This window comes from Equus caballus, chromosome 17 (assembly GCF_041296265.1).
Source record: "Equus caballus isolate H_3958 breed thoroughbred chromosome 17, TB-T2T, whole genome shotgun sequence".
Taxonomy (NCBI): Eukaryota; Metazoa; Chordata; class Mammalia; order Perissodactyla; family Equidae; genus Equus; species Equus caballus.
In genome coordinates this window covers 27,193,227-27,471,011 of record NC_091700.1, presented here as the reverse complement: position 1 = coordinate 27,471,011, position 277,785 = coordinate 27,193,227, and the positions used below count along the sequence as shown (strand labels likewise).

Genomic DNA, 277,785 nt, shown 5'->3' with positions numbered 1-277,785 from the left:
CCAGCTGGACATCGTTGAGTGACATCCACTTTCAAGGCTGCTGCCTTCCCAGGGGCGTGAAGTCTTGCCTCCAGGGCCGGGTGGGCACTGTGCTCTCCCCAGATAATGTGGTGGCCATGCCTACCCCTGCCACATGGGCGACTGGGCCCCTGCCCTCCACGGCCGAGCGAGCTCTGTCCTCTGAGCCCTTATTGTGTGAGAACATCTGGGGCCAAGCCGGGCAGCCTGCCTACGGGGCCTTGCAGAGCATTTAAGGGGATTGGCTCCGGATCTGTTCTCACAGAATCCATGAGCTCATGGGAGGCCGGGTTGAGGGTCAGATCTGAGGCAGAAGTTAGAATTCAGCCTCCTCTCCAAATGCCTAAAGCTGTGTTGTCATTTCTCCACCCCAGCTCCCCCCTCCCCCACCCCCAAGCCCCCTCCCCACCTACTCAAGCCAGGGATTCCCAGCCTGACTCAAAACGCCCCTGGGATCGCCTGGGAGGTCTGCACTCTGAACCAAATGTACGTGTGCACTGTCTGGGAAGATTTCTGCAGTTATTGTCATGTTCTCTAAAGGGGCTGATGATCCCCAAATTGTCAAGCATGCCAGCTTCCATCAGATAAGTTAATCTGTTAGGTTGGGTTCTCCAGGAAAGTCCCTGAGATGGAGTTAGGTATAAGGAGGGTCTGTAGCCAAGAAGCTCCTGTAGGGGGAACAGGGGAGAAGCAGAATTAGGGAGAAGTCAGGCAGGAGGGAGACCTAACCAGGAGCCGCTCAACAGGGATCCCGGAGCACAGACCACCCAGGAGAGGAGTCCTGTGTTGGGCAGAAGTGCTGGGCCTTTGGAGCGCAGCCTTGCTCTGATGTTGGCCTGGCACCCTAAGAAGAGGAGGACTAGGCTTGACAGCTGAGGCATAGCCTGAAGGAGCCAACAGCTGGAGGCTGTCAGCCAGCCACGCTCCTTGTAACTGGGCCTCAAGTCCTTTCTGGAAGGGATCTGGATGGCACATCTCTGTGCCTCCCACATGCCCTGGGCAGCCAACAAACACGGCTCCCGGCTGGTCCACCCCACAGTCCAGCAGACTTGCTCAGGCAGACCCGAATCCTACAAGAGGCCCAGCCTAAGCTAAGCAGGGGCCCTTCACCCCTGATTCAGTAAGTACAGGGTCCCAGAATCCTGGGCCCTGAGCTTGACCTGGGAAAGAGAACGAGTGGGATGCTGGGCAGAAGGAAGTTCTAGACAAGGGGAGTCTTTATCTTATGAATAGATTGTTTACACCTTGGCTGTTTAGAATTTGGAATAAGTTTTCTCATGGAAATCCTATTATAAATGGTCTCTGGGCTTTTTTGCAAAAACCTGTTGAATTCATAAGGATGTTGAAATAAAAAGAATGGTCACCGTGAAGTCCGAGGCTGGGAAGACCACCAGGCTGTGCTCCTCTGAGTTGCCCAGGGAACCCTGCAGCAGCAAGGACAGGGGCCAATCTGCCAGCATCGCAGGGCAGAAGCAGTCTGGAGGCAGCCAGGCTGGCAGGGGCGTCCCAGGACTTCCCTGGCGAAGGCAGACGGGCTTAGCAGAGAAACATAGCACACGGATGCAGGAGGCTGCAGCCAGGGAGGCCCCGGCGGCAATGGCACGCTGCTCTGGGCAGGGAGCATTACGCCGCCTCCTTATTAATCGAATTTCTCGCCTACCATCAGCCCAGCCCCTTGGCGACCACCCTCACGGAAAGCCTCAGCCAAGCTGGAAGGAGCGAAGACGAGATCCAGGAAGCTCTTGGTTAACCCCTAGGCTGCCGGGGCCTCTAGTGCCAGAGCGCCGGGAGCATCGGGAGCGCGCCGGTGGGGGACGTTCTGAAAGCGGCCACTAGATGGCGCGTCCGCCCTTCCCTACTCCAGGAGCGCCGGGGAGAGGGCATGGGGTGATGAAACTGGTCTTCTAATTGCCATTTAATGAGAAGGCAGCTCCCAAAGTGCCCTCCTCGTAGGAAAAGCTCCAGGCTTCTATTAAAGGGAACGGCTTATTTATCCTCTAACATGAAGAAGCTTCCACACAGCATCAATTAAACACATTTAGCCAGAGTGGGAAAACATCTAAAGGATAGAATACAGAGCTGTTACCAGTTAAAAATATCAAACGGCCCATTCTGGTGTCCGTGGTGTGTCGATTGGTCCTGGGATGGGTCTCAAGTTTGCCTGAGTCCCGCGGAGTCCCTCCCCCTCCCCACAGAGGCTGATGGTTGGGGCTTTGCATAGGTATATGGTCCAGTTTCTCCAGACGCGTCGAGGGATCTCGCTTCATACTAATTTTTCTTATTAGTCCCACATGGGTACTCGTGCTTGTCAGGATGTTCGTTCCAACGTGGCGGTTGAAAAATATGGTCGCTGGAGATATTTTTCTATACTGTCTACTTGTTCTGTAGGGCAGATTCTGGAACGTGCCATTGTCGCGACCACAGTAGACCCAAACTGAAAAAGTGTGTGCCCGGGTATGAGGTATTCAGCAGCAGACTATGCATCAGGAAAAAGTGAATTGAAGTCCTAAGCAAGATCCACAGTTCTAAATTCTGAACTGCTTGGGGCACCGGCAGATACAGGATGCTATTAAGGTTGTGGCTTTGTGCATTACACAGAGCGGGGAGGAAATGCCCTCAGGAGAAATGCCTGCCTCTCCTTGGTTCCAAAAATAGTGATCTCCTAAGCAGTTGATCTGCTTTTATGTTAAACACTCATCCATTTCCCCCTCTCTGTGAACTCCCAGTGCCAAACTCGTGGCCCATGGGAAGGGAGTCTATAGACCTCCACAGTATACTTTCATTTCTCCTCACCTCATTCCTGGCTCCATTTTATGTCACCAGCCTTATCTTTCCTCTTCCTCTTGCTCCTGTTTCTTGTGTATATTAAGTTTGTGTTTTGTGTCTCCTTTGCAAACTGCCTTAAATCCTTTGTGGCACAGAGGAAAATGCAAATAAAATAAAATAGACATCAGATGCATCCTTTCTGTGGTGTGGTGTCAGGTCAAAGTGCTCATGAGTATTTGTTACCTGTCATCTTTTGCAGCAAAAGAGAATCTTAAAGTTCCCTGCCAGACCGCCTGAGTGGGCACGTTTTCCAATGTTGTCTACGTACCATCACCCTTCATCACTTAAGGTTTATTTGGACACCACCAAGTCGTGTCTTCTTGACTTTTCTCTTTTGTATGTAAGACACAAAGCCTTATTTTTCTGGTTTTCTAATTTCAGAAAGAGTATTCTAACTTCTCAGAGGTCTTAGGCGGCAGATTTAATTTTCAAAATTTTAAATTGGTTAACAAATTTAAACTTTTTTTCTGTCAGAAAAAACCAGCAGTACGATTTCACTCGTCTGTCTGATGTCTTCAAAACATATTAAGAAACAAAGAGAAAGTCTTGCCAGGTTGACTGAAAAACTCAGATATCCCCGAAGGAATATACTTTTTTGGCTGATGTTACAAATGTTGAGACATTTTTTCAAGGCCTCAATTCCCAAATCTCAAAGATTTGCCCCAAAATCTGAACATGGTAGGTGTTCAGTACTGTCTGTTAGATGAATAAATGAGTTAACACAACCAAACCAAGATGCTGGGGAAGAATGAATGAACCCCCTGGATCGGGTCTTGGCGGTTCTATTACCCGGGTCCCCAGGTGGGATTAACCAACTTCCAAAGGTGTAAGGATGTGGTAACAACTTTCAAAGATGTGAGGATGTGTTACCCTGGTGTCACTGTGGTTTTTTGAAGGAGAAAGGGACTTAGCAGAAAAAGGCTGGTCTCTGGGAAAGGCAGCTTTGAAGGAGAAAGACTTGGTGGACCAGAAAAGCTTCTCTGGGGAAGCACCCGGAATGCCATTATATTGTAGAATGAAGCCCTCTCTACCCTCTCCCACCCCTGCCCTCGCTTCAGTGCTAGTAACCTGCCGTGTTGATGGCAGCCGTGAACCCAACGTCCTGATCCCACGGCCTCTTCTTCCCATGCCCGCTTCTGAATGTTTGTCCTGAGAGGTGTTTTATTTCCAGGGATGTTACATCATTGGCCAGGCCTAAAAGTTTAGAGGAACAAAGATAGTAATTAGCCTGTGATTCTGGGCTGTGTAAACAACTGATTTCTCTAATCAGGTCAAAAGCCAGACTTGCCAAGGACACACACTGAAAATATGCATTTATATTAGAAAATTTCACCAGTTGATATTTTTTCACCTCAACAGATGTGCCTCATTCTCCCTGGCTCCTGTTTCTTTTGCTTTCTCCTTGACTCCTTTTGAGGATTTTGAGCACCCTGGCTCTGGGGGGCCCACTTTACAAGAAGCAGACCGTGCCCGGTGTGGGGCCTCCCGGCAGCCTGGAAACGTGGACTTTTCGACCCAGCCTCCCTCCCTGCCCGGGAGTCAGGCAGCCCGAGGGAAATGCGTTCCCTACTATGTTTACAAAGCAGTACATTTTCGAAGTCATTAATTCCCTTCATAAAGAGAGGGCCTAGTGGAGTTTTCTACTGGTCACGGAGATAGCGGTCATAACCCTGAAAGATCAAGAAGCGGTGAGGAGAAGTGGGAGTGGAGGCAGAGCAGTCATTCCTCCTTTTTGCCCTCAGACTGCTCCTGTTTTAAAGGGAAATATTTTGAATGTCTTAATCACGACCTCATGCATTTGTCTGTCTTATTTTCCTTTTCAGAACATTCAGAAGTGCTGTGTAGACGCAGACCCATTCCCCCTCTGCGCGTGTCTCTTGGGGAAGACATTCTTTGTCCTCAGGGTCCCCCAACCACTTTCAGGGCAGCGGTCTCCACAGGGGAGGCGGGAGGGGGACGAGCAGGGCCTCCGCCCCCACACAGGCGCTAGAGCTGGGGTGCCGGGGCTGGGGTGCTCAGAGGGCCAGATGGAAAGGACTCGTTTCCCAGTGCTCAGAGTACTCCCTGGAGTCCAGGCTTCCAGGGAGACCCCTAACCCTTTAGGGGCCACAGAGCTGCGGGGAGCCATCCTGCTCTGTGCACTTGCCCGTCTATCTCTTTACAGGCCCAGGCCGCCCGCTCTGGGCTCTGGGGGCAGGAGAGGACTGTATTCGTGGTTGGGACACTGCTCCCTGTGCGGAGTCGAAGGAGCAGCCCTCCCCCGGGATCTTAACAGGCCGTCCACAGCCCTACAATGAGCCTGGTAAAGGCTCCTGTTGACGTCAGCGGAGATTCGCTTTCTAGAGAACACCCTAGAATGCTGGAGATTCCAAATGGCTCCAAGAAGTGCTGCTGTGGCCAGAGGGGAATCCATGGACGCCGTGTTGGCAGGGAAAGCAACAGTTTTCAAAATACAGCCCACAGACCTCCCACATCAAAAGCACCAGGAAAGCTGATTAGAAACGCAGACTCTCCCCTCTGCTACCACCACCAGCACCACCAGCACCACCAGCTCCAAAATCAGAATTTCCCAGGGGCCGGGGGAGTGCCGGTTCTCTGATACAGGGAAGAGACTGAAGGGTTTCTGCCCCTGTATCTGGGCCCTGAAACACGCAACCCTCTGGGGCCGCACGAGGGTCCGAGAAGACTTTCCTTCCAGGTGTAGAAATACTGGGCTCCCACGGAAGGGGACACCACCTGGAGGCTCCCAGGGACATCAAGCCGGCCCTCCTGGTGGAGCAGGCAGCAGGCTGTGCCCACCGCCCTCCGGACTCTGAAATCTGTGTGCGTTGGTGTTGTTTTCACCTCGGTGCTGCTGGGCAGGATCCAAGAGAGAATTAGACTCCCTCCATAAAGCCCTCAATAGCGTGGATTTCAGTTACCCTGGAGATGACCTTGGTCCCCGGCTGCCTGTTTGGCATTTAGGTCTGGCCTGTCCTATTCACATCCCCAGAGAGGCACTGCCATGAGCCGTCGTCAGCGGAAGACATTTAAAGAGAAGTTTCGGGATCAGGGCTGTGTTTAGCACAGGAAATCCCAATGTCTGTCTGTCAGATGAAGCCAGGGCATCCTGGCCACCATGGCAACCGAGGAGATGAGCCCTCTCCAAAGGAAGCTGGGGACATTCTCCCTGTGTTAGTCCTTCCTCCGTGCCTTTAGAGGCAAGGAGCCCAGAGCCAAACTCTGTGTGGCCTTGTGTATATTCCTCACCTTCTCTGAGCCACCGGTTTTCTTATCTGTAAAATAAAAGTAATGATAATAATAATAGAGGTAATGTTCCTGCAGCATTAATGAGATAAAAGCTTGCGCCAGGTGCTTGGCTGGTGTGAACCGTGTCTGACCCTCCCCGTCTTGCCTGTAGCTTTCTCGCCATGCAGCTGCACTGGGAACTCAGGCAGGTACCTGGACCCTCAGGGAAACGGTACCAGGGAGCCATTCTAATTGCCTGAGTGTGACAAGCAACCTGTCATGCGTGATATTTGTTCCTGAGTTGGAGTGGAAATAATTATTGTTAGTTTTTTAAAGCAACAGGTTGCCCAGTCTGTTGACGATACCTCCCATCAAGACATATGCTCGACCAAGCTAGGAGCGGAGGATGCCAAAGCCGTCTTGCTTCTCGGATTTTCTTCTGAGTCCCACTGTGCTGGGGTACTCAGATTTTCTTCTGAGCGCGTGGTAAATATTTAAGCACACGTCTTGTGTAACTGTCACAGATACGGATGCACCAGGAGCCGGGGAGCAACACGCTGGCAGCTGCCTAAGTGTCCCAGCTTCGAGGGATGGTGTTGACTGCCAGCGTCGGGGTTGATGCAATATCTGTTGGCCGCCAGTGGCTGATGGGTAGCAGAATGCTGTGGTCTGCTAGTTGTCTTGGAAGCAAATCCTTGAATGGGAGAAAGCAATTGTAATTAAAGCTGCCCTTGGGCAGGGTTTCCCTGTGAGGGGAATTGGCACAGCTCTTGTGTGCCCATTAACCTCCAGGTGCAGGGCTGGGAACTTTAGGTATCTTGAATCTTTTAATCCTTACAACAGCCAGAGAAGGGACTGTTATTGTCACCAAGAAACGGAGGCTCGGAGAGGTTAAATGATCTGCTCAGGGTTTCACAGTGTCAGGACGGGGGGATGAAGCCGGAGTTGGGAACTATACCTGTGGAGAAAGGGGAAACAGCACTCTTCTTAACCCTGAAGCCTCATCAGGAACGCCCATGGGACTGGGCATCCTTGAGACTAGAGCAAAGGCTGCGTTTGCTGGGAACTCCTGCAGGTTTCACTACCGGATAAACACCAAACCACTTCCTGAGGCCTCATGGATGCCCAACTGGGCAAATGCATTCTGTCTCAAGTAAATATTTATTAAGACTCAAGGGAATGGAAAGACATCAAGGACAAAAGAAAACAGAACAATGAGGATTAAGGCGCTGTGCTGCCTCCAGGTAACGGGACCCAGAAAGCCAAATTATGAGAAAGAGAGGCCACTTCACCTTCATCCTCTGCCCCCCGCCCCATTCCAGGCATTCTCCCTCTGCTCCTTGCAGTCCTCTGGGCTCACCAGCCACAGCAGGCCCTTCCACCCTCTGTTCCCTGGGTTGCTCATAGCCACATTCATAGCAGAGTATTTTAATACATATTTGAGACAATTCATTTCACTCTTAAAGAATCACTTCAGTGACCTAGAAGCGTTTATTGAGCATCTCCCAAGTGCTTGATGCTACATGGAAAATTATTAAGATCTTCTACTTATGAAGTGCTTTCTGCTTCTCAGCACGTTTTCACAGACTTGCTGGTGTGGCTTCGTTTTCTCATGTGGGAGGCAGAACCATGGCCCCCAACAAGGCCCCCGTCCTAATGCCTGGAGCCTGTGAACAGGCGTCCTCACACAGGGAAAGGGACTTTGCAGATGTGACTAAGGATCTCGAGAGGAGGAGGGGATCCTGGCTTATCCAGGTGGACCCCATGTCATCACCAGGGTCCTTATAGGAGGGATGCCAGAGAGTCAGCGTTGGTTGTAAGAGATGAGATGAGGGAAGCAAATGGTTGGAGCGATGTGGCTACTAGCCGAGGGATGCAGGCAGCTCCAGAGGCCAAAAAAAGGTGAGGGAAAGAGTTCTTTCCAGAGCATCCAGAAAGAATGCAGCGCTGTGGACCCGGTGATTTAGACCTTTGACTTCCAGAACTGTGGGGTGATGGACTGTGTAGGTTTGTGGTAATTTATCACAGCCACAGTAAGGAAACGAATATGCTCATCTTTAAAAAGAGATAATAATTGTCCTCACCTCAGGGATGTGCTGCTGGATGACAGATAAAGGTTCAGAGCAGTGCCAGGCACATGGTCATTTTGTTAGTTATTATCATACAATTATTATTTTTTTGTTATTTACTTGGGAGACCTTATCCCACTGGGTAGGCAGGTCCACTTCATATTCATGAAGTGAACGTGCATTAAGTCCTTGCTGGACACCAAGGCCTCCAGTGATGCTGGGGATCTGAGAGGAATTGGGCAGCCTCTCTGACCTCAGCATCCTGGCAGGAAGGGGAGGCAAACATCTGGACAAGGAAGGCCAGCACAGTGACAAGAGTCAGTTGGGGTGTGCCCAGGATCAGAAGGGAGTCCAGAAGACGACCTCGAGGGGGGAGTGGGGGTGACCTGGGAGGTCCCCCTAATGAGGCAAGCCTTGAGCCACGGACTGCAGATCACAGAGGCCAGCAGGCGGACACAGGGAGCTGTGTTGCAGCAGAAGGAGCTGCTGCGAGGGCAGCCGCCACCAGAGAGGGGATGGAGGGTTGCCCAAGCCCCACAGCCAGACTGCAGCCCAGACCTCCGCCCTGTGCCCTTTCTGCCACTCTGGGGATACTCCACACATGACATAGCGGCTGGCAGGCCTCGGGGACATGGGGACAGCCAGATACATGGTGAGGACACAGTTTAAAGCAATCACAGAATTCCCTATCTGAGAGAGTTTAACAATAAATAGTGGGGAAATTCTACCAGAAAGATGTAAAAGAAAGAAGAACTACTGGGGAGCAAAGTGTAGATAGTCGAAGGAGTGAAGGAAGGATCTTCTCAGTGCAGAGGCTGGTCCTCCCAGAGGCAGGCACTGGGCGCGCGGGGGAGCAGGAAAGCTCAGAGCCCCCTGGGTCCCAGCGGAAGATAGGGGTGACAGACTGGGTGCAGGAGGTCACCTAGGGCCTTGAAAGTGACTCCAGGTAAGACTTTATTCTGAGTTCATTTGAGGGCTGCTGAAGGGTTTTTGAGTAATAGGATGAAATCAATGTGTTAGGAATACTCATGGGTCTGCCTACAAGAATAAGACTTCCCTTAATGTCTACAGTATGGCGTGTGCTCCAGTGTCATTTGTTGGACTGAATTGAGATTTGTGGGATGGACTGGAAAGAATGGGGAAACCTAATCTCTGCTCTAAATCCTAGGTGCTCACTTCTCACTGGAGTGGAAGCTAATGGTTGCCAACCTCCACAAGGACCACAAAGCTAGTATTCACAAAAGGTTACCCGAAGTCAGCTCGGGTGTGCCTTTCGTTGTCACCTCCAGCCTTTCCTGGTAAATATTAAACATTTCACTAAGTGCAAATTGAAATAACACTTTTTAGTTCCTACTTGATAACTGAGTATTGACTATTTATAACTGAGTATAACTGAGTTTTGATTCGGTTATAAAATAGGAGCTTAAAGTTGTTATTTCAATGCCAGATTCTGACGGTAAGCAGTGAAGGCTTGTCTGTCTTCTGGGCCTTGGCATGGCTTGATTGCTGCCCAAGCCAACCCGACATGTTGGGAGCTGCTGAATGAATGAGAACTTAGCCACCAAAAACTGTGCACCAGAAATAATAGTAACAATATGACATGTAGAATGCAAAGAAACTGCTAGCAAATATAATAGCAAGAAACACAACTTGGCGTCAGCCTCGCTGGCCTAGTGCTAAGTTCAGTGCGCTCTGCTCCTGCAGCCCGGGTTCCGTTCCTGGGCGTGGACCTGCACCATCCCTCTGTCAGTGGCCATGCTGTGGCAGTGGCTCACACACAAAAGGAAGAAAATTGGCGACAGATGTTAGCTCAGGGTGAACATTCCTCAGCAAAAAAAACACAAAAAAACCTCATAACTTGCACCTGGGCAAAGGAGGAGTGCATAGGTTCATAGAATCAAATAATGGCAGGGGCCCCTTGGGAGCTGCTGGAGCAAGGATTCAAATTCAGACCGAACCTTGCAGCCACTCCCACCATATGCTTCTCTCTGCATTTTGGCTTCACTCTCACCTTTTCTCCAGGAGGTGGAGGCCATGACCACCAGCAGCTTCCAGGTGGTCTTCTCCCGCTCTCCCAAAAAGGAACACCTCTTCCCCACCAGCTGCAGTTCCAGTAAATCTCAGGGAGGGACTGGCTCAGACGTCTTCCCCTCCAGGGGACTGTGACCAGGGAGACAGAGACATGGAAAGTGATGACAGCCCCCAGTCGGATGACATGGCTGGAGTCAGGGAACAAAAGCCAGTTCCAGCAGAGAAAGGGGTCGGGTGGTAAGAACACGAAGGAATCGTTTTGAGCTAGGCAGCAAACTTAGGGGTATGCACAACAGCTTGTGGTGAAGTGAGGCCTGGGAAGGTTCTGGCATTCTCAGAGGTGTCCCTGCCCGGTTTCCAGGCCCTGTCCAGCTGCCTCTGATTCCTGCTGGCCCAGAGACCCCACTTCTCCCTCCGCCTCCTTGAGTCAGTCCCAGCTCACACCCCACATCCCCTCTGCACTGGGTCTTCTGAAGCCACTGATGCCTGCAGTTAAGAACTCAGGCTTCCTCTGGAGGGAGCATTGTGTCAGGCAGGCACAATAATGAGAAACAAAGAGAGAGGCATATAAAGACCTAACATTCTCATCAGTCAAAGAATCACTGAAACCTGAAGCTTAAAAACGTAAGGTGTGGGTGAAATCCAATTAGGTTAGATGCAATTGTTCATCAGAAGTTTGCGGACACCTCCCCTAACGACTGTGAATTTGACGTCCACAGCAAAGGGAAAGTGACCAATCGGGTCGTTGGTCATTGCCCCAATGACTGGTTAAATCTTGGCCAAGGACAATTCCACTTGTTGAGAAAAAGGCCTTGCCAAGGATAGAATGTTGATTTAATTTAGGAATAGTACAATTGTGTCTGTGCATTCTGCATTCCACTGTTGATACAACCAGAGCCTGTCCTGCTGGTTGCAATTGTTTTAAATCCTCTGGCACCATTGATCCCTAATTGACCCCAGATTCCTGAGCGCCAGGAGCCAGCCCTAACTTGTTTATTGCCAGCCCTGCAGCCAGCGCTGGCCCGCTGTGCACGTGTCCACTGTCTGTGTTCTGCTGAGCTCAGCCTCCAAGGCCGCCTCAGCCCGTGAGTCAGCCCAGCCCACGGCCAGCGGGCCAGCCTCCTCGGGGCCTCAGCAACAACAGAAACTCCCTGGGGCTAAAATACGTATTTTCTCTTCTGTGAAGCTATTTAACACAGAAGCCTTAATTTTCTGGTGATCCGGCCAATAGAAATTCTGTCAGCCCTTAATTATTGGACAGCTGGCTGTTACCGCCGGGGCTGGCTGCAACCTAGAGAAATGATGAAGGTAGTCTCACTCAGTCAGAGACAAACTCTGTCCTTCTGCCTCAGGCTATACCCTGTCCTTAGCCAGCTGGCTTTGAAAGTCTCCCCTGGGTGGGTGGGGGCCTGGTTGGCACAGCTCACCCACCTCCTCCATCCCTGATGACAGGGGCCCCAGTGTCATCCTGGTGCACAGAGGAGAGTGAGTTAACACATTGAGACTTGCCCCTGCATGCGAAGAGCAAACGGAGCCTTCTCTGGTCCCAACTGGCTCTCTTGAGCAGGCTGGGGGTTCAGGAAGCCACACCTGTGTGGGACTGCAAGCAGCACTGCGGTCAAGGGACCTTGGCAGCCTGGAGGAGACTGCATTTCAGCCCTGCACTAAAACAGCAGAGCCTCGAGGCCAGTGGTTTATTGGGTGTTTCCAATAAAGACGCAGAGCCCGGAGCCTCCCTGGGGGCTCGCCAGCACAGTATCACAGCGCCATGCATCTGGCCACGTTTGCATGGTTAAGCTCTTAGGCAGATCCAGATTGGGGCCCATGTGCCCTTCCAAGCATCCCACCGGCCTGCGTCTAAAATCAAAGCTGTGCGGTCCCATTCAGACAGGAGGAGGAGCGGTGCTGAGCCTCGGAGAAGCATTAAACGCTCACAACGGAATGGCTCCTCGATTACAGACAAAAGTACACTTTTCTCTTAAACCGCAAACCTGGAATGTGCCCTCTGATGATGATTACAGGCCGAATCAACACTTAAGTGATGGAAACCAGGCCCACGCTCTGTTCACGGTGTCCAGGCTGTGGGGCAGCTGTGGCCTAATGAGATCCAGAAGCCCTGCCTGGCTCGCTAGCAGGCCCTCGGGGGAGGGAGCATCCAGGCGCTGTTCTGAGTAGCTCCCTGCCCAGCCTGGGGGCTCGGCACCCCCACCGCCTGACCCCAGGGCTCTGCAGATGGGCACCAGAGTCAGCCCCATCCCACACACAGATGCCTTGCTTGGATGTCGGGAATGGGGGTGTCGTACTGGGGTCAGAGCAACTGAGCAGACAGAGCTTTTCCCCGGACCTCCTCCCTGTCTCAAACCGTGACCTATCTGCATTCAAATCTCTCATTACCACACTAACTGGGTCTGCAAAATGCAGATGAAGTTTGCTCTCTTCACACTTGGCGGAAATGATGTCTTTATTTGATACATAATGAAGCCCCATGATAACACACCCACAATCACATGAGGTCGGATGGATACAAAGTGAGAGGTGATGGATTCCTGCCCTCTGCACCAAACTTACCTGGCCATTCCATCTACTCCATTATAACACAAGCTCACACATTGTTAGACTGAATTTTGGGGGCCCTACTTAGGAATTTACTATATTTATTAGGACCCAAGGCATGCACAGAAAAATGCAAAGCGTGCAGAACTGCCCTCCCCTGCTTCCAGGGCCACTTTGGTGAAAGAAGCTGTGGTGAGATGCTGCTGTCAAGGACACTTCCACCTGAAGGAGCTCAGATTTTAAATGCCCATGGGTCACTGTCTCTAATTGGTGGCCCCCCGAGGTGGAGGGTCAACAGTTAAAGAAGATGCATGTGGCCCTGGTGATGATGTTTAGTCCCTTGTAGAAGTGAGGGGTGGAACAACGGCTCAACGGTGAAGTCAAGACAGAACATTTGTTCTGGTCCCCTCAAGACAGCAGACCCAGACCTGTCCTTGTCGATAAGCTGCCTCCTCACATAGCTTGGGGGAGGGAAATGCGGCTGGTGATTAATTCTCTGCTGTTTTGGATGGTAGGTGAGGCAAAGGCATCAGATCCAGCTGTTCCTTCCAGCCTCATCTACCCCATCACCATTACTGGAACCCTTGGTCCTGAGAGATGGAGCTTTCATGAGAGTCAGAGACTTGCTCATGACTAATCTCACTTCACGTCATTGTTGATGATGTTCTTGGGCATCAAGGAGCTGTGATTCCTGAACGAGAAAAAAAAAAGTGCCTTCTCCAAAGCTTCAGCACAAAAGATGACCTTCAAGAGGAGACATCCAACTGCGGAGGTAGATGGGAGGAAGGTACTGATTTTCCACAATTAATATTCTTCAGACTTCCTGGGAAAGAAATCACAGGACACTTCAGACCTGGCTAGTCTCTTGAAGGACATTTGCTTCACTGTCTGGAGTCCCGGACTCTCTAGAAGGACAGAACTCTCTAGACATGGTTACAAGGTGGCTGTGGTCCTCCCCCAGGCACCCCACAAGCAGACGAGTCAGCAAACGCAGTCTCTTCCTCACAAACAGAATCGTGTGAACTTCTCCCTGCCCTCTGGCTTCACCACAGGGAGTGCATTCCAATATGCTAGAATGTTCCAGAACTTCCTAAGAATTCTGGAATGCCTATACCCTCTTACTAGGCAGTCTGCTCCAGGGCACTTGCGGGCTTCAGAATCTCCCACCTGCAGGTTCTTCCCCGACATGGACTGAACTTGAGTTCAGAGACTGGACGTGCTTTGTGTCTGCAACCTTCACTCCTCAAAGTTTCCTGCTACTCAATACACTCTCACTCTCCTGCACTTCCTTTTTCTCTAATTTTTCATCACAGTCCACAGTGGATGTGTGAGAGGCAGGAGAGCAGTCCCACCTGGGAGCCTCGTCAGCAACTGTAAGACTTCCCTGACCACCGAGGCAGTCACATGCTCCTCCTCCTTTGTGTCATCAACATTCAATATAAAAGCTCAGTACAGCTTTTAGAATATTATATGGCAACCGTTAACTTGTCTTCCCCTAAAAAATAATCGTTTATGAGCACTTCCTACCTGACGGTGTTTAACATACATTATTTCCAAACCCATGAGATGGATATTCTTTTTACCCTGTAAAGGATGAGGAAACTAAAATTCAAGAAGATGAGGTGACTTCTGTAAGATGACACAGCTAAGCAGAGCAATCAAGCTGCAGTGGGGCAGGCCTGGCTCCACAGCCAACCTCCTCTCCATCACCCCACCTGCCAGTCAGCATCCTATGAGCCCGAGGTCCCAGCTGAGCCCTTCTTCTCTGTCCTGAAGGTTTGCCCCAGGACTGCGGGGCTTCCTGGGACACAGGACTTTTGGTGCTAAAACCGGCACAGTTGGCCACCTCACAAGGGAGTGCGTATACCCGGATGTTAAGGTGGGCCTCAGGTGTAGCGTAGGGATGCCAGGCTGTGTGGAGCAAGGGGAGGGAACATTACCCCACACAAAGACACCCCCTGCAGGACTGGGCTGCAGTGGAAAGTTTTCCAACTTCACAGAAAGTTCCAGCTGGCTTCTCCAGGCCAGATCCATCATGATCTTTCCGCGGGTGTAGACAGGACTTGTCAGTGGGCAGGATTTGCCAAACAGTAGAGAAACATACTCAGGCTTTTCTTTCCTTTTTATGGATCCAAGAGATCTAAAACTAATTAAAATTTTTGAAAATACTCATGGATCCATTGGACTCAGCCTCAAATGCTCGACTCTGAGAAGGCATGATCCAAACTCCTTAGGGTGCTCCTGCTCGCTGAGGCTTGCCAGCAGCTCCCGTGCCATCGCCTTACCCACACACTCCCCCTGCACACGACCTCATCATGAGCATTCTATAGCTTCTCTGAGCTTCTGCGGGTGCTGTGGCCACTGCTTAGACCAAGCCCCCCTCCTTCCTCCTGAAACTACTCATTATCCACGCCTCTCTTCCCCCCCCCCCGGAGACTTCCGACCACCTCCTTCCTCCTGGGTCTGATGGGCATTGTCTCTTTATGTTGTAGATGTGTGTTCATCCCACCCTCTAGGCTGGGAGCTCTGCCAGGTGAGGGCCGATGACTGTCTTATTCTCAGGTTCCCACTATCAACTACAGTGTTTGGCATGCAGAAGCTCAATAAATGTTTGTTTCAATGAAATGGAAACAGAGCTATTTAGGGCATGCTGGTAATGGAAATAACCCAGCTTGAAAGATGCTCTGCGCTAGGTTGCAACCACAGGCAGTTCCAGGCTTACTTAGAAGCCCTGAATTTACCATCAGCTTCTAGCCAGGGCTACTAGTTACTGGCTGCTCTGGAGGCCACCCCATGATTGCCATGGGAACCAGCCACTCACAAAGCCTCTGGGGCTCCTGAACCCCGCCCCTGCTCTCTGTGAGCCTTCTCAGATGCTGCCTTGGGAACTGCACAGGTGCTGGCACCTCCAGCCAGTCAACTCCTTAGAGTGACCTTGGGCCAGAAGATGGGGGCAGGGCCTCAGTGGGGACAGAACCACCCCACCTACAGCTGCTTTTATAAATGGAGAAATGCATTCAAAGTTCCAAAGCAACCAGCCAGTAAGTGGACTACTGAAGCTCCTGTGAGATGAAGTGGCTTCACTCTTGGCAGCTAGTATAAGAAAGGCAAGAGCCAAGAACCAGGTAGGAGGGAAAAATGGAAGAAGGATCAGCTCTCCTTTATCTTCAGAGTGGCTTTTTGTGGGGTAGGGAGGTCTGACCCTGGGAAAAGGACACTATGAAAAGTTGTCAGACCTGCCCATGGTGGGTTCCGGCAGAGATTTTTACCAATTGACTTTAAGAGGCAATCAGTAGAGTATTTCACAAATGAGGAAACTGAGGCTCAGAAAAGTTAACTAAGTCCTCATTCTTAACTTCTTCCCGGGCACACATCGCCTGGCTGCCCTTGCAACTAGGAGTGGCCATGTGGCTACCCAAGGGATCTGAGAGGAAGCAACGTGGGCCACTTCCAGGCCTGGTCTCAAAAATCTCCCATGCATGCCTGCATGCGCTCATCCTCTTCTGGCTGGCTGGAATGACGGTGACCCTGGGCAACTTTGGAAGTAACTAGCAATCTGGTGATGATGGCAGAGCCTCTGCCAGTCCAAGACCCTGAAGGACTGTGCAGAAGAGAGATGCCCCCCGCCAACCTCTGCCCCTGTCCAGAAGTATTATCTGGACAAGAAAATAAATGTCTGCGGTGATTGCACACTGTTACAAGAGGTCTGTTAGTTACAAGAAGTAGCCTTCCCTAACTGATACAACGGGACAGTCCTATCTAGCTTTCAGCTTCCCTGTGCCACCCTCCACAAGTCAGGACTAGTTCTAGGGCAACTGAATTGTGTAGGCTGAGGTGGACAGGTCCAGAGGTGCTGGGATCAGAGCTGTTCTGTTCATCACAACAGCTGCTTCCTGTGTTCTGGAAGCCTTCCAAGAAGGTGGCTCCAAGACAGAGCATGAATTGTTCACACGATATGTTCCCAGGGAGATTATGGATTTGCTGCATGGTGTCTGGTACTTAAAAGTGTTCTATGAATACTTACCGGTTGGGTGGATGGGTAGACAGATGGATGATGGATGGATGGATGGGTGGATAATGGCTTCTACTATAGGGCAGTGAAAGGAGGGAATGTCCTAAATATAGCTGTGGGAGTCTAATTGAGACACACGAAGGTAGGTAAAGAAAGAGAGCTGCTCACTCCAGTGACAATGCTGTTGCTGTATGTTGGCAGGTCTAGCTGGGTAGAGAGGAGTAGGTAACCAGAGATGGCCAGGCCCAAGGAGGCAGCAGATGTGCAACATAAGTGGCTCCTGCTACTGGGGATGTCTCACATCCATCTCAAACCAGGGCTACAGATGTCACTTTAGCAAATAGAAACGCAGAAGCCCAGTTAAATTTGAATTTCAAATAAACAACTAATATCTGCTCATGTGATGCTTGGGATACTTATACTAAAAAATTATTCATTTTTTAAAATCTGAAATTCAAATTTAACTGGGTGTTCTGTATTTGATCTGGCAACTGTAACCCAGGCTGCCCAAGAAACGCTCTTGTATGGACAAACAGGGGAGACCTCTGGCATGGGCCGATCAAAGACCACTGTTTCAGGCACGTAAGTCCTGCTGTCAGGGGTGGTTTTTCTCTTTTGAATAATCAGGATAGAAGACCTCTAGCAACTTCATTTGGCCTCTTCCTTGCGTTTTGGAAAGTATTCTAATTATGGGAAATGGCAGGTCTATAAATAGTGGTGTAAATTAGAACAGCAAAAACACAAAACCCTTTAGCCTTCAGTCCGCTGGATCCAGAAAAGAAATCCTTCCAACCCAGTGACTGTTTATTAAATGTGAAACATATGGCCTCACTCATAATAGAATTTATAGAATGAGAGCACAGGGGCCTTTCTGTTTTTAACCTTTGGAAGAAGGCTCTGTGTGTTTTTCTAGATTCTTAAAACAAACATGGTCCACATGTGTTACTGTCCCTGTCAAAAAGCTGAAACGTAAAAACGCGATCCATTGTCAGTAGAGAACTCTTACTCAGCCTTTGCTTAGGCACTGTTGTTCTCCCGTGAGATTCAACACTATTTTAGCTTATTTTCTTAATATTCCCAGGAGCCATGGGAGAAATTTCTAGAAGTAAAGGGGATCTAGCCTCACCCTTTCCCCCCCACACTGGTCACATTACAGGTTTACATTAAAACCTCCTTGGAGAGAAAAAAGGCAAGAGGCCTGCAGGGGTAGCCAGCCAGCAACCGGGTCAGGAGGATCGGTCAGAGTTACCAGCACCACATCCTTGCGCGCATACCGGTGTCTTGTAACAAGATTGAGAGCTGCATCTGAACAGCACATCGTGACAGAACCTCTGTCATAATGCCCCCACTGGTCACGAGGTTTGCTTGTCATTGTCCCCCTTGGTGTCCTTGTCTTCACGCAAGCCTCTCTGCAGCCCATTCTCCTCCCAGCAACCAGAGTCATCTTTGTAAAATGCCATTTCCCAGCTTTAAACCCTCCAATGCTTCCCCAGACCTTTAAAAAAATTTCCGAACCCTTTCCTGGGGTCTACAATGCACATAATTCCACCTCCCTGCTCTCAATTTCTCCCATTCACCCCGATGGCACTAACCCCACCCCACCAACACCGGTTTTCTTTCTGCTCCTCAATGCCCTAAGCCCGCTCGCTCCCTGCTTAGGGCTCTGCACGGGCTGCTTGCTGTGCTGGGAAAATGCTTGCCCCGGGCGTTTGCCCAGCTGCTGCCTTGCTGTCATTCAGGTAACGGTTTCAAAGTTGCCTTTCAAAGCAGCTTTTCCAGATCATGAAACCTAAAGCAATCTCCCTCTCGTACCCCGCCCCATCTCATCGCCCTGCTTTATTTTTATCACACAGCTTACCACTATCTGATAAATTTTTGTTTATTTGCTTATAGTCTGTATCCTCAAAATAGAATGTAAACTCCAAGAAGACAGAGGCCTGTTCATCTTATTCAACCCATGTCCCCAGTACCTGGAACAGCACGCAGTACTTACATGTGGACTGAATGAATGAATGTCTTGCAGAAACTTTCAAAGCTCCATAATATCACCAGGCAGCAAACCCTCACGAAGACAGCATATATGCAGACTAATCATAGTAGCAGATATTTACCTGGGGCTTACCACATGCTGAAACACTTGACATTTATATTTAATTCTCTTAATCCTGACAGGGTGGTGAGGATGGGAATTCTATTACATTATTCTCCCATTTTACAGATAAGGGCATGGAGCACAGTGGGAAAAGTAGGTTGCCCGTGACCACACAGGGGATAAGGGGTTGCCTGCCTGCACACAGGCAACGTAACTCCCAACCCTAAGCACTGCTCACTAAGCTGGGCTGCTAACCTCAGAGAAAGCCCCGTCCTGGGACATAAAGGAGATCGCGTCCACGCTGGCTTCTGGAAGATCCACCCTGTGAAGCTTCCGGTTGTCTATTTTGGTTTCTTTTATACTGTTTGTTGAGCTCTGGTCATATGTTCAACGTCAGGAGGAAAGAGAACCAATTGTGATCTGGCAAGAATTAGGAGAGAGCCAAAGAAAGAAGATGGAGGCAGCCAATGAAGACCTCCAACAGAACCACTGTCTTCTGTGTCTGCCCATTCGTCCATTTGTCGTTCACTCCACAGACGTTTTTTGAGCACCTAACCACGGCCAGGCACCATTCCAGGCCCATTTGTCTAAACACTACAAAGGCACAGGGCATGGTGGGAGAATATGGAGTGCCAAGGCTAGAAGAAGGACGCTGCTTTACAGGCTCCATGTGGGTGTCCGGGAGCAGGGTGTTCCAGGCAGTGGGGGCAAGGAGCGTGTCTGGGACGAAGGGAGCAGTGTGGAGGGGCGACGTCAGGGGAAAAGGGAGAGCCTTACAGGTGCTGTAAGGGGTTTGGATTTTACTCTGAGTGGGCGGGAAGCCATGGTTTGACTTACGTGTTTAGAGAGTCTGGCTGCTCAGAGACCATGGGAGCAGAGCAGCTGTGGCAGTGGTTCTGCCCCCTAGTGGGCAGTGGACAATGTCTGGAGGTGTTTTTGGTTGTCACAACTTGGGGTGGAGGCGTGCGCTCCAGGCATCTGGTGGATAGAGGCCAGGGATGCTGCTAACCGTCCTACAGTGCACACAAAAGCCCCACAACAGAGAATTACCCAGCCCCGAATGTCGGTAGTGCTGAGGTTGAGAAATGCACAGTTAGGGGATCACTAGAGTGATCTAGGTGAGAGATTTACTCATTAAATAGCTACTGAGCACCTCCTATGTGCCAGATGATGTACCACGAGCTGAAGATACCACCACAAACAAAACAGACAAGGTCTGTGTGCTCCCCAAGCTTATGTTGCAGGGATGGTGGGAGCTCAGAACAGGATGCAGGTAGCAGGGTGGTGAGGATGGTTAGATTTTCAAAACATCTTTTGAAGGTGAAACTGACAGGACTTCCTCAGGACTGGATGTGCAGTGTGAGAGGACGAGGAGTCAAATTGACCCCAAGGCTTTAGCAATTAGAACAGGGTTGACACTTACTGAGACGAGGACCACTGGGAGAGAAAATGATTTTGGGGGTTGGGGAAATCAGGGGTTTCGTTCTGGAGATATTAAGTGGAGATGAGGTCAACTGGCTATTCTAGTCCACTGGTTTAAAGAAAAAGATCTCTTTTGCAGGAGACAAAATTTTAGAAATTGGCAAGTGTGAAGAAGAGCTCTCAGGGATTCAGTGTAGATGTAAGAATATGGCCAAGAGATCCTCGCACCAAGCCCGAGCTCTCCACCACGGGAAGCTGGGGAGGAGCAAGCAAGAGAGGATGAGGTGGCAAGATCTCCACACTAATTTCTCCCTCAGGTGTGTGGGGCCTTCTTGGAAGCCAAATGAAGAAAATCTTTCAAGAGAAGAAAGTGGTCAAACCATGCCAAGTAAATGTTCCTCTACCAGGAAAAAAAATCTAAATATTACCCCATCCCCATTTTCCAACACTATAAATTGTGAGGCCATCACAAAACTTGGTCCACTCATCACGGCCGTATCTCTTCAGTCTCTCCAGGGTAATTATTGTGCATTACCCTGAACCATAAATTAAACTGGATGTTGCGTAAGATGCAAAAATGATTAATGCGTAGTTCCTGTCTTTACGAAACTTTCTGTCTACCAGAGGAAATACGACATCCACGGAAGCCTCTGCCACATCCAAAGAAGGAATTAATCCATCAGTACTCATTGAGTGTCTACTATAGTCACAGCACTCTGCTCCTGGTTGAAAATATACAAGAGAAAGGTAAGACAAAGCCCTTTGTCTCATGGAATTTATAGCACAGGTGAGGAGCCTGGGGTTGTAAACGCACAGTTAGAGTGGGGAGTGGGAATGCTCTCGGTGTTTGAAGGAGGAAACCATTCATATTAAAAGCTCCTCTTACTGCCCTCCAGCCTGAAATGCCTCCCTTTTGCTGTGGTTCACATACGTGTGGGGAACGGGGGTCACAAGGAAGTTGGGGATCAGGCAAGAGGATGGGAGTGAATCAGCTTATGACCGTGACAATCTCTGAGAAAGTGGCCCCAAAGCACACTGGCCACCCGCTAACAGGAGGAGAATTTTCCTAGGTGCTCACCCACCTGATTCAGCATCCGCTAGGGCTGGTGGTGGAAGTGCAATTAGGGCCAACATGGAGCTGAGATATCTTGGCGTCTCTTCCCATTCATTAGCTCCCAGCTGTTCTTTCCCCAGAACTAACCAGATAAAAGAGTTTTTGCACTTGAGATGTGGAGGCTTTGGAAAAATCAATTTCCACACCAATTTCTCCCTCAGTTCTGATACAGTAACCTAAAATACTTCTCAATTCTGCATACTGAAGCATTATAGCGGGAAGTTCCTGAATTTCTGCATAATATAACCAAATCCTCATATCATATTGGGCAGAGCCGTGGTGCTCATAGGGATGCTCTGTAGAAGGGCAGATGAGCCACAAAGGACAATCAGACATTTGAGTATTTGAGCCTAATTTCTAGAGTGTGGCCTGGCCAGCACTGAAGTGGCAGAGTGCTGGGCATGTGTGCGTAGAACATGTTTCAAGTTATTGTACAAAGTACATACCTTTTTCTATAAACATTTCAGGCAATTTTTAAGATAAAAGTGTACGACTTGAGTAGAGAAGGGATAAGAGGACTACATTTTCTTTTTGTAATAATTCCTGAAGTATCATTCCATTGAAACTCAGGATCCCTGAAAGAAGATAGAAGGACAAAGTATTTCAAAAAACTGTCTCCTTCCTCTCCCTCCTGTCATCTTCTTTTTCAAGTCAGTTTGCTTTAGCAACAGAAGGATATTTCGATTATCTGTTCCGTCAACACCTCACCAAAGCCAAAGGAAATGGGATGGCTTTGCTTCGGTGCAAACAAATATGGGAGTAGATTATTTTCAAACAGCAAAGGATCGTTGAGTTAGAAATTACCTGTAAAGTCTAGAAGGCGTGTAAGGCATTATCAGGAAAATTACTTAAGTCTCTTTTCTTTAACAAACAATAAGAAGAAGACCTGTATTTTTATTTTGCACAGTGTGGAGCCGTCCCGTTCTCTTTAAGCCTAGTTCTAAATTGGAAAATTCAGAAAAATAAATTACAAATACAAAGGATCAATTGATTTCTTATAAATGTGATTTTTCTTACCTGACATGTTTTCCATAAATTAGGACAATGTTGCTCTGTTTTTAGATTAAAAGACCCAGTTCAATATGTCTGTCTGCGGAAGGGGAAATGAAGCATCTGCTTGGTGCCTCCATTAGGAAGATGACTTACAACAGGCAGCTGTCAGGCAAGGCGTCTGCATTCTGACGGAGCCGGCTAGACCATGGAGCTGAAAGCCTTCAAGAAGCCAATGAAAGTCCCAGAACCTTAGCCCAGCCCTTCCCCACCCGCTCCCCCAGAAGCAACGTGAACATGGGTGCCCACATACACACAACTGTGAGAATAATTTCAGCGTTTTCGAGCTTCCTCACCCCCAAGGTCCAGACCCGGATGCCACATCTATCAGTTCTGAGCTGTGTGATGTGGGTGGAATTACTCGCTGTCCTCCTTTGTAAGATGGGCATGCACGAACCACACCCAGCTCATGGGTTTGTTCTGAAGATGACATGAGCAGCTGGAGCTGGAGCCCTGGGCACGGCACCTTGCCCATACTGGGAGCTGGTCATTATTAGCTGGTATTCTCATGCCCAGGCCAGGAGTTTAAGATTCCCCAGTCAAAGAGAATAATATAGGTACTTTACAGTTGATCAGTGCCAATTTTTCTTTTAAATCTACCTTACAGGTTTTCTGGAGTAATGGTTCAAAGTATGGATTTACTTTACAATATCGATAATTTACTTTAAAATGGTTTGACTTTGAGCAAGGGAACACTGAGTTTGTATTAGCTGGAGCCTCCAGGGTGGTCAGCTGGTGTTATATCACAAAGACGTCAGGTCTTCAGATCACTGAGGCTTTGAAAATTAACATCGTGAGCGTCAGAAGTGAGTTTTACTGGTGAAATGAGAGGCTTGCTAGTCTACATGATGAATATCGGACATAGGCTCTCGATGGCAAAATCAAAGGTATTCGAGTGTGGAGGGCTGGGTAAACATTGTAAAGGCGCTCCCCACGTGTGCATGAGGCGCTGTAGGAATCCAGTGAGGCCTGTGGCCATGGCCACAGGGACGGCACCGAATGTTGCTGTTGCTTCTGTGAACTTTTCAGACAAGAGGTAGACCCATCAAGCTCACAGCCGTGTGAACTGTCCTGGGCTTGCTTTCTCAAGGAATGTTGGCTTAATAAAAGGCCTGTGTTTGTGGCCGAACTTGGTCTGAGAATTGCTTTCTTCATAACGTGATAACGAGGTCTGAGTGCATAACTAACTCTCACCCACCTTAAACATCTCAGTGCCGTCCTATACCCCAAACCCAAGAGCTGTGCTTGGACCTATTTAATAAAGTCACAACAGCTTTAAGATAAGATGGACTCGAATTTGGATCCCATGTATGCTGCTTCCTAGCTCTTAGACCTTGGGCAAATGTCCTCACCTGTGGGTTACTAAGGATTAGATAAGATGAGGCGTACAAAGCACATACCCGTGCCTGGCACACAGAGAGAGAGTGTAACGGCATCGTCCTGGTTACTGTCAAGTATTCAGGATTCTCATTCCTCCTTATAAGAGGCTTTCCAATGTCCTTTGATTTTCATTGTTCTTGATGATTTACACAGAACTGTAAGTTGAGGCTGTGCACTCTTGGGCTTTGTGACCTATGTTGCTCTGGTGTTTCTTCCACCTCTCTGACTGCTTAATGTCCCATGAGAAGGAACGTTGCTCAAGGGCCATTTTGTCTCTCTTGGTCCCTGTTGGTGCCCAGCACCTAGCTCTAGGCCTGGGCTACGGTGGGGGCAGACGGGGATTATTTGTTCAGCGATTCTCCTCTCGGCCAGGCTCAAAACCAGGAGTTCTCCTTCATTCTCCTTCTCCTTTCCCTGCTCCATGCAACCAGTCGTGCTTCCTCTTTGTTGTTTATTCATGATGCTACATTTTCCACTCTATCTTCTCCATCCCCTCAGCCACCATCTTAGTCCAGGTGCCACCTGGCATTTAGACCATTGAAATGTCCACCTACCCATTATCTCCAGCTCATTTCCTCTCTCCTGTATAGCTGGTTCCTTTCTTCCAACTCCGTTCTCCAAAGCTGCCAGATTATTCTACTAAAACCCTGCTTTGCGCAAGTCATCATTCTCTCAAAAAAACCCACTTTCAACAACTCTCTATCGAAAGCAGCCAAATCCCACAGGCTGGCTGGCAACTGAGGTCCACAATCTAACCCATAGACCTTTCTTTTAGGAAATCCTTCACTCCAGTCAAAATGGTTTACTTACGCTCTCCTAATGATCCCTGCGTTCACAGTCGGGTATCTTTCCACTCTTCCCTCCAAAGACTCCCTAAGTTACAGAGGACAGTAACTCAAGAACGTAGCAGGAAATGCTGCTTTCAAGTCTTGTGTTTTATATTAAGAACCCATATGAATTTTGCATTTCTATCACATAATAGATCTGTTTGTCAATATATAAATGTTTTAAACTACAGCCATCTTGTAAAATTGGATGGGTCCAATCTCCGGGATCCAGGAAGATGTGCCCAGTTAGGGTGGCTCTGCAGATCCTACAGCTCACCGTGGAGCACCATTCGCCCCACTGTCAGGCCCATCCCACGATGTTCTCCTGTCTCCCAGTGAAGTTCCTCCTCCCTACCCTTGACTATTTTAGGCAGCAGTCACTGCCTCCTCTGAGATCCTACCGTCCATACTGCTGGTCCTCCCCGCTGTAGATTCAACTATTGAGCATCTTTTTATAAATAATTCTGTTCCCTCAAATAACGGGTAGACACTCTAAAGTGTTTCTAACATTTTCATTTTATATTGGCTTTTGCTTTCTTCTCTTTTCTCCTCTTTACTTTCTTCCCCTCTTCGATGGCATTTCCTTCTTTCCTTCTTTCTCGGGTCTGAGCGAACCAAACACCAAGTTCTCTCTCAACGGTAGGAGTTTTTCTGATGCTATGCTTTAAAATGCTTCCAACAGAACAATAAAAAGACTAATAAGGGTCAGAAATAGTGGCTAATTTTTAAATTCATTTCTATTTTTATTTTTTCAGCATTTTATCAAGCTCAGGCCCTGTGCGTGGAGATTTATTTGACTTGTTTCATGATAACATGCCAGTTAAAAATCCCTCACTGAGGTGGCGGAACATTCTAAAAAAGTACACAAGCAGCTCCAAATTTCCTGGCGACATACTTCCCTTCTCTGCTATTTAATTTCTCAATAACAGCCCCACCACATGGGAAGATTGAAGGCAGGGAACTCATGAAAGAGCTTTGAAACAAAGGGTTAAAATGAGATGAGGTTCAGGCATTAGTTATGCTTTCTGTGGTCCCCATTAAACCAGGTGATTGAAAGGGAGACGGAAAGGATGTGTCAGCTGAATCACAAAATGTTATTGTGGTTATTTTCCTCTCAGGAGGCACGAACTAAACACACACACACACACACGCACACACACACTCCTTCCCCCAGCCTTTTTCTGAGGCTGGAAATTACAAGAATCATTCAGCCTCATGGCGTCAGTTGCATCAGCCAGCACTATTTTCATATGTCACTGGTCGATGCGTTGATAAGTTTAAATATAATTGGGGTGTGGAAGGGAGGCTGTGTGCCCAGTGGGTGTGGCCTCTAGGCTCCAGGTGAGAATAGACATTTCCAGACAGTCGCTGTGGCCACATTCTTGTTGCCATAGTACTGACGTTGAGGACCCAAATGTATATGCACAGAATGAAGCTATCCTGCACCAAATGTTCATTCTTTTGCCCTCTTGATTGGCTGAGCAGTTATTTATTAGTTTGAATTCTGAGAAGGCTCATATTTCATTATGTTTATGCAGTGGTTTCCAGCCTATTAATCACAAGCCCGTTTTTGCAGCAACTTCTTCAACCATTAAGGCCAATTTCCTTTAAAAATTATTTCCAAAAATTATCAAAAGAGAGACAGAGTTGTTGCTTTTCTATAGATGGACCTTCTTATTTTCTTAAAGCCTGTGCTGACTTCTTTTAGGCAAGTAGGAATGTGCCAATTTGCAGGGCTCCAGTAAATTCTAATACTCGCGCTCCATACAGACAGTCTTCACTGCGTATCAGCACAGCATCTAAGTGCTTAGGCAAGGATAACAAGAAAAAAAGGAGGATAGACTTCTCCTGGGACTTGGGCCTATTGGTGTGCCAAGCCAAATTTTTAATTTGGAGAGCAATTCTGCAGAAATGAACAGAAACTGCTATCTAAACATTTTAATAAGAATAAGCCCCCAAGCCAATATGCAATCGAGTGCGCTGCTTTCTAGTAATTTCATTTATACAACAGCTCCACAAGCTGTTTCTCTCTCCATATTCAGATAACCCTCATCTCTAGGGTGACCGTAAAAATGATATTTTAATAATATGCCACATCTGTGATCAGAAATACTTAATGATTAATGAAACATTCTCATGATCATATGGTAACAAGCTTCAAAGAACTCCTTTCCAGGTTTAGACAGGACCGGTTTGCTCCTTGTGGTAATTCCCATCAGCACATTTTTCAGTATTGTCTGTAAGAAATCATACCTAGAGGTAAGGGCTTAGGATGGGGTCTAGCATTTATCCCAGCCGTGAGTGCTTGCTGGATCCCACAGAACTTCTAGGTCAGTGTGTCCAATAGAAATATAACATGAGCTGCATATGTAATTTAAAATTTTCTAGTAGTCACATTAAGAAAAGTACAAACAGGTGAAATTGAGTCTAAGAATACATTTGATTTAACACGATATATCCACAAGATTATTATGTCAATGTGTAATCAATATAAAACATTATTAATGAGGTTTTTTTTTTTCACTACGTCTTCAAAATCTGGTGTGCATTTTACATTTACAGCACAGCTCAGGTCAGAGGAGCCGTGTTTCAGAGGCTCAGTCGCCCCGTGGGGTTAATAGCTACCACAGTGGGCACTACAGCTCTGGAGAAAAAGCTCCTGAAACGGTGGTCCACAACCACGCGCATCCAGAAGAGCCTGAGCATCTCACCAGGAATGTGAAGTCCGGGCGCCGTCCCTGACCTGCCAAATATCTCTCGGGGTGGTGCTAAGGGATTTGCATTTTTTTAGCAGGTTCCACAGCTGGAGCTTTGCTTACTAAAATTGAGAACATCTGTTAGGTTCCCTGTCCCAAATTTGCTTGTAGCCCTGTAGCCATCACCACCACAACCACCACAACCACCACCGCACACTCACATCAACCAGTCAACACCATCCCACACAGCTCAGTCTATCCTGTGAGTGATTCAAGGGTGTCAAGAGTCCTGCTTACATGCCCCGGGCTGTGCTAGGCCATGGGATAGAGTGACAAACGATATAGGCAAAATCCCTGCCCTTTTGAAGCTTCCATCCTAGTGGAGGAGACTGACAATAAGCGAGTAAAGGGGTAAATAAGTGGTCTAATTTTGGGTGGTGGTGAGTACAGAGGAAAACAGTAAGGAAGGGTAGCAGACGGTGGGTGGGGTGGAGGGCAGTTGGGCTTCTGTGTAATGTGGTGTGGTGGTCTTGAGGGCTCTGTGAGGAGGTGACCATTGGTAGAGACTCAATAAAAGGAGGGAGGGAGCTACAGAGTGGTCTGGGGGGAGAGCAGTGCATGAGAGCGAGCAGCATGAAGGCCAGCGTGGTGGGAGCTGAGCCAGCGACGGGGAGGAGTGAGGAGAGGAAAGCGGCTGATGGCTCAGGCCCTGGAAGGCAGGGTCAAGGTATCTGGAGTTTATCCTAAGAGTTATGAACACTCCCTGGCAGGTTTTAAGCGAGGGTCTGTGACATACACCTCATGGAGGTGACTATGGAAACTGTCCAGAAGAGAGAGAGTGTTGGCTCAGGGACAGCAGGGACAGCAATGGTGACGGTGAGAGGTGGCCAGCCGTGGGACGTACATTGAAGCAGAGCTCACAGAACACGGTAATAGATTGACTGTGGGGTGGGAAAGAAGAAAGGAGGGGAGGAGGATAGTGCCTTCGTTTTGGGCCTGAGCAACTGAACGTTGGGTGGGACATTTACTGAGATGGGGAAGGCCTGGGGTGGGGGGTGATTATAAAAAACTAGTTGCATAGATTCTCTCTTTACAACCAGGGAGGGTCCCATCATGAAAAGAATCCTGTTTTAGTCCAAATGGAAGGAGAGGGAGGAGTTCATTTATTCTATGTCTCAGCTTCATCTGTTCTTTTGCTGTGCTGTTTCCCACAGGGGACATAAAAAGATTGAGAAGCTTGCCCTCCAGGACGTGGAGACAACCCCAGCCTCCTTCCTCATGAAATCCCCTTCCCGGTGTCCACACGTACAAATTCACACACACACATACACACACACACGTTTTACCACGCTTCTGCCCAGAGTACCCACTGTCCCACCAGCCATCCAGCTCCCTTTGGTTCCTCTGAGACTGGAAGACAACTGAGGGAGTCAGAATCCTGAAATGGCCCACACTCTTGTACAGTCCCCTCCCCTTGAGTGTGAGCAGGACCTGGAATATGATTTCACCAAGTTACCTTATAAGGTAGAGGTGAAAGGGATTTTGCAGATGTAACTAAGGTCCCGAATCAGTTGACTTTAAGTTAATCAAACGGGAGCTTGCCTGGGGTGGGCCTGACCTAATCTGACGAACCCAGTAAAAGTGGGTCTAGAGGTCAGAGATGAAAAAAGCACCAAAGATGCTCTCCTACTGGCCTTAAAGAAGTAAGCTGCCATGTTGTGGAGAAGGCAATGTGTCTGGTAAGGGGCTTCCAGGAGCTGAGGGCCTTCATCCTACAACCACAAAGAACTGAGTTCTGCCAACGGCGCGTGAGCCTGGAAGAGAACCCTGAGCCTCACCTGAGATGGCGGGTCAGGCTGACACCTTGATCACAGCCTGCTGAGACCCTGAGCAGAGGACCCAGCTCAGCCGTGAAGACCTCTGACCCATGGAAACTGTGAGATGGTAAATGTCTGTGGTTTTAAGCCAGTAAGTTTGTGGAAATTTGTTATGCAGCGATAGAAAACTAACACAATAAGATAACAATAATAAATATAGCAATAATAGATAATAAGATTCAGCACTTATGTGCTAAACATTTTCAAATGCTCTCTCTCACTATTCTCCACAATAACCCCATAAATTTGGCACTGTTATTATCCCAATTTAACACATGTGAAAACTGAGGCTGAGGAAGAAGTCACAGAACTGAGGAAGTGATGGAGCGGGGATCCCGCCCAGGCCCGGAACTCTGAAGACAGAGGGTTTGCCCACCACTAGATGCTGCCCCCACCAGGAGGCGGAGCCACTCTGCACTTGAGACCCCTTCACCGTCACGAAGCCTGCTCTCCCCATGTCTCAGCCCCCAAGGGCCCTCAGTCATGCCCGCTCCACCCAGCCACAACCGGCAGAGCCCCTCCTGGGCCCTCACGTTTCCCTCCCTGCACTCTGGGGGTCCCATGGTCAGCTCTGGGAGCTAAGGTGTCCCCAGGCTCCACCGAGCCTATTCTGGCCTAGCCCACCCTTAGGGTTACCAATTCATCTTGGTTTTCCCAGGACTGTCTCAATTTTAAACCTGAAAGCCCCACCTCCCACAAAACCTCTCGTCCCACGCAAAATGGCATGGTTGGTCACCCTGCCACCCTCCAAACCAGGAGCAAGCTGAGGCAGGCCCAGGGGTCACTTCCATCCTGCAGCTTGCTGTGACCTTTCCTATCAGCGAGAAGAAAAGAAACGTCCGGCCAGGATACAAGCCCTGCTCACCACAGAGAGCTAAGAGCAGAAGCAGCTCTTGCTGATGGGGTCTGGCAGTGAAAGACCAGGTGGGGCTTCAGCCTGGACCATCAGACAGGCCTAGGGATCCATGTCCAGGCGGGGGCTTTTCCCCTGCATTGAGAGATCTGCCTGCCTTGAGTATCACACATAAAGTATATTGATCCAGACAGCACACAGGCCAGACTCCATGTTTCCATTCGCTCTGCTACTCAGGCAGGTAACTCAGAGAGAGCTGGGGAAGATCTGACCTTTAGATTCCCCTCATCCTTCTGAGGATTGTGACCATTATGAGACTCAGCCAGGGGTCAGGAGACTCATCTCTTGCTGGTCACTTCAATTGAGAGCTCGGTCCTGATCAGTTGACTCCCCTGTAGGAGCTGGCCTCTCTGTCAATGTCCTGAACTCTTGACCACACCTAGCTGTCTTCCAAACTGTGCTCTTTGTGCCAAGGGACACCAGGTATGCCAGTGGCTGGACCACTACGAATCTGTCTACAGCTTGGGAAATGGCTCAGCATGCATATTTGATTAAATACTGCCAGCCAGCAGTTCATGAACTCATTCATTCTTTTATTCACTTGTTCAACCAATATTTGGGGGCACCTATGATGGGCCTGGCATTATCCTGGGCTCTGACACTGAGTTACAGCACACTTTAAACTGAGTTATATGATCAGTACTGGGCATGATGTTAGCACATAAAGATCCCAACCTAATCCTCAGTGGGGTGTGTAGAGGTGTGCACAGTCAACCAAAGATTCTTAAGGAAGTCTGTTCATGGGAAGGATAGCATTTTGTTTTTGCTTTGCATTTCTCCACAATCTATTTATCTCATGAAAACAGTTGGAAGAAAAACACATCTTAATCTTATAAAACTCACACCTACTGCCCCCTACAATACATCACCTTAGAGGATGTTCGTTTAGTTCTCCAATAGTTTGAGTCATTGGGTACCTGTTATGTGCCGTCGCTGAGCTTGGAACAGGAAAAGCAAAATAAATAGGGCATCAGGGAGATTCAAGAGCTGATGATTTCATAGGAAGGGCAACACATACTAATAAATATCTTTCCACTGTCATATGGATTTTCTGTGGCTGAGACGTGCGGAGGGTGGGCTGGGAGGTCAGAGGGCAACACTAGACCTGTCTGGAGTTAGGAAAGGCTTTCTGGAAAGGGCAACGCTTCAGCTGTTTAGTGCTGTTTATTTGCTCACTAAAACATTTCAAATAATACATGAAAATACAAACAATAAAATAAAACTCACCCCAAATCTCTTCTCCCAGAGATAATCACAGTTAACATTTTGGTGAATACCCTTCCGGGTGTATGTGTGTGTGTGTGCTGTGTAAGGATGCTGTACTGTTTACTATCATCATTTCGGTTGAGGAAACAAACTAGTCATTCAACCGTAGCAATAGACCCACAAAAAACTCAACCACCGGCCTAAAACGCATCTCTGCATTTTATTTTAGGAAAACATAAATCTGGTCACAAAATATCTTCAGAAAGCAGGGTAAGTCAAGAAACACACAGAATGGATCTGAATAACAAATCTGAGGCCAGTGCCATTTTTAAAGGGTATCGCTGACACAAAGTTACTTTCTTCCAGGAAAAGCAAGGTTAACTCAAGACGCGAAGCCCAGATGGTCATTAGATTTACAGCAATCTAAAGAGGAGCCGTAGGAGTTGAGTTATGATGATTTAGGTATTGATTAGATGAGAGCACCAACCCTGTATTCAGCAGAGAGTTAGGGAATGAGAAGTAGAGGGGAGATGGTGGTGGTTATCGTCTTTATGTAGTTTTCAAAGTCACTTCCGAAAAAGAGGATGAGATAATAGTTGAATATTCCAGCAAGGGACATGAGGAACAGGAACAGTATGATGCGTTTCCCAAATATGTAGCCGGGTGTGCTAGAAAAGAAGGAAGGAGAAAACTGTAGAAGCAGCACAAATGACACCAATTTAACAAAAAATGTTATCACTTTGAGAGACATGGGGTTTAAATTATAGCTCTCTAACTCAAGAAAGCTCCATTTACTTCATATGAAGGATGGAAGTGTCTTGGCTATTATTAGTCATTGAACATATTTCAACACCAAGCTAAAAGAGCCGGGCCTCAGAGCCCGTCCTCGTTAGGGCTGTGCTGTGCGGCTTCTCCGTGTGCTCCTGACTTCCTGCTGAACTCTGCTCCTTGATGGCGTGAAGGTGGCCCCTTCTGTTGGTCATCGGGCATTCGGACTGGGGGTTAGGAACCCCATCAACTCATTAAGACCCTGTCCGCGGCTGCTCCTCTCCAGGAGCCTCTGTAAGAGCCGTGTTGGCAGCTGTGTGTATAACGCAGGACTTTAAGTGCCTCTATGAGAGAAGTGATGGTTTACATGAGCCAACAAGGGTGGTGGAATCTAAAAGGTGCTTTGGCCTTTGGGGGCTCAATCTGTCTCCTGGGGCTGCCTGAGAATAACTCGCGCTCAGTCTAACGAGAGCCGGGCCCCAGCACTGGAGGACAGGCCCATACATTTTAAGTGAACGGAGGGACAGAGACTTGTTAGCACACTCATATCCTCTCAAGGGCTCTAAATCTTAAGCTGCTTCGGCAGGTCATCAGCTGTGGTCAGGAGGCATGTCCCCAGTGATCTGTGACCACCTAATTGTGCTTGGTGGCTACCCTGGCTTCCTTCCTACTCCACAGAATCCTTCTGTGACTGTGGTGGCTGGGTCTGTGTGTGCGGCACTCACATGTTTGGAAAGTCCAGTCAAATGACTCGTTAAGGCTGTCAGTAAAGAGCCCAGCAGGAGGATGCTTTGACAATCAGGATTGCTCAAGAATAACCAGTTCCACTAAACAGGTGAGTTAACGCTGCTGAGCCTATCTCTTGTCAAAATCAGGGAGAGCAGAATCTGGCATCCACAGGTTTAACGTTAGAAATTTTATCTTTCTGAAAGGGACCCCAAAGGTTCACAATGTAAGTCATAATTTTCCCATGTCAAGAGTTTGGAAGTCATTCAGCAGTTGAGTATCAACCTCCTTGCTACTCTAAGTGTGGTCCGTGGACCAGCAGCATGGGCATACCCTAGGAGCTTGTCAGTATCGCAGGATCTCAGGTGCCTGCCTGTATCTACCGGATCAGAATCTGCATTTTGACAAGCTCCCTCCAAGACTCGCGGGCACACCAAAGTTTGAGAAGCACTGCTGGCTCACGCCGCCCCTGTTCCTTGGCCAGCCGTGTCCTTCTCTCCTCAGTTTCCTGTTCTCAGTCATGCTCATGAAGTGAGACATTCTCTCTCTTTAGTGGGGGAAAAAAAAGGTGGTCCCCAAAGAGAGTGTTACGGGCTGAACTGTGTCCCCTCCAATTCATATGTTGAAGCTCTCAACCTCAGTCCCTCTGAATGTGACTGTATTTGGAGATGGGGTCTTTAAAGAAGTAATAAGGTAAAATGAGGTCACTAGGGTGGACCCTTCTCAATATGACTGTTGTTCCTATAGGAAGAGAAGGTTTGGACACAGATGACGCACAGAGGGAAGACCGTGTGAAGACACAGGGAGAAGACGGCCACCTACGAACCAAGGAGGGAGGCCTCAGAAGGAACTAAGGCTGCGGGCACCTTGCTCTTGAACTTCCAGCCTCCAGAACTGAGACAATAAATGTCTGTTGTTTAAGCCCACCAGCGTGTGGCACTTTGTTATGGTGGCCCTACAGACTCATACAGAGAGTTACCTGCTAATGCTGGTAAGGAAGTGAAAAGAAAGGAGTCTATTTTTCAGTCAGAGAATAGAAGGTTCAGAGAAATTAAATTGTGAAAAGTCAAATATTGTGGTGGCTCAGATTTATCACATGAATGAGGTCACCATATGCTCATTACAGAAACAAGAAAAAGCGATCTGTGAAGTGTTTCAGAACGTGCTCAAGATAAATCTGCAGTGAAGAATGAAATGGCAGTGCCTACTGAGGAAACAGTGGTATTCTTGAATTTGGGCAGGATTTTCCAAAGGACTCAAGGCACGTCGCCCCAAAAGGAGATGGGTCTACGGTGCTTTAGCTCTTTCCAGGTGGTGCAAAGGGCGTGGGAGGCAAGAACTCAGCACATGCCTGTCACTCAGCACATGTGCAGGGCTAAGTGTGCACGGGGGCCCCAGCCTGGGCACTTCATTAGATGCATCTGTAAGTCTCTTGAGCTTGGAGATGGGCTATGGCCCTGGGAGGTGGGCACAGTGGGCACGGATACAGGCCCTGCCCCAGGCTCAGGCAAAGCCACAGAGAACCTGAAAGGAGGGAGAGCCCAGAGGGAAGAGCGAGGGACCTGGACAGTGCACACAGGGCCTAATTAGACTTTGAGAATCAAGACTTCTCTCTTATTGTTTCCAAAAGTTGAACATAGTTCTCTCTAAATAGGATAGGGAAGGTCAGAATTAAACTATTAAGCATCTGTAGGGACCAGGCGTTTTATATCTGTGACTTCATTTAATTCTCAAAACCATTCTGAGAGGTATTATTAACCTATTTTCCAGCTTCAGAAGGGGGGATACATCAAGGGATGTGCTACCTACCCTCTGGACCAAAAATGACCCGGGAACTTCTGAATGGACAGGGCTAAAGCAACTTCTGGGGAGGAGCAAAGATGATCTTGAGCCCAAGGGAGAAATTCCTGGGGAAGATCTCACCAAGCAGTATCTTCCTCAGTTGGTGAGGCCAAGGACTAAAGCAGATCCCTGGGCATTAGGGCACCAAGGCGTCGGCAGAATCCAACTGTGACACAGCCCAGGGACAAAGGGGGGACACGCAAAAGAGGGGAGTTCACAACAGAAGAGGGTATTAGCAAGTAGTTTCCAAAGGCAGAGCTGAAAATGCCCTGGACCTAGCCGCAGAGCCCCTGGGCTCGCCTCTACCCCGGGCCATGTCTTGGTCTAGATCAGGATTGGCCATTTCATCTAGCAGGTATCATTTCTATGGAGGACAGCTGCGCAGAACTCTGTGCGAAGTATTGTGAGGCTGCATTTGGTCTCGGCAGGAAAGAGCACCACGACTGAACAGTACTGAAGGCCGTGGATGCAGGAGAGGTGAGCAGCATCTGGAACAAGCACAGGTAGTGGGTAAAGGGGCTCATGGGACTTCTTACTACATCTCATGGGGGAGCCCAGGGAGGGATTTAAGAGGTTAGGCCATTGACATGTCAATGAGGTTCAGAGAAATGTGATATTTTTAAGATTTTAAGTCTATATCCTATTGTTTATTTTTGCCACCTCTGTTCATTCTCTAGTAGTGATTATCTTTAAAATGAACAGAGCCTGTGGATAAACGGACAAGCTTTGTCATGCCCTGCAGATCGTCTTGGAATTAAAGCAATTGTGAGATCTCAGGCAAGTGGTGACAGATGAAGAGAAGAACAGTGGCTGGGCCGAATCCCTGAGACTTTGGGGGAGGAAGACGGGGCTGCACAGGGAGCCAACCCAAGGGAACAGAACTCCCTTATTTCATGGACAGACACTCCGCCCCCCTCAACTCTCGACAACAGGCAATTCCCCGGGGAAGGGCAGAATAGAGGTCTTCCAGGGTAAAAGAGAATAAAGAATATCATTAGGAGAGTGGTGATAAGGATGAGAGAGGTAATGGAATTGTGGTTTTGGAGGATAAATAAGAACACCACCAGAGAGGAGTGAAGAAGAGATGAGCACAGGGGAAGAATTGCTGTGAGAAGAGTCATTCTTCTCCTGGCCGCAGCCCTCCATTGAACCACCATAAGTCATTTAGCTTCCCAGGCCCCCAGGTTCTCCAGATGCAGTGCTTTCACCCGTCAACCTCCTGGGATGTCACTGCCTTTGTCACTGCTGAAGGATGCTATCTAAATGGAGAGCCCATTAACCAATAGAGAGGATGCTATTGTAAAAGACAGAGAGGGATGTGAAACTAGACAAGGAAGAAAAATGGTGGGGAAGGCTGGGGTCAGCGTATGGGCGGCAGCCTCCCGGAACCTGTTCCCAGCTCTCGGAGCCCTTCTGGTACATTAAGAATTCTAATCTCTAAGGAACTGGTGGTGTACTATAACTTGAACATTTCTTCTGTAAGTATCATTTATTTTGCTAAAATCCAGATTTCTCAATCCAGGTGTAATGAAAGTATAATTGCTGCTTTGGGGCTTTCTGTCTGGCAACAAGTAGAAGCAATGCAACAGTCACTCTATTCACAGTCTCCATCCATTGCGTGTTATTGCATCTTGTTTTCTCAACATTCTTTCTGCCGGTCCCCAGAAGATCTGTTACTCAAGAGGACTTATCACAAGGTGCAAGCTTTAGTTCTCATTTCTCTGGGCAAACAATGAAATGTTTCACTCACCGGAGGCCTGGAGAAGCCCGACATAGAAAGTCATTCAAGCCCCAGACTCTGAAGGGTGGGAGTAGAGGGTGTGGAGTTGCAAGGAATGCGCAGTGCAGGGTGTTAAAGCATCCTTTGTGGGCCCAACGCTGTGGGGAGGAATTTTTTAATGGGAAAACTAGTGAAGTCCCCCAGCTCTATTTTCAGAGTGCAAGCTGCAAAGTGCAAGGAGAAAAGGATGTGGGAGCCTCGTCAACCTTCAACCTTCACCCTCCCACTCCAAGTGGTCCCCCAGAGCCTTAAATGCTAGGCAGTCTATTGTTGTGAATTATCACGCTTCCTGCTCAAAAAGCATGACTCATTCCATGGTTCTTAAACAGTCCCAGCGGCCTACCTCTGCCTTCTCTCTCCCAGATAGCCCACGAAGTACTTCTGCCTCACGAACAGGTACATCAGCCCAGCAAAGGCGGCAGGAACTAAGCAGAGAAAGGAAAATGCCCATGTCAGTTTCACAGACGCCAAAACACGCCAAGTGAATGCAACATTCATACAGTCGTTATGCAACTAATGTTGGTCACAAAATTGAGCAGAGGCCTCCTGTTCTGACAGTCCGGGCTGATGTGAAGAGCAGCAGAAAGCCTAGGGCTGGAAGAAACCTGAGAACTTGAATAACGGTAATGTTACCTGTATTGTGGTATAGTCGACAAAGTGTTTCACATCCATCATCTAATTAGAACCCCTTCCACATGACCCAGATCATCTTTTCTATTTCCAGACAGAGACCCGGCAGCCCGTGGAAACTTGGGCTCGATTGGGCAGCGGGCTTGTGTAAGACTGTCAGCTGTGAGTGTGGGGGTGAGGAGTGGGAGCGGGACTTGAACCCGGAGCCCAGCTCTAAAGCCGGTTTTCTTAAAAGTATCCCCTTCACCTGTGAGCCCCCACGCAGTGCAATGCTTAACCTTTTCTGGACAATTGCTACCACTCAGAAAAGGCTTCTGGGAAGGAGATTCCCTCTGGATTATAGCCCTGCGAGGAACAGCCACAAGCAGCCCCCAAATAACCCTACGGAGCCCTGAAGGCTTGGAGCGGAGAGTTAGAGAACCCTGTTCCCCCAGGACTACGACGGCCTTGAGCTAATACTTAACTTCGTCCCAAAGGACTGACTGCAGCTTTCCTGCCTCTCAGGAATTACTGTGCGGGGGAAATAGGGGCACAGGCATAAAAGTGCCTTGATAACCTCCTGGCATTATTCAAATACCAAATTAACTGCGTGGACTGAGCACTTTCTACGCCAGGTACTGCCTCAGGCACTTTGGCAACTTGGGTCTCCTGTCCTCCCAGCCATCTGGTAAGGAGCACATTTTTGTCACCATTTGACAGGTGAGGAAATTAGGCCCAAGGAAGTGTGTTTGCCCAAAGTCCCCCACCAGACCAAAAGACCCGTGAGGACAGCTGTGTTCTCTGGGTAATCATCTCTGTGCCTGGCACAGTGCCTGGAAAATATTCACTTTCAAAAAATACTTGTTAAATGAATAAATAAATAAAGGTCAGACAGGTGGGCCAAGGAAGAGAGAATTTGAAACCAGGTCTGTCTGATTTCAAAATGTTATCACCACCACCCATACCATCAACAATAACATTTACTGGACTTCTATCCTTAGGTTGAACTACATATGAAAGTGCCATTTTTGTGAGTATTGGCAGTTTTACGTGGTTTAATCCAACATATGCCAAGTGTCAGGGGCTTGACACACATTATCTCACTTAATCCAGCAATGAGTGTCCCCAGAATGGCCTCCACTCGTCAGTCCCCAAGACCCATGTTTTATTTTGTCTTGTTTTCTTAAAGACTGGCACTGGAGCTAACATCTGTTGCCAACCTTCTCCTTTTTCTTTCTTTTCCCTGAAGCCCCCCAGTACATAGTTGTATATCCTAGTTGAAGGTCCTTCGACGCCACCTCAGCGTGGCCTAATGTGCACTGGCATGTCCACCCCCAGGATCCGAACTGACAAAACCCTGGGCCACCGAAGTGGAGCACAAGAACTTCACCACTCGGCCACGGGGCCGGCCCCTAAGGCCCATATTTTTTCCACAAGCCCTTGCCTCCCAAAATACTACTATCAAGAGGCAGATAAGAAAAGCGAAGCACAAAAGACATTGCTGTGAGGTTCATCCTATTCTCTGAAAGTCTACAAAATCGTCACAATTCACCTTGGACACAGTTTTTTCTGGTTTGTGTCTCTGCTCTAACTTACCGGCCCGTCCCTGTTTCAGTGAGAACTAGGTTGAACACGAGCTAGTAGAAATCAGGGCTGGAACGTGCTATGCTTGTAGCCCTCACCCAGGGAACAGTGTGTGCCTCTCGTGTGGACTTGGGCTGCTTGGAACACCAGGAGGGGCGTCATGGGTTCAAATCTGGGCTCTAAAATTCTGAAGTGTGAGCAAGCCACTAGGCCGTCTAGGGCTTGGGCTCCTGCTCTGTAAAGCGAAGGGTTGGGGCTAGAATGATCTCCAAGGTCCCTTTCAGCCAAAAACATTCTACAATCTATGATATTCCTAAGAAATGAGGATTATCAAACTGGGTTTACCGAAACGTTTGTCCCCGGGCAATGACAACACTTGTTTGGGCAGGAAATGCACATTTCTGAAACACCTTCAAACTCCCTTTGTGTTTATCTAGCTGGAATAACTCTAGATTCGTCTGCATCAAGTATCATCTCCGACATGGAAGGAATAACTCCTAGCACGAGCATGGTTTGACTTGATTTTTCAAGTAACGCCAGACACGTTTCTTATTTAGCTCAGGATAGAAAGTGGAAAATAAATAGTGAGCTTACTGACAGCCTTATGGAGCACAGAAGGAGGCCGAGTGGTGTCCCTGAGGTGGTTTCTGCTGCCATCCCTCACCTCTGTTCTCTGTCACTGAACTTTATTCTTTTCCTCATGGCACTGCTCACTCATGGCATGAATTTATCCATTCACTTGTTTTCTGTGGTTCATCTCGCCAACTGCTGTGTGCTCACCACCATCTCTTTTTAGTTACCACTGTGTATCCAAGTGCAGGGCTTGTCACATAGTAGGTGTACAATGTATATATATTATATAGATGAGTAAGGTAAAAGGATATTTGTGAAAAATACAGGATGTAGCCCAAAAGACCTGGGCTCTCATCCTGGCTCTGTTATTCACGTCGAGCAACCTTGAACACGTTACTTGACCTCCCTGAACCGAAGTGTCCTCAAGGACAACAGAGGGGAGTACTATCCACTCTACCTGCTTTATAAAGTGGGAGAAGATGATGGGATTAAATGGTTCATCAGAGGCCACTGGTGGCCTTTTCTTACGCGCCCTGCTGGATCTCAGTGTGGAAGCTGGCCAGGTCATGCCAGGTCTCCACCAGACATAGTGCCAATCTCCAAAGGGGACCAAAAAAAATGATTCTGGTTTCCATTTACGTTTTAATCAACTCTGGGAATCAACTTGCTCAAGTCAAGACTGTGGGTTGCTGATAACCCTCAGACCTGGAGACCAGCCTGTGGCTCTGCGGACACAGCTCAGAGGAGGACTGTCACGCCAGAAGCTTATTAGCAGAAGAGCCAAGTGACAGTAGTCCCAGAATAGATCCCTCAGGCACTCTCATTTATAATGCCCTTGTATCTGAGCTAACACTGCTTAAGGATTCTGAGTCACATTTAGCTTTAAACCACCCTGTCAGTGCAGCCGCCCTCAACCAGCCGCCGGGGAGCAAGCATTAGCAATGCATTATCGCACCCGCTCTGCGCGGGCACAAAGCGTGCCTGAAACGCGACCTCCCCGGGATTCTCACCTCTCCGGAGCTTCCCGGATCCGAGCTGGAGGTCAGGCAAAGTCTTTTCAACAAAAAGCCTGCGCTCGAACCTCCCTCCTCAGGATGCATGTTTCAGAAAGAAACACACAAAGAGAAGGCTGAGTTACCTTGGCTGCAGAGTAGAACCTCCCTCCTCAGGATGCATGTTTCAGAAAGAAACACACAAAGAGAAGGCTGAGTTACCTTGGCTGCAGAGTAGCCCGGCGCTCCAGAGCATGACAAGGAAAGTGGGGTACGCGTCTACACAGTTTTGGCTACAGAATAAATAAATAAGGAGAAGAAAAATCAGAAGACATGTTACCACAATGTAGTCTGAAAAATACCTGAAACCCCAAGCTGATAATCACCATGGCACATGGAGCATGAACCTCATTCATAACTCCACTTACATCCACCCTGTAAGATGTGGCAGCCAGCCGCCACGTCAGAAACAGACAGTGGTGCACAGCCAACACACGTTCAGAATCCATTTACTCTTTTCCTCTGTGAAGCCTGTCGGAGACTTGCTTTCCTGATGGATTTGCTCTAGCAAGGTTCCTGCTCCTGGCTGTGCCAGAGTGCCTCTTGGAATTGAAAAGCAAGCAACGCAGACACCAGGGTTATGGTGGCAGCCCGGGTAGGGGTGGCAGGGGGGAAGAGCTCAACGAAGGAAACCTCTGTGTCAGACACACAGGTCAGCTCAGACACGCAGACCAGGCTGAGGAAGGAAGAGTGAGATCCAAGCAGTAAAGAAAGCAGGGTTGATTTAGAAAAGCTGATACTCCGAAAGTTATCTTGCTAGTAGTCATGGCTGCGTGTGGTGGAGGGGTTCTCAGTCTACGCCTGGCCCCATGCTGCTGTGGTACTCTTTCGTCTCCTTGAAACTCACTGCGGTCTTGAGGGTGCACATGGTGGCTGTGTGAGTTTCCTGTGGCTGCTGTAACAAGTAGCCACAGACTCAGTCGTTAAAACAAGACAAATTTGTTATCTGGAGTTCGAAGTCTGAAATGGGTCTCGTTGGGTTAACATCAAGGTGTCAGCATGCCTTCATTCCTTCTGCAGACACCAGGGAAGAATCCATTTTCTTGCCTTTCCCAACTTCTAGAGATCACCTGCATTCCTCGGCTCGTGACCCACTTCCAACCTCAAAGCCAGTAATGGCCAATCAAGTCTTTCATATATTGAATCGCTTTGACACCAACTCTTCTGCCTCCTTCTTCCACATTTAAATGACCCTTGTGGTTACATTGGTTTCTAGCCAGATAATCCAGGATAATCTCTTCATCTTAAAGTCAACTGGTTAGCAACCTCAATTCCCCCTTGCCATGAAGCATAATCTATTCTTGGGTTCCGGGGACTCGGATGTGAACATCTTTGCAGGGGTCATTAGTCTGCCTACCACAATTACTCTCATGTCTCAAACAAGAAACTGAGGTTTGGAGAAGTTGAATAACTTTGCCAGGGTCACCCAGCTTTGGAGTAGAAAGCCGGGATTCACACGCTGGTCAGTCTAACTCTAAAACCAGGTCTGTTACTTCTTCGACTATACTAAACTAAATAGCGAGTGTCCTCTTGAGGAGTTATCAGTCTAGATCAGGACAAGCAATAAGCACATCCATGGAGAAACAACATGAAACATGGAGGCATGCAAGGATTTGGGGAAATGCAATAGAAGAAGGGAAAGGGTACAGGACCAGGACTTCACCCCTGAGACCTGACCTTAACCAGCTATTTGTCGTTGGCAAAACAATCTCTCTGGATTTAGTTTCCTTACCTGTAAAACTAAGAGACTGATCATTAACAACTAAGATCCACTTAAGCTCTAAGAGTCGAGGGTCTGATGTACTGTATAAGGCCACATATCGACAGTATATTTACAAATGTTAACCAGTGTCCTGACAAATTATTATTATTCCAAATTTTCTTTTATGGGGAGTTTTGTGTCATTTTTTCTGTAAAACAAAACCGATAAACCCATTTTGGTTCTCATTCCTTGAGGTCTGACTATGAGCTACTCCCCAGGTCTCGCAACAAATCCCTGTGCTACCCTACTTTGATGCACCACGCTATCAACATTTTTATGGAGAAAAGGACTCGTTGCTATTTTTGCTTTCTCCACCTTTGCGAATAAGATATAGAGGCACTTAAATTAATGTTTCATTAGTTAGTTTGGGTTTATTTAAAATAAGTAAATATCAGTAATAATAGCAATAGTGTCAATACTAATCAATAGAATCAATGTAGCTCTATCACTTTCAAATAATTTGACAAGTCCCTGCTACTTGGAACTGAGTCCAGAATGGATTCTGAGAGGTGCAGGGGAGAAGGGACATCAGGGTGGCGTTTCCCAAAATGCATTTTGTGAAACACTAAGCCCTTGATATGCTCTGCAAAAAAAAAGTGGAGGGATCTTTAGTTAAACAAGACTTTCCCTTCTTGGAGAACCAAGAATGACAGTGTCCCTTGGTAGATTAAAGGTTCTCAAGTCTTGCTGTACAGAATTTGTTCTTCCCTGTGACACTTGTTAACAGCCCACGAACTTGCAATCTACAGGACACATTTGAGAAAATTACACATCTCCAGAGACCCATCACTCTGTAACCTGCGTTTACCTGCACTCATGGGGAAGAATCTTGGGTCAGCTAACCAGGATTTTTCTCCAAAAGTCAAACTTTGACTGCTCTAGCCACGCTCACCAGCTGGGAACGGGGCTTTGAACTGCGTTTTATACACATGAACAGAGAGTCGAGGTCGAGATCCCTTTTATCTCTCAAACCCTGACTCAGCTCTGCCCTAGTGGGAGATGGGGGGTGGGGCAGACCATTAACCAAGCCCAAGTCTCAGCTGATGGCCACACCTGGCTGGGATGTCTGTTTATCAACCACCCCCAATATCTTGAATTGTCTGTTTCAGTCAACAGTCATAATTTATGCTGAAAAATCTGCATCAGGCTTTTCAATCCACCAGCGTCATTTATCCTTTATGCTAGTTTTCCTTTATGGCCACAGTCTCTAAACATTTATGATCCCACACCCTATCAACCAAGAGTTTTGATTACGCAACCCCATGACAGGTATGTCTATGTATATATTATCTACACACACAACTCTTGACCTGTATATTAAAAACAAGTAAAGCTTAATTTCTTATTCTTTAGACAGCAAGATTAAATACATGTTCTTTTCTTCTTGCCCCTCCACAGCTCATCTTGCACCCCTCTTTGGTGCTTTCGGAGGCCCCTGGTGAAGCTATTGCTGGGGACCTACTTCTACTAGATGAACACTGTGCCCATCCCCCCGACCCCCAGCAGCTTCCTGGCAGAGGCAACCAGACTGGGGCCTCTGGCTTTGGGCAGCGTGCACTGAGCTGCCGCCTTGATCTGAGCAGCCCCTTTACCACCTGCCACAGGGGCATCTGCAGCCCCATAGGCTGCGTCAGGAAGGAAGTGGTCTTTGTAACAGAACCACAGCAGCGTCGGGACAACCTTATCTTACAGAAAATTCTCCTCTCCCCCCACCTAGTTCCTACCTCTCCACAACTCACTCTCCTCCCCTCATTCTTCTCCTTCCTCTCTCATGGGGGTTAGGTGGGAAAGACATGTGGGTTTTGGGAGCCGGGCTGCAGCACCCGGGGGGGGGGGGAGGGTGGGGACCTCTGGGTAGCACCAATCACCCACCACTCTGCTGTAGCTCCTTCTTACCTCAGGAACCCCACAGCATTGCAGACCTTCCAAACCACCCTTCCAAGTGATGCAGCGCAACCGCCACCAAACGGCGCTTCTGCAATCCGGAGGCTGCGGGGGGGCCAGGTCAGGCACGGCGGCTTCATAGAAGCCAGCCAGTTCACCCGTGGGAGAAATGGCAGAAACTAGACGGCCTGGCCTGCTCTGTTTCCTCTTCATTGCTGGCAAAATGGAAACCTAACTTCTCGCAGGGACAGTGAAATTCCACCGCACGGCCGCCCTGCCCAACTTCTCCAAAATGGACAAGCTGGGGAGTTCCTAAGAACAAGGTGGAACTGGTGAGAAGGCGGTGATCTGGGGGGAATAAGCTTCTCTTTCCAAATTGGTAGAAGAGTATTAATGTTTTCTTTGGATTCCATTTTCAGAGAGGTGTTGATGTTGCCCTAATCAAAGATGCCTTCTTGCACCTCTTGCACACAGGTGGGTCTCCAGAGAGCTCTCGTATGTTCCCCTCAGATGTCACCAGAGGTTGATAGCACCTTACATGCTCTTCCTCTCATAGGAAAGACAAGCCCATGTGTCTTTCCCACTTTCTCTACCCTCCTTTAAATGGATCTAAAATACCTTAAATCACATCTTTAAACTTCTTCAGTTGATTCTGAGAACTCATACACTGAAGGCTCAAATGTTAAAATAGAAATCTCCCTGTGGGTAGTTCAGGAAAGGATTCCTTGAAATCAGACTGCCGGAATAACCCTGCACAGGAGCGCTCGGCATAAGGGAGCGGGACCCAGAGCAGGCGGGGTGGGCTCTAGAGAAAGGGGTCTGCATGGGGCGCCCTGGGGGCCGTGAGGACCCAAGGGCAGCCTGAAGCACTGAGCCCAAAAGGCAACGGTCCCAGAGAGGGTAAGGAGACCAGGAAATTAGCCTGTGATGATCCTGCAATGCATCCGAGAGTTGTTCGGACCAAGTATGCAGCAGTTTAGAAGCTGCGGGACAAAAGGGGCCGATGACGAAAAGTGGCAATGGAGACATCTTCCCCATACCCACACCTCATTGAAAAAATAAAAACTACCTAGACGAGGAAAAGGACTGAAGACAAAGCATGGTGGTGAGGGTGATGAAGCCCTGTCCAGTCGAGATCCCTTGAAGTCAGTTCAACTTACAGGAAGCCAACGGTACCCCTGAGCGTGGCCCCTTCCTCTCAGCTGCTCCCACAGAGCCAGCAGGGCACAGAGCCCCGACCCTGCAGTGTGAGTCCTCATCCCTGAGTCTGCTTGTCCTGTCCTTGCCGTTCTAAAAGTACTGCTCTTATGTGGCCGTGACTCTCCCTTTGAAAGGATCTCTGGGCACACCGCTGAGCAGAGACCGAAGGCCAGCTCCCTCCCTAGCTCACAGCTGAAGCCCACCTTTCTGACAGGCCTCTAGCCACAGGCACAGGGAAGCCGGCAGACAGGCCACTGGCATGAACACTCTATTTAAATGCATTCTGCATAGAGGAAAAACGAGTGTTTGATTAACATCCATTCGAATTTGCATCCCAAATAGCATCCATCTCCTTCACAAGCTGTTCAGGTACTTTCAAACAGCGTTTTTATTCAAAAGTAAGGAATGAGAGGGGGGACGCAGTTGCATAATTTCCCCATTCTTTCCGTTCTTGTTCTGGTTGCTCAAGGAGACCCGGTGTTATGAAATCTACTGGCGTCGCCTCCAGTCTTTCACCAAGAGGAACGCGAAGGGGCAGTGAGTTGAAGGCTGCTGCCAGCACGTCCTCCTTGTGGCTCCTGAAGCCAGCAGATGAGTAATGCTGGTTTCATGGTGGTACCTCTGGGCGAACCCCGCAGGAAATTGGTCAATTCCATGACTGAAGGACCGGTTCAGAGGCTTTCGGGAGCAGGGGGAGCTGTGGTGATCTTACCTCCCCTCACCTCCCATATCCTCACTTCCTTTCTTGTAACACTAGCTCTTACTAAGATGATAAAGGGTGTCCACAAGCCCTCCCAGGTGAAGTTCAACCTTCCCAGAGAACCCCACCCCCTGGTATTCTGGAGGTTATCCAGACGGACAGGTGGCCTTGAGGATGGTCATCACTCCAGCAGGGAGGCCCCTGTGCCCATGCCCTCACTCTGTTAGCCAGCAGCGTCAGGGTTTGGACTCACTTGGCAGTGTAGACCCGCTCAAAGGCAAGTGTTCCCGTCCTCTGGAAGCTCCGCCCATTCTGAGTCTTGCTTTCGTGTTCCACCTTGTGGGCGAAGAACCCTGCCAGACGGAAACGTTTGGATTTGGGTTACAACGGGCGTGTTCATGAGCCTGTTATCCTGTCATTTACTAGAATGTTAAATGTTTCCTTGACTTGACCTCCAAACAGCCTTAAATGTACTCCATCAAACGTCAAAAGTTTATTTAGCAGCTATTTCCTACTAATTACTGCATTTGGTGTTGGTGATGCAATGGTGAGCAAGACATAGTCCCCATTTTCTCAGATCTTACAGTTGAAGGAAGTAGACAAACAAGTAGATCAGAAATTACACTACAGTGATTCTTGCCAAGATGAGATTGGGTGAGAACACAGTGCTATCAAGGGTCAAAGGAAGCAACTGAAATAGTGTGTTGGTCACAGAAGGATTCCTAGAAGAAGTGATATCTTATTCTGAAGAGCAAGTAGGAATTAGCCAAGCACATGGAGGGGGCAGGGGACAACAGAGGAGACGACTTCACTTTCGTGGAATGGAATACGCAAAAGTCCAGGCGCAAGAACTGTCTGCAGTTCAGTATGTCCAGCTTACAGGGTGGGTGGGGGCAGAAGGGGGAGTAGAACCCTGTAGAATTACAAACAAGGCCAAAGAGGTAGGTGGTGAATTGTTCTTTCAATGACATTTATCTATTTCCACTTGCCATGTGCCAGACACTTAGCTTGCATCCAAGAACAAAACACACCAAGAGCCTTGGCCTGAGGAGCTTATGTTCTGGCGAGGGTAGAAGAGGAGACAGACCATACACAGTAAACAAAATACATAAATTAAAATTACACAGTGCCAAGTTATGGACAAAAGGGAAAGTGGAGCATAAGAGGCTGTTGGAAGTGCTTGATGGGAGGGACACAGTGAGCCTCAATGAGAAGACAACAAGGGAACCAAGGCTTGAAGATGGTTGAGAAGTGCCCTCTGGGTTTAGCAGCGTGACAGTGACCTTGAGAGCCATGTTAAGAAATTCAGAATTTATTTCCATCTTGAGAGCAACAAGGAGTTATAGACAGCCGTAAGCTGAGGAATGGCATCATCAGAAAGCCACTCTGTCTTCAGTGTGGTGAGTGTTTAGAGGGGTGAGACCCAGGGCAGAGGGAAAAGATAGGAGGGAGCTGATTAGGGTGAAGGCTGTGGGCTGTGGGGTGTCAGAGACACCAAGGAGACGGAACCCGGTGGGTTTGTCTATGGCTTGGACAGTGAGGGTGGAGAATGAGGGTCTTTCTATTTTACTCCTTTACTCCTGTTTCAAGAGGGAAAAAGGGAAAAGTGTGATTTTCAGGGATCCACTCACAAGGTCCCTTTTTATCAACTTCATATTAGCCTCCTCAGAAAGACGTGAAAAGATGCCTTATCAATTGTGTAAATGAGTAAAAGCCTCTCATGGTTTTCTTTTTTGCAAAAGTACCTTCCTTTCGGAGAAGCGTGCCCATCTGGGGCACGGCTGTAGGGCTGGCTTGTATGAGTGGGTCTACCACCCTCCAGTCACTTCGGGAGGCACTCAACACACATTCTCTTATAGGGCCTGCCACCAACCCAAGAGTGAAGAGAGCAGCACTGTCCCCACCTTACAGACAGGGACACAGCGGCTCAGTGATGTAAAATAACCTCTCTGAGTCACTCCGTTGGAGCAGTGAAGCTGGGGATTGAAACCCAGGTGGGCCTGAGGATGTTTTTCTGCTCTCACTGTCACATCGAAGCTCGCCGCTCGCTCCATCGGCTACCCCGAATTTAAGCACACATCTGTCCGTTCTGAATGTCTCTTCTTACCACAGAATATAACAGAAAACTCTGATCATTGTCTTTCCAGAACCCAAGGTGATGTCCCTTGCCTCTGAACATGTAAACAGGGAGCATGTTAAGTAAGTCAAAGGTTATTTCTGCAACCAGCAGCACAGCTTGGCGGTACTTCTCTGAGTCTGCCTTTCTTCTTCCTCTCCCTGCTCAGAAACACAAACTCCTTCCTCTTTTCCAAAGGTTGGCCTCTACCTGTGACCCTGACTCCGTTCCTGCCACTCTCTTCAGCTCTCTGTTTCATCAGTATTTTCCCCATTTCCTGACCCGACAGTCTTTTTCTCCTCCTTCTCTGTACCCTAGAAATACACTCAGATCTTTCCTACCCTTAAAACCAAACAAGAACAAGCCTCCTTCAGTCCCATCCTACTCGGTGTTCTACTCAGCTCCACCTCTCCTTCCTTCTAAGCGAAACTTGAAAGAGTTGGGCTACCCTTGTGCACTCCTCACCCCCCACTCACAGCCCAACCTCTTGTTATCCTCGACTGTGTTACAGACACTATGCGTGCAAAGACGACTAACACACTCATCACGGCTAGCTGCTGACATCAGGTCCAACCAGAGACAGACACAGAGAGAGAAGGCTGCAAACTGTCACTATGCATCCTGCAGAATCTACCACAGACGAGAATGCACCACGTGCTGGGCGCTGCTGGCTGCGTCACCCGTGTGGTCTCACGCAAGACCTTCATCCACCTCACACGGAAGTCACTGACAGCTCCACTCCTCAGCTGAGGAAGCTGAGGGTCAGAGAAGTTAAATAACTTTCTCAGGATCACACAAAAAGATCTTGAGATTTCAGTTAACCACAAAGTTACTATGAGCCAGGAGTGTGATACAAGTCCTCTAAAGAATAACTCATACTTAGATTATTTTAATAGAATTGGTGCCTGGATCTCAGGAACAGTTTCCCTGCACAGAAAACACCTACCTGCGTCTTAGAAAGAACACGGCAAGATGGACAGGGGGAACCCAAGACTGGGGACTCTGGAAACCAAGTCGTTTGAGAAATGAGATGCCTGAAGAAGGGATGTTACAGCTGACTTTGTACAATAGAAGCAGCAGGCATAGTCTAAGGTTTTCCAGAGAACAGAAACAGGACCGCTGGGTAGAAGTTACAGGGGAGCAGATCTCAGCTCAGTACAGGAAAGAACGACTTGGGTAGTGAGCGCTTGAATGAATCTGAGGTGATATATGTAGTGTAAGCGCCTACTCTTTAGAGTAGGTTTGAATGCCAGTTTCACCACTACTGGCTCTAGGACCTTCAACCAATGGTCTAGCCTCTCTAAGCCCCACTTTGCCTATCTGTAAAATAGGATTAATAGTATATAGTTCATAGGGTGCAAAGACTAAATGAGATGCATCTATCTACACCCCCTGAGAAACCAGGCGTTGGCAGTTCTGGTCCAGGTTTCCTGGAACCATGTATTTTAACCTTGTTCTGCATTTCCAAATCTGCCTTCTGCTGGACCAAGCTGGGAGACGGCCACAATTTCAAAGATCTTGTTGACTAAAGAATGTTTGAGAGGCAGAGGGGGAAGTTCCCGAGGCGGGCGGGGCCCTGGCCTCTCCAGGGGAAGCAGGCTCGCACAGTATACTGAGAGCACAGAGCCCCAGACCCGCACGGACACGTGCGGACTGCTCCGCCTTGTCTTGGGACAAAGAGAAAGCGTGCAGTGCCTGGCAACAACATGCAAATATTTCTTAAAACTAACAGGAAAGGTTTGGAATGCTCTTTGGGGGATAGGGGGAGAAAAGCACCGTTTTTGCATATATTCTGAACCCTATAAGGTAGATCCATGGTTTCAACACTCAGGTTAATTAGCATTGCAAAGAGAGGCTCTGGACATAACATTTGGACCTTTGTGTTGGCCTAAAAACTCATGGTGAAAACAAGCAGCGATGTTATCGCCTAAGTAATTTGAATTTTTCTTGTTCCTCTACATGGACACATTTGACTGTTACAAACAAAAAGCCCTCACATGGTGACCTCAGTATCGCACGGGAGGCCTGGTCTCTGCCTCAGAGGGGAGCACAGCTTATCCTGAGCCCCTGAGGGGGTATGCAAGGGCTCCTTCTGTAGCTTCAAAAGGGCAGCAGCCTGTCCCTTCTCGAAGCACCAGGGGACAGCACTGAGTAAAGTCACTCTGCCCACATGTTGTCCTAGCTGCTCATGGAGGTCTGGGGAGGGACAGAGGCTGTGATGTGGGGGCCATGCTGTCGACACCGCTAAATATGCACCCCAGGCATCTGTCTACCCAGCATGAAGAAGTCTCCAGCCCAAAACAGTAGTTCCGCGCTGGTCCATGCTTGTCTGTCCCCACCGGCAAACCTCCATCCCATCAGTTTGTGGAACCGTTAGCGAGGCGGCTGTGTTCTGTCATTATCTATCTGAAATGGCCTGGCAAAAGGCAAGGCCTTTCGATTGTGGCTAGTAACACTCAGACATTTGCCCATCTATAATCTCTCCTCCCCACCTCGCACCAAAGACTAAGACTTAATCCCATCTGCTGAAAATAATTAGAAATCTCACCATCCACCTCAAGTCCGCTCAGGGCTTGCTATGCCACTGCGGAAAAGCCCAGCACCCGCTCCACAGAGCAGAGCCAGGCCCTGGTGCGTCTCAGCTGGGAGAGATGAAGAGACTGTTCCCACTTCAAGACCCTGCAGCTTCCCCCTCAGCTCTGATCAGAGAGGGAGAACTCAAACCTCCCAGCTGAGCTCGCCCCATCGGCACAGGTGGGTGAGAGGGCACTGGGGTCCCGTCTACTGACACTGGTCAGCTATATTGATGGGTACAAGGAGAGGGCCAGAAGGGAGGCCCTACACAGAGCTGAACCATCATTGCCCACCCCCACAGGGACCGAGGGGTCGTTGCAGGCTTCTTGCTGACGTCGCCTGCCCATCTTTTCCCACTACCCCTTCCTTTCCTGGGAGGCCTGGACCATAGCTGTCCTGGTCACTGCTGTATCCCCATGTGCCCGGGACACTGCCTGGCCCGGAGAGGGGTCCCTGCAGGGATATGCAGGTTGAATGAATGAACCCCTTGCCAATTTACAACATCAAGGGAGCCCAGGCCTGGTGCCTGCATAAAATAGCGGTGGCTTGAGGACATGGCAGCCCAAAGAATCCATTTGTTCCCTCTCCGAGCCGCAATTCTATTGTGTGTGATACAGTATGAAAATGTTGGGGTCAGCAAGCTGCGAAGTGTTGTTCCATATACGAAACCTACTCAAAGTATGCAAAGTTGGGCCTCTCTGGAACGAGGAGGCCAAGGGGAAGCCAACCAGCAGCCTCTGTCCACCTTCAAGTTGGGGGAAAATATTCAGAATATTCCAAATTGATTAAATACTCAAATTTCCAAAGTGTGACAGTGTGTAAATATTCAGTTATTACCATTAAGTTCCAGAGCTGCCCTTAGTAATTACTCTCCTTTTTCCTCTGTCTTAATAAACTGCAAAATATAAAGCCACTGGAGAGACTTATAAAAAGAGTCTGTGGGGGCCGGCTCAGTGGCATAGTGGTCAAGTTCATGTGTTCTGCTCCAGTGGCCCAGGGTTCGAAGGTTCAGATCCTGGCCTTGGACCTAGCACCGTTTGTCAAGACATACTGTGGCAGCATCCCACATAAAATACAGGAGGATTGGCAAAGATGTTAGCTCAAGGCCAATCTTCCTCACACACACACATAAAAAGAGTCTGTGGCAGTCCTAACTCAGAACTTTAAGGAACTTTACACAGTCCTGCTTTTTTTAGGTGTGGCTACCTTGCTTGGTTTTTTTAGTGACAGCTGGGTTAACGGAAATGCAAATCCCAAAGAAGATTTTCCCTCTCTCTCTCTTTATGTAAGTATATAAAGCATATGAAAAATGCTTCAAAAAGCATACAGTGCTAGAGAAAAAAGAAAGTATTACAAAGAACATGTTTATTCAAAAGAAAAAAAGCAATACAGAGGTAAAATAATGATAAGGTGATTTCCCCCTCAAACTCCCCAAATTCACTTTTTTTTCCAGCCTCCCTGTGACAGGTCACCACAGTGGCACTCAAGTCAGCCCAGCTGCCCTCAGTAAAGCCCAGTGTCTGAGTGAACATAGATCTCACTTCCCTGCCAAGGCTTCTTGCCTTCCGCCCCATCTCTGGCCACAATAATTAATAAAGATGCTGATTGCAGACACCTCAGTGAGGGCCTCTGGAAAGCCTCCAGGTTGCTGCCCTGGCTCTGCAAAGGTAATTAGTCATCACCACGCAAGTGAAAGAAAGGCCAGGAGAGGGAAAATTCCAAACTCATGCAGAAGTGCACACACCCTAGACAGTCAAATAAAAAGAAACACATACAGATAAGGCAAAAGTGCGTGCGAGCACGCATACACACACAGAGAACTGTGTAAGCCTGAATTACAAACAACCAGCAAATAAAATCTGCCCTGTGTTCCCCCCCGAGTGAGGGGCTTCCCTTACCATTCTGGATCACGCTAATGAGGGTGACGATGGCCAGCAGGACAACATTGCCCACGGTTTCTTGATCCATGTTCGCTCCAGGCTCCCCGCAGTGAGGACTGCTCCAGCTCCGTGCCACCCCAGGCCTGCACTGTGCAGGAAGGGGAAGTGAGGGCCTGCACTCTCTCTTTCTTCATTAGAATTTCCGAAGGTCCCAGCACAATTACACAGTGCGCCTTCTTCTTCTTTTTTTTTTTAACTAGCCACCAAAGGTCCTTCAGCACAACCTGCCAGGAGAAGCAGGGCTAGGGACAGGAACAGGAAAGGAAGAAAAAATTAAGCTTGTTTTTTATTTGTAGAGCACCAAAAAGATCTGTATCTGAGTACTATCTTTCTTTCCTTGAATTTCCGGGGAAAAAAATGAATACTTTACACGTGGCAGAGTCCAGAGCAGCAGCCTGATAATAAAGCCTGGATGAATGAATGAACGAATGATGATGAGGGGCGAAAGCTGTTGGCTCCATTTCTACAGGAAAAAGGCAACAAGAGAATTAAAACTAAACCAAAGAATTTAGATAAGGGGCAGAAATGGAGCTGCAGATGACCCCGAAGGAAAACTTCCAAACAGGATGGCTGGTTAAACACCGCAGCCAATTCTCTGAGGTCTTCGTTGAGAAACCTTCCCTGGAATCTTCTCAGCATCATAAGAGGAGAGAGAAGGTGTCGGAGTGGACCTGCTGGGGGTCCAGGGGGGTAGGTGGTCTCCTGGCATCCTACAGGACAGCTTTCTCCGTGTAAATGCAACACCTTGGAAGTTACATAGAAAACACAAGATTCTTGCCATCCTCATCCCAAACGAACAACTCTTTGGCAGTGGTAAGAGGAGCTTTTCTCAAAATCTCACTCTGAAAGAAAATGTTGGCCACTATATTTCGTGGCAGTGGGGAGCTGCATCTCAGTGTGGGAGAGGACAGCATGCAGAGAAGACAGCCAGCCTCACATCTTAGAGGAGGGGCAGAGGCCAGCTCGAGTGTCCTCGGTTCAGCTTAGAAATCGGTCCATGGAGGAGCTTGGATTTGCAGAGGCCGGAAACAAAGGCAGTCCAGGCCGGTCACGACACTCTTGATACTCTCTTAGTCCCTGGAGCACTCTGCAAAGTGTGGAGTTACGACAAGATTGGTTAAGGGCTCAGCATCAGCAAGATTTGTGTATTCACCTTAATGAGATCTCATTTGTGGGGACAAGTTTGGTAAGTGACAGGAACACTTAGGTCCCAGTAGACAAGGAGTCTGGCATCCATAAACAGCCCTTCTAATACTCATGATATCTTAGTAACAATGCATCAGAAGTGAAGGCCAGTCACCTTAAAAGGTACTCCAGCTGCAGACAATAGAAACTTAGCTAGGACTCGCTTGGGCAGAAAGGGAAATTTATCGGCTCAAAGAAACCAAGGAACTGAACAACTAGAAGTTGAAAAGAGCAAAGATGAGGTTGGGCCCGGGAGCTAGGCGGTTTTCTCTCTCTCCCTCAAATGTAGCTCTCAGATGGAGTTCTCGCTCTCAGTCTCTCTTTCTCAACTTTCTCTTACTTATGAGCTTTGAACTCTCTGCAGACCGCTTTTCTCCACACAGTGCAAAATACGCCACCTCCAATTCTGGAGTTTTACATCTCACAGCTCCTGTCACCTGTAAAGGACTGACTTCTCCCGATAAACTTTTAGGACAATCTCATTGGTCCAGGCTGGTCATATATCCATTTCTAGGACAATCAGACGGCAGGAAAATGACAGAACCTGGCAGTTTCCACAGTTCTCATATGGTTGAGGAAGACGGTTCCCAGAAGAAAGATTGGGGGTGCCAAGAGTGCTGGGTATATCAACTATCATGCTGTGACAGTCCACTACTTATTTTTGTTGTTAGTGCCATCAAGTCAATTCCAACTCCTAGCGACCCTGTGAACAGCAGAGCAGAACCCTGGCCAGTCTTTTTGCTCCCGCCTCTCACCTCGCGGCTCTGTATCAGACAGTGCTCCGCTGCTGTTCACAGGGTTTTCATGGCCAATTTTTTCAGAAGTCGGTGCCCAGGTCCTTCTTTCTAGTCTGTCTTAGTCTGGAAGCTCAGCTGAAAACCTGTCCCCCGTGGCTGAACCTGCTGGTAGCTGAAATCCTCGTGGCACAGCTTTCCTCATCACAGCAGCACTCAGCGACCACAGCAGGACAGCTGACAGACAGATGGGTGGTGTGGTTTCCTGACTGGGAACCACCAAAGCTGGCTGTTTATAATCCCAGGTTAAAATGTCCAATTTTTAAAGAAGTTTCTCTGTCCTACAGCCTAACGTCTTTAAGGCTTTTCCTAATCTCCTTCCTGTTCAGGTGTTTATGTTTACAGTATGAAAGTATCTGCCACAATCTGTGGGCACACAGAAAACAGCATCAAAAGAATCCAACAGGGTCAGCCCACCGCGCCTTTGGAGATCTTGCCAGCTCCTCGCAGCGCAGGAAACCAGGAAGGGGCAGCCTCTCTTGCTCGTTTCCCAAACCTCCAGGAGCCCGACAAACGCGGGAGGGGAGGAGGGGAAATGCCCAGCCATTTCCCCTTTAGAAGGACCGGAAGGCACCGGTAGGAGGTTCGGCAACTGCGCCCCTCCTCCGGTGGTGGGACGCCCACATCGGAGCTCCCCGCAGTCGCCCCGCCAGGGTGGGGCGCACGTGCCGGTGGAGCGAGTCCACTTCACCCGGGAAGAGCGTTTTAATAGTCAGCCGAGACGGCCATTAAATTACAGCGCGCACATTAAGATTCTGGCTGCGGCTGCAGAGGAACACTTATCAGAGGTGAAGCCTCTGGAAATGCCATTCATCTCAATAGAGAGCTGCTGAGACAGAACAAAAAGACGAGGGGCGCCAGGGGAGCGGGGGAGGGGAGCGCAGCAGCCCTGCGCTGGATTCCGGGTTCCTAAAGAGATGGTCTGCAGCCCTGCAGTCGGCCCTGCCAGCCAAACCCAGACCAGAGCAAGCCCAGGGCCCGAAGCACTGAGCAGCTGTGTCCTGGGGACTTAGCTTGTGCCAGGCACTGTGCCAGAGCTTTCCATCTGCTCCTCGACACAGCCCTCTAATAGACAATCTATTGCTCCCATTGTCCCAAAGATGAAACTGAGGTTCCAGGGGTTAAACCACGTGTCCAAGGACACACTGTAGAAAGGAGCAGAACTAGCATTCTAACCCAGGCCTGCCTAGCTTCCAAGGCTGGGTTTTAACCACCCTGAATGCTGCTTTTGGAATAGCTTTCAGAACTTGGGACTCCCTGGTCCTTCTGCATCTGTGTTTGGCAGTCTCCTCACAGGCTAGTGAAATGAACAATGACCTCTCGGCTCCTAAAGAGAGATTTTTTAAAAGAAAAGAAAGGCAAACATACACATTTCACAGGAGATACCATATTCCCCAGACACCTGACCATTCGTAAAGGTAGTTTAACGGGAACCATCCCACAGCTTCAAGGCCGTGAGCCCACCGGCTCTCCTCCCAGACCCCTGCCCTCGGAGCCCTCAGTGCTTATGCACGTGCAGCACTTCTCTGTGTGTGACAGGTTACTTAGACAAATGTGCTGGGAGTAGGGAAGAATAATTAGCACATTCATTAATTAGAGTACTGTTAGTGGTTTGACTGTGAAGGACAACCATTTGTCAACAGATCAGGACAGCTGGGGCCAAGCAGCGACTCAGGGGGGCAGCAATTCAGGGAAGGCAATGGCACTGACCAGCTGCTATTAAAAAGCATGGGAGCTGCTCTTACACTTAGCGTCAACACGCTTCCATCACCATGGCAACAGGGGGCCACTTTGTCTGGCTGTCAGTCAGCAACATTCACGTATCCTTCATCTCACCTCGGATACGTGTTGCCATTTCATGACATCTCTTCCCTTCACTTTCCAATCAAGGTTGCCCTCTGCGTTCATTAAGATGAGGATTTACCTGTAGAGAAACGTTGAGAGAGAGGGAGAAGACACAGAACGCTCCTGGGCGTGGGGGAGTCACCACTAGACAGGACATAGAGATATAGCCCAGGTCTACAGGCATGAATTGTAGACGGTTACAAAAGAGTTCCTTTAATTTCTGTTAAAGAATATTCAGACCAATATTGATCTGAACAATAAGCGATAACCAAAACAGGACCACAGTGTGTTCCAGATGTCATACATTGATAGTCTCCAAGAGAACCAGATCAGCCTGGTCAAAGTGTCACATCTCCTTCCCCAAAATCAGATGGCCTTTTTTTTACATGGACAGCCCATAGTTCTGAATGGAATTGACCTAAATAGAGATGAATCCTCTTGGTGCTATATAGATGAGGAAACTGAGGGATGGTGAATTTGCTGTAACTTCAAATGCTAGTAAATTCCACGCCTGCTCAGGGCACTAAGATAGATGCCTCACAAGTCAAAATAACATTTCAGATATGACCTCCATTCTCGAGAATCTCAAGCTATAAGCTGATAATATCAGTGCAGGGGAACAAACAGAAGCAGAAGTCCATAGACATCCACGCAGACGGCAGGAGACCGAGATAGTATCCAGGAAGCCTCCCCCCGCTCCGGTCACAAACACAGCGGAGTGTTCATGAGTTTGTGGTAAAGTTAAGCAAGTAACCCATCAGGGCAGAAAAGATCATACGCTGTGTTATGTACAAAAATAGGGATTAGACATCGTTCCTTCACCTGAGCGTCAGCTTAATCTGTCTTGTAGGCTCTTTAAGGAAAGGAGGTTGGGGTAATGGACACGACCTGACCTGGGAACATTCAGTTCTAATAGGATTAAAAATTGCGATGCTCATATGTGCTCAGCTGACTTTTGACAAAGTAATTCAGTAGAGAAAGGAAAGTCTCCTCAACAAAGGGTGCTAGAACAACTGGATATTCACATGAGGGAAAAAAATGAATCTTGACTGACCCCAAAATCACCCAAAATATAACTAGAAAGCTGTCTTAAACCTAAACATAAAAACTAAAATTATAAAGCTTCTGGAAGAAAACATAGGAGAAAATCTTTGTGACCATGAGGAAGACAAAGATTTTTTAGATAAGACACAGAAAGTGTGAGCTGTGTATGAAAAAAATCAATAAATTAGACTTCATCAAAATTTAAAACTTCTGCACTTCAAAAAGCACTTCATTGAGAAACTAAAAAGGCAAGCCACAGACAAGGAGAAGATATTTGTAATACATAAATCTGACAAAGGAGTTATATCCAGAATATATAAAGAACTTATTTCCAGTCATTGATAAGAAGATAAACAACCCCATTTTTAAAATGGATAAATGATTTAAATAGACATTTCACAAAAGAAGATATACAAATGGCCAATAGGTACATGAAAAATGTTCAACATCATTAGTCGTCAGGGAAATGCGGGTTGAAACCACAATGATATCTCACTATAAACCTCTTCGAATGGTTAGCAACAATGTGGAGCAAGTGGAACTCTAATCCTTTGCTAGTGAGAATGTAAAATGGTAAATGTTAAAATGGCAACATATAAATAAAGACATTTTGGAAAAAAATTGGTGGTTTCTTAAAAAACTAAAAGTATACTTTACTATATGACCTAGCAACTCCACTCTTAGATATGTTTCCAAAAGAAATGAAAACACATGTCCTGCATCAGTCAGGGTTCGACCGAGAAGCAGAACGACTAGAACATAATTCAGTACATGGCTCTGGTGTAGGGCTTTGCCCTTATGCAGCTGTGGGAGCTGGTTAAGTAGTCTCTGTGAGTGTATTTGTTATCTAGGACTGCTGTAACAAAGTATCACAAACTGGGTGACTGAAAACAACAAAAATGTATTGTCTCTCTGTTCTGGAGAGTAGAAGTCCAAAATCAAGGTGTGGGTAGGGCCAGGCTGCTTCTGGAACCTGGGAGGGCGGATCCCTGCTTGCCTCCTCCCAGCTTCTGGCAGTTACCAGTAGTCCTTGGTGTTCCTTAGCTTGAGCCGAGGGCCCAGCCAACTGCCAAAGTCAACCAGGTGAGGCGGTAGGGAAGCAGGAAGGCGTGTGAAACAGTCGTGTGCCCAGCCTCACCTGCTAAGCCTAAGAAGATGGCTGCTGCTTCACTTCCACCTTCCCAACCTCACGTAAAATGTCTCTTTTGGTCCACACTAACCCAGAACTACACAGGAAAGTGACCTGAGGAAAACTCGGCTCCAGTGTAGGTAAGTTGACACAATATAAATCTACCGCAGTGCCCCCTTGTCAGCTCGGCAGCCATATATATCTCTTTAACCCAACCAAAGTTAGCTTCCAAAAGACAATAGCAAAATCATGCTTCCATCTAACACAGTGAAACTTTCTCTCATACAATAAAAAATACGCTATTCCTCTCCCCAAAAGAGGACATAAATCTCTTTATTCATTTGGGGAGATGTTCATTCTACTTCTAACTAAGTCACGTTACTTTTTTGATGTCTGGTAACTGAAATGCTGAGATACAAGGTTAACTACTATTAACACATATTATGTTATATAGTGGGGAATTGGATAGAGGAATAGAAAAAACTGGTTAATGCACACATAAATACATTCATATTAGGGTAAAGAAGTATTTAACACTATTACAGTCCTCATTTCTACAACCGGTTATTAGCTGTTGACTAATACTTATAATTCCCTTCTTCTACTACCCATTCCACATTCCCTTCGCCCTCCACAAGCACCTCAGCCAGTCAAGGCTCCTTTCCTGGTGAGGTGATCCAAATCATCATTCCGAAAGGGTCTGGACCTTTATCAGTCCTGCATGTATTAGATTGTTCTCATTTTCCATTGACATTAACTGCAGGACACGGGAGCACATACTCCTGACCCCATTGTGTAGTAGCAGTCCACTTTCCCCTTGGTAATTAAGATCAATCACCCCAGGCAAGAAAGGAACCCACTTCTTTGCCTCTTGGTTCACTGGCATGAGGAGATGGCAAACTCAGCTTTCAGTTTAATGGAACCATTGTTGTGTTCCCTGATGGAAGCATTCCTCCTGCAGGAACAAAGATTTCCAGACTAGCAGAGCCCAAAGTTGCAGAGATGGGAAGAAAAATCACTACCGGAACATCGGGGCGATAGTGAGAAAAGGCACTCCCTTTTTCACCCCATGATCCCTCGACCCATCAATCCTGCATATGGGAGAAATAGTACCATATATTGGTCACCGATTTGAGCATATACTACATCCTGGAGGACATAGCCGCAGTCCTGCAACGTGTTACCACCCAGCTGGTCCTACAACTGAGCCTTTAAAAATCCATTTCACTTTTCTAATCAGGCCAGTTGTTTCATTGTAAGACCAATGAAATTCATGATCATGAGCCCATTGTTGCATTTCCTTTACTGTAAAATTACTTCCTTGATCAGAAGCAATGGCAAACAGAATTTCATGACAAATGAAATTAAGTCTGTGGATGGTGGGTTTGGCAGCAGCAGTATAGTCAGGGAAGGCAAATCCATATCCAGAGCAAGTGTCTGTTCCACTAAAGACAGAGCACTGCCCCTTCCATGATGAAAGTGGTCCACTGAAATCAACTTGCCACCAGGTGGCTTTCTAGTCACCTCCTCTGAACCAGGGAATGGTGCCTTACTGGTGTAGATTTCTACCTCTGGCAGGTTGAGCACTCAGCAGTGGCTAGAACCAAATTAGCTTTGATGAGTGGAAATCCAAGCTGCTGTGTCCATATATAACCCTGTCCCCCTGGCTACTATATTAGTGAGCCCATCGGGCAAGAACCAGGGTAGCTGGAGGAAGAGGCTAACTGAGGCCATCAGAAGGGATCGTCCTGTCCACTTGATTATTAAGATCCTCCTCTGCTCCAGTTGCTTTTGGTAAGCATTCATATGGGATACATATTCTCACGTTTTGTGTGCACTCAGAGAAATCTATACATATACCTCTTCCTCAGATGTCCTTGTCACCAGGTTTCCAATCATGCCCCTTGCAAGTTCCTGACAATCAAGTGAAATCATCTATGAGCCACCATCTATGAGCTAGTGCAGATTTGTACTTATGGGTATTTTTTCTTCTGGGCAAGATGAACACTCACTTTAACTGCTCTGAGTTCTTCCCACTGAGAGGACTGTCCTTCACCACTGTCCTTCAAGGCCACCCCAGAGTGGAGCCGCAGTGCTGCAGCTACCCACTTTGGGATATACCAGCATATTATGCAGGACACCTTAAACCGCAGCTCAGTTTTTTTCTCCCTCAGTCAACTGGTCATAGAGAACTCCCCGTGAGGCCAGAGATGCTGATTGAGGGGAGACAGCATGGCAACAGTACCGGCAGAGGGCATGTGCTAGTTGTCTGTGCAATTTACTTGTGCCTTCAGGCTCTGCTTGAGCCCAATCTCATATATACCCCTTCTGTTTGATGATGGAATGCTGCTATGTGAACCCAATTTCTGGCTTGGGTCAAATGACACTCAGTTCATGATGGACAGCTCAGGTTACAAGATAACATGGTGGCCCACGGTGAAGTGTTCAGTATTTGTTATCAATAGCAAGCCAGGTATTTCTCTAAAGGAGAATACTTATCTTTGGAGGATAACATAGCTTTGCTCCAAAATCCTAAGGAGCTCTGCTAGGATTCACCCCTAGAGGCCTGCCAAAGTCCCCCACAGCATCTCCATCTACCACTGACACTTCAAGCACCATTATATCAGCTGAGTCTTAAGGCCCAAGTGGCAAGCAGCTTGCATGACTGAATTTGTATGCAGGGCCTTCTCTTATCCAGGATCTCACTCAAAATTGGCAGCTTTTTAGATTATCCAGTAAGTGGGTTGGACTAGCATGCCCAAGTGAGGAATATGTTGCCTCCAAGATCCAAATAGGTCTACTAGGCATTACGACTCTCATAGTGGTAGGAGGGGCCAGATGTGAGAACTGGTCCTTCATCTTGGAAGGGATAATCTGCCAGGGCTCAGACTACTGGATTCCTGAGAAATTTCACAGCTGAGGCGATCCTCCAAATTTTTGTGGAATACAAATCCACCACATGTCCACACGAAGACCTGTGTTATAATGGTTGTGGTAGCTTTATTCAAAATAACCAAAAACTAAAAACAACCCAAGTGTCCATTACCAGGTGAATGGAACAAATTGTGGTATATTCTTACAATACAATTATTCAGCAATAAAAAGAAACAAACTACTGATGAACACAACATAGGTGAATCTCAAAATCATTACTGCGGAGCAAAAGAAGACAGACAAAAAAGAGTGCATGTAGTAGGATTTCATTTACGTGCAACTCTAGGAAAGATAAATATAATCTACAGTGACAGACTTCAGATCAGTAGTTGCCTGGAGCTGAGGCTGAGCTGGATATTGACTGGAACAGAACGAAAGGGGTGATGATTTTGGGGTGATGGAAATGTTCCATATCTTGATTTTGGTGATGAGTACGTGGATGTACACTTTTGTCAAAACTTGTCAAATTGTACACCCATTCTTCCTACACAAACAAGCAATGCTGCCTGAAGGGCCAAGCCAGGTACAGTAACATCTTATTGTATATCCCTTGTCCCACTGTTAGCTTTGGCCTCCATTTTAAATAGTGGTAGGATCACCTGTCTGAGATTCTAAGGTAAGGTGACCAGATGCCTTGGGTTGCCCCAAGCAATAAATAGATTTCACTTCTATGGAAAATAATCAATGAAATAGCTGTAAATTACTATGGATCTTAGATCATCTTCTGTCTTCAGCCAGAAGCCACCCATTTATGATGTTGAATTACCTGCTGAATCCCAGAAGAAAGAAGGTGAAGGAGGGGAGGAAAAAGGCATCTAGAAACTAAAGGAAGGCATTAAATACAAATGAGCTCAAAAAAGGAGCAAATCGGTAAACAAAGAGGAGTTTGCCTGATTCTGTTAGGAATCTGTTAGAAAAGGCTTCACAACATCAGGTCACTGTGTAACTAATCCCAAGCGAAAGTCCCGGGGGCCAACTACCCCAAACCACTAGAGAACGGAATAGCTCTACTTAAGCCTGGGTCTTAGAGCACTGGGGAAGGACGTACTGGACAGGAACCTAACCCAAGAAAAAGCAGTAAGAGCTAACACTTCTTGAGGGCTCGCCTTTTGCCAAGAACAGTGCTAAGCATTCTCCGTGCATTATTTTATTTAGTCCATTTTCCCAAGATAGAAACTGGGGCTCACAGTAACTTGCTCAAGGTTATAAGCTAGTAAATGGCAGAACTGCAAGGAAGAACCAAGCCCTTTTTCTTGTCTAGCTTCCACCTTTTATGGGCTCTACTCCTCTCCTAAATTCTCAATTGTCTGGTATGGAATATGGACACTTTCAATTATCACACATTTCATCAAATTAGGAATAGAGGGAAACTTTCCCTATGTGATAAAGAAAATCCACAAAAAAACCTATGTCTGACGTCATACTTAATGGTGAGAAAGCTTTCCTTTTTAGAAGCTTTCCTGCTAAAATCAGTAAAAAGGCAAGGATGGCTCCTCTCACCACTCCTTTTCAACACTGTACTAGAAGTCCTAGCTGATGCAATAAGACAAGCAAGGAAATAAAAGACACACAGACTGGGAAGGAAAAAATAAAAGTCTTTGTTTGCAGATGACATGTTGTCAATGTAAAAAATCTAAAAGAATCAACAAAAAACTCTTGGAACTGACAAGTGATCATACCAGGGTCCTCAAGGACTCAGGCACCTTCTCTCTTTCTGCTCCATGTTCATGAAGTATGGCTTCCATCTCAATGTCACTTGATTGTGCAAGATGGTTTCTGGTGCTTCTGGTACCAGTGTTGCATCTTAGGAAACAGGAAGGAAAAAGGGTAAGAAGAGAAAAGAGGAAATCACCCTTTCAAAGAGCTTTCCTGGAAATCTTACTCTTCAACTTCAGCTTCTATCTCTTTGGCCAGAGAGCTATCATCTGGCCATTCCTAGCTTCAGAAGAGAGGAGGAATGCAGTCTTTCAGTCGGGCACATTACAGCCCTCACTAGAGTTTGGGATGAATGAGAAATGGATATTGGGTAGGCAACTATTTTCAGTCTTTTTTACAGAAAATATGAGGAAAATCTTCCCAGAGGAGGTGGCATCTAAGATGAAAGCTGAAGGATGAGTAGAAATCAGCTTGGCAAAGACATGAAGTAAGAGGAAATGATGTGTTCAAAGATCCTGAGCAAGAGAAAGATCACGATGCAGTTGAAGAACTGAAAACATTTCCATTTAGCTGGAAACCAGATTGAAGAGGTGAGAGAGGAGGGGTCTGGGGACCCACATCCCAAAGGGGCTTGCCAGAACCATCAAGGAGTTTTGAAATGATCCTGGGGCAGAGAGGAGGAGTCTCTCTCAAGTAGGTTCGCATTATAGAAGACCACTCTTGCTGGTGTGGAGGACAGAGGGAGGGGCCCGGGGAGACAGCGAGAGCAGTTAGGGGTCCCTTCCAGAGGCCTCTGTAGAAAAGGTGGTGGATCAGACTGGTGTGGCGGCAATGCTGGTGGGCAGAAGTTGGTGGATTTCAGGGCTGTTTATCAAATAGTAACTGCAAGGTTTAGTGTGAAATAAGGATAAGGAAGAGGGGTCAAGAATGATTCTCAGATTTCCGACAGTATTCTGGAGGAGTGTTGGTGCAATTTCCTGAGAAGTTCCTTTTAAGACTCTTTCACCACCATCATTCTTACAGTACTTTATCAGATGTCATTTGGGTGCACAGCTGAAGCTCCCCGTGCTTGGCTGACTTTGGCTATTCTTGAGTGAATGTTGGATAAGCACCACAGCTCCCAAACAATCCACTTGGCAATCCCATCGAGATGTGGCCAAATTAGACGTGATGCAGATGTACGCGTGTTAAAAATGAATGCCCACCTCCTATGGTCTCATGATAGGAGAAGGCATAGAGGGAGGTGGGTCTGGCCAGCAGAAGGAAGGTGCATGGAGTAGACTCAGTGAAGAGTCCATGAAGCCTGTGCAACGACTGAAGAACTGAATTACAAGCTTCATTTCCCTGCAAGTACATGGCCACAGGAGCTTCCCAGCTCTGGATTAGGGGTGCAGCATCCACACTGAATTCCAAGCCCTCCAATCAAAGAGCATCTGTGCCCACAGAGAAGTGGGGAGAAATTAGAAGGGTGGTAGGGCTCCCAGGAGGTTGCCCTCAGGGCTGAGACAGTCCATTCTCTTAGGGATGAGCAGGAAGAAGAGAGAAAAGCTCCTTTGTTGTTCTTTCTTTTATTGACAGAAATTACACAACCAGCAAGGAAATCGAACACGCAGATTAAATGACTGGGTATTCAAAGATTCAAAAGTTCAGTTTCTTCCTCCGGCAAAATTAGCCTGACCACAATTAACAGAGTATATATAGCATTAAAGTGTTTTTGTTCCTGTTTTCCTTTTGAATAAACTAGCTGAAAACATTATTGTGTGTGGTGTTAAATGGATTTCATAACTAATACAGGATGTGGCTAAATTCATATTACTGTGATAATTTTAATTGAATTTCCTGACTCCCACATGCTTAATTGTCAACTTTTAACACTGCATTAAACATAAGTTTCCAATGTTATTAATATGAAATGCTCACATTCCCTTATGACTGTGATTATATTTTGCTTATCAATCCTGAATATTATATTAAGTCTATTTAAAAGAAATCCCAGGAGACCCTTAGACGTTTACTGCATTAGGAAAAAAACAGATGTTCTCACACGTCCTGAGAGATTTTACAATTTACATTGTCTAGGAAGGTTGTTGAGAAGCACTTAGAGATCTGACTGGGTGGTCAGAGGGTTTAGGTACTCCATAGCACCCAATAGCTTGTAATATTATAAAAAAATTTTTAAATGCCAATCACATTCTCTAAATGCAAACGCATTTAAAAAGTATCCTGGAAAGAAGGAAAACCAAGCATTTGAACCACAGCCCTGTTGTGTTCAAGGCTGTGTTTGAGTCACATAAGTTAGAACTGATACAAGTTTATCAGCAGAACCTCCCCATCACTCCTCACTCACCTGGAACTCGTCCATTGACCCCACTGATCTAGGACACAGCCATGAACTTGACATAGCGAAGACAACCTGGGCAACCCAAATAGGTTTAACAGAGAATATTCACTAAACGGTATTTGACTCTGAAATGCCCTAAAGAGCCTGGTCGCTTTATACGGGATTGTAACAAGCTTAGCTCTCTGAAGTCTGTACCTACAGCAAGAGAAGAGGGAGAAATGAGAGTGAAGATATGGGAACATTTGTTGAATGCAACTAAATGCAAACGACCTTGAGCACATCACTTTATTCAATCTTTGTAACAATGCTATGAAGAGGTCTTGTCCCATTTTACAGATGAGAACACTGAGACTGAGGGAGGTCACGTAGTGAGCCTGTGGTGGAGCTCAAATCCCAGCCTAGATGCGTTTGGTCCTAGAGATTCAGAATAACAATAACAAGAATTACTAACGTTTACTGGATGTTTTCTAGGTACCAGATACTGTCCTGAGCACTTTATATCCGTTATAACCCTTAGTTCTTACAAAAAGACTTTGTCAGCCTTCCTTATTGTCATCGTGTCATGGCTGAGTGAACTGAGGCTTGGAAAATTTGGGTCACTTTCCCACCATTGCACAACTAGCTAACAAGAGACAGGACTCAGACCCTCGTCAGTGTGACCCGAGAGCCCCTGGGTTTCCCAGCCTGCACTGCGCTGACAGGGTAAGGAGAAAGTTGGGGCAGGTACAGTGCCATCAGTTAGAAGTGGTGACTTGATGGCAAGAGAGAAAAAAGAAGGAAGAATCAAAAAGCAACCAGAAGACAAAAATAAATCTGCTGAGGCCAAGGCATCCCAAAGATGCTGCTGTCACTCAGGATGAGGGCCGGAGTAGGTGCAGGGGGAGACTGGGAGGCCTGTGCCCACATTTTCTGTGAATTTGGGGGAGGGAGTGTCCAGGAGGTCAGAGGACAGCTAGGAACATAAGGGGAGAGGGCTGTCATGACCTCAAAGGTCAGGGACTTTACCAGCGTTCTGGATGCTGCTCTGGGAAGCCAGGGCCCTGATCCCACCTCCTGATGCAACCTCAGCCCCCAGTGGAGACCCCACAGGTCTGCTTAAGGTGGGGAAGCACATAAAAACTAGCTCAGATCCTCCGAGACTGCCAAAGGAGCAAGGATCTCCACAAGGGACCCCCACTTGCCCCTGGAGACCACTCAGCATTGATGGCCCCTGTTACCCCTCCACCACACCCCAGTTCTAAGACCCCTGGAAGTTGCTCAGCTGCGATGGGAAGCAGAGCCTTGATGTCAGAGGTGGCAGATGTTGCCCCAAACTCAGCACTACAGTGAGTATCAGGCCATCAAGGGCTGACATTCTTATTCAACTATGACTATATGTTTGTCTTATCATTTTAAATGCTGGACTTGCTGGCCAGGAAGACATCATCCTAGAGGTCAAAGGGTCACTTGCCTGAGCATAAGCTCAGAAAAGAAGCCCAAGAGCCCAAAGCGATGCTAGTGTGTTATGAAAGGAAACTCGATGGAGAGCTTTTCAGAATGCCCCAGGCGTCTGCACACATCCTGATGGATGACCCTTCCCAACATGAGGATGACTCCACAGGGGCTCAACCCAGGCGGAACCAGGAGAAGCCACTGGGGCAGAGCGATGGCTATGGCCGCAGCCTGGGCCCCCTCCTGTCCCGGAAGTAAGGTTCCTGCCTCCCTGCCCACTTGTTGGCTTTGGAGGACACTGCTGTTTTTTCCCCTGTGTGGTCCTGACAGAGAGGCAGCCAAGATCAGGAGTACCGGAGGAGGCACTCACCACCTTCGCTTTGGCCAGTGTGATGGGGCACAACTCTACTTGTAGAGTCATAGAATGTTCCCAGTAATAAAAGCTAATGTATCTTAAGTGCAGTAAACACACCATGCACCATCCCAAGTGCTTTGTATCCAATGTCTCATTTAATATGGACAAAACCCTGTTATTATTGCCCTTTTCACAGACAAGGCAAGTGACGCTCAGAGAACCCTGGTAACTGGGCCACGGTCACACAGCAAGGTGAAACATGGTACTCAAAGACCTGTCAGACTCCAAAGCCAGTGAGACCTAGCTGTTTTATGGAGGCCCTGTGGCCTAGGCAAGCGGTCCAAGGCCACATGTTAACCTGGAGAAGGAGCCAAGTGGCAAACCCAAGGAAGAGGACAGCCCTCCTACATCTTGTGGTGTGCCATAACCAAGTGAGAAACAATCTGACTGTGGAGGTGCCCCTGTCCCAGCCAAGGGATAGTCTCTCACATCCCTGATCCAGCTCAAAAGGGAGAGTACAGCACAACACCGTCGTGAGCAATAAATAGCTGCTGAGAATGGTGTTGCTCGCATAGTAAAAGGAACACTTTGGCAAGCCCTGAGTTTCCTAACAGGAACCAGAGACTGTAAGCTAAGTGGAGACATTCTGCCAAATGCCCAGGGCCCACTGGCAAGTAGTCTTCTCAGAGGCCACAAAAGTCCCCAACAGAACCACCCACCAGTGTCTCCCAAGTCTGGGATCCTCCCCTCTGGAGCGTCCATGAGCAGCTGTCAGCAGGCTGCAAACCATGTGCTGGGGCCCGGGACGCCTGTGGCTCTTGGGCAGCTAGCTGCCAGGAGGCAAGGAGAGTAGGAAAGAATGAATGAAAATGGATCATTAGGGCTGGACGATAATGGAATCGCTCATCCCACTGGTTTCCACACTTGGGGATGACACCCCACACTTACTCCTCAAATCTCCCTCTGCTTGTCCCACCCCTTCACCCTGGGACCTGGAAAAGCCTGTCTGTGAGGAGGGGGATAGAGCCCTTCCCTGCCCAAGTGTCTTTCTCAGGAGACAGGACAAAGGATGGCCTGGCTTCTCCGTCCAAAGGAACCGAGAGAGGCTCTCAGCTCTTCGTGAATCTCTGAGCACTCAGCTCAGGTCTTTGAAGGTTAGTCCGTCCATCACTTCCCCTGATGCTTAGTCAGTATCTGTTCATAAAGAGCGGGGGCTGGAAGTTACCTCGACAGGGTAGCTGTCAGGGACACCACAGTTATTTAATGCAAGGCAGGTAAGAATCCCCTGGCTGATTGCTAGGAGTGTGACCCGTGATTCAGATTTATGGAACAAAACTTGAGAAGAAACTTTACTCAGAAGTAGGTGGAGCTGGATGTAGGGCCTGGGACAACTCCAGCTGCCCAACACTGCTTCGGGGAGCCTCGGCTCTTCAAACCACTGCATGAGGCCCTGTCCCCAGGTAGATTTGTAGGGGACGTGTAGAAGATGCCCCCAAAACACACACGCGCGCACACACCACCCCCCCACCCCCCCCAACCAGCGCCTCAGAGACAGCCAACAGCTTGGATGTTCCTAAGGCTCCTCAAGGTGCCTAAAGATTTCCCCGATTCAGAGGTATTCAGATCTCCTGTGTATGCCGTGAGACCTGTGGTTAAATGCTAGCGCTTTTTTTCTGTTGGCTTCCTAGAGCTGTACAACGCCCTGGCTCACAGTGAAGCCAGCTCTACGTAGTTCTTGCAGGATCGTCCAGGCATGTCAGGGCCGCCCCTCTCACAGGGCTCTGGTGTGGGAGGGGAGAGAGAGGCAGTGTTGGGATGGAGGGGATTGGGAACTACCCCACAGCTGGGGCCAGTGCCCCTTCAGCCCCATCTGCGCCAGAGCTGTAACTCCTTCACCTCCACAGTCCTATGTGACAGGAAGTGATTTCTGTCCCTTTTTTGGGTACCTCTTGCTTCAACAGCCTTCCCCAGACCAAACACACCCCAGACGAGCGTGTTCTACTGTGGGGTCAAGAACAGTGCAATGTGGGAGAGCCAGCAGTTGCAACGTTATCTCACTTACTCATTTCCTTGTACCAAGCAGAGAGGAAGCCTCACAGATTCAGGTCTGCAGAAGGACAGTGCGGAGACTTCCTCTTTCCAACCCCTGGGTCACTCCACTTAATCTGCCTCCTACCACACCCCTGCTGCTTGGTATTCTAGCCCCTTCCCCTCGTTAGAAAGTTAATCTTCCCCTCTGCCACCTGGAGCACCTCCACCCCCCCCCCCATCTCCCATCCCCCATCCCCAGAAGATACCCCTTCTCCTGTCTTGGAAAATCCAGCACCTCAGGCTTTGCTCAGATGCACACAGAGCCTTTCCTCTCCCCAACCTTTGCCAATTGATTCAGGATTGAAGAAAATGGAAGGCAGGAAACAGGATTTGTGGGCTCACGTCCCCAGGCACGGCTGGAGGGAAGTGGACCTGCCTACAGCTCTGTGTCTTTGTGAGTCCACTTCTTCCTCTCCAACTGGAGCTGGGCTCTGGTGCAAGAGCGATGGAGGTGTTTCATTCCAGTTCAGAGTCCCCAGCAATGAGGCAGCAGCAGGCAGCCTCCGTTGTTATCCAGAGAAGCAACCCAGTCTAGTCTGACATGAAGAAAACATATTCTTCCTGTTAACATGGCTTTGATCCTGGACCTTACAAAATAATAATCCTGGCATCTTGGTCCTGGTTCACCTTACAAACTCCATGACACGTCTTAGCAACTATTACCAGTTGAATTGTGTCCCCTAAAAAGATACTTTCAAGTGCCAACTCCTGGAACCTCAGAATGTGATCTTATTGCAGATAGGGTCATTACAGATGTAATTAGTTAAGATCAGGTCATATTGGAGTAGGGTGGGCCCTTATCCAGTATGACTTGTGTTCTTAGAAGAAGAGGAGAGAAGACAGAGACAGCCACATGAGGGAGAAGGCCATGTGACAACAGAGGCAGAGACTGGAGTGATACCTCTACAAGACAAGGAACTCCAAGGATGGTAGGCAACCCCAGAAGCTATGAGAAAAGCATGGAACAGATTTTGCCCTAGAGTCTTCAGAGAGAGGATGGCCCTGCCAACAACTTGATTTTGGACTTCTAACCTCCAGAATTGTAAGAGAATAAATTTCCGTTGTGTAAAGTCTCCCAGTTCATGTTATATTGTTACGGAAGCTCTAGGGAACTAACACAGCAGTCAGTAAGGATGGAACCAGCTCAGATTGTTTCTTTACAATCCCCAAATCTCCCCGTGATAGGAGATGCTTGTGTCTCAATTCATCCCACCAACTGGAAAATTGTTTGGGTTGAGGCCTGCTGTGCTCTTGCCTGGTTACTGCCACTCAACTCAATCTCTTCTAGGAACAGCGATGGGATGCTATTAAAGACTAAACAAATGACTCAACAGCAGGCAGTGGAAGTGGATTTACAAGAACTGCAGGCAAGAAATGGTATAATATCCATACTGGAAACGTGAGCAATGCCTGCTTTGGGACATGGTAAGACAGTCACCCTGCAAGAACCCTTCACTCTGTCACTAAGTGAAGAGAGAGAAGGTTCTGAACAGAAGTGTGCTGTGCTCGCAGACATCTCTGGGACCCAAACATTTTCTATAAGGCTTTCTCTGGCTTTGAATTTCTAAGACATTGATTAATTTAAGGTATTAACAATGCAGGAATTGTTCGAAGATTCAAAATTCACGAATTTAATTAATGATCTGAATAAGAGATTGCTGTTTATATTGCAAATGGGGTAGCCTTGCAGATGAGAGGTTGTGTCTTTTGAAAAACTCCCTTCATCAATCTTACACCCTCCTCTGTACCCTTTGTGAGGTTGAGAAACACTGATATAGAATTACTGAAGAAGTAAAACACAGTAAGAAAATATATTCTGGATGTTTCTCTTTGTCCTCACTCTTCACTTTTATCCCAAGCAGACATCTGGGAGAGGGGAAGGGGGTTGGAGCCCATCTACTCCCTCCCCACCTTGTAGCATCCTCGAGGTTTAGGTGAGATTGACCCACCTCCAGCTCCAAGGGTGGGTTCTGATTTGCCCAAGCTAATAGGTCTAATCCTCCCCTTTTGTCACAGTCATCGGTTCACTACTGCAGCCAGTGCAGAGCATGAAAAGAGTCATCTCCCCAGGCTCCATTACCACTAGGGGTGGTAGTACGATCAGTTCTGGTCAATAAGACGTAAACAGGATTCTAGCTGGGCACTCAGGAAGGTTTTTATGATGGTTTGGGTTTTTTTTTTTTGCTTCTGATTAAAAAAAGAGACTCAGCCAGCCCCTTAGCCTGTTTGATCCCTTCTTCCTACCAGGAGCTAGAATGTGAAGCAAAAGACACAGCAGTCATCTCAATCCCTGAAAACCAAAGTCCACTTGCCCAAGATGGGGGAGCAGAAAGAATCTAGAAGGAGGCTGGCCCTAATCAGATGACTCCCTTGAACAGCTTCACCAGCCCTGGCCCACCTATCTCTAGAAACAAAATAACCCTATCTGAATCAAGAGAGTGGAAATTGCCATAAGAGCAGACAAGTAGATCAATAGAACTAATAGAGAGTCCAGAAAACCAAAACATTAATACCTGATCTACTGAACTTCATCCAAATTTCAAGTTTCCACTCCTCAAAAGACATTGAGAATATGAAAAAGGAGACAAACTCTGGCAGAAAATATTCACAATACATTTATCAGACAAAGTGCTTGAATTCAAAATATATACACTGCTATAAATGAAAAATAAAGGAAAATAAGGAAAAAGACAACCCAATGTTTTTAAAGAATGAGCAAAAAGACTAATGAACATGTCACAGGAAGCTATAGAAATGGCCGAGAAGCACAGGAAAAGATGGTCAACATCATTAGTCATCCCAGAACTGTAATTACAACCCCAGTGAGACTTCACATCCACTAGGATGGCTGAAATATTTAAAATTGCCAACACTAAATGTTGGTGAGCATGAGGAGCACCTGGAGCTCTCATCCCTCATCTGTTACACACTCATCCAGGAGTGTAAATTAGTACGGCCACTTGGAAAAATGGGTGGACAGTTGCTTATATAGTAAATTTGCGCCTATTTATTACCTAACCATTTTACTTCTGGTTATTTACCCCAGAAAAATGAAAACATATAAATTAAAGACTTGTAGAAGAATGTTCTGACCACTTTATTCATAATAGGCCAAAACTGAAAATAGTCCAAAGATTTATCAACAAGCGGATGGGTAAATAAACTGTAGTAGACTTATTCAATAGAATACTACTCAGCAATGAAAAGGAAAAAATACTGACACATTCAACAACATGAATGAATCTCATGAACGCTTCATTGAATAAAAGAAGTCAAACACAAAAGAATACATTCTCTATTATTCTATTTACATGAAATTCTAGAAAAAGCAAAACTAAGCTATGGTGACAGAAATCAGAACCACGGTTGCCCAGAGGAAGGGGTCAAGCTTGACAAGAAAAGAACATAAGATAATTTTCTAGGGTGATAAAAATGTTTTATATTTTGATGGAATGGTTCCACATAGCTACATTATCTTTTGAAACTTCATTGAACTATACACTTAAAATGTGTGGAATTTATATCATGTAAACAATACCTCCAAAGAAATATTACTCTATTTGGTTAAGCCCCTGCCATCAGGTTTCTGTCGATGCAGCCAATGCAATCCCTCACCGATTTAGAGAGAAAAAATTAGAGTAAAAGATAAAAATAATAAAGGGGAAATGAAGAATCAACAGAAGGCAGTGTGGTGTGCAGTGTGACCTCCCTTCACAAGGCCTTAAACTTTCAAAAGCATGGTAAAATTAATTGCATTACTCACATGGTTTAATTGGATTTTCTTGGGCAAGTGGGTGGGAGACTACTGAAAAGTCTGTGTGTACAAGTTGTGTTGGGTAGAAATGGGACCAAACGTGCTTATTCCTGAGTGGGGACTCAGGGCCAAGGGGAGGTAAGCTAGCAAGCATTCCAGGCATCGTGGGACCAGCTTTAGAAACTCACGGCCAGGAAATTGGGTGTGTGAGCTAAATGTGCCTAAATCGCTGAACTTCCCAGAGGCCCAAACTAGCATGAGTGAGACTTGCTGAACGGAGAGGAGGGGTTTACACCTGGTGCTTTGACTCCTTTTGAGGTCCCACTGGCATTTCTGTCCCTGTCCTAGTTTCCAGTAATTACATTCTACAGTCATTTGGTTCTAGCTCAAAGCAGTTTTCACAGCAGGATGGAACCCTCTTGTGGAAGATCTCTTCCCTCGCCCATATGTTACTACCCAACATGTACAGTCTTGTCCTTGGCTCCAGGGCAGACATTCTCCCAAATCCTCTTCTATACCCCCAGCCCAGCCCAACTGACTCTCCGGGAACAAAATCCTGCACTTGTCCATCTGCACTACATCCATCCAGGGTAGACTTATGTAGGGCCTTCACATCATTAGCAACAAGACCTTGTGTTCCGATCCCAAAGCATTCTCCAGCATCCATTGCAGTTCCCATGGAAAAACAACAACAACGTTCTATTACTAATACCTACTGCAGTTCCCAGGGCAGACACCAGGCAAATGCTCTTGATGATGATGGTGATTATGATGATGATTATATCCCCCAAATAGTGGTTCGTTTTCTTCTATTTTTGATAGAGTCATGGATCTGCCAGAAAAGCTTTGCTTTAGAAAGTAAGAAATTGTGCTCCTCAAACTCCGGCTCAGCAACAACAGGGATTGTGACGCTTCTGGGGGAAAAATCAGTGGCTCTGCTTAAGGGGTAATTCGTATCCTGGACCCTCCAGGTTTCTTTCAGAGGAGAGAAACCCATTCTCCAGCAGAAATGTCCCCAAGGAGACTTCTGGCTCCTTTCCCCCCGCTCTCTCTCACACTCTCCCTTTGGAAGATACGGATTATTGATTGGAAAGCTAGGGGAAGAGCTGGGCATGTGCAAATTGTAGTATATTTATTTCTTATATATTTATTCCATAGAATACTACCTAGCAATAAAAGGGAAAAAACTACAGATCCATTCAACAACATGGATGATTCAGAACCCCAAAATTCCGGGGAACCACATTAGCTCAGAGTGACAATTGATACTGTTTGCTGTACACTAATTCCCCCTCAAACCATGAAGGGGGCCCTGCCTGTCCCGGGCAGCTTCATTGGCATTCTTTTTTCGTTTTTTAAAATTGTTTTATTGAGGTCATATTGGTATATAACATTGAGTAATTTCAGGTGTACATTATTGTAGATCAGTTTCTATACAGACAGCACCATGTTCACCACCAACAGACCAGTTTTTATCTGTCACCATACATATGTGCCCCTTTACCCCGTTCGCCTTCCCCCAACCCCTTTCTCCTCTGGTAACCACTGATCTCTCCTCCTTATCTACGTGTTTGTTTCTCTCCCACATATGAATGAAATCATACAGTGGTTGTCTTTCTCTGGCTTATTTCACTTAACGTCGTACCCTCAAGGACCATCCACGTTGTCACAAATGGCACAGTTTTGTCCTTTTTATGGCTGTGGTATTCTGTTGTATATACATACATATACCACATCTTCCTTATCCACTCTTCTGTTGATTGACACGTGGTTTTGAGCTGCTGCTATGCCTTGTTCACGCAGAGCACTAAGGTGTCACTTGGCCCTCACTTGACGCCAATGCTCTGTTATGTACTAAACCCATCTCTCATCTTTTTCATAAGTCCACAACCACTTTTAAAACTGCCACTTGGCATCCATATGATTATAAACACGTTTGTGGGTATGGGTCCTGCGGTAGCAAGGTTGTACTCCTATATAAGGGGGTCATCCAGATAACATAGAATGTGCTTATCTCAATCTGTTTCGAGTATTATAACCACCAAAACACACAATTTAAAAATTCTTGTGGAGCACCCTCACAGCTCTGGGACTACAGTCATGTGCATTCTCCCACCCTCCACCTTGGCCAGGGAGTGAAGACCCCGTTTCAGAAACTCTTCAAATTTCCCGCCATGCATTCTTGCTTTGCCCCAAGTCAGACTGTATTTGATGCAACAAACCATGTTATGGACCCCAAAGGGGTTTGCTCAGGCCTGCTCTAGGATCTATAAAGGCAATATTTGTGTCCTGGTGGTTTTCTAACATTACCCAGCCAGGTATTACCTTCTGGCTTGGCGTAACTGTCACATAAGGCAATCACACGAGAACCTTCCTTCCACTTGGGATTTATGGACAGGCTTTTTTATTTTTCAGCTTCTGGTTTGCAGAGCAGTTGGCAGGCCTTGGCAACAGGATAGAAAAGAGTAGACAGAGGCCTTCTGTAAAACCTGGGGTCTGACTTCCTCTCCCCTAGCAGATTGGCACTGCAACAGACTCGCACTTGTCAGGCCCAGCTGAAGTTCCCTCCTCCGTGGGTCACTGGCTGTCAGCTGGAGAACAAGTTCCAGGAAGTGGCTGCTGCTCTTCAGGCTCAGAAAGGCCACACGCTAAAAATATTGATGGCAGAGGCTGTCACAGGGAACCCTTGGCAGTGAGGAAGACGTACTGTGAAATGGAACAGCCCTGTCCTTCAGAGAAAGGCTTCTCAACGAGCCCCCTCTGTGAAGGAGCCGGGTGCCCAGCCTCCACTGAGCTCTGAGCATAGGGAGCACTCCTCACTGGGAGCTGGATATCTCCACTTCTTTACTCCTGCCCGTCCCGGAGCCTGAACCAGTACTCACTTCTGTAGTTCCTCTTTGGGTAAATGAGATCACAGCTCTCCCATGTTCTTGGGCTCAAAACAAGGAGTGGTCCTTCACTGTTTCTTTGCACTCATGCCCCACATTGACTGTCCCGCAGATCTCATCCCTAAGGTGTCTCTTTCCGTTCTCCCCCACAGTGTCTCCATTCAGCCTCTCTCACCACCTCCTGTCTCGACTATTGCAGTGGCCTCTTAAATTACCTACCTGCCTCCAGTCTTTCCTTTTGACAACTCATATTATCGACATCATCAGAATTACCATCTTTTGTGTGTTTTAAAAAACAGTGTCCCCATTTTCCACAAGTGCAGCTCCTTGAAAATCAAAGCTTTTCCCAAACTGTTCCTCAACCCTCCATTTCTGTATGAGGATCCACAGCGGCATAACAAATTACCCCCAAAATTAGTGACTGAAAGCAACAACAAAACATGTATTATCTCTCAGTATCTGTGGGTCAGAAACTCAGGAACGTCTTAAGTGAGCAGTTCTGGCTCAAGGTCTTTCATGAGGTTTCTGTCAAGATGTCATCTGGGACCGCAGTCATCCAGAGCCTTGACCTAGTGCTGGAAGGTCAGCTTCCAAGATAGCTCGCTCAGATGGACAGTAAGCAGTGTTGGCTGTTGGCAGGAGACCTCAGTTCCTTCCCCATATGGGTATCTCCCTAGGCTGCTTGTGCATCCTCCTGACAAGGTGGCTGGCTTTCCCCAGAGCTGGCAATCCAAAAGTCAGTAAGGGAAGTGGCAACATCTTCCATGACACAGTCTTAGAAGTCACACATCATCACTTCCACCATATTTAATTGGTCACACAGGCAACCCCTGATACAATGTTGGGGGGACTACAAAAGAGCAGGAATACCAGGAGGTAAGGATCATTGGGTGCCATCTTGGAGGCTGGCTCCCAATTTTCCACCCTGACCCTCATCCTTCCATCCTGTGCTCCCTGCATTGTAGCCACTCAACTGATCCTCCTCCCACCTCTACCCGACAAAATCCTACCTATCCTGCCACAGCTCACTCTGCAGGAAGGCCTCGCAGATCCCACAAGCTTTAATAAATTCCTCCTCTCCTGGTTCACCTAGCACTTCGACTTCTATCACACTCTGCCTTGTATTATAGTTAGGTGCAGACGTATCTTCCTCCAAATGATTAAAATCTCCTCAATGAGAGAACCCTTGACTTATTCTCATTTTCACCCAGTTCTTGGCAAAGTGCTTGGAGAAAAGCATGCTGTATAAAAATTTATGAAACTGAATTGCCTGTCCTTCCTGTCAGGGTTACTGGTTGGGCTAACTCCTGAAAGAAAAGAAGATATTTCATTTAGCATCATAGTGTACGCCTACTATGTGCTGGCTGTTGGGGATAGACATGGTCCTTGCTTCCAAAGAGTTTCAGCCTAGTGAAAGACATAAATTCTCACAAATGACTGGACAAATGACATCACATTTAAAAATCTCTACTCTATCAACTCAGTACATCAGAATATTCCCAACAGTATTTTTCAAAATATTCTACCTAGATTTTATGGCCCAATCTTTCCACTTTCTTCTCAGCCTTTTTGTGATGCTTCTTATTCATTCATTCATTCATCTCCCTACTCACCCATTTATAGACTCAACAAACCCTTCCAGAGTAAGTTACTGTGGGGATTCAAAGATAAACACGGTGAAGTTTCTCCTTTTAAGAACTTTGCAGTCCAATGGAGGAGACAAACAGATACACAAATGACGATAATGCAACTGCTAGCACAAGGAAAAGGACTAGCAGAACAGCAACAGATTCCAACAGTGACTCAGAAGACGCTCCTCCGCTCCCAGGGTGAGGGGAAGAGCCCTCGCGTCTGCAGTAGTAGCTACTGGAAGCAACAGGAACCACCACAAATGACATCAGAGACAAACAACTGTGTCTTTTTTGTCCAGCAAGATCTGGACACCATCCCCTGGTCCCCAGAACAGAACATCTTTGCCAACCTCTCCCTCTTTCTATGCAGGGAACCGAGAGCCGAGAAAGAACATAGGAACATTCACTAGGTGAGAAGTCTCAGCAGGATGCCTCCTCCCCCGGGAAATGGATCAGTCCCCATCTCAGACTGCCAGTGCTGTCCTTGCCCACACTGAACAGGGGTGGCCAGCCTGGAGAGTATGGTATACTGGTGATTCAATACGTGTGACCTTAATGAATCTAGACCTGCTGATCTTCTAAGAAGAAGGGAAAAAACGAAAACATGCTCCGATATTAATTCCCAGGGAATCAGTAATATTCCTATAGTCACTGTATTTTTTTGAACCGTGAATAAGAACACCTGGGCAGCCCCATTGTTTGGCACATGGGTCCAGTAATGGGATGGAATATTTTACTTCATTGTTGTCCTGGAACCATGGGACATATGATTGTTAAAATAAACCTCATAAATGCTCATTTATTTTTAATGCATGTATTTTAATGCGTGTGAAATATATCATACACATAAAAAGGATTTATAAGATATATGCACAGTTTAAAGCTTAATAAAATGAACACCACGTACCCACCACCCCACTCAAGAAATGCATGTCAGTTTGTTACTAATAATGACTTAATATTTTCTGACTACTTATTACGTGCCAGGCACTGTTCTAAGCACTTTACATATATTACGTGGTGGATCCTCACAACAACCTCATAAGTTGGGGACTATCATCATTTCACAAATGAGATGCAAGCCTCAATTGGGAGCATGCCCAAGGACACAGAGATAATAAGTGGGTGAGCTGGGGTGGAAACCTACACAGTCTGACTCTAACAGCCACACTTCTAATCGCTACTCTATACAGAGGCTCTTCGTTGTACAGAATTTGGGGACAAATTGGGCATAAAATGAAATTTTGTATGCAAGCCAAATGTCTTCACTGACTCCTACTCTTACGTGGAGAGTTTGGAGCAGAACCAGGAGAGAAGTGCTGGAGCAGAGTGAGCTCAGGACCGGGCAGCGAGAGGAGCCAAGGAGCGGGGGAGGGGGCGGACAGAGAAAACATTTATTCCCGGCTCTGCAGCCTACGGAGGAGAGGGGTTTGGAGAAGAGTAGACATGTCGGCGACACATTCTTTCTTCCCTTTCATGTCCCTCCATCAGTGCCCCAATTGTTCAGTTACTATCTCCTGTCTCCCATAAAGAGGTAAGATCGTGGTTTACTAGTTTGAAAGCCTACAAAAATTATCCCAAAAGCTTTCTGACTACTTCCCCCTTCTGTCTCCTCAGTTCCCCACAACACCCTCCTCTTTGCAAGTGATGAGAGCATGAAGGATTCCTTCGCCAAGACGCGTGAACAGAGGCCTTCACAGGGTGAACAGAAAGGGAAAACTAATTTTTGGCAATATGGTCCATTTTCCTCTGTATATTTGCTCACAGAACACAATACACTACAATCCAACAATACCTGCCATGAGCAGCTTTTGCTGGATTTAAACTAGGCATTCAAGCTGACTTTTCTCCATATTCCTTCTTTAACATGCCCCCTTCCACTTATTTGAGGGAAAGTGGCCCTCTCACTTCCTCTCCTTGTAGAAATCACCTTAAAGGAAAACGTCAAATACTTCAGTTCCTGAAATAGTCAACAGCATCCCAAGAATAAGTGTCCAGGCTACTCTCTAGCATGGCAATGGGTTGTGAAAGCAAAGAGTCTGAACTCGGGCCTCTTCCCCCCACCCCCTGGGTCACTGACCCCCCCGGGTCTTCATGACAATGACTTGGAGGGAAAGCGGGAGAAACACCTTGATAACTCGTGGACTAGCAGGAAGCCTTTGCACGGAGAAGTGATCTCCTATCCTTACCAGGAGGTAGGACCCAGATTGGGTCTCAGTGACATCCTTCTGCGACGAGGGGCTCTCCGGATACACAGAAGGCATTGACTGTCCACAGGGAGGAGGAGCCCGGCAGAAGAGGGAAGCTCTCATCTGAAATAGAGTCCTGGAGAACAAGAATGCCCTTCCAGAACAGGTGGGAGGCTATGAGGCTTCCCCTGCTGGCATCTGGGGGGTCACAGGCAACTGTGTGTGTCCTGGCATTTAGCCATATTGGCCACCTTTAGCAGAACTCGGTGCACCAGCACATCTGATGAGGGGGGAGAGCAGCTACCCGGGCCAGCTGAGGGTGGACACACACTTTCTGGGGGGCCCTGAGAAGTAGAGGTTATGGACTTTTCTCACCTTCAATAACACTTCTTTGGGACACATTTTGGCAGAAGAGGATCAGCAACTTTATAAAATGTCACAGAAAATGTTTGTTCCGGTTTCCAGATGGGGTTCAAGCCAAGGGAAGAGCAGGTGATGGCAGCTCATGCCACAGGCACCTCTGGCCCAGAGGTTACAACAACAGCCTCCCTGTGAGCCGGCCCAGGGCCCTGTCACAGAACCAAGAGCCAACTGGCAGTTCGTTCCTACAAAAAAATTCCTGGGAAACCAGATCTGGGCTGTGGTTGCCAAACACCAGCAAATTTAAAGGATATAAAGGCAGAAACCCAGGGCAGGGGAAGAAGGGACGATAAAAAAAATCTCATTATCCATGCGCATGCCTGGGTCATGAGACAGACACATATGCCTCATGTTGTTTCACATTAAACTGCAAATTTTATCCTGAAAGAGCCAAAAATATTACAGCCAGAACAGTCATGAGGATTTTTTATTCTACAAATAACTTTTAAGAAAAAAAGGGTTTCAATCAATGTATTTATTTTCATCTTAGTAGGGCCTCATGCAAGGGGCCGTGACCTCTTTTTTGCCAAAAGTCTGAAATCCGAGTATTGGTGGGAATAAAATGAAAGATCTTTCTAAATGACCCAGCTGTAGAATGACAGACAAAGACAAGACAGGTCAGAGGTTTTGCGAGTCTGCAGCGGGCTGGTGAGAGGGAGCCTGCGCTGCCCCCCTGGGCTCTGTGTCAGCCCGCTCTCCCAACCCCTTCCCCTTCCGTGGGGCTCACACTACTCCCTGCCCCTTCTCCGCGACTTCCGCTTTCTTCCTCCCACTCACTCTCCACTCCATGAGCTATATTTGTCTTTCCTGGCACACCCGTTCTTAAAATGACTTTCCATTTCCGACGCCCAAATCCCTCTCCTTTCCACTCTTTGGAACTCAGAGAGCTCATCGCAAAAGTGTAATAGCTGGTTCCAACTGCCAAAGCATGGCACATGTCTGTGCATTGACGTGGGTAGGCAAGGTACGGACATGAACAACACTGGGTCCTCTTGGCCCCAGACAACTTCCAATCTAGAAAAGGAAGCTGAAGGAGGGTCAGTCACTGAAATCCAGGCAGAGAGGGCTAAGGCACACTATAAAGGCACAGAGTTAAAAATGTGGGTGAGCAGGCATGGTGGGGCATCCAGATTAATTCTGCAGACAGGGAGGGGGTTCCTGCAGGGGGTGAAAACTGAGCCAAAAGGCGGGGGCCCCCCTTTCTTATGTCTGACGTCTCATGTGAGACTGCTAAACAGAAAGTTTGGAGAACAGATTTCCACGTCTTCAACAAGGCAGAGAGAATGGGTTGTTGGAGAGATTCAGCACCCAGTTGCATAACTGTGGGAGCCCCCAGCTCTGTGCACACCTAGACTGTTGGCTCCACACCAGGTCACACAGCCAGCTTTACATGCGCCAGGATTTTGGCCAAAAGTGCAGCCGCCGCCCCAGACCCCCCATCCACAGCTCTGACGGAGATCACCAGAAGGAGAGCAGAGGAGAGGCTGTAGATCTTCCCTTCCGTGACCTGGAGTTGAGATCACAGACACAGCAGGCCCCTCAGTGTGTTTCACGCCTGCCCCAGGCCCACCCGTGGGGGGCTTCCAGCAAGCCTGTCCTTCAGTACTGACTCGTGACGAAAGGCCAGGTGGGGAAGTGGAGAGAGAGAGAGAGAAAGAGAAAGAGAGCAGAGGATTCTTTCAAGAATCGGCCCTTGAGCAAACCACTTCCCCTCTCTGGGCCTCAGTTTCCTCATCCGTAAAGTGAGAAAGTTGTTCTTGCCAGTTCTGACTTGACAGGCTGTCTTCTGTTTCCTTCCTGTTCTCCCTCAGCGTGTCTTTCTCTTCCAATGAGATAGGACTGCTCCCCAATTCCTGGAAGCCACTTCTCACCATCTGTTTATCATTCATCTTCCGTAACATGAGCTCTCTCTCCCCTTTCCCCCTCCCTTCCCCGTGCCTGCTCATGCTTTTCTTCATCTTCCCCTTCCTTTACTCATTCGTTCTCAAAACTTTGGCTTTTCCCTCCCCCTGCCTGGGCTTTACTGGGGGAAGCAGCCAGACAGGATTGTCCATGCTGTGTTACTTCGGCCCGGCTCTTCTGAGGTTTCCCTCCTTCCTTCCAGCGGCTCTCGGTGGGCACTCATACACACAGATACAGGAAGTGCAGCTTTCAAACTGTCTGCTCAGCACTTGTGGGACAGCCCTCTGATTTTTCAGTGGGTGCAAGAAAGAGCCATTAACCCCAGCCTCTGGAATTTAGAATCTCAGAAAGGCCGGCAGAGCCGGGTTGAGGGAATGGCCTTTTTTAAAAAAAATAATGGTTAAGATTTCAAGGAAGAGTTAACCCAGCTTTTGCAAGACAGAATCTGGGGTCCCTGGAGGCGGCACCTAGAGGAGGGTCTGACACTAGCACCCAGTCACGGGTTGATGGTCGGCAGAATGAATGATTCTGTTGCAGAGGACAATTCCTCCTTTTAGAACCGTTGTCAGAGAAATGGGCTTTTTTAGGATACACTCCATACGGAAAGACAGTAAAACAATGCTGTGCATGTAAAATACATTTCCCTTTGGATCCTTTTGCTGGAAGCTTCCTCCCTGCCTTCGTTCTCCTGAAGGAGCTCCTAAAAGAGCCCTGAGTGAGCACATGCTGGAACGACTTGGAAATGAACGCAGGCTGCCTAAGGTAACCCAACTCTCCTGCATTTTGCCTTTTCTCCATTCCCTCCCCTGCAGCTTCTCCAGTCTCCCTGAGAACAAGACTGAGAAGCAACTGCCCATCAGAACTCCTAGCCCCACCTGAAAGACACACCCACTATGCAGGGAGGAATTCTTAAATAAATGTGATAAATTTACCTGCTCTTATCACCTGTGTTAGTCTTCATCTCTCCCTACATGAGACTCCTTCCGCATTCGTGTTCTGTCGCCACTCACCCAGCATTGAATAAACGCTGCCTTTTTATTATTTTAATCCTTTTAATGTACATGTCCCATCTCCCCAACCAAACTGCAGGTTGCTCAGGAACATGGACTGCGTCTCGCTCGCCTCTGTAACCCTGGCACCTGTCGACATGTCTAATTCATGGTTGGCGGATTCTGTTTTTCTTTTTTCTTTTGGTTTATTACACAAATAAAACATGCTCACGGTAGGATTATGTGTTTATTGGCAGAGTAAATCACCACAGAATGAAATGCACAGCCTCCAAAGCAATTAAAGAAATGCAAATTTTTAGAAATGAAGATATTCTCATACTTGTATTAAATTAAGACAAATCAATAAAAATGATAAAATGCTATGCAAGAATGATTATGAAAGAGAGTCTCCTTCTACAGCACTGGAGGGGTGCTGTCCTCTGGTTCAAGACTGATGGAACACTGCCTGGCAACATCTAACAGGAAGTATAACAGTCCTCAAGGCCTTTAACCTGGGATGTGCATATTAAACTTGGCATGGGAACCTCTGCAGCCAGACGAGTGGGTCTGCCCCTGTGGGGCAGGGCGTGTGTGAGAAGCAGGCCTGCAGTGGCGGAGAGTGTGGGGCCTCTGCAGCAGGGTGAATGAGTCTGCTTCAGTGGATCGGAGCACGATCATGGAGCAGGATTGTGTTGACAGAGTGGGTGGGCCTGTGGGCAGTGGGGCTCATCAGCTGAAGCAGACTTGTGCTTCTCAAACAGTCACACCAGGGATCGGCCCCACCATCCAACATCTGAAATAATTGGGTGCTCTCATGCCTGGGGCTGGCCCCACCCAACTACACTCCTGAAAGAGCTGACAACAGCCTTGCAGGCCAGAGGCCTACAGCAATCATAAGCCCCTGAGCCAAGCAACCAACCATGCTGGGGGCCTACTAACTTAACAGAAAAACTGCAACAGTAATGTGCTCTTAGACCTTGCAGCCAGCTGTGCTGGGGCTCCCCCTAGCTGATAAAGTGACTGAAGAGACCATAGCAGCCACATGCAGCTGAGCATTACAAGTAGCCAGCCAGGGGGACAGCCTAGCCTCCCTGGGCACCTGCAGCAAGAGCAACCCTGCCACAACAGAAGGACACATGCAGCCCACACAGGGGACACTCATGGAACATTTGGAACTGGTGACAAAAGGGAAGCACATTGATGGGCCTCATAAGGCATCTCTTACATAAGGCCACTTCTCCAAGATCAGGAGACATAGTTGAGCTACCTAATATATAGATATAAGCACAGAGAAAGAGGCAAAATGAGGAGACAAAGGAATACATTCCAAATAAGGGAATAGGACAAATCCTCAGAAAAAGAACTAAACAAAACAGAGATAAACAACCTACGTGTAAAGAGTACAAACTAATAGTCATAAAGATGCTCACTGATCTTGGGAGAAGAATGGATGGATTCAGTGAGAACTTCAACAAAGAATTGAAAAATATAAAAAAGAACTAATCAGAAATGAAGAATACAACACTGGAAATGAAAAATTCACTAGAGGGACTCAATAGCAGAGTAGATAATACAGAGGAATGGATCAGTGAGCTGGATGAAAGAACAGAGGAAATCACCCAAGCTGAATAGATAAAAGAAAAAAGGAATTAAAAAGAACAAGGACAGCCTAAGAGAACTCTGGAACAATATCAAGTGCACTAACATCCATATTATAGGTGTCCCAGAAGGAGAAGAGAGAGACAAAGGAGCAGAGAGTCTACTTGAAGAAATAACAGCTGAAAACTTTCCTAACCTAAGGAAGGAAACAGACATCCATGTACAGGAAGCACAGAGAGCACCAAACAAAATAAACCCAAAGAGACCCAAACCAAGACACATTATAATGAAAATGTTAAAGAGTTTTTTTGGCAGGTTCTCCCAATGACTTTCACTTACATCTCACTGGCCACTCCTCTCTGCAAGGAAAGCTGGGGTGTATTATTTAGCTGCCACTCCCAACAATATAGGGGTTCTGTTAGTAAGGAAGCAAGATAATTTGAGTATTAAGTATTCATCTAGCAGTTTCTGCCTCTCCAACCAAACAGAGCTTTCTATAAATTTTTGGAAGATGCAAGACAAAATGAAGCAAGCTGCCTGATGAAGCCCAAAGAGAAAACACAGCCTAATTTTCTGTGGTTGCTGCAGAGATGCTGGAAGCTGACCTACCTAATAGAACCCTGGCATGTTTCTGGGCTCAGAGTCAGTAGCTGGGATAGAGGGCGGAAGTAAGAAGCGGGCTGAAAACAGAGGGATTACACAAATGTCTCCTATGGGCAACTACCTTTTTGACACCATTGTCCCAATCACTGCCCAGAGAGCTGGCAGTCAGCATCTACTCCCAGGGAAAACAAGACAAAACCCAAAGATATTGAATGAAACATTCAAGGAGAGCTAAGACTCTGGAATAGGTAGTACATTCAGTGAAAGTCCTGCAGGCTGAAGCATAAGACCCCCCGCCCTCTCGTACCCATGCAACAAGAAGAGGTTGCTCTGAAAATGGAACAGTCAGAGAACCACTAAAGACTGCTTATAAATTTAAAAACTCTGCCTACCACAAATATAAGTATTAATAGTAGGAAGAGGATAGGTGGACTGGCAGAGTAAATCTTCATATTGAAGAGTTAAAAGATAATGTCAAAGCCTTCTAAATAAGTAAATAGAAGTAAAAACATAGAATGCAGAGTTATGAAGGTAACCACACAAACTAAATAAAGAAACTGTTTTAGAAAAAAAGAAAGAAAAACATTGCCTCTGAGTTGTGAATTCAAAGAGAGAGGGAGAGGTGGGAGACTATGACTTTCCAGCGTAACCTGCTCTATTATTTGATCTATTGCCATGCACATGTATCACAGTAATAAAAATAAATGGAAAATGGGGGATGGCCCCATGGCTGAGTGGTTAAGTTCACGCTCTCTGCTGCAAGCGGCCCAGTGCCTCGTTGGTTCGAATCCTGGGCATGGACATGGCACTGTTCATCAAACCACGCTGAGGCAGCGTCCCACATGCCACAACTAGAAGGACCCGCAACGAAGAATATACAACTATGTACCGGGGGCTTTGGGGAGAAAAAAAGGAAAAAAATAAAATCTTTAAAAAAAATAAATAAATAAATGGAAAAAATCAAATAGGAGGATTGTGTCTCCAGTAATGAGGTTTGGAAATTCCATCATACCATAGGCTTCAAAGACCTGCTTTGTAAGACTCAGCAGTGTCAGTCAGTTACTAGGAGACAGTAGCTACCTGGTCAGACACTGTTCACAAGATGCTGTAAGATGGGACCACTTCAAGTAATTGTAACAATAAAAGCAAACACTTATTGATGCTTACTGGATGCCAGGACTCTTCCAAGAGTTTTATTTGCCTCTCTCTTTTAATTCTCATAACAATTCTAAGGCCAAGGTGTTTTTATTATCATCTCCATTATACAGATGAGGACACTAAGGCAGAGAAGTAAAGAAAGATGCCCAGGTGCACAGGGCAGTAAAGTGGTGTGATGGAATTTGAAGAGCCTGCCAGCAAGGGTGCAACCCTAACCACAGTGCTATGCTGCCTGTAAGCTAGTGCCCCACATATTATCTGAAAAAATACTGGGCCATAAGGATAGTGGCAGGTGAGCCCTACATTCTGTTACTAAAGTTAAATTCACATAATGGGCACTGACTTTTCTTATAGCCTCATTGCTTTGCCCAAGAAACACCAGGCCCTGCCTGCTGTCAGCATGCACCATCTGAGAAGCGACCATTTGGGGAATCCCAGTGACTTATGCCTCTTGATGTTAAAATGCTATTCTCTTTAGCTCACTGCCATGATTGGGAGCCTTTGTTGGATCCCTTTTAAGACCCCAAATAAAGCCCCAACTCCACCATTTACACAGGTCCTCTCCACTCATCAGCCCACTCTGTTGTATCTTCCATCCAATCTCTTTCTTGTCCCTAGAAGTCCTCATCATTCCTCCCTCCACCCCACCCAAATCAAACTCTCAACCCGCAGCATTTTCTGCCACATTCCTTGTATGTATCGCTTAACCAGTGCCTTGATTTTATAATTTAACTATAAAAGCCCCAACCAAGAAAGGCAAACATCTGGGACCTTGTGGCTCTCCAAAATGAGAAGAGCCTTACAGAAGATTATGTTTCCCGTAAAATGCAAATCCATGCTAGCACAACAGGCCCCAAGGAGAGGTCAACGTCCAGCATCAGGCTACTTTCGCTCACTAGCCCGAGGGACTGGCTCCACTGTGAGACAGCCGCAATGCTCAGCACAGATCACGGCCCTTCACGACTCTGGGCAACAGCTGAAACTTTGAAGGTTCCATCCTGCTGTGCTGCATCTAGCAGGAGCAAGTGTAGGTTCTGACCCAATTACTCCCAACCAGGGCTGACGCGTTCCCTCTGGGAAGTGGCTCTCACATATTTGGTCTCAGGACTCCTTCACACTCTTAAAAAGTACTGAGGACTCCAAGAGGTTTTATTTATGCGAGGTACATCTACCAATACTTACTGCATCAGAAATTAAAACTGAAGTATTTTTAAAATATTTATGTATATTATGTTATGTTTTAAAATTACAATAAAAAACTTATTGCATGTTAACCTAAATAACACATTTCTATGAAAAATAACTATATTTTCCAAAACAAGAAAATAGTGAGAAGCATGGCATTGTTTTACATTTTGACAAATCTCTTTAATGTCTAGTTAAATTGAAGATAACTGGATTCTCCTATTTTCTTCTACATTCAATGTTGCATTATTACATGTCTTGAAGCCTGGAAAACAGCACTGTACACGTGCGAAAAAATGAGAGTGAAAAACGGCAAATAACATCTTAGGGTTATGACGTTAGTTTTAATTTCACAGATCCCCTGAGAGGTCTCAGGAGCACCCAGCGGTTCCTGCAGCACGTTTTGAGACTGGCTACCCTAAAGAGTGTTTGGAAACAGGTGCGGGCATTTTCGGTTGTCCCAGTTAGTTGGGGAGAGGGATGGCCAGATTTGCTGAACAGCCTGCACAGCTCCAGGCGGTCCTACAAGGGAATAATGGCCCAGCCCCACAACGGGACGCTCAGTAGGGAAACTGTGACTCAGTGCTTTGGGGGAGGTGATCTGGGCTGTTGCATATTCACCACAGCATAACTCTGTAGGAGCTTAATAAATCTTTCTGCATTTGTCAAATGGGCGTGGTGGAACCAAACTGCTGACCGAGAAGGTTCACCTGATAATGAGTCTAAATCTCATCGTGTAATCTGCTAACCACCACATGAGGTATAACAGAAATTACTGCACGTCCCAGGCAACGTCCAACCAAACAATCCAGAAGTTGTTAGTCACATAGTTTTCTTCATTTGCTGTTTAAAAGCCCTGCTGGACCACTGACGGGTTATCTGTGCCAGGCAGTACCCCTTTGTGGGAACCACTTCTTCCCAGGAACAAGAGCGAGGCTCCAGGTGTGAAGGGGCTGCCTGACACAGAGAGCGCAAGCACAGGCGGTGCTCTTGTATATTTCGGTGGAAAATCTCTAAGATAACTTCTGTTCAGGTAGTGTCCTGTGGTTTGTTTTTTAAACCATATTGTAAATCAGAAATCTGACTCTTTGTGGAGTCAGTGGGATTAATAGGGCTTTCAGGTTCTGAGTGCTAGTCTGAAAGGCCCTGCTTTCTGTGAGCTGCGCTGGAGACTGGATTCAGAATGCAGAATTCGCACCCGGCCACCTTCACCAGTTCTCTGGGTGGAATCGATAGCTCTACTCCTGGGTGCCTTTTGATAGTAATTATCATCGATAAACCTTATTACTTTCATCATTTATTTTGCTTTTTTCAGAAAGACCTTAATTGTATTTTGATTTTATATCTACCAACTTCCCTTTGAGGTTGGTAGAAGAGGATATTGTTATCTATTTTCTTTTTCTTTTTTCAAAAGCTATTTCAAAAAAGGCTGTTAAAATTTTAAGAAAAATAAAAGGTCCTTTGTCATCTTTCAGGCACTCCCACTCTCCAAAGACGGCTGTTAAATGTTTTAGTGTGTCTCCTTCAAGGTCTTTTGGCACTCGTACACAAATATGTACACGTGCATTTATCTATACACATGTATTATACTACACATACATTTCCCCTAAATTCTACTAGAAAAGCACTGAATGTATGGATTAATTTTAAGAGAATTTGCATCTTACAGTATTTTAAATCTTCCCATCTATGTACAAACTCACACAAACTCTCAACCTGTGTGATCAAGTCAAACGAGAAACTTCTAAGAGAGAGAGCTGGAACTAAAGGTGTTATTTCTACACTAACCACATCTTTCATGGTTTTGACAGGGAGTTCTCACTTGTCTTTTTAAATATTGTTAGGAAATATTTCAAATATAAAGATCAGTTAAAATAAAATAACAGCAACCTACAAAATGGGAGAAAATATTTGCAAATCATATATCTGATAAGGGTTTAATATCCAGAATATATAAGAAATTCATACAACTCAACAACAACAAAAAACAAGCAACCTGATTAAAAAATGGGCAAAAGAGTTGAACAATCCCTAATCTTGGGGGATGGACCTGTGTTTAACTTTGGTATTTATTACTCCATTAGAGCCCAGACACTGAAGTTACTTATTAACTTGTGGGTTTCTATCCCATAGAGAAAGAAACTCCATTAACCAGTTTTGCATCTAATATCACAATCTTATTCTAGCATTCTTTTCTCAGAATGCTCACAAATACTCAGCTTCTCAAAATGCTCTACAAACCAGCTTTTCCAAACACTCATTTCCTCCTTGAAGCATAATAAATCTTTGATACATGTTCATTCTTTAAAAAAAAATAAGGGCAAAAGAGTTGAATAGACAACCCTCCAAAGAAGGCTTAGAAATGGCCAACAAGCGTATGAAAAGATGCTCAACATCACTAATCATCAGAGAAATGCAGATCAAAACCACAATGAGATATCCCCTCACACCCATTAGGATGGTCACTGTCAAAAGAACAGAAGATAACAACTGTCGGCAAAAATGCAGAAAAATTGGAACCCTTGTGCACTGTTGGTGGGAATGTAAAATGGTGTCGCCATTATGAAAAACAGTATAGAGGTTCCTCAAAAAATCAAAAATAGAACTACCATATGATCTAGCAATCCCACTCCTGGGTATACAGCCAAAAGAATTCAAAGCAGGATCTCAAAGACATATTTGCACACCTATGTTCATCGTAGCATTATTCACAATAGCCAAGAGGTGGAAGCAACCTAAATGCACATTAGCAGATGAACGGACAAAAAAATGTGGCACTTACACATATATACATACACATATGTACATATATATTATATATGTATGTATAATGCAGATTTTAAAAAAAAGGAAATCCTGACACATGCAATGACATGGATGAATCTTGAGGACATTATGCTAAGTGAAAGAAGCCAGTCACAAAAGGACAAATACTATATGATTCCACTCATACAGTGTCTGAAGTAGTCAAATTCATTTAAACAGAATAAAATGGTGGTTGCCAACAGCTTGGAGGAGAGGGAAACGGAGAATTGTTGTTTAATGGGTGTAGAGTTCCCGTTTTGCAAGATGGAAAAGTTCTGGAGTTCTGTTATACAACGATGCGAATATGCTCGACAAGGCTGGACTGGAAACTTAGAACTTGTGAAGACGGTAAATTTTTTGTTATGTGTGTTTTTACCACAATAAAAAAATAAAAAATCTGTGCACTCATCCTTGTGTACTATCAAATCCTAACATTTTACGATACCTCCTTCAGATTTTTTTCCAAGAACAAAAGGTGGCAGGCAGGGGTGGGGCCTCCTGTCTCCCTCTTCAGAGGCATCTACTTTCTTGGACTTGGTTTCTATCATTCCTATGCGTGCTTGATACTTTGACCACATGTGTACGTACCCATAATACATAGCATTCTTTTGCCTATTTACTGCCTTTATATAAATGGTACCATACTGTACCTATCTTTTTTGCAACATTACATCTTTAGATTTACACACATTGGCAAATAAAGATTCAATCCATCATTAAAACTGCCATATAGTATTGCAATGTGCAAATATACCACGTTTATTGATCCACCACCCTTTTGAGGAGTATTTGAGTCGTTTAAACTGTTGCACTGTTATGAACAATACCGTATCGAATCACCTGGTATATATCCTTGTATCCGTGTCTCCAGTTGTGAAACCTCTACCCTGGAGGAAATGAGTCTCTTCCATATCACGGGGATACTGACAAATTGTTCTCCAGGGCATGTGCACCAGTTTTCATGCACAAAAGATGAAAGTGCCCAGTACTCCACATCCACACCAACTGAGTCTGTCAGGCTTCTTAAATTCTGCCAATATGATGGGTGTGAAATAACATCTCATTACAGTTCTGTGTTTCCCAGATGATGAGAAGAGTGGAGTGCCTTCTCTTGAGTTTACTGACAATATGGATTTCCTCTTCATTGATGTTTTGCCTGCTTTTCTGTTTTGTCATTTGTCTTCCACCAGTTGGTAGCACTCTTTATGAATTCTGGATACCAGGGCTTTGTTGGTTACATGAGTTACAAATTCTTTTCCCGGTCTTGATTTGTCTTTTAAATTTGCTTATTTTTTGCTTACTTGTTTAACAAAAGTTTTACTACATTTTAATCAAATACATCCACCCTTTCTTTTATGTTTATACTTACTATGTTGTGTTTATGAAATCCTTTCTTATCCTGAGGTCATCATTCTGTCTTTCTTAGGGCAGAGAGTAATGGTTCAGTAAATATTTGCTGAGTAAATGAATTCTTTCTAGGTTCTTGATCTCCTGGAAATTGCACAAATCCAATTTTTATTTTGTACAAGGATCTTCCTCATACAAACAAATTTTTATTGCAAAATTGGACTTAAAAATTTTAAACGGGTTGATATCACTTATCTAATGAGGCCAAGCTAAGTATGCCTTTCTTCATGCACATGTAAGTGGACTACCAGCGAGGATAACTAATTATTCTTCTTCGCAAAAGATACACTTGAGAAATAAGATTTTAAAATATAGTAATAGTAAATTAGAAATCAGAAAGAAAACCTCATTAGTAAGGGCTACAGCCATAAAACAGGGCACCTAGAACAGCCCACATGTTCAAAAATTTTGTTGAGCATCTATTATGTGGCAGACCTGTAAAGAGAGTTGTAGAACTTCTTTCTTTAAAAAAAAAAAGAAAAAGTCATGCAATCATTAGATGTCATGCACAGTAAATTCTTAATGCCAGAGTTACTGCCATCTATGGCACCAAGTCAGTTTTTCCAACACACATGTGCTTATATCAACATCACCCTTTTGCTTTTCCCTTCGTAAAGCCTTTGTCTTTTGCTTCCTTTCCATTCTTCACTGCCCCCATCCTAATAACGCCTTCTCACTTCCCATCTGGTTTACTGAAATAGTTACACGGAACTAGTCTTCCTACTTCCAGCTTCTCTCGCCAGATGAACCTTCCCCGAACCTTGCTGTTATCAAGACTCTCTTCTGGTCAAAACTTTCGGTGCATCCTCGCTGCACATTGTATAAATGTACCACAGTAATTTATACATTGTCCCTTTGATGAGTGTTTATTTAAAATTTCCCACTACTGTGAATACTGTTCATAATGCAGGTTTTTAGCCTGGTACTTAAGGCTCTCCATACTGTCACCAGTTAGCTTTCTTTATGCCCCACCACACTACTAAATCCTCTGCTTGTGCTCGGCTGATCTTCTGTTCTCACATCCATGCCTCTGTTCCTTCTCCTCACCATCTAAAGGATCCTGCCAAGGACCAGCCCAAGGCCCCTTCCTCCTGGCTCCTTTACTGCCTGCTCAGTGATAATTCCCACCTCCGATCCTAAAGCATTTACCATCTGTGCCACACAGGTGGCACTTACTGCCTTGAAATTTTTTTACGTATCTTCTGGTTCCAGAAGTAGATTAAAGTGATCTGTGGCCAGGAATGATGTCTCAGAGAGTCTTGGGCAGAGGAGAGATCCCTGAAGCATCTAGCCCAGTTCCTTATGAGATTCAATAAGTATCTACTGTCATTTAGCCCAAAATGTATTAAATATTTCATAGCATATTTGCAAATTTAAAAAAAAAAAGTCTTAATATTCTCCTGTAGGTTGGGGTTATTCTTCCCAAATGGAAACAACTCACTGTAAACAAGAAAAAAGATTAGCGCAAAGAAGTGCCTTTAAAAATTAAAAAGAATATAAAGGTCACCTAAAATCTAAATTCTTTTTAAATGAAAGCATATTCATCACTGAAGAGTCTCACACTGTAAACTTCCCCACAGGCGTGGATCGTGTGTTCCTCAGGCACCCTGTTCTCAAAGGGGGAAAGGGATCAGCATCGACAGTTACACCGTGCTTGGCAGAGCCGCACGAGCGCGCAGAGCTGACTGCCCGAGTCACCTCCTCGCAGCCTGGCCCTCCTCTGCTCCCAGATGGAGGCTATCGGGCCGAGAACAAGCACCTACCCCCCTCTATCTGTAATGCAGGAAACTGCTGCTGCCTTTCCTCGGGGGCCCGTGAAAGTACCGCTTACTGCGAATGCGTGAGATACCAGTGAAACGGGGTCAGGAAGAAAATAAAAATCTCCACCCAGAGATAACCACTAATAATGTTTTGAAGAATTTTCCAAACATTACACACACACCCCCCACACAGAATTTGGTTCATGCCTTCCATACAACGTGAGAGGCTGTATGGGTCAAGGTCACAAGCGTGGTGGCTGGAGCCTGACTCCGGGGCTGAAACCTGGCCCTACCCTTCACCAGCTCTGTAATCCGAACAAACTGCTCTCTGCACACATCCCCTCACCTGTGACGTTCGAATTAAGCAAGAGAATCTGCCTCCAAGGGGTGCTGTGGCTTAAATGAGGTGATATACATAGAGTGTTTCCAAAGCATGAGCACACATGAAAGAACTAGGCTACTGTGTTACCATGCCATACGGTCCTCCAACCTACCTTTGCACTTGACATTCTATCATGACCCTGCTGTCAAATACTCGTTGAAAATATTATTTTTATGATTATATGTTCTGTATCCTACCTTTTTTTACTTCACACTTTATCACGACTATATGTTTTGAAATATCCTTTGCAAACACTATTTCAGACGTCTATAGAATTAATACTCTATTTTCGAAATATCACACAATTCATCATTTTCTCTCGTTGCTGGACATTTAAGTTGTTTCCTATTTATCACTATTATAAGCAATACTGTGATGATACACTTAAAGCTTTGGTCACACCTCTGCTTGCTTCCCTAGGATAGATTTTTCACGCAGAATTTCTAGAATGATAGGGTATAAACATTGTTTAACGTTCAGATTACCAAGCTGCTACCCAAAAGTAATACACCAAGTTCCCTCTCCTCACTCCTGTGGGAGAGTGGCCGCTAACAGGGCCCTTGGTAGCATGTTAGTACTATCCCTTTTTCTTCTTTGCTATTGGGGAAAAGGAAAATTTTTATTTCACTCAGGTTTTCAAATCAAATTTTGACTTTGATTACCAATGAGGCTAAACTTTTATGATTATATTGGTCATGTGTATTTCTTCTTTGGGAAATATTCTGTTTGTGTCGCCATTTTGGGGGGTTTGTTCAATTTTTTTAGTTGAGTTGTAAAGAGGTATTTTTCATATTAATTGATAAGTGCTCCTTATATATTAGGAATTTAATTTTTCTGTCACATTTTATTTCTTCCAGTTTACTTTATGACTTATGGTTTTCATTTCCACATTGATCAGTACGTCGTTATTGCGTGCCTGCCATGTGCCAGCTCTGTTGTAGGTGCTGGGGATTCAGCAGGGAGCAAAGCCAACCAAAATCTCTGCCCTTGGAGAGCTTACACTGCAGTGGGAGCTTCTAGTTGGGAGTGTAATTTGAAGGGATGGACCATCCAGTTCCTAGAATGCCTGTTTTGTAGTTTGATAAGAACTTATAGTTACTTAAGCACAATTGGCATATTAATGCCATCTTCCTTTCAGAAAACCATTGTACCCACATGAATATGGAGGAAGAGACCCCAGAGCTCAGCCTAGCACAGAAGATTAGATAATATTTTCAAACAAGTACTACTGGAAGGACACAGACTTTCAGATGGCACTTGAGGCGTCAAGAGCAACTTGGTGGTTATTTCCTTCTTTTCCTTCCACGCAGGTGCCTCTAAAACTTCACCACCACTTGTACATCCCACGGTCCGGGGCTGGAGAAATGCAGGCGTGCAGGTGGGGCTGATGAGAATAGAGAAGTGTGGGGTCCTATGGTAGTCAGCTCGGGCTACGATAACAAAGTATTATAGCCTGGGTGGCTTAGCAACAACAGAAATTTACTTCTCACAGTTCTGGAGGCTGCAAGTCTGGGGTCAGAGCGCGAGCCTGGTCAGGTTTTGGTGGGGGCCCTCTTCTGGGCTGCAGACTGCTGACGTCTCATTGTATCCTCACATGATGGAAAGAGTCCAGCTAGCTCTCCAGCCTCTTCTTAAAAGGGCACTAATCCCCCTCATGAGAGCTCCATCCAAAGGCCCTGCCTCCAATGCCATCGAATTGGAGATTAGATTTCAACATGTGAATTTTGGAGGACACAAACAGTCAGTCCCTAACAGGTTGCATGCGAGAGGGACTGTGCCAGGAATGACTTACGGAATGGCTGATGCCACACAGCCAATTTCACAAGAGATTTCCTTCTCTCAACAGAGGCACAGGAGAGCCATGGGACCTGCAATAGGAGCAAAATTGCCTCTTCAGCACCTATGTGCACCTGTGACTCAATGACCAGACGAGTGACCGCCCCCAAAAGCCTCAGCATTTGGAAACGACTCCAGGGAAGAGGACAGGGGGAATCCTGAACTGACTGAGATTACATTTTTGGCAGCAGCAGAATAGGGAATCAAAATAGAAATTGAATGGCATTGCAGAAAAATAAAGTTCTATTTCCTACACATCTGAAAGATCTCACTGTGTTTTTAAGAAAAATCACAAAAAAAGAGATGTTTGTTTAAACACTTAAATAAGAAATTTCCACAGTCCTTAAGAAGAAATTGAAAATGGAAAAATGCATTGAATTATCATGATTTTAAGTTAACTTTTAAAAATGTAGTTTGGAAAACATTACCCATTCTGATATTTCTAAGGAGGGGGTCACCAATTCCTTCTTCACTTGTTGGTCATTCACAAGCACCACACATGTAAATATCCCTACAGGGTCAGGATAAACATAACTGACTCCAAAAGTTGCCCAGCACAGATGAGCAAGAACCTCAGGACAGCAGGATGTCTACAAGGTCCTCACAGAAGACTCCATCTCCTCTCCTCGCATGGCACAGGCTCAACTCTTCAGGGCCACCTTAGCCCTCTCCCTCCTCTCTTTTGTCCGAAGCTGGCCTCCATCACTTTCAGCTTCCTCCTCGCTGAAGCAAAGCCGGCTCTTGCTAGGAGGAAGCCAACAGAGCAAGAGTCGTAGAACCCAGATTCAAAAGAAGGGTTCAGAAAAGATGCTCAACATCGCTAATCATTAGGGAAACGTAAATCAAAACCACAATGAGATGACAGTTCACATCCATTAGAATGGCTATTACAAAAAAAAAAAGAAAATAAGTATTAGTGAGGATGTGGAGAAACAGAAACCCTTCGGCACTGTTGGTGGGAATGTGAAATGGTGCAGCTGCTGTGGGAAATGGTATGGTGGTCCCTCCAAAAACTAAAAATAGAATGACCATATGATTCATCTTTTGTACTTCTGGATATATACCCACAAGAACTGAGAGCAAAGTCTTGAAGAGATGCTTGCACACCCACACTGAATGCAGCATTATTCACAATAACCAAAACGTGGAAGCAACCCACGCGTCTATCAACAGATGAATGGGTAAAGAAAACGAGGTACATAATTCAACGGAACGTAATTCAGCCTTAAAAAGGTACGAAATTCTGACACATCCTACAACATGGATGACTGTGAAGACAGTATGCTAAGTGAAACAAGATAGTCACAAAAGGACAAATACTGTACAATTCCACTTACATGAGGTATCTAGAGCAGTCAAATCAGAGACAGAAAGTAGAACAGCGGTTTCCAGGGACTGGGGGAAGAGGGGAAGGAGGACGTAGCGCTTAATGGGTAAAGAGTTGCACCCTAGGGAGATGAAAAAGTTCTGAAGCTGGATAGTGATGGTTGCACAGCAGTGTGAATGTACTTAATGCCAGTGAATTGTATACTTAAAGAAAAAGGGGTGAAATAGTGAGAAAGGAACTAGGAAGAGGGGGAGAGGGAGAGGACAGAGGCAAAGGAGGAGAGAGGGAAGATCTCCCTCACAGGTCAAATTGCATGGACACATGGAAGACGCAGGCCTGGATATACTATGTGGAGAGTTACAGCGAATTCCCCCATTCTGTAGGGTGAGGAGAAGGGAGGAGCCGGTCCCAGATGAGCTCTACTGATGGGCCATCCAGATGAAAAATGGCACGACGCTAACTCTCCCACCTGCCTCCTTCACAGATACTGCCGCATCCTGGATTTCAATGGGCTCAATTCGGAAGTCAGGGAAAGGGAAGCCTTCAGGGCTCATCTCAAACTAAGAGGCATCTCTTCATTGCCAGTGCCTCCGTAGGGCCCTTTCTGAAGTCCCCTAACCATGCGTTCTCAAACGGAGTCCATGTACCTCCAAAGGGGATAAAAATTAGTTATTAGGACGTGAGAAAAGCGTTGCCCTTTTTACGTACCAAGCACAGATACGCATACGGGAAATTCACAGACACGCGGTAAATGCGTGGTATTAGCATTTTACGGCTGGGATGGTAATGGGGGGGGAGCCTAAGGGGGAGGGGCACCAACACGCGCGCGCACACGCACACGCACGAAGGGTGACAAACTGCCCGACGGTCGGGCCTGACAGACGCGGCTCCCAGTCCTCGCGCCCACGCAGCACCGGCCTCTCCTGGCGCAGGATTTACCGTACTCTGCCTGGCAAGACCCCTGTCCCAAGCTCCCCCCACCGACGGGGCGGCACGTCCACGTGGCCACGGTGACGGTCCCCCGCGGCGCACAGCACGCGGCCGGCCCGCAGCTCTCCTGCGCGGACCCGGGGGACGCGCCCTCGCAGCCTGGAGCGTGGGGGGCGGGCTTTGTCCCCGGAAGGGCTTGCACCACAGCCCCAACGCCCTCCGTGGCCGCCGCGGGCTCAGCCTTCTCCTTCCCGCCCCCGCGGCGGGGCCGCCGCAGCCTCGGCTCCTCGCGCCGCCTCCCCGCGGTGCCCGCGCGGCAGCGCCCGGGGCGGCGAGAGCCACCGCGGCCGCGGGAATCTGTACACGCCGCGCGGCCGGCTGGGTAGCTGGGTCTCTGTGGCGCAATCGGTTAGCGCGTTCGGCTGTTAACCGAAAGGTTGGTGGTTCGAGCCCACCCAGGGACGGCAGCGCTTGTTTTCCTGAGACTGTCTCTATAGAGATTCATTTTAAAACGGCAACCATGAGATTTTTAATCAAATAGGTGTAAGACGCTACCATGTTTCTAGGGCGGAGGAGGACAGTGCTCTCTTAACATAGTTGGCACCTAACGTGGGTGGATCTAAGAGTGACACTGCTTCTGGATTGGCAGCCCATGCGTTGTGAGTTCTCTTCCTACCGTATATCCAGGGGAAATTTGCATATATTCTTTAGGAGACCTGCCGAAGATCGTTCACCAACAGCAGTAATTGTAATGCAAACCGCCCCCCCACCACCAAAAAAACAATTGCCCATTGACAGGTGACTGAATAAATACCATTGGTTTCTCAGAAAATCTGATACCACCAAGAAGCAAATGAAGTCATTCAATATTGCCTTATCTACTGCCAAAAAGATTTGAGGAGCCCTACAGATGAAAACATCAGAGGAGACATCTAAAAGTATGTGGAAGCTTGAAAATCCTAAGAAACTATTTGCTAAATTAAGCAGTTATAGTTTTAGGACAATGGAATTGAATTTAGGCAAAGGCATTAATGTTTACTTTAGATGGCTGACAGAATTTTCCCTGAAATTAAACTAGCAGAAATTGTTTGTACGGGTTCCTGTTATAAGGTCCCAAATGACATATTTTCAACTCTGGTCTCACAGAAGACACAAACATTTTTCAACTGATGTTTCACATAAGACTTTCTATGAAGATAGAACCATAAGATAATATGATAACATAGTGATAGAGTTTCATTTCTGCCAAGATTGGGGTCTTGTGGTAGGTGCTTTGTCTTATCGTGGATAACTTATCATGGATAGAATTGAGAGACCTAGCAGAAGGCATAGTTAACTCTCTCACTAGGCTCTCTCTTAGGGAATGCCTTGGCAAATGCTGGCTGATCATTATTTATCAAATAATTGTTGATCATACAATATCCTCTGTTGTCTAGTTAGGAGCCCTGACTAGGAGACACAATGTTGCACTGAGAGTGGAATTCCAGTCAGAGTAACAGGTAGCCCTTAAAAATGTTCTTAGATAAGGGCCTTTCTGATGCTCCTCAAAATTCCAAACCTTCCACCTACACTTAAGGATAGCTTACAGTGGAAACAACAAGATGATGGGAAATTAGGTCATAAGGTCATTTATACACTGCTCAAATCTAGTCTAACATTTCAAGATGAAGAAGGTATAATATTTGCTGTTGCTAAAGTTATGGGGACTTAGAAATCATGGCCTTCCACTTTGAAGCTGAGTATATTTATGCTAGGTTATAAGCTCCTCGAAGGAAGAGAGCATTTTCTGTTGTTAAGGATCATTTTAGATTCCGAAGGCTTTCCTTCAGGATACAGTTCAAATTCTTGAGTTTAGCACACAAAGGCTTTCATGATTCACAGCCTTGTCTCCTACCATGCTCCTGCATGGAACATTCTAGTGGTTATTAGCACTTACCAGGAGTTCCTTGAATGGCCCACCCTGCCTTATACCTGAAGGTACCTTTCCCTTTGCCCTCATGTGCCCTTCCCCACCCCCACTCTACTTACGTGGGCAACATGTGTTGAGGAGTCACCTCCTCAGGGAAGCCTCTCCTGACTGCCTCCATCTGATTTAGACGTCCCTCCTCTATGCATTGGTCTCACCGCCCTGAAACCAGGGAGTTCCTTGTCACCTACGCTGGAACAGGAACTCCTTGAGAGTAAGGACCATGTCTTCTTTCACAGTGCCTGCTCATCTAGCACAGGCCTGTCACATAGCACATACCCAGGACAGAAGCAGTCCCTGCCTTCTCTGCTAATGTGGTTAACAGAGATGGACAGTCAGATAAAAATGCCTATGATGAAGTGTCACTATGAGGGCCACAGAAAAATGTTCCCAGGCAGTGAAGGAGGAAGTCAACATAGATAGTCCGGATTGTGTCCTCAGGGAGGATTTGAAACAAGCCTGAAAGATCTGGACAGGCCGGAAGGTAGGGGAGGGGCATCTAAGGCTGGGGAAATTGCTGGACAAGATGGGGGGCAGGGGTTAGGAGATGAGCATAACCAGTATGTAGGACAAGTGTACTTAAATAGGATGCAGTGAAAATGTTCTTAGCTTGTGGAAGGGCCCTGAAGACCAAGACCAAGGGATGAGGCTAGACTTTACCCTGTAAAGTAAGGGAGTAATTGTTAAAGATTTCTCTTTCAAGACATCAGAAATCTGTTTTAGGTGGTTGGTCTGGGAACAACAATGTAGGGGAGATAAGAGATCAGAGAACACTTAAGATGAAATTATATTTCAAAGGAGAGGCAATGAAGCTCAGGCTGAGGTGGGTGTAGAAAGAAGGCAGGGACGTAATTCATGGGAACATCGGACAAGATTTAGGGACCGAAACAGCAGGGAAGTGTTGAAGATGATGCCTGGTGACCTGGGTGACCCTGAAAATGGTGAAACTATTGCTTGATATAGGGAATTTAGAGGCATCTTAAAGAAATCTTGAAATTAGAAAAATTATAAATTGTCCATACTCTTAGTTTACCTTACTTGGGCTGATTGTCTATCGTGGAGTTCATCTAAGAACGTAGTCCCAGAAACAATCTTCATTTTTTTAAGTTTAACTTCATTTTAAGTTAAACTTCATTTATTCAAGATAAACTTTCCAAGAGACTGCTTAGGGGTCCACGAGGCCCTGTGCAAATCTGAATGAGAACCTAAGGAACCTCCCCAGGATGTACATATTCACAGATAAAACTTTATTTACAATGTCCAAGGGAGTCACAGACCCTCTGGAACAGTGTTCTTGGCCCCCAGATTTTGAAGCCCAGTGTGCATTTTATTTATTCAATTTCTATTCTAATTACTGATAAAGGTCATAAAACTTGTCAAATCCAAAGTATTTAGGAGTGGAAAAGTTACTAAACTGAAGATTTTAAGAATCTTCAATAGATTCTTAACAGAATCTATTGACAGGTGATTGAATAAATACCATTGGTTTCTCAGAAAATCTGATACCACCAAGAAGCAAATGAAGTCATTCAATATTGCCTTATCTACTGCCAAAAGGATTTGAGGAGCCCTACAGATGAAAACATCAGAGGAGACATCTAAAAGTATGTGGAAGCTTGAAAATCCTAAGAAACTATTTGCTAAATTAAGCAGTTACAGTTTTAGGACAACGGAATTGAATTTAGGCAAAGGCATTAATGTTTACTTTAGATGGCTGACAGAATTTTCCCTGAAATTAAACTAGCAGAAATTTGGTTTCTAGAATAGTCTAATACTACTGACAAGTCACAAAGAGAAACCAATTTTTTTTCCTGAGCAATTAAGTAGATATATAAAATTAGCAATAAAGGACCTGAGACAAAATAAGCTGCCTTGAGGTTTTAACACAATGCTGTATTATTACAATCTGGAAGGACTGGATGAGAAGGGCTTTAATATATTGATCCTTTCAGCGTCCCTTCTATAGGGAGTTATACCATCAGCAGATACCAATTTGTAGTTACCCCCTCATAGGAATTGAGCCATTTTTCATTGCTTTTCTTTTTTCAGTTAAAACAAAGCAAGAAAAATTATTGCCTGTCCAAGTTGACTCAAACTAGTTATTCCCAAACAAGTAAATCAAATACACACTTTAAAATAAGGAGATCCTCAACTACCTTAGTAATAAACTGAGAAGTAGATTATTACAGATTATTATATGTATGTGTGAGCATAATGATTATTTATACTTAATTGAATAATATATTCACTTATACTAGAGGATAGGTTGGTCTGATAATTGGAATTCACTATAATAAATACTACATAGGTGAAAATCTGCGATGGATAAGACTTACTATAGAACTGAGGTTTTAAATATAGAATTTCTCTGTTAATTACCAAGCACAGGGATTCTTTACAATAACCACAAGTTCCACAGCCAGTGGGACATCGGTTTACAACTGCAAACATCACGCATCCTGCTGAATCGGCCTGGCGTAGTTGCCTCAGGGCTGTGGGAAGCGTTAAATACCAGGTGAGCTGTAGAGACACTTGAACTTCCCCAGCATATTTCGATAATCTCTGCTCCAAGCCCAGTGGGAAGGCTATAAGAAAGAGGAGGCTGGCGAGCTATTAAGTGTCTGCTATAACTAAACAGAAAATACATTTCCATTTTGAGATTTGAAGAATTTCACAGGAGTTCCTTTTCTTCTGGTGACCTCTTGCTTCTGTGGGTTATATTTAATCTCCTGATTATTTTAAACTTCTCCAGTACCAGATTTATTGTCACTTTAGCACTTTTTGCTATCTTGCCGAAGTTAATAAGCGCCTTTTCGTGGATCTGCTTTATTTAGAAGCATCCTGGTGCCTTTTGGCCCTGCTTGCCTCTTCTGTGTCTTCCTGAGGGAACACTGGTGGGGGAGAAGCAAGAGGGCCTGTCACAGACAAGCTCGCCGAGCAGGCCTGTTTCAGAGCCCACCGACTGTGGGTGGCTCTCCACCTGTAGCAGGAGAGCCCACAGGAGGAGTTGCCCCGGAAACTGCTCAGAATGAAGTAATTCGTTTACCGTCATTTCTTTGGGATGTTTTCTCTAATGCACCAGATTGACCTACCATTCCTCCTCTTTCTCCCCTGCTGTAACATATACATATAGATCAATATGTCTTGGCCCCCAGACTCTAAGTTTGGAGAAACCAGTCCATTTTGTGTTGTTTGCATTTGTGTTACCCAGCAAAACTAAAATTAACTAAACTTATTGTGGTAATCATTTCACAATATATGTAAGCCAAACCATTGTGCACCTTCCACTTATACAGTGATGTATGTCAATGATATCTCACTAAAACTAGAAGAAACAAAACCAAAAAACTCTAATAAATTGTATGTTCCACTTTGCATACACTTTTTCTGCAGAGTGCATTATTGCAGTAATGTTAACTGGAAGAAAAATCAGCTAAAATTTAATAGACTTTCGTCCTAGCATTTTTTTCTGGAAAAATTGATATTTACGCTGTTCATCATTCTATAACTGATCACTAAATTTTTTCCACATAACTTCAACATACTACAGGAACTGAATGTTTAATAAATTTAGTATGAAGGACATGTGAATGGTGTATTCTGGATGGGTCAAGAACAGTTCGGTGACTCAGTGAATGGTATTTGAACAAATTTACTATGGGAGATAAAAGAAACCTCAATGCAACACACCAAAATATATTCCAAAAGAATCAAAGATTCATGACAAAAAAAAAAAGGAAAAGAAAAGAAACCTAGTTTCATTAGAAGATTATATGTAAATATTTATATATTTCTTTGGTGGAAATGACCTTGCTAAAAAACATAATCCCAAAAGGAAAAGACTGAAATAATGTAAAACTTCTGTTGAACTATTAAAAATGATGGTCAACTGGAAACGAGAATTGCCACGTGACAGAAAAGTTTAATACCTTTATACTTAAAGGGTGCATATAAATTAGTAAGACTCCAATGCAGCCACCGCAGGACTGAAGGGAGGCCCACAGAGCTCCCTGTGCTCCTATTCAGACACCTTGCTCCCACTCTCCCCCTTCAAAAACACTCCCGCCTTGCCTCACCTCTCAAACTGCCCAAGAGGGATCCTATAATTAGAACTCATGATGCTCCCAATTGCCTTTCCCCAAGAGATCCAACCATAACCTGCGCTCTTGTTTATCTCTGTCGCCCTGTGAACTCGAAGCCTCCTGGGACATTAGACTCTACATCTAATGCCAGTCTCCCACTCCTCCCCAACACCTTAAGCCTCCCACAGTCCTCTGGAATGCACGGTCTGTCACTGACAGGAACTCCGTGTCCTCAACTTCTGTAAGCAGTCTCTTCCCAGCCATTGTGCTAAGTGAAATCTCAATATCCTCTGATGAAACAGCTTCCCCTACAGCCCTGACAAGTGGTGGCTGTTTTGTCTTCCTGGTTCCTTTTTGCTGTTTCAACCAGTTTCCCCATCTTCCTTATAACTCTCCAGTGCCTTTGAAGCACAAACCGTTATACTGAACTACCCATACTGTTCCTTTTCCTGCCATCAGCCATTTTCAAGGAATTCTGCCTTTTCTTGAGTTTAGCTCCTGGCTTGCTGTATATTTCTTTCCACCAGGACTCCTGCTGCCATTGAAATGATTTTGCCTTCCACAAAACTAGCCATACACCATCCCGGCCTCTTGGTTCCTTCATCTCCTCGCTTTTCATGGTCTTCTCATCCAATCTTGGCCATGCACTTTCCTTGTCATACTTTAGAACTCGTCGTCACCAATAACTAACTGCACTGTCTCCAAGAGCTCAATTTCAAGCACACCACTTCCTAACCAGTTTACTTCCTCCACTAAAATCCCACTCTGGTGGTCTTTGAACCCACCTCAAATCCATGGAGATCTGCCACCACTTTTTAAATGACCATCACCTGTCCCATGTCCCTACTTTTCTCCTTATCCATCACTATAATAATTTTCCTTGCCTAAAACCTTAATTCCTTTTCTCCTGTGTCCCATTTGTCTGACAATAACTGGCTTACTCTCCCACTTACTCTCTGTCCTGCACCTGAGCAGCAAACATGATTGGAGAAAAATGTGACCATCTTAGCTGGTCTCAGTTAAATTTATAACCATAAACCTCTGGTGGGCTCTCAGCACTGCCCAGCGAGCCTACTACTACTCTGAAGCCTATTCAATTAGCTTTAGAGACTAATAATTCAAACCTCTCTTCCTCAATCTTCAACTCCTCCTCCCCTCATACCCTCAGCTGATAATTTTGCTATATCCCTGAGAAAATAATCACAAGACCTTTCTCATTCTCTAATCATCAAATATCCTAACATCTGTATCCACATGCTTTGTCTTCCCTAGTATTAAAGTGGATAAACTCTTCTAGCTCTTAAGGTCACACCCTCCTCCTTTCATATACTGGATCCTATCCCTGGAGAAATTTCCTCCTGCAACTGTTCCTTCTCTCATCTACAACATCCATTTCTCTTTCCACGGAACATTCAGATCCACACATAAACATATTATGACATGTCCCATCTTAAAATCATTAACAAAAACCTTGACTTTAGGTTCCCTTACCAGACACCAGGTAAATGTTTCAAGAGAATGGCTCTATAGCTGTGCTTTCTCACCATCTCCTCTCTCTTGAACCCACTCACTCTTATTCTCACAGTTCCACTGAACTGTCCTTGCAAGTTACCGTGGAGTGCCCTATTATCAAAGTCAATGGTCAATTCTCAGTCCTCACATTACTCCTCAGCTGCATCTGGCAGATCAGCACCAGATCTGACAGAGTAGCATCACACCCTCCTTCTTAAAAGCCTTCCTTCCCTTGATTTTCAGGACACCACGCACATCTGGTTTTCTTCTTACTCTTCCTTTTGTTACCCAGAGCTGTTTTTAACTCCCTAGAGGACCCATCCTATATCATGACATTAAACATGATCCACGCATTCATAATTCCAAAATGAGTATCTCCAGTCTCTGCCTCTCTCCTGAGCCCCAGCACTGCAGATCCATCTTCCTATTAAACTATCTCCACTTGGAAGTCTAATAGGAATCTTACACTTAACATATCCAAAATTGAATTAAATTCTTTCCTAAGTTAAATTTTTTCCTTCCCAGGCCTGTCCCGTCTTGGTAAATAGCACAACTCATTTGCTCAGGCAACCAAACCTGAGCTTCATCTTTCACTCTTTCTACCCCACATCCAACCCATCAACACATCCTTTGAAACACAATAATAATCCAACTACTTTTTAACACCCTCACAGCCATCACCCTAGTTTAAACTCTAAGGAGGCTGTAATGGACTAGGACTTCTAGTCTGACCAACTGTACTCATTCTCCTCACTTCAGTGATCCTTTTAAAACTCAGACTAGATCATGTTACTCCCTTGCCTGAAACCTTCCAGTGGCTTCCCCTTATTCTCAGGCATAGACGAGGTCCTCACTATGGCCCACAAAGACCTACAAGATCTGGCTTTTGCCAACCTCATTAACCTCATGTTCTAATTCTCCTTCCCTTGCTCACTCTGCTCAACCACAATGGCCTCTTCCCTGTTCTCAATCATGCCAAGGACCTTCGCTTCTCAGGACTTTTGTTCTTCCTGGAATGCCTTTAGTCCAGTCACTCGACCAGCTCCCTAATTTCACTGAAGTCCCCTGCTCAAACGTCACCCACCTCCAAGAAACCTTCCAAATCTACTCAGTCTAAAATAGTCCTCCCATTCACTCACCCATTTTTTTCCTCCATAATGCCATCTAATGTTACGCAGTCAATCCTCATTATTCTCAGATTATGTATTTGTGAATTTGTCTACTTTCTAAAATTTATTTGTAACCCTAAAATCAATACTCACAGTGCTTTCATGGTCATTTATGGACATGCATAGAGCAGTGAACACATGCGCGTTCCCAACTGAGGTCTAAGTCGATCCTTGGCCTTTCTGTTTCAACCTTCATATTGTAAACAACGTTCTTTTCACAGTATATTTAGTGCCACATTTTTTGCTTTTTTTGTGCTTTGGTGATTTCACTGCTTAAAACGGCCTCCAAGTGGAGGGCTAAAGTGCTGCCTAGTGTTCCTAAGTGTAAGAAAGGTGTGACGTGCCTTAGCGAGAAAAATAACGTGTTAGACAAGCTTCATTCAGGCATGAGTTCGAGTGCTGCTGGCCTTGTGTTCAATGTTAATACATCAACAATATATATTACATAAGGTATCTTTAAACAAAAACACACAAAAAACAAGGTTTGTTGATCAGGTGACACAAATGTCGTGACCATTTTTGGCCTTACTTAACTCTGTATTTCCCCTGGGAGCAATGGTTCAGTATTTGCTAACTTAGTGTTCACGGTGACGTGACAGAACTACCGCAAATAACGAGAATCGAATTATCTCCTATTACCACCTAACACTACATATCTATCTCCTTGTTTGGAAGGCAAACTCCTCAAGGGTACCAATTTCCTCTTCTTACTGCCTTATGTTTGTGGTTTACTGCAGTGCTTGGCAGCACTTAGCGAAAATCTAGAAATACATGAATGAATAACAAGGATGGAAAAGCAATTCAAAGAAACTCAACTGGCCAAGAGTTACAGAAAATATTCAACCTCACTAGTAATCATGGAAATGTAAACAAAAACAGCCAAGGGTTTTTTTTCTTTTTTTCCCCTTAATTCTACTACCTCGTGTTGGAAAGAGTCTGGGGAAGCCAATCATGCCATCATTAAAAGACTTTGCGAGTGCATATCCTCTGACCCCGCAATTCTACTTAATTCCACAGAAAATAAGATGTGAATCTGTGCAAAAATTTACCAACAAGGATAATCACTGCAGTGCAATTAATAATAGCAATACAAATCACTTCAAAATCTAAGACTGGTGAAACAACAGAAATCCACACAATGTAACCTATGTAGCTATTGAAAAGTTGTCAAAAACTCTAAGATGAAAAATGCTCATTAAACATTAAGTAAAAATAGATCATACAATCAGCTACAATACAATCTCATTTTTATTTCTTAAAGTCCACATGCATAAAAATATGAAAATGTCTGCTGTAGTTATTACCACTAATGGGTAACATGGATGATCAAAATCCATGTTTTTCTGTATCTTCCCAGTTTTTTCTTACAATAAACATGCATTACTTTTGTAATCAGAAAAAAGGGAGGAGATTTGGGAGTAAATCTGACAAATCAATTATGAATTACTGAGTCCCTGGCAAAGTATTCTACCCCAAGGCTGCCACCAACTAAAATCACTATAGCAGTGGTGCTGTCTGGGCATCCAAACTCTGAATAAGGCTTGAGGTGAAACATATCGACAAGTTCAGCACTTCTAACTGCTGGGGTTACCACTCTACTCAATCCCAGCTCTACAACTCACTAGCTCTGTGCTGTTCCTTTGTCTGTTAAACGTGATAAACGTATCTTGCTCATAGGAATGTTGAGGTTTAAATGAATTAATGTTTTATATATAACAGAATCCAAGAAATAGCAAGTCTTATAAGCACTAGCTCTTATTTTCTCCCAAAACAGAACTGTTGGATGATGTCCCATTCTGGTTACATGTCCTGGGGAGAAAGATGGTATTTATGATAACATAAACTCTTTGCACATCAACACAAAAAACAGATTACTTTTTCCTGTTACAGATCATTTATTGATCATTTAACGTTACTTAAACTTCTATAGTTACAAGCTTTCCTGCCATCTTTTGTAAGAAGAGAAAAAGGAGACAAGTCGTATGGAGAAAGTTTACATTCCACAGCACTCTACTGGTATAAGAAACATGCCTAGGCTATTATATGACCACAGAACCATAGCAAAACAGTCATGCATTCGTATACCATACATAGTGACCCAAGTTTGTATAAACTAGTGTTTTTCCTCAACCAATGTAACCAAAATTTAAAATGTATAACTTTAATGTACCCAACTGTACAAATCGCCAGAAAGTAGACACTACTTTTCATTTTTAACATTTTGAAATCCTCATTCTCCTACAAGTACAAAATAAAACCAACAAGGAGAACAAATTCCTGATCATTTTAATTTGTAAAACAGATTACATATTTTATGGTCAGAACCAAGGTAAAACCTTCAGTAGCTTATATTTTGTTCATGACAAGGCCAGTGCATAAACACTACCTGAAACATAGTAAGTTTTTCCAAGAGCAATAATAAATATTAAAATAAAGAGTTAATAAGCATTCAACAACTCTCAAAAAGATATTCATCAAAATGAGGTAAGTCTAACGTGTCATTTGCTAAAGAATTTAATGCTGAAGTAGAAAAAAACTCATCAAAAATATCAGTCTTCATGGAACTTTCCAAGTTCAATGTTCTAACGCCAGCATTATTTATGAATGAGTCTGGCTGAACTTCACTCTGAGTTTTCTTGGTGGGGCTGCAATAGTTATGGTCCTGTCTCAAATGTGCATTTTGGGGGGTATCATTTAAGTCACTAGGCACTGGTGCTGGGATATGGTTGTCTCCCATTTCTAAATACCTAAAGTCAGCCTCCCCATTTTCCGAGAGCTCTGCTGAAACAATAGTTGTTGGAGACAATAACTCTGCTAAAATTTCTTCATGAGTCTGACTGCTGTACGAGGAAATACTAGGAGCTGTGGTGCCCCCAGATTTATTATCGGCAATATCAATTTGATCCTGTAGTTCTTTTAACAAGTCTTCTATTGATCCACAGTCATTTGGAGACCCGCAATGGGACCCATGTTCTAAATTTTCACTTGGATGTGTTCCATTTTGAGGGGAAGACATTAGAGCAGCTAGTTTCTTCTTTTTCGCCTTAAGTTTTTTAAGAAGTTTTAGACGAAGTTTATGAATCTGACCCTCCACTAAGTCTCCATGGTTTGCCGAAGAAACACCACCTTCACTTCCATGAGAACTGTGGTTGAGGTGAGCTCCAGATGAGGTGTTTTCACATTTCTTCAAAACTTCCGAATGTGCAGTAACACTTGCATGCAGCTGAGAAGCTGGGCTACCTGAAGGAAGACTTGGTGGAGGGTTACTAACTGGAGGCGGCTTACTTGAACATTTATGAGCTTTCTTGGATGTCCGGTTAGCCTTTTGCTTTATACCTTTAGTTTTAAAGCCACCAAAATTACTTGCCCCCTTAACTGAAGGCTGCAAATCAGTTATAGTGTTTCTATTATGAGCTGAAACACAGGGTGGCATAAAAGAAGCACCCTTACTTAATAAACCTTTCACCCAACTTCCCACAAATGGTTTCTTCTGATTTTCTTTCAGAGATGGACTCTGTAATGACTTAGCTGTTATGGTTTGAGAAAATGCTGCAGTTTCCTCTTTCTTCAAATTAGATACCTGAGATGTAACAAGTTGTTCTGGTTTTAATTTCTCAGTTTTTGGTGAAAGGAATTGTTGTAATGGAGCATCCTTCTCTAGGACAACTGTACCCTCAAATTCTACTGACTTTACTTCCTGCATAGCATCAGTAGCATGAACATTATTCACAGACTTAGTAATTACAGTATCTTCTGTATTCAGCTGTACTAATTGCACGTTTGTATTTACAAATTGAGATGGAAAGCTTAAATCCACAAATTGGTCTTGGGTAAGCTTCTCCTTACATGGAGCTGATACTAAAGAAGCTGTTAGTGACTCTTGCGATTGCAAAGTGTTTGTTTTGATAACTCCTGCATTTTCTGCCACAGGTTTATCTTCTAACAGGAAACCTTCAGGGTTAACCTGTATTTCTTCAAGTGTCAAAGGTAAAATATTGTCAACCAAATCTTCTGGACCTGAAAGTAAATTATTTTCATGAGCTACAGCTTCATCTTGTGCAAGAGTATTAAGAGCAACTGACATATTTGTAGGGTGAGTTCCTGAGGATGTTTCAGCTGAGGCGGCATGGCCCAGAGAACACAATGCTGGAGATGCTTGTTTCTCATCACCGACAGCGTGCTCATCATTAGCCTTTTTAAGTGCAGGGCAGGCAGATGCTTTATTTGTCACTTGAGATGTTTTCCTTTCCCAAATAACAATATGTATCTCTGAAACAGAAACTTCAAATTTCTCATGCCTTTCAGAACATGAACCTTTTAAGTCATCACATTCCAGCCAACTTCCTAGGGGATGGGGAAAGAAAGTGAAAGAGGTTTAGACATTCAAAAACCACCATCGTAGGTTAATGTTCTTCTGGCCTTTTTAACTGCTGTATCAGTGAATATCCAGCAAAGAAGAACACTGAAAATATGGCCTTATCCTTATGTCACCATTTTTCTCTGCCAAATGTTAAAGTCCTTATTTGGATAACAAAAGTTACGGACTAATATCCAGAAATTTGAAAAACTGAGGCAGTTTTTACTCTTTCCTAAAATACCCATAAAAATCAAGAAAGAGTATATTTAACTTTTAGGACTTCGAATACGGTATTACCTAGTTTATCCATCATCAGAAAATAAACAATTCTTCCATATATATGAATTTTAAAGATAAATGAAGCTTGTTACCTCAAGTACCAACATTTGTTTCAATTCTTATTTCTTTTTTTGGTTTAAAAAAAAAAAGCTTAGGTATCCAGGTGTCTGCTCTCATTTTATTTCTGAACTTCTGTTTTCTCATTTGTCAAGTGGGAATGAGGTGATGGATGACAAAGGAAGAGGTTAACCCTCCTCTACACACAGAAGAGACCTAAACACAACCATTCACTAAGTTTATGTGGATACACCTTTATAAACTACCTGAACCCACTACTTTTATTCTATACCCAGTAAAATTCTGAGAACCTCTTGTTTGCCTAGGTCAGTGGTTCTCTGACACACACATCAGAATCACCTGATTAGTATTTGGGCCCAAATCCCCAGAGACTGAGTCACTGGTCTGGGGGAGAGCCAGGACATTTCTTATAAGCTAACCATATGATTTTTATACGCTGTCAGGGTTAGAAAATATCTAACCTCTTCTACCTGAAGAATATTTTTCATTCCCTGGAATGCAATAGAAAATTAAAATAAGTTTCTTAATTTTTGTTTACATTACTGAGAACCTGCCATCCAGTTCTGAGGTAGGGTACAACTTTAAGGTGATAATTATATTTATAACATGAGTTTCAGTTTGCAACATGCTTTTATAAAACGTTAGTGTGTCATCCAGCCAAACCATCCCCAGGAGAAAAATATCAAATATGTAAAATGTTCAGCCAATAGAAAATGTAAAAATAGAAAATATCAAAGTGACCCCTTACCAATGGCCTGATGTAATACCTAAAGGGATTGGGTTATCTTGTCTAACACAAAGTGAACATTGTGAGGAAAAACAACTTAATAGTAAACCACATTAGATAAATGGAACGGAAAAATTAGCAAAATTCCTGAGTTGTACTTTAACCTTCTCATGAAAAGTTTAATTATTTAAATAAAGGCTTTACCTTGACTGTAGCTGTTAGCAAACTATGGATTTCAGACATTCTATTTCACAGTGAGAGAAGGCTACATAGTCTGTAATGTCTAATAGTCCTAAATGTTTACTTTTATTCATATTACTAACAACCGCAAACTAAGCAAAATTTGTTTTATTTTTTTCTTTCTTAATTAAAAACCTTCAGTATATGGTGCACTTTCTTTTTAAAAGAAGTGCAAGGTTATATGTCTAAAAAATAAAAATTGCCACTATTTTCTATACTAAACATGTAACAAAAAACAAAAAATAAAAGATATTAAGTAAACCATCAGTAGTATACAATCTTATTCTTTGTCTAAACAAGAAATATGCATATGTAAACCCATAAACATGCTGATATAAGCAAAGGAAAAAGTTAGGATGATTCTAAACCACAGTGACAGGTAGAGGAGAGGAGGGGCAGAAGAATTAAAGGCAAGGGCCAGAGGAGAGAGAAGAGTCAAGGCAGAGTTTGTCTTTAAAAAAAAACAAAAAACAAACGGGAGTGTAGTCTGCCTATTATCAAAAAATAAAAACGTTTAAACACTTACCATCAGCATCTAAAATCCATGTTATAAAATGATTATTTGCTTGGTACTGAATTACAGAAGTTATCTGGTAAAGACAGCCTTCAAAGTGAAATGAATAGTGCTGCAAGTCATCACGTGGTAAGCCTTCTACAAAGTGCACCATGAAGATGGGAGACACTCTGGGAGAGAAAGGCAAGAGAAGCCAAACAAATTTAATGCCATGTGTCTGGTTAGACAAAAGATGGTCTGAAGCAAATAAGTCACACATAACATTTTCAAGGCTAACTGCACTAATTTTTCTTGAGAACCTCCAGATGCGTGCCTAAATTAGAAATGGAGAGCTCGCTCTAAGAAGCATGTAACAGTAAACCCTTCTCAGAGTGGTAACACTGACAGTTGGAAGCCATCATGCAATAAGGCTCTAACACAGACCATTAAACAAAAATTGCTCTGTAAGCCGCAATGCTGCTTTGGCTTAAAGATCTCTTGGTAACTACTTTAGAGAATAAAGGAAAAAATCCAGACCTTTTAGAATTTTCTTTGGCATCAAGGGCCCAAACTGCTTTTGTCAGACAGGACAGGTAATATGTGAAACACCAAAACCTAAGATATTCAAACAAACACTTTAAAAACCTCAACATGCTAATAATTTGGTCTATTTCTTTCAATTATCTCAGGAAACAGAGAAATCAAATTAAAATTTCTACTTAGGAAAAGTTGAATTTGTAACTAAGTAGAGAAGAAAATACAACATATTGGTTGATTTACTATAAACTTCAAGACATCCATAATTCCAAAAATATACTTTATCATTACAATAACATGTTGAACCAAAAAAAAAGAACTCAAAGAGATTGGCCTGAAATAACTAAATTTAACAACTCTCAAGATTTAAGAAAAATGTTGAATATCTCTTTTCACAATATTTAAACAGCTGTCAAAACTTACTAAGCTTATCAAAATTTATTCAGCTGAAATGAATGTGAATCAATGTCCAAAATGCAGATTATTCAGACAGACAACGGATAATTTGTAAATTATCCCTTGTCAATCATTCTGTCAGAGAATAATCAAGTCTTCAAAATGGAAATAACTATGAAAAGTCCTGCAAAGTGTGTATAACGCTAAACTCCTACTGTTCTTTGAGATCATACCTATTTCATCGATCTAAGATGCCACTGATTATAAACTATACCACTATGAAAGAATACTGCCAATTAAACTATACCATGCCATCAATTTTTAGATGTATTCTCATTTCAAATATGTTAAAATGTGAAGAGCGTGTCTGAGCCAAATGATCCACAGAAAAACTAGAGATAGATCCTCTCAGCTGCATATGCAGGCTTTAGACACCTATCTGACTCTTTAAGTACTAATATTTAGTCCTCTTGGCCTCAAGATATATAGCTTCTGAGGCTAGTAACTAAAACATTCTTTTGTTGATCCCTAGACTTGGCAATCTCACTAGTTTCCTGCCTTATTTGTGTGAGTTTACACGTGGAAAATATTCAATAGGCAGCATTTCTTTCTTAATGGCATATTTAAAAAGTGGTACAACTTATAAATGACGGCAAATAAAATAAAGCACATGCCTCCTCCTCCTTTTCTAGTTTATTTTCCTGTCTGGGTCCCCTAGAAGTCATAGCAGTCTCCTACTCATAATTCTGGCTCGTCTCATTCCCAGCCTCTCAGGTAAGGAGAGAACTTTATCACTAGTTTGGCAATAGATTTTGTTCTCAGGCTTCTTCCTACCCGCAATGCCTGGAGTGTCAAAGATGATGCTCAGAGCTGGAGAGAGCAAGCGAGGTTCTGCCTCAACCGTAAGAAAATTGGATGGGACAGTTAACAGAACTGGAACCAAGAATCCCAAGAGATTTCAAGCTGAGATCCATTTGCATTTACCTCCCAAACATGAGGTTGAACTCCTATTCTAAGAATCTACCCTCATGAAAAGAACAGAAAACAGAAAAGAGAGAAAGCAAGCACAAGGGAACTCAGCTAACTGTTCTGCTACCCAAAGCCAGCAAGGGAACACCAGATCTCTGTCCCACAAAGAGCAGCCACAGTCTGTGCTAATGACCTGGAGTACAAGTTTGTGATTTTCATACCAGCTAATGTAATGCAATAATTCATAGTTTAGAAAATGCAAGTTTAACAATGTGCATACATGTACTTCAGAACTGGAATAATGCAGGCTTTAGGCAGAAAAATCTGCAAATGTAATTTTTAAACCTCATTACATTTTAGATCTATTTCAGATTTTATGACAAAAAAAGAAAAATATGAGAAGGTGTAATTCAAATAATTAGAATTGGTTCATATTAATTGTAAATAAGAAAATACATCTTTAGAAAAATTCCATTGTTCAACAAAGGTTTACAAACTGTTCTCTGGAGGTAGTTCAAGGCTCTCATAAATAATAAAGCATTTTCTGCCAAACAATGACTTTAGTTATGAAACATAATTTTAATTATTTTATATTATCAGTATTCCATCCAAAACGTTTAGGGAAGAGTATAGTTTTAAAAGTCTCAATCTCTTAAAAAAAGTCTCAAAATCACTGTATAAGACACTTCAATACAAGCTCTATAACAACAGAAATGTCTTATTTCTCTTCTTACCACTCCCTTATCCTTCACAAATAATTGTTAAAAAAAAAAAAAAATCACTGTTAAAACTGAAGTTTAAATAAACAAACTTTTCAAATGACAATCCAGGATAGTGTATGACCAGATTCCTAATGGAGATCATGGCAGTAATGAGAGGTTCATTTCAAGAATTTGTGAAGTAAAATTAAATCAGATTTCTAAGCTGGTGCTCTGTCACCATGCTCTGAATATAATTCCTAAACAATTTAGATTAAAAAAAGTACAGATTTGGACCTGCTGGATAGCATTCATCTGATTTATCAATGAACTCAAAAAAGAGTGCATGGGAAGAGTCCACAGGAACATATCAGAGATGTAGATTACCTGAGACAAGGTGTTCAGGGAACTTACAACACTGTTAGTTTTTACAATATGGTAAGATTAAATTATGCATGATTATCATGATAGGCTTTACTTTTAAGTTATCCCCAAAATTATATTAAATTTGTTTCTAAATTCTATTAGATACCCACAAATCAAATTAGACAAATTTCAAAGTTAAAAACTATAAAGGACTTTATAAAGGCCTTGTCATTTAAAATGTAAGTGAAATTTTATATACTAGTTCAATTTACTTTTGAATACAGTATATGTCTAAATTATAAATTCTGCTTATAAACTGGCTCAGTAGAACTCTAAACACATTTCCTGTTGAAACACTGTTACACCTACCAGATGCATTTCCAGATCAGAGCATGAATTTTTAATGTAAGTAAAGCAACGTATTTGTATAATTAAAAATTATATGTTGCAATGGCCCAATTAACAGATCAAACAAAATCGTAGTATGAGTTTATCTTCAACGCTGGGGTTTGAGAAAAAGCAGGTATAAACTCTTAGCTGAAATTATATACACCAAGAAACCTCAAGCAATCCAACGGCCCAGTGCAGGGTGGCAGCCAGCCACACCTGCTGCACCTCTACCTCCTCCTGATCAAGGAGAGGGCTTAAAAAGGAAGGGCTCCCTCAACACTCAGATCTCTCAGCTGGGACCCCAGACTGCCAAGACAGATTATGGACTTCTGGTTAAAGATATTGCCCCTTCTTTCCCACTCTGCCCTCCCACTCCAATGATATCCAATGAGAGGGAAGGACAAAAAGGGTAATAAACCAAAAGGGCAAAAAAGGGGAAAGGAGCCATGAGCAAACAAGAAGACAATAAACGTCTGGAATACAAAAAGCAAACAGAAAAGTGGTAACTGAGATGGCAGAATGCAGGAAGAGATGACATCAGTGCTACAGAGGGGCACACTGATGAGAAGAGCTTACATGTCCCACAGAACCCCTAAAAGACTCAACATTTATAGGCAACAGATGCTGAAGAATGTGGGGGTAAGGCCCTGGGCTGAAAACTGGGATAATGACAGAAAGTGTGTCTAAATAGCACTCCCATGCACCAGGCCCAGAAAGGAACCAGTATAGACTGGAATACTGGAGCAGAAGGACGAAAGGCAGCAGAAGAGAGGTTTCCAGAAAAAAAAGAAGGGGAGGAGGACTCAAAAACTGTGAAGCATTTGAGTGTTTAGAAAATTTATTGATAGGTGTTTGAAGAATTTGGAAAAAAATTCACAATGTGTACATTAAGAAAGCAAATGAAAACACAAGGCTATTATAATTCCAGGAAAAATAAAGAGTTATAAAAGAAATGAAACATACGTTTACTGCTTGGCTGGAGAGGGAATATATGTATATGCATAATAAACAGTGAGTACTGATTTAACCAAAAATGTAATCATCTTGGAAGGGCAGGGAGAGGTTAAACAGAGATGGGTCCAGGTGTTGGGGTAAGAGCGCTAGTCCTCAACTCCTGTATAAGGAGAAAACTGTATAAAGGTGGAGTAAGCGTATTGTTTTAAAATGTCAAAGTAAATACTACCTGAAAGGTTTAAAGTAGATGCCTGGAGATGGGGTGGGCGGGGCACTGCTCTTTTTTCCTTTCAAGCCTTGGCACTATTAGCTTAACAAAGAATTTATTACTTGGATGAAAACAAACCTTCCAGAAAGATTCTGAGGGGTGTCTTGGCACAGTGAAGGGCATCAGAAAAGGTAAGAGAAGGTCATCATCAGTGCTTCTTTACTGTATCAAATTAGACCTCAAAACATTTCCTTGTAGAGATAAGGACTACTGAAAATAAAGGTTAAAGAGGATGTATACGTGTGTGAGTGTAGTAACAAAAGAGAGACAAACTGCCTAAAATGGAATCCACCTGTGAGTATAAAGATATGGGGCTCCTGGTAACACTAGAAAAGGTAATTCTGACCAGTACTCCCACTGAGGACAAAGAAAAGCTGGCAAAATATAACAAAAACACATCTGCTCAAGGGCAGCAGAAAGCTTATAAGAGGATGAAGAATTAGCAGGCTGAGATCTGGGAGAAGATGAAAATTCAGACAGATGAAATTAGATTAAGGAAATCCCAAAATTCTAGTGACTCTAGGCACTTGGCAGAGCAGAGAAAAACGGAAGTTTAACATCCTTAAAGGGAGAAAAAAGGCAAAAGAAGGAAAGACACTAGAAGAGTGGGGTCAGACAGTCACCCTAAGTGAGCCGTTCAGTGGTATTTTGCCTGAGACAGCTTGTTTATCGGCCAGAGTTCCTGACAGAGACATTTTGGCAACTGATAAATATACGTTAACTCAAACTTCTGAAAAGTAGGGCTGTAGTCATCACTTTCAATACTACACATTAAGAAAAGAAATCTAAATCCACCTTTCTTTTGTTCTAAAAATAGTAAGGCAATTTTAACTCACTTTTCCAGTACCATTTTCCTTATCTGTGACTTATTGTTGCAACTGTTACATGGACCAAAATGGGCAGCATTAAGTGGGTGCCACTCAGGGATGACATTTGTAAAGGTAACCAGATTCTTCATACATCTATATGAAAAGAAGACATAACTTAAATGAATTTAAATTCTTTTACATTAATTTAAATCAATGTTTAAAATAAAAGATACTTTCCTATTCCCCCAAATCATATAATAATCTGCCAACATTCCTCCCTAACCCTAGTAAAGCTCTCTGTGAAGGTTGTTCACATTAATTACCCACAGTTCTTCAGCTACGAGATTAAGAAAATGTTAAAGGCAGGGTTTCTCAAGAGTGATCCCACTGACACTTTGCAGTTGGTAACTCTTTGCTGTGGGGCACTGGCCTGTGCATTATAGGATATTTAGCATGATTCCTGGCCTCTTACACACTAGATGCCAGTAACAGCCTCCAATTGTAGCAACCAATCTGTAGCTATCTTCAGGCATTGCCAAATGTTCCATGGGGTGCAAAATAGCCCCTAGTTGAGAATGACTGTTCTCAGGTTTTCAAATTTATTAAGAGTTCACCGCATACTCAAAAAGTTCAAAATCTGGCTATCCACTGTTGACAACCAAAAATGAAAAGGGGCATTTCCAAATATATAAAGGAATACATACAACTTAATTTTCTTTTCACAAGTTACACAAGTTCTAAATTTACACTTTAATCTGAATACTTGATAGCAACAGCCATCTAAAAAGATGATCTTTAAAGATGTACACTGCACCTCAACTGGAGTTGCTTTAATATCTTTAAGAGAGCAATTATTTATTACCTAAGAGACACCAGCTTCTCTTCTAAACAATAACACTGATAAATCATAAGTAAGATAAACAAAGGCTGTTAAAAATACATCAGTTCTCAGGGAAGCTAACATTTTAAAAGCAAAGCAGCATAAGGCTATCAACAAATGCACTGACTGTATTTCTGCTAAATTCTCGGATCTCAAAGATAATCGTTAAGTAAAAGCTCTTATTTTTTAGTTTATAAAAGGGAGTTTGTCTCAGCAAATAAGTGCTAATGCTCCACATGACATCTAATGTTTTGGAGCACTGACTATGTGCAAGGCAGGGCACTGTGCTCAGCACTCCTCTTCCAAACAATCCTAAGTGACAGGTACTTTTCCTATCCACATCGTACAGATGAGGAAAGGGGAGTACAGAGGGCACATCAGACGACACATGACACACTTGAGATTTAAATCCAGGGAGTCCATGTTCTTAACTGCCTCCAGAATACACTTTCTAAATCAAGGAAAAGCTCTTAAACCGGCACTGAAAACAGCAGCACAAAAACAAATGAGTTTGCTGGATATTCTTCCATCAGATTAAATGGAAGTAAGTTTTAAGCTATGATATACTAAAAACTATTTAATGAAATGCCACTTCATTTTAGCTTTTTCTCTATAACTACTTTTCTTTTTAGAACAAAGGAATAAAAAAAACGGCAAACCCCAGTGGCTGGTGGCTTCTTTCCCTTGAGCTCTCAGAGTTTTTCTATATAACTCCAAAATGCATTTATCACCTTGTCTTCAAAGTAAGTTAAAGCAGCCAACAAACCAAAATAACTACTCAGTCACTAGCCCTCTATTATGTGTTTATATATTATCTTCCTAACTAACTAGTCTGAATTTGGCCAGGACAAAGATTATTTCTGTTGAGTTCCTGGCACATAGAATATACTCAATGAAAAGCTGTCAAACAACTGAGATGTGGATTTTGGAAAAGCTATAATTAAGCTGATTTTAACCATCAAGCTTGTTTATATTATTTAAAATCCAGGTGGTGATTAGGGAGTAAAGCAGAGTGAGCAAGAAAGTCTTAGAGGCCAGAAAACCTAAGCCCGAATTTAGCCCCTTACTAGTGTGTCACCTTGGGCATCTGTTTAACCCCTTTCAAGCTTCCATTTCCACGTTTGTCAAATGAGGAGAAAAGCATATAATTCATATAAATCAATGCTAGCAGACCTGGAAACACATATTTGTTCTCATACTCACTCACTCACACAAAATTATTTAAGTCCTAGGTATGAGTGAAATGCTAATTCTCACTCTATTCTAGTACTTTTGAGCTAACTGGAAAAAACAAATGTTTTCTGGTTCTCCTGCTTGCATTCCCTAAAGCATTCTCTCAGATTCGACTCTCCTTGACTGATCCCTAAATACCTAAAAATAACCTCAATTTAGATAATGAATATCTAAGTAACATTTTTCTCTCACATTTTTATTTAATAACTTTGGGAGACTCCAAATTTTCTAATTTACTTGTAGGTAAGTTTGAGAAAAGAGGAAAAGATTTATCTCTATTATAATAATTTGAATAAATGACCTATAGAACCAGTTTGGTAATCTTTTTAACTGCCAGCCAGCAACTTTCTCATATACAAAGTGAGGGTATCATGTCTGATGAAAACTTTCTCTCCCTGACTCCTCTTGTAAAATCTAATTTCTCTCCTTATTATGTGGTGGGTATGTGGAAGCAAAAGAAACCTGCAGCTGCTTTCTTCCCCATGCTTCCTCCCAAGTACCAGTCTCAGGACCGTGCACATCACTCATGGTCCCTCTGGTCCTCACCTAGAGGCCAGGGAAGTAGAAAGCATGGCTGAGACAGCTCACGTGTAGGAAGATTCTGGTGGTGGCTGGTCTTTCATGGGACTAAGGGAAGGAATGGGAAAGGGTAAGTTACCTCTGAGAATTGCTGCCAGACTCTGGGAGCCTAACATCAGTTTCCATGATGTTAAAAACATAAAGGAAAAACCCTAATCTCTAACAGAGGGGTAAACAAAACACCTACAGTTTCAAGGAATTCTGAGAGGTATTCTTACTCAGCAGGGAATCCAGCGGAGAGTGGAGAGGAATGTGCTACTTTTCCCATTTGTCCCCACTTCCCACTAAGAAATTCTTAAGAAAACTCCTACTAGTAATCTATCAAACCTTGGGGGTTTTTTGTTCCTCCAGCTTAAACAAGCAAACAAACAGCATTTCTGCCACTGAAATTTTTCCTCTCAACCTCAATGGTGGAGAGACTTCAAGATATGGTGGGAAATTTTATCAAGGGTAGCAGGAACCAGGTATAAAGCAGTGCTACAAGGGGAAGCACATTTTATTCAAATTTTATTACTTGGAATCACTTTCAACAGAATGAATCTGTTTTTAAGAAACAGAAAAACTAACCTGTTTTGATACTTGTGTCCACACTGTGAACATTCAAAGTTCCAAGAAAAAGAATACGTGAAGAGCTTTTCAATGTGTGGTTCAATTTTTAAGAGCAGAGGAAATGCAAACACGGGGCTTTCCATGTCACCTTCAAAAGGAAAAGAAAAAATTATTGCTCATAATTAACTAAAAAAGAAAATCAACCAAAGTTATGAACTGTTGTCTTTTCTCACTATGTTCACAGTACGAATATATGTGAACACATATATGACAGAGTAAGCTGGGTGAGGGGAAGTTTTTGAAGCATTTTTCTAAAAATGTGCATCACAAAGATTTAATTATCACTTCAGTCCATAATTTTTCTTGGTGGATGCTTACAAAAATTTCTTATGACAAACAACACAAAAGACACATACTGTCTTCTCAGATCTTTTTAGCTTTCCTCAGGAAAAAACTCCCTCAGAACTGTAACAGCCCTAGAGCATTATAAAAATGAAAAAAAATTGTAAATTATTTGCTACAGATACTAAAAATAAACACTGTAGAATAATTTCAGACTTGGACAAAAACATTTAAAAATCATTTCTATTCTGACCCTCTTGTTCTACATGTGGAAAGAGCACGACACACAAGGGCTAAAAGACAGCCTCAAATCTCCCGACTCCTTGTCTACCACTCTTCTTAATCTTTTAACAATTAAACTTAAACAACTTTAAGACTAGAAGAGATTGAAGTTTGTTGTCATTAAGACAAAAACTGAAGGGTGAATGCTGTCTTCCAGTTTTGAGATCAGCAAGCAGCTTGTTCAATAGGAGGATTTACATTCCTCTCTTACATTCATTCTCCAATCAGGTTCTTTCCTTCCTATCTCAGGGGAGCTTAGATGCTGCCTTACGGATTTGGCCCGAGAGCAAATAGAGTCCTTCCATCCCTCATCTCCCTCCCCTGGGACACTCTCACTTCCATCGTCAAGCTCTCCTCCTAGTCTGGAATGACAGTTGCCCAGAACATAGCCAGGAAGAGTCACAGTAGGTGTTATTGCCTAAGTATACTCTATAAATATCAGTAGTTACAAAGCCTATTTTAATAGTCACCTTTGTGGTACAGTCCCATTGCTATTTTTGTACAAAAACATAAAATCAAAACGTTTTTTATAAGTAGAAAGAAATATAAATCAGTCTCCTAAAAAAGAACATACGCAACACCATATGTGTAAACAGTGCATAGTATAGCATGAGTCTGTGATTAGTTATGAGCCTTTAAATGCTTACTCTAGGGGCCGGCCCTGTGGCCAAGTGGTTAAGTTTGTGCACTCTGCTTTGGCAGCCCGGGGTTTGCCAGTCTGGATTCTGGATGTGGACCTATGCACTGCTGATCAAACCATACTGCAGCGGCATCCCACACAGAAGAACTAGAACGACTTACAACTAGAATATACAACTATGTACTGGGGCTTTGGGGAGGGAAAGAAAAAAAAAAAAGAGGAAGATTGGCAACAGATGTTAACTCACGGCCAATCTTCCAAAAACAAAAAAAGATGCTTACTTTATTGTAACTAAATATTAATTTAAAAATTAAATAATTTATACTTCATAATGACAATAGAATCTTCAGGTCTAAGAATACATAAAGTTCTCAATGAATCAAAATAAAAGAGCTCAAAACACACTATTAAATAAGTTATATCATTACAGATCATTTTAAGTAATTTATATAGCTCCTAAACCAATCTTAATTATTTTTTCCTTTGATTACAAATTTTATAGGTTAACATAAAGGATCCTACGTGAAAACATATAATACAAATGCCCAATTCCAATTTTTATAACCTCCTGCATAAATTAGTTAAGTGGTTTCTTTGCCTTGACTATCTTAACCCCAACTCCTAAATTTGCATCGTTTTTCCCTAAAATACCTTCATTTGCCACAAAGCACACCTTTCAGTGAGTGCTATCTAGCTATTCGGGTTTTCTCTTCTGCTAATTGCTCATTAATGTCTTCTGGCCACTCTTCTATCAGATTGTCTTTTTTTTAAACTGACGTATGAGAGTTCCTTATAAGATATCCTGGATATCAGTTCTCTGTTCTATCTTCGCCCAGAGGTTTTAAACTTCAATGTAATCACATTTACCAATCTTTCATGTATCTTATTTAAGAAATTCTTCCCCATGAGTGATAAAATATTCACCTATATTTTCTTTCAAAGTTTCACAACTCTGCTTTTCATGTTTATGTCTTTAAATATGCTCAAGTTTCTTCTGATTATGGTGGGCCGTAGGGATCTAACTTTCCCCCCGTATCAAGAACCAATTGTCCCAGCACCATTTACTGAACAGCCTTTTCTTTCCCCACTATTATCTGCATCACCACTTCTGTCACGGTATGAAGTAACCAAAAGGGGAGGGTCCTGATCTGGACTCACTAATTTGTTCTACTGGTACAAAATACTCAGAGACTAAATTACTCTTTAGACCTACATAAATAAGTAAAAACTGTAGCAATATTAGCTTTTTCCTTAAAAAAAAAAAAAGAATATAGACAGAGGGAAAGAAAACACCAAATTGAAGATAGTAGTTACCTTTATGAGGAGGTAAGGAAGAAATGGGAGAGACACAAAAGGGTCTTCAGCTGTATTTGTTATAGTTCTTAAATTGTGGGGAAGGAGTGCAGAGAGGATAGTTTACAATGTTTTTTTTAAAAATAATCAAAATGATGAAGTAGCTGATCTTAAAAATGTAACCAACATACAGGATCAGTATAGATTCTACTTCTCTTTCTTTAGTACTTTAAAATACACATTAGGGGCTGTTCCCATGGCCAAGTGGTTAAGTTCACGCGCTCTGCTTCAGGCGGCCCAGGGTTTCGCTGGTTTGGATCCTGAGCGCAGATATGGCACTGCTCGTCAGGCCATGCTGAGGCAGTGTCCCACATGCCACAACTAAAATATACAACCATGTATATTTTTTTTTTAAAAAAAAAAGATTGGTAATAGTTGTTAGCTCAGGTGCCAATCTTTAAAAAAACAAAAAAAAAACCACATTAATTTTCAGAATGAGGACACACACTCTAAGACTTCAAAGTGCTCTCTGAAGTAAAGATTAGATATCATTAATAAGATCTTAAGCTCTAATATAGTACCTATCACTGCTGAATGAGTAGTACGAAACAAGAGAGGGATTCTATTGCAGTAGAAGGGCTGTATGCTTACCCACTTGTTATGACTGTACAAACAATAATTTAAAAATTCCTTCTCTGTTGGAGAAAAGCAGGCCCAAGATGGCATTGGAGCAAGATGCAACCTTGTCCAAGTATAATCATCAGGGATAAGAAGGGGGTGACTCAAGCTGGGGGGAAACTGTTCTTTAATTCAATTGGGAATTGGAGTGGGGACCCTGAATGAAACATCTCAGGTCACTCCAGGAGGGAAATGATACTGGCAAAATGCAACATGGGAGCCCCTCAGTCTACACTCTGGTGATCTTATGGATGAAGCTCCTTTGAAATGAGTATTACTCAACAGATCAGTGGTTGGGGTGAGGAAAGAGGCTGACTACAAGGGAGACTGGGGAAAATTTTTAGGGAGATAGCACTGTCCTATATCTTGACCGTGGTAATGGTTATACAACCGAATACATTTAAAAAAGGTTTTACTGTATGTAACTTACACTTTGATAATAAGAAAAAAAAGAATTATTCATCCCATCTGAGATCCCACCTGATGATAAATTAGAACAGCCCTTTATACAGAGAGGAGGCAATGAGAAAGATCTGGCATATGGAAAATCAGTTTATTATCATAAGAACAGAGTAAACTTATACATGTAGGAGCTCGCAAAAAACAACAGTAAAATTAGGGGACAGAACTGTGGGACAAAGAAGTAGGAAATATTATCATGCAAAAAAGACACTGCTTCCAGATACAGTATCTGGGTCTGATGAAATAAATGATGCTCGTTGAGAAAAACTTGAAGGCAGTGATATTTTACATAATTTAATATGGGTAATACACTAATAGGGGTATCATATATCCTGCTACTATAACACAACAGGAAAGTTAATACAAGGATAAAGAGAAATAAAACAAAAAGACATTCCCCTCAAAACAAATTGTTACCAGCTCCTTTTTGCAATACTACAAAAACTTAGAGAGACCCAGAAACTCTAGCACCCTTGCTCCACTCTGCTTCCAGAGGCCCAAACCTCAAGTCAACAATTGAGGACAAAAGTCTCATTCTTGTGCCCTTTTTAAAGGTAAGAGAGCTTTCCCGAAAGGTCATCAGTATATTTCTCCTCATGTTCCATTAGCAAAAAACTGTTACCATGCGTCCATTCCTAAACCAATCACTGGCAGGGGAGTAGAACTGCTATGGCTGGTTTAGACCAGAGTTCTCAACCCTGTCAACCCATAAGAATCACGCGGGGACTTCAAAAAATTACTGATACCTGAGCTCCATCCCTGAGATTCTTATTTAATGGTCCCCTAGCACTAGTATTTACTTTTAAATTCTCCAGGTGCTTTTTAATGAACAGTCAAGGTTGAAAATATTGGATTAGTCTCCTGGTGGAAAGTACTGGAGAAGCAACCAATGGTGTACCCCCTGAGAATTCGCCTAGTTCTGAGAACATCCTCTCTCAAGGGGTGGAACAGACGCCTGCATGTTTATATGGAACAGCTGTGCCTACCAATGATTTAACCAGGCATAGATGCTTAAGTGAAACTACCCAGATTCTCTCTCCCAAGAATGTGATCATCCAAAGTAATAAAACAGTATTATATTTCCTTACAATGTAAGTATTTCTTTATGGTAGATGAGCAATACAGTTAAATCACACAAATTACTTACCTAATGTGCATCTAAGCTGAGGCTGAAGCCTAATAAAAATTTCATCTCTGACTTCATTCAGACAGGTCTCTATCTTTGCAAATATTTCGGAAGTAAGTTTTTTACAATCTCCATCTAAAAATATAGAACATTATCAATTTCTCATCAATTTGTATCTTTTCACAAAAAATTAAGACATTACCAAGAATGAAGGTTTATCAGAGTCAATAAATTTTGCAGAGACAAAATGGAAAATACAAAATTTCCTTAATTCTTCCTCCTCTCTCTGTGGTATACCATATATAGTCCCTCAATATTTGTTAACAACACAATATCATCAATACTGACTGTGTGGGCCAACATCATTCTGCCTGAGTAAAATCTCAGTGAAAGCCTTTCTCATCCAAATAATCACAGGCCTAGCATTAGAGCTAAGCTTTCAGATATTCTGCCTAGCTCTGAACCAGCTGAAGCTCTCTCTTTACATGTGATTATTACTCACGCTAGAGGCATCTAATCATTTATTCCTCTTTGCATAACTTTTATTGAACGTACCTAGATCATAGGAGCAGATAAATTCATAAGGAGTCTTAATAAAGTTATGATTATTTCCCAAACTAAGAATTGGTATATTTCCCTCCTTCCATCTTTCTTTGGAGGGGGTGTGAAACGGTCTTCAATGACATCATAGTGTTTATACAATTCCATATCCTACTTTTTCCCCAACACAAATTTGCTTCATTAAAAACTTTGTAGGTTAGGGGCCAGCCCGGTGGCCGAGTGGTTAAGTTCGTGCGCTCCACTTCGGCAACCCAGAGTTTCACAGGTTCAGATTCTGGGTGCGGACATGGCATCGCTCACCAAGCCATGCTGAGGCGGTGTCCCACATGCCCCAACTAGAAAAACTCACAACTAAAATACACAACTGTGTACTGGGGGGATTTGGGGAGAAAAAGGAAAAAATAAAATCTTTAAAAGGAAAAAAACAAAGTCTCCCTTTAAAAAAAAAGCAAACTTTGCAGGTTAGTTATTACACTTTGACTTAACCAGTTTTATTAACCATTCCTCTATTGCTGGACATTTAAGTTCTTTTTTCAATAAATATTACCACGATAAATGTCTTTGGGCATATATCTGTTCATGTTTTGGATCATTTCTTTAGGGGAAAAGTCCTCAAAATGGACTTACTGTGACAGAAAACTATCCAAGATTAATAAGAAAATTATTTTGAATAAAAGCCTCCATATACATTTGACTCTAGTTACTCTTAAGCTACAAATAAATCCTTTCACTCAAATCTCTTACTAACAAATAATTCATACAGCCTGATCACACTCTGCTTATGTTTCACTATGAAAATATCTAGAATCTCCTATAATATGAAGTAAGCATTAACCAGAATTTTTGTTATCTGACCATGCCAAAAAAAAGAGAAAACCTACAATTCAAAGTAATGCAGCTCAAACTAATGTGATTACAACCATATTATAAAAACTACAATTATTCTGTAAAAAGTTAATATAAGATTAAAATATGAAATTAAAATTAATTCAACATTCAGGTCAAAATTTGAATGAGAGGTATGCTCTTTGGAAATAATCAAACAACCATCACTTACTCAGTAGTGGGGTTCCTGTAATTACAGAAAACAGGAATAGAAGAAAAGGCAAAGGCAGAAATACTTGTGAGAAAATGAATCTTAAAAATTGCAAAAAAATTAAATCTCAAAGAAACTCAAGTTGAAACAAAATATTTCTTATCTAACCAAATTATAACTCGTTAAATGTTTATACCCAAAGGTGATTAAGAGTGCTCGGGATGTTTTCTTCTACATGTGAAAACAGAATTATGTGTTGATATAACCCTTCTGGAAAGCCATTCAGAAAGACTCTTTATATTCATATTTTAATATCCCTTCTAGGAAATAATCAGCAATGGATTCAAAGGACATATGGATATCTGTCATGAGGTTTATTCATAATAGTAAAAAATGGTAAGCAGCCTGAACGTTCAACAACGGAGAAACAACATACAAAATTAATTTAAAGACTGTATGACCAGTCACACTGAATAAACGCAAAGCTTGTTGTCCTACCAGACAGCAAGACCTAAAAAGCCCTAATTATTAAAACAGTGTGGTATTGGTACAGGGACAAAGTGACCAAGAGAACAAAATTGAGAGTTAAGGAACAGCTGCACACATACATGGAAGGTAATATGACGAAGGTGGCATGGCAGATCAATTAAGAAAAAACTGGCTATAAAATGGGGAAAAAAAGTGGATCCTTATCACATACAAAAATTAACTCCAGTTGAATTAAGAATTTCAATGTCAAAAGCAAAACTTCATGACTTTTCAGTGAAAACATAAGTGAATGACTTTCCAGTCTTGGGGAAAGGAAAGATTTCTTTTAAAAGCCACAAACATTACCAGCTACAAAAGGAAAAATTAACAATTTCTGTACATCAAAATATAACTTTAAAAAAGTAAAAACACAAGATACAAATTGGGAGATTTAACAACACATAGCTGACATAAAAATAGCAAGGACATATAGAAATTCATACAAATCAGTAAGAACATGACAGAACAAATAGGGATAAGACACAAACAGGCATTTCACAGAAGAGGGAACATATGGTCAATCTACACATGAAAAGTTGTTCAACCTCTTTAAAATGTGAGAAAGGCAAATCAAGATCACATTTTACATCCTTCAAAGGGCAAAAATCTCCAAGTGTGAAAATAACCACGGGAGAATATATGGATCAGGAAGATCTCTTACACAGTGCTAGCGGGAGTGCTGAGTGGTACAACCACTCTGGAAAGCAACTCACCTATCTTGTAAATCTGAACTCAGAGCCTGGGATTTGGCAATTCTATCCTATAGTATATCCAAGGGAAACTCGTTCTTTACACCCCAGGAGACTTGCCTAAGAATAGTCACAGCAGCAGTATTTATAATGGCAAAAAACAACCCAATGACAGATGAATGAATAAATATACTGATATATTTACAAAATGGAAATATATACCAATGAAAATCAATGAACCACAAACAACTTCAATAGATAGATTTCTATAAAAAGAAAAAAAAAGGTCCCAGAAGACATACTGTATAATATCTTTTATAAGGTTCAAAATAAACTAAATTAGACAACATATTGTTTAGCCATACATATGTAGGAAAAACTATTAAGAAAAGAAGGCATGATGAAACACATGCCAGGATAACGATTCCCTTTAGGGAGAGGTGGAAGATGGGATGGGGAGGAATACATGGGTAGATTTAAGTCATTGGGAATATTTCAATTCATCTTGGGTTGGAAGGTAGGTTTACGGGTATCCTATTTTACAGGAAAACAAACGCAAAAATATATTCCCTCATTGGAAGAGAGATTTTGGGGGAGTTGTTGGATTATGGGTGATTTGTACTTACTTCTTTTTTCTGATTTACAGAAATCTAAAAACTCAAAATTTTACTTTGATGGACTTTGTGATGACCACCATTACCCTGACAACTAAGATACAACCACGGCCTCTTTATTCTTTACTCCTAGTTTTTGAAAAAGACGACCTTTTGGGCAGTCATGATAATGCAACTGGTATTATCTTAAGCTTCATGACACTAACCTTGAGCTCCTGGTTCCCGGGTTTCTATATAAAACAGAAGCTACTGATGGCATCTTTTCTACATGCTATGAGACAAAACTCAACATTACCTCTGTAAAAATTCAAGAGAAATAAATATTATTACCAACCTTCAACTCCATCCAATTGACTGGTGTGGAGCAGCTTATTGGCTTGATCATACTTTGTAAATAATCGCCAGAACACAGATTCCTCTTTAGAGCAGAGGTCAGTCACAGTGTTTTTTAACCCTTCCAAGTGCACCAATGCCGAGAGGATACAGTCTAACCAACAGAGAGCATAAGCATTTTTCCACTGGACACATAAAGTCTGACAAAGTGATGTACATCTGTTCTCCAACGGCATTTCCAGTCCAGATGTGCATCCTTCATTTTGAGGGGAAGTCCCTCCAGTTCTGGAAACATCAATTGTAGCAGGATCTTCTTCAGCAGCCACATCAACAATATTAGCTTCCAAAATCTCACCCTGTTCCAAGGAATCAGCTGTCCTACCTGGCTTCTGCTGACCACTGTGTAGCACATCAGGTAAGTCTGATGACGTTTCATCACATGCTGCTTCATTCTGTTTGCTGTTCAAAACTTGTTCACCATCAATAACAACACGACTTTTAGTCTTTTTGGAACATGCTACAACAGGGGAATCTTTATAGTTGGTTTCCAAGAGCTTTCTTTTTTGAGGCTTATTTGTAGTGTGACAATCTTCCAAATCAGGAGAAATTAAGTTATTAAGCGATTTAGAGCCCAAAGGATATATGCACTAGAAAGAAAAAATAAAATAATAAAAACTAAAAAATTCAAATAAACTCAAGTTTTAAAAACTTTATAGTTTCTATGTCATGAAAATTACGTTTAAAATTTTAGCACTGATTTGACATGAGAAGGTATATTATCAATCTAAATTTGAAGGAACTAGGGATAAACAATTACTCAATCAAAAATTTGGCCCCTCCAAAAATTATTTTTCCTAGTTAATTTGAACACTCAAAGGTTTAATCTGAGGTACACTAGGGTAAACTAACAAGGAAAATATACATCTTTTTGCTTTAATAAAAAAATCTAACATCTAGTGAATTAAAAAATTTCAACAATTTAAAGAAACACAATGATGAGAATTATTGTTTTGGAACAGGTACACTGCTCAACATTAAAAATTAGAAAAATATTTTCAAATTAAAAAAGCTGCACAATTTCTATGTTTCTTAATTTTCAAACTGCATATTAACCTGAGAGCACATCAGCATATCAATTTTACATCCTTATTGGATCCATGAGTCAAATTGGCTGAATTTTAATGACTTTGTCATATCTCACTATGCATTAACACAATTTCAGCCAAATATCAAAAGTGTAAACAAATCACTAAAATAATCAATGAATTTTCCCTAAGTTTGAAAACTAGAAAAAATATTTTCTAAGACAAATTCAAGAAACCTATATATCTATGTATCTACAAATCCATGTGCCCTCATTTAAAATATGCCTTCTTCTACACAAGTACGGTAGACTGCTATCTTGGTGGCCTCTAGCAAAATAAAGAACTACACTTCCTGGTAGTCATGTCCTCAGAGAGTCAGCCGCCTGCCACACAACTCTAGGCCTGGCCATGACTAGCTTTGATGGGACATTAGCAAGCATGATGCACATGGAGACCTGAAAAGCACTGGCTCATTAGGATTGTCCTCTTGGAGCTCTCCTTCTCTGGAACACTCCTTCTTAGTCCCAGCCATCATACTGTGAGGAGCCCAAGTAGCCTCGTGGAGAGACCCTCATGGAAAAGGACTGAGATCCTGGCTGACTGCCTGAGCTGAGTTCCCAGGTGGCAGCTAGCACCAGCTGCCAGCCATGCAGACATTTCAGCTGTCCCAGCCAACAGTAGGTAAAGTGTAAGAACCGCCTGGTCAACTCACAGAATCATGAGGAATAATAAGTGAAGTCATTAAGTTTTTTTAGTCACTAAGTTTTGAGGTGATTTGTTTCAAAGTAATAGGTAAATGAAATGCATTAAATCTTCTCATTTAAAATACAGCTTGTTCCATGCAAGTGAACACTATACTCATAATACTGCAATTATGAAATTCTTTAACAGGACAAGTTCTGGATTCTTCTGACTGTTACCAACTGGTTGTACATTCACCATTAACTAACAATTTGACCCTCAACTTTATTCCTTGAGATTATTTTCTAAATCTTACCAGATGTCAGAAAATGGAGAACATTTTAAAATCAATAGAAATACTTTTGTATTCAAAGAATCATAAAAAGGTATATATCCAAAAAAATTGAACGGAGGATCTCAAAGAGATATTTGCACATCAATATTCACTGCAGCATTATTCACAATAGCCAAGAAGTGAAAGCAACTCAAATGTCCATGGATGGGCAAATGGATAAAGAAAATGTGGTATAAACATACAATAGAATATTATTCAGTCTTAAAAAAGTAAGGAAGCCCTGTCATGTACTACAGCATGGATAAAACTTGAGGATCTTCTGCTAAGTATAATAAGTCATCATAAAAAGACAAATACAGCATGATTCCACTTATATGAAGTACCCAGACTAGTCAAATTCAGAGAGACAGAAAGTAGAATGGTGGTTGCCAGGGCTGGGGGAAGGGGAAGTTGCTCTTCAGTGGGTACAGAATTTCGGTTTTGCGAGATGAAAAGTTCTAGAGATCTGTCACCCAACAATGTGAATACAGCTACTAACACTCCTGAACTGTACACTTAAAAAGGGTTAAGATGGTAAATTTCATGTTGTTTTTTTAAAACTAAAAATTTTTAAAGAATTTTTTTAAAAGAGGCAAAAATTAAAAAACAAAAAATCTTGACCAATCTCAAGCAGAGTTGAGACCATGGTGTGCACATCTTACCAGCACCCCTACTCAATTAAAAACAACAATAAACCATAAAGGGCCTGGGGTTGCAAAATGTAGTGTCCTAAACGGTTTCTCCCCTACACTATTTCCAAATGTCTTCACTGACTTTTCCTTCTATAATCTGTGCTCCCATCATAGGGTCAATCTAAAATCTAATTTGTCCTTGCCCCAATTTTTCCCTTTTATAAATTAATGCTTTTGGATTTTTATTTCTTTATACCTGACTTTAGTTTCTACTTTATTTACAATGAACACATATCATTTTTATAAATAGAATAAAAGATTTCAGTGTGTCTCCAAAAGAAAGAAGTCAATAAAACAAAACCACACACAGAACATTAATTTTTTAGTCTAGTCCAACCATCTAGGACCATTTAAAATCTAATGCTGGAAAAAATCTAATGCTGCCTCTTTTACTGACATTTGGAATTGATTTTGGATTTTTCACTGTTTTTACAAAACAGGAATAAGGAAAATACACCACATTATCTTATATTCGGATAATTACCTGTAAGGTATGACCAAGACAAATTATAAAAATAATTTACATTTATTTTACAAATGAAGAAAACTAAGAAAATAAGTACTTTCTTTGGTGACTTAACACTAATGATTTAAAAGCCTTTCTATCATAAATTTCATTTTTTTAAAAAAAAGACTACATAATTAAATGTTCCAATAAAAGAATGAATAATGGAATACTCAAAAAAATAGGAAGATGAGTTAAAATTCCGTTTGAAAATACAGTCTGTGTTGTTTAATGACAGAGACACATTCTGAAAGAACGTACTGTTAAGTGATTTCGTTGTGTTGGAACATCAGAGTACACCAAAGGGAAACAAAATTCACGACCCCAAAATGGGCCTCTTTAACATGAAATTATTTTAGGCTGATTATTTTTAAGAAACAAAAGACTCAGCTTTTCTCATTACCTCATCCTTAACTGCTGCAGATGAAAAAAATCTGTCTCAGGAAGCAAGCTATCACCTTAGCATAGCGTGATGGTAAAAGGGAGGAAACGAGGAAAGGTTGTTTTGTTGGCTCCACTCTGTGTTCTTCTGTTTCTGTGTGGCCAAACACTTGTTTTCTAAACATTTGCTCCTCTTCACCTGTGAATTGCCTGTGTTCCCTTTTGAAGTCCCCGACTCTCCCTACCACTAACATCTTCTTTTGTCTTCAGCTGAGGAGGGTACTTAAGGTGAGGGTTTGGGGCTATTTTGGTGAGTTACTCAGTTTTTCTGGGTTTCCCCCATGTATATGTTATTAAACTTTTATTTGTTTTTCTCCTGTTAATCTCTCAAGTCAATTTAATTGCGAGACCAGCCAGAACTTAGAAGGTAGAGGAAAATTTCTTCCTCCTCTACTGAATTTACACAAACCTAGATGGTATAGCCTGCTACACACCTAGGCTATATGGTACTAATGTTATGGGACCAGCATCACATATTTGGTCCATTGTTGACCGAAACACTGTTAGGCAGCACATGACCGTACTTGAGAGTTTCAATTTGTTATTAATTTTGAGCTAGAGTTTGAATATTAGTGTTTTTTCCAAATTAAGAAACATATTTTAATGTAAATATCTCATTAAAAGGGGTTTCCCATGTGGTTCTTTGTAATTTAGCAACTGAAAGCAGAATATCTGGTGGACTCCAAATTTTATAATAGAACTCCAGAAAAACTAATAGTTGGATTCAAAGGTCTTATAGACCAAGGATCAGCCAACCTTACCTGAAAAGACAAGAAAAATATTTTATGCTTTGTAAGTCAGTCAGTGTCTCTGCCTGAACTGCTCAACTCTGCCACTGTAGTATAAAAGTAGCCATAGATAATACATAAATGATAGAGAGTGGCTATGTTCCCATAAAACTTTATTTATGGACACTGAAATTTGAAATTAATATAATTTTCATGTGTTAGAAAAAACTGTTCTTCTTTTCATTTTATCCCAGTCATTTAAAATGTAAAAATCAGAGGCCAGCCCATTGGCGCAGCAGTTAAGTTCGCATGTTCCGCTTCTCAGCGGCCCCAGGGTTCGCCGGTTCAGATCCCGGGTGCAGACATGGAACCGCTTGGCAAAAAGCCATGCTGTGGCAGGCGTCCCATGTATAAAGTAGAGGAAGATGGGCATGGATGTTAGCTCAGGGCCAGTCTCCCTCAGCAAAAAGAGGAGGACTGGCAGCAGTTAGCTCAGGGTTAATCTTCCTCAAAAAAAAAAATAAGTAAATAAAATGTAAAAATCATTCTTAGCCCATGGGCCATATAAAGAGTTTGCTGACTCCCAGTGTAAACCAATCTACTTCATAAAATACACTGGGCTCTTATTAATGATTAGAACATTTTCTAAAAACTAGATCAATAATTAATTACTCTAAAATTCTTTTTTACATTTGCAAAGTACATATTTAAAATTTTTGGTTATGTATCTTTCCTCATCACTTAAAAAAGAATGCTTCAAAAACTAAAAACGCAGCTAAACCATTTAACCTTAACAGCTATAAACCTATGTCCTGAACACAGGGGCTTCTCTATTCTGGTAGTCCGTGGTAAAGAACTCTACTGAAATACTACGTATTGTTCAGAACAGGAAAAAAAAGTATTTTTTTCCCTAGAATCAGTAAGATTTATTTTTTCTCTTTCCAGCGTCCATAATTCTACGACTTTATTCTGAGCTAGCTAATGAGTAAACTCTGTATAGTTGGCTGTTATGGACGAGCCGTCAAATCTAAAGTCAAGTCTTCCCCTTGCACAGAGCGCCCATGATCTGCCCCAGGGATCTCCTTCCAGCAATGCTATGACGCTTTCTCCTATTTTCCCCTCTCTCCTGGATACAACCAGCAAACATACTGTTATTTCTCCAAACTTAAAGACAAACAAAACTTCCCCCTTCAGGTACCATCTCCCATCTGAATTTCTCAATTCTTCCTCTTCCACTTTCTCTCTCTCTCACTGCAACCAGGCTTTTATCACTACTACTTTACCCAGGTTATTCCCATCAAGGTCTTCAATGACGCCCACAGTACTCTAGTCCATAGCTAGTTGAGTCCTCATCCTCAAGGTGTCACTGGCAATGACAGTTAATCATTCCTTCCTTAATTAAATATTTTTTTCACTTGACTTCCAGGACAATATACTCTCCTTCCTGGGTTTACTCCTACCTCACTGACCCCTTCTTCTCTCACTCCTCTGCTAGTTCCACTTCATCTCCCCAATCTCTTTGTGCTGGAGTATTCCAGGGCTCAGTTCTTGCAGCTCGTTATCCATACTCCTAGGTAAACTCGCCCAGTCTCATGGTTCAATTTCTACACGCTGATGACTCCCAAATGTCTATCTCCAATCTCAAACTTGCCACCTAACACCAGACACATAGATCCAACTGTTTACTCCACATACCCACAGACAGCGGACAGATGTCTCAAGCTTGACTGGTCCTGACATCCTGATCTTTCCCTTTCTCTTCGCAAAGTCTTTCTCATCTCAGTAAGTGGCAACTCCATTCTTCCAATTATTCAAGCCAAAAATCCTGGAATCATCCTTGATTCCTCCCTCTCCTACCATGTATCCCAATCTTTCAGCAAATCATTTTGGCTCTGCTTTCAAAATATACACAGAATCCAGCATGCCTCCTCCCCTCGGCCAGTACTTGCTCCCCCTGGAATACTAAACTGCCTCCCAACTAGTCTCCCTGCTTCAGGTCTTGATCTTTATACATATTTTCAACACAGAAGCCACAGTGATCCTTTTAAAATATAAGTCAGATTATGTCATTCCTCTGCCAACATCCCTACTAGCTTCTTCATTTCAGTCAGAGTAAAAGTTGGAGACCTTACAATGGCCTAAAAGGCTCCACTTGGTCCAGCCCTCTCCCCATTATTTTTCTGACCCACTTTCTATTACTCTGCTTCACTTACTCAGATCCCGCTCTGCTGGTTTCCCTGCAGTAGCACAAACATGGACACGCAACCTCCACTCTCTCAGGGCCTTGTACCTGCTACTCTCCCTGCCTTGAAGGCTCATTCCTCAGATCCGCGCATGGCTTGTTCCTCTTCATCTCATTCAGGTCTTTGCTCAAGTGTCACTTTCTCAATGAAGAGTTCCCTTCACCACTCTATTTAAAACTGCAAACTGTCTATTCGCTGACACACCAATCCCTGTGGCTTTATTTTTCTCCACAGCACTTTCCATCACCTCACACACAAAAAATGCACTTTACTTGTTTATTGTCTCTCTTACCCTAGAATATAACCTTCCTTCTTGAGGGCAAGAAATTCTTGTTTTATTCACTGTAACCTAGCATCTGGAATGGTGACAACACGGCAACACTCAAAAAGATATTTATTGAATAAAGGCAAAAAGAAATTTATTTCTATTTGTAAGAATGCCTGGGATTTTCTTCAAGTTATACCCAGCAAAAGTTTCCATCACCAATAGTGTGATTTAGTCTAGTATTTTCCAAACTTGGCTGATCATCAGAAGTTACAAAACTATAGAATTCTGGGTCAGCTCTACTGAATCAGCATCTGGGAGGGAGACCCAGAAATTTTTTAAAAGCACTCCAGGTGATTCTGAGGAACTGCTAGTTTATCTAGAATGAAACATCTCTGAAATTAGAAGGCTGTATCGTAATAACAACTCTACCACTTTATGAAGATCTTGTGTTAAGACTGTATCGTAATAACAACTCTATCACTTTATGAAGATCTCGTGTCAAGACTGTATCGTAATAACAACTCTATCACTTTATGAAGCTCTCGTGTTAAGACTGTATCGTAATAACAACTCTATCACTTTATGAAGATCTCGTGTCAAGACTGTATCGTAATAACAACTCTATCACTTTATGAAGATCTCGTGTCAAGACTGTATCGTAATAACAACTCTATCACTTTATGAAGCTCTCGTGTTAAGACTGTATCGTAATAACAACTCTATCACTTTATGAAGCTCTTGTGTCAAGACTGTATCGTAATAACAACTCTATCACTTTATGAAGATCTCGTGTCAAGACTGTATCGTAATAACAACTCTATCACTTTATGAAGATCTCGTGTCAAGACTGTATCGTAATAACAACTCTATCACTTTATGAAGATCTCGTGTCAAGACTGTATCGTAATAACAACTCTATCACTTTATGAAGATCTCGTGTCAAGACTGTATCGTAATAACAACTCTATCACTTTATGAAGATCTCGTGTCAAGACTGTATCGTAATAACAACTCTATCACTTTATGAAGCTCTTGTGTTAAGACTGTATCGTAATAACAACTCTATCACTTTATGAAGATCTCGTGTTAAGACTGTATCGTAATAACAACTCTATCACTTTATGAAGATCTCGTGTTAAGACTGTATCGTAATAACAACTCTATCACTTTATGAAGATCTCGTGTTAAGACTGTATCGTAATAACAACTCTATCACTTTATGAAGATCTCGTGTTAAGACTGTATCGTAATAACAACTCTATCACTTTATGAAGATCTCGTGTTAAGACTGTATCGTAATAACAACTCTATCACTTTATGAAGATCTTGTGTTAAGACTGTATCGTAATAACAACTCTATCACTTTATGAAGATCTTGTTCTTAAAGCCTCCACATTTATTTTCTTACTCATGAGAAAACCTACCTTGCAAAGTTTTGAGAATTAAACATGTATATAACAGTTTCATAAATGGTCAAGTACAATAAAATGTAGAGTACTATACAGTTTAACAAGTTCCTATTTAACAAAGTTGTAGCAGTGAGTACACATTACTATAATTAATTCTAAAAGATATTTAGTGCCTTAAATACATAATATTTAGAGACTAATAACTTTTCCATTAAGTTCCAAAGCTAATAAACCACAGATGAGGGAGTAACTACTATATACCAACAGCTAACAAGGATCCTCACAGGTTAAAAAAAATCAGTTTTAAAATGTATTTTCTCCTTTCACAAGTGAATGATAACAACAAACATGTTCATGCAATAACTCAGGAAACCAGGTCGAAAAATAATGGAAAATATTTAAAACTGTATACCAGATAGACCTAGAAATTCTGATTATCCATGTATTAAAAATGTACAGTCTAAAAAATACAAAATGAGTACAAATTTAAACACTGAACAAAAAAGCAAAAGGCTAAAACTTCCATACTATCTAAGATTAATACTTTACCTGTAGATCCTCACACAGAAAGACAGACTCTTGAAAACTAATTCGGTAAGTCTTTAAGGCTTTCAACTTTCCCTTCTCTCTACAAGCAGGGCAATACCCATCTGACGGGACTTTAGCTGAATCATAATTCTAAAAGAGAAATAAAATAAATTAAATATACACATTCCTAGATTGCATCAAATTACAAAAAGTTAAACGGAAAAGTAACCAGAAAAAATTACAATTTTCACCTAGAAGTGTCCTGGCAAAATATTTTAAACATGGCAAATAAAAGAAATGCATATAGGCTTTAAATATAGCTATTATTCCAAAAAGAATATATTGTAGTTTTAAATATTAAATTTTAAGCGTTAAGAATAGCATCAGTTTTATTTGCAAGAAAAAAAGTCATGTCAACTGCCAGGGAAAATGCATGCTCTGTATTTTCAAAGAATAGTAAACCTTAAGGTCTATGTTCTAGCTCTACTTTCACATATCAATAAAACAGAGAGGTAAACACATTACAACAATCTTTCGCCATTGCTTTAAGATTTCCGTGGAAGATACAACTTTCTAGAAGTTAATTGGTAAAATTAAAACTGAATTTAAGTCTCAAAAATAGGAGGAAAAAAAATCAAATTTGCACTGAGGCAAAAAATAAGTTCACTAACTTTTCCCAAATACCCCACCACGTGGAGTGAAGATATCCCTATATCAGTCCCTGGTCCAATCACTGGCAAACCATTTCCAATCTTCGGGGAATCCATCATTCCGAGTCATGGGCTAATTTATGCCACTTGAAACATGTCAATATCACTAAGGATTTTTCAATGAACCCTGGAAAAAAAAATTCAATAAACAATTAAATAAAAATCCTATGTACTTTGAAAAAGAGCTATGCTACTTTATAAGATGTACATATATTAAATATATTTCAAGATATCCCTAGAGTAAACATATTCTGAAACTGTAATCTTGAAGTGAAAACAAAATACTTAAATTTATAAATCTAGCAAATATGTGGGGAGAGGGCAGAGACTGGCCGTAGGACCAGTTTTCACAGAAGACTCATTTGTAAACAAATTTATCAAAACTTGTAATAGAGGTAGCTATTATTTAAAGCACTTATGTTGACCAGATTTTGTAAACCTAAGTTTTTAGAGTCTATACACAATTTGAAACAAATAAGTCAGCATTACACTAAGAAAGTACTTCAAAACCCCAGATCCATTGTGCTATTACTTGACAGGGACAAAAGAACCCCATACATTCCTACTACTTTCAACCACCAAGAATACGTCAACAACTGAGAATAATGCTACTTTTAAAAACCTGCCAACGAAATACTTTTTTGTATTAAAGTAGATGATCTGTACCAGAACAAAAACATAAACACTGTCATAGTACAAATTACACATGTAACAAGCTTGTTTTGAGTGTAGTCCCATGGAGTAGAATCACATTCAGTAAAGTCAAAGTTACGAAACTGTAGCTCAGTGTAGCAAAAGTTACTGGTGGATATGGATTTGAAATATAGGGAAAACAGACACAGGAGACTGTTAAGCAGAATGAATCACGACTTCGCAGGGACACTGTAAAACAATTTCGAGCAAAAGTCTTTTCCAAATCTAAGAATCCATGACTCTATGACAACCATCTCCCGGGAAACTGTGGCTCACAGATTCACTTTAAAAACTAGTTATGCTATTCTGTTCCAGCTGTATAAATTTTACACACTTTTGAAGGCAAGGAGTAATTTCAAAAATAAAAATACTTTTTAGAAAAGTCAGTATCAGTGAATCTCAATTTCCTATTTCTGAAGAAACATCCATAGGGCAGGGTTTCTCAACTACAGCACCACAGACATTTTGCACCAGATAATTCTTTGTTGTGAGGGACGGTCCTGTGCACTGTAGGACGTTCAGTAGCATCGATGACCTCTACTTACTAGATGCCAATGGCACTCACCCCTCAGTGGTGACAACCAAGAAAACGTCTCCAGACACTGCTAAATGTCTCCTGGGAGGCAAACCTGCCCCATTGAGAACCACTGCCAGAAAGGTAAAAACAAGTTTGATGCCTTTTCTTTTTAAGCTCCTCACAGACAACACCAATTTATCATCTTTGGCTGCTTCTATTTATAATCTACTTATACAAGGGAACTATACAGGAAAGAGTCAAACTTCCATAGTTCCCAAGTGGCTAAACAAATGGGCTCTATACCTGGAGATTCTGATTTAGAAATTTATTTGTAATACTGGTTTGTTCTAAAAATTAAATGCCATAATACATGTAAAACGCTTAGCACTTGACACATAATAAATTTTAGTTACTATTTGGTGTTAATTTTATACTTCATTTTATGTAGAAAATATACAGCACGTCTTGAATCATTCTGCAGTATTCTCAAAAGAAAAACTAGTAGGCTATATATCTTGAATAAACTGTTTTTGATGAAAATTTCCATCTGCCTGAGGGACCTAGAAAACTCTCAGCTGGTTCTCTCTCCCTCAATTATAAAAGTACAAACAGGAGGAGCCTTCAAATCTGCTCTCCTGATCCCACCACCCAACATTTTCAGTGGGAAAAGCAGGTAGGTTAATGATTGAAATTGTGAATATGCAGACCCCTCCACCCCTATAAGAAAATTCACTTAAAAAAATACCAGAGGAGGACTATTCGGGTCTTCCAAAAACGATTTACTTTGCCCTATATACAAAACCCTGGGGTGATTCTTACGACTTAATTTGTTTCTAAATGACTGCCTTTATCATCCTCCCTTCAAACATAACCTGCTCGTCCTTCTTGTTATGTCATCCAGAGTTCGGCATCTCCATGCTTCCAAACACACATACTAGAAAATCTGAGTGGTTCTTTTCTTTCTCTTCCCTCTTCACGCAGTAAAAAGTCGCCAAATCCTGCGCACAGTTCTTAGAAGCCTCTCTCCTTCCATTCCGTCCCCACGCCACATCACTGCCAAACAAGTCTTAGTCTGTCACTGCTCAGCTTAAAAGCATCTATTTACTACACAGCCTGATTAGAGGAAAGCCCAAACAGCTCAGCATGACCTAAAGGTAGCACTATGACCTAAAGCTCACTGCACGGTGAGACCAGCCTGGCTTTCCAGTCTTACCCTCCTCTATTCCACTTCACCTCCAGCATCTTTCTTCTGACGCCCCTTTTTCATCACTTCTGTGAGCCTGTGATACCCCAGAAGCGCGAATGTGAATTACTAGCCCAATATGGACCCAGTTACAGAGCAATGGACGTGTAAAGTTAGCCATGGGAATAGCGAAAGATACGCAATTAAGCCTAATGCACATTCCCGTGTGCAAAAAGGGGAAACTCAGAGAAGAAGCTGTTCGAAGAGGAGCCTTATACCCATTTGAGCTTGCCCTCCAAGACCAACGGGGCTCAGCACGTGAACTACCAAAGGTGAGGCCACAACACACTTGAAGCCGAGGAACGGAGTTGGCTTTCGGAGCCCAGCCCTGCCTGGTACCAAACCTAGCCGTCCTAAATCAGAGACGGAGAGGACCCGGAGAGATCAGTTTCAAACCCAACCCTGGAAGCCCGAGGCGGCGCGGAATTCCGTTAACCCGCCCCATCTCCACGCTCCCTTGGCGGAGAAAAAAACACTCTGGTTTCTCTTCAGCATTTACCTCTCTGAGCCCAAACGAATCTGCAACTCTAGGCGTTAATGCCGACCCTTCCCACCTGAACCTAGTCCCAGCCCCTTCCCTCTCCCAGCCTGGCCCATCCTTTCACGGTGAGCAGACTACCCCCCAGGTCGCCCCGGCTCTGTCCCCTGTCCCTGTTTTGGGAACTGAAGGAAACTGCTCCCTCCTCTCCCTTACCGGCCGTGGGCACTCCCCTTCTTCGCACTCTGCCGAACCAAACTGCTGTTCCAGGTTGAGCTCCACACCACTCAGCGCAACGTTCCCCCCACGTTCCCTTCAGTCCGCTCCTCCCCCACCGGCCTCCCCACTAGAAAAGCAACTTCCGCTTTGAGTCCGCGGCAAAAGAGTTCCCCTTCCTGCTCCGCTCGGGGCCTGGAAGGACGTCGGCGTGACGGGGAAGATGAGGACGGGAGCACTTCCGGCCGGCCTCCGCAGAGGCGTGGCTGTCAGCCCGGCTGCCGCAGCCGCAGTTTCAGCGGCGGCGACGATTAGGGGCGGGGCCGGTCGCTGCAGAGCCCGCCATATGTGAGTGGCTGGGTTTGGGGAGGCGACGTTTCTGGAAGCTGCTGGAAAGCGCTCGAGTGGCGGAGGTGACGCCGGCGGCCAGGGGGTGGGGCGTGATTAAAACTAGTGCGCGGCCGGCAGCGGAGGGATTAACGCTGAGCAAAGAGACTGGCGCGCGGCTCGCTGCGCCCTAGGCCGCGGGAGCCCGGGTCCGACGCCGGCGCGGCGCGAGCGACCTGGTGGGTGGGCGGGCGAGGGAAGGGCTGCCCGGCCGCCGCAGGCTGCGATGGAGGCCCTGGGCCGGCGCGGCCGTGCGGCGCCGCGGTCTCCAGGACTGTGGGCCGCGCGGGGCCCCCGCTGTCCGCTTTCCTAAAGCCTCGGCGAGAGCCGAGCTGCCCCAGAGTGCGTGTTCACAAAGGGTCACCACACACGGAGCTGCCCCTCCCTGTCTCCCTAAACCCCATCTTCGAGGCCAGGGGCTTTCTACCAGGATTCTGGGGTGTTCTTCCTTTCCTCCCTCCCAGATCTTCTCACGGTAAGGGGAGTAGCCAAAGCACAGGGACTTTGCTGTCCGTGACCCATCCTTTCTGGTCCGCCGCGGAGCCGTGCCTGCGGCGCCAGTTTCAGCTGCCCTGCCTTGTTTTAGCTTCAGAGACAGGAGCACTTCTCATTTAGTTCGCAAGTTTAAGGCTCTACTTTCGTAGGAAGGTCATGTGGCTTAAGGGACATCGTGACCGCGTGTGCTATTTCTGAGTCTGCATTCTGAGTCTTGGGGACAGCGTATTCCAGAAGTCCTTTCGGTCGATGTGTTCTGTGTCCTAGAATATAGACGTAGTTTCTCAGCATTTCTTTATGGAGCAACCACCATTGGTATTTTGGACTGGGTTTTTTTTTTGTTTGCTTTTTTTTTAGCGGTCTCAAACTAAATGTATTGTGGAGTAATACTGATAATTTGCGTAGGGTGGTATAGAGGAAACAGGTCTCATGTACGAAGAAATTCTTCAGGAAAGAGGATTTTAGTATTCGGTACTTCTGAATGCAAATGGCCAAGACATCCAACAGGGAGTTTGTTGTTTTTCTTCAGACTGAAAAATAGGCTGGTTAGGTTTTATTTACCGTTTTTGTTGTTGTACTAGATTATTAATGTGCTGGTGTATTTGTTGTAAGATCTAGGTAGTTGTTTCCTTAATTTTTTTTAATGAATTATGATGAAAATATGAGAAGATAGTATTTACTCCTGAAATAGTAGCCAAAACTCAGCGCTTTTCTTGTTCACCATTTTGCTAATTCCGTTTTTAGAATGGAATATGCTATTTTTTGTAATAAACTTGCTAAATATTAACTTCATAAATTGATCAAAACTCAGTTAAAATGTAGCTAAAATTTTAAGATTGAAAAAGTCGAATTGTATTAATCAAACATTGTTGTCTGCAAAGTTGATTTACAGTCTTTTAGTGCAAATTTGATTTTTTGCCAGGAAAATATATGTAATAGTAACAGAAACAAAATGGAGATGGCACTTGGGTTATGGAAAGAAAAGAAAGGATTTTACTGTGTGCTGTGTTTTGACTTCAGATCTTTTCCCCTTGTAAAAGGTAGAAAAAGTCTTATTAATACTTTATAAAAGGAAAGAGACTAATGTAGAACAATCAGGAGAGATTGATTAGAAAACGCTCCTTTTGTGTATATTGGGTAATGGTCCCAACTGGAAAAAACTGTATACATTTCTGCTTATTCCTTACCAATATGTTTGGAATGCCTCCTTCTGTGTACACTGGTCCCCAAAAAAGTGCAGTTACCTTCCAGTAGGCTTAAAGCTCATTGCCCTCATACCCTTGTCAGCAATGTGGGACGGAAGTTTTATTTACCTATTTCCATTTAAAAATTAACATGATCCAATCAGAGGGAGCTTTTATTAAAGTAATAACTAATGAGCAGCTGAAATAGGAATACAATGTTATACAATTACGATTTTTATTTATTTTTTCTGCTCTCAGAATGTCAGCTTTTGCCCCCTCTGCTAGGTTGGATTCCTTAATTATAAAACGAGTCTTCAGTCCAAACCTGGGATGTAAAAGCTCCCTGCTACGATCGCTTGTTCTGGTCTCATCAAAAAGATGTGAGTTGAGCCAGCCCCAGTGGCCTAGTGGTTAAGTTCGGTGTGCTTGGTGGGTTTAGTTCTGGGTGGACCTATATCACTCGTCTGTCAGTGGCTGTGCTGTGGCAGTGGCTCACATATAAAAAGAGGAAGATTGGCAGCAGATGTTAGCTCAGGGCAAATTGTCCTCAGAAAAAGAAAAAAGATGGGAGTTGAAGTGACTAACCATATTTTCCAGCAGCACCTTTGTGAGTACGGTTCATAATCTCTTATCTAATTCCAACATTCACGAAGCTCTGAAAAACAAAAACTTTTTAAACTTGGAGACAAAATTCATTTGGTAACAAGATATGACCTGAACTAATTAGAAGTTATTTCGTCTTTATCCCATATGTTTGATTATGGGATGCTGCCCTTGGCCACTGGTCTGTGAGGTGTTACATGATGGTCTATGTACCTGGTAACATTTTTAAATTCCAAGAATTTCTTTATTCTAAAACACATCCAGCCCCTGGGTTTTGGTTAAGGAATGCAAGCCTGTATTAATAGTTTTGGCAGTACACTTGTGCTAGGCATTTGTATATTTAAAAAATTAAAAAACTTATGACATTTTAGTTCTTGCCTTCAGTGAATTCAAGTTTAGTTAGAAGGATAGACAAAAATATGTTTATCATACTGTAATGTGTCAGTGCTAGAGATATGCACAGCCTGTTTGTAAGTGTAGCCATATAGTGACCACAAAGAAATTAGTAGTCTGAGGGTTTGAGGTTATTTTGTACTTCAGACTCTAAAATTTAGACAGAACATGACAACCCATTATGTAGCCTAAACTTCCTTGTCTCTGTTTTGCCCACATAGAATGAGAAGACAGTATGATAAGTAAGAGTCCTAGAGTAGATGTTGGAATATCTGATTTCTAATCCTAACTTTTCTGCTGTGACTTTACACAAATCACTTAATTTTAAAGGCCTCAATTTGTAGATCTATAAAGTAAAAAGTATAAACTAGGATAATCCCTTAAGGAAAGTCCCGGATAGTTCCAACATTCTACCTGCAGGTATTTACCCTTAGTACTGTGTCTACTTTTTATGTTTTCCATTAAGAACGTGATCCTCTTTCATCTCAGACTACTTTCTTGTTCATCTGAATTTTGTGTTTTCTTTTGGGTTAGATAATACATTCACATCGTTCAAAATTCAAAAGGATATGCAGCGAAGTGTCTTCTTCCACACTTGTCCCTCAGCCACCCAGTTCCTTGCCTAGGAAGGATCCATTGCTAACAGTTTCTTGTATATTTTTCAAAAAAAAAATAAATTTATGCATATACAAGCAAAGTGCTATATGTATTTTATTTTTCTTCCCTTCTTTTACATAAATGGTACATACTCTGCATAGTTTATGTACCTTATTTTTTCACTTAGTTCTGTATCATTATACAAGGCATTTCCCCATTCTTTTTATGCTGCATAATGTTCCATTGAATGCTCTATCATTTCATCAGTCCTCTCCTTTTGGACATTTAGGGTTTTCTCTGGTCTTTATTAAAAAGAATTGTGCAATGAATGACTTCGTATATTCGTTTTTCACACACATGAATATATCTGTGCCCTAGACAGCATAGCTGAATTGCGATAGTCATATAGTTGACAAAATATGTTATTTAGTAACCAATAATGTAAAAAGTCGGTAATCAGGTTCTCAGTAGTGTATTTCTTAGGGTGCCATCAGCTGTAACTTATGTGTTCTCTGTGCCTGTATGCTGGTATAATATAATGGAGTCAACACCCTATTTGGTTCTAAAGTAAACATATAAGAGAAATTACATCACCTAAATGGCTGTTTGTTCATATGAGTCTTAGATGGAGCAAGTGGATTATGTGTAGGGACCTTGTCCTAAAAAAAACAAATAAATATCTATATGTTTAGTCACTAAAATCATACAGCAGAGCAAGATTTTCAATGAAAGGCACATAAGAACTGAGACTGATGTAACAACAGATTTGTGCTTTCCAGCTCATACTCCAGGGCATATGATCATTGAGTGCTATTTAAATTGTTATTTTTCTTTTAAATTTTTTGCGAAGCACATGTAAGTTGAATTTGTGTAAGATGCAATTTCTCTCTAGTACCAAATTACCAATAAAAAAAGTAAACCTAAAGGAAGTAAACAGTTTACCCAAATTTGCATAAAAAAGCAGACCTGGGACTAGAACCTATAACCTCTAATTTCTAATCCAGGGCATTTTTCAGTATATCACATGTTCTCATAATTTAACATATAGCTCCAGCAGTAGATCTGAGAATGCCTAGTGCTTAGGGACTGTTTTAGGTGCATTTACTCTGCCTGGGCTCTAAGAGCAACCTAGAGTTCAAAAAGCAGCAGTGCATTTTTCTGATGACTCGGTCACATTCTAAAAGTAATCGTGGAAATAATCACACAACATGTTGATTAGCAATCAGGAGGTCTCCAAATCAAAAAATTAAAGCTGACATAGAGAAACACTGTTTCCTAATTGGGACATAGTTGTCTTTGAGATGAATTTATCAGTCGTAAGGACTGGAAGGAGATTCGGATTATTTGGAAACAGATAGTCGTCTATTTCTCAGAGTTCATGCCATCATTTCATTTAGCCAGGAAAATCTAAACCATCAGAAAAGGAGAAGTGGTGATAGGAACAGAGCAGAAGAATTGAGAAATAGGAGATTGGGGAGTGTGCTGGAGTAACTGTGTTCCCCTGAAGCTGGCTTTGCAACATGTGACACCCCTCCTCCCATTAGGGCTGTAACTCTGCTGGCTCTTCCCCTTCTCTTTGCTTAAATCTTGTCTTTCAGGTCTAAGCCTAAGTTTTGCTTGTCAAACTGTCCACCCTACCTGAGCAGCCCTCTACCCTCCACCCCGACTCTAATTCCTCATTACTACCTGCTGTTTATTTTCTTCATAGCATATACGCGGGTGTGTGTGTGTGTATATTTGTTACTGTCTTTCTCCCTTCTAGGTTACGAGCTCTTTGAAGGCAAGGACTACACTGTTTTGTTCACCGTTATATATACATTGCCTGGTACATAGTACCCATTTGTTAATGAATGAATGATCTTGGTGGTTTCCAATTCCCAATTTACATGGCTGACCAAACCTACTCTTGAAATGGAATGTTTTCAACAGTGTATTTCCCCATGTTCTTGTATTTGTTACTTCAGGGTTGGTTTGGAAGATGTATATCTAAGTTATATGCTCATCTTCTTACTGAGAAAAATATTAACTTATTTGTCAACAAGCTTTTATTGACTGCAAGGTACCATGCTAGATGGTGGGTCAGTACAAAAGTGAATAATGCGTAGTTCTTATCCCTAAGGAGAAGTAGAAACATGAGTAAACAAATAGCTTTCATTGAAGGCAAAATGAAATAAATACTAAATAGAGTTGTACAAGCAATATTCTGTGGCAGCAATGAAGAAAAATGATCTTAATTACAGGAAGAGCCTCACGGAGTTGAATTCTGACTTTAGTCTTGAAGAGAAAAAAGTAGAATTGAAGTCCTTATACGTGGAGAATAGAGATGGATAAATGTTTAGCTTCTTTTTTTTTTTTTTTTTTGCTGAGGAAGATTTGCCTGAGCTAACATCCATTGCCAGTCGTCTTCTTTTTTTTTATTTGTATGTGAGCCACCACATGAGCGCTGTAGCTCCATGCCTGGGAACTGCACCTAGGCTGCCAAAGCAGAGCGCGCCGAACTTTAACCACTAGGCCACTGGGGCTGGCCCAGCTTCACTTTTTGAAAAGCCCTGAAAATAGTAGTATAGACCACAAGGAAGTCTTATAAAACATTGTCATAAAGCAATCTGTAACAATTTGAGTCATAAATAAAATTACTCTGGCCTTACACATTACACTTCTAAAATTGAGGTTAACCATAAAATTAATTTGACTGTCTGACCAGGTTGTGCTTTCCAACTAGTTGTTAAGTCCTCAGTTCAATCTAATAATTGGATTCTGGTTGCTAATTGCAGTTAGTAATTATTTAGTAAACTAATCAATTAAGACAAAACTGTCAAAAGATAAGGAATGAATTTCATTTTTTTAAAGTGATTTTTAAGCCATTAGTGACTTTAATGTATGGTTCTCTGCATCACAAGTTAAAATTTGGACTATCTTTTGATGGTCTCATTTGATTTCTTTTAAGTTTACTTTTGCTTTCCTACCTTTGTGTGTTTTCCTGAGCAATATAGACCTTCTCCTCCCCCTCTTATTTTAAAAAAAAAGAAAGAGGAGAAGCAGCGTAGGCTTTTGATTCACAGACCTGATTTCAACTTGGCCACTTATTAATCACAGTTCTGCCGCTTTCCAATTTTGTCACTTCCCACGAAATATTTAACCTCCCTGAGGCTCAATTTCATCTATAAGATGAAATATCTACTAATCCTACTCTGTCATTTAACTGGTTTCCTGACCTCAGGCAAATTGTTTAATCTGTCTGAGCCTCAGTTTTTCCATAGAAGAAATGAAATGATCTTAAATGAGGTGATATGTAGAACAGTGGCTGTCAGTTAATTAGCCCTCCACAAATGTTGGTTTCCCCTGATCCTTCTTCCATCTCGTCTAAACCCTGTATGTTCTTTAAAGTTTGCTTGAAGTTGTGTTTGCTGTAATCTTTCCTTTGCTAGCTCATAGCAGTCTCCTTTTTTCCAAAGTCATTGCACTCACTGTGTATACCTTGGATTCTTAAATTGGTTTGGATCAGCATTATATTGGGAGCATATTAAAAAATGCAGTTGCATGGGTCCCATTTCTGATTTTGTGGGTTTGGCATGGGGGTCTGGGCCTCTGTGTTTTTGCGTTTCTCCTTCAGATTTTCTGATACTCAGCAATGACCATAATTCCTTGCCTATCCATTAATTATGTGCTTCTTAGAGTTTATATTTGTTAGGTAATTCTTATTATGTAACCCTTAAGTTGTTTTAGTTTATACCACAAATATACTGCAAACTTCCCAAGGGCACAGAACACCCAGAATAGTACATTGTGCTTGGTTTAAAGGTTGATAAGTAGTGCCCTTTTCTTTCCCTGCTAAAGTTTGGATCCAGTTAAGAAATAAGATGCAAATTACAGCAGCAGTGAGCTTCCTAGTGTTGCACTCTAGAATTAAGCAGATTTAAACCTCAAGTTTCTCTGTCTACAAGAATACAGCTTGTCCTACTACATTTACTGTGTGACAGAGAGCAGACCAGAACAAATGACTCTCTTCAGTCAGGTAAATCCCAAATGGAAAGGAGAGGGGACGTGGCTGAGCCTCAGAACTTCTTCTCACCAACTTATCAGACCACTCTCTCCTGTCCTAGGGAGGAATTAGTGAGAAGGCAGAGGGCAGCCATGAATGTTACAGGAAGTTTCATGTGGAGTATGAGAGAGCTTTCTTGTACTCAGTAGGTATTTGTTAGTGGTTTTGTAAAAAATACATAGCATTACATCAGGATGCTGTTATTTTTAGTACCTAAATGAGAAGTTATAAAGTTACAAATTCTACCAGTTAAATTAGTATATATTATTGTATTGATATTCATTTGCTATGTTAAGAAATTACCCCCGAACAGCTTAAAACACAAACATTTATTATTTCACACAATTTCTTTCTTTCTTTTTTTTTTTGGTGAGGAACATTGGCCCTGAGCTAACATCTGTTGCTAATCGTCCTCTATTTTTTTCTCCCCAAAGCCCCAGCACATAGTTGTATATCCTAGTTGTAAGTCCTTCTACTTCTTCTATGTTGGATGCTGCCACAGCATGGTTTGGTGAGTGATGTGCAGGTCCACACCCAGTGTCTGAACCAGCGAACCCTGGGCCACCAAAGCGGAGTGTGCAAGCTTAACCACTACACCACCGGGCCGGCCCCTTCCACACAGTTTCTCATGGTTGGGAATCTGGGAGTGGTTTAGCTGGGTGGTTCCAGTTCAGGGTCTCTTATGTGGTTGCAGTCATCTGAAGGCTGCTTGAGTGTCCTGACAGCATGGCAGCTGGTTTCTTGCAAAAGCCAGTGATCTGAGAGGCAGAAACCACAATGTCTTGTGTAACCTAGCCTTGGAAGTGAAATGCTGTCACTGTTGCACAGCCTCACCCTGATATAGGTGGAAGGGACCTACACAAGAGTGTGAATGCCAGGAGGCAAGGTTCATTGGAGGCCATTTTGGAGGCTCCAGTTGTATAATTATATAACACAATTATTGTTTAGTTAGAGTTTATTACCTCACACTGCTTCATATGAGAACAAGTAATTTGATAATGTTTAATATCTTATTAAAATTGTTAAAATATTAATGATTGGTCTATGAAATAATTGTATTTTGGTGTATATTATTGTATGATTTTCTAGCTGGAGAGTAAGTTGAGAGGATGATTTTCCACTACTGGCCCCTCCTTCCTGTCCAGCTCTGTGTCTAACTCAGATGTTTACATGGTATGATCAGGGACTATTCTTGGTTTGCATGATCTTCCAGATAGACTGTAAAAGTTCATGGGATCTACAGGCAGACTTATATAAGGTGATAATAGCTACAGTTTTGATTTTAGTATGAATTAATAATTCTGGTCTCCTGGGAGGTGTGTCATAAAGTCTGATTCCCAGCTTCAGATTTATTCAAGTGAGGTTTTTTTGAAGTGGTAATCAGGATGAAGTAGACTAGGTGGCTAGTGAGGGTCATGTACCTCCCTGAAATAGTCCATAGGCCAAAAGAGTTGAAAACCATCACTCTAAATAAGCATCAGTGGTTTGATTAAAATTCTAATGCCAGAGCACTAAAGAAGTCCATGTAAGTGAAATAAAATGGTTAAAAATCATTAAAAATCATTAACCATTTTATTTTACTCATTTATTTCATCATATGAGATGAACTCATTTACTTTACTATTTCACTCATTTCATCATTTATTTCATTATGAACTTATTTATTGCATCGTAATTTAGATTTCTTATGCTAAATAATTTCAGGTTTTGTAAGATAGCAAAAAAATAGCAGTGTAAGTTAGAAGGAACTTGAAATGTTGAATTAAAGAGTGTAAAATTCATTTGTATAAAATTCTACTTTTGATGCTTTCCAACACTATGGAAAAGACAATAATTTGAAGATTATGGCAGAAAACATTTTAAGATAAATTGACAATGCCTAAATGTTCTTTGAAATTCTAGTCATAAATACTGATGGGTCAGTTGGCGTTTTAAGTTGCTTAAAGAAGGTTCATTAAGTTGTTTAAAGAATTTATTCATGAATGACCAGTCCTAGAAGCCCAAATATGAGAATAATCAAGTTTTTCGTCTGTGTTTAAGCTGTTTACTACCTACACAGATGAGTGCATAGAGCACACCAGCGCCAGCCACGCTGAACTGCTCTGGCTCTTAGGATTCCATTTATGGAGGCCTGTTTCACAGCAGCTTTCACCTTCCAGTGCTAAGAGGCACTCTTTTGCTAATCAGGAAAGAAATTTGAGAGAATTCATTTTAATTTCCAAATGTAATTTGCCATGATTAATCAATAAAATGCTGTTTGGTTTGGGTGCTGATTAGTTTCAGACAGGCTCTCCCATGAATTCTTACGGTAAATGGGAGGTGGTAGTATGTTTTTTCTGACTATGGAGTATATAAGCCCTGAAAGTTGCTCAGTTGAGTCTTCAGAGCTAATAGATGGCAGTTAAATGAAAAACATGTTGGAATAAATTGAGAATTTTCTGAAAATGAAAGAACAGAGAGATATAGAAAAGTTGGAAAATGTTAACTTTAGGATATTGTGCCAGGAATAATAAATATATTTACTACCCTCAAAAACTCCCCTTCCAGGAGGGAGGAGGGCAAAAGGGGTGATTAGGCACACGTGTGGTGAGGGATTATAATTAATCTTTGGGTGGTGAACGTGATGTAATCTACACAGAATTTGAAATATATTATGATGTACATCTGAAAGTTATATAATATTATAATCCAATGTTACTCCTATAACAATAAAAGTTTAAAAAGGAAAAAACGAAAACTCCCAGGACATAAGTTAAATGGCATGACAAAGAATCAAATCCGTTCTATAAGACAGATCTTTTCAAAATGTCATTAAGATAAACCAAAGAAACATGATAACCAAATGCAGTACATGGACTTGGATTAAATCCTGGTTTGAAAAAAAACTGCTATGAAACACCTACTGGGAGAATCTGAATATGCCTAGCTATAAAACGTACTAGGGAATGTATTTTTTATTTTCCTAGGTATGTTAATGGTTATTACGGTTATGTAGAAGAATGGCCTTTTTTAGGTGGTGTATCTGAAGTGTATTTAAAGGCGAAGTTGTCTTCAGTATTCAGAAATGTGTGTATATGTACATATACACACATATAGGAAAAACAAATATGATAGTGTTAACTGTTGAATCTCTGTGGTAGATATAAGGGGGTTGTCATACTATAAACTTTTCTGTATGTTTGAATATGTAAAATAATGAAAAAATCCCCCTCTAGATATTATTCTCTTTTCTCAGCTTTACAAAGGCCTCAAGAAAGTGTAACATTGTTTATAATTACTGTCTCTACCTTCCTCTACTATTAACTCTTGAATCCAGGCCAGTCAGGCTTTCATTTCTACCTTCCCACCAAAACTGCTCGTTTCCACATCATCATTGGCATCCATGTTGCCATTTGTGTTTTTCTTTTTGGCGAGGAAGATTGGCCTTGAGCTAACATCTGTGCCCATCTTCCTCTACGTATGTGGGGTGCTGCCGCAGTGTGGCTTGATGAGCAGTGCATAGGTCCATGCCCGGGATCCAAACCTGGGAACCCTGGGCCGCCGAAGCACAGCCTGCGAACTTAACCACTACGCCACTGGGCTGGCCCCTACGTTGCCATTTCTTAGTCCTCATTTTCCTCTTGACCTCTCAGCAGCATTTGACACAGTTGATATTCTTCTCCTTCATCTTTTCTTAGTATCTTTTGCAGGTTCCTCCTCTTTAAATGTTGAAATGGCTCGGAGCTCAGATCTCTTTTCAGTTTGCATTCACTACCTAAATAATGTTATCCTGTACTGTGGCCTTAAATACTATATAGATGCTAAGACCCCAAGATTGTATCTCCATTCCCAACCTCTACCCTGAACTTCAGACTCACATATCCCTCTGCCTAGCTGATGTGTTCACTTTGATGTCAAGTAGATAGACATTTCAAGTTTAATATGTCCAAAACTGAGCAGGTGAGTCCCATCAAGTCACGTCTGCTCACCCGCAATCACAATAAAGCGCCTGTTCCCTGCCTGCTGCTCCTACATTCTTCCTCATCTCAGTATGAGGCACTTCATTCTTCTGATTGCTCAGGTGAGAAACCTTGGTATCATCTTTGGTTCCTCTTTTTCCCTCACACTGTATATTTAACCCCTCAGCAAATATCGTTAGCTCTACTTGTAAAATGTATCCAGAATCTAAGCACTTCTTCAACTCTCACTACTTCAGTTTAATCCGAGCCACCATTCTATCACAGATTATAACTGTTTCTCACTCTCAGCACTATTGACATTTGGGGCCGGTAATTCTTTTTGGGGGGAGTGGGCTGTCCTGTGCATTGTAGTGTGCTTAGCAGGATCCCTAGGCTCTACTGCTAGTAGAGGATGCAAGTAGCAACTCCCTCTCCCACAGTTGCGACAACCAAAAATGTCACCAGACATCACTCAAGTGTCTTCTGGGAGGGAGGCAACACTGCCTCCACTTGAGGACTGCCGGATTATAGCAATAGCCTCCTGTTCTCCCTGCTCCCTTCCTTGACTCCCTACAGTCTGTTCTCCATTTAGCAATCAGTGTATCATGTAAAAACATAAATCAGATCATGTCATTCCTTTGCTCAAAACATTCCAGTGGCTTCCTCTCTCATCAGGATCAAATCTGTAAGTGCCTACAGATTGCACCTCTACACACGCACGCACGCACGCATGCACACACGCACGCATGCACCAGTTGAAAAGCAGCTTTTTCTCTGTGTGCAAATCGAAAAGGGTCCCCCTTCCACTAGGTGGATGCAGCCCCTTACCCTGCTTTGTTTTTGTTTACTGCATCATTTATCACCACCTTACAGTTATGTTTGTTGAGTGAATGGTAAGGTGAGAAGTACAATTGTAATAATGTATACAGGATGTACAATTTTAGTAATATGCACCAAGATAAGTGCTAAAATTTCAAGACAAACTTGGCACCTAATCTAGCCCCAGAGACTCTTGAATGGTCTCCCAGAAGAAATGATCCCTTAATAGGACTTAGGCTGGTGGTACAGAAGGACAGAAAGGTATTAACAGTACAGGGAGAAGAGAAAGATTGTAGCAAATGATTGGTTCACTTTTGAACTGACTCCAGTGGACCTCCATGAGGAGATTATTCCATCGGGCAGTTAAGACATATGAGTCTTGATCTCATCAGAGACATCTGGACTGTAGGTACAGATTTGGAAATCATCAATAAATAGGCAGAAATGAGAGACTGTTTCCATGTCAAAATTGGAAGGAAAGCGTTGAAATTTAGTCTGATAAACTAAAGAAATTCCCTAATCAAATGCCACAGAGAAAAATGGGGCGGGGTAGTGAAATGAGAGACTGCCAATGTGTTTCTCTAAAACAAGGGAAACAAATGAGATAGGGTCATTTGGTCCTCTGTACTTTAAAACTCTTTCCGTTACTTTAGTCTGTTTTAAGCTAAATAATTGTCCTTCCTCGGGGCTGGTCGAAGTGTTGATTACATCAGACAAGTAGAGCCTGCTGGCTATGACTAGTCAAGTTCTAAGGTTATTTTAACTTTTATGCATTCTAAAGATCAGTTTTCAAACTTGGAGATCTTGGGGAGGAAAAAACTTTAAAGCATGAATTATGAAATGTTCTTTTTATCTCATATTCTTTAAATTTGGGATTTTAAGCTAACATGTTTTTAGTCTAACCGTAATAGTCATCAACAGACCACCCCAAAACTTCATGGTTTTAAAAAAGGATTATTTCTCTTGATTCTGTCGGTGACTGTGAAGGTCTTCTGCTGGTCTCGCTGTGTCCACTCCTGCAGCTGCAGTCGGTTGACTGCTGGCCTGGGGCTGAGTCGTCTCAGACGGCTGTACGGACATCCCTGACAGGCAGCACCTGGACCTCCGTCTCCGTCTCCAAGAAGCCTCTCCTCATTCAGAGTCTCCCTCGAGCTCTGTGACATGGCAGCAGAAGTGTTCCAAGAGAGCAAAAGCTGAAGGCTACCAGACCTCTTAAGGCCTGGTCTCAGAGTTGTACAGCATCAGTTCTGCATTCTGCCACTCTCTTATATATGAAGATTTACTCATTTAAACCCCACAACAGTGCTATAAGAATTAAGTACCATTATTATCTTCACTCGTAAAATGAGGAAACTAAATCTCAGCACTAGGAGCTTGACCGCAGGCACCAAATAGGCAAGCCACAGAACCAGACATGAATTTTAATCTTCCCTGTCAGCGAAGTCTGTGACACTAACTTATCTGAGCCTGTTTCCTCATCTGTAAAATGGAGTAAATACTACTATACAGAATTATTTTTAACATTGAATGATTTGCTTTCTAAAGTACATAGCAGAGTGCATGATACAGAGCAGGTACTCAAAAATGTTAATTTTACTCCCTTCCTCTTACTCTTCTCATGTTTCTTTATTAGATGAGGAAATGTTTTTATACGTGCTATTTGTCTCATTAGCTTAGAAAAATTTGAATGACCTAGACTAGATTATTATTGTTAAAGGACTCTGTCATTAAAATTCCCATAGCAGAGCAGTAATAAAGGAAATTCCATTCTGATGGAATTAGTTATTTTAAGACTGTGATCTTAGCTATTCTACCCTAAGGTGTTAGTGGCTGATGATCGCTTAATATATTACTCTTCCAGAGATTATTTACATTTTCAGAAGAAATAAAATACCAGTGAAGGGATAGAATAGAAGAATTTTAGGTTTTGTGGCAAGCCAGTGAGGAAGCTGTGATTAGGAAAGGGATCTTTCAGTGGTACTCTTTGTGGTCTACCTACCACTGTGGGCCAGCCCTGGCAACGTAGCAAGTAAATCGCCACACTTCATATACAATTTATAGACTTGTATTTCTATAGAAAAAGAAAGATGCTTTTTAATTAGATCATCATGCAATATTATTTGATTTGCATATGTGACGGATAAACACAGATGCATTCATTGTACTATAAATGCAAACTATAGTGCTAACAGATTAAGGTTTGGGCTGAATTGTGTCCCCCCAAAATTCATATATTGAAGCTTTAAAACCCTGTGACTGTATTTGGAGAGAAGACCTTTAAAGAGGCAATTAAGTTAAAATGAAATCTTTAGGGTGGGCACTAATGCATTATAACTGGTGTCCTTATAGAAGAGATGAGGACACAGACACGCATGTGTACAGAGGGAAGACCACATGAGGATCCAGTGAGAAGGCAGCCATTTAGAAACCAAGGGGGAAGGCCTCAGAAGAAACCAAGCCTGCTGAAAGCTTGATCTTGGGCTTCTAGCCTCTAGAATTGTGAGAAAATAATTTTCTGTTGTATAAGCCACTCAGTCTGTGGTGTTTTGTTATGGCCCCCTGAGCAAACTAATGCAGGGCCCATTTTCTGCCCTTATGTTTGGTGTTAAGTATTTGTCATTTTTTTTCAGAACCGAAAGTTTGTGTTACAGGGAAACAAATCAGGAATAGATTTTAGGAACCTATTCTTACAAAGTAATCATATTAAGTTATATGATCTGGTATTTGAAATAGACCAGATTGGAAGTATCTTCTTATCCTTTATTTTACCACCATGGCCATAACCCCTTTTCCTTCCACTTCTCTATCCTCTTCACCCTACCATATACCACCCTATCCCATTCCAACACACATGCATGCCAGGTGTCTGGCTCTTTCACCTTCAGTCCTTGTATTCTCAGGTATATTCCTTAACAAGCTTTATTTTTCCTGAGCAACAGGAAAATCTTCCATGTTGTTTTTCTATCTTCACTTTGTGAAAAACACAGGAGTGGCCCTCCTTGAAGAGGAGAGAGGGCTTTAACATTGATGGAACTTCTATTTTATGGTATGCACTATGTTACTCACTTTACATAAACCTTCTCCTTTAGTGAGAAAACAGCAATGGCCTAATTTGGAAAAAGAGAAGGAAAAGCAATAATAAGAACCTTATGACATCACTTTGGAACTTTAAGTCTCTGGCCATTGCCCTACTTTCTGTATGCTTAGCCCTGCCATTAACAGATCCACAATACCTAGTGGTTATGAAAAGTACCTTAACTATTTAAATCTCTAGATGTAAATCATTTTGTCACATGTAAAAGCAGCATATCTTTGGGGTATGCTGGGGATTGGCCCTAGAAATAGCATGGAGGTACTAGTGCTTCTGAGAGTATGTTATTGACAGTCATAAGTAATTTGCATGTGCATGCTCTGTTTGTAATGAAGAGTAACTGAAGGGAAAATGGGAAAAGTTGCTAACCTCTGGACTAAATAGTAATTATAGTAGTCAAGAAGGGACAGCTAGCTCTAAGGACGTTGGAAGCATGCCTCGTCTGGTGTAAAATACCTTCCACCTAGTTATAAAAGAATGTGAAATTCTTTCCTTGGGCTTGGAATTCTGAAGAAAAGGAGCCCAAGGGAAAACAGGCTTGTTAGCCCTACACATCAGGGGTCATCAAACTGGCCTGTGGGGCAAATGTGGATTTAGGCCTGTTTTTGTACCTCCCTTGGGTTAAAATGATTTTTACATTTTTAAAGAGTTGTTAAAAAATAAGAATGTGTGACAGAGACCTTATACGGACCACAAAGCCTAAAATATTTGCTATCTGACTCCTTGCAGAAAAAGTTTGCCATTCCTTGCATATAGTTATAGAGGATCTGTTTTGTGTTTTCTACTGAAAGATCAGTGGTATTCTGTAAACAGTTAATTATGAGAAATCTTCCTGAACGTTTGTAGTATTTTATAGAATTAGTTAATTTTGGACCTTATGGAATGTTAAGAGATCATCTCTTCTATATTAGTCTGCTAGGACTGTTGTAACAAAGGACCACAAACTGGGTGGCTTGAACAACAGAAATTTATTGTGTCACAGTTCTGGAGGCTAGAAGTCCAAAATCAGTGGGTCAGTATGGTTGGTTCATTGTGAGGGCTGTGAAGAAAGCGTCTGTTCCATGCCTCCTCCTGGCTTCTGGTGGCTTTGGTGTTCCTTGGCTTGTACATGTATAACCCCCTCTCTGTCTTCATGTTCCACATTGCATTTTCCCTGTGTGAATTTCTGTCTCTGTGTCCAAATTTCCCGTTTTTGTATGGACACAGTTATATTGCAGCAGGGCCCACTCCAGTGGCCTTATCTTTATCACCTGCTAAAACCCCATTTCCAAATAAGGTCACATTCACAGGTACTTGGAGTTAGGCCTTCAACATCCTTTTGGAGGACAGAGTTCAATCCATAACATTTTCTGAGCCCTTGTTTTACAGATGAGAACACAGAAGAAGAGAAAGCGTAAAGAAGTTGTTCAGGTCCTACAGCCATCTAGGAGCAGAACTAGTATTAAATGTAGGTGCTCCGACTGGCCTAGTACTTGTTCACCTCCATGCTTTGTACCATCAGACACAATTGATTATAGACTAATGAGGTTAAAGTCAAGTATAGCACTTGTTTGTACTGTTGCATTATTCCAGTCATGTTTTATGTGCCTTCTACTAATTACAGAAGACGACTAAATTGCAGATGGATCAGAATTAATCCATCATTTCCATTACAGAAACGAGCACCTCTTGCATTAATTTTAGGTTAAAACCATGTTTGTATATCTAATTCAGAAAGAATTTCCAAAGGTCTGTTGTTACTACTGAGTATCTAAGCCTACATCTACAGTATATGCTAGGCAGTGGTTGTTGGAAAGTTGTAGAGACCATGCGTTGGTCTAGATCTGTGCATTGCCTGTTTCAATAGCATTTATTGGAAGGTGGCTCGTCCCGAGGTTCTAGTCACAACTCTGCTATAGGTTCTGGACTCAAGTCTCACTTATTTTGACCTTTTGCCAATCACTTTCTTAAGCCTTAATTCCCATTCTTTAAAAGAAGGGATGAGGTTTTCAAAAATCCCTTGTAATTCTAGGATTCTAAGATTCTAATTGTGTGAATGTGATAAGACCTTGCATTTGGGGTATCTATTGATTAGAGAGAGTATATTTAACTTTATAGTAAGGAGTTTATGGTAAACCTCTAATCAGACTGAGACTTATCTGGCCAACCTGGAGTAGTATGTAAGAGTGTTAATTGTGGGGCCCCAGTATCTGATTGTAATAACTGTACATAAAGCTCTCTTTGCATGCATTGTAGCGTAGTGTGTGTTTGGTTACAAGTGGGAGGAATATTGCCAGACTCTTATGTTTTCTGTTACTGGCCAGATTTCTGAGTGAAGAACTAAATTTAAAAGGTTACCCACAACTAGAAGGACCTGCAACTAAGGTATACAACTGTGTACAGGGAGGGTTTGGGGAGATAAAGCGGAAAAAAAAATTTAAAAAAATAATAAAAAATAAAAGGTTATACCCCAGAGGTACCCTAATATTTCTTAACATTGGGCATCCCAGGGAATGGAGTTTAATTGCACCTCCTTTGTTCTCCCTTGGTATTTTCTATCTGTTGTACAGTCTTTTGTGGTAGTCAGCCTCCAAGATGTCCCCCAGTGATTCTTGCCCCTTGTTATCCACGCCCTTGTGAAGTGTGCCTGCCCATACTAAATAGGATTGACCTGCGTAGCCAGTAGTATACTGTGGAAATGACAGTGCGTGACTTATGAGGCTAGGCAATAAAAGACCTTGTGGCTTCCATTTCGCTCTCTCGAATCGAATCATTCACTGTAGAAGTCAGCTGCCATGTCATGAAGACACTTAAGCAGCCCGGTGGAGAAGTCCATGTGATGAGGAATTAGGCCTCCTCCCAAAAACCAGCACTAACTTGCCTGGCATGTGAGTGAGCCACCTGGAAAGTGGCTCTTGCAGCCCTGCTCAAGCCCTCAGAGGAGTGCGGCCCCAGACGGCATCTTGTCTGCAGCTGAGCCAGCTCCAGCTGAGCCCTCCTGGTGACCTGGCCACAGAAACTTGATGAAATAATAAATGTTTATTGTTTTAAGCTACTAAGTTTTGGGGAAATATTTTATGCAACAACGGATAATGGTACCACCTTTGTTGATTCTGCCCCTTTTTTCAGATCATCGTTTTTATCTCCCACTAGATTTTTATCTACCGAAAGGTAGGTCATGTCTTAACTCACTTTTTAGGCCTCACAGAGGTTTTTACAGTCCTCTGAAAATATTTTTAATTGAATGTGATTGACTTATATAAAGGCTGGAACACCTAGATTGCAGGTATTGCTTCTGTTTGGAAAGGTTAAATTCTTCTATTCTATTTTGAAATAAATGCAATATTTTAAATAGGTTTCCTTTAAAAGAAGTTAGGATGTTTGAAAGATGTAAATCAAACAAAAATACAATTTTTTATTTGGTACTTTTTAACAAGTATCCAAACAAATAGGGGGAAAAGACTCACAGTAGAACCAGGAAAAACTCTTGGACTTGGTCATCTTTAATGACTGTACTGAGAAAAATAATATGCTTTTTTTGCTTGCTTGTTTTTATCCTTTATTTGAAAATAATTTCAAACTTGCAGATAAGTTGAAAAAAACAACACGAAGAACACCTGTGCACCTTTTACCTAGATTCACCTGTTAAGATTTGTCTCATTTGCTTTATCCTTTATGCTCCTGTGTGCTCTTGCTCTCTTTCTTTCATGCATTTGTAGGTGTATATACATGTATGTACATATATCATATTTGTATATCACATGTATATATGCATACTTGTGTATATCTGCACACACAATATTTTGATGAATGATTTAGGGGTAGCTTACATACATAATAACCCTATACTCCTAAATTCTTAAGTGCATAATTCCTAAGAATTACAGTTAACAAACTTCAGTAAGTTTAATATTGATACTTTACTGTTTGTGATCCAATTTTGTCTGTTGATCCAATAATGTCTTTGTGCCATTTTCCCCCTCCCAGTACAGGCCTGAGTATAGGGTCATGCATTGAGTTATGTATCTGTAGTCTCTTTTAATCTGTAACATTCCCATAGACTTTCGTTGTCTTTTGTGGCGTTGACATTTTGGAAGAACCTAGACCTCTCCTCCTTTTCTCTAGTAGAGTGTTCCTCATTTAGGGGCTTATCTGGTATCTCCTTGTCAGTAGATTCAGTATCCTTTTACACATTCTAAAGTGAGGGGCCGGCCCTGTGGCATAATGGTTAAGTTCGGCTCTGCCAGGTTCTTGGGTTCGGATCCTGGGTGTGGACCTATACCACTCATAAACCATCTTTGGCAGTGACCCACATATAAAGTGGAGGAAGATGGCGCCACTGTTAACTCAGGGCTAATCTTCCTCAAACAAACAAAAAAAACGGAAGATTAGCAACAGATGTTAGTTCAGGGCTAGTCTTCCTTAGCAAAAAAACAAATAGAAAGTGAGAAAAGAGTATTACATTCAAAGTGATGCGGAGTCGGTGAGCTGAGGAGTCGAAAGAAAGATTTCTTGGACTCTCAAGATCTGGCAGTAGTGCTCTTTTATTTAGAGAATAGTGTAGCATGGGGACAGGACCCATGGGCAGGCAGAGCTGCTGCGTGGGGACAGCACCCATGGGCAGTCAGAGCTCCTGCTGCTGCCCCCGCTGGCATGGGGACAGGACCCATGGGCAGGCAGAGCAGCTGTGTGGGGACAGGACCCACGGGCAGTCAGAGCTCCTGCTGCTGCCCCGAGTTGAGGGTTAGGGCTAAATTTAAGGCATAGGTGTGTGAGTCATCTCTTTACGAAGACAAAGGAAAGAACATGAAAAAAAGTTAAAGTGGTATCAGTGCAGGTGGGGTCTGGTCGTTGGGTGATCCCATGACTTTTAGACAAGAATCAAATCGGATTAAGTAAAGGTCAGAAGCCACCACCCTAAATCAGTTACATGAGATTGCCAGACAGCAACCAACTTAAGTTCTTGCCTTCCCCATTAAAAGTTTCTAGGGAAAGGTCATCTCTCTTCTTCTTCCTGGTACAGAGAGGGAGGCACCTTTACAGATAGAGATTTACCTTACAAACGTAAATGTGTCCCAACAAGGGCAAGTTCCATTCCTCAGAGCCTCCTTCCCTTTCCCAGTTTATCAAAAGCAATCAGCCCCAAACAATCCCCGATGCCAAAGAGACATATCCTGGGGTGGCCAATTTCAGGTCCCTACAAGGTCATCCCCCCTTCCTTCACAAATGCAAATGTCTCTCAAAAGGGCAAGCAAAATTCCAGTCCTCGGAGCCTGCTTCTCATGTGCAGTTTTAAAAGTAACCAGCCTAAAATCCTCATCAAAAGGATCAATTTAAAGCAAAATTTAGGTCAAACAGTTTGAAAGAATTATTAGAAGTTGAAATGGAAAACCAAAACCTGTTGTAGAATCAACTTCTTAGAAAATGTTTAGAATAAGAGACTTTTCAATCCTTCATATTGCTATAAATAGTATTGATTGGCTCAACAACTGAATTTTTAAAAGTCAAGAAATGTCTTGGTGTTAGGGTGACCTTAGGTGGTTTTATTTCACTTCATCATGAATTCAGCTCTCCAGAAAGCCAGTGGTATCTTTCTGTTGGAAACAAATTCCAACTATTGCTAAATTTATTTAACAAGCATTATTAAATTCTTATTATCTGCCAGACACTGGGTGGATCCTGGGAATACAAAGAATAAAACACAGACTTTGTATGCTATGCTCTGTATAACCAGATAACCAGAGAAGCTAACATGCCCCAGAGGACAGGAGGAGCCTCTGCTTGGATTTAGTTTGTAACTGTGCCGGAGTGGGAATGCCTGGTTGCTCCTTTCTGCCCGAAAGGAAATCCCTGTTGCTCTGATGAGAGTCACATCCATCTGCAAGAAAACTAATCTTGCTGCTGCTTGGCATTTTTACCTATTCCAGTGCATTAAAAATGACTAAATCATAGTGAATAGTTTAGTGCAGGCAATCCCTTTAAGAGACTTGGGGATAAGGTAGATTATTTCTCTTAATGCTCGAATTCTTGAATTGTTGCAATTGTTTTGTACGATATTCAATGCCCAGGAATTCACTTAAAAAATAATAGCACTAAATTTTTAATTATGTATCTATTTATGCATTGTTCCCAGCGGTATCATAGGTGAATGCTTAAACATTATTTTAAGGTGAAAAATGATTTTTAAGTCTGAAGATAAGACAACTTTTCATTTTCTAATGCTGTGACCATAGTTACAGCTTTGTTCCTGACTCTTGCCGTGTGGCAGTGTCCTAGGCAGTTCGTTTTATCTGAAGACTAATGCGTTCTCAGCCATTCAACTTTGTGACTCTGGTTTCTGAAGGGAAATGTCGTTATACGTGGGTTGCCTAAAATACTACCATTTAAACTTAGAAATAAAACGCTAATGTGTGAAGCCGGGATAATTTCTAATAAGAGTACCGCTAACGATAATTTCTTTATTTTCCAGACATGTTTTAACATAGGGGAATGGGTATGGTTGTACTATTGCAGATGTTCTTTATTTTTAACTAAAATTGTATTACCTGGGAAGATTGATTTTTTTCATGTAATTCTCAATGTAAGAATAAAGAAATGTAATAGTTGTCTATTCTAAATTCTGTATTGCATTTTGTTAAGACAGTTACTAAATACCAGGCCAAAGCAAAGAAGCTGTGATGTTATATTGTCAGAAATATGGCTTGAGAAGGCAGCTGGGGAACAGAAGGGAATTCAAGAAGACCCATAAATCTAACCTAAGATTGGAAGAGATTTTTTTTTAAAGAACTAACTGTATATATATCCTTGCTTCTGTCTTGGTAAATACTGACCAAAGAAAAATATTTTATTGGTAAATATGTACTTTGATCAAAATAATTGTCTGATATGACATTCATATAAGCTGACTAGTTTTGACAATTTTCCTTCTATGAAACTTGAGAGGAAGGGCTGGCCCGGTAGTGTAGTGGTTAAGTTTGCATGCTCTGCTTCAGTGGCCCAGGGTTTGTGGGTTCAGGGCCTGGACATGGACCTACACACCACTCATCAAGCCATGCTGTGGTGGCATCCCACTTACAAAATAAAGGAAGATTGGCAAAGATGTCAGCTCAATGACCATCTTCCTCAGCCAAAAAGAGGAAGATTGGCAACAGTGTTAGCTCAGGGCCAATCTCCCTCACCGAAAAAAAAAAAAAAAAAAATTGAGAGGAATGGAACACAGAGACTTTTTACCCATGCAGTTTAAATTCATTTAACTATAGTATATCAATATAATTGAGGTTTTAAACTGCCCTAGTTGTTGGGCTGCCTACAGTAGGACAGTATTGTGAAGCATAAAGTAAGCTCTGAATCTGATTACAAGTGGAATGTAGATTACTTAGAGGTTTTTTCTATTTCTCTCTTATTTGATATTGTTAATAGCAATTAAGAATTGACTGGGTTGTCTTAACTTAAAAAGTCCCTGTTGCTTTGCACAGAGCTTAGAGAACAGAATGCAAAGTGTTTCAAATTCCTTAGCACAGTATAGTATACAAAACTGCCAGGTGATTTCTTTTTAAAATCAAAATTGGTTGAATACTGGAAATTTTCTATTATTCAACCTTAAAATAGGTTGCTTTGTAATATGGCTTCTGCCTCCTCACTAGCCTCCTAGCCTGCCTCAGTCCACCTTGAACTTCATCTTCTAACAGTATTAAACAGCTTGAGATTTCCTTGCTCACATTTAACTTTCATAATTTAGGGTTGCACTACCCAGTCTCGTAGCCACTACCTACATGTAGCTGTTTAAATTTAAGTTTAAATTCATGAAAATTAAATTAAAAATCCAGTTCCTGCTGCACTAGCCACATACCAAGTCCTCAGTAGCCACATGTGACTAGTAGCTACCTTGTTGGAAGGTACAGATATCAGTATTCCCATCGTCACAGAAGGTTGTGCTGGCCAGTGCTTCCTTAAAGCCTTTCGTTGCGTCTGCCCACCACAGCTTCCTCTCCTTTCTTAGCTGTTTGAAGCCTGCTCATTCTTCAAGATTTATGTCATTGGTCATTTAAAGCAAGAAACATTTCCAGCCAGTCCTGTTCGTTCCCAATTTCTGGACCTTTATGTTTGCATTTTGCATTTATCGTTGGCACTTTATTATGAGAAAATTTAGATTTATATATATGTCTTCTCTTCTAGACTGTACACTGTTCAAATTTCACCTTCTAGATATTTCTTGAATTCATCCACTTCACTCTAAATATAGTGGAAATAGTATTGTCTTAGGAATCAAACAGGTATCATTTTGAATCCTGGCCCCTCCACCTTGTGAACTTAGCTTTAATTTTGTCAAGACTCAGTTTTTTATGTATGAAATAGAAATGGTAAACCAGGCATTCGGTTTTATTAGAGGTTGTTATGAATGAATTTTTGTGTCCCTCCAAAGTTCATATGTTGAAATCCTCATCCCCAGTGTGATGGTATTAGGAGGTGGGCCTTTGGAAGGTGATGAGGTTATGAGGGTGGAGCCCTCAGAAATGGGATTAGTTCTCCCATAAAAGAAACCACAGAGAGCTCTCTAGTTCTCTCTCCACCATGTGAGGATACAAGAAGAAGATAGCAATCTGCAGCCAGAAGAGGGTTCTCACCAGAACCTGGCCATGCTGGCACCCTGATCTTGGATTTCCAGCCTCCACAACTGGGAGAAATAAATTTCTGTTGTTTGTAAGCTCCCCAGTTTATGGGATTCTGTTTTAGCAGCATGAACTAAGGTAGTGATCATATATATATATATATATATGTATATATATGTACGTATATATATATATGTGATCAATATATATTCTTCATATATATATGTGAAGAAAAGAAAAATGTTATTTTTTAAAAGATAAAACTGTAGCATAGACGGGAAAACCTTGTAGTTTTTAAATGACCTATTTTTTCTTCTTTCTGATTTATTTTTAAACAATTATACATCCAGCCTCCTCAGTTCTTTGAGTTTCATGAAAAGAGGGACTCTCTAGTGAAAAAATTGGGGGGCTAGACAGATGCCCATTTGCAATCTGAAGAAGATTTCACAGTGTATTCTTACCAACCATGTACTTCATAGCTGATATGACCAACTATGTATCCGATTGTGCATCTGACACTTCATCTTGGATATCTCCTGCCACCATCTTAATTCAGGCCCTCACAACTACGTAACCTTCTAGCGAACTTCCTGAACTCCAGGTTCTCCCTGTTTTAATCCATCCTCCATGCCAAATTTACAGATCTATGTGACTCCCTTGTCTAATTTTTTTAATCTTCTATTTCCTGTGTTATCAGTGTACCCCTTTGCCTCAACTTGAAGACCTTTAGTATCCAGGCTCTACCTTAACTGTCAAACCTTTTAACCATGTAGCTTCCAGTTACTTTTTTTAATACTACAGAGGCAGATCTTTCTTACTGTCCCACGAATATTCCATGTTCAGTCCTACCTCCTAGTTTTGAATTATGTTGTACCTCTGGTTGGAAATTGCTTTCCCTTGCTTGTACATGATCTACCTATCAATCTTTCAAGATCCAACTCATATCTCATTTTCATTAAGGTTTTCATGATTGTTTTAGTTTTCGAAATCTATCTTTTCTGTACCTCATAATTTATGAGTAATACATTATCTTTACTTAAGTGTATGTATGTAATATATATTGTCTTTCCATGTTACTACATAATATTTTTAATATTACGTTATCTCTTATTTTCTGTCTAATTTGTGTTAACGTTGTTTTTGTAAGAATAGATATTATACTCTGTTTCCTTTTTATTTGCCATTGCTGAGCACATCATAAATCTTTAAGATATATTTGTTTGTTAAATACATAGGAGTAGAAGGACATGTATGTCCTTTTCTAGGAATAGAAGACATGTATGACAGTATATGATGGTAATTTTCATAGGATTTTTGTTCTGCTCAGAAACATTGTTCATTATTTATTTATTTAGCATAGTTTGGAGAATAGCCTTCCACGCTCACACTTGCTTCTTTTCAGGACATTAGTCACCACTTACTGAGCTTCTAGAAAGAATGTTGTACTGGGAACTTAGTAGCTCCCTCATTATCAGTTTGTTCCTCAGAAATGTCTCTCTGTTAGTATTTTTCCAGAATCTTCTTTTCAAGATAAAAGGAAATCCTATCATGTTGTTGATGATAAGGAAGTGCTGTAGGAGTCGATATAATAATTGTCTTATAGGAATGAGTAGTTGCTTTTCGTGGCTATTTTGTACTATTAGTACTTAGCATTATAATGAACTGTATTAGGAGATATAAAAGAAATACCTGCACCCCAAAGACATTCTGGTAGATATAAATCAAAGTTTAATAAATTACTCACTGACAGGCCGGCCTGGTGGCGCAGCAGTTAAGTTTGCTTGTTCTGCTTTGGTGGCCCGGGGTTCACCAGTTCAGATCCCGGGTGCAGACCCACGCACTGCTTGTCAAGCCATGCTGTAGCATGTGTGCCACATATAAAATAGAGTAACATGGGCATGGTTGTTAGCTCAGGGCCAGTCTTCCTCAGCAAAACGAGGAGGATTGGTGGCAGATGTTAGCTCAGGGCTAATCTTCCTCCAAAAATTAAAAAATAGAATAAATTACTCACTGAAGGTAGTTGAACTTTGTTTAAAGACCCCACTAGTCTCATTCATATGCATATGAATATATATGAATATGTATATTTGAGAAATTCAGAAAACTAAATATTTCTAATTTAAAATTATAACTTGAATGGTAAACTTTGTAGTTAACTTAACCATATCATAACAAAAGGGCTACTGTTTATAAGGTAAATACAGTATTAAAATGCAAATACTGAATTTTTCGTGGCCTCACTTAAACCTCGCAACACTGAGATGATTATCCCTATTCTAGAGATGAAGAAACTGAGATTTAGGAAAGCTAACTTTCCCTAAAATCTGTCAGCCCATATATGATAGAAAAGATTTCAAAACCAAGTCTCTTGACTCCAGAATCAAGTCTTTTGACTTTAAGCCTCGTGCTTTTAATTATTATAGCTAAACCCACCGCCTGTGTATTATTAGAGGTATATATTGTACTTTGGAAATAGAAAGGACACTTTGCCCATCCTAGTTCAAAGGGTAAGTTAAAAGGGGAAAGGGGACACCTGGGAGTGCCAGGCAGTGGGGACAGCTTTACCAAAGGCATGAGGTATGAACAGTATGGTATGTATAATAGAAATATGGAAATTTATCAACTTTATTCATTTAGTATTACCTTTGTGATCATTTTGAACTAGGGAGTAACAAGAGCTATGGCTAGTGCCTTGTAGATAAAGGGCATGGGCTTTCGTCTAAGACAAAATTCTAATAACTCCTCTGTCATTACAGCTAGCTGACTTTGGGGAAGTTCTTCAGTCTGAGCGTTAGTTTCCTTATCTGTGAAATGGGGAAAGTATAATTGCCCTAACATTGTTAGGCTTACACGATATGCATAGGGAGAACACCACAGTAGAACATGAAGGTCGATACTATTGTGGCTAATTACTTAAAAATAGATTTAGTTCTGGGTGGCAGAAAACCCTAAATTACAATGACTTAGCAAGTTGGAAATTTATTTCTTTGACCACCTAAGACTGCGTAGTGATCCAAGACTGGTGTAACATCACAAGATATCAGGAAACTAAACTGCTGGCTGCTTCTTGTACCATTTTTTACCTCAAACTTGTGGGTGATGATGGTGGCATTTGCATTCCAGGTATCAGGATAAAGAAAGATATGAAAAAAAAGGAAAAACCATACCATGTCCTCTGTCTCTTTAGGGTTCTGAAGATAACACATGACATTTACATGTCATTGGCTAGAACTTAATGACTCCTCTACACTTAGCTGCAAGAGAAGCTGTGAGAAATACAGTCTGATTATCAGCAGCCAATACTTTAATTGCCAGTATTGGAGCTAAAAACTTCATGACAATGTAAGACAGGAAAATCCTTTGCTACATACTATGTTTATAAGGTTATAAGATTATGATTCCTTTGGCACCAATATTGGTTTGGCTCTTTGTTTTTACGAAGAAATAATCCTAAATGGAACACACAGGGAAGCCCTAGTTTTAACAAAGTAGGGAAGTTATTACTTAATGTTGAACTCTGGTTAAAAAAAGTAATCCTGGGGCCGGCCCAGTGACGCAGCGGTTAAGTGTGCATGTTCCGCTTTGGCAGCCCAGGGTTCACCGGTTCAGATCCCAGGTGCAGACATGGAACCGCTTGGTAAGCCATGCTGCAGTAGGCATCCCACATATAAAGCAGAGGAAGATGAGCACGGATGTTAGCTCAGGGCCAGTCTTCCTTAGCAAAAAGAGGAGGATTGGCAGCAAATGTTAGCTCAGGGCTGATCTTCCTCAAAAATAATAATAATAATCTTACAGGGTACAATTTTTAAAGAAAATAAATTTAAATTTAACATTTTAATCACAATAATTAGTGAGAAAAGAAATCTTAGTAAATTTGTAACAATAAATACTTATCGGACAAGCATTTATTCAATATATGAATACAGAATAGTAATGTTATTTATTGGAGGAGGTAAGGACAGGTTTGGGAGAGAAAGTCAAGTTTTGTTGTGTTTTTTTTTTTTGAGGAAGATTAGCCCTGAGCTAACTACTGCCAGTCCTCCTCTTTTTTGCTGAGGAAGCCTGGTCCTGAGCCAACACCCGTGCCCATCTTCCTCTACTTTATAGTGGGATGCCTGCCAAAGCATGGCATGCCAAGCAGTGCCATGTCCGCATGTGGGATCCGAACCGGTGAACCCTGGGCCGCCAAAGCGGAACACATGTGCACTTAACCACTGTGCCACTGGGTCAGCCCGTATTTTGTTATTTTTAACGCATTAAGTTTGAGTTGACCATTAAAAGTCCAAGTGAAGGGGCCGGCCCTGTGGCCGAGTGGTTAAGTTCGCACACTCCGCTGCCGCTGGTTCGGATCCTGGGCGTGGACATGGCACCGCTCGTCAGGCCATGCTGAGGCGGAGTCCCACATGCCACAACTAGAAGCACCCACAACTAAAATATACAACTATATACTGTATATATGTATAAATGTACTGGGGGAATTTGGGGAGAAAAAGAAAGAAAAAAAAGATTGGCAACAGTTGTTAGCTCAGATGCCAATCTTAAAAAAAAAAGTCCAAGTGGATATGAAGTAGATCAATATTTTGAGAGCCTAGGAAAAAAAATCGGGATATAATAGTGTTTTCAGCGTATATATAGTATTGAAGGCATGGGACCGAATGAGATCATCCAGAAGTACAGTGAGGGAGAAGGGAATAGGTCCAGTCCTTGAGTTACTCTTAACATTTAGAGGCCAGAGAAAGAGAATCCAATAGAAGAAGTGACCAAAAAAGTACAACAGTAGTAGAGTTGGGTATCTTTAAAAGTCAAGAGTTTCAAGGAGGGAATTAACAGCTATGTCACATGCTTCTGTGAGATGGAGTAAGATGAGGACAGGGAATGTCCGCTGGATTTGGCAACATGCACATCATTGATGGCCTTCATAAAAGCAGTTTTAGTGGAAGAGTACTGAGATTTAACACCATATTGGAGTGGGCTAAGGGTAAGTGGATCAGAAAGAAACAATTCTCTTGAGAAGTTTTGCTGTCAAGAGAAGAGAAATGGGCGGACAGGTGGAGATGAGAAGGCACAGGACCGTTTTTCACCCTTAGGTTGGGATCGAATAGAACATATTTGTATTTTAATGGAAATGAGCTGGCAGTCAGTTTAAAATCTATAGATATTGGGGCTTTGTGATGTTAAAAGAGAGATTTATACTTTAAAAGTCCCTGCAGAATCAACTGTATAATTTTCTTTATACTGGACTTAAAGTTTTAGCATTGCATTGCTTTTTATAAATGAAAAAGAGCAGTGTTTTCTGTCTAGTCATGAATATATGTTGCTAGAGAAGCTTACATTAAAGTAAGCATTTTTAAAAGCTATGTACTTGCTAAAGCACTTTCCAATGTAATGCTTCTGGTTAACCAAAACAGTAATTATTTTTATTTATGCATTTGGAAAATACCTGCAAAATACCAATATTTAATTAATTACATTTCAAAGCATATGTGGGAAAGTGAAATTATCTAAGTAGAATGTTTCATAGCTGCTCGATAAACAAATTTCTGTTAAGCACTGCTATGTTCCAGGCACTGTTTTAGGTGCTGATGATACAAGAGTGAGATGGTCTCTGCCATCAAGGAATGCTTACATTTTAGGAGGTGGGAGGAAGACAACAATCTCATACTACTTAGTATAGTACTAAGTACTAAGTGCTTGGTAAACTACAACTTAGTACTTGCGCAAATACTATGAGGAACATAAAATGGAATAATAATAGAGAGTGACTGGGATAACTACTTTTGATAAGTAGTCAAGAAAAGCCATTTTGAGGTGACCTTTGTGTTATGGCTGAATAATGGTTGAAGGAGTTTCAGAGAAAAGAGCAAGTGTAAATGTCCTGAGGCAGGATTGTGTTTGGCTGATAAAAGGAAGATAAGAAGGCTAGTGTGACTGGAATATGGAGTAACCCAGGAATAGAGTAGTAGGAGATGTTCAGAGAGTTAGGTGGGATTATTTGAGTTTTGTTTGACTAGGGTAAGGAACTTGGATTTGTTTTTGTTTTTTTTTTAATAGGAATCCATTGAAAGGTTGTAATCAGGGAAGGGACGTGGTTATATTTGTGCTTAGAAAGACCAGTCTGAATGCTGTGTGGAACAGAGGCAAGAAGACTCATTATGAGGCATTTATAGTAGTCCAAGTGAGAGATTATGATAGTTTAGACTAAGGTTGTAACAGTGGGGATGGGGAAGAATGGTTAAATTCAGGATATACTGATGGATTGGATGTGGGATGTGAGGGAAGGAGAATCATCATATTCAGCAGAAACGTTTGTTAAGTACCTGTCCTGATGTAGTGCCATGTTGGGTAACAAATAGACAAATTGATTTAAGCAGCTATGTCCCTTTCTTCTTGGACAGTGCTTCTTCATCACTTCTTCCATTTTGGTGGTTTTTTAAAGCCACCTAAATGATATCATAAAATTAATTTTCTTTCTAGTTAAAAAATAATGTATTTTTCAAACAATTTTTTAAAGGTTTTGATTGCAAAATGAAAGAAACAAGGATAAATTGTGCCAAGTCCAATAGAGGCCATTGTTTTATCAACATTCCTGTATGTTTTCTTGTTTAGGTGTCCGGCTCCCAGCGCACTGAAACATACCACATAAAGGCTTCCACAGTTCTGAACCCCCCACCTCTCTTACTCGTGTCATGTCTTGTTTTGCTCTACCGCCTCGCTGTTGACTCCAGATTTGATGCCCATTTGTTCTGGGATGATATGGTGATTCTGTTGAAAATGATAAAACACTCCCTTCAGCAAGTCCTAAGGCACTTTTTCTCCCATCTCCCTCCCCCACCTTCCCAGAAGATCTTGAGGCTTATTGAAGAAAGCACTCTTTGCCAAGGAGAACCATCTGTAGAAGCATAGTTAACAGATTATATACATAACTGAGCACTTGTTCACATGTTGAAATGGACTCAAAGCTTCTTACTGCAGAAAATTCTGACTTTGCCTGCAGGTGTCTCCCTCCTCGTTGAGTTAAGATGGCCTTATATCAAAGCAAGAGTCCTGATCAGAAATCTCAATTTCCATTATAGATTATTAGCCTTATAACCTGCTTATCTGGCTTGAAGACATGTGGTTCTGCTCTTAATCAGCAATGTGCAACACTTATACTCTCCAAGGATCAGCAAACTTTCCGTAAAGGATTTGTTATGGACTGAATGTTTTTGTCCCCCAAAATCTTTATGTTGAAATCCTACCCTGCAATGTAATGGTATTAGGAGGCAGGGCCTTTGGGAAGTAATTAGGATTAGATGAGGTTATGAGGGTTGAGCCCTCATAAATGGGATTAGTGCCTTTATAAGAGTCAAAAGAGAGCTTGTGTTGTCTCTCTGCCCTTCACTCTGTGAGGATACAGCAAGAAGTCAACCATCTGCAGCCGGGAAGAGGGCTCCCCCCAGAACCTGACTGTGCTGGCACCCTGATGTTAGACTTCCAACCTCCATTATTGTGAGAAATAAATTTCTGTTGTTTGTAAGCCACTCAGTTTATGGTATTTTGTTATAGCAGCCTGAGCTGACCAATACAGGGTCAGGTGATAAATATTTTAGTCTTTGTAGGCCATACAGCCTCTCCCACAACTACCCAACTCTGCTCTTGTAGTGCGAAAGCAGTCCTTGACAATCCAAAAATGAGTGGGAATGGCTGTGTTCTAATAAAACTTTATTTACAAAAACCAGCAGTGGGCAGCATTTGGCCCATGAGCCATTGTTTGCTAAACCTTCTCTAGGCCTTTGTTAGACGAACGGTTATACTGTTTAGCTATCTGTGCTATTTATGGAAGGTGATTAGAAGGAGCCATCATATGTCCACTTCTCTAACTAATCTAAATCATAAGATTCAGTTCTTGGATTTGATTCCCTCTTTTTTTTTTTTTTTTTTTGAGGAAGATTAGCCCTAAGCTAACTGCTGCCAGTCCTCCTCTTTTTGCTGAGGAAGACTTACCCCGAGCTAACATCCATGCCCATCTTCCTCTACTTTATATGTGGGACGCCTACTACATCATGGCATGCCACGCGGTGCCATGTCCGCACCCAGGATCCGAACCGGCAAACCCTGGGCCACTGAAGCGAAATGTGCACACTGAACTGCTGCACCACCGGGCCAGCCCCTGATTCTCTCTTGTTTGTTGAAAAAAAATTTTGTGTGTGTTAGGCAGGTAGACATACTGCTGTAAGTCTGCTTTGTCTACAATAGAAATGCCAAAGAGGAAGAATGTCTTTATGTAGCCAGTGGTTTCTAGGGAAAGGGTGTTTCGATTATGATGATCAGTGGTGATTAGCTGCATGGAATACGTAAAGACAACCTATTCTTGTCTTTATACATATCGTTGTCTTTATCAAGACAACATCAAGGGTGAAACATGATAGAAATCCTTGAAAAGAGCCAACTTTACTCTTTCTTGCCTCTTTAGGTGTCATTTAGTCTCTAATTTTATTCGGCTAATAGTTGGTAAATGTATGTTATGTGCAAGCCCTAGTGCTAGTAAATGTCTCCTGAGGAAAAAATGCCTAATATAAATGATTGGTATCCGCTTTCCTGCATGTATAGCTCATTCCCTGGCATGTAGGAGCAGCTCAATACATATTTGGGCTGAATTAATATCTCCTATTATAAATCAATAAATTGATATTGTTTGTAAATTACTCTCTTAGGGATTCAGTTAGCGTGAATCAATGGATTAGTTGATAAACAAAACAAGTCAAAGGTACTGTCCAGCCATGAATCCAAGGTGATTCCAGATAGCCTGTGATGTCTGAAGATTTTAACAAGGTTGCTGAAATCTCTCATCCTTTCTCCTACTGCCACATGACAGCACTGAAATATGCAAAAGGAAGCGATTGAGTTAAATCAATATGATAGACTCATTTAGGAAAAGAAGAAAGAGCTAATTTTGGGATTAGAACTAGGTGGAAATTTGCTGGCTAATAAAGCAGAGCTAATATTTCTTTTGGAACACCTACTAAGTTTCTGGTTTCTGGTGCTGTACTAGGACTTTTTTAAATGAAAAACTCTGTGGAATTGTAGTTATTTCTTTTTACAGATGAAAAACTGAATCCAAAGAGACGTAATTTATTTGAGAGAAGCCCTCTTTTCTCACTGTCTTTTTGTCAGAAAGAGGGGGAAAGAATAGATGGAAAAGAAAAACTTGTCAACAACTATAATAAAGATGATTGGTGCCACAAGAGAAATATGAAGACAAATAGCTGTAAAATAGCAATGCAATCATAGAAATATCTACAAACAAAATATAGTTATGCTGTTACCAAAATACAAAGTGCTGTGTGAGCCTAGAAGAGAAATTAGTTCCAGTTGGAGGTAGGAGTATTTGGCAAGCTTTCACAGAGGAAGTGACTTTTGAGTTGAACTTTGAAGAATATCCCACTGCCGTCTTGGACATCTCAAATCCACTGTGTCCATTGGTATATTCATTATTTTCCCCTTTCCCCACCTATACCAGACCTACATCTGATAGTCTTGAACATGATTACTGATGTTACCTTCACCCCTGGATCCTTCCTTTTGGGAAATGCTAGAATCATTTTACTTCCTCTCTTTCTCCTCCGATATTGGTTTGATCACATAGTTCCCATGAAGTTTTGAATAGCTGACAGTTTTTTTACAATTGATGTATTTTGTGCATAATCAAAAGCTTATCAAAAATATTTGAGTATATCAGCCTACTAATTACACGTTTTAAATTTTGTTACATTGTACACAAAAATGTCATATTTTGAAACAATTCACTTATTTTTTTCCACATTGGAAAAATACTATTCTGATATTTAAATAATGTACAGGAAATCATAAATAAGTTACTATTATAGAGAAGCTATCCTGGTATGCAGTCATGACAGTATTTTTGTTTTAAATAATACTATCCTTCTCTGAATATATTTCTTTTAATTTGTCCTTATCTCTACAGAACCATAAAATTTTAGCACTACTCTAGAATTTCTAGACAGTAATACAGTTTTGCTGCCATTTGGAGGAGCCTGCATCACAGAGTAATGAGGAGATGAGTCTGACTTGCAAAGATGACTTTGAAGTTCAGACCCCCCAGAAGAATTCTTAGTCAAAGTCCCATAATTAATGAATTGTGTCTTCTAGATTTCTCTAGTACTAAATCCAATGGAAGTTACAGTTATAACTATTTCGTAGTGATTCAAAGATATTCTTACACCACTGAAACAATAGATATTCTGAAAACTGAAAGTGAAACTGTCAGCCCTTGGCATTTATAGTTAACAAACTACTTAGAGTTTTGTTGATAGGTATCTAGGTAATTGTGAGATTAAACCAAGAGTATGGGAAGCCTCTGAGCTTTCCTAATGAAACTGTTTAAGTTTTGTTAAAATCAGTGAAGCATAATCATGGTCTCTTTTAATCCAATTTCTTAAATAATATCTATAAATACTTAATCTCTGGAGTGGTTTTAGGAGTTAGGGGAGACAGAAGTGTATGAAAATTTCATTCACTTTCTCCTTAGACCTTATGCCAGAGTTACTAAGAATTAACAAAGTTCATTGATATGAGACTCTGATGCCTTGCTCTGGTGAAATACTAGAAAAATGTTTTAAGAAGTAAAAGGCAGATATAAGAGTTAAAGGATATTTCAGTTAATTAACAGAGTTGCATTAAATAATCTTACCATGGTTGTGAAGTCTTGAATTCTAATTTTGCTTTTGCTAGTATATGCTAATTAGATATTTTAATTTAAAAATTTTTGTAATAAACAGCCCAATTTCTGTCAATAAGATGGAGAATTTGTATTTAGAATTGCCTTCAAAATTAAGTAAATTCTTATACCATTACAAAATGTAACTAAATGGTCTCTAAAGGCCAAGATGAACACTTTATCTCGGATATGTCCTTGAGTCTGTTGCTGACGTGTATGAGGAGAGAAGCGTAGTTCCTAATTGGAGTATTTATCAACACCACTTATCCCTAATACTCATGAACAGTCCTGAAATTGTTTCGTACCTGGTAACATCACATTCATCCTTTACGCTTTAACTCAAAGTCAGTTCTTTGAAGTCATGCTTACTCTCACATCATAAACTTGCACAACTAGGCCTCAAGCTGTTTTATTTCCTCCCCAGTAATATCTGCTCTTCAGGTATATATTTATACAGAAACAGCCTCAGATGTAGTCCTCATGGTCCATACAGCTAAAGACTTATGATACATTAAATTTACTGAGAGCAAATATAAACAGTTTTCCATTAAGTTATTTTTAAATATATAACTCATTACAATTGTTGGAATATAAATATTAACTACTATTACTATAATATAAAAACAATATAAAATAATAGTTGCAAAACATAACTCAAATTTATTAATTTTTGTTACTAATCTTAAACTGTTTTCATTCTTTGCTTAGACAATCCTAGTTTTCTCCAGACTGAATAGATTTAAATGTTTTTCATAAACCTGTTTGTGGCTTCAAAACCACTAGATACTATGCCATCTATTAAAAGTAGAGTTTTATTCTTGAGCTTAATTGTCCATAAAAGAACTTAGTTGTTTTTTGCTAATCCTGGAAGAGTGCTTTCCTACACTTCTATTACTTCTGTAAGTTATCAGACTTCCTACATTGTTTTTTCCTGCTGTAATCAAAAATAAAACAATACAGAATAAAATGTCTATATATGTCAAAAATTTCTTTACGACTGTGCATTTCTAGTCAGAACAAGATTTTTTTTACCACCTTCCAGCTATTCTTACTCTTTCAAATTTGAATTTATAAAAATGTAATTTATGATGAATACACACATTCAATGAGGCTGACTTTTGAACAAGACTATTTTTAAAGAGCCTATGATACTATTTTTTGAGAATTAATTTATATGGAAAATCTTACGAGGATGTGAAAATGAAAATTGCGTTTATTTATGAGGGAATCGCATGAAATCAGAGCTCCCCCAGAAAATATGGAGCATATTATCATCTCTGTGGAGCATGGGCTTTGTCTGTTTGATGTGTCTTGATAGAGTACCTAGCACAGTGGCACAAGAAGATAGACATTTAATAAAAGCTTTTAATAATCAGGACATGGACTTCCTTTGATATGAAGAAGTGACCGAAACTGCTTTTATTCTTATTGTCCCTAAAAGTGTAGGAAACAGCATTGAATACAGTGCTTGAACAAGAAAGCTGCACACAAAATCAGAAGTACACCATGTAAGAAAGTCAAGATTTAGAGGCCCAATTACATGAAGGATATGTAAGTAGGCCCCACATGTCAGTGTGTAGATGCAAATTGATTAAGTTAAGCACTGACTGAAATTGCTTTCTGAAAGCTAAGTAATCATAAAATAAGATGCAGAAGTTCAAAGTGAAAAAGTTACCTTAGACTAAGAGTAAAGTGAGAACCCAATTGTATGTTAAAGCAGTTTTGCACACTTTAAAGTTTTCACTTACATCTAGGAATTCACCAGGGATTGTTTTAAAGAATGAGAATTTGAATCATTTATCACTTGCCTTAATATAGTGTACTTGTTTAAATGGACGAGTTGCTTCTACACAATGCCTCAGACTTCTTTTTCACTCCTGCTCTGCTTGTGAGTCATCAAGACCAGGGTGCTGTCCTTCACATACCAGGAAAATGCTGTTGACCCATTGTCTTAGTCTGCTCGGGCTGCTGTAACAAATTCCCACAGGCAGGGTGGGTTAAACTACAGACATTTATTTCTCACAGTTCCGGAGGCTAGAACTCAGATCAGGGTGCCAGCATGGTCGGGTTCTGTAGAAGGCCCTCTTTCTGGTTTACAGACTGCTGTCTCTCTGTATCCTTACATGGCAGCGGGAGAGAGAGATCATCTCTCTCATGTCTCTTATAAGGGCACTAATTCCATGCATGAAGGCTCCACCCTCATGACTTAATTACCTCCCAAAGGCCCCACCTCCAAATACCCTCCCATTGGGTATGACATATGAATGTGGGGTGAACACAAACCCACATTATCCTGAAATGCAGTGGATTTGTAATCGTCTGTTTTGCTTTATCCTGTCTTCCTTCTAATTAAGCCCATGCATTTATAAACTTCTTGGCAGATTATTAGAGAACCATGGATGGCTATAGACTCTTCTTAAACCATCTTAGTTTTCCCTAGACTTGAGCAAGGATGAGCAAACATGCAGAGATGAAATGCATGACCTTTGGCCTCATTAACACAAGAACTGATTCAGCTTTTAAAGTACATAAATTTGGTTTTGGTGTCTTAAAGCATTCTTTTATATTTCTTCTCTTCTTTTTCTCCCCGCTCCACATCCTTCTCCTATCTCGTGACCTATGCTTTCTGCTCTTTATCCATCAAAGCACCCTCTGAAGGCAATATAGGAAAGGCATTACAGTCAGGCATCATTTAACAACAGGGATATGTTCTGAAAAATGCATCATTAGGCAATTTCGTCATCGTGTGAACTTCATAGAGTGACTTACACAAACCTAGTTGGTACAGCCGACTACACTCCTAGGCTGTATGGCACTAATCTTATGGGACCACCATTGTATATGCGGTCCGTCGTCGAACAGAACGTCGTTACACAGTGCATGACTGTATAGTAATTAAGAGAGGCTTTGGAAATCATGCTCAGAATAGCTCATAACCTGGCTCTCCCGCTTAGTAAATATATCATCTCAGACTAGTGAGGCAATTAACGACATTGCTTTCTCAGTTTTCTCATCTGTAAAATAGGAATAATGCCTACCTCATAGAATTCTGTAGAAGTTAAACAAGATATTGCATTTAGGATGCTTAGTACACTGCTGAGCATATAGAAATGCATACTAAATAGTGAAAAATGAAAAAGGAACTAGACTTGTGTACAGCGAAACTGCTGCATTTAACTTATCAGATAGTGTGAAAAATTCACTTTTTTAACAGAGTATAAGAACATAATCTCTAAATATGAAATTAGGAATACTACACAGTTGGTTGAAAAAGCTTTGTTTTAAAAGAGCTTATCCCAGCACCCCTATAATCGTAAGCATATGCCTGTTTTGCTGAATACAGAACTACAGACCTTTATCAACTTCTTTTTGCTACTTAAGACTTGGCTATGTCCTTGGATGAACTATTTTTTACTTTTTTACAGTGAATTAGTCTCCTAATGCTGCCACAACAAACTACCCACAAACTTAGTGGCTTAAAACAACATAAATTTATTCTTCACAGTTCTGGAGACCAGAAGTCCAAAATCAAGGTGTTGGCAGGATGGTTCCTTCTGGAGGCTGTGAGGGAGAAACCGTCCCATGCCTCTTTTCTAGCTCTGGTTGTGGCTGGCATTGCTTCGCATTGCTAGGCTTGCAGCTGCATCACTCCAATCTCTGCCTCTCTTTTCACATGGCCTTCCCCCCGTGTCTATCTCAAACATCCCTCTGCCTTTCTCTTATAAGGATGCTCATCATTGGATTTAAGGCCCACTTTAAATCCAGGATAGTCTTATGCAAGATTCTTAATTTAATTATATATGCAAAGACTATTTTTCCAAATAAGATCACATTCACAAGTTCCAGGGTTAGAAACACGGACATACCCTTTGAAGGACCACTGTTCCACCACTGTGTGAGAGAGAGAACCACAATCTGAGGACGAGAGGATGAACTGGTAAAGGAAGACTATACCTTCTGAAGATTCCACCCAGTGGGAATATTAGAGCTTCACCACCAGTGTTGTCCTGGGACCACTGAAGATTAATTTTCTAGGTATAATTAAGCCTCTGCCCAATGGGCAAGTCTTCATCTTCAGCTGCAGGGGAACTGCTGTTAGCATTTGTCCAGTTTTCTTTTTCCAGTATGTCAATGCTACCTAGTTTCTGGAGCCTATTAACTCTATCTGGGTAAAGAACAAGCAGTGAAGCTAGAAGTACGTCCTTGTGGTTTGGGCTTGAGAGCAATGATGGAATGTTCTAAGAAGCGCCAGCTAAAGAAGACATCAATAGCTATTATGAGTACCTGTTAGCCTCTTCAATCACTTCACCACCATCACCCCCTTTCAGCAAGAATTTACCACGCATCAAATGTGTGTAACTGGAAATTTGGTTAACAAGTAAATAAGTGGAGGGGATTAGTATTCTTGACATTTTTGGTTTTGTTCTGAATGGAGCACTGGAAATTGGCTACAAGGGCTGAATAAGGAAAGATAAGGAAATCACCTAATTTTATTCATCACAATAGTTTCACTTGTGACTGGAAAAAGGACGGTACTAATACAGGGCCCTTTGCCTGAGACTTAGAATTTGATCCTGGTAGCTCTACCTAAAATGGTTTGGAGTGGTAGGTCTAGTTCAAGAAAACTGAGGCTGGTAGAGAGTTGCAACACTGTCAGGTAAAACTTTCTACCAATATGCATAGCAAGCTGCCCATAAAAATAGTGAGTATTGCACAGATTTTTAAAAACAGAACTCATTTGTTTGTCAGCTAGCCTCAAAGTTAATTACTACGTTATTCCTTTTTGCATCTGTGGTTCTTATCACAGTGCCTATTAGGAGATGTTTAATCAGCCAGTTATTTAGTACATTCCGTCACTGCTCACCCTTTTAAGTTGCTATAATTGATTTCCATAAAGATCAAAATATTGAGAAAGTAAGTGACATGATCTAAATGCTGGATTAAGTAGGCACAAACTCTTTATTTTTCAGAATAACTTCCTGTTGTCTTGGTAAAAAGAAATAAATGCATGGTTTCAAGGAGAAAATTTTGTTGGTATAAATCAGATCAAGGTATTACTGCTTCAGAACAGGGGTCAGCAAACTATGGCCAGTTGGCCGGACCTGGTCTACTGCCTGTTTTTGTATGGTCTGCAGGCTAGAAGTAGTTGTTACCTTTTTAAATGGAAAAAAAACAAAAGAAGAAGATTATTTCATGACACATGAAAAGTATACGAAATTTAGAAATTTCAGGGTCCACAAATAGAGTTTATTGGAACACAGCTCATTCATTTATGTATTGTTTATGGCCAGTTTCGCCCTACAATGGCAGAGTTGAGTAGTTGCAGTAGAGACATATGTGGTCCAGAAAGCCTAAACTAAATTCTGTCTGGCCCCTTTATAGAAGAAGTCTGTTGACCCCTCCTATAGTGCAGTGTTTGTCAAAATGCTGATTTTTGAACTTCAGAATGTTGAGGACTTGAGTTTGTCCCCACAATCTGTAGTTTGACCACAGGAAATTAGGGGTGCATTGTATCAATTGGCTGCCAGGCTTTCCTCCTGTGGACAGAGGGCAGTGCACAGGCACTTGTAAGCTGGGCAGACACTCGGCAGAGTTCAGCAAACGGCCAAATAGAGCTCGGCGGGCAAGCCAAGGAATGGTCTGAACAGGACACTGCCTCCGACACCACTGACATTGAACTCTCAATGCCACCTGTGGTGGGAATTATTTCTAAATTGTCCTTGCATCTTTGCAACTTAGCCTCCAGGATCTTGGCCCTGGAAGGAAGTTTCTGGTTGGCCAGACTTAGACCACATGCCCACACCTAGTTGTTAAGAGTATAGGAGAGTGAGGTACTCATTCTAATTTGCTAATTTTCAACCCATCAATCCCACTATCATGCACAAAGAGGAGATTCCCCCAAATGAGAAACCATTCTAGGCAGCTACAGGATATAAATCAAATGTCTTCTACACCTTTGCCACTCTAAGTGTGGTCCAAGGACCAGCAGTATTGGCATCACCTGGGAGCACGTTAGACATGTAGCCTCTCAGGCCCATTCCCAGACCTACTGAAACAGATTCCGAATTTTAACAAGAACCCCAGGTGATATGTATGTGCCTTAAAAATTGAGATCCAAATTAAGTCCTAATTTGGCAGGATTTCAGGCAATATGAAGTGAAAGGAAATATTCGAACAGTTCAGGGGCATATATTTTTGGCCCTGGGTGGCTACCCATAAACATGACAGCTCTGCCTGAGAACCTGCTCCCACAAGTTGTGCCTGCTTTTCGGTTTCATTCTTTCTTAGACTCTCAGATTTAACACCTCCAAAATTACAGCATTTCTCATGGCAGTGCACTAGGAGCCCTGACAGTGAAGGTGGACAGTGGGAGAGCTGGATTTAGATATATGGGTTGTTTATAGATGATGGCTTGCCTATGTGGGTCACAGGGCCAAATAATATTTTAAAGGACCAAAGGTGAGCTGTTGACCTAATATAAATTCAGAAATGGAAGCTTAGTTTGAACCCAGTCGTGGGTATGACTTAGTATGTTCCCATCTCAGTCGCTTATTTTGTAATGTTTTTTTTATGATTGGCACCTGAGCAAACATCTGTTGCCAACCTTCTTTTTTCACTTCTTCTCCCCAAAGCCCCCCAGTACATAGTTGTAATAGTTGTATATTCTAGTTGTAGGTCCTTCTGGTTGTGCTATGTGGGACGCTGCCTCGGCATGACCTAATGAGCTGTGCCATGTCTGCACCCAGGATCCGAACTGGCGAAACTTTGGGCCGAAGCAGAGCATGCAAGCTTAACCACTCGGCCATGGGGCTGGCCCCTATTTTGTAATTTTTATATAACTTACATGACCTACCTGGGCCAAAATTTTCTTATCTCTAAAGTGGGGTTAATAATAGGAGAGAGAATCTATGTAAAGGAGATACCACAGTGCCCAGCAAGAACTTTATACTCCATTAATTATAGCTATCATTTGTTTTAATTTGCTACTTAGGAGACCATGTACTTTATGCGTTAGTTAACCAAAGTGTTAGAACTTACTAACTCATTTGAAATAGAATTGTTACAACTACTAATGCTGAACGATCTGTGCTGAGTTTTAGGGTTACAGATTGTCAGGCATTCCACTTCTGTTTCTGCCTCCATTTCTGTCACCATGAGGCATCACAGAGTACACAGAGTAGAGTTGCTTATACCATCAGTTCAAATTGACCTGATGGTCAGTTTGATAAATTGCGATCATGAATATTAGAGGGATAAAAGTACGTATTTGAAAAACTGCTGAGTGTTCTAAGTGTATTCTTTAAATATGACTTGTGGAATATTGCCACTACTGACCACAGTAGAAAAATCTCAACAGAACCTTTCTGCAGGACAGAAATGATTACTCTCAGTTATCATAAACCTACTAAAATATACTTCAACAATCTTTAGAACTGAAGAAAAACAAATCTTTGCAAACACAGGGCAGTGGTTGGTATCTTAAGCATGTGCTGTCCTTAATCATTTGCCTACATTTCCTTCTAGAATCTATCACCTCAGTAAAATTGATCCTTAAAAAAAAAAAAGTGTGAATTGAATTTATTTCCACAGCTAAAAGGTTTTGGGCACAATGCCCCTGAAGTTATTAAAATAAACTCTTTATTGAAAAGCAAGATAGGCTTTCCAGTTGCTATTTTAATTTTTATTGCCTTGTAAATTAAAGAGGAATGCAGTTATTGAATAGAATGCCATCTAATAAACCTTAAAAAAGTTGATAATAAATGAACTGGATACATAAAGTCAGCAGTGAGATATCTTTATCCTTAATTGATTAATACACTTCTCCTACGTAACACTTGTGTCAAAGACATCTCTAACATGAAGGTCCTGGGTTACTTTTGGCTAGAATCTAAATGTAGTTTTGCAGAGAAATAACTCTAATGGCCTTTAAAGCACATAATGTACCAAATTAAAGAAAATGTTTTAATATTGATAGTCAGACAACATTAATAATAATGGCCAGGCAGTGTAGGGGGACACCCTATCAGAAATTATGTAGGGATTTCCCCCATTCTTTAAATGAGAGAACTTCTAGATGCTTCTATAAATGCAGGAACCGATTTTGACCTTGAAGCAAATCTTTGTTGTTCTGGTAAAACATGCTTGAGTAACTGTCCTTACAATGTGCAGCTAGTAGACTTCCTGCTGTCACTGTTATGTGGAGCCTTAAGCACTGTCCTCTGGAGGCTGACACCTTATTTATTCCCCAAACTGTGTAGAACATACAACCCAGTTATAACTCTTACATAGCGTGATCATTATTAATGCTTCCTCTACTCCCTTTCCTCTTTTGGAGCTAATCTCTTATGGTTTACTGATCTTACACCTTCTATAAACCATCTTAACCATAACCCTTTTGGAATCCTCTAGTTTAGATACTAACAGAGGAAACCAGAAACTTTCTCCTTGATTTGCTCCCTGTCCGTCATCAAGGCCAAGCCCCTGCCATTGCAGTAGTAATGATAGCAGCCAATCCAGGGGCAATTCTATCATCTTTAAATGTGTTGGCCATATCCTGACCCCAGCGTCTCCAAGAATGAGGTCTGTCTTCAGGATCTATGAACTCCATGCCACCAACATTTAAACAGGCTTAAGTATCTTCTATTTTTTTTTTTTTTTTTTTTTTGAGGAAGATTAGCCCTAAGCTAACTGCTGCCAATCCTCCTCTTTTTGCTGAGGAAGACTGACCCTGAGCTAACATCCATGCCCATCTTCCTCTACTTTATATGTGGGACGCCTACCACAGCATGGCTTGCCAAGTGGTGCCATGTCCGCACCCAGGACCCGAACCAGTGAGCCCTGGGCCGCCACCGAAGCAGAACGTGCACACTTAACTGCTGCACCACCCGGCCAGCCCCTGTTCTATTTTATTAAAAAAAAAAAAACTCATCCTCAGCTGCACATTCCTTTCTAGCTATTCCTTTTTCTTTCATAACCACACTTCTTAAATGTCTTAGAAGAATGGTCTACGCTCTGTTTCCACTCACACACTTCTCACTCTCTTCTCAATCTTCAACCCAACGTCTTCTGTCTTCTTTCCTCCTACTTCACTGACTTTGCTCTAGACAGGATCGTCAGAGATTTCCTTGTCACCAATTGGTTGATATTTGGCAGCAGTCTCACTGTTATTCACTCATCCTTCCTTTTGGAAACAGCATCTTACCTTGGTTTCCCTGAGTCCACCGTCCTACCTCTCTGGTGACAGTTGCTCAGTCTCCTTTGCAAGCCTCTCGCATTCCCACCACTGCCCCACTTAATGTTTGTGCTCCTCCAGGACTTCTGGTCCTTTTTCTCTTCCCATTCAACAGACACAGGCTGTGTAATCTCAGCTACCTCTATGATTTTAATACCAGCAGACTGAGTTGCTTTCTCACTCTTCCAGACAAGGAAGCCATTGACCATTCCCACCCCTGTGAAATACTCTCTTCTTTTGGCTTCCATGATTCCAGAATGCCTTGATTTTCTTCCTGTTTTCTTTGGCAAATATTTATGAGTCATCTTAAGTCTGTCACTTTCCTACTTAAAGCACTTTAGTTATTTGAATTCAATATGAATTACAAATCCTGTGATTATCTGGCTCCAACCTACTTCTCTAGAGGCTTCCTGCCTCACGCTAGCTCTAGCTATCCTCATCTTACCGATCTTTCATTTCTTCAAACACCTTGCTCTGTTTTCTCTTGCTCATATATATAACAATATGACCTAAAGCCAGTTCTGATTTGTGAGCTCCAGCCTCTGCTGATCTAAGTAGTTATTTCAAATTTCCGTCACTCTTCAGATCCTTTGATATTTTATCACTACTCTGTCTTCTGGCAGTTGACTTTCCCACTTTCTTCACAGAAAAAAAAGGGGCGGGGTGGAAATGAGGCCATCATGACAGAATTTCCTCAGCCTCTTCCTTAACACTTACAAATTTACCCCCATGGAAACCTGTCCATTCTTCCTTATTTTCTGTCCCAGGGTAAGAAATGTGCTTGCAAGCCCAATCCAGTCACTTCCCAACTTTTGAGGAATGTGTTCGAACTTCTCTGTTGATATTGGCTTTTATTTCAAGTAGTTTCATCCAACATTATACTCTTATACTTCTTGGAAAAAAACCGTCCCTTGACTCCACATTTCCTTCTCGCTACTGACCTAGCTCTGCTTCCCTTCAGATTCAAGTTTCTTGAAAGAGTGGCCTGTAATTGGATATCCCCACTTCCTGTTTAATTCCTCAACCCACTGCAGTTAGCTTCTGTTCCCAAAACTCTGATGAAATAGTTCTTCCTAAGTTGCCAATAAGCTTCCTGTTTGCCAAAACCAATGGACAGTCTTTTATCTTTATCTTTCATTGTGTCTTTGTGATACAGTAGTCCCCCCTTATCTGCAGGGAATACAATACATTCCAAGACCCCCAGTGGATGCCTAAAACTGTATAGTACTGAACCCTATGTATACTATGTTTTTTCCTATACATACATACTATGATAAAGTTTAATTTATAGATCAGGCACAGTAAGACATCAACAACAACTAATAATGGAACAATTATAACAATATACTGTAATAAAAGTGACCGTTGATTTTAGCAACCTCAGCATACGATTTTTTTCCTTTCCTTATTAAGTCGCAAACTTTCACCTTTTCACTTAAAGGAAGCACCTTACAGTTTCTCTTTGGCATATTTGCATTGTCAGCATCACTGCTCTTGCACTTTGGGGACATTATTATGTAAAATAAGGGTTACTTGAACATAAGCATTGTGGTCCCATGACAGTGGATGTGAAAGTTGAGAGGGCTGCTAAGTGACTAACAGGTAGTATACAGCATGGATACACTGTACAAAGGGATGATTCACATCCCTGGCCGGACAGAGTAGGACTGTGGGAGATTTCATCATGCTACTCAGAATGGTGTGCAATTTAAAACTTAATGAATTGTTTATTTCTGGTATTTTCCATTTAATATTTTCAGACCGCCGTTGACTGCAGATAACTGAAACCATGGAAAGCAAAACCATAGATAAGGAGGGACTACTGTATTAGATACTGCTGACCACCCCTCCTTGGAACTTTTTTCTCCTTTGATTTACATGATTCTACTTTTCCTTGGTATTTCTCCCGTCTTTCTAGCTTTTTCCTTTGCAGCTTCTTTGGGGGCTCCTCTTAGTTGATTGATTCATTCAACAAACATTTATTGAGCTAGACTCTGGAGCTTCAGTGATGAGTAGAGTATGCGCCCTGCCCTCATGGAGTTTACAGGATACAAGGAAAGAGAGACGATCAGATAATCACACAGATAACTATAAATCATTACGAATCTGGTAAGTGCTGTGAGAGCATGTGTTAGGGGCCTGATCTAGTCTTAGTGCACCTGAGATCTGAAGCATACATACAAGGCATCCGTCATACTGTACTTACTACCTTTCTTACTTTTTCAATATGAGATTTTGGTGAATGAATGCATATTCATCTTAGTCATATTCTTAATTATTTAATAACTGTCAGTCACAACCCTTTCACAATCTGCTGTTTTCAAATGGAGATATTTTTAGCCTTTTTATATACAGTCTCCTTCTCAGCCTCCTATTAGTTATGCAGAGACTGGTTTAAATACATTTTTGTAAATTTTCTTCAGTTCAGTTATGCCTTACTTGAGCAGCAACAGAACTCCACAGCATTCCAGGTGCCCATCTATTTGAAACTGAATGCCATCTCTTAAGAATTGGATTTTCCACACGTAGCTAGCTATATTTAGATCTCATGTGTTAGAGTAGGCAGCCTACTACAAGCACATCTATGAACACTCCTTTTTTTTTTTTTTTAATGATTGGCCCTGAGCTAACATCTCTTGCCAATCTTCCTCTTTTCTTTTTTTTTCCCCCCAAAGCCCCAGTACATAGTTGTATATCCTAGTTGTAAATCCATCTAGTTCTTCTATGTAGCACACCTGCCACAGCATGGCTTGATGAGCAGTGTGTAGGTCTGCACCCAGAATCCGAACCAGCAAACCCTGGGCTGCCAAAGCAGAGTGCATGAACTTAACCACTATGCCACCGGGCCAGCCACCTGAATGCTCCTTTTTGATATGCCATATTGTTGAAGAGATGTGGACAGAATACACACTTAGCTTGAGTCTGACCTTCATGGTTTCATAATTTGGACAAATTATTTGAATTTGCTGCTCAAGGAAGCATTGAAAATCAGCATTGAAATTCCAGCAATCTAACTGGGATTGGGGGTTTAACCTGTAAAATAGTCCATTGTTTTGTAAATGACCACTGTCATGGTGAGAAAGCAGTTCTCCCATGGCATGCTTCCCTAGCCATTCTACAAGCATGGAAAGCACCAGCCTTGGGGTAAGGCAGGTGCCAATCTGTGTGGGTAAGGAGTGATCGAAGACAGTGGTTCTCATGATTTTGCCCCCAACCCCGGGTACATTTGGCAGTGTGGGGGACATTTTTCATTGTCACAACTGGGTTGGTGCTACTGGCATGTAGTAGGTAGAAGCCAAGGATGTTGCTGAACATCATACAATGTAGGAGACAGACCCCCACGGCAAAGAACGATCTGGCCCAAAATGCCGATAGTGCTGAGGTTGAGAAATCCTAATCTGAAGTGTAATAATTTAGTGACTTTTCCCTTAAAGATAGATGCAAGAAACATTCACCTATTTCTAGTGAAGTACTCAAAAATTATTTTTAATTTTTTAAGATAACTATAGATTCAGAGTTTTCTGGGAAAATGTGTAGGCTATTCATTCAACTATGAACCATCTGTGGGGTTTGAACTTTAAACAAGCCTTGGTCCCTGCCCTCAAAGACATGATCCAGACTGCAGTGATAGTCTTTAAACTTTAAAGAGTGTCAGAATCACCTGGAGGCTCGTTAAAATCCAGCGCTGGGCCCCTGATCAGTGTTTCTGATTCAGTAAGTAAGGTTGGGTTGGGACCCAAGAATTTGCATTTTTAACAAGTTCCCAAGTAGTGCCAATGAAGCTGTTCCAGCATAACACTTTGAGAACCATTGCTCTAGGGGATACAGAAAAGAAAACGCCTATGGTTTTCTTATGGATGAATGTTTACGCCCCTTCCCCAAAATTCATATGTGGAAATCCTAACCCCTAATGTGCCAGTGTTAGGAGGTAGGACCTTTGGGAGGTAATTAGGTCATGAGGGTGGAGCCCTCGTTAATGGGATTAGTGCTTTTATCAGGAGAGACATGAAAATTCCTCTCTCTGCCTCCTCTCTCTCCTCTCCACCTTGTGAGGATACAACAAGATGGCCATCCATAAACCAGGAAGAGGGTTTTCACCAGAAGTTTATCATTCTGCCCTCTTGATCTTGGAAATAAATGTTTGTTGTTTAAGCCACCCAATCTATGGTAATTTGTTACAGCTTCTGAGCTAAAATAGGTTTTGAAGATTAACATCTGCAGTATTCGTAGGACACTTGACAGATTTGATTGTCTCTGTCAGAATGTCTTTGGAGGAAGGAAGATTTCATAGCCCATGGCCAGATAAACTTGGTGTTTCACTGAGAACTAGTATTATTACTGAAAGCCCAGCTGTTTTAATTTATATTTCTCTAAAGCCAGCAAGGTTGACCATTTTTTCATCCTAAAAAAATGTTTACCTCTTTTTCTATGTGTATTATGTGTTCATTTCAAGTGTCTTTTTTTTTTTAAAGATTTTATTTTTCCTTTTTCTCCCAAAGCCCCCCAGTACATAGTTGTGTATTCTTAGTTGTGGGTCCTTCTAGTTGTGGCATGTGGGATGCTGCCTCAGCATGGCTCGATGAGCAGTGCCATGTCCGTGCCCAGGATTCAAACTGGCAAAACCCTGGGCTGCTGAAGCAGAACGTGCGGACTCAACCACTTGTCCACGGGGCCGGCTCCCTCAATTATCTATTTTGTATTTTCCTCCTGAGGTCTTGGTGAACAAACAGTTTTAAACTCCACAATTTTGGCTAACAGCGAGATGTAAGCTATAGACACTAGTTCTTAAAATTGAGTACTGTTCACTTTTGCCAAGTGAGCATAAACTGAATTGCATCAAATTATAGAGAACAGAGTATCTAGAATATTTTATTTTATCATTTTTACCTTTCCATTAAAAAATGTAGTCAAGCAATCAAGGTAGCAAGTCTCGAGGTAGCAAGATTCCAGATTGCCACAGTCAGAATTGACAAGAAAAGCTTTCTGTTCGGTATTTGCCTGGGAAGGCTCCAAGGGAAAGGCGAGAAGCAGCAACTCAAGTCTTTGTCCCCTCCATTATCCTTTTTTTAATGGGTTTTGCATTGGCTCGACTTTTTAAAGTTGTATGACACTAATTTAGGTATATATGTCACTACAGTTTTAACGTGGATCCTTCTCAGGCATACACGAGATGTGCCAGATGTGTGAAAAGAGGGGGTAGCCAAGCATGGGAACCTCTGGGGCACTGGTGTAACAATATTCCAGACTCAGAAACCACTTCAGCATGTACCAAGTTGATAGACCTGAGTACAAAGGAATAACTTTCTTTCTGTCTCTCTCTCCCCTCAACATCCCCTGTTCTTTCCATAACTATATTCTATGTAATTCCCTGAGTTAGAACTAGAGCCAGTGGGTGAGAGGCTGAAAAGAGGCAGTTTGACTCAGTTTAAGAAATAATTATGGGAGGAGTTCCAGTGGCCTAGAGGTTAAGTTCAGCGCGCTCCACTTTGGCGGCCCAGGTTCGGTTCCCGGGGCGCAGGCCTGCACTGCTCTGTTAGTGGCTGTCCACATACTAAAAAAGAGAAGATTGGCACGGATGTTAGCTCAGGCTGAATCTTCCTCAGCAAAAAGAAAGAAAGAATTATATAACAATAGCTTTGTCATGGTTAATGAGATTGTTTTTCTAGACGTAGAGGCACTCTTTTCCCTGGAAGTGTTTTTGCAAAGGCTGGCTGTTTGTGTAGTGGAACAGTAGTTAGAGAATTGGGTTAGATGACCTCCAAAGCCCTTTTAACTCCAAGGTCAATCTATACATCCAGGATTCTTTGATCAACGTTTATTGGAGCACAGCTATGGACAGAGCATCATAGACAAGAGATATAAAGCATGATCTCAAGAGGCACACACACATTAAAAAAATAAGTAAATAACAATACAAAATAATATAGACTAGGCATTATTATTTTAGCCCTGGAACTGGTGAGGATGACTATGACTACATTTAGAATTAAATTCTTAGAGGTTACATATATTTAGACTGATGTGCAGTGAACAAGGAATTTGTTTTACTAGAATTGGGGACCTTCTTTTTCCTAGAACACTGCTTGTATAACAATAAAGATGAAAACATGGAAAAAGGTAACCCTAAAAAAATGTGGATTCAGTACAAGTTTTATTAGCCTACAAAAACACATTATATGATTCTTACTCTTCCCCACTATACACATTTAAAATATTTACATAAAATCATAAAAAGCTATGATGTTAAAAAACATTAGCATAAGAAATAATTTGTTTTAAATTTGTTGTGTAAGTAAATTAATTTCAATGTTGTAAAGATTCGATAAATTGTTTTAATGAATTCTCTCTTTGAAGACTTTCTGGTATCTCCTGCTTGTTGACAACTATGACAGCAGTTTCCAAAAGTTTTTTCTGAGGTCTTTGCGACTTTCTGACACTTCTCCCATTGAGAAATTAGAATCTTTCTTTTGAATAATTCACATTTCCCACTAAGTGTATAAGCAACCTGGAGTATTTTCTGAGATCCATACAGGTTAATATTTCAAGCATAATAATCCTTATACATTCTGCTGTGACTATGGAGATTATGGTAAATGAATAGGAGGTTTTGAATTAAGACTACTGTTAGGTCCCAAAGCTTCAAAAATCTTAGGTAGAAATAAGGTAGCATATTCCTATGAGATATCAATGTCATACTAATTTTCTTAAGTTTCTCATCTACACATTGAGAATTTCTTCCTGAAATTTAGATTTGCTATGTTACATTATATTGTGAATGTGGCTTATCTTTTCTAAATTTAGGATGACTATTTTTAAAAATAACTCTAGGCATTGTTTATTCAGTGTATTAGTGTATTCAGTACATTCGTTAGAACTTTGATTGCTAATAAAAACAACTAATAAAAATTAGCCAAAGGAAAAGAGGGATGTAGGTAGAAAAATGCAGGTGGGCCTCCAGAAGGGAATAGACCATGGAACTAGAAGCCATCAAGACTCCAGGAAGTTCTTTCTCATGCCCTCTCTGTCTCTTGACTCTGCTTCTTCGTGAGGTGCCGTAATGGAGTACTGTGCTTCGTATTTACTTCTCTCTGTAGACCTGTGCTGCTTCATCTACATGGCAAAGTATGGCCCCTCCACAGATCCTGCATTCACCTTTTGTAGCTAAAGCCATATGAGAGGTTAACTGCCTATTTCTTGATCTTAAGTTCAGTTTCCCAAGATAAAGAATCTACTCATAGTCGAGTTGGCCACAGCTAGAGTGGGAGGATTACCAAGTCTCCTAGTAAAAGTGTGAGCATATGATCCCACCATCAAGGAATTCAGGGTAGGGATAGTAAGTTTTAAGAGAAATGGGAAGGGGGAAGATGGAAAGACATCCAACATGGTTTATTATAGTCAAATATTACTCAAAGAATTTATGTATTTTATATGTGTATATATATGGAGGGAATTTCCATCACAATCCTGCAAAATATTATTGTCTTCATTATAAACTGAGGAAAGTGTGGTTGAGAGAAGTTAAATTACCAGCCCAAGATCAGAGCTAGCGAATGACCAAACTTGGATTCAAATCCACATCTGTCGAACTCCTAAGCCCGTATTCTTTTCACTTTACCACACTGTTAGTCTGGGCTCTCCTGAGACTGTGTCAAAGACTTGGGTGCAGGTAGCTCATTTGAGAATGTGACCCCAGGGAACAGTCTATGACAAACAGGGGAATGGCCTCAGGAAGGAGGGAAAGCCAACCCAAGGATCCTTTTCAAATTGGCAACCATTGTGAATATTTGCTGCTTGATCCTGTGGGAACTTCTGAGGAACCTGACAAAATACATCTCAGGATTGGCCACCCTGGGATCTAAAGCAGGGGAAGCACTTTTCCATGAGATCCCGTCCTTCAGTGATCAAGGATGGCCCTATAGACCTTAACTGTCCGATTTCCAGATTGTGCATGCCTGAGAGCCAAGGGAATCCTCTGCCACCGCACCAGTGTAGCCCTCGGGCCAGAAACGAGAGTTCACAGCACAGGTTCAGAGCCAGATGCTGTCAGATTGCATCTCCACAAGACTGGTGGAAGCCTATGCAGGAATGGGCTCCAGTGGCAGCTCTCGAAATAAGAGTTGAAATTGAGAAGACATGAATGGTGCCCAGAAGGCTCTAAGACACGTTGACTGGTTATAACACAAGTGTGGAATGAGCATCCCGAATGTCACCATTCATTCACTCATCCATTCAGTCAACAACTAATGACATAGAATATGAAATGCAAGAGAAATTGAAATGAGTCTAATTGAATTTTAGATACTACAGAAAAAGGAAATAGACAATATGATAGAATGTGGTAAGTGCTTCAATAGAAGTATGCAAAAAGTAGTAAAACTGTAGAGGAGAGACACCTAACTCATATCTGTGAGAGTGTGTGTGTTAGAAGGTCATGTTATTTCCTAGCTTAGTCCTGAAAGGTTAATAATAGTTGGGGGGAGGAGATGGGAGAAAGATGAAAGGGGTGAAGGGGCACATGTATATGGTGACAGATGGCAACTAGACTTTTGGTGGTGAACACAATGCAGTCTATAGAGAAGTCAAAATATAATGATGTACACCTGAAACTTATATAATGTTATGAACCAATGTGGTCTCAATAAAAAATAGTAATAGTTGGGAAATTGGGGAGAAATTTGAACATTGACTGTATATTCCTATTAAATTTTAAGATTTTAATATTAAATTTCCTGAGTGTGATCATTGTACTGTGGTTATGCAAGCAAATGTCCTACTTTTAGGAGATGCATGCTGAAGAATTTAGGAGTAAAGTGTGTCTGCAACTCACAAATGATTCAGCAAAAGTAAATATGTGTTGTTGGTGAGAGAACAAATGAACACAAAAATGTGGCAAAATGTTAACAACTGATGAATGTAGGTGAAGGGTATATGGGTATTTATTGTACTGATCTTACAACTTTTTTAAATTTTCCAAAATAAAAACATTGGAGGGAAAAGTTAATTAATTGGGAGCCATGGGCAAGGGTTGGGAGAAGGTGAGGAGGAGCAATCTAGGATGAGATTGTGACAGAGACCCCCAACGTATCAGGAAGCTTGGGGCTTTTCAAAATTTATGACTGGAACATAGAGTGCTTATGGTACGTGAATGACAAAACTGACATGAGAGAAGGGGCTGGCCCAGTGGCACAGCGGTTGTTTGCACGCTCTGCTTCAGCGGCCTGGGTTCACAGGTTTAGATCCTGGGTGCAGACCTAGCACGGCTCATCAGGCCATGCTCTGGTGGCATCCTACATAAAATAGAGGAAGATTGGCACAGATGTTAGCTCAGGGCCAGTCTTCCTCACACACACACACAGAAAAGTGAGGCAAGAGAAGGCAGGGAGCTGTGCTGGAGTATTTGGGCTGTATCCTGAAGGCATCAGGGTGACATTTAAGGATTGCACGCATCTTTTGTGTTTTAGGTGATCACATTAGCAGCAGTTTAACTAGAAAGGGACAAAATTATGGCAGAAAGATTAGTTCATATGATATTACAGTCGTTCAGATGACAAATTCTGTAGGTCTAAAGGAAAATGGTGCCGAAGATAAAGTGGAGAAGATAACTGAAACTACAAGGCAGAACAATCAACAGGACTTGGCAATCAGTTTCACTCAGTAAGTCCGTAAGAAGGCTGACTTGGTTCAGTTTGGTTCAATGAATCTTTTAACCCAAAGAAAAAGGAAGTCTGTGGAGGGATAACATTAGTTATAGAACTTCTTTAGCCATGACTGATAAATTAAGGGGATTGGTTTATACGTCAAGGGTTTATCTTTTACCTCCATATTTAGTACTACTTGGCATATAGTAGGTATTCAGTAAGTTTTTTTAAATTGTTTTTAGAAATCATGATAGTGGATAATAAAATGCTTTCTTCAGTTGCTAGTACTCAGGGGAAATATGCTCTATATTTTGTTAATGTTTTTCCCTGAGGTCTAAGCATTTGGTGAACATCTGTCTTAAACACCTGGTTGGACTGGTTTACATGCAATCTAAAATGAACACATGCCAGGGTAGTGCCACTTAGAGTACCTGCACCTTTTAAAATCTATTGGATGTGTCTAGAATTAGTTTTGTCTTCTAAACCAGGTAGTTTATTCTCTCAGTTTAGAAAGTATAAGTATTTCAGCTTCTTAGTGAACTTAGTACATGCAAAGTAGAAAACATTTACATTTCCTATAACATGAATTTTCAAATGTAAAAATATCCTCTTGGGAATGATTCCTATGCTTGAGTAGCAGTGACAGAATGATTGTGGTACTGAAGCCAAGCTCACCTAGACATTGCAAATACTCTGACAAAAGAAGAGGCGGCCTGCGTGTGTCATCCGAAGATCCCTAGGATGGGAGCAGTTCCTTTGGTGGGTGGTGAGCTGAACAAAGAAGGAAAGTAAATGTTAGGTAGTTACACAGAGAGATTCCCTAAGTCAAGGAAACATGAAAGACGTCAGGACTCAGTTTAGATTTTCTGTCCTTGACATCCCTCCCCCACCGTATCAGGGAGACCATGTGCTCTCATCCTGTTTAGCCACAGGCTTATCACACATTATAGTAACTTATAACTATTTGCTGTCCTCCTTTCACTTTACATAAGCCCTATGAAAGCCACCCACTGTTGTGTTCCCCAGCATTTAGCATGGTGCCTAGCACAAGGTCAGTGCTCCATGGTTTTTACATATATGAATGAACATATGGGCAAATGAACATATATGACTTCCTAAAAGGATCCTGGCTCCCAATAGTCATAACAAAACTAGTATTAACTTTTCTTCATAATGAGTCAATTTAGTATTTTAGAGAAAATATCAGAGCCAGGCCTGATGGCCTAGTGGTTAAAGTTCGGTGCTCTCACTGCTTTGGAGGCCTGGGTTCAGTTCCTGGTTGCGGAACTACGCCACTGGTCATGTCAGCTGCCATGTGGCAGGGGCTCACATAGAAGAACTAGAAGGACTTATAACTAGAATATACAGCTATGTACTGGGGCTTTGGGGAGGAAGAAAAAAGAAAGAGGAAGATTGACAACAGATGTTAGCTCAGGGTGAATCTTTCCCAGCAAAAAGAAAACATAAGATTTTTTTAATAGTACATGCACACACATATTCCATTTAGAATCTTTCTAGTAAATATGAATATTAACTTGTAAAAGATATCTAAACTCATGTGCTTTAAAAATTAGTATTTATTGGGGCCGGCCCGGTGGCGCAGTGGTTAAGTTTGCATGTTCCACTTTGGCAGCCCGGGGTTCGCCAGTTCAGATCCCGGGTTCGGACATAGCACCACCTGGCAAGCCATGCTGTGGTAGGCATCCCACATATAAAGTAGAGGAAGATGGGCATGGATGTTAGCTCAGGGCCAGCCTTCCTCAGCAAAAAGAGGAGGGTTGGTAGCGGATGTTAGCTTAGGGCTAATCTTCCTCAAAAAAAAAAAAAGTTAGTATTTATTACTAAAGTATTGTTTTAGGATCTGCCAAATACAGGGATGCTGCCCCAATCTGGCCAGACCTTTCTCTGACTCTTGATTCAGATAAAACTAAAATTTCGAGACACCAAGAGAGAAAGCAGCCAAAAGGAGCTGACACTCTGACACTGTACCTTTGTTTACTATCAGGGACACTGTTAATGGTGACCGCTTCCAGCGCTCTGCACGATGGCCTTTGCTGTCCAAGGCTAGCACTTCCAGAACATCTGGTTCATTTGGTCTTAGGGACAGACCCTGAGGGGTTAGTCCACCATCCACAGCACGGCTCTGTGGGCGACTGCTTCCGTGGGAGAGATGTTCTGACTCTCATACGTCGTCCCCTGGGGCAACAACTGTAGGTCCAGACTGACAGTTATCATAATTCAGTGGAAACACTGAGAAGCAAGGAAGCATAATTCTGAGCAAAGAAGGACTGCTCTCATAAGAATTTTGCAAACAATACATATTCTCTAATTTTGTTACAATGCGTGTAATTTATCTTTTGGGAAAGAGGCAAACAGATCTTGATGTAATCTGCATACTAATCACTGCTTTTTAATGAAATATCCTTCTTAGTGGAAGAAGAAAATATTAGTGATGTCAGAGTTTCCCATAACAGATGCTTATGCCACCATTTAAAAACCTGAAACACGGGGCCGGCCCTGTGGCCGAGTGGTTAAGTTTGCACACTCCGCTTTGGCAGCCCAGAGTTTCACTGGTTCGGATCCTGGGCGCGGACATGGCACCACTCGTCAGGCCATGGAGGCGGCGTCCCACATGCCACAACTAGAAGGACGCACAACTAAATTATGCAACTATGTACTGGGGGGATTTGGGGGAAAAAAAAGCAGGAGGGAAAAAAAACCTGAAACACAGTAGTGTTCCTATTGCAAGCTGTCTTAGGAAAACACTGTTAGATAAAATGCAACAAATGATGAGAAAGGGCTTTCCATTGTAGAATAAGAATTTTTAATTTTCTCCTAAACATAGGTGTCTAACTTTTTTTTAATGTTAGAGTCCTATTTGTAAAGACCCGTGTCGCATTGTATTAGACAGCTATTGTAACAATAGTGCTGTGTAACAAATCACCTGAAATGCGGTGGTTTACATCAACATGTGTTTATTCTCATGCACAGGTCCTGAGGTTGACCGAGTTTAGCATATATAGGATGGGCTCAGGTGGGTTGCTCTGCTTCAGGCTATGGGTAAAGGACACTATCTTTAGTCAAATAAAAATAACCTTCCCCCATATTAGGTTCGTGAGGTTTTGCCACCATACATAATTATTAAACTTTCACTAAAAATGTTTAGCAACAGTATTTTTCATGAAATGAAAGGATAAAGTAAGAAAACTTATAACTAGACCAGTACCTTACCTGCAGTAAGTTCTCAAATAATATTTGTAAAAAGAATAAAGCAGTGGAATATTAAAGAAATCAGAGATGATAAAATTTTCTGAAAACTGTAACCTTTAGGAGCAAACCTTGGGGAAATTCTACTTGAATTTGAATTTGAATTTGAATTTGAATGTCGAAGCTAAGCAGCAGACTGCTTTTTCACCCATTCACTTTGTTGTTAGTTATGTTAAGAACATTCTCAGGAAGACTTCAGGTTTAACATGGGAGACTGAACATGTTTATCTCCGCTCCCTGCCTAAGATCCATTAAAATGGTAGTAAAGGAGTAGAATAGGTATAAATATATTTGGGAGGGTGGAAGACAGTTGGACAAGTGGTGATTAACAGCAGAAAGCTGAGACCTACTGGCTACAAGTGTTTTTGTTGGAGTTGGGAGTGATTAAGTCAGATTTCAAGAAATGGAGGCCTTTGAGTACCTCTGAAGTAGGGTTTGGGGCAAGGTTGGAAATTAAAGAATTAAGAGGTTATATAAAAGTAATCAAACTTTCCGATCTCCTTATCCAACAGTATACTTAGGAAACTACTTCTCCACAAGCATAAAACATGAGTTTTACTCCATCACTATCTAATAGAACTTCATGTGATGATGGAAATGTTTTATATCAGCATTGTCCATCAAGTGGCTCAGTGGTCAGTGTGGCCAGTGTGACCCAGGAACTAAATTTTTAATTTAATTTTAATTAATTTAAATTCAAATCACCACATGTGGCTAGTGGCTACCACATTGTACAGGGCAGATGTAAACTCAGAGATGGCAGGTAGTGCTGAGAACAGGCATGGATTACCTTACTGAACAACAGGGAAATTAAGTAAAATTCTTCACCCTGAAGGGTGAGATCTCTCAACTCTGTCTACTGCTTGGGGCCGAGATTGGAGGATTCCTTTCTGAGGAAACTGACCTGCTGGAGACGAAAGAGCTATAAATTCAGACATTTAGTTGTCCCGCAGCGCTGTGTCTGGCACTCTGCCTCATCACCCTACAACCCGCACTCCCTCACAGTCGGAGCTCTGAGTCAGTTTTTTAAACACCTCAGTCTTAAATATGACTAGGCAGCTAAGGATCACCACACACTTAAAGGAAATGAATACAAACATAAAGAACTGAAACCAAGATACTACAGAGAGCATAAGAAAAAAAATATTTTTACTTTTTTTAAGAAGATATTGCAACAGTGAAACAAGATCAGGATGCTATTTTAAAAATCGGGGGGAAAATTTTAATCTCTTAGACATTAAAAATATAAGATAAAAAAACCATAGAAGTATTAGAAGATAAAGTTGAGATGTTCTCCCAGAAAATAGACCAAAAAGAAAATATGAGAGAAATGTTAGGAGCATTAGAAGATCAATGCAGGAGATTCATAGCATTCCAGAAAGAAAGAATAAATAGGGGGGAAAAAAAGAGGAAGAATTTTTCAAAGAAATAATTCCAGAAAATTTCTCTAAACTGAAAAAAGTGTTCAGATCGAAAAGGTTCACTGAGTCCCCAGGCAAAAAGGGAAAAAGAGTCTCACGCCAGCCAAGAGAGATGCATACATCTGTTCAGTAGAGGCAATGTACAGAAATGGTCATGACAACACAACCAGCGATCGCCAAAAACTGAAAACAACCAAAAGTCCATCAGTATTAAAGTTGAAAGAATTAATTGTAGTATGTTCATATAATGGAACAAGAATGAATGAATTAGCGCTACACGGAACTGACACGTATGAATCTCACAAACTTAATGGTGAGTGAAAGAGAACAGTAGCAAAAGAGTACCTATTGTTTGATTTCGTTTCTATAAAAATTTTAAAACAGGCCAGCTGTTCTGTGGTGTTAGAAATTAGGATCGTAGTTACCTCTACGGGCAGGTAGTGGCTGGAAGCAGGCTCTTGATAGTACTTTGTTTCTTAATCTAGTTCCTACTTACACAGTGTGTTCATTTTGTAAAAACTCATCCAGTTGATGTTTATGCTTTGTGCTTTCTTCTGTAAGTGTGTATTTTCTTCAATAAAAAGCATACATCTCTAAGAGTTCCATACCCAAACACACTCGTAGTGAGTTTAGAACTCATATGAAATTAGAACTAGAGATAAAGAGGACATCCTAAAAGCTTAGAGTGTGGCTGAGTGGGGGTGGAGAGATAAAAGGATCAAGACAGAAGATGACTTAAGACTTCTTAAAAGTAATGTTGGAAACTACAAAACAGAGAAATGCCTATAACATTCTGAGGGAAAATTATTTTCAACTTATCAGTCAAGTGAGGAGGTAAAATAAAGACATTATATAAATGCACCCTTTCATAGGACGTTTCTGGAAGATGTACTTAACAAAATAAGAGAACAAGGAAGACAGAGAATCCAGGAAGCAGGAAACAGGGAAAGAGAATCTCCAAATTGATGGTAAAAAGAAGCGCCCAAACTGCCACCATACCACAGGCTGGCAGTGAACCTTGGTGCAGGAGGACAAGGGATCCAGAAGGAATACTGCCGAGAAGTAGCCTGAGGTGTGCGAGGAGGTTACAGTTCTGTTCGAGAGTAGGCTGATAAATGGAGATGGGTATATAGAAATCTAAGCAAGTGAAAACAAAAAAGATAATTACTAATCATAGGAAAACAAAGATGACGTCATTGTTAGTGCTGTGGAGTCGATTCTGACTCCTAGCGACCCTGTGTTCTATAGCAGAGCCAAACCCTGCCTGGTCTTTTTGCACCATCCTCTCACCTTCTGGCACTACATCAGACAGTGCTCCCCTGCTGTTCACAGGGCTTTCATGGCCAATTTGTTTGGAACTGAATGACCAGGTCCTTCTTCCTAGTCTGTCTTGGTCTGAAAGCTGAAACCTGTCCACCATGGGTGACCCTGCTGGTATTTGAAATACTGGGGGCATAGCTGTCAGCATCAAAGCAACATGCACCCGTCAAGGTATGACAACCAACAGATGGGTGGTGTGGCTCCCTCACCAGGAAACGAACCTGGGCAGCGGTGGTAAGAGCATGGGATCTTATCCACTAGACCACAAGAGTAAAGATATGCAAGAAAGAAGATGTCCTGATGGTACCCTGTAATGAACAGTGTTTATATAGTCACTTAATAATACAAGTACTGAATATTGACTTAATTTTTTAAAGTCTTCATATTAGGAAGTTAGGAGGAGAAGAAAAGTGCATTGTGTTGTAAGGCAGAAGTCGGGAAAAAAGTTTGAGTCTAATAGCCTGTTATAGGAATCAATACTATATATTCTACACATACATATTACTTTGATAATTAGTTTTTAAAACACTTATTATCAGAAGAAAAATAATTGGTCCATCTGCGACACAATGAGAATTGTTTACTGCGGTAACTTCTATTTAATTGAAGAAAATAAAGTTTTTCATTCCTTCTGAAAGGAAACCTTTAAGTGCACTTTAAATTTTTTGTCCAGTTCTGCAGAACACGGTGTTAGAAAATCAAATTCAAAACATGCTTCTGTTTTCTGAATTGTGTTATTTGCAATAATTAGAAAAGTAGACTTAGATTACTTCATGTGTGTTGCTTGGCTTTTGCCTCCAGTATATTCCTGTCCCAGTCGTGTGGGGAATAAAGGAAAAAAGTGTGTATTAATTCAAATAAGTGGGATGATAAGATATAGTAAGTATGGTACTTAGATAAGAACATCTTTGCAGTGTTTCTGCTGAGGCAATTAGTCCTGGAAACTTTTTTCCAAGGTCCCAAATGGTTAAAATGAGCATGGAGGAAAAAGATCTTCATCTTCCTCTTTTGTTACCAGCATTACTCATCCTTCTGGCTTAGAGAAAGTAGCAAAACACACACACACACTCACCTTTTAATAAAGTTTTTGATTCCCCAGAGTATTGAAGTTTAAAATAGAAGTTCTCTGGCGCTATCATGATATGCACTTTATTTTTTCTAAATCTTGACAATTATGAAACTTCAGAATGAACTGAGCAAACATGGAGATTCGCCCTTATCGTCTCTGAGTGCTGACAAAGCACAACTTCAGATGCACTCCATCAAATTCTGTTGGAGGCTTGTCAAGGCAGAGGGTGTAAAGTTTGTAATGATTCTGTGAGAAGATAGAAAGAGAAAGCCAGAAAGAGAAAGCCCCAGTGGGGAATGTTGTGCAGAGGAACGTCCTTATCCAAGTTGTCGTTATCAGGGTCCCCACAGAAAATATTGACAAGTTGTGTAATACTGACTTGTGAAATCAGTCCTCACTCAAACATCCATCTCCTCTTAACATATGTAAGCCATTAACAGTCTCTCTAGGGCTGTAAACATGAAACAATGCAAATCAAATTGATAGCAGAGTGAAAAATGCAAGCCTTCAAAAAGATGGAAGAATTCTTGAGGTCTGTGAAAGCGATGTTAGAAAACAGCTTGAATCATAGGCAAGAGTTAGCCTAATTAACGGTTATAATAGAAAATAATTGGTAAGGATGGTAACACAATAGAGGCTTCAAAAAAGAATGACACAATTATTAAAAAATTTGAAGGAGGCCCTTGGAAAATTGATGAGCCCCTCCTTGAATATTTGTGAAAAAATGACCATTTTAATGATCAAGCTATACAATAAAAACGTGAAGAGAAATGCGTTGTGCTAGCATACATTTTTGTCGGAGAAAACACACCCCCAAAAGTCAGTAATTTATTCACTTTGTTCATTCTAAGAACTGGCGTGTTGTTGCAAAAATGAAGTAAACATTTTCATATTTTTTTTTAAAGGTTGGCACCTGAGCTAACATTTGTTGCCAATCTTTTTCTTTTTCCTTCTTCTTCTCCCTGAAGCCCCCCAGTACATAGTTGTATATTCTAGTTGTAGATGCTTCTGATTATGCTATGTGGGATGCCGCCTCAGCGTGGCCTGACAGGTGGTACTGGGTCCGTGCCCAAGATCTGAACCGGTGAAGCCCTCAGCCACCAAAGCAGAGCACGCGGACTTAACCATTTGGCCACAGGGCCGGCCCCCATTTTCATAATTTTAAGTGTCATTAATTAAACCTTTTTTCCCCAAAAGATTCCTTATTACGAAATTTAGCCCTGATTTAAGTGAATTCATTTTAAGTGGCCTTTTCTGTTGTCAGTTTTTTTGGATATAAATATCTGCTGTAGCACTTTTTTCAATGTGTTATTTTATGGGTGTTTTGGTTACTTTTCACATTGATTAATGTGTCTGCTTGATGAACATGCAGCACGACTCGGTAGGGCAGCCTGTAATAAGATTTAACACCTTTTTGTATGTAAAAGTACATCCAACGCTCTGCGTACCCTTTTATTCACTTAATATTAGAGATACAGAGATGAATAAGAGATATTTCCAGCCTTCATGGAGCTCAAAGTCTAACAGGGAAAACAAAGTGATACAGACAAGAAACTATGATGCAAGAACTTGTAAAATGTACGGAGATGGCACAGAAAAAGAGATGATCTGAGGGCATACAGGCAGTGTTTTCTTTCGAGAAGAGGGACTTCAAATACCAATCTTTGAATGTTCTTTTGGCCCACTAAAGAATTGTCTTCACTGATTTGCATTTTGGTGTTCTGTCTTGGCTTTTATTAAAGGGCATTATGAGAAATAAACTATATATATATAGATATATAGATATATGTAGTGAAATTCAAACTGCATTTGCTGTAGGAAAGTGGTTTAGAGCATTGCTTTCTCCATCATTTTTGTGACGTCTACTCCCCAACACACACACATTCCCCCCATTCAAGTAGGGCCCCAAACGTGGGCATCTTGCCCTGAAGTAGACTAACTGGGAAGCCTTGGTTGAATGCAGAGGTAAAGGTCACTGGTCCTAGGGCTGAGAAAAGGGTGAATACCCCTCAAAGCCAAGAGGACAGATGAGGAAGCCCAAAGAAGAGTAAAGAGGTTTCACAAGCAGTTGAAGGCAGAAACTAGAGCAATTTCTTTAGCCAAGGAAGGTAACTGCGGCTGTTTTTATTATGGGTGATTGTGGCTGTGGACCAGATGGGAAGGCAATAATAGTTCATTGCTTATGATTCTTTTAGAATGTAGTATTAGGAAAAACCTTATATCCCTGAGGAAGTGTAGATTCTTTTCTGATAAAATTATGTGGCTGTCTCTCCCCTTTTACCTTTTTTTTAAATTGTGGTAAAATACACGTAACATAAAATGCATCGTCTTAGCCATTTTTAAGTGTCCAGTTCAGCAGTGTTAAGTATATTCACGTTGCTCTGCAATAGACCGCCAGAATTTTTTCATCTTGCAAATCTGAGACTGTAAATTCTGTGCAAACAACAACTGTGCATTTCCCCCTGCCCCCTGGCCTTGCAACCATCTCTCTGCTTTCAGTTTCTATGATTTTTGACTACTTTAGATACCTCATATAGGTGAAATCATACAGTATTCATCTTTTTTGTGCCTGGATTATCTCACTCAGCGTAATGTCCTCAAGGTTCATCCATGTTGTAGCATGTGTCAAAATTTCTTTCCTTTTTAAGGCTGAATAACATCCCATCATTTGTGTATACCACATTTTGTTTATGGACATTTAGGTTGCTTTCATCTTTTGGCCGCTGTGAATAATTTTGTTATGAACATGGGTGTAAAAATATCTCTTTGAGATACTGCCTTTGATTCTTCTGGGTATATATACCCAGAAGTGAGATTGCTGGGTCATTTGCTAATACTATTTTTAACTTTTTGAGGAACCACTATTCTGTTTTCCATGATGGCTGCACCATATTATGTTCCCACCAACAAGGGTTCCAATTTCTCCACATTCTTACCAGCACTTGTTGATCTCTCTTTTTTTGATAGTAGCCATCCTAATAGGTGTGAGGTGATATCTCATTGTGGTTTTGATTTGCATTTCTCTGATGGTTAGTGGTGTTGAGGATCTTTTCACATGCTTGTTGGCCATTTGTATATCCTCTTTGGAGAAGTGTCTATGTTTTTTTACCCATTTTTTGGGTCAGGTTATTTGATTTTTTTGTTGTTGATTTGTCGGAGTTCTTTATATATTCTGGATATTAACTCTTTATCAGATGTATGAGTTGCAAATATTTTCTCCCATTCTGAGGATTGCCTTCTCCCTCTTTTGATTGTGTTCTGTGATGCACGGAAGTTTATAAGTTTGATGTAGTCCCATTTGTCTATTTTTGCTTTTGTTGCCTGTGGGTTTTTTGGCATATGCAAGAAATAATTGCCAAATCCAGTGTCATGCAGCTTTTCTCCTAGGAGTTTTATAGTTTTAGGTCTTTAATCCACTTTGAGTTAATTTTCATGTATGGTAAAGGTAAGGATCCAACTTCATTCTTTTGTTTGTAGATATCCAGTTTTCCCAACACCCTTTTTGAAGAGACTGTCCTTTTCCCATTGAATGGTCTTGGCTCCCTTGTTGAAAATCGTTTGGCCACATGTGCGAGGGTTTGTTCCTGAGCTCTCTACTGTATTCTGTTGGTCTGTGTGTCTGTCTTTAATCCCTTTTTACCTTTGATGGTCAGGAAGCTTTCCAGATAAATTCTGGGCTCAGCTATAACATTGATCTGGACCTTCATGATTTTTCTTGCCTTGGCCTTGAACTTTTTCTCTTATTTAAGTTTTTCCTGGCCCAGATTCTTAATTCATACTTCTGTTTGATTATTATGCTGTGGCATATGTTCTTATCGTGAAGTACCCCATATCCTTTGTAGACAGAATGAGGCACACATGAATCACATAATCAATCAGTCCGTCAGACACCACCACTAGAATGATCACGATCTCACTGAAGAGGTGCGGCCTCACACTTTGAACCATACAAGAGAGAATCTGTGTCACAACATATAGGGTCAAGTATTGAGCCCTAGGAGATGGAAATGAAGACAACGTGGGGCAGATTGTCCAGGGCAGGTTGTCCTTTGGCTGAACTTCTAAAGAATGTTACTATTTGGATTGATAGCCATAGTGGTTGAAAGAACAGCTTTCCCTCAAAGAGGAGAGCCTTGTAAGACTATAATGAGAGGCAGGACTGAGCCTGGCTAGGCTGATTTGACTGAGGACTTGTGATGGCTGATATTGAGTAGGTAAAAAGGGACCAGCTCAGGAAGGAACTTGAGTACCAGAATGAAGAATTTGGATGGACCTTAATCTTCTTTACAAGCCCACTCACCTGAGGAAATAAAGACAGTCTCTTCCAGGATATAGTGCAGATTTTTCAAACTGGGGGTTTTGACCAGAATTATTTTTTATGAAAGAGAAAATTTCACAATGCTTTTCATGTCACAGATATAAGTAGTATTTCATGGCACTTCTCTCTCAGTTGCATATGTGTGTATGTATGCTGGGTCCCCAGGTGAAATGTAACCAGAAAGCTTGAAGACACCACTGTGGAAGAAACTCTGTGGGTTGTTACAGATTTTAAATCCTGAGAAGCCCTACGTTGAGCCACATCAGGACACGTCACAGTACAGTGAAGTCTCCGGGCTGTGGTAACACAAATGTCCCCCTGTGCTCCAATCCCAGCTCCTCCTGGCATGGAACATTGCAAAGTGTACCAGCTTGAGGATGTTTTGCTCAGCCCTACTCCCTACTTCTATTGAATCCTTCAGTCCACTCTCCTGAATATGAATCCATGTAGTGTACTGGGAAAAGTACATGTTTTAGACTTAGCTGGACCTGGGCTGAAGCTGTTTCAACCACTCACTAACAAAGTTATTAAGCCGCGAACCTCAGTTGCCTCTTCTGTGAAAATGGGGGGAAATAATATCTATCTGATGGGGTTGTAGTGAAGATTTAATGTCCCCTTCAATCAAGCTATATTCTACTTCTAGGAGTATATCTACGTAAGTACTCATGTGCAAAGATTCAAATACATGATGGTTCGTTGCAATCTTATAGAACCAAAAATTTAGAAACACTCAAATATCTAATGGGTTTTTTTTTTTAAATTATGATATATCAACAGAATGGAATACTATGCAGCTATTAAAAAGAATGAGGTAGGCCTAGATCTACTGATATGGGAAGCAATTTGCAGCACTATTAAGTAGAAAAAAAACCAGTTGTAAAACCATGATCCCATTTTTTAAAATATATAGATTTTTGGACATGCGTAAGGAAATGCTATAGTAGCATAAAGATGGCTATAGTAGTTATCTCTGGAAGTCAGAATTATGAGGGACTTTAAATTTCTGTTTTGTAAATTTTTCTGTTTTTACAATGGACATGTGTGAATTTTATATTCAGAAAAAAATTTAGCTAAATATATATATATATGCACATTTGTGCATTACCTAGCATAGTAATTCTGGGCCTTCTTGATAGCTAGTGGTTGTTATGAGAATTTGCTTTCAGCATGGGTGTTCTGCATCTTCAAATCGAATATTCCTGTAGCAGTGGAACAACTGTTGTCCCTAGGGTTTCCGTGTGAAAATACACCCTCTTTTTCTTTCCTGATAGACTCATTATAGTTGCAGCCTGTTCTCCTTTCCTCTTTATTTTCAGCTTTTATCAGTGGGCTCAGGGCACTCCTCACACGATATGCCATCATTTGTTGTAAGTTTTAAAATTATAATAGCAATTTCAGTTCATCTTAAATATTCAAACAATACTGAAGTTTATAAAGTAAAAACTTGAAGTCCCCATTCTCACAGCTGCCCTTCAGTCCCACTACCCAAAGATGGAAATGGTTCAGTCTTCAAAACTTCTGTGCATACGCAGATGTGTGTGTTTTTATTACACAAATATGATTGTATCAAGTATACCAGTAAATATCTTTCCATATCATTGATTTAAATATAGTACATTCTTTTTAAGAACCATATAATATTCTACTTTGTGGGTGTATCATAATTTATCTCCCCATTCCCCTATTCATATAATTTTTGCTGTTGCTGGCAGTGCTGCAAAAATATTTTTACATATATCTTTGCCCACTTCAGTGAGCAGATCTGTAGGATAAATTCCCACTTGTGGAATTAGTGTTGGGCAAAAGATATCGACATGAATAATAATTATCATGTTGCACTAATTTATACTTCTGCTAGCAATGAGTATATGAAGTCCCTTCCCCCACACACACACCTTCACCTATATTGTAATTATTATTATTATTTTGAAATCTTTGTCAGTCTGATATGTGAAAAATGGATCTAATTGTTTAATTTGAATTTCTTTCATTGAGTGAAGATGAACATCTCCTCGTTGCCACCACTTATTTGGAAATGTTATGCATGTTCTGCAGCTCCAACAACAGGAAGGCTGGCCTAGAGTTTGTAGTCTTGGTTAAATGGTGGTAGGGATATATTAATATACTTAGAAATGTCCAGGATAGAGCATTGAGGAAGAATAGACAGAGAAGATGGTGCAACTTAGTATGTTTATGGTTTCATTTCTGGATATTTATGGCGGGGATGAGGGACAGGTTGGATAGTGGCATATCTCCATGAACAGAAATCAATAACTGTATGGCTTCTGATTCAGCATTCCTGAGAACCTCACCTGGCCAAAATGCGTCATCTATTCCAATGCAGCTTTTTTTGAAACTATGGCAATGTTGTCCATTATTCTCTATTTACTTTTCCCCACAGAAATCTGGCATGATATTGATTCAGCACCTGGAGGATCCAAGGCTAGTTTATCAAGTCTGCATCCATCACCTAGCATACCTCATATTCCTAAGGGATTTCATGAAACTTCGTCCCAGAATCACTGCTTAAAATGGTCATGTTTCAAACCTCCGTGAAGAAACTTTTGTAAATGTGGCAAAATGTAGGCAGAGCCTTTCATGCAGAAAGAGTGTTCAGATAGCTTTGCAACCCAGTTTTTTGGTGACAGCTCAGTCACGTCTTACCTCCGTAGCTGTCATTGGTAAACAGTGCATCTATAGCCCAGCGTATGTGAACTATAAAGGTTGTTCCAGTATACATACTTCCACCTTTCAGAACGAGCAGCCTCAGTAGAGGTGAAAGCTTCCTGAGCGGGGACTGTCACTCAGGGCAGCAGATAGAGAGACTGGCCTCCAGGGCACATCATGACGGGGACCCGGATGAGGAACTCACAGACACCACTGTCTTGTTCATCATTTAGGACGTCTTTACTGGTTTCCTTATCTCACGATCCAGAGATACCTAATTGTAAAAGAACGTGATTCTTTCTGACTAATCAAGGCCTCCAAAAACCATTCAATCTCACATAAATTTTTGAGGAAGTTTGCCCTGGTTCATTTGCAGCTTCCTAGGTAGACCCAGTGGTTCTCATCTTTCTTTGTACCTATCAGCTTTTTCCCCATGGACTTCATATCTTGAGATTTCATGTTTTCCAAACACACTGAATTCACAACTAGCTCATTTTTTCTCTCTTTTTTTTAACCAAGCAAATATGTATATAACTGCACATAAGACTTCTGGTCAACCTGCAGCAACCAGTGTTACCACACAAGTTTATGTAAATTCAGTCAGAAGCAAGCGAATGTAATATGTTAGTACTTTTGTGGGTAAACATGATCTTACCCTCCCCCCACCACATAGTTATCTTCTTTATATTCCTAAAAAGGGAAGGACTCTGGACTGGGAACCTCTTAAGTTATACCTTCTAAATGGTGTGAATTTCCTTTTACCCATCTCTTTGACTTTCCCAATTAGTTTGTGGTTGGCCATGAACATGGGTAAATGGTTCAAGAACACCCACTTCCCCCCCTCCACCTGAAAAAAGACATTTCACCTTCACATTTTACTGGTGGCGGGAGCCCCAAGTCAAAAGTTTTGTGCAGAAAACAGCCTAGGAAACGAGTTGCCTGGTCACAGGCGCTGCAGCACACCGAGTTCCCTGTTTGGGATCGGGTTGTTAAGACCACAAGAGGGTGAGATGCTGTAAAAGTGTCTGCCTTTTCCAGTTTAGTTTTACCAGAGTTCATAAATCCACTGACAGTTTTCTTTAAACAGTCGTTCTCAACTTTAAATAAAATTTGAAAATAATTAACACCTGGTTTGCTTTGTTAAAACTTTGATGTGTAAGGTAGGGCAGGGGAAGGGTGTAGATTTGGGGGCTATGGAAGTCGTTCTAATATAAAGAGAAAGAACACAAGTTTTTCATAATTAGGCATATTTCATTTTGAACCCTGGCTTCACCGAATATTTGCTATGTGACCTCGGGACCGTTCCACTGAAGCCTTGGTTTGCTTCTCTGTGAGTGGGTGTACTACCACCCTGCAGTCTTGTCGTGACCATTAACGAGTGTGAAAAGGCTCAGCACAGTGCCTGGCACAGGGTCCAGGCTCAGTAAGGAGAGCTTGCCTTTCTCCTTTTCCGTCTCTTTATGCCACATTGAATCGGAGCCTTCTATTCCATCTGTGTTCAAGGGAGCTCTGGCTGCTACGTGTGATGCTGACCCGGAGGAAGTGACAGTCCATGTAGGGAGGGCAAGGGGAGGTAGAAGACAGGCAATCGGATTTTACCCTTAGAAGCAAGGCCCTGGCATTGCAGACTAGCGGACCTCTGGGGAAAGTGGGAAGAGTCCCAGCGGTGGGAGTTCTCACCCAGTCTTCAGGCTTTACTCAGCCGGGTACACTGCCCTCTCAGGGGGGCCCTGGCATCCCCTGGAGGGAGGGGAAGCAGTTCCTTCCTGGATTAGCTGAAGGGCAAGAGGAGAGTAGGTTGAGGGCTTTGTCCGTCCTCCTGCTCTGGCCAGCGCTGCTTCTCCCTGACGTTTCTCTCAGAACTAAAGCTTCAGGTCTGGCAAACAGGAGCCAACAGACCTAAGTCATAGGTGCCAGCAACTGCCTCCCCAGTCAGGGCCTGTTCCCTTTCTGAGATAAATCCTCCTTCCCAGCTTTCTCTGCTACCTCCCTGGAGAAAGAGCGAGGGACTCGGCACATAATCCAAACCGCTGTAGACCCTGCTCTGGTGGGGATTCTTGAGATCCCAACATCTAACTACCCAGGCTCCTCCTTGGAAATGCAAGCCCTCGGCTCCTTTTGTGATCGACCTGGCCAAGAGGCCTGCATGGCAGTGAGATGCAAAAAAAAGCCCATCAGCAGCAGGGTGTGTTGAAAACACTGAAAGAAGAAATAAGTGGCTCAGGAGCAAAGACTTCAGGCTGATTGTGGTCTGAGGAGCTGAGACAAAACAGTGCCAGGTGCTTCTAAATCATTACAACAGTTGTGGAAAATAGCAAGAGAATAAAAATGCTCAATCTCTTTGACCTAGCCCTCTTGCAGGAAGACAGTGGTGTAGCCTGAGCTTTGGCATCAGATAGGCCAGGCCCCTTTCTGGTCACTGTCTGGGGACAAGTGACTTCGTAGTGATAGTGGAGGTAAGACTGATGGCAGCTCTTGCTCTGCACAGTTATTGAGGTCTTCCATGTGCCAAGCACTGTTAGGTACTCTACAGCTGTTAACTCACAACAGACCCATGAAGCGGTTGCTGTTATTATTCATGTTTTATAGATGAGGAATCTGAGCACATAAGTTAAATGGTGTGCGCACAAGTGGAGCCAGTATCACTGTTTTTGGTCTAACCTCTCCCAGCCTTCATTTCTTATCTGCAAAATGGGAATAAAAAAAAATACTATCTCGTAGAGTTGGAGAAATAATGAATAATTCACATCAAGTCGGTGGCATACCATAGGTGTTCAGTAAAGGTAAGTTGTCTTATAGGATGAGTCCTAACCAAATAATAAAAAGGAGCAAAAGGCCTTCCTTGTGTAGGAGGATGTGACCTGGAAGCCACCTTCTCCCTTTAGGTCTGTTAATATTTGCTTTCGTATGTTTAGTTGCTCTTTGTCTTGGGTGCATAAACATTACAAATGCTATATCCTCTTGATGGATTGACCCCTTTGTCATTACGTAATGATCTTCTTGGTCTCATAGTCTTTGTCTTAAAGTCTGTTTTGTCTGATCTGAGTATAGCTACCTCAGCTTTCCTTTCGTTTCCATTTGCATGGAATACCTTTTTCCATCCCTTCACTTTCAGTCTCTGTGTGTCCTTACATCTGAAGTCAGTCTTTCGTAGGCAGCATATAAATGGGTCTTGTCAAAGCCACCCTGTGTCCAAAATAGGAAACGACTTAGCAGATTATGACAGAATATTATAATATTATACAGCCACTAAAATATTTATTAAAACAATATAAAGTGGAAAGTGTTTATAATATTATGTTGGATTAATAAAGCAAAATACAAAATTGTATATGCACACTGATTACAACTATATGAAGTGTAGACAAGGGTTTGGAAGCAAAATATAATAATTAAAAGTTGTTAGATATAGGTGATTTAATGTTGTTATATACTGCCTTCCAATTTAAAAAAAAAGAAAAGGCCCAGCGAAAACCAAAGCAGTGCCAGGTGCTTCAAGTAGCAGCTGCTGTCAGCATGCTCAGGATAACGTTAGCATGTCTCAGATGTGAAAACGATACCAGTCCTTTTGACCACACCAGCATATGCAGAGAGTGGGCCCAACCAATAACATAGTTTTGTTGTTGCTATACTAAGAATGCAACGTATCTTTGGAACAAATCCCAAAAAAAAATTTTGGCTTCAGTACATATACCACATGATAGTCAACATACTGCACTCTGTAAACCCAATAAAGTTTCATGGTCCGATGATTAGAAGTCGACTTTACTAGAGAGTAAGAACGCTTTCTTTAAAGCCCTCTTCCCTTGCTCAGCTGGGGTTTAGTGACATGCAGATTTTCTTTGACTAGAAAAAGAGTGGTGCTGTAGCGCTTAACTTCCAAGGAGATTATTTCATAAAATATTGATTTTTTTTTGCACATAAAGGAGATAGTTCATGAATAGAAAATGTAAGCATAAGCAAAAATTCTTTCATTCTCAGTTCATGAGCACAAAAAAGTAATGAATCCAGCTTGGCAACCAAGGCTGACGTCTACTATACCTGCTGGGAGGTGGGCAGAGCTGGAATATTATTCTTCCTCGGTGTTATAATTCCAAGAACAGATGTGCCAAAAAGAGACCAACCTGGATTGTGTAGCCTTTTCCTGTAGGCTGGGAAGGCAACGCCATAGACTTTGTTACGAGAGTAGACTCTTCTGCTTCTATACCTCCCAAGCTATAAACGGGTGTTTTCCCCAAATCAGACTCATCTTACTGAGCTGTTGCAGGCCAGTGTGTCTTGTGAAAGCCAGCAGCAACATCACATCATCTAAAGTGGTGTTGCAGCACTATGTCCTGCACCAGCCCCTCAGCCTCCCCAGCTTACCCATAATCCGCCATCACTCTGGCCCTTACTCTGTAGCAGGTAGCTATCCTAGGGTTAGAATAGCCTGGTGTGGTGTGGTCTCAGATTCTAGAAGCATGTTAGTTCACACGCTATTCCTTACTGAGCCATCTTGAGCAAGTCAGTGAATCAGCCTGTGTTTGCTTCCTTGACTGTGGACAGCGAACGTTGACAGATATTGTGAGGATCCAATGAGAAAATGCAAGCAAAAGTGCTTTAAAAATAAATGCAATGGCCACAATGAGATATCAATTCACATCCAATAGGATGGCTATAATAAAAAAGACAGATAAGAACGAATGTTGACGAGGATGTGGAGAAATTGGAACCCTCATATATTGCTGGTAGGATTGTAAAATGGGGCAGCTGCTTTGGAAAACAGTCTGGCAGTTCCTCAAACGGTTAAACATAGAGTTACCCTAAGACCCAGCATTTCCACTCCTAGGTATGTGCCCAAGAGAAATGAAATACACATCTGCACGAAAACTTGTCCATTAATGTTCAGAGCAGCATTATTCATAATAGCCGAAAAATGGAAACAACCCAAGTGTTTATCAACTCATGAGCAGATAAATAAAACATAGTATATCATACAGTTGAATATCATTCAACAATAAAAGGGTATGAAGAACTGATACACACAACGTGGATAAACCTTGGAAACATTATGCTAAGTGAAAGAAGCCAGACACAAAAGGCCACATATTGTGATTCCACTTATATAAAATATCCAGAATAGGCAAAACTGTAGAGATGAAAAGTAAATTAGTTGTTGGGAGGGTTAGGAGGTGGAAGGAGTAATGGGTACTGACCGCTAATGGGTCTGGGATTTTTTTGGGGGGTGATGAAGTTGTTCTAAAATTGATTTATTGGTTATACTCTGGGAATATACTAAAAGCCATAGAATTTTGAACTTTAAATGAGTATATTGTATGGTATGTGAATTTTATCTTAATCAAGCTGTTATGGAAAAAAAAATAGGTGCAATGCAAAGGCCACTAATAATAAAACTGTATTTTCTGCAAATGACCTAACAGAGCTGAAGTCTAGCAAGGATCAATTCAGGGCTTGATGAACTTATTAGCAATATCTGTGAAATCAAGATGCATCTTATAATTGAAGATGTCTCACAATCTGTTGGCCAGGCCACTGTCAACATTGCCTACACATCGATGAACATCAAAAGCACCAGTGTCCAAACTTGGAAAATGGGTGTCAGTTGCTTGCCATGAAACCCCCAGAGGAAGAGTGGAGCACTCTTTAAATCCCTAGGAACCAAACATTTATGGGAAAGGGAGTGGGGGAAATGATAAATCATCATGTGCTTGGCAATATTCTTGAAGCAAGAATCAAAAATAGGCAAGCAAAGAGCCCAGCCCCAAGAGCTTTTTGTGCTTTTGGATTCTCTTAAGAAATGCCGCATCGCCAATGCCCTTGATGGTACAAAGGATGACATTGAGTGAATAAGCAGTGACACGGACTCTGAGTCAAACAAGTGATTCAGAAGGCTCGGACTCTGTGAACACAACTTGGAAATATTGTAAATCAATTTATTTTGCCTCTATTTTCCTTTTTATGTATGCAAAAGAGTAATAAATGTTTTAAAAATCTGTCTAAAAGAGTACCTTCAAAAAGTATAAAATAAAAATTTTAAGTGATGAGAAAGCATCATCTCATAGTTTAATTGACAGCATTTTTTTCTAAGTGCTATATAACCTTAGAATTGGAGGTCTTATATTTGATAATATTTGGTACTTATTAAAGGTAGTTCATGAGGGTAGCAGGAACTGTTTTCTAAGTTTAATGTGACATCTCTAGCTGTTTCACTGAAAAGTATTATGGTATAATTTCTGCCTCTCCAGCATTGAAATTAAATGACACTTGTTCCAGGACTTCCATAGAATTTTTGTTGTTGGTAACAGTTGTGTGCTATTTGTTTACCCCTTACTCTGTTCCAGGCTGTGCTAAGTGCTTTTCGTGCATTTTCTCATTGGCACCTAACAACATGGTACGTGGAAGGTACTATTTCCTATTTTGTAGAAAAGGCAACTGAAGTTAAGAAATATTAAATAACTCTTCCAGAGTCCTTCAGCAACTAAATGACATAGCTATGACTTGAATCCCTTTGACTCCAAAAGATTATGCCCTTGACGCTCTGCCAGAACACCTTTATGGCTGATCCTAAATTGAGTCTTAAAATCACAGACAATTAAACAAATGCAAAGGGAAGTAGGAAAAGGAAGATGGATGTAGAAGTTCTATGGTAGTTGCAGACTTCTGGCATTCTGTAATTACACTAATGGTCAACTTGGTCAACTCTGCATTTTCCAGATTACTAGAAGGAGGTCGGAGCAAAGATGAGTGAGAATCTGTAGTTACGTGGTCCTGCTTTCCCCTTCTGTAAATTCTGTTCATCAGCTGTAAAACTAATTAAGGTTCTGTCTTCCACTGTTCTTCTCCAAGCATTGTGGTTTTGCTTTTGTGTGCTGAAATACCCATGGAGAGAACTACAAAGGATTTGAGATGCAGAGCCAGAACAAGGCTATCCTATAACAAAATCCTAAGACACGGAACTTTAGAGCTAAAAAGGATCTCAGAGATTGGTGTGCATTGAAACCACCTATGAAGCTTTTCCCAGACCTGTTGAGTGAGAATCTCAAGGGAGTTGGTAGACCTGGATTCTCAGTGCTTCTCAAAATGGGCTCGCTGGACCAGCGGCATCAGCATCACCTGGGAGCCTGGTAGAAAAGCACACTCTTGGGCCCCACCCTAGACCTCTGGATCAGAGACTCTGGGGATGGGGCCCAGCAATGTGTGCTTTACCAAGCCTTCCAATAGTTCCTGAAGCCTGCTAAAGTTTGAGAACCACTGAACTAGAGCAAAAGTTTGGATAGGATCCTAAAGTTATTCCTCCTTTTTGGAAGTAAATCGCAGCTCTATTTCAAATTCAATAAAAAAAAATTTTCATATTTTATACATGAAATTTCTTTTAGCATTTATAGTATTTAAAAACCAAGGAATCCTAGCCTAAAAATCTGATCCCATTCTCCTGTTCTCCTCCTTAGCAATTAAAATTGACTAAAAATATCTTTCTTAAAGAGTTGGTTAATCTGAAGTGTTTTCTGTGTTAAATTTGTATGGTATTAGATGACAGAAACCACTTTGTTCCACTTAATTATGAAATATTTCCACTTCAGTAAGGCACAAATAGATACGTGATATCACTAAAACTATTCTAGAAAATTCCTTGGGATATTCATTTTGCTGTATAGGTATCTTGTTAATGTAGTTGTTAAAAATCACTTTTCCAATTTATTGACTCTAGAAAAAAAAATAGTGAAAAATTGCTATAGCCAATAGGGAAAGAGAGAAGACACTTTTCTGGCTCCCAAGCATCTTTAATCAATTCAATTTCTGAAACATTTCTTTCCCTGCTAATATTTTGATTTGTTACTTGGTCTGGGGAAGTGAAAAATTTGTTTAGGTCAGCATTTCCCAAATGGCATTCCTGCAGGTTGTCAAGTTGTTTCTCAAAGCAAAGATTCTATGGTAAATACATCTGGGAAATGCTGTGTTACAAAAAAGTTAAATAGGTAGATTCACTTCATGATTTCTTTGAGTTGTTAGTATGGCAGTATGTACTGTGAATCTCCAAGGGGGTATGTAGTACACAGCATTTGCCAGATTTTTTGAATAAAAATTTTGGAAACAAACCAACAAAACCTTGTTTCTAAGGACCTTCTGCATTGACATGGAAATATTTGTTTTATGCACTCCTTCTTTGTAATGGTAATTTATGCAAAGTAATTTTACCTGTAAATTCCTTTGATGATTACCTTAGTTTGTACAATACTCTACTAGCTGATTTTTGGTATCCTAAAACTAAAATATAGCCCCAGGGTATATGAAATGTACACCTAGACGCATCTCTGCTTTAAGTAACTCCTTTCATGTTTTATGAAAATATCACTTCTGGAATAATGTGTTTTAAGCAATTTAATAAGTATAAAATGAGCATGACAGATATTATTCAAATTAAAATTTATGTTAATTTTTTAAATTAAATTTTAAAGTTAAAATTTTGATAGTAGAGAAGGCCAGTTGATATTTTGACCTTATGGGTGATAAGGTAAAGTTATCTTAATTATTAATGTTTTTTCAATGAATATTTATTGAATATAATGTTATATAATGTTTTGCTCAATAATTAAGCCTTTAAGAAGAAATATTAGTTCTCTATTGCTGCCTAACAAAAATTACCACAAACAGAGGCTTCAAACAACACTCATGTATCAGTTCGAAGCTCTGCAGGTCTGAAGTCCAGCCAAGCATAGCCAGGTTCTCTGCTCATGGTATCAAGAGGCTGAAATCAAGATGTTGGCCAAACTGAGCTTTTGTCTGGAGGCTCTGGGAAGAATCCACTTGCTTCAGGTTATTGGCAGAATCCAGTTCCTTGTCACTGTGTAACTGAGGTCCCCATTTTCTTCCTGATTGTCTATAGGGCATTGCTCTCTGGTCTTAAAACCTGCTTTCAGGTCCTTTCCACATGGCCCTCTGTACCTTCAAGCCAGCAAAGGCGTGTCCAGTCTTTCCTGTGCTTTGAATCTCTGACTTCCTCTCTGCTTTTAATGATTTAATGTAATTAGGTCAGCCCCACCTGGGTAATCTCCCTTTCTTAAAGTTAACCACGTCATCTAACATAACCTAATCATGGTAATAATATCACATTCACAGATCCCACCTACATTCAAAGGGGAGACGATTCTACAAAGATAAGGGTCATGTGGGGTCATCTTAGAATTCTGCCTACCACAAAGTATAAGACACATCCGAGTTCTCCAAAGTTTTAAAATTAGTCAGGAGCTAGAGATACAAATATGAACAGAATATAAATGTTAAAATGAATAGTACAACTAGTGCTGCGGTAATTTATAGAAGGGCAACATCAGTGAAATCAATCGATTAGAAAGGCCACATAGTTAAAAAAAAAAAATTGTGCTAGACCTTGAGGGATAATAATAGCAATGTCTAACATTTGCTGAGTTATAAGTACTCTGCTGTTCACGTGTATTACCTCATTTGATCGTTACAAAAATCTTACTACAGTTATTCCCATTTTACAGTTGAGGAATCAGAAGCTTAGGAGAGGTGAAAGTGCTGGCAAGTAGCAGGACCAGGCGCAATGCCAAGGCAACGTGTTCCTTGTCACTACTCAATGTAACAAACCTTTGTTAGGTCATTACCCTGTGCTAGGCACTGTGTTAGGTGCTGTTAATACAAAACTGAGATACACTTCTTGCCCTTGGGACTTCGCACTCAGAGAGAGGGTCAAGGAAACAATCATTGCCCTAGGGTATGTGAAGTGCAATAACAGAGTAGGAATCAAGTACAATGGCTTCACAAAAAAAGGAATGATCAACTCCACTTCAGTAGGTCACCAAGGGCTTATCAGAGGAGGTGACGCTTGAGCTAGATCTAAAGAATGAATAGTTCTCCAGGAGAATGTGGAGGGTTGAGATGGACAAGGAAAAATTCCAGATATGAACAAAGGCAAGGAAGAATGAAACCATGCGGCCTGCTTAGGGAAGTGTTCATGGATCCTGGTGGTTCTGTGTCTGGGTCTTGGGTAACTGGGAAAGATAAGAGATGAGGCTGGAAAAGAAGCCAGGGATCCAGTTATAAGGGGACTTCCAGGACATAATGGCCAGTTTGGATTTATCCCATAGGTAGGAAATCCATTGAGTTGTTTTAAGTAGGAGAATAACATGGACAGAGTTTTACCCAAAAATAATAACTTTAGCATTAATGGAGGATGTATTTGAGAAGAAAAAGAGTAGAGCAGGGCGATCAGTTAGAAGACTGCCATCACAGGGTGGATGAGCGATATCAGGAGCCTGAGGTGAGAGACGGGGCAGACGGATGTGAAGGGACAATGGATAGATGATGTCTGGTGACTGATTAGATGTAGGGTATGAACAAGAAAGGATTTAGGATGCCTCCTGGGTCTGATTTAGCTTGTTTTTTGGATGATGGTACCATTAACTGGCATAAGGAGGGAAAAGTAAATCCAGTGTCAGCCATATTAAGGTTCAGTTATCTGTGTTACTTCCAAGTAGACGTCCAAACACGCTTGCAGGTGTTGCAGTCTTACGATGGGCACACGCACAGCCTACGGGAGCATTCACATGGCATGACTTCCTAAAGCCGATTCTAGGGAGATAGGAGTAAAAAGGAGGCAAGAGTGGAAGAGACCTTCCACAGAGCAAGTGGAGAGTGACTAGAGAGCCAAAAATGGGATAGTTGGGAGAAAATGGAATCCAGGTTAAGAGGGTTTGTATTTAATAATGTGGTTTTACAGTGGTGTACTCAGCATAGAGTGACGCAGGGACTGTGTCCAAGAGGTGAGCAGACTGTCCACTACGAGGCTTTCCCAGACACATTTTCCCTGGTCAGTTCACTATGGTCCTCAAATTCTCCAAAGGTTGTCCAAAAATTTTATTGATTTTATTTAATTGTCATTATTGTTTTTGGAGGGGAGGTGGTTCCATTTCTCAGCAGTGGCCTCTCATTAACCAAGCTCACCAAGTCTGATTAGTCACACAAATGCATACACCTGAAGGCAGCGCATTGATTTGCAGGGGGAACTATAATGGCAGTCTTTCTGGCTGACCAGGACCCGTTCTGTGGGAAACCAAACTGCTAGGAGATTGCTCTGGGATCATGAACTAGCGAGGGGATTGCTAGGTGATTCCAGTGTTCGCTAGTGTCAGAGCCTGAACTATCACATTCTCCCTTAACTGACATGGATGGACATTCTGGTTGACTTGACAGATGGATGTTGTCCACTCCTTCTGGGTCCTTAGGTTCCCTTTGCTAAGCCTTCTAGTCATATTTTTTTTCTAAGCCAGATTCATTGTTTACTTCTGCTTGCCAAATTACAATCACTTTTTAATCCTACCTCCCTGATAGTACTCCCAGCTTTTGATTGCAGTTTTAGGCTATCCCCAAGCTCTTCAGTCACTCATTGACAGAGCAGGCATTCTCTTGATTTACTCCTGCTGATTACATCCATCGTATAGAGCGTTAACCAGGTAAATCGTGGATGACAACTCTCCAGGTCTTCAGGGGCAGCCCCCAGCCACCCCCTGTGAAGAAGAGTCAGAGAGGTTAGATCAGAAGGGTAGGCTTAGATTTAAAAGTTGTTAAAAATCTGGCTGAGGAATACATGCCTTGTCCTGTGACTACGGGGGAGCCCCTGGAGGTGTGGGTTTGGGGCAGTGGGATGGCTCACTGAAATCCATGTTTGGAGGAAGGTAATCTGGGGCTGGGGGTAAACTGCGTTAGAGTAAGGAGAAAGGTCAAGAGCCCAGTTAAGAAGCTGAAACAATGGAATTAGATGGAATATGCAAGGCCAGAACTAAAATGGTAACAAAGTATGAAAGGAGTGCTGTGTGGAACAGTCATTTCAAAGAGAGGAACAAGATTTGATGACTGATGAGCTAAAGCAGATAAAAAAGAGGAAAACGTTGATATCCAGTGGTTCTCTGTATCAGCAGAAGATTGGTTCCAGGACCCCTGAGGATACCAAAATCCACAGGTGCTCAAGTTCCTTATGTAAAAGGAGGTAGTATTTGCAGATAAACTTCACATATCCTCCCATATACTTTAAACCATCTCTAGATTACTTATAATACCTAATACAATGTAAACAGTTGTTATACTGTTTTGTTTAGGGAATAATGACAAGAAAAAAAGTCTGTACATGTTCAGTGCATCTGCAACCATCGTAAGCCTTTTGATCTGTGGTTGGTTGAATCCGTGGATGCAGAACCCAGATAACAGAGGCTGACTACTATTTTTCTTTAGTTATATGATTGTTATTGGCAGTGTTTTAGGTATTTTAATTAATATTATACTTTGTTTTAGGTGTATGTTTATGTGTAAAACTTGATTATTTCAGTGTGATGAATACTCTGTCAGGTTTGGCACTCCCATCCTGGTTCACTTAGTACATTTAATAGAATGAGCAACATCTTTAAAATTCCAACCCATAGGCTAATCTAGACTATTTTCCTTTCTCAAATCTCTTCAGGAAGAAATGCTCCTGATATAAGCAGTAAGTTTTGAAGAATCAGGAATAGAACTCTGAGAGAAACACAGGGTAGTGGAGAGGAGGGGCGTGGAGGAGAATTGATCCCTCAGTCCATGAGCATTTATTAAGCACTTATAATATACCTAAGGTTGTGTGAGAGGCTGTGGAAGCTACAAAAGCTGTTTAACAGCTTCTTTTCATGAGGAGCTTAACTCCCTCTCAGGAGCCAGATCTTACTCTAAGAAACAACCAGAAGCAAGCAACATAAAATGGTATATAACTGAGCTGCTAAGGCAGTGCATAGAGATCAGCAGTGTTTACGTACAAACTGAGTGAGGGGCCTCTGGAAGCCATAGCAGCGAAAACAAGGTGAGGAGGACTAAAAAGTCATAGCTTGAAAGGAGTAGGCAAACTGGGACCGTAAGTTTAGAAACAGATTCCAGGGGATTTATCCTTTCTTTCTCTCCCCAGAGGTTTATTCTTTGCAAAACACTTTTATGTGTATTAATCTCATTTTAGCCTTGACACAATCCAGCAAGGGAGGCAAGGTGAGGATTATAAGGGAGAAAGGATTTGAGAGAGATTTATGATGTAGAAATAGCAGGATTTTATGACCAATTAATCTTATGGTTGAGGGTGAGGGAAGAGTTGAGGATGACCCGCCCCCACTCACTCATTCACTCATTAAATCACTTGGACAACAAATGCTTCTTGAGGGTCTCTTAGGTGTCCTCTCAATGCACTGATGCTGGGTTTCCAGATTCCTGGCCAGGGCTACCAGGTGGGTTAGAGTGCCATCACCTGCGACAGGAAGTGGTGGGGCACGAATACCTGATGTTGAGGTCCTTCAGATTCCCACCCTGTGCGCTCAGGCTGCCTGGGGGACACCCAGGTGAAATTCACCAGTAGGCAATTTTACAGAAAAATGTGGCTTTTTCAGGAAAGGAATCTAGGACAAGAAGTAGATTTGGAAATTATTAGCCTATAGGTGAGAGTTAAAACCGAGAGTGGGTTAGATGACGTAGGGAGATCTTGGTTAAGACACTGAACAATTCTGAGCCTCAGTTTCTATCTGTGGGCAATGAAGAAGGTAATATCTACGTCACAGGTTTATCTTGGATCATATGAATGGGCCTGGAAAACAGCAAAGCGTTATATAAATTGAAAATATTATTACTGATATTTCATCACTGTAGCATCAGCATATTCTCTAACCGAACAGCTTAGCAAATTCCTCAAATACCAAAATTTTGCACTAATATTCCTCCATTATCTCATTATCGTCAGGCCCCCAGGCAGAGGTCAAAAGTTAAATATGAATAGGTCTTGATATCTGGGCTTTGCATAGACATTAAGAATATTAGATTAATTCATAACTGTATTTTGGATATGAAAGGCATATCTGATCAGGACCGAGGCAGGAAGATCACGCCAGGCAGAGTGGTTGTGTTGTTGTTGAGCTTGATTTCTAGAAGCACAACTAATGAATGATTAATGGGCAAAAAATATTTTGAGATATTCTGACCATTGAAAAGTGAGGAGGAGGGGAAATTTAGAGAAATTTGAGAGAAAAATTCAAGTTGTGATCAGGAAACCCCCTGATAGTCAAAATGAAAGACGAGGGGGAAAGCCAGGATACCTTTAGAAAGATATTCAAAGCAACATTGAAGGGGACTAAATTTAGGAGCACGGTTTTGATTGAGTACAAGGATGAAATAGGCGACAAAGAGGGTTTTTTTTAAAGGTCTGCTTTTTTTTTTTGTCATTTTCCGCTCCATAAGACTAGTTTAAAAAGTTCTTAGATTAATCTTTATTTCTTGGATGATGTTGCTATAACTAACTCCCTGGATTAGAACCTGACTGGGAATATTAAAGAACACATTTATGCTCCGTTTTTAATTTTTTATAAAGTATGATATGAGAGCAGTGGCTCAGTGTCACAGCCAGTCAGTCCATTAACTTTTCTGGCTTTTGTTAATTGATGACTGGGCACATAGGTATGTCTGCTGTGAGAGTAGCCACATATCTCAGAAGTTAAATGGGGAAGGAAGACGGGTCACCTTGTACTGGAAACTTGCTTAACTCTACTGTCAGCAAAACAAGGTGGGTAGTTTCCTGAAATTTTAGTTCTTGAGGCCTCAAAAATTCAAACCGCAATGTTAGTCTTCCTAAGACCATAGAAATTAGTGTGGAGTGTCAGTTTATTTGTGTTTTTGCAGTGACAGAAACTAAAGGAACCAGATACTTTATTCCGTCATTCAGTCATTCATCAGACATTTATTGAGGCGTTTCTATGTGCCAGACGTTGTGCTAATTGCTAGGGATACATGGATGAAGAAAAAGTCCTTGCTCTGAGGAATCTTCCAGTCTAGTGGAGACAACACCAGGGTTAAGGCCAGAGCACGCTTTGCACAGGTGGTGCCACTGTAGCTGACTCTGAAAGGATCAGCAGGAAGTGGCCAGTTGGATTAGGAGTTGAAATCCCAGACAAGGGAGAGAACTCAGTAGGGGGCTTAGAAAAGTTCACGTTGTAGTGGGAGATGGTCCTCTTACTGGCAGAAGCTTCAGTTGGAGAGTTAGTTAGGCTCAGAAGGGCCTTGCGTGTCATTCTGAAAAAACTGGATTTTTACCTTGAATGTGACAGGAAGCCTCCTGAAGAATGGTAAGGAGGCAGTCACTCTGATCTCCTTGCTTTGGGGGAAACACTTTTCTATAGACTGAGTCAGTTTGAGAGCAAGGATGGTTGTGTTCATCTTTGTACCCCCACAGTTTTCTTACAAACATTTTTGAGCTCCTTCTAAGTGAGCACCCTGAGACTCAGGGATGCAGGAGAAATAAGCCTCAGCCTCTGCCCTCTGAGGCCCAGCGGGGAGGGAGTGATGCAGACAGACAGCTGCACACCTGGGGTGAAACACTCAGCGTAAAGGACTAACAGGAGCCCGGAGCAGCGCGCCTAACTCGGTGGGGAGGCAGCAAGCCATGGGTTTCCTGAAGAAGGTGAGGCTTTGAAGAATGCATAATCTAGCCAGGCAAGGGAGAGCTGGAGGAGCTTTCAGAGAGAGGAGAGCAGAAGGCGCAGCGAGCAGAGGGAGGTGAGAAGCTGGAGTGTGTGTGGATGGACGACATTAGGTGTGTTGCAGAGAAATTATCCGTTGGGAGGCAGAATGACCACTGGAGCAAAGCCTGGAGGAAGTGGGGAGGAGGGGTGAAGGGTGAAAGTAGACACAATGGGCAGGAACAGGAGGGACACGTCCTCAGGTGAGACTGGAGAAAAGAAGAAAGGGTGGATGTGTCTATAGATTGGTTTAAAGAGGAGGTTAGTGATAGACAAGGTTTTAATAAACGTTTATTCAGTCAATCAAATAATAGTCTCTCCTTAGCACCACACTTGGATGGTTCAGGGAAGGCTTCTTATCTTTCCTTGGCCAAATGCTTGCTTCCTCTCCTCCTAAAGCTCTCCACAGTTGAGTAGAAAGTGCCCTTCAGTCCAGAAGCCAGAAGGAAAGTCAGCAGATCTTAAATGCTTCTAACCAAAAAGCCGCCCCTCCCCCCACCCTTGCCCCCTAGGTTTGAAATCCTTCATCACTTCACCACTCCTACCTACCAGAGGTCCCAGATGTCTCACCTGGGAGGGGGGTGGGGAAGGGCTTCAAGCCTTGCTCCACCTCCCAGCCCCAGGGTGAGGTGCTTTGTGCTGCCTCCTCATCTTTTCCTGATTCAGATGGCTGTGGCTCTCTCCGTTTCAGGCAGTTTGGCATTTCTGTGGAGACTGTTTTCTTCTCTCCTCAAATCTGTCTCCTTGTTGTCCTCTGATTACTTCCAGGAGAGGATGGAAGTAAGTGAAGAGAAAGGTGGGATGAAAAAAAGCAGGCTTGATTATAAAATGATTGTACTCACTGAGGTGGTTACAGATGAAATGATGGCTTCAAAATAATCCAGTAAATAGCAGTACAGATGAAAACAGGGTTGGCCAGGTGTTGATAACTGTCGAGGCTGGACACCGGGTTCGTGGGATTTCATTACACTCTCCTCTCTACTGTTGCATGTTTGTAATTTTCCATAATAAAAAGTTGAAAAATAAAATAGTTGGTATTTGAAAATGCTGTGAATTTACAATAATACTTCATTTTTGCCAGTTAATGTGAATAAACTTATATTACTTCCCAATCAGAAAAACTGGAGGAACTGTCTGATGAGAACATTGCTGGTTTGAATCTCTCTTTTCCTCTCTCACCTCTAATTCCAGTCTTTGACCACGTTATGTGGTATTTTCCCTCTTTGGTTTTAATCGGAATTACCCCACAACTTCATTCCTTCTGTCTGAGCATGCTTGCAAAAGGGGTACCTTCCTTTTTGGGTAACCCTTATTGTAAGGGTAACCCTTACTGTAAAGAAGTTGCCATTTAAACCTAACCCAAACCTTCCTCTGGTCTAAACTCTTCTTTCCACCCCAGCTACAACTTTGATGTGATGGGGAGTGCTGGTCGTCATACCTGTTTTTAAATTACCCCCTTGGGCGTCTCTAAATTAAAGAATCTTTTCTGTACAGCTTTTTCGTAGGTTAAAACATAGATGTTTTAAAAAGAAGTGTCTAGAGCTTCTCTAGCACTGAAAAGATGCAAAACAAATTTCAGATATAAAAGATTATTTTCGGTTGAGACCACATTGTGATTGAGAAACTTGAAGACAAGTACCTATATGAGTCAAAAGATAAGGAGCCAACTAGCAAGAACAGCGGATGTTTCGGGTGGAGCGTGTCTCACAGGCGGGGCCGAGTAGTTCACGATCAGCCTCTCTACCTGTTCCCTCCAGGCCTGCCCCACTTCATTCCACCTTCTTAGTGGCTCTGTATTTTCCTCAGGATAAAACCCAAATTTCTTAAAGGGCATGTAAGGTTACTCAGCTCTCCTTCCTGGATGCCTCAGAATTCTGCTGACTTCTCCTTGGGTGCCCCCAAAGCGTCAGTCTGTACATTACCTTGACCATTGCCTTCCCTGCTCCAAGTTCCTTAGGCTCAGGTGTAGTCTCCTTTGCCTTTGCCGTACCTGTGCTTAGCACCCAGGAGCTTCCCCAAAGAAAGCCTGGTGGCATCAGCTACCCTGAAGAACCGTAACAGCTCCAGATGAAGACAGCTAATCAAACAGACCCTTAGGCTGGCGACAGAAATGCTACTTTTCTAATAGGAGAGGAACGTTCCCCCTAAAGATATAGGACAGAATATAATAATGATTTTATTTTGTTTACTTATTTTTATTGTGTGCTCACTAGGAGACAGGCATTATGCTAAACCTTTATCTACTTTACTTTTATTTATTTTTACCTAAGCTGCTCCCCCTCCTTTACGCTCCCCCTCAATGCACACATCCCTCAAATCAGTTAAGAATGTGAACTCTGAAGCCAGTTGCCCGGATTTGAAGCCCAACTCTGCCTCTTTTGAGCTTATTAGTTTGGTGGACAAATTAGCTGTCGTCTTGTGCCTTAGTCTCCATGTTTGTAAAATGGGTGTGATAACAGTTAATACTTCATGGAACTGAGAGAACTTAAAGAGTTACTATATGTTAAACTTTTAGAACAGTGTCTTGCACATAGTAATGGTTAAATAACTGTTAACTACTAATGTTATTATTTCAAGATAATTAAAATTGCTGGGTTTTTGTGTGCTTTAAAATATTTTCTATACTTTTTTTTTCCAGTGCAGTTTTGGACTCTTAAGACTTTTTGTAAATCAACTAACTTCTCTTTATCTATTAAAATCATAGGGTTACCATAATCAATCCTATCTAATTGCAGCTGTTAGCATCCTTTTTCTAAGAAATCTGACGAGGAAGGTAGAGCTATGAAACACTCCTCTCTTTGTAGAAAGTAATCGTGAATCTATCTATGCTGACACTGAGAGAACATCTTCAACATTTAGTGCTAGCTGCGAAATGAATGTTACGTATACATATACATTTATATTTCACCATAATCTAGATAAGTGAATTTTAAAATAAATTATATATATAATATTATATATATTTATAATTTAAAAATCCATTTACCTAGATTATGATGGTGGTTGCACAAACCTGCAACTATACTAAAAATCATTGAATTGTACACTTTGCCCAAGTGAATTTTATAATATGTGTATGTATATACATATATACAGTATGTACATTATATCTCAATAATGTTGTTTTAAAAATCCTATATAAGATAATCTATGTAAGTAAACAGAAAAAGTCTGGAAGAAAATACATCAAACTTTAACAGTATAACTACTATTGGAGGGGAGAAGTGACATGGGCGGGCCCTCAGGAGGACGACTTTGACTTTTTATTCTATACGCTGCTATATCTGAATGTTTTACAATGAGCATATATTTACATATTATTATATATTTTTGGTCTATTTTGTTCATGGCTGTAACTGTAGCGCCTACATCGGTGCCTGCCTATAAAAGAAGTTCAATAAATATTTGTCAAGTGAATGGATAAATACATAAATTACATTTTACATGTGAAAAAAAAGTAGTGTGCACAATAACTTGGTAAGTTTGTGTATGGCTCTCTCAAACTTGCTAATTTTTAAAATCCAATTCCAAGACAGATTTATGGAAGTGATGCTCTTCAACAATTTAAGAACTATTCTTGGAATATTCTGAATGGGTCCTGGCTTAAAAAAATTCAGGCTCTGAATTTGATTTTTGGCTGCAAAATTTGGCTATGAAAGGAGTTTCCACAGTATATCTTTTAATCAATCTGTTACAAAGCGTGTGCAATAATTATTTTTCTTATCTAATATAAGAAAATGAGATGCTGTAACTGAGGGACTATGTTACGGTTTTGCTTGTGTTCGGTACTGTCTTTAATTTACCTGGTTTAAGTTTTACTTAGACAGCAGTGGAAGTAAGTCCACTGGTAGTTTTCTATCTGAGTTAAAATCTGTGTTTGCACTTACCCTCCCTGATAAACTTGTTTTATGCAGATTAAGAGAAATACTTGTTGATAGGTATCTAAAATGCTGGAATAGTGTTGTTTATATTATTATTTAAACGTGTTTACTAATCATAGTGTGATTATTTACAATATCTGGCATATTTCATCTTGTTTGCTGAAATGGAAGTTACTTGTTATTTTTGTTTAATGCATTTATAAATATGTAAAATAATGATGTGTTTATTGTAATCTGACCTTTCCTCTAAAACAGAGATTCTTAAGCCTTCTGGAGGCCATAAACCTGTTAAGGATCTGATGAAAGTGATCAACCTTTGCACCAGAAAAATGTACACATTTGAAGCTGGTTTCAAACCTGAGATTAAAAATTTGTGTTCTTAATCATTAAAATGCATGGAGATATCCGTGGATATCTTCACATCCATAGTTTCCATACATGTTTAACTTAAAACCATGAAATTTGACCAGGGCTCCTTGCTTTTGTATTGATGGCAACTTTCACATTTAACCTGTGGCTCTTCAAGTTATCAAATTCCTATATTAAAATATCATATCCACTTCTCCAGGTATGAGGGACTCAGGTGACTCCAGGATGATTGGCAGGTGGACTTCAGATTCACGTTAACCAAACCCCAGTGGCTTGGGGCAGAGTTTAATTTTGTTTAAGTGAATTAGCAGTTTTCTGAATTCTTCAGATAAATTCATTACGTAATTATTTAAAGGTGATGTAACTAAAGGGTTGACTTCTTAAGATTCCTTTCTGGTCTTGTGATCCTCAGAAGTTCGAGACTAGCAACTATGGTTTTTCAAAAAGAAGAGCGAGTACACAATTAATAAAAGGTTATTTCTTACACTTTGTGCCTCTGTGAGAACTAGAAAGGAGAATAGTGGTTTTTAAGTGTGGTTTGGGGAATGCTCATGATAATGGGAAGATCAGTGTTGGGACAGGCCACAAGGCTGTGTGAAAGACAGTGCTACAGAGAGAACTCAGTTTGAAACAAGAAAAAAGAGAAGTGGAGAAGGCATTGAATTAAGAATTAGGGACGGGGGAGAGCCGCAGTTCTTGAAAACTTATAATCAAGAGACTGTCTGGTGAAAAGCCACCCAATCTGGAGATCAGAGCTTCAATGGCCCATTTCAGACCTAAGCACACATCATTCAGTTATAATTAGTGGGAAAAGGAAGGGTTGGGGTGATTTCTGGCCCAATCTTCAGGACAAAGAACTTGCTGACTTCCTACACTAAGAAACTTTTCTAGATTTGGGATATTTGAGGCAAGAATTGTTGGAATTGTAACAATTCCATAACTAGACTTGTGGGGAAAAACCCTAAGAGGATAGAGTAAATGGTGATAATCTTGCAGAGGAAACCAAACCCAGCAGTCTCCCTCAGCCCCTCCAGAAGCTATCACTCCTCTCAAGGCTCTCCCACTCCTGCTGGATCCCAGCAGAATAAGGAAACGTATATGAGAAGAGAAATTCCAAAAGAAGAACACTGAATTCGTCCAACCAGAAGTCCTTATTGACCTTAGGAGCATCTGTTTTTGTAAGTTAAAGAAAATGGAGTAAGTGGTGAATCCCAGGATGAAATAAATGTTGAATAATCACTTGAGGTGTTCAGCTGTGAGTGAGAAGAAGCGATGGGTTGGTGCAGTGATGTTGAACAAATGTCTTCCACGTTGGAGGGTCCTAGTTATATTTAAAGGAGAAGAGGAAAGAGCCAAAGGAACGAGCTAAGGGATAATTCTGGAAAAAGAAGAGATGACTGAGGACTTTCCAGTCTCTGTCTAGGATGGCAGGGCAGGAGGGCTGAACACCAGGAAGGCTGAATGCAGGAATGCCTCTTTACAGGATGGTTTTCCTGTGTAGAAGAATATTAGCACTGAATTTCTAAGAAGAGTAGAAGAGACATTCATTACGTGTAAGGCTCTGGGGATGATGAGAATGTTGACGGTGTGTGTTAGGAAGGTGGGTCTTGTTGATCTGATGGAAGGAATGTCTGTATGAAGGAATAAATAACCATCACCCTGAAGTTGACTATAAAGAAAAAAAACACTAAAACTTGTTCAATTGTCTTTCCTCTTAAATGACTCAAAGTGTCAAGGAAATTGCCTGGAAAAGCAATCCTCCACCTCATCCATTGAATATGTTGTACTTTACTTTTGAAAATTCAACAGCAAAGATGCAACAGCTTATTTATAAAGAATCTTCTCTCTCTGATAGTTTAGCTTTTTAGCTACGTAGAGAAAGGCAAGTTAGGACACTGGTTTCTTAGTCCATTTCCCTACACATTTTTTGGTGAGGCTTTATTTGATGCTCAGTGTCTGAACTGCCCGGTACTTTTACATAAATGCAGTTCCCAGATATGTGTGTTGCCAACATTTCTTGCTTCTAATCACTTGCCACAGGTGCCCAGTAGCTATCAGGGATAGAACTGATGGTTCGAGGAGGAGGCAGGCCCATGTCTCACATTGTGTGTCTAGGCAGATTGTTGAAAAGGCAATTACTTATTAGGGCCTAGAGTTGGGTCAGTAACTGATAGGAGGCCTGCAGGGAGGGGTGGGTGTGGAGGTGAGCTGCATTTGCTATCAAGAGCAGTAAACATTTCATAAATAAGCAGAATTGGTAAGGAAAAAATTCTCTCCTGTCTTCAACTCTTACCCTCTTCCTTCCTTTGGCCACCCCTCCTTCAGGTGTCTGATGGTGTCATAAAAATTTTTTTGACAAAATAACCCTAAATGTTTGAACTTACTGCAAGTTAATATACATGAGCTTTGGAACTAAAAAGGTTGATGGCATGTTAGGCTGCATTTCAGTAGTAGAGCATCAGAAGAAAGGAGACGATAATGCCACCTTCCATCTAGAGGACTGTATTGTTTTAGGTGTCCCATTTTGAGAGAGACACTGACCAGTTTGGATCACAATCAGAGAAGAATAGCTAGAGCCACCATGTTACCTGAGGAATGGCAAAAGTCCTGGAAAAAGAAGACCCGGTCACTGTTTTCAGATATTTGAAGGGTTGTCTGCCAGGTGGAAGAGGGAAGTGTTAATTCAGTGTCGTTCTAGAGGGCAGAACTGGGAGCAATGGAAGGAAGTGACTAGAAAAGATATATTGGATTAAAATAAGAAAGAAATTTCTACTGGTTGGAGTTGTTCAAAAGTGGAATGGGAAAAAAGTTAACTGCAGAACAGCATTAGACGTATGATCCAATTTTCTCTTGAAATTGTACACAGAGGTCTTTGAGCAGTGGGGGGACAGCATCATTGCTTTAGAAAAATGATGCTAGCAGCAGGTTAGAAGGTGCACGAGAGAAGCAGGGAAGGATGGCCAGTTAATACACTATTGAAATAATCTAGGCAAGAGATGATGGGAACCTAACCTGGGCTAGTAACAATGGGCCTTCAAGGTTAGAGATGACCCAACTGTCCATCGAAGGATGACTGGATCAACAAATGTGGTTTATACATACAGTGGGATATTATTCAGCCTTAAAAAGGAAGGGAATTTTGACACATGCTATAAGTGGATGAACCTTAAAGATATTATGCTAAGTGAAATAAACCAGTCACCAAAGGACAAGTACTGTATGATTCCACGTATATGATGTACCTAGAGTAGTCACATTCTTAGAGACAGAAAGTGGAATGGTGGTTGCCACGGGCTAGGGGCAGAGAAGAAGGAGGAGTTAGTGTTTAAAGGGTATGGAGTTTCAGTTTGGGAAGATGGAGAAGTTCTCGAGATGGATGGTGGTGATGGTTGCACAACAATGTGAATGCACTTAATGCCATTGAACTGTACACTTGAAACTGGTTAAAATGGTAAATTTTTGTTATGTATATTTTGCCACAATTAAAAATACACTTCTGAATTTTTTAAAAAGAGAGAAAGAGAAATTTAAGAAAGAGTTTAAAGGTATGAAGAAGGAAGAGTGAAAGTAGTTGCCAAGCTGTCTAGCTCAGCTGACTAGGGAGATGTTGAGGCCCTTAGCCAAGAAAGAACATTAACCAAAAAGAGAAACAGGGTTGAGAGGAGATTATGAGCTCAGTTTTAGAAGTGTGAAGTTCAAGTGGCCTGAAGAACGTTCAGTTGGAGATTTTTTAAATAACTTTATTGAGATGTACACAGTAAATTGCACCTATTTAAAGTATACATTTGAAAGAGTTTTGACAGATGCATGCACACATGAATCCATCCCAACCAAGATACCAAACATTTCCATCATCCTCAAAGTTTTCTCATACCCCTTACCCTCATCCACCCCTGCCCCAGACCACAGCTAATCTGCTTTCTGCCACTTATAGATCACTTTGCATTTTCTAGAGTTTTATATAAATGGAATTATACAATATGTAATTTTTGTGTATCTGACTTATTTCACTCAGCATAATGATTTTGAGAACCATCCATGTTGTGTGTATCAGTAGTTCGTTCCTTTTTATTACTGACTGATATTCCACTGTAAAGAATTCCACAGCTTGTCTATCCATTTATTTATTATTGAGCACTTGGTTTGTTTCTAGTTTTTGACTATTACAAATAAAGCTACTGTGAACACTCCCCAGTAGAGTCTGTGTGGACATTTATTTTTGGTTCTCTTAGGTAAATACCTGGAGTGGAATAACTAGGTCGAATGGTAGGTGGATATTTAACTTTTTAAGAAACTCTTAGTTTTCCAAAATGGTTGTACCATTTTATATTCCTCCCAGCAGCTGTTCCACATCTTCATCAACACTTGGTATTGGAACTTTTTAGCTTTAGCCATTCTATTTGGTGTATAGTGGTATCTCATTGTGGTTTTAATTTGCATTTTCCTGATTACTGTGGATGTTGAACATCTTTTCATGTGCTTATCAGCCACTAATGTAACTTCTTTTGTAAAGTGTCTGTTCAGATCTTTGCCCATTTAAAAAATTGCTTTGGTTATCTCTTTCTTATTGAGCTGTAATAGTTCTTTATATATTCTGGATCCCGGTCCCTTATCAGATTTATGTATTGCAAATATTTTCCCATTCTATGCCTTACCTTTTTATTTTCTTAACAGAATATTTCTAAGAGCAAATTTTAAATTTTTGATGAAGTTCTGTTCATCAACTTTTTCTTTTATGGAAATTTGTTTTTGTGTCCTATAGAGACATTTTTTACCTCCCTCAATATTGAATAGATTTTCTCCTCTGCTTAACTCTAGGAGTTTTCTAGTTTTAAGTTTTGCATTTAGGTCTGTCATTCATTTTGAGTTAATTTTTGTGTCTAGTGTGAAGTAAGGGTCAATGTTAATTTTTTTCCCCAAATGGCTATGTAGTTATTCCAGCAAAATTTGTTGAAAAGATTTTCCTTTCTCCCATTGAATTGCCTTACCGTCCTTGTTGAAAATCAGTTGACCATATACACGTGGGTCTATTTCCAGAGTCCCTATTCTGTTCCAGGTAGAGGTATCTAATGAGATATTTGAAATGGGAAATTAGAGCTCCTTTTATGCTGACTATCAGCAGTGTATGTTTGCCCAGCCCACAGAGAAAAGCATGTTTCCTCAGGAAAGTCTACCTACCGCCGTCAAGTTTGCTTATCAATTCTTAAATTCTTGATTGAAATATATATTTCTTATGGGCTAGAATCAGAGCCAGGACCTACAATTATAAGGCAAAGGGAAATATGAAAACTTGGATTTACACTTAGTCGAATGCACAATGGCACAAAGTATTTGGGAGACTTAATTGTTTGCAACACTAAACTTATTCATGTATTATTCCTGTGGAAAAATTTACAGGATAAAGAACTGAAAATGCCTGGAAGACAGCTTAAGAATCTGAGAACTTTCTCTGCAAAGACAATCAGGAATCTGGACATCTTTTTCTTATTTGTATTCATGCCGCATAAAGTCATCTTCCAGGGCCCCAGGATCACTTGCCGTGTTTCCTTGGCATCCGTGTAGATGTGCGGGCCTTTCTTTCTATCTCTAGGGTCCAGGAATAGCAGTGCTTTACAAAAAGGGATTCAGCCACTATCTGAGAATAGTGCTTGGCCCACCTTATAGAGGTTCAAGAAATATTTATTTTGTACCATTAAGGTTCTGTCTCTTATTTCCCTCCATGCATCTAGGTACAATGACCTGCGGAAAGAAGGAAACTGGTCCAAAAGATTAAGTTGATTATAAATAATTTTAAATAAGTATGAGAACAAGTTTGAAGACATAACAGAAGACACTAAATATGAAATTCAATTTTAGTGGATCATTTAAAAGAATAGAAGAATTTGCGAAGAATGTGTATTCAGAAGCATGTGACCCAGTGGACCCAGGGAATCCTGGGTTTTCTGTTTGTATTCGGATTTTGGCACACATCTTAGAAATGCTAACCTCTGTTCCTGATCTCAGTGAGAGCTATTAGGAGAAATCCATAACGACTGCTGAAACATGCTTATTTAATAACAAGTAAATTTAAAAATATATTCTAGACAAATCCTTTTCCACTTACATATGCAGTGTTCTTTGCTTTTACAATTTTAAATTTTGACCCTCTTTCCATCAGTACAAACTGCATATTCTTAGTAAGAAAAATAAAGTTAGTCAACTCAGGAATTAACTTTACATCCTTCAACAGGAGTTTTTGAAAGTGCCTGGAATTTAAAAGTTACAGGATTTTGACTGTTGAATTAACGATTTTTCTGGAGGAAGAGTGTCAAATCCACCAGTTACTAAGCCTGCTCCATAAAGTCACTCAAAAACGTATTTAGACTCCACAGCAGTAAACAGAAAGAAGAAAAATTTTCCCGACATTTGTGTTTTTGAATGCTTGCTGTGCTGAATATTTGCCCTGAACGTTCGTGTTTAACGTTTTGTCTAATTAATTGAATTCAGGTCCTCTTCTTCGGTTATTATCTATATATCTACATATCCAAATATCTACATCTGTATCTATATGTGTGTGTGTCTGTGTGTGTGTCTGTTAGCTGTGTGGAAGATGGCATAAGATATCATTAAGTTTTCTATAATTGCAAAACTTGTTTGCTGCCTGGAATCCTGTGAAGCCAATGGATGCATTTTGAGCCCTTATTCACTATTAGTTCTTGATTTACTACTTTGGACCTTTTGGGTCCGAAACTTTTTATGGTTATCTCCATGGCAGCAATTCTGATCCATTCTTGATGATGTTGCACTAACTACCTTAGCATCTAAATTAGAAAATAAAAATAATGCTGGTCAGAGTTTGTTCTGTTTAGAGTGATACTTTCCAATTTTATTGCATTTTTATTATTTTAAATTTGCCAATAGTAATGTATAATTACTTCCATTTTGGACACCATTTAGTATATAAACATAAAGTTTGTGCGACCACTTGGTATATTTGGTTGGGTCCGAAGGTTACAACAATTCTGTAACTTTTTAAAGACCTTGGCAAAATGTCTTCCCCCTTGATTTCAAATCATTATTTTGTGAGGAAAATTTAATTAGAAAAAATGTTTCTTTTCTAAGTGCAGGCCCATCCATTGAGCCAATAAAGAATTTGTTTGAAAATAATTCCCAGCTATAGAACTACTAAGAGAGTAAATTTTTTCCCTCTAATTAGTATCTTAGATTTTTTTTTAACCAATGCCAAATGCAATGTGAGCTTAAGTTTTTTAGTTCAGTTCTAAACTTAGAACCCGTGATTTTCAAGTGGGTTCTAAATTTGGCAAAAATGTCTTCTCCCTGCCATAGTAGCTGGTGTTTCCCCATTCTTAAGGGTTCACACATCTTATTTTCTAAGCAAGCGGTACTGTTTTTCTTCACTTTTTAATAATTTTTCCATTTTCCCTTTATGGAATATCAAATGTGATGGCACCATTTTTGGACCACAGAATAAAATAGATAGGGCAGCTTTTTGAAAGAAGAAGGGAGGAAATGGTAAAGGGGAAAAAAAGTTGTTTAACCTGTTTCTTACAATGAAAAGACAAATACAGTACGTCTTAGATACTGAGTGACACAAAGTTTATATATAGGTTGGTAGAAATCACCAAGTCAGAATTCAATCTAGAAACTTATTTTTTCTGCAGATTTCTGCATAAGTCCAAAGAAGTCCTGGCCCCTCCCTGAGGAAAACTTGGGAAAGAATGTCCCATTCAATCACCATTTCAAGAAGTGCGTCCCACAAAGCCCTCTCGCACTGTATGCTCTTTGCTGGATGTTTAATCCCACTCCTTGCACATGAGGACACCGAGACAAAGCACAGACCTCACTGGGTGCAGAACTCAAAGCTGGTGCACTGGGGCACTGGCCTCTGTGGAGTCTAGGCTCCTCGTGTGTGGCTGTTGTAGGGGAAGCAGCCTCTTCCTCATTCTGCAAGGTGTCGGAGGGAAGGATATCAAGATCTCCCCCCAAAACAGGCACCCACACGTCTCTCACTCACCTGCGTTTATCTCTGCCCTTCAGCTCCAGGCTCAGATCTCTCTCTGACATATTCCTTGTATCCTTTTTTCTCCCGTTCAAACCATGTTTTCATTAAAATGACCCAGAGAAAAGAAGATTGGCATGAAGAGAAAGGTGAAACGGGGCTTTTATTCCCTGCTGGGCCAAACGCTGGGGACCTGCTTCCTCAGCTGCACACCTCTGCAGTGGTATGTATCTGTTGCAGCAGCTTCTCTTCCGTCCCGTGATTACGTGGTTCAGGCATTTCTACACGTCACCCCAGCCCAGAACGACAAAGCTCAAGCTTGCTCTCTCACATAGAGCATTTCCCAGCACTTCCCTAGAGATCTTGGCAAATAGGCATCCTTGCCTTCTTCTCTGCTAGGAAGGAAGAACCATTGGGCCTCTTCTAGCAGGGGAGGCCTCCAACAACAAGAGAGCAGCCTTGACGGTCTCGTCCAACAGGTTCCCCTGCTTTATTTTTCTCTTGCTTCTGCAGTGCCAAGAGGGGAGGACTAGAATACTTAAGATATTTCCCACTCCCAGTCTTCCTGGGGACTAAGCATTCTGACTACCAGACTCCAGGCAGAAGCAGCAGTAGAATTTTCTGGGATAGATGGCCCTCCCATCCTCCATACCACTTCCATTGGCAGCTGTCTCCCCTCCCCACCCCGCAAGTGTTGGTAGAATTCCATCGACCTCAACATTCCTAGAGTGGCTGGAATTGGCTTGGTCATCCACTGTTGATGGGAATGCAGCAAAGTGAACCAGCCGATGCACTGCCCTTGTAGATCATTCGAGTCCAGAGAATAGGTGTCTCCTGCCTCTAACAGTGGCCCAAAGGGCTATTCTATGAGAAAACGTTGTTGCTCTCTACCACGTCAGCCTCAAACTTTTAGGGTTACTCCACACAACATTCTGGCTTTCCTTAACATTATTTATCTGGCCTTGTCTCCAACTTCTCTGTTTTGGGCTTCAATCATCTGTCAAAGTATTTTATATTAAATAATCTAAAGGAAAGAGCATTAATTAGGCCAGGAGTCGGGAGTCATGGATTCAATCTGTACCTCTGCCATAAGGTGATGTGTGGCCCAGGGCAAGGCATTTACCTTCTCTGGGCCTAGTTCCTTCGCCTGAAACATGGAGGGGGGGAGCTGGATTTGATTATAACTGGGTTCTAAAACTTCATGAATCTTCTTTAAACCACTACTTAGTAGTATAATAAACTGCAAACAGTATTTAAAGCACTATGTAAGATAGTATTTTCCTCACAATTGTCCCTAAATTACTTTGGCCAAACTTTAAGGAATACCAGTATTTCTAGCCTTGTAGGTTTCTCCCATCTGTGCTTTCCGTGGCTGAAGTAACTTCATCATACTCCCTTTTCTTCAGCTTTACTGATGGTAGATCTTCTGTCTTTTTTTCTCTTTTTTTTTTTTTTTTGAGGAAGATTAGGCCTGAAGCTAACATCTGCTGCCAATCCTCCTCTTCTTGCTGAGGAAGATTGGCCCTGAGCTAACATCCGTGCCCATCTTCCTCCACTCTACATGTGGGACACCTGCCACAGCATGACCCGACAAGCAGTGCATAGGTCTGCACCCGAGATCCGAACCGCCAGACCCCAGGCCACCAAAGCGGAATGTGCGAACTTAACTGCCGCACCACTGATCCAGCCCCTTATTTTCTCTTTATAAATCTACTTTTAATTAGAAAGTCTCAAAATGCTCTTGACTATTTTTGTTGCCCATCTCTAGAGAGACCCCAGCTCTGGAGAAAGTAGTATGTACTCAAGGCAGGATAATGAGGTTTTCTGTTTGTTTCCTCATGATACCCCACGGTCTGGTGGCTCTGTGACAGTAGCAGCACTCTGAGTTGGTGCCTTTTGGGGGCTGCCCACACTGTCTCTCAAGATGCCTTTCCTGTGTTATAAATAGGAGTTCAGAGTCCATCTTTTAAGTACATTTGAAATCTTTTCCCCCAAATACGTTACTCTCTGCCCCATGGGTACCTATCTCCCACGTTTGCACATGCACAGAGCCTTTTTCTCCCACTTTTTGTGCATTCGCAGAACTTTAAGAGCTCCTTTGGCTGTTTATGCCCTTGGCTCTTCATCACCTGGAAGAAGAGTCATCTACAGAATTGAAGAACTACGCTGTATATTTCCACTTCCATGTCATTTTTTTTTTTTTTTATGTTAGAACAAAACAATAAACTCCCATACTCATCCTGATCCCTGGAAGAGAGTAGTAGTTGGTGGGGGCCGCGGTGGGGGGGGGGGGGGTGAGTGAGGAACGAGGTGAATGAGGTGAAGATCCTACTTGAAGGACAGGAAAACTTAGCATTTTGTTTTGCCGTAAATTTTAGTAGCAGGTTATACAGTAGTTGGTAGCAAAGTCATGATTCGACTCACATGTCTTCACTACTTTCTCCACTTGTTGATGTTTAAGCATTTACTCATGAATTGAGTGGTTCCTCTTGGCCAGGCACTAGGCTAGGTGCTGAGAAAAGTGGTGAATAAAGCATGTCCTGCCCTTGAGGGGTTGACAGACTAGAAGGCACTTGCAGGACTGGGTGAGAATGCCAAGAGAGGAGTGGACTCGGTTCTGTGGGAGCATTGAGGGGAGCACCACACCCAGGGCTGGGCTCAGAATGGAGTGGTCAAGGGAGGCTTCTCCAAGTGGTCATTTCTAAGCTGAAAGACAAGCAGAAGTTGGATAGGTGAGGGATTATCCTGACTGAAGGAATGGCGAGTGCCTGAGGAAGCATATATGTTCCAGGACCTCTCAAGGGTTCAAGATGGTGGGAGCTTGGAGGATGGGGCTGGAGAGATAAGCAGATGCTGACCATGAATGGCCTAGGATGCTCTGCTAAGGAGTTTGATCATTCGCTTCAAGCCAGTGGGAAATCATAGAGGAATTTTTAAAGGAGGGGACTATCACCGTCAGATTGTCATATTTACTTTAGAAAAGTCGCTTGGAGTTTGCTAAGGCTAAGGCCCTGGGACATTAGATAGAAACAGTTGGAGTAGACTAAGCAGGAGCAACAAAGATGGTGGCCTTCGAAATGGAGGGAAGTGGGTAGATCAGTGACATAAATTAAAGAGGTAGAGTCCACAGGACTCAATGATTTGTTGGTTGTGGGGAGTTACGGAAAGGGAGAAATCAATGATGAGGCTTAGGTTTCCGGGCCAGGCAGCTGGGCTAGAGAGCAGCACGAGAAGGTTTTAATGGTGAGTGCAAAGGTGAATAAAGGTTGATTCTCATGGCCACCTTAGAGCAGTGCCAAGTTTCCAAGTCCTGATGGACTCAGGATGATGAGGGACTAGCCTAAGAATGAAGTGAGTCTTCTGTGCCTACCTGGTGCACTCACCTTCGGGTAAGGAGCACTGGAGCTCTACCCCTTGGCTAGATTCTCTGACCTGTCATGCGTTGCATTCTGATTTCTCCTCAATAAATGGTAAAGAACAGCGGTTTCCTCATTTCCCACATAGACCCTAGAAAGAGGCAGTGCTGCACCGTTGTTGCTACAACTGTCATTTTGCTACCTTTGGAAGGGATCTTTTTGTGACTGTTGGGTTTTAGTGCCAAAGCAGAGAATACAAGAGATGTCCATGCAGGGTATCATGTAAAGGGCTTGGGCTTTGGAGCCAGAGGGACTAGCTGGGTAGGCGTGAGCAGGCTTAATTTCCTCATCTCTAAGGAAAGTAACACCCACCTGAAGGACTTGTTGGGAGAGTTGTAACGAGATAAAGCATTGATGGTGCCTAGCTGATGGCAAATGACCAATAAATATGAGTTTCTGCCCGTGCCCAGCCCCCATCCGTGGACACTCACAGCCTGAACGACACTGTCTTCTCACTCTGGTAAAGGAAGCTCTGCACTGCACTGCCCTTTACCATCTTGCTAATAGCTGGGGGGTTTTGTTGCTATTTCTTAGAAAAGGGAGCGAAGGGAAGAGAAAAGAGAAAGGGAGAGAAGAGAGAAACGGGAAGGGGTAGGAATTAAATTTAGGAATTTTCCCTAAGTGAAAGTTTTGCCTGAAAGAGCTCCGTTAAGTGTCTAACATCAGTTCTTTCTCAACCACACACGTTAAACAACAGCTTGTGACAATGATGTGTGTCTATGGTAGCACATTTAAGACGAGGAATACTTTAATTGAGCTGGAATATCGGCTAGTGAGTAAGACAGAAGCTTCCTTTCCTTCACAGACTGACTTTGCTCCAGCAGTCTTTGTCCTTGAATCCGGAGCCCTAAGCTGTGATGTGATTGGCAGCTCACTTTAGAAAAATGTAGTTCTTCCGCCTTGAGCCCTGTCCTCTCCAACTCTTTCAGCTTTTGGAGATATGCATATGAATTCTTTCTTATTACTCTTTCTGGATATAGATAGCATCTAACCCTTGCATCTAGGGCTCACAAACTCCCTCGGGCCACCTCTCTTAGATGTTGGGTAGATTCAGGGAACATTTTTGAGAGGAACACTGTTTGGCACTGGTTTCTCCTTCTGCAGCCTTCCCCCGTCCCCTTCTTGGCATTCTTTTCTTCTGTTGCTCTAGCAGTCCCTCCCCTAATCTCATTTGTATTCTTTTGCTCCATCAAAAAAAAAAAATCCCTTTGAAAAAGATGAGAAGTTTGACTTTAGCCATTGAAGAATTTATAGCCACATAAAAATGTGCTTTGAGTCTCCTAATTGTCATTAATAGACATGTAGCTTTTGAAGACAACTTGTCACCATATAATACTTAGGTCAAGATATAGTTTTTACCTGCTGAAAGTTTACATTTCTTTAGGTAAGGTAAGAAAAGACAAAGGAAAGATATTCAACAGACTAATATTACACCTCTTTTAAAAGGTAGACAGGAAACCATAGAGATTGCCTCACACAAATCCATCCCTCTGCTTGGTATGAGATTATTGATTTCCTTAGTTACTGTTTTTCCCTGAAGTGTTGAAATAAGTGTCTTTTGATGCCTGGGCTTGAGAAAAACTTGTTCCCCAAAGCCACTTGGCAAGCATAAATCCCAGGAACTAGGTGCTTTAAGCATTGTGTTTGTAAAGCAGGAACCATTGTTGAGAGAGAAGGGTGGAGGGAGGGGGAGAGTGACGGTTCTAGGAACTATAGCAGTGGGTGGGAGTGACCAAAATACAGGGCAGTTGTCCTCACAGGGCCTGCGTCCTCACAGGGCCTTGCAGGTCGGCCTTGCCCTACCACTCCGAGCTTCACGCAGGGAATCCACCCACACTGCTCCCATCAAATCTGGAGTCATTTCATGCACTGGTTTTATCCAAATTGAAAACCTACATTAAATTTGTTGAATGCAATGAGCACACATTTTGGTGTCAAAGTGAACTTTCTACACAAGATGCACAATAACACTTGGGGGGCGTTTATGAACTTTTGTGATATCTGGTCATAGGCAGAAAAAAAATGTTAACCTCAAAAAGCATCTTTGTTGCTACACAAATGCAACCATTTAGAAACCTGGTATTATTTTGACTTTAAAGATTTTTAATAAGATACATCAATTAAAATATAAATATATTTACAAGCTTATAAACTATAACACCACCTCACACAGTGAAAAGCAAAAAAGAAAACCTGCTAAAACAGCAGTTTATAAAAATATTGCCCCCAATCATCAGGAATGGGGCAACCTAAATAGAATTGGAGCACACGAAGTTGCCAGTATCAACTGATTTTGACCAACAAAAATGACAATATGTTTTCCTCCGTGTCCCTGAAGTCAGCATACCAGAACGTAGTTTAATCTATGAAGGGAAGGGAATTCTAGACATAGTTTATTAAAACTGAGTATTGGGGCTGGCCCAGTAGCGTGGTGGTGAAGTTCATGCCCTCCGCTCTGGTGGCCCAGGGTTCGCAGGTTCGGATCCTGGACGCAGACCTACCCACCACTCATCAAGCCGTCCTGTGACTAGAAGAACTGGAAGGACTTGCAACTAGGATATACAACTGTGTACTGGGGCTTTGGGGAGAAAAAAAGAGGAAGTTTGGCAACAGATGTTAGCGCAGGGTCAATCTGCATCACATTCATGGAAAACAAACCTGAGTATCAACAATGTGATCGGTGTGGACAGATAATCGAACATCACCTTTCCTGCGAGCTAACATTTGCTGAGTACCCGTGATGGGCAAAGAGTGCTGGAGAGACAGAGGAGTAAGACAACACAATCTGTAATATATTTATATAGCTTATAAAATCTATAATAATATATTATTGTTATATTTATAACACTATAAAAGCTTTTAGAAAGGTATAACCAAAAGCGACAGTTCGAAAATGAAAGCTCATCAAGCTGAAAATTATAAACAGTGGGAGGGTTTTAAAGCACAGATGGAGTTTAGCAGCAGAGGTGGGGGAAGGACACTAGAAGCAAAAAAAACAGCGTGACCAGAAGCTGGAAGGTAGGAAAGGACAAGGTCCAGTTTGATTGGAAATTAGGAGAGCAGAGGGAGGGAAAGCGAGAGAGAAATACTGCCTTGTTAGGGAAGGCCTCGAAGGCCAGGTGAGGATTTTGTAGTTAATTTGGAAGAAAATGTTGTAATTAAATGGAAAGTTTTTAAGCAGTGGAATTTTATGCATTAGGAAAATACTAATAATACCAGTTTTTTAAATAAACTAAAATAAACAGCCAACATTTGTTGATCATTTACCATGTTCTAAGTATTTATATACTAGGCTCAGCTCTTTATGTATATGAGCTAATGTAAACTCACAACTCCCCTTCAAAGCAGCTGAGGCTCAGAGAGGTTAATTCACTTTGCCCAAGGTGATGCAGCTAGTTAGTACCCAGGCCAGGATTTTAACCTAGGGGTGTCTGGTTCCGAAGCCTCCATTCTTAACCACAAAATAATAAATGCCAGAACTAGAGTCGGTGGCAATCGAAATGATAAAAAGAAAAAGGAAACGATTCAAAAGTATTGTGACATAGGGTTATAGAATTTGACATGAAGGAAGAGGAAGAGGGGGAGTCACAGCCTCCTGGAACTGGAGCCCGTGTGGCAAGTCTGCGCGCAGGGGAATCGGGAAGAGGTGTGCTTTAGCGAGCAAACCGGTGAGCTTGAGAAACAGGTAGCGGTGGGGTCCATGATGGAGCCGAAGGCTGGAAGGGAAACTTAGGGCCATTTAGAAGAAATGGAGGTTAAAACTCCCCAGGAGTCGGTCACCCAGGTCTCTAAGAGAGAGGAGCAGCAGAGATCGTCAGAAGCGAATTATCGGGAAAGAAGGAAGCCCTTAAAGAAGACACATGGGCAGTGAGGAGAGGCGAAGAGAGCTCTCAGGTAGACGCTGACCCTTCCTCCCAACCATCACCTGATTCGGATTTGTGTTACCAGGGTGATCACCTTTTGATAACGATGGAGACACCTTTACTTTAGGGCTCTGGTAAATATGAATGATTTTTATATTTGTTGTGTATTTCCTCACAGGAAAGAGTTTCTAAAGTAATGAGGTCTGAATTTTTAAAAATTATCTGAATCTTTGAGTTTTCTATTAGCAAATTTCTTCTCTTATAAAGTTGCAGTTTTTTGTTTCCAATTATAGAAATAATATAAATTTTAGAAAACTTGGGAAATATTGAAGAGCATAAGGAGAAAACAAAGATGACCTTTTAGCAGAATTAAACACTATACATATGTTTTAGTATATCTTTCCAGTCTTTTTTGGATTCACGTACACACTTTTTTTCAAACCAAGGGTCTTTTTGAAAATAGTCTTCTCATGATAAGAGATTATGAATACTTTTTACATAGCATTAAATTGAATATTCATAACAATTTGATGGTGGCATAATAGTAATCCATCATGATGGACCAAAATTTATTTAACCAAGCTCCTCTCGTTGGACATCTAGGTTGTTTCCACATTGTAGATAATGCTGCAGTTAATATTCTTATCCATACCTTTGCGCTTTTTACTTATTTCTGATTATTTTCTATTTCCTAGAAGCAAAACCACTGGTCAAATGCCATGAATGTTTCCAAGGCAGAGTCTGTTTCTGAACGTGAATATCAATTTGCTTGTAGTACTTATATATTAGAATATAGCAAATTGTGCTATCGCCTTCCTACTTCCTTAGTTCCATTCTTGGAAGTCAAAAAGAAACTTTAGAACAAGGATCAACCACAACCTTTCAGAAAAAGCATATAAGTTCTTTGTTGTTGATTTTTTTAAAATTCACACCTTCATGAACAAGTATGGCTTGGCAGTCACCTTCTGTTTAACCCCACAAACCACTTTGGACGCTGAATGTTTTTTTGACAAAAAAGCCTGGTACCTTGGGAGGTCTTCCCAACCAGTCCAGCTCCCAACTGGCAGATGGACTCCTGCACTTCTGGCCTCTGACTTTTGTTAGAGGCAGATCCCAGGTGGGAAACCTCACCCCTGTCAGGAAGATATTTATCAGGTCGGTCAGGATTTCTCTCCCAGGCCTTGGGGATTGCAGTCATCATCTTTGCATTTCCTGGAGGTCTCTGGTCTGGAGTGCCCATTTTTGTCTTGGGTCTCCCTGGCAGAGCAAGACACTCTGCTTTCATACTTTCAGGGCCCTTCTCTGGGCTTGGGACAGTCCCAGAGTCTTGGCACCGGCTTTGCTGGGTGTGCCGGGGAGCTCTAGCTGCAGGTCCTGTACGCTGGACGTCTCTCCCGGCCTGCTCCTCTCTTCAGTCGCATCCAGTCAGCTGGCAGCACCTGCACCCATCACTGAGGGCTGACGGTACCCTCAAGGGGAGACGAGGCTTCTTTACTACAGCTCTCGGGCCAGTGGTTTGCAAACCCATGGGTGGGTTCAGAAGTAAATTTAAAATTTAAAAAAAACTCAAACTTCATCACAATAATAGTAGGTATTGTTTCCTGAAACTTTGTTCAAATTTTATATATGCAAAGTGTATGGGTCCTTTTAAAAAACCTTGAAAGACAAGGCTGTAAACTCACGTCAGGATGCCCATGAGTATGTGAAGTATACGTAGGTGGGAAAAATGTGACCATTTTTATTTTATTAGCTAGGCTAGTAACTGGAAGGTCATATGGCCAAGTGGAGAAAACTTTAGCTTTGGAATCAGAACTGGGTCAATACTGTTGCTCTCTCACTAGCTGTGTGACCTTGGACAACTTAAGAGATCTCTCTGAGCCTCCTTAGCATTATTCGTCGAAGAGATATAAACATCCTGGCCTGTAGGATCACTGTGAGGGTTAAATGAAATAATCTATGAGTAGTGCTCAACACATAGGAGACCCATGATAAATAAAGCGTATTTTCTAGGCTTTTGGCTGGGCTGTGAGACATCCTCTGCAGCACAGCCAGACTCTCTACTCCTCCTTTCAAGAGTACATGCCACCTATGATATCACCAAAAATGGTTGTTTCTCACCTGAGGGACTCCTCTAGTTCAGAGTTTTCCACTCTGTGTCCTGTGTGAGGATAATCAGTGTTTCCTATGAAAGGAATCTCTGATCAAGAAAAGTTCAGAATCGCAGCTTGTAGTCACATGAAATACTAAGGACCTGATTCAGGATTTGCAAACTCAGATGTCGACAGGGGCCTGGCGGGTAACACGATTGGGTTAAAATCACGTGCAGTCGTGTTAGAAATCAGGTGCAAGGGTTGGGGAGTGGTGGGGACTAGGGGACACAGACCCCGTTTGAGGGAGGCAGCCACTGTTTACTCCACAGGACCATCACCCTGCTGAAATGGGGATCCGAGCGTTTCAGAGCTCTGATTTTTCAAAAGGAGCCAAATATCTGGATTTTTTAATGTAAAAATGTCCAACTTTTTAAAATACTAGGTTGGCCGAATGAAACATCTGATGCCGAATGTGCATCAGATAAGGCCAGAGGCCCGCAGTTTGCACTGACTGACGTAACCCTTCATGGCTCAGCTGATTTATTACGGTCACCCCAGGCTCTCAAGAAAAACCTCCCAACGTACCCCTAGAAAGTGCTCTTTGAACCTTATTTTGTAGCAAAAAAATATACTTTAAGTACAGAATCTATAACTCCAACCGTAGACGAAATTTTCTCCTAGTGAAGAGAAAGGCCATCATTGTCACAAATTGTTAAACACCACGGCAGCAGGAAAGTATGGGGCAAAATTGGGAAGTAGGTAGCGTTCTGTCACCCCTTTCCACGTTTGTTCGGTTAACCAAAACCACTCGTAAAACATTTATTCATTTTTTAAAAAACAGCTTTATTGAGATATAATTCATATACATACAATTGAGTGGTTTTGGTATATTCACAGGGTTGGGCAACCATTACTATAATCTCATTTTAGAGCATTTTCATCCTCCTAAAAGAGACCCCATGCCCGTTAGCAGTCACTCCCCCATCCCCAACCCCTGGCAACCACTAACCTCCGTCTTTATAAATTTCCCCATTCTGGACATTTCATTTAAATGGAATCATGCAATATGTGGCCTTTCCTGTCTGGCTTCTTTCACTTAGCATAATGTTTTCAAGGTTCATCCATGTTGTAGCAGGTGTCCGTACTTCATTTCTCTCTATTGCTAAATAGTATTCACTTGTAAGGATAAACCACATTTTATTCATCCAGTCATCAGTTGATGGATATTTGGGTGGTTTCCACTTTTTGACTATTACAAATAATGCTGCTATGAATATTCATGTACAAGTTTTTGTGTGGACGTGCTTTTGTTTCTCTTGGGCACATGCCTAGGAGTGGAATGGCAGGGTCATGTGGTAACTCCATGTTTAACCTTTGGAGGAATTTCCAGATTGTTTTCCAGAGTGGCTGCACTGTTTTCCCTTCCCGCCAACAGCAGAGGAGGGTTCCAGTTTCTCCACATCCTCACTCATACTTGCTATTGTCTGTCTTGTTTATGATAGCCATCCTCATAAGTGTGCTGAGACATTTATTCTTAAGGTTTATGGCACTTTTAATAGGACAGCTGAATTTGGTCTGTTGATGAGGTTCTGAGATCAAGGCCTAAAATGGTGATCTTTTCTGAATTTAGATCATTGTGTTATAGAAACTTTTGCTGATGAGCTTTGCCCTCTTCATATGTACCATTCTTTGACTAACCAGAGAACAGGCATCTGATTAAGGACAGGTATGATATTTCTTCCTTATTCACCAGTGAAATACTGCAATTGTAGAGATATTGTTGGTATAAATTAGCTTTGGCTCCATTTTCTCTGCCTCGGCCTTCAGTGCTGCCCACAGCTGAAGCCAGTGATTTCCCCACCTGCAAGCTACCTTCGGCCAGAAAACACAGGCTGAGGCAGGAAGTACTTAAGCAGCTCAGGACGAGGTTCCTTTTCTCCACATACTGACAACTGTCACGCTGCCTCTCTGCCCTCCACCTCTGGTCTTTCTTTGTGCCTATCCATTTAGTCCTGAAACATCTTTTCAAGCTAGATAAGATATCACTAGCTCTGAGTAAGAGCTGTGGAAGCTGAACACAGACTCATGGCTAACAGAGGGCCATGCTCAGTGTCGTAGCTTGTAGTCCAGAGTTCACAAACCTTTACTCTTTACTTTTCCTGAATTCCTCTCTCTTTTGTTTTCAGCACCCTAAAAAAAACAGTTTTAAGTATGCATGATCCTTGGTATGGTTGAACTCCTCAGACATTTTGGTTTACTGTTTCTACTCCTTTTCAGAAATTGACCCTTTTTGAAAAGGAGACAACAAGAGAATTCACATAGCTTGACTTTAGGATTCTTTGCATTGGGGAGGAATTAGTATCCTTCAGCCAGTCAAAGACTTATAGCCCGTGTCTATGTTTTGTATTTTTCTTTTTACATTAGAGTTAGGAATCGAAAGCTCATTGGAAGCAACCTTTGAGCAGACATTCTTGCAGTTTTCTGTAATAAATTTTTACTTGCTTGCCATAGTTCACTCTATCCAACAAGAAATAGCCTTGGCCTAGTTGGGAACTGGTAAATACTAAAACTGTGAGTATGTGTTTGTCCACATGAGAGCTCCCTTCCAGCCCCCAAACTGCGTCTTCCTCTTTTTAAGTTTTAACAATGAGGTGCATTTGGCATCTACCCTCAATCGTAGTATTCTAACATTTACTTATTACTTATTATTCTATTTTCCTGCCTTCTGATTTAGAAAAACCCAAATGCTTATCTCCAAAGATGGAAGAGGAAGATTAAAACAATAATTTGCAGTAAGTACTCTCTCAGCTATTAATTGATTTATTCAACAAACTTTATTTGGTGCCTGCTATATGCCAGGTACCCTGCTAGGTACTTAGGATACAAAGATAAGATAAGGGATGCAGTGCAATGGGACAAGTGGACGCATACCTGGGTAATTATAATTGTGAGCACAGTAATTAAGGTACAGAATATTATGGGATCACAGAAGAGAGGCAATTCTCCTATCCTAGAGGGGATCAAGGCATGCTTCATCCATAAGCTATATTAATAAATATAATAAACTATATTAATATTAAATAAACTATTATATTAATATTAAATTAACTATATTAATGAAGATCTGTAATTCAGCTGGCTAAACTGGGCATGGGAGAGAGTGTTCAAGCTTTTTGAATCAGATAACTTTGTAATTTGGGATACAACAAACAATAACTCTAAAATAAATGCCAATTTGTGGCCCATGACTCATGTTGAAGAAGGAAAGGATCTAATAGCATAAATAAGTGAACATCAAGGTTGCAGGATTAGAGCTAGAAGTTGTCGGGTTTATTTATGTCCCTCCCTGTCTATATCATGGGAAAACAAATAGGAGAAATGTTGTGCCTGTAAGTGGAGTTTTTATGCTAGTCTCTCTGACGTGGCCTCTGTTACACTCGGGAATAAATAAAAGCACCACCCCTAGACTGGATGAAGATTAGTACTTTTGAGGCTAGGATTCTTTTTTTTTTAAAAAAAAAAAACATAATTAGATTTGCAACCGCTGTCCTCATTTAAAATTAAAATATGAAGAAAGACTCAAGGTTAACTGCACTTGAGGTTTTCTAAGTCATGGGTTTGAAGGGATCTGCATAACATAATTTTAAACCTTTAAAAAAGTTTAATCTTTACAGCAACCCTCTGATAGCCTCCATTTTATAGCTGGGAGAATTGAAGAACACAGAGGTTGAAAAACTTGCCTAAGATCAGACAGCTGGCAAGTAGCAGAGCTGGGATTGGAACCCAGGTCGGTTTAAACCCAGTGCCTATTACTGACAACATCATCCTGCTGAAATAGAAACCTCTGCGGGCCCATTGCGCTCATGTTCTGTGACCATCAACTTCCCCTGGCAGGAGTAAGCTACTACAGACAACAGGTAAAAATGTGTGGCTGGGCCAGTGCAAATCCAGCACTGCTCCTGGAAAATATTGATAGTGCCACCTTCAAATAATAGCCAAATTTTGAATCATGGATGCCACTGAAAGTGTCAGTTATTCTCATGAATATCTCATAAGGCATCGAGAAGATAAAAGAGGATTGAAATAAATATCTAGATTTGAATGAGGCATAAAATTTGATTGATTAGTAGAGAGTAGAGAAAATATGTGTGAAAGTAACACAAGTTAACTTTAGATATTTGCTTTTTAAACAATGAGTGTGCACTACACTAGTTTATATAGTCTTTAATATTATAGTCTTTTTCATGTGCATGTGTCACGTATTGTCCCTTCACCGAGACTATAATCCCTGAGACAAATCATGTATTTTTTTTTAAAAAAAGAATAAACATTAAAATCTTAGGTCAGGAAAGATTATCTAAGCCTATTCTCAAATAGCTTAATACATTTGAACAAATACATTTGGTTATGGACGCTTAGAGAGGATATAAGCAATAAAATTAACATAATAAAGTGATTTAACTTTCATCTGTTACATTTGGAGGCATTGGCTGGTAGATTTAGACGTGTATAAACATACCATTAGACAGTGAGAAAAGGGGAAGTCTGTTATAACTGAATAGGGGTGTGGTCTGCTCAGGCTAAGAAGGAATAGATAATAGTTTCGTAAAGGACTGATATAACTGTACAGTCTTCAGAACTGGCCATAATACCTAGCACGTTTTCTTTACAGACCAAATAAGTATGTCTGTTAATACCAGCCAGCTTGGTGGGTTAGAGAAACCACAGCCTGTGGATTTGGGCATGTGCACTCTCTGCCTCCATCTACTCCTCCGGGTAACAATATACCCACAACTCCTGTAATCCTAGAGCAGTTACATGGATGCACTAAGTGGTGTGATGGGAGGGAAAGATAGCATCACAAGGATTCGTTTGATTATAACAGTAATCCACACCAAGTCAAATAAAATAGCCAAACAATTAAAAATGTGGTCTCTAATGAATTTGCTAATTCTAGCGGGCCCTCACAAACATTTCCTGTTAGAGTACCCCATATCAAAACGAAGTCGCTGTGCTTTAATTACATGGAAGAATTATTTGATTTCCAGGAAGTTAAGACAGTGCTTTGTATTTAAATTAAAAGTTCTAGACATGCTGTGAAACTCGATCAAACCAAGAAAAAGAGTGAAACTGAATGCCTGTTCAGTGAGTCAAGATTTCAGCTGCTCAGCGAGCCTGACGTTCCGGCTCCTGAGCCCAGAAAAGGGGTATTTTAAAACCAGCTGACTGGATCGTGTCCCTTTCTTATGGAAAAAGCCCTGCCTTTCCAGAGGTCTAAAATGCACTGCAACCATATGCTGCTGAGGGGCTCGAATCTTGGCTGTCTTCGCTCCCCTGCACTAGCAGAGTCCCCAGTTTTCGGGGGGACGAGATCTCATACTGTCGCTCTCACTTTTGAAGGTCTGTTAAAAGTCTGGGGCCTCTTATCTCAACGGCTTTGGAAGTGAGTTTGGGGTAAGAAGGGGGGGGGAGGCCTGTGGGTGTCTCTTTTGCCTGAGGAGTTGGAGACACTTGTGGAAAAGTCAGGCCCTTTTCGCCCCGGCGGCCGCTCCGGTGTGGGGCTGGCTTGGGTTAGACACATGCACACATACACCATAGAGCTCTGCTTTCCCGTAGCAGCTGCTGCCTCTGCCTCTGCCTCTCCCGCCTCAGCCTCTTTGCCCGGCATACACACACATTCAGATTTGCGCGCTGTTTCAATCCTTGATGACGTGTCCCCGGAGACAGCCAATAGCAAACGGGCTCTGGTCAGGACAATGGGAGGTATCGGGCCAATGAGCGAGCCCCGTGAGTTGGCGGTAGCCAATAGGAGCCGCGCTGGCTGGAGAGTAATGTTACAGAGCGGAGAGAGTGAGGAGGCTGCGTCTGGCTCCCGCTCTCACAGCCATTGCAGTACATTGAGCTCCATAGAGACAGCGCCGGGGCAAGTGAGAGCCGGACGGGCACTGGGCGACTCTGTGCCTCGCTGAGGGTGAGTGTGGGGCAGCGCCGCGGCGGGGAGAGCGCCTCCGGCAGCTCCCCACCCCGCGCGGGAGCCGGATCCCCGCGGCCGGGAGCCGGCGGGGCAGGATCCACACAAAGGCAAATGAGGGGGGACCGTGGGGGGAACTGCGCACGGAGCGAGCCTCTTCTCGGGCGCCGGGAGCCCTGCCCCGCGCCCGAACCCCGGCCCCCGGGCTGCCTGAGGCGCCGCGAACCCCCAGCCCCGCGAGTTTCCACCCCCGGCGGCGTCCGCGCTGACGAGCGCAAAAAAAATTTTTTTTAATTAAAAAAATTTTTTAACGTGTTTTCGGCCCCCGGGCCGAGCGTTGGGCGGCCGGCGTGCGCGGGGGGCGGCGGGGCCGGCGGCGGCGGCGGGCGGGCGGCGGCGGCGGCGGCGCTTCCACGGGCTGCATTGGCCGCCGCAGAGCCCGGGCGCCGGCGGCGGGCGTGCGCGGGCGGGCGGGCGGCGGGCGCTGCGGGCGGCGGCGCGGGCCCGGGGGCGGCGGCGCGGGGCCGGGCCCGCCGGCCTGAGCCCGGGCGCGGCGGCGGCGGCGGCGGCCCGGCGGCGGGGGGAGCGGCGCCGCTGCGCTCGCTGGAACATGGCTGACTCGGCCGGCGCTGCTGGCTGGAGAGAAAACAAGGCGGGCGGGCGGGCGCGGGCGGGGGAGCTGGGCGCAGCAGTTCCGAGGCAACTTTTTTTTTCCTCTTTCCCGGCCCCGCGTCCCCCGTGCGGGGGCGGCCGGCGCGCGGGCCGCGGAGGGAGACGGGGCCGGCGGCCGCGGCCTCCCGGGGCGCCCCCTCCCCGGCCGGGGGAGGCAGGGCCGGCCCGCGCCCCCCGCCCCTCCCCCGGCCGTCATGGCCGAGTGTGTGCGCCAGAGCGCGGCGCGCACCCGCCCGCGGCGCTGCCACCCTCGCCCGCACACTCGCACTCGCACACTCACTCACACACACACACACACACACACACACACACACACACAAAGGGAAGGAGCCATGTTCGCGCTCGCGCTCGCCCTCGCGGCGGCGGCGGCGGCGCAGGCGGGGAAGACGCGCAGCGGCCATTCCGTGCGCCGGCCCGGCGGCCGCGGGCGGAGCCAGCCCCCATTTCGAGCGGGCCGCTGCTCGCCGAGCCTGACAAAATGGGGGCGGCCCGCGGGCCTGCGCGGCGGCGGCGGCGGCGGGCGCACGTGGCGGCCCCGGAGGCCGCGGCCCAGCCCGCCGCCTCGGCCCCGCCGCCGAAGTTCGGGGTGGGGGGTGCGGGCCCGCCCCGCGCGGCGCCCCAACTTTCGCGGTTGAAAAAAAACCCTCCCCGGCGGGGGGGGCCGGGCCGCGAGCAGGAGTGGCTTTTGTCCCTCATCCTTGTTTACTCGGAGAAACTTCAGACCGGACGTGTTTAGTCAGAAGCGAAAGACGTCTCGGGGCCAAAGCGATAGGAAACGGAGCGGCCTGGCGTGGCGGCCGCGCGCACACCGCCCCCCGCCCCGGCCCCGCCCGGCCGCCGCGCCGCGCAGCTTTGTAAAGTAATCGCTGGGAAAACTTTGCAGGAGCGGCGGTGTAGGCCCGGGCCGCGGGGGGGGTGGGGGCCGCTCGCGCCTCTTACCTGTCTGTCCATTCCTTACGTAGTGCAGAGCCGCGAACCGGCAGCAGTAGTTTTCTGACCTCTGGTTTTGTTGGTTAAAAATGGTTTTGCACATTAAAAAAATTTTTAAACGACCAGTTGGGTGTTCATTCGGAAAAGACAGAGGCAGGCCGATAACGACCGCCGTAGGAGTGCACCATTGTGTCTGCACGGTGCCCAGGTCGCACTGGGGGACCGCTTTTTGCCTGGCATAGCCTCTCCTGGGAATTGGCCATCACTGCCATTTTCTGGTTTGGTGTTAGGGAAGGTTAATGTCACCGCAGTGTTAAATCTCCAGTCCCTCGGTTTTCATTCGCTCCCCAGGAAGTTAAAGTGCTCTTAAACGCCACGATTTCACTGCTAACGGTAAACACTTTTATTTGTCTTTTTAGAAAAATAATTAAACATGGGCAAAGGAGATCCTAAGAAGCCGAGAGGCAAAATGTCATCATATGCATTCTTTGTGCAAACTTGCCGGGAGGAGCACAAGAAGAAGCACCCAGATGCTTCAGTCAACTTCTCAGAGTTTTCTAAGAAGTGCTCGGAGAGGTGGAAGGTAAGAGGGCTCACGGCAGACTAAAGAGGTAATAAAAGAGTTAAGTCCAAATTAGGATTTTTTAAAGGCCTAGGGGCCATTTGCATAATGTGAGTGATGATGGAACAGGCTACTAAATAGCAAAGGACGCTGGTTTTATTCATTTTAATATTTTTGAGGACAGTTTATTAAAATTTTGTTTATTTTGTTATCAACTTGAGCTTACAAATAATTCTTTTGTAGACTATGTCTGCTAAAGAGAAGGGAAAATTTGAAGACATGGCAAAGGCGGACAAGGCCCGTTATGAAAGAGAAATGAAAACTTATATCCCTCCTAAAGGGGAAACAAAAAAGAAGTTCAAGGATCCCAATGCACCTAAGAGGCCTCCGTAAGTACCTTGTCTATTTTTATTTTTAAGAAGTGTTTTGCAGTAGAATCAGAAATTCAGCAAGCCACCTTGTGGGTTTGGAGCGTATAATCAAAGTTCCTTAGCTAATAGTGGCTCACGTTGGTATATTTAAGTATTGTAAGTAAAATTCCTGTTGGATGGGCGTTTTAGCTTAGAGTTTTTGAGTTAGACAGGTCGCCTCCTTCACCCAGTGTATCTCCAAAATGTAATTTTGATTTATTTCTTGAGAAATATCATCTATGTAAAATATTTAGAGTAATTTGCAGAATATTTTTTTGGAGTTCTAACAGTAGTAGTATATATTCAACTTGTAATAAAAGTTAAATTAAGTTTTGGTTATGAAGGCTATTTAGTGTATTATAATATTTGCACCCTGTCCAGCGCATGGTAGAAAATAAAGGTAGCTCTTATATAGTAATACAGTTCACATTTGATAGTTAACTTAAAATTCTAAAATGAAATTTCTATTTTTAGTTCGGCCTTTTTCTTGTTTTGTTCTGAGTATCGCCCCAAAATCAAAGGAGAGCATCCTGGCCTATCCATTGGTGATGTTGCAAAGAAACTGGGAGAGATGTGGAATAACACTGCTGCAGATGACAAGCAGCCTTATGAAAAGAAGGCTGCTAAGCTGAAGGAGAAATACGAAAAGGTAAGAAGTATGGGTTTGCTTGGTGTAATGATAGGATATGCCAGATGTTAGATGGTTATGCTTGCTACCTCATCTTAATTTCCTATTTTCTCACTGAATCTCTTTAAGAGGTCGGGGTGTAATGCAGTTTGTAGTGTATAACAGCTGCATTCAGTATGCCACTGGCTGTAGCCTTAAGTCCTTCATCTTTCCAAGAATATAGAAGATCAAATAAATTGTCAACATTTGACTCAGGCGAAGGCCATACATTTAAGCTGGTGTTGTTATCCCTCAATATCTCCAAATTTATGAAAATTTTGTTACTTTGAGTCAAATGATTAGTTATTTTAAATGGTCAGGCACACAATAGAAAAATAGGCTGGACAAAGTAATATAGACTATATCCTTCATAAATAAACCCTGAAACATTTCTGTTCCCTTGCTCTGATAACCAAAAATACCCAGCTTTACTAAGTTAGAAAGTTAGAAATCTGTTGATCTGCACAATAAGTTGATATGATAAAGAAAAAGCTACAACCCCTATACTTTGAATTGAAATAGTAAATAAAGTTAAATTTTAGTTTATTTAGTCATTCTGGAGAAATGTATCCATTTCTAGATATTTCTTAACCTAATTGCATGCTTACTGGCAAATTACCTTTGTTTCCCTTAAGACAGAATTTCCTACTATGGATTAGGGTCTGACAATATAAACCTGTAGAATGCTTTTTTGCATTCAGAAGGTGGCAGTGTCTACCCTTTAATCAAAGTCTCTACATTCTCGTTTTAAAGTAAAGTTAGGATGTGGTACATAATTGCACTTCAGTGAGGCATAACATTGCAAATATTAGACCATGTCACTCCTTGAGTTATGGATTATTAATTGCAGTTAGCTCATAGTATTTTTATATATGTTTCTCAAAGTCCGGGTTATTTTGGAGTTGGAGTGAGTCTGCAGATACGTGATATTTTAGCGCAACTGGGATCTTAGATTTTTCATAAAGTTTTGCCGTGTTACTTTTATTTCTCACCTTACTTAACTGTTTTGTCTTTCCTACCACTCTTTCCTGCCCTTATTTTGGAAGGATATTGCTGCATACCGAGCTAAAGGAAAACCTGATGCAGCGAAAAAGGGAGTTGTCAAGGCTGAAAAAAGCAAGAAAAAGAAGGAAGAGGAGGAAGATGAGGAAGACGAAGAGGATGAGGAGGAGGAGGAAGATGAAGAAGATGAAGATGAAGAAGAAGATGATGATGATGAATAAGTTGGTTCTAGCGCAGTTTTTTTTTCTTGTCTATAAAGCATTTAACCCCCCTGTACACAACTCACTCCTTTTAAAGAAAAAAATTGAAATGTAAGGCTGTGTAAGATTTGTTTTTAAACTGTACAGTGTCTTTTTTTGTATAGTTAACACACTACCGAATGTGTCTTTAGATAGCCCTGTCCTGGTGGTATTTTCAATAGCCACTAACCTTGCCTGGTACAGTATGGGGGTTGTAAATTGGCATGGAAATTTAAAGCAGGTCCTTGTCGGTGCACAGCACAAATTAGTTATATATGGGGATGGTAGTTTTTTCATCTTCAGTTGTCTCTGATGCAGCTTATACAAAATAATTGTTGTTCTGTTAACTGAATACCACTCTGTAATTGCAAAAAAAAAAAGTTGCAGCTGTTTTGTTGACATTCTGAATGCTTCTAAGTAAATACAATTTTTTTTATTAGTATTGTTGTCCTTTTCGTAGGTCTGAAATTTTTCTTCTTGAGGGGAAGCTAGTCTTTTGCTTTTGCCCATTTTGGATCACATGAATTATTACAGTGTTTATCTTTTCATATAGTTAGCTGATAAAAAGCTTTTGTCTACACACCCTGCGTACTCATGATGAGGGTAATAAAAGTTGAATTGAGACCGTTTTCATCCATAACTGAAACTCCAAAACCTTGATCTGTTGATAGCAAATTTCACATAGCCCAGTTACATTTACAAAGTGAAGAAGAACCAGTCTACTCACAGCATGGCATTATTAGAATCAAACATTTTGAAAGTCTGTCCTTGAAGGACTAATAGAAAAGTGTGTTCTAATCTTTACATGAGGACTCCACATTCTTTAACTCCCATTACCATGTAATGGCCGTTATATTTGCAGTTCCCACGTTAAAGAAGACCTGAGAATGTATCCCCAAAAGCGTGAGCTTAAAATACAAGGCTGCCATATTTTTTTCGTTGACGTTTGTCCCAGTGAAGGCTCTGGGAAAAAAAAGTGCTGGCTGTAAATGTCTTCTATGTATCTAAATATGGATTGCTTAGAAAACTAGAATCTCCATTAAAGGTATTTTTACTAATTGGGCCAACTTGTAAAATTATATGCCACATTTAAAATCAGGTATATTTTCCTATATTATGGTTTGTCCCTTTATAAATCAAATAGACGTGAGGGAAGAAGACATTATCAGTATGAATTACCCAGTTTACTTGAATTTGATTTTTCTTTACAAAACACAAGCTCATTCATTAGGATCATATGGAACAATTTGGCAATTTTTGTGGTTTTTGAGATTATCGTTCTCTTAAAGTGCCAGTGTTTTAAAATAGCGTTCTTGTAATTTTACACGCTTTTGTGATGGAGTGTTGTTTTGTTATATAATTTTGACTTGGATTCTTTCCATTTGCATTTGTTGATGTAATTTCAGGAGGAATACTGAACATCTGAGTCCTGGATGATACTAATAAACTAATAATTGCAGAGGTTTTAAAAATTAGTTAAATGGCTTTCACTTAAGATTTTAAGATTCTGTTATATACGTATTTTAATCTTGTTTCCAGTGATACCTCTTAGCAATACCGTTTAAATAAATATAAGGGCTGGCGAGGTTTTCCCCCTTAAAAATACTTGATGCTTGAGGTTAATGAGCTGACAACAGGTTTTTTCAAACATTTCAAGTGTTCTCAGAGGATGCTATATATATAAAAATGAGGAAAACTAATTTTACTTTCAGACTATTAGGTTAAACAAGAAAGTTTTTTAAAGCAAGGTACATGTAAGTAAAAAGTAGGGACAGTGACTATCAATCTAAAAGAATTAAGTTTTCTGAGCCAAATGAGAGGACCTCAATAGAAAGGCTGAAATTATGTCAAAACTTAGCAAGTTTTCAGTCAAGAGAAAGAAGTTAGGATCTCTGATTTACATGAACGCATCTGCCATCACTATAGAACCAACCTTGACATCTGTTGCTAGTAAGTGGTCCATTTAAAAGTGAATTCTGCCTCAGGGAAACTTCTTTCTAACTTCAGTGGGTGTGTCGTGACAACTTTTTTAAGATGTTGAGAATAGGAACAAGGCTTTTTTGGGTTAACTCTTACCTGGTTTCAGATCTTGACAGAAAGAAATGGACAAAAACTCTCTTCAATCAGAAAACTAACAGTTCTGTTTAGTGTTTCAACAGTATCCCCTGGAACTTGGATGTCCAAAACGCAATCGGAAGTGGGAGGCAATTTAGATAACTCAGTGTAAAGCTTTGATATGACTGTTTTTGCCAAATATTTTGGAGATGACTTTCAGTTAATGTATAGGAACCGTTTACAAACAGTTATGGCACTATATGGTATAAAGATTTTCTTAACATCAAGGAAAGATTAAACAATCAGTATAAATTTTAGTATTAAATTTTCTGCATTTAAAAAATCGGTATAAAATCATACTGATGAAAACAATCTAATTTCTTTTGGGTAAAGGTTGGGAGCTATTGCTGGTTAGTTGCTATAATTGTTCTGATGATCTTCCATCAAGGTGTTGTCAATTGCCATATTTATTAATTTTCTTAGAGTGAAGTGTGAAAAAGGAAGTCATGTGTGTGTCCTGTGCACCACAGGCTAAGAATTAAATGATAAAGATAAAAAGGTGCCTGTGTGACAGAGTAGCCATTTGACAAATATTTCCATGACTGCCTAGGGAATTGTAAATATTACTCAGACGTTAGGGTAGTATCTACCTATATTGAAAACCACTGGAGAGAAAATAGTGATTTTTGAATGAAAAGTGTGGCCAACTCCCTTGCATCACGTAATCTATGATGAAAGTTCAAATCTAGGTCTGGTAAGGCGCCATCTGAAAGGGCCTGAAATAGCTCTTCTTCAGTACTAGCCAGGCACTCTGCATATAATGGTATCACTGCAAATTTGCACAAATCAAATACAGCTTAAATCTTGGAATTAGCTGTTGCTCAAGTGTGAACCATTGGCTAGTAATTAGGCTGTTTTTATTAATAAGGGAGGGATTGTGGCAAGTTATTTAAAATTTTTCTCATTTGTGCTTTGTCACTTCCAAGTGTCTCTTGAAATGTGTTTTAAAACTACACAAAAGCCAGAAAATGGTTTGGCTACCTATGCAACAAAAGATGCAAGCTGGTTCATTTTCTCATCCTCTTCTAATAGCAAAGATGTGAACCGCAGTGCCAACACTTGCCATAACTTGGGAAATTCCCTGGGTCTGGGCCAAGTTGCTCTCTGGAGCAGTAAGGCAAAATGGTGCTCTGTTCTAGGAATTTTAACGATACACCATGGCACAGAAATATATACCACGACAGGGAACAACACAAGCATAACTTAATATGCCACCCTCCAGAATATCTAACGCCCATCTTCCAGTGAGTCAATCTGAAATGGATCCCACCTACCAGGAGGAAGTGTAATCACTTATGCCTTAAGGCATGTCCATTGGTTTGCACCTTCTCTATAGCTGAATTTATTGGTCACCCATTGGAAAAGAGGAAGTAGTAATACAGATCTGGAATCCCATGAGGAATTATGACAGACTTGTAAGTGACAAGCATGAGGAATGGTAGGCAAGAGTGGAGCATGTGGAGACTGAAAGCCAGTAATGGTCAGAAAATCAGTGCAAGAGAATTAAAGAGATCCTTGTAAATTTTTATGAAGTACTTATTTTTAGTCACATAATTCAGACATACAAGTGACATTCTATAGTATGATGCCCCATAATATATTTGATCATTCATCTACTGATATTCACCTTGTTTCCTATTTTTTGCTATTTCTAATATCTGTGTATATTTCTCTTAGGCATGTGTAGGTCTTTAGATACCTCCAAGTAGAACTGCTGAGTCAAAAGATAGGTGCATTTAAAATTTTGGCAGATATTGACAAATTGCTCCCCCAAAGGCTATACTTACTGTGAAACATTTTAACAGTGATAGTTATGATGAATCCAGAGTTTTACTGGTTATTCTTGGACTCCATGAAATAACTATCCCTTTTTAAAAGATGAGAAATTAAAATACTGAAATATTGTCGTTTGTTCAGAGCCACCCAAACACAAGGCAGAATCAGAACTGAAAGACCCTTGAGTTGACTATTGATTATTAAACTATTGAACAAAGTATCTCTCTAAAAAGTTAGTGCAATAACTAAATATTTAAGTAATCCATTGTGTGAAAAGGAGGAACTTCCTTCCCATTTTGGCATCCTCCATCCTAAATAGAAGTATCTGGTAGTTTGATCTGGGAGGACTTTTTCTAGCAGAGATTTTGTGTCAATCTTTACAGAAGCTGCAGCCAACAGTTTGGGAAAAGTGAGTTTGGCTACAAATTGTAGTCAAGGATTGTGTGGGCAGGATTCCGGGCATTAGGAGAAGATATTTGGCAAAGTGGAATGCATGCTGAGGATCTGTCTGCCTTAAATGGAATAAAGTTGACCACTGCTTCAGCTCCTTGCTGCAGACGGTACTTTAGGGTAAAGGATATATTCTAAATGAATTCATGAATGCAATTGCATTAATAGGCTTTAAAGTGGAATTAAACGTCGTTCCTTAGAGTCACATAGAATCTCTAATTAGAGGCTTTACCATATTTTTGTTCATTGGGTTTCAATTAGAGATCATCTTATGAAGTGCTCTGAACATAACTAGGTAAGAGAATAAAAGGTCCTAAAACAAAAAAAGTATGGATTGGGTGTGAGAGAGTAATGCCCAGGAAGGTGTGAAGAGTAAGAGCTTGGAGGCTAGTCGGAGCAAGGACATCACAGCCCCCGCCCCGCTCCCCAACCTGGGTTTCAGGGAAGCGCAGGCCTTGCTGGGCCTTCTGGAGTCCGCCTGGCTGGGGCTTGGGCAGAGGCCAGGCACCCTCAGGCTGAGAAGCAGGGAGGCGAACGGAGAGCCTCTTCTCACAAGAGGAACACGAGTTCCTGTTGTTTTGGAAGCCATCGACAGAATCAATTCTAGCACCAGCATAGGGTCGTCGCACATTAGAGGTACAAAGCTGTATGGGCTCTTGCAGCCAGTCTGTGTTCTTACAGGGCGGTGAGCAGAGGCCCACGGAGATTCAGAGGCTTGCTCAAGGACCAAAAGCAGCATCAAGACAATCTAGCAGTGCCAGGCTCACAGTAGGTGCAAAAAAAGTGTGAGTCCCTTCCCCTACCCTGCAGCGACAGTAACAAGAGGCAGGACGGCTTCCTCCCCGGCCCTCACGATCATGCCTGGGCTCTCCTGCCAGGGCCACAGCTGTTGCAACGCGCAGGGCAGCACTCCGTGCCATCACTCTGATGCCTCTCCAGCCTTCCGCCCTCTGTATGCTCGGACTTAAACACTTCCAGCCAAACCAAAACAAAAATACTGCCAATCCTACAGAAAGTTATAAGCTACCCAACTCTAAAGGGCTGAGAAGCACCAGAAAAATGTGTCCTGCTTATATGTCCTTACAAGTGCAGCATGAACTTCCAGAAGTAGAAGGAAAGATTGCAATACACTATGCACTACAGTGACTTTTGAAAAACTGTTTACCCTTATTATGAATGAAATTTGCATTCATTGAAAGAAAACAATGAACAAGAAAACAAAAATCCACAATCCTACTAGTCAGAAAGACTATTAACATGTTGTGTGCCCTTCTAGTTTTATGTATGTTAACATGATATATATGAAATATGTAGTTAACATTTATGTAATTTTTAAAACCATTTTAATGTGAACAATGCAGTGGCATTTAGTACATTCACAATGTTGTGCAACTACCACCTCTCTGTAGCGTCAAACATTTTCATCATCCCAAAAGGAAATCCCATACCCATTAATTCCTCCTCCCCCTCAGCCCTTGGCAGTGAGCAATCTGCATCATCTCTATGGGTTTACCTATTCGTGATATTTCACATGAATGCAATCATACAACATGTGACATTTTGTCTCTGGCCTCTTTCACTTAAAATTTTTCAAGATTCATCCACGTTGTAGTATGTATCAGTACTTCATTCCTTTTTATGGCTGAATAATATTCTATTGTGTGTACATAACCCAATTCATTTATCCATTCATCCATTGATGGACACTTGGCCTGTTGCTCCCTTTTAGCTATGGTGACTATAGTGCTGCTATGAACATGCGTGTATTTGTTTGAATCCCTATTTTCAACTCTTTGGGGTATACACCTAGGAGTGGAATTGCTGGATCATATGTTAATTCTATGTTTAGCTTTTTGAGGGACCACCAAACTCTTCCACAGCAGCTGAACCATTCTACATTCTCTCTAGCAATGCAGAAGCGTTCCAGTTTCTCCACAACTTCATCAACATTTCCTATTTTTCTTTCTTTTTTTAAATAATAGCCATCCGTGTGGGTGTGAAGTGGTATCTCACTGTGGTTTTGATTTGCATTTCCCTAATGACTAATGATGTCGAGCATCTTTTCATGTGCTTGTTGGCTACTTGCATATCTTCTCTGGAGAAATGTCTAATTCAAGTCCTTTGTCCATTTTTAAATTGGATTGTCTTTTGGTTGTTGTATATATATTTTTGTTTTACAAAAATGGCAATATGTTTACAAATATTCTACTTTTAAACGAGTTTTTCTGCTTCTCAGTCTGTCTTAAAAGTTTTTGTCATCATATAGTCTTATTCTGCACTGCACCATTTTTAATGCCTGCATGGTATTCCACTGAATGAAGGTAAAATACCATAAATTATCTAGTTAATCCCATATTGTTAGACCTTTGTGTAGTTTCTGATTTTTTACTATTAGGAATAAGGCTGAGATGACCATCCTTTCCTTATACCCATACCCTTGTGCCCATGATTATTTTGTTAGGTGATATATATATATTCCTCAAAGTAAAATTGCCGAATCAAAGGATGAGCTGAATTTTGTGAATTTTACCAAGCTACCTTCAGAAAGTTTTCACCAAATGTACTAACTTTTTAAAAGTCTATTCAGACAGAGTAGGGTCATGGTTTCGAAGATTTTATAAAGTTCAAGCCTACAGCATTGGGGGAATCGTGAAAGGGGTAACCCTTCAAAAGAGAGCGGATGAAAGCCAAAAACCCTGCAGAGCCACTGGGCTGAACTGTCCCTTCCCCTTTATACTTTGTTATTTTACTACTTTTCAGGTTGAAGATTAACAGAAAGAGCTTTTATATTCAAGTAATTGCAGGGCTGCAAAAAGAGAACGTGTAGATCAATTGGAATGGATGAAAAAACTTTGAAAATTTTGCAAAAGCATTAGAGCTTTCTTGCTTTTCATTTCATTGTATCACTGTTCATAATAACAATCTATGTGATTTCCAAAACTTATTAGTCATTTATATCAGAAGTTTTTTCTTTAAATAAAATTAACTGTATTTTCACATACGACATCAGGCCAGACATAGGTCAACAGTTCTTCTAGGAATGTCTTATGGAACGGTGGCAACAGGTCAACATGATATTGGATTAATTATTAAAAAAACTTATCTTCTAGTCAATCCCGCAGGAATCTATTTCATACATTGATGAGTGTTGGATTTTACATTCTGCACATCAAACCTGAAAAGCGGTGTAAATTTCACATTTCTTTTAAGAACCTAATCTTGGAGGTCAACATTGCAAAACTTAATGTCATGAATGTCACTGAGCATCTACAGATAATTATAATGGACCGCTAGAAATCTTATTAATTTTATTTTAAAAAATTAGATATGTTATTGTACAATAGCTCTATTGTAAATGTAATACTTGAAGTTAAAAAAAAATTAAGGTCTTGAGGGTTTTTAAAGAATTGCAGTTAAGAATCTACTGACAGGGAAAAAAAAAAACCAAGATGCAGTTTATTCATTATTATTTTTTGCTACGTCTTCATTTTTAGGCCAAATCTAATTTTTCCTCACCTTTAGGACCAAGCAGTCTTAGTAGGCTATTAATAATAAATAATGTTTAAAACCTTACTAAAAAAATCATAAATCATTTCTATTTTGTTTTATTACAAGTATCTCTTTTTTAACGGGAAAATTATTAAGAAAGTGCTGTTGCAAACAGAAATTAAGCTCAAAATACATCTTTTTTTTTTTTTAAGGAAGATTAGCCCTGAGCTAACATCTGCTGCCAATTCTCCTCTTTTTGCTGAGGAAGACTGGCCCTGAGCTAACATCCATGCCCATCTTCCTCTACTTTTTATATGTGGGATGCCTGCCACAGCATGGCTTGCCAATCGGTGCCATGTCCGCACCCGAACCGGCGAACCCCAGGCCGCCAAAGAGGAACGTGTGCACTTAACCACTGCACCACCGGGCGGGCCCCTCAAAATACATCTTTACTAACTTTCACACCTCCACCTTCAGATGGGATGAAACAAAAAGAATGAATAAATGCGCACACCAGAGTTTAGCATGTGACTTTACTTCTTTTTATTTAAATCTGTAGACCAAGAGTAAAGCAGGTGATACATACGTAGACTGGACCAGGAGCCTGTGATATCATATGGGAGTTTGGTGATGCTCTAGTCACACTTTGGCAAGTTAGTGGACACCACTTGGGCCAGGGATGGCGGCCAGAAGGGTCAGCAGGGTCACAGCTCTCAGCTCCAGCAGCAGCTCCCCCGTAACTGGGGATGGTGGGCCTGCTCTAGGGAACATTTTTTATGACTCCTAACATTTCTTTGATTGGCGGGAGCGACTGAGCCCCCAGTCAAAGCACTGCGTTTGAAATGAGCAGCCCCCTGAAGCCACATGCCAGAGAAAGGAAATCTGGAACCATTTTTTTCTAGAGATAAGTTACCTGCTGCTAGGTGTGGTGTGTGGCAATTTCACTGCAATAGACTTACAAGTAGTTTCTACTGATTTTCAGAAACACAAAGGAATTCCTAAAACTGCTACTCTTCCTCCCAACGGCTCGGCAATGTGGGTCTCCGTAGTTTCTGCTCTCTTTAATTCCAGGAAGGAAGGCAGTTAGGTAAGTAATGGAAACTGTCAAATGACCGTCATTCTCTTATCATGTACTCTGCATTCTTTCCCAAGACCCACTTTTAGCTAAAAATATAAAATAAAACCCATCTGGCATCACTTCAGAGAGTTAAGAGGAGAAAGTCTGAGGAAGACTTTTTAAGGAATAAACTAGCAAAACACACTCATGATAAAGCTGATCAAAATTACAATGGAAATCTAAGTTTGCCCGCAGGATGAAGATGTCTTTCAATTCTTTATAAAAGGATTTTAAAAGAAATTTTATTCATCAAAATGTGGCTGTTACAAGTATATCGTCCTCATTCAAGGTACGATTTCCCTGTGTGTGGGCGTCTTCTCACCGCCTTAAACTCGTTAGCGTGACTTTTAACGTATAAAAATGATAAAAACAGGACAAATACTCAAATGTCTTTTCCTTGAGAGAGAGTCTAAGGTATGAAGGAACCCCTCAGGTCACAAGGACATCCTTGGAACTGTAAATTCTGTGATGAGGTTGACCCCAGCCTCTCCTTTCCTCTCAAGCAGCAGAAGCTACTCAGGTAGGTTCCATGCCGTCAGTCCTTCCTGTCCTGACCCATATCTCCAGGAACACAGGTGCCTGTGGCCACCGAAGGAGCTGGTCAGAACCTCAGACATCACCAGGGTCTGGGCACATCCCACAGATCTCTCCAGAGGGGCTGTGACAGGCTCCCCCTGCCATCCCCAAAGCCTTTCTTTTCAAGTCTCCAAAAATTTGTAGGCAGTGGGGTCGGAGCCCCAGTTCCCCGTCTCCAGGCACATTACCTTCAAGCCAAGTCTCTGTGCACAAGATTTCTACTTTCCCCTTTCTATTAAAAAACCAGAGAGGGAGTCAAAATGCAATTCAAATTACGTAACTGTTTGCGGCTCTGTTCAAACGATACGGTAACATTTTTCCAATAGGGCTGTCAGTTCCAGGAGGGCTGGGCCTGCTCCTGTCTTGTTGACCGCTGGGTCACTTGTGTAGGTCCCGTAAATAAGTGCTGCATGAAGGAATTCATTTTCTACTCTGTGGCAAACTACAAGTTCGAACACGTTGGTTCTAATACTGAATAGGATATAAGTCATTTCTAGAAATTTAGGTTGACATATCCTACTACCCAGTTGCCTGGAGGGATTTGGGATAATGCTAGCAAAAAAAATGGGGACATTTCATTATAATTATAGAGAAATAAGTTATGAACTCTGAGATCTTGGGAAGAAGGGACATTAATACGCCCCGTGAATATCATAATTTTCAGTGTCTCCAGATGTGGATATCATCATCAGAAATAACTGTCACTTTTGACAAACCTTTTCTTTTCAGCCGATTTTCTTCTTGACTATAAAATATTTAGGTTTAGAGAGCATTTGCTTTTAAACTCCTTCAGTTCCATTAATACACAAAGGTAATTTGATTAATGTCATTAAATCTTCCTTTTTTGGGCTGAATTCTTATTAAATACAACAGACTATATTGGATCTGTCACAAAGTCAAATTTGTTGGATTGAACTGAACTGAGTCTTTCTCAAATTTATTTTAACCAAGTTTTAGGTGAAAATCTTCCTCTAAATGATTGCGCTTACAATTATATTATTATAACTTTCTAGTTACCCTCTAATTTAACCTTCTTTAAATGACATGAAATTACATTACATAGTGACAAGTGGCACACATCATGTAAAGAAACTGTGAGAACCACTAATATATAGCAGATCCCACACTGTGGGTTTGGAAAATATCTAAACCCTGGGAGAATGAATTTCCTTACTCCAACATCAACCCAGTGTCTCTCCACAGGTTGATGACAACACCTCCGCCAAATGTAAAGCTGAGAAATCCAACTCCTTGATTGATGAGTGGGCAGCCTGCTCACTGGGGATTCATTCATTCGCTTATTTTATTTTCTTTTTTTGTGAGGAGGATTGGCCCTGAGCTAACATCTGTTGCCAATCTTCCTCTTTTCTTGCTTCAGGAAGATTGTCACTGAGCTAACATCTGTGCCAGTCTTCCTCCACTTCGTATGTGGAATGGCGCCACAGCACAGCTGATGAGTGGTAGTTAGGTCCATGCCCAGGATCCGAACCTGCAAAACCTGGGCCGCCAAAGTGGAGCACTTGAACTTAACCACTATGCTACTGGGCCAGCCCCATCGTTCATTTACTTAGAAAGGAGCCAGGCACTGTGCTCGGCAGGAGACACTCAGAGATACACAAAACAGACCAATGGCCTCCCTCACAACAACGTTTCCATGAGCTTCCATTTTCTAGGAGAAGGCAAATGACGAACAAGTAAACAACTACATAAGGAAGATGATTTCAGATGCTGCTAAGTGCCATGATGACAATAAAACAGGGTGACGTGACAGAGGGTGAAGGAAGGGGGGGTGGACAACTTAGTCCGGAAAGCCCTCTCGGAGGAGATGAGAGCAGGAAGTTAGTTCCTTTTCAAACTTCACTAGCAGTTCAGCTGGCGTGGACAAGGCATGGTGGTTGGCTGATGGTCAGTGAGCCCCTGGGGCAGCCCAAGCAGAAGTCACTATTCCAAACTTCCCCCGGCGTTGCCCTGGTCCGGGAAGGCCCTGACTCTTCTCCCAGTTTTCCCCTCTCCCTGTCTGCTCGTGGGTCTCACTCACACCCTCCAAGGAGAGGCCCGCGTGCAGCTCTCAGGACGTGGAGAGCTGCAAATAGCACCGACAGCTGCAGCCGGAGGTAGCTGCCCGGGAAGCGCGCCAGCTGCTGCCACCACGGGAGCCAGGCCGGCCACGGGCCTCCTCACGTCCTTGTGAGCAGCCCAGCAGAACCCTCGATGATTTAGGCCAACTCACTAGTGCAAACTAGGGCTTTTATTTTCTTATTCGTGCACACGTGGTGATGAAGGGCAGGCAAAGAAGGAAAAGAAATGTGCCCTTAAATCTGTTCTACTGATCTTCAAGACAGCCTCAGAGGTCAGTCAGCATCAATGATGACCTCTCTTGTACAAGGTGAACGGGGGCCAGGACTATACAAGAGAGCCGATTAATAAAGAAGCAGGAATCAAATCCAGCCCTCTGTGTTCTTGGTGCATGGCCTTCTCCTCAAGATTTGTTCCATCTTTTTACATTATCTTAAAACATTTTCCTCTTGAGTCTTCTGCTGGTTACAACACTCACATTCTCCTCTTGCCACGTTCCTAAACTCAAAAATGTAAGCATGGTTTATAAAGCACCACGGCAAATTTGACCTTAAAGAAGAACATCTACAAGGAAATTGAAACAGACCCCTTCCTCTGCCCCACACAGTCAGAGCAGGGCGGGAGTCTAGGTCGCACACAGCCCCAGTCGATCTTCCCAAAGGACAGTGGGAGAGGTGACGTTCGGGAAGCAGAGCCTAGTTGGTGGCCAGGGGCTTCACCCTTCTCGAAGGTTGGTGTACCTTTCTTTGCACAGGTGTGCAGCTCTGGCCCACAACAGGAGGTCCCCCTGGCAGCACTGAGCCAGGAGGCAGATGCTCGGTCCTTCTGGGCTCTACCCTTCCACGAAGACATGGATTGCTACCTCCCAGGCCCTGCCCAGTGCCGGACTGGAGTTCTGGTCCCTTTCAAGGCCAAGGCGCCTTGGCAGGAAGGCTGGAGGCCCGGGCGGATGCTGTAGGTCCGGTCTCAGATGGGCGATGCCTGGTGGGGAGTGGGACAGAGCCCTCACCCTGCCTCTCGCCCGGTGGTTGTGCTGGGTGTGACTGACGCCTCAGAAGGAGAAAAACTGCTCTCCTGAGCTAAGTGGGCTGAACAAAAAAACGCAGCTGCTGAGCCTGGCCCAGATTCTGCTCTGCCGGTCGGCCTTGGTCCTGGGGGAGCATCTCAGGGCAGTTTTAGCTCCTCTCTCAGCTTTTATGTGAAACGGAGACAAGACACAATTCAGAAATGAGTGTACAGCACCGTAATTGTCACAGGAAACGACTGCAAATGACCGTGACATTACACTGTATTTTCATCTTTCTTCCTTCTCTCTGTTTTATTTTGTTTTTCATTATGCAACAAAAAATGTTCATGTTTATTTTTTAAATGTTAAGAATTCAGCTGGTATTTAATACATGTTACTTAGGGGGCCTACCTCAAAACAAAACAAAACAAAAACAAACTTTTTAAACGAACCCACACAGGTTGACAGGTCAACACGGAAGATTGTCTGAAATAAGATTTGCAGTGACTGGGAAGCCCCATTAGAGTCTTACTCTTTTTCAATTAAATTTTAAACACACTGTAGCAACTGTCTGCTTCCTCCAGGTGGGCGTTCTGGTTCAGGCTTCCTCTCTGCTGCCATGAGTGCTTCAGGCGGCCGGCAACTCCCCGGAGAGGTGAGGAGAGCTTAATGCAGAATATTAACTCCTCTGCCTATTATTTCCATACAGCCAGGCCTGCCTCGCTCCCAGGGGCGTCAGAAATCGCTTTTGTGCGCTGTTTGGAGAGGCCTTGACATCCAGAAACAAAGAGAAGTGAAATAAACCAATGCCCCAAAGAGATAAGATAGCAACGGCCAAAGACCCAGAGAAGCTCTGAGTTGGAAGTCACTGGTTTTCAAAAGCAACTCAAGTCCAAGCTTTGGAGCGGCACTGCTTTGTGCCGGCCCTCACTCAACCACCTGCTCGTTGGGTGTCCCCGGGCAAGTGTTTAACCTCCTGTGCCACAATTTCCCCATCTGTTAAATGGGCACAATAATCATGCTGACTTCATAAGGCTTCCCCGGCATGTGTGAGTATTTAAAAAATAATCCACGTAAAGTGCCTGCCATGGTGCTTGGCACTGGGTTAGAACTCAATATATAGTCAGCTATTACTTTTTTAATAATAATAACAAATCATATAATAAATTACTAGCCTATGATAATTACTATTGTATTATTACAGACTCTCATTCTCTTCTCCATCTCCAACTTGGGCTCCTACCCCAGTGTGGAACACAGGATAGTGGCTTCATTCCTGAGGATTTGAACTTGACATTAGTGGTGCCCAGTCGCCAGGAGCTTACAGAGGTCCTGATGCCTGTGTCTCACCCCCAGGATCTGGATTTAATTGCTTTTGGGTGTGGCCCGGGCTCAGGAAGGTTTGAAAGCTCCCGGGTGATTCCAGGGTACAGCCAAGTTTGGAGACCAGGGCTTTTTGGGGTTGTCCCAATCGAAAAGCAAACAGATGTTTGCAGTTTAAATCAAATCAAAGCAGCACGTATTCCGAGCTAATGCCTCGACTCACGGTGCAGCATTAACCCTCAGCCAATCCAGCTGACTTATTTTTTCACTGAATTTAAAAGTTTTGACTGATTGGACCAATTAATTCAGTAAAACGTTTGATTCACTATAATCCTATGGCCACAGCCTCAAGTAAGCTGAATTTGTCGGGAAGCAGCTACGACTGTGTGGGTCTCTGGAAACTTTTAGATGATACGCTACCACAGAAGTTCACAGTATTTAATTCCATTCCATACATTTGCTAAGAAACTGGATTTAAATAAAAACGCTGATAGTTTTGGATTGATTTGACCAATTCATTTAGTAAAAATTTGATTTCTGAAACTCCCATAGCTACAGCCTAAAGGAAATTGAATTTTCTGGGGACCAGCTAGGATTTTCAGTGTAATTTGGGATGTAAATTACTACAGGAGGACGCATTATTTAATTCCATCCTGCACACTTGCTAACTGGATGTTAAATCAAAGCACTGATGGGTGGAATGAGATTACCGTGGTCTCATCCCTTTGATGTCCTCCTGGGGACCTCTGAAGGCATGTGGGTTGCAACTGGGTTCGGACACCACTGTCTGTGTATTATTAACCTCTTTAAAAAATTAATGAGCGTGTTGGTCCACTTAGCCCTTTGGTCATACTGATCCATCGGATGCATCCTGGGTGAGGCAGCACTTAGAGCCTCTATCAACTTCCTGTCAACATTTTCCATTAAAGGCACGAACTGCTCTATCAGAAAAAGTCCCTGAACCTCGCTGCCCAGCAGCTCCGCACCTGGCCTTGGACCTGGGGCATCCTGAACCACTTTGACTTGCCAGGCAGAGCAAAACTTTCTGGGATGGCCCCACAGTTGGACAAAACAGAATTCAACAACCACTTGTCTCCAAGTGTTTATGTTTAAAACATAAAACAGTTATCAAGTTGAAAATGAGGCCATTTTATGTGTATGGGCTACTGCTCCCCACTGCAGAGCAAGTCATTTGCTTATTAGGGTATTTATTTATGAGGGGCAAAGAAATGACATCATTAGAAAATGGAGGGCATGAGAAAAGTATTTTAAATTTTCCTTCTGATAGTTTTATGAAAAAAGGAATTTTAGCTAAAGATTGGGTAACAATTAGCTCATGGTGGTCAAAGGGTAGGAAGGGAATGAGTATTTAATAAGTGCCTATTATGTGCTAGGCTCCTTCTGTGCATAATCTTACAGCTCCTTAATCCTTACAGCAACGCCTCAAGCTAGAATCAGTCCCAATTCACAGACAGGGTAATTGAGGTTCAGAGAGATTAAGTAACTTGATCAAGGCTGCACAGTGTGAAGTCACAAAAATGGATTTGAAAGCAGGTCAGTCTGCCCCAGACCCCATGAGCTACTCATTACATGTCAGGGTGACCAACCATCCTGGTTTGCACAGGACTGAGGGACTTCCTGGAATGTGGGACTCTGTTTTAATACCATGACAGTCCCCAGAAACCAGGACGAGTTGGCTACTGTACCTGGCAACCAGAGGTTACAGTGCCCTTAGCCAAGCAGCCAGATTCCAGGCTGGAGGGAAGGACCCACCCCTGGTGGGAAGGACGCACGGGAGGCCTGGATCCCGCACTTATTTCAGAAAATAGTATGTCCGAGCAGAGTGCATTCCCACTGGAGAAAGCAAGTTAATGGCACTTCTGACGGAATTACTATATCCTTAGATCACGCAGGTCAAGGATCGGCAAGCTTTTTCCCTGAAGGGCCATTTTTCATTTTGTGGGTCACAGGGTCTCTGTCACTACTGCTCAGCTCTGTCATTGTAGTGGGAAGCGGCCACAGACAATACAGAAATGAATGGGTTGAGCTGTGTGCCAAGAAAATTGTAGTTACCAAAACCAGAGGTGGGCGGGACCTGGCCCTTGGAGAGTTTGCGAAACCCTGATGGAGATTATTAATATAGAATCCTTTGCATAGACAATGCATTTTTGAAGAAGAATTATTTCTGGAAGTGACTCTAATTAGAGTAAGGCCAGTGGGCAGTGGGGAGCTTATCTTTGGGACTAACCTCTTGATCTGTTAGCCGTGCCTACTATTTTGGAGCTGTGAAATCTGACTTTTCTAATCCTATCCAAAAATCACATCGTGTGTGGGTGTGTGAAGGCAGAAGTCTGATATCTCCCATCACAAACTTATATCCCCTGCCTTGTCTGTTGGGAGACATAAGTCACATTCATTTCTCCATTGTCATTTCAACCACTTCTTCTATTTCCAAACACCATTTAGAAAGTAATTCCTATTGCACCCTACACAAACTCAGGATATACCCATTTGCTTCAACATAGCATTTTCTTCATTGTGCGCTGGAAAGATACTACTCTATTTTTCTACTCCAAAAAGCAAATACTGTGGTTCCGCAAGAACAGCTTTGCCCATGCCACCCTTGTCTCGCGCGCGCCTTCGTCCACTCCCGGGCACTGGCTGAGCACTCGCCCTCCCGGTGAAGCGGGGAGGGGCCGCTCAGGACCCCAAGCCCCATCACAGACATGCCCCAAAGAGGAGCAGCATACAAACCAACATAGCCTCAAATGCAAAAGGGACAGTAGGTGTGGCTTGAGGACACACGAGGTATGGGGGGATGCAAATTTGGGGAAGAAATAGCAAACGGTAAGGCTTAGGCTCAGGAATAAGCCAAGCACAGAGGGGGACAATAAATAGATTTGCTCAGGAATAGAAGACGTGTTCAGCCTTTGGAGAAAGCGAGGCGTCGTAAGGAGGACACAGTTACTAAAGCAGCAGAAGCCACTGCATGTTCTCAAGCAGGAGATCAGCCGTGACAAACAGGGCGCTTTAAGCAGGGAGTCCTACTCCTGCCTGGGGCAGTCAGAGCTCGGAGGCTGCGTCAGAGTGTGGCAGTTGAAACGGAGAGTAAGGAATACAGTCACCCCCCAACCCCCTACGGAATTCCACAGGAATCAGGAGGAGGATAGCAGTGTCACTAATTCTAGAAAAATCGGGAAAAGGGGATGCTCATTTATGAAGATGACTTCAAGTTCTAGCTTGAAAAACTTCAGGTCGTTTTAAGCTCCTGAATAAAGCAGTTCTCTGGGCGATCAGGTGAGAGATCAGGGCTACGCAGACTTTAGAGAACTCCCTGTAGAGAGGGTAAGTGACCCAGGCCAGGCGCGGCCTGTGCTTCTCTTGCCACTCATCTGCTCAGTGATCTCCGCCTAAACGCTTTCACGTTTGGCTGAGGAGAAACATGTTAGAACCAGTGTCTCTTCTGACTTCCTCCGGCTACCCAGTGCACACATTTTCAGACAACATCCACATCCGACCCTTGTCTACTAATTCTAGGTTCCCCAAATCATGGCTTTTGAGTTAACCTGTAAACTGCCTGAATTACCAGCTCTGGCTAGGCTGGGTCCTGACAACTGGCTTTGATGACGGGGGGCATCGCTCAATCCTGGCCGTCTTGCCCATACCACACCAGTCACTAAATTGGTGGCTGGCAAGCGTACACTCGACTTAGGAGAACTGAACCGAACTGCTTATGACCCTAAAAGAGAATCACTTAAAGAAGGTATTACAACAATTAAGAATACATAAACATGTATTAGATAAATATTTAGATAAAACGTGCATTAAGCTATTCTGGTTTGATGATAAAATCAGACTCAACTATTCACCTGAAAACTTTTCATAACTGTTTATCAATTTAACCCATTGACTTCAATTTGCCAAACTTACACTTGTAAGGAAGGCATTGCTATCGAAGATTATAGGGCTATCCAGCAGAGGAGAATACAGGAATAAATAATTTCGATTCTTTCTGCTTCAGTTGCTTTCCTAAATGACTTAGGAAAAAGCAACAAATTCTACTAGTGCTTTTGGGAAAGTTGACGCTATCCATTTCTTATTTAACAATGGAATCATTAGCAAGAGAGAGAGAGGGAAGGGAGGCTGGGAGTGAGAGACTCATTATTGTATTAAACACAGATTCTGGATCTTAAGAAGCTGCACGTTTGGTTTGGCTGAAGGACATGAAAAGCCACTAAGCAAGAGAATGACATTTGCTGTGGCCAGAGTAAACAATTTTTATTTCTGTTTTCCATATGTAAGCATGTGAGTAGAACACAGCACATTTTATCTTTGTACATTTTGGGAAAACATGTAGCATTATAATCATCATCATATGAAACACATCCCTTATGCTACTAAATGTTTCCTCACTGCTCTGGGAGTGCTCGTGAGCACAGAACATGGCAGTCGGTGAGCCTATGAAGCTTCAGTACTGGGATGGAGTCTGGTAGCTCCAAACAGGGAGAACCACACTTGAATTGTCTCAGTTATGTGAAAATTTCTTCTATAATCTGTTTCCAGAATATGCGATTCAAATATCATAGTAACATCAAATATAACTCTCATGGTCAGGAAAATTTTCCTTGAGCCTCACTGAGACTTTTTTTCTGATCTCACTCAAGATGCAAATGTCTCCCACTCGCCCTAAACTCCCAGATATTTCCTCTCTCCCCCAAAGAAGACAGTTTTTAGAGGCAGAACCGCCCCCCCAAGAAATAAATATGATCAAATGCGTGCATTTCCATAGAGGTCTTTACCAAAAGTTCAGACAAATTGAGGGTCCTTTTTATGAATATTGGTCCCCTACACTCTACCAGTTACACCTGCCAGACAAGATGTTTGCAACAAACTTTATAAACTTCCACATTTTGAGAAATCACTTGTGGGTCTCAAGACTGGAAATAGAAGAAATTAACGAAAAGAAGTTACTGACAATGTACATAAAGTCTTCAACAGTGCCTGGCATATAGTACGTGCTCGATAAATATTAGAAATATTAGCTACTGTAATTTTATTATTTGGGAATATTCACATTTAATGACAAATGGCAGTATGCATATACCTATTTATAAATGTATTTATACACATATTTATGTATATAATGGACATGTGTAAACAGAAGTGCCTAACTTTTCTAATTGCCAAAAATAATCTTTGCTTGTGAATTAATCCATTGCTGTTGGCTGTTTATTTGTTCTCCTGTGGAGAGCTGGAAAGGACAGCACTAGCAGAGGTGAGAAGTGGCTCATTTATTTTAGTTAATTATTAACTTAGAAGCTTCACCATAATGATTCTTATCTTAGCATTGAAGCAGTTTTGGCCATTGATGAAATATCTAATCAATGAATTAAAATCGCAAAACCTAGGGCACAGCACCCGTTTATCACAGAATAAGGGCATTTCAGAATTAGAAGGGCCTTTAGGTGGCACCTAGAACAACGCCTTCATTTCATAAGTGAGGAAACTTGGGCCCAAAGAGCCAAGGTATCAGCCGGAGCACACGGGAACCAGCAGAGGGGCCCTTCCAAACAGGACTTCCGCCTCCCCA

The 277,785-nt window shown here is 42.2% G+C and overlaps 3 protein-coding genes, 3 long non-coding RNA genes and 1 other non-coding gene across 28 annotated transcripts; 4 read left to right on the top strand and 3 right to left on the bottom strand.

Annotated features, from left to right (window-relative positions):
- Positions 1–15,586: 15,586 nt before the first annotated feature.
- On the top strand, positions 15,587–23,549 carry LOC102147442 (uncharacterized). The gene is made up of 3 exons (XR_288624.4): positions 15,587–15,850; positions 20,876–20,998; positions 22,428–23,549. It is a non-coding gene; the product is annotated as an uncharacterized lncRNA (long non-coding RNA).
- A 7,966-nt stretch (positions 23,550–31,515) lies between these two features.
- On the bottom strand, positions 31,516–54,568 carry ALOX5AP (arachidonate 5-lipoxygenase activating protein). 7 transcript variants are annotated; one of them, XM_070239230.1, is made up of 7 exons: positions 52,383–54,527; positions 46,048–46,147; positions 40,411–40,481; positions 40,207–40,284; positions 36,774–36,855; positions 36,401–36,528; positions 31,516–31,982 (listed from the first exon to the last, which is right to left on the bottom strand). In XM_070239230.1, exons 1-6 carry the CDS (start codon positions 52,450–52,452, stop codon positions 36,435–36,437), a joined length of 495 nt encoding a protein of 164 aa, XP_070095331.1. In that variant the 5' UTR covers positions 52,453–54,527; the 3' UTR covers positions 31,516–31,982; positions 36,401–36,434.
- Positions 54,569–98,384: 43,816 nt separating this feature from the next.
- Positions 98,385–98,458, top strand: TRNAN-GUU (transfer RNA asparagine (anticodon GUU)). Its single transcript has one exon. It is a non-coding gene; the product is annotated as a tRNA-Asn (tRNA).
- On the top strand, positions 98,415–103,341 carry LOC138918343 (uncharacterized). Its single transcript, XR_011427671.1, has 4 exons — positions 98,415–98,653; positions 98,823–98,932; positions 101,455–101,564; positions 102,795–103,341. It is a non-coding gene; the product is annotated as an uncharacterized lncRNA (long non-coding RNA).
- A 5,257-nt stretch (positions 103,342–108,598) lies between these two features.
- USPL1 (ubiquitin specific peptidase like 1) lies at positions 108,599–143,573 on the bottom strand. 7 transcript variants are annotated; one of them, XM_023621475.2, is made up of 10 exons: positions 142,881–143,523; positions 139,695–139,860; positions 139,045–139,173; positions 130,111–130,756; positions 126,370–126,483; positions 121,544–121,673; positions 118,312–118,437; positions 113,435–113,512; positions 112,931–113,088; positions 108,599–111,067 (listed from the first exon to the last, which is right to left on the bottom strand). In XM_023621475.2, exons 2-10 carry the CDS (start codon positions 139,791–139,793, stop codon positions 109,173–109,175), a joined length of 3,375 nt encoding a protein of 1,124 aa, XP_023477243.2. In that variant the 5' UTR covers positions 139,794–139,860; positions 142,881–143,523; the 3' UTR covers positions 108,599–109,172. The 7 variants fall into 7 exon arrangements, with proteins under 7 accessions (XP_023477243.2, XP_023477245.2, XP_023477247.2 ...); XM_023621477.2 differs by lacking the exon at positions 113,435–113,512 and having other exon boundaries at positions 142,881–143,573; XM_023621479.2 differs by lacking the exon at positions 139,695–139,860.
- Positions 143,086–259,739, top strand: HMGB1 (high mobility group box 1). Of its 10 annotated transcripts, none has more exons than XM_070239222.1 (6): positions 143,086–143,293; positions 250,549–250,606; positions 255,807–255,970; positions 256,193–256,338; positions 256,834–257,008; positions 258,073–258,706. In XM_070239222.1, exons 3-6 carry the CDS (start codon positions 255,821–255,823, stop codon positions 258,247–258,249), a joined length of 648 nt encoding a protein of 215 aa, XP_070095323.1. In that variant the 5' UTR covers positions 143,086–143,293; positions 250,549–250,606; positions 255,807–255,820; the 3' UTR covers positions 258,250–258,706.
- LOC138918342 (uncharacterized) lies at positions 225,387–238,915 on the bottom strand. Its single transcript, XR_011427670.1, has 4 exons — positions 238,461–238,915; positions 227,039–227,177; positions 226,746–226,957; positions 225,387–226,621 (listed from the first exon to the last, which is right to left on the bottom strand). It is a non-coding gene; the product is annotated as an uncharacterized lncRNA (long non-coding RNA).
- Positions 259,740–277,785: the final 18,046 nt, after the last annotated feature.

What these genes read in the sequence shown, in the direction of transcription:
- ALOX5AP (XM_070239229.1), bottom strand. Translation starts at nt 52,452, where the DNA reads ATGGATCAAGAAACCGTGGGCAATGTTGTCCTGCTGGCCATCGTCACC. An exon ending in CGGGCTACTCTGCAGCCAAG is followed by an intron (nt 40,285 to 40,410) that starts GTAACTCAGCCT and finishes ATGCATCCTGAG; the next exon opens with GAGGGAGGTTCGAGCGCAGG. An exon ending in ATCCGGGAAGCTCCGGAGAG is followed by an intron (nt 36,856 to 40,206) that starts GTGAGAATCCCG and finishes TTCTCTGCTTAG; the next exon opens with TTCCTGCCGCCTTTGCTGGG.
- USPL1 (XM_023621475.2), bottom strand. Translation starts at nt 139,793, where the DNA reads ATGATGGATTCCCCGAAGATTGGAAATGGTTTGCCAGTGATTGGACCA. An exon ending in TTCTGTGTGAGGATCTACAG is followed by an intron (nt 130,757 to 139,044) that starts GTAAAGTATTAA and finishes TTTTCTTTCTAG; the next exon opens with TGCATATATCCTTTGGGCTC. An exon ending in GCCAAAGAAAATTCTAAAAG is followed by an intron (nt 113,089 to 113,434) that starts GTCTGGATTTTT and finishes TTTCTCTCCCAG; the next exon opens with AGTGTCTCCCATCTTCATGG.
- HMGB1 (XM_070239222.1), top strand. Translation starts at nt 255,821, where the DNA reads ATGGGCAAAGGAGATCCTAAGAAGCCGAGAGGCAAAATGTCATCATAT. An exon ending in AATGCACCTAAGAGGCCTCC is followed by an intron (nt 256,339 to 256,833) that starts GTAAGTACCTTG and finishes TTCTATTTTTAG; the next exon opens with TTCGGCCTTTTTCTTGTTTT. An exon ending in TGAAGGAGAAATACGAAAAG is followed by an intron (nt 257,009 to 258,072) that starts GTAAGAAGTATG and finishes TTATTTTGGAAG; the next exon opens with GATATTGCTGCATACCGAGC.